Source organism: Setaria viridis, chromosome 1, assembly GCF_005286985.2.
Source record: "Setaria viridis chromosome 1, Setaria_viridis_v4.0, whole genome shotgun sequence".
Lineage (NCBI taxonomy): Eukaryota > Viridiplantae > Streptophyta > Magnoliopsida > Poales > Poaceae > Setaria > Setaria viridis.
In genome coordinates this window covers 34,378,615-34,652,187 of record NC_048263.2, presented here as the reverse complement: position 1 = coordinate 34,652,187, position 273,573 = coordinate 34,378,615, and the positions used below count along the sequence as shown (strand labels likewise).

Genomic DNA, 273,573 nt, shown 5'->3' with positions numbered 1-273,573 from the left:
TAATTGATTATGAATGGATAAGTGCAGATGATATGTAGGCTTTATAATTGCTTTTTAAAACCCCCTTTGATAATATTAACTGGTTTTCCCAGAATCGCTTCATATTAGATATGGGCATTTTGCACCAAATTCAGCTAATCTTTTTGTTATTTCTATCATGGTAGGGTTTTCACATGTAATTAAAAACCATTTCCACTAGAAATTTGGTGGTTTGAACAGTTTTCTTCATTTCCTGAGTGTCTGGGTATACTTTGAGTCTTTCCTTTTTTTGGGTGAGAAGAATTTGAAGCCATTTTTCATGACAAGGCCATGTGAGCATCCCCTTTATCTTTGCTTACCTACAACTCTGGCTTATATTGTCCTCCCATAGGAATCAGCAACAGAAGGGCTGAATCCTTCTACATTCATTTGATTCAATTTTGGCCCTGGCTTATTAGACCAAGAGGGGTCCCTCATCTTGCTAGTTAAATGAAACATGTATTAACAGCCTTGGGTAATGAGCATTAGAGACGGCCTCCTATTTGGCTGTCTATCCTACTTCTGAGACGTTGGGTGCTAGCAAAATAGCACTCCAACCGGCAGCCATATATCCCTCTTTTTCAGATGGGGAAAAAAACTCAAACACAGGGCGAGATTCCCCTAGGTTTTTGTTCTAAGCGGCCCTGTCATTTTTCCTTATGCCCATGAAACATGATCTGGCTATCCTATACACTTACTATTATTCGAAACAGCCATCCTTTTATGTCTGCTGATACATAATACATTCTTCCCGAATGTAAGCCCCATAGTTGTCTATGATGTACATAATAATCTTCAAACAATTGCAGCTGCATATCCATTTCTGACGGTAGGCTCAAACATTGTGTTCAAGCATTCCTGATGGTTTGATACTGGCCTTGTATAGTTTGTTATCTTCTTGGAACAACTTGTATTCTTGACTTCATTGAGCTCTTCTCTGCATCTCTCTTGGGCCTTTGCAAGAAGTCCCACCAGGAGGGCAGGCTGGCTGACAGATATCCCAAGGTCCCAACCAACCAGCAACTCAAGTGCTCTCGGCAAACTAAAACCCTGTACAGAATGTAGGGAGCCAACGAGGCAGTGTAGGCTGGAGTGACCCAGAGTTGACAGTGGCCCTGCACGACCCTTTTCAGCTGTAGTTCCGGCATTGGATTGACAAGGGGGCGGGAATTCTTTATTTGCTTTAGGCTAGCAATCCGGTTCAAAGCAGGGTTCTCAATTTCGTTTTCTGGCTAGCAATCCGTGAAATTTCAACCGAAATCCAGGTTAAAAAAGTAGTCTTTCGGTTAAATTTTGGGTGAACAGCAATTTCAATTGCCACCGAAAAGACTGAAATTACTAGTTCAAAGCCAGATTGGCGCACTTATTCGAATATAAAGAAGAGGAAGACAAACTAGCCAAGAGATAGAAAAAGGTAGAGACCACCACCGAAACAACAAACAAGGGAGGGGCTAGGGGTATATGGGCCAAGAAAGGTCCGATGTATCGGTCAGTTATACACTTCTTCAATTCGATGTAGTAGTGTTTTCTCATGCGGTTCAGTCTCTTCTTGACATCTGAGTCCATTTTTTTTTCCTGAAAAAAAAACTGGACCCTGAGTCAGGTGTCCTGACAAACAGTATAGTTCTGAAATCGGCCTGCCATTCCCATACAACAGGAAAATATACTTCATCGTGGGGTTGCATAAATTGTATTTATAAGCTTACCTTCTTCTGATAAGAAAGGGAAAGTCGTGACGTTGACGTGAGACAATATCATTGTCCCGTTACGAGCTCAAGCGTCCGGGTGTCTTGTGCTCAAGCTATGAAATCAGCCTTCTGTTTCCTTCTTCCTCCTATTGATGGCAACCAAAACATTATTGTCCTGCTAGGGGTTATGAGATCACCGTGAAATTATTTATCGGGAAATCGGCTACCTGTACTCGCCGCTTCGTGGTTTTCGATTGGGATGCAAGTGTTGGTTCGTTGGGGGGAAAAAATCTTTATCAGAAGACATGAAACACCGAGGAAGTTGGTCGAGGCCGACCTTCACGCTGTGTGCCTAGAGCTGTCAATCTGGATATCTGTTCTTGCTGTTTTCTTCAGCCTTCCAATTCTGCACGTGTTCTTTTCACGTACGTTTATTGCTTTGCCCTGATGTTCATTACCTCAACCACTGAAAAACTTTATTAATGTCAAGGTCAGAAAGACTGCTGCACCCTCCCGCCTCGTTGGCACGTTCACCACCTCATACAACTTTAGCCCGGTATCCTCTAGGTCTAGCTCACGATGCAGCCATTTCTGGTTGGCGATGGCCCCCCTGCGCCAGTTAAACTCGCCTGTAGACACTAGACATGCAACCGTCGATGTTGTGACGCCCAACTTCCCGACGTCGATTGCGCTGGCTGGACAGAGACGATCAGCTGTTATTTCCTATTCGAGGAGTCGGCGGTGTGAGTTGGCCAGAACCCGTCCCCGTCCTTATCGCGTTTAGTTTGGTTGGAAGCGGTTGCGCCCATGCGTGCAACCGACCCCATCATTCAACAGTAGTCGAAGCCAGATAACTGAAAGCCTCCGTGGCTCTGCCGATATGATCCGCCATTCCTCTTGGCTGCTGTGACGTGCCGCGTGCGGGCGCCAACCATAAGCTGAACGCAGAACGCGTGAACCCCATGGTCATGGGTTCTTCCATGAATCAACAACCCGTTCGGCCGTTTGCCTGAGGCTGAGCAATGACGGCGTGCCTTACTGCCTATTCTTTGCCACCCATCACCCATCCTCAAGCGCGCTGACCACGCAGCCGACTGGATTGTGAAAGAAAGCGATCGCGTTATGGGACTCTGGGAGACGGATGCCACTGCAGACTTCACAAGTTCAGATCATCTTCAGAAGTTCACGTTTCCACATCTCTTTCTCTGCGTAGCGTACGTGCGTGGAGGAGAGTGTGCTTACGGCGCTGCAATGTTTCTCCTCGTACAGGCGTAAAGCGTGTTTGGGAGAAGAAGCAGCAAGGCGGATCCTTGGCTTTCCGCGGCAACCAATCCCGACGCAAGCAAAGCACACCTGCAAGAACCGGCACTTGCGCGTACGCCCCCATTTCTTGCAGAAAAGGAAACGACGGGCCCGCGAAAAAGATTCCCGGTCCTCGCCATAAAATCGCGTGTCGCGGCCAGTGGCCTCTCCGGGGAAGTTGGGAGCGTAGCCCGCCGGAGCGGCGGAGCCAGCGGGTCAACGTCGGCGACCCCACCTCGGCACCCTCCTATGTCCTATCTGCCCCGCCCCCGTGTGAACAGTGGCCCGTGTCACACACACCGTCACCTATCCCGTCCCCAACTGTATTTTCCTCCCACATTCAATTCCTCCCTCTCCTTTTCGTCTCCATGACCTCCTCGACGTCTTCCATGACCCATGAAATTTTGACGTCCACCCCAAATTCTAACTTTGGCACTATGAAAAAAGAAGATTCCCCATCATATCAAACTTGCGGTATATGCATGGAGTACTAAATGTAGATGAAATTAAAAATTAATTGCACAGTTTTGTTGTACTTTGCGAGATGAATCTTTTGAGCCTAATTAGTCAATGTTTGGACAATAATTCACAAATACAAACGAAACGCTACAGTGTGCTACAGTACTAGCACAGTGATTTTAGCACTTCAAAATTGGCAACTAAACATAACCTTTAGCGAGCTGCCCTTGCGCCGCTGCAAAAACCAAACCGGCGAAAGCCCAAAGGGCCTATTACGGCGTTGCCCTGCTTGGGAATGTAGTGCATGCGACTGGTGCTGTAGGGTTTAGTTTTAGGTGAACTCGTCTATAGATTATTGATGGCTTTACGGTTTAAGTACGGCTTTGTCTGCCTTCATAAGCACTCAAGTTGAGGCTATACTTTTTGCTAATTTTACTCGTAATCTGAACAAGAATTTTGTACGATAGATTATGGCAACTCTCACCTGTACAACTACTCCAATCATCTAGGGGAAACACGAGCGCTTCCACAGCCACAAAACAGCACAGTAGCGTACTGTGCATCCTTCATTGCATAACTACACATGTGCTTCAGTTCACAGTAGTTCTAGCTGCTTCAAGGGGAGACAAAAAATAAAAGGCAGAAATGTATGGGCTACTTCAGCTCTCAAGTGTCTACCATCCTTGACCGAGTTGAAATACAGACAAATACTGCATGCGTACAAATTATCCATCAATTTTTCTGAGTGTTTCTGAGCAATGCCTGCAATCATTCGTTGACATCAGTCGGCTGTATTTTTTCATATTAAAGGCTGTTTGGTTTTGTAGTCCGAAGTTTAGTTCTTGTCACATCGAATGTTTAGATACTAATTAAAAATATTAAATATATATTAATTATAAAATCAATTGCATAGATGGAGGCTAATTCGCGAGACGAATCTATTAAGCCTAATTAGTCCATGATTTGATAATGTGATGCTACATTAAATGTGTGCTAATCATGGATTAATCAGGCTTAATAGATTCAACTCGCGAATTAGTCTCCATGTGTGCAATTAGTTTTGTAATTAGTCTATGTTTAATACTCCTAATTAGTATCTATACATTCGATGTGAGAGGGACTAAACTGTTTAGTACGTGGAACCAAACATCCCCGAAGAAGAAAAAAAAAAGTAGAGTTTACAACACGGGTTCATTGGACGCACGCACACGAGTTCGGCATTACGTGGTTGTTTATTTCAGAAAATTGAGAGTGCTGTAAGCTGTCGAAGTAAAGTAGCAGCATTTATCTTACCTGTGCCCTCTAGCTCTAGCAGCAAGCATTAATCAAAATTCAGACAAATCCACTTCACTTCTGCACCTACTTGTCACCCTGCCCCAACAAGGCAGCAGCCATGGCCAGCTGACGCCCTGGCCCTACCAGAGTCAAAGCTATCGCCTCCTCCGATCGCCATTAACGAGTCGGTTGCTCTGCTCCACGGCTCCACCACCTGTGCCCCGCGCAGCTGAAATGCTGGCGAGTTCACCGCTCCTACAGCCTACCACCGTGGGCGAGCACGGCAGCTAGCAGACTAGCAGGCCAGCACGCACCAAACCAAACCCCTTTCAAACTCTTTTAAAGCCCCACCAGCGGGCACAGACACCGCCATCACTCCCAGACGCGAGGGCAGCCACAGGCACAGGGGGGGCCCTCCGTGCCGCGATCTCCGGCCTGTCGAGCAGGGCGGGCGGCGGGAGCATGAGCTCGTCGGCGAATGGCGCCGCCCAGGAGGGCGGCGGCGGGAAGAAGAAGAAGGCGGCCGAGGAGGTGGCCAAGGTGCCGTTCCTGAAGCTGTTCTCGTTCGCGGACCAGTGGGACTGCGTGCTCATGGCGGTGGGTTCGCTGGGCGCCTGCGCGCACGGCGCCTCCGTGCCCGTCTTCTTCATCTTCTTCGGCAAGCTCATCAACATCATCGGCCTCGCCTACCTCTTCCCCACCACCGTCTCCGGCCGCGTCGCCAAGGTAAACCTCTGCTTGTCTCCAGACGGCGCCACGCACGCGCATCTCCGGCCGTTTCGGAGATCTCACCTCACACAACCTTGTCGTGCACTGGCTAGGTAGCTAGCGACAACGACTCGGGCTGATGTTTTCCTTTTGTCTCGTTTCGTTTCGCGTGCACAGTACTCGCTGGACTTCGTGTACCTCGGCATCGTCATCCTCTTCTCGTCGTGGACCGGTGCGTGCAACGAGACACCGCCCTGCTAGCTCCTATGGCAATGCGACCAGCAAAGCAAGCAGATAGTAAGATGACATGCGTATGGTGTTGCAGAGGTGGCGTGCTGGATGCACACGGGCGAGCGGCAGGCGGCGAAGATGCGACTGGCCTACCTGCGCGCGATGCTGGACCAGGACATCGCCGTCTTCGACACCGAGGCGTCCACCGGCGAGGTCATCAACGCCATCACCAGCGACATCCTCGTCGTCCAGGACGCCATCTCCGAGAAGGTACGCACCCGCACACGTAAACCTCACTCACCTGCGCGCGTTACCATTCCTGCCGCTGCGCGCCCGGCTGCCGGCCGGCGAGCTCAGGCGAGCCGGAAGGGGAAAAGGACGAGAGGAATTAACGGCCGGGCAGCAGGCGGCGGGTGCGCTGATCTGATCGGGGGCCGGCGCGGAGTTACGAGGGGGGTTGGTGAGGGGCATTCAAGGCGTGCGCGGGCGCAGCGCAGCAGTACGCCGCAGGGATTCACAGTCCGCAACCGCAAAGTACCGCGCCGATTTATTAGGCTGCTAGAGCTTCTCGATCTGTTTGAATTCATTTCTTGCTTTCTGGGGGAACAGGTCGATTTTAATTTTCTGGCAGTCTAAATTCAACCAAAGGATTTCTTCACCCATGTGCCAAGTATATCGAGCGAGTGTAGGTTTGGTACTTGAATTTATCCGTTCGTGTGTTCACCAGCTATGACGTGGCGATTGGTAGAGTATTTTTTTGAAGTATTCCTCTGTCCTAAGAAGAATGATATTTTAGAATTCAAAATTTGTTTCAAAAAGAATGATGTTTTAGAATTTAAATCTTATGCATACATAATCTGGCGCGTTGATCTCGTGCATGCATGATTAAATGGAAACATATTTCTCCATTTTCTATATACAAACTGAACTAACTAAGAATACATGCGTCTTTTTTCCAGACATTCACCCTTAACTAGTCCATCAACATATGCACTAGCACGGCTACTGGTTTGTAGTTATATATTCTTTGCTTAATAAGTGATGTACACGTAGAGTTTGAATGTCAATATGTGTTTGGAGTATAATTTAAAATGAAGTGGTTAAATATAGAAATTTTAAAAAGGGAGTCTCCAATTTGTAACAACTTATACACCCTCTAGCAAAAGAAAAGTATACTTGCAAATGAGTATCAGAGTGCTCATAAATCTGTATGAATGAATAGATTCAGTATACCTTTTCTTATATGGCAAAAGTATAGTAATCATAAGAAGGCATCAAGACCGCGAAAATTATTATGTTCGATATTAACATAACATAACCATATTCTACCACACCACAAATAGATTTTAATTGTTTTCTTCACATTCAACATGTTTGTACAAAACCATGCAAGTCAAGGCATAATTGATCTAAATGGAAAAAAAATGCTGACTCACATGTAAACAGACAGGTTGCTCGAACATGAAAACTCCCAATATCAAAAGAAGTTTTCTTACTTGCACTTGGGTTGGTCAGTTTTATTGTAGTAAGGCTATATGTATACCCTCTCATTTCATAAATATAAAATATATCCTAGTTACCGAGAAAAGCTTGGTAACCTTGACAATAATTTATATGACTAACTATTTGTACAATAATATACTTACCATTGCACATGTTCTGACATTTTTTTCTCATACAGTAATTTTATGATTAATTAGATCTTTTGTTAAGAAAAGTTTCGATCCATTATACAACATCAACTCATAATCCCATAGAACAGACAGCATAACAAAAAACATAATATGGAATTTCTAAATGTCAATTTGTTGAAATTCAGTATGATAACTTTGTACATAAGAAAAAACATTCTGAGGTAATCTAATTTCATTTGCATATGTAGTTTTATTTTCCATCCCACCACTGGCCAGACTGTTGATCTGGCAACAGCTAGCTCAGGAAGTCTCTCTTCCTAGGATTTTATTTTAAAGTTATATAAACAGCTTATAAATAAGTCACAGTCAGCCTTTTGCTTCCTTCCCAGAAAGTAATAGGTGGGAAAATAAAAACTGTAGCGACGTTGTTTACGTAGAGATATATGCAATAGGTCCTTCGTACCCATCATTGCAGGTGAAACTTAATGTTTAGCTCAAGCTCTTGAGGACTGCATAATTTTCATGTGGTCCTCGTTGTCTTCTATAAGGTTGACAATGCATGTTACCTGGCATTAACAAAAATAAACATAAAAACATGGAGTCTTCCATTTTACAATAGGGACATCAAGCATAGAACAGGGCCACTGGAACATTTGGCCAGGCATCATGCAACGGCTTGATTGGCTTTCTCGCTCTAATATAACCAATTAAGCTCATCTTGGAGAGGTGGAAGTGAAGGCGAAACTTTGCTATCAAGCATCTCAAATTAGGCACATATAGGAAGCAACGGCTTTGGTAGGATATAAACAAAGAAGATTGCCCTGTATGAAGGATCAAATGGAAGTTGCATGCATGAAGTCATGGATGACGGACATCATCTGGTTCTTTTCCCAGCGAACCTGCAATTCAAAATCAAAGGCAATTGAATCCTCCTAAGCAGTCAAAGTGGTCGCATACATGCAAGCAAGGTCACCGACCTCCTGCCCATGGTTGGCCCTGCCACTGTGACCATGATGGTAGCACGCCGGCGCCGGGGTACACTCGTTCACTTAAGCCTCGTCATGCCGCCCTTGAGCAGAGACGATACATAGCGGCGCTGGTGCCAGTGATCGGCTTCTTGTCAAACTCTACAGCCGCCACCAGCTAGCCATGCACGTGCAGGTGCTTGATCCGTTCCTCATTTCTCCTACCCCCATTTGCATGGCAAAAACTACAGCAGCAGGGATTACTGAGGCTTTTCGTGCACATTCGAAACGACGACCACATTCGCAACGTGTTCCAATGGCATGTCACCATGCTTGGAAGTAGAAAGCTGACCTGGGAGATGAATCGGAGGATCGAGGAAGCGGCGCTCTAGGTTTTCGTCGCTCCATTAGATGAGTTCGGGCGACACGTGCCGAGGAGGAAAAGTGGAGCGGTTGTTCAGATCCGGTGGGGGAAGAGTCCGTTAGAAGGATCAGGTTGTTCGGTTTATGAGTAGATCCAACGGATCTTATTATCACTGACGATTACAATATACCAATGGACGACCAGATGTTTTGTTTTTTAATACAATTTCTAAAATTTCTCTCTTTTTCTAGAGTGTTTGGCCACCTAGGATCCTAGGTGGTTTCACGTGAAGACCTCAAAAGAAGCCTCCAATTAGTAATAGTAAGATATATTTGAAAAAAATCCTAAAAAATCATTCTTTTTAGGACGGAGGGAGAGTACTGTGTTTATTTAAGTCCGCATACAGTTAAGTCAGTGAGCATGTTTTCTAATCAGTCACCAAAAAAGTGTTGTTTTAGGGATAGTTGCCTTACTATGAGAGTACCTTCTTGCGATAGACCTATCCACATCATCATGTCAATGCGCCGATTTTTTTTCCTTAACAAATCATCTGCCAAAGTTTAAAAAGTTTACTTGTATTTGTTTAGAAACAAAAAAACTCTTCAAAAATAAAAGAAAATAATAGCAACAAACTCTTCCATGGCTAGAGGAATTGTTTTCTTTTTAAAGTAGCAAGCGAGCATTCATGATCACATCTCAAGATTGACATAAAGCACAATCAATGTCTGTCATGATGCACCGTCTGTTTAGATGGATCGTACGTACCTCGCCTTGTTGCACTCGATCTGTAGTCTGTTCCCATACCATACCATACCATGTGGCTTCATAAAGGGCCATCCTAGCACGGCTAGCTCATGCGGTATGACCGTCACCATGTACGCTCCAACACTCCTCATAACATGTGTTGTGTTACCTATCACTTTCACAAGATTCCTGGTCCACCAAATTGGGTCGTTGAGCTTGTTTCGATAAAACTCTTCGCTCCCAATATATGTAGATTGGAGTGGTAAACCCCCTGTCAGTCCCTCTGGTTACGTATGGATGAGAATTTTTTTTTTATCTCAAACGAGGCTTGAGTTCAGAAGAAGTAACTTTTTACAGTTGAGAATGATATAGACTTTTAGGTGAAAAAGAAACATATTACTAGTGTTGATGAGTGACTTTAACAAAAATGTGGGTATCATAAAACAGTTGATAAGGACAAATATTAATTATTTCCTGCTAAAATGCAGTGTATATAGTATTTGTGTTGATGAGGTAGTTTAATAAACAAACTGTAGGTATCACAGAACAGTTGATAATGACATATATGGATTAAAATGAAATATATATTGGGTTGATGGGTGAGCCTAACAAACAAAAGCTGGAGCCTGGAGGTGTCATTAAACAGTTGACAAGGACAAATATGAATTTTTTTGGATATAAATGAAATTGGTACATTTTACAGTATTTGCAAACTTTCCTTTCTTTAACCGTAAAGGTTTTAAAATGTTGGGCTCGTCTTTTTTTAGCGGTATCATTGTTCTCAACTATGGCAGTACGGGCAGCTTCTAGAACGTCTTGGCGCATGTCTCTTAGGGTGGGCCCTAGGCTCGATCCTGGCAAGTCAGTCACCCTTTAATTTTCACACGTGGAATCTGCCCCCACAAGTTATACAACCGGCCGGTGGGCCTGTTTTGAGCATAGTAATTCGGCGTTTAACCTGAGAAAAAAATCGGCATACCAATTTATGATATTGGTCGTATCGTACGGCTTTCTCTCTGTCAATGAATGTGCTAGAGCCCTTTTCTTGGCCTCCAATTTATGATCCCCAGACCCAGTTCCCTCTCCTCTACATCTACATGCACGGGAACCATTAACAGCAGTATAATTCATGGCCGCCTCTTTTTAGGTGCACACTGCACCCTGTCGCGAGTTTCTGCACACGCCAGTAATCCATTGCCTCTCCGCTTCAGCTTATAAGCTAGCTGAAAAGCTGAAACGGCTAATTTATTGTGAGAGGAAAACACTGTTTGATGACTGATAAATCGACTGAATAAGCTGAAGCGAACAGGCCACCAGTCTACTAATGTAGTATTCACAGATTAGGACGCGCACAGGCCATTCTCCCGTTCCAGCCAGTTAGGCGTCAATGTTCATGCATGTCACTTGTGATCCACCCCCAGCGTTCATGCCCAAGCCATGGCCGACTCTTTCTTCTTTCTAGGATCTCATTTCTTCTCGCCGAGGAGGAACTCATCTGAGAGAAATTTTGTTTCCTGCAGAAAGCATAGCTCCAAAGAGGTCTTTAGGCAAGGACAGAGGGACGGATCCAGGAAAATTGTCTCTTCAGGGGTCAATCTTTCTAGAACACTAGAGTCGTTGCCTGGTCGGAGTCACTAGTGACACTTGCTGTATATGCCCAGAATCTATACATGATTAGCAAGCAGCTGTCATGTTTCGCGCATTACCCAAGTGACAATACACCGGATCTGCCTCTGGGGCCTAGCCACCCGAGGAGATCAAGCCTCGTATAGCCTAGTGAGAAACCTGAAGTCTCCCAAACACCATGTGAGGATTCTTCACTCCTCATCACCCTCTTTGATGTCGCTAGCTGCATCAGTTATGGGCCGCTCAAGGTGGTTGCTAATCACCAATCCAGGCTTATTATTCCCAAATGGTCAGGGACAAACCTCACTCCACTTGCCGGCAGGGGGTCACGCTACTCTCCATTCAGGAGTCAGGACGCGTGCCGTGGATGGCGCCGCACCACACCCAAATCTGTGCCGGCCGCTTTCCTTGCTCGAGCACGCTCCCTGAAGTCAGCGGAGTATAAGTGATGACAGGGACCGAGGTCTCTCTGTATCTCGACGGGGTTGGTTGCTCTCGTAATCCTAAAAGCTCTTCTAGTTCGTGCCAACTTATCGTGCTTGCTAAAACAACGGCGACCAACAAACTGGTACTGCAATGGTTCACAAGTTTGGAGCTGAAACTTTTCACGGGCTGTTTCGGAAAGAAACTTCAGCAGTTCAGCATGATGTGTTCCCGTTGCTTTCCCGTAAAAGTTTTTTCCTGTTACACGAGGGCAGAAATAATGGTTTTCCCCTTTTTTCCTCGACGTCGAAGTAAAGTTGGGACAAGTTGATGTACAATTTGGAGTGAGAAGCGCGTTTTTTTTTTTTGACGCCTCTCACCTAGAATAGAATTTGTTCATGTCAGAGAAGCGCGTTGTCTGTGAAACACTTTTATTTGGGCTGCAAGAGTACACTCCAGCTGTAACGGGCCTGCATCTTGACCTTTGCTATTTGCGCCCTGGCCCGTTAGTTAACTTAAATCCAGCCCACATAACTTCGGCCCATTATCTCCGCTAGTCAGTCAAAGTAAAAAAAAAAACAGTTGCAGAGCACCGCCGCAAGATTCAGGGCGGTGCGAAACGCCGGCGAGCTCATCACGCATGGTTACGTTACGTACCTGAGTTTATGTGCACGTGTTCACAAACTAATGGATGGTGGCATGGTGTCTCCGTGGCTCGCTGCAGGTGGGCAACTTCATGCACTACATCAGCCGGTTCGTGGCCGGCTTCGCCATCGGCTTCTCGCAGGTGTGGCAGATCAGCCTCGTCACGCTCGCCATCGTCCCGCTCATCGCCATCGCCGGCGGCACCTACGCCTACGTCACCATCGGCCTCATGGCCCGCGTCCGCAAGTCCTACGTCAAGGCCGGCGAGATTGCCGAGGAGGTCGACCGCCTCGAATCATCCCTTCTCGATGCGTGCTGTGCTTGTAATCGATTACGAAACGCGCGTACTGACGCTGCCGTAGGTTCGTGCGCGCTCCTGCAGGTGATCGGCAACGTCCGGACGGTGCAGGCGTTCGTCGGCGAGGAGAAGGCCGTGAGGTCGTACCGGGAGGCGCTGCTGAGGACGTACAAGTACGGCAAGAGGGGCGGCCTCGCCAAGGGCCTCGGCCTCGGTTCCATGCACTCGGTGCTCTTCCTCTCCTGGGCGCTGCTCATCTGGTTCACCGGCGTCGTCGTCCACAAGCGGATCTCCAACGGCGGCGAGTCCTTCACCACCATGCTCAACGTCGTCATCGCCGGCCTGTGAGTGCACAAACCTTAACCCCATGTCCGTCACGGACGTCGACGTCGGCAAGCAATTAATTGGGAATTCGAATGTGCCGGTGTGAATGGCAGGTCGCTCGGCCAGGCGGCGCCGAACATATCGACGTTCCTGCGGGCGAGGACGGCGGCGTACCCCATCTTCCAGATGATCGAGAGGAGCACCGTGAACAAGGCGAGCTCCAAGACCGGCCGCACGCTGCCGGCGGTCGACGGGCACATCCAGTTCCGCAGCGTGCACTTCAGCTACCCGTCACGGCCGGACGTCGTCATCCTCGACAGGTTCAGCCTGGATTTCCCGGCCGGCAAGATCGTCGCTCTCGTCGGCGGGAGCGGGTCCGGCAAGAGCACCGTGGTCTCCCTCATCGAGCGCTTCTACGAGCCACTTTCCGGCTCGATCCTGCTCGACGGGCACGACATCAAGGAGCTCGACGTCAAGTGGCTGCGCAGGCAGATCGGGCTGGTGAACCAGGAGCCGGCCCTGTTCGCGACGAGCATCCGGGAGAACATACTCTACGGCAAGGAAGACGCCACCATGGAGGAGATCAACCACGCGGCGAAGCTCTCGGAGGCGATCACGTTCATCAACCACCTCCCCGGCCGGTACGAGACGCAGGTCGGCGAGCGCGGGATCCAGCTCTCCGGCGGGCAGAAGCAGCGCATCGCCATCTCGAGGGCGATACTGAAGAACCCGTCGGTGCTGCTCCTCGACGAAGCGACCAGCGCGCTGGACGCCGAGTCCGAGAAGAGCGTCCAGGAGGCGCTGGACCGCGTCATGGTCGGCCGCACCACCGTCGTGATCGCGCACCGCCTGTCGACCATCCGGAACGCCGACACGATTGCCGTCGTGGACGGCGGCAGGATCGTCGAGACGGGCACGCACGAGCAGCTCATGGCGAACCCGTGCAGCGCGTACTCCTCGCTGATCCAGCTGCAGGAGGCCGCCCAGATTCAGCAGAAGCCGTCCTTATCTGACAGCGCAAGCATCACCAGGCCACTAAGGTAACACTGCTGGACCAGTTATGAACATTGTCAGAGATAACAAGTGTGTCATCATGTTCTGATGAACTATAAAACCTGTCTGCTTGTAGTTTCAAGTATTCAAGGGAGTTGTCCGGGAGGACGAGCACGGGTGCCAGCTTCCGTTCTGACAAGGACTCAATCAGCCGGTACGGCGCCGGTGAGGCGCACGACGAGGCGCACAAGGGGAAGCCCGTGTCCATGAAGAAGCTCTACTCCATGGTGCGGCCGGACTGGTTCTTCGGCGTATCGGGCACCCTCAGCGCCTTCGTGGCGGGCTCCCAGATGCCGCTCTTCGCGCTGGGCGTCACGCAGGCGCTGGTGTCCTATTACATGGGGTGGGAGACCACCAAGCAGGAGGTCCGCAAGATCTCCGTGCTCTTCTGCTGCGGGGCCGTGCTGACGGTGGTGTTCCACGTGATCGAGCACCTCAGCTTCGGCATCATGGGCGAGCGGCTCACGCTGCGGGTCCGGGAGAAGATGTTCTCGGCGATCCTGCGGAACGAGATCGGGTGGTTCGACGACACCAGCAACACCAGCGCCATGCTGTCGTCGCGGCTCGAGGCGGACGCCACGCTCGTGCGCACCATCGTCGTCGATCGCTCCACCATCCTGCTGCAGAACGTCGGCATGATCGTGACGTCGCTCATCATCGCCTTCATACTCAACTGGAGGATCACGCTGGTCGTGCTCGCCACCTACCCCCTCATGGTCAGCGGCCACATTAGCGAGGTGAACTGACAGAACGTCTCTTGCTTTGCTCACCTTCCTTATCAATAGCAAACTGATGACCATTTTTTTGATCGTCTACTCATGATCTCGTGTGCTTGTTCGGAAACAGAAAATGTTCATGAAAGGTTATGGTGGCAACCTTGGCAAGTCGTACCTGAAGGCCAATATGCTTGCTGCGGAGGCAGTGAGCAACATCCGGACGGTGGCAGCCTTCTGCTCGGAGGAGAAGGTGATAAAGCTCTACGCAGATGAGCTTAAGGAGCCCTCCAAGAGGTCCTTCCGGCGAGGCCAGGGCGCCGGCCTGTTCTACGGTGTATCCCAGTTCTTCCTCTTCTCCTCTTATGCACTGGCCTTATGGTAAGTGTTAAATATTGGATGGAGGACACTGAATTCAGGCTTTTTTTTGTACACTAGAACTAAAATGTTACAAAAATCAGGTATGGTTCGCAGCTGATGAGCAAGGAGCTGGCCACCTTCAAGTCCGTGATGAAGTCCTTCATGGTGCTCATAGTGACGGCGCTGGCCATGGGTGAGACACTGGCGATGGCGCCTGACATCATCAAAGGGAACCAGATGGTGTCCTCAGTGTTCGATATCCTGGATCGTAAGACGGACGTCCGGATCGACACGGGCGAGGACATCAAGAGGGTCGAGGGGCTGATCGAGCTGCGGGGCGTCGAGTTCCGGTACCCAGCGAGGCCCGACGTGACCGTGTTCAAGGGCCTTGACCTCCTGATGAAGGCCGGCAAGAGCATGGCGCTCGTCGGGATGAGCGGCTCCGGCAAGAGCACCGTGCTGTCGCTCATCCTCCGGTTCTACGACCCGATCGCCGGAAGAATCTTGATCGACGGTACCTCTCGTTCAACGACAACGGCTCCCGTTTTTCCAGATAAATTCTTCTGCTAAGCCTATGTACATGGATGCAATTTGCAGGGAAGGACATCAAGAAGCTGAAGCTGAAGTCTCTGAGGAAGCACATCGGGCTGGTCCAGCAAGAGCCGGCGCTGTTCGCGACGACGATCTACGAGAACATCTTGTACGGCAAGGACGGGGCTACGGAAGCCGAGGTCATCGAGGCGGCGAAGCTGGCGAACGCGCACTCGTTCATCAGCTCGCTGCCGGAGGGGTACCAGACCAAGGTCGGTGAGCGCGGCGTGCAGCTGTCGGGCGGGCAGAAGCAGCGCATCGCCATCGCGCGTGCCATCGTCAAGGACCCAGCCATCCTGCTCCTGGACGAGGCGACGAGCGCGCTCGACGTGGAGTCGGAGCGCGTGGTGCAGCAGGCGCTGGACCGGGTGATGAAGAACCGGACCACCGTGATGGTGGCGCACCGGCTGTCGACGATCAAGAACGCCGACGTCATCTCGGTGCTGCAGGACGGCAAGATCATCGAGCAGGGGGGGCACCAGCAGCTGATCGAGAACAGGAACGGCGCCTACCACAAGCTTGTCAGCTTGCAGCAGCAGCAGCAGCAACAGAGTCAGCAGAGCTCATGAGACATTTGAATAAAATCGTGCGCTTCTATATCTTGGTGTGGCTGTGTCTTTCTTGGTCTTCTGTAAAAGATATGTGCTGGCAATCTTTTATCTGAATACGAGTGTTCAGAATTACAGGATAAAGAATTATTGATTTGTTAGGAGTATTTGAATCTCTGTATATATGCGCAATATGAGCTACAGTCTGTATTCAGATAAAATATTTAAAATACCATCACTCATCGTATAAAGCTATAGTTCAATCAAAATATTGGACCCAGAAATTGCAGGGGTTCAAAAAGAGCAGACTTGTGAATAGTATAATAAAAGGTTCACTTTGTTATTAAAAATGCCACGTTAAGTTTGCAGGTTGATAAAGGCGTTCTGTCAGGCAATCGTTCTGTCAAATGTTGGTTTGACAACAGAGATTTCAGCCAAGTGTTTGGACTTGACATACATAATCGAAAGGAAAGCGCTGCTGCTTGTCTAAGAATGAACAGAACGTAATGTCCCTGGTCATTGTTTCAGTTTCATGCATGTTAACATGTCATACTACAGTTCTTTAGCTCTTGAATATGTAGCATATGCTGATCTGCATTTGAGCAAGCTGGATTGTAGCGCAATGGGCTCTCAAATTTCAAGGATGTTCGAGCCATGTAAGTCCCTGAAGCATAACATTTGAAATAGCCTAATAAATGGCTCAATTTCAACACATGCAAATTTTTCTTGTATAAAATAGTATCAAAGCAAGCTAGCATAGGCTAGGATCATATTACGCCTGAGTATAAAGAAAAACTCACATGGCATACTTGATGGCATCTTTCGCAGGGAGGAACTCATCCACAACAAACATTTTCTTTTCATTCTCATCTGTCAATGTAGCATGAATATGGAATTAAACTCTAGTTACTGCAGTTGATCAATTGAAACATACTATCCATAGCTACACTACTATTCATAGTTTAGAAACATACCATCTTCAAAGAAGCTTTGGGACAATTGAAGGCTTTGGGGTGGGGGTGGGGGTGGGGGGGGGGAGTCCTTGATGTTATCATCTTTCTTGCCCTAGAGATGTTGATTGGTGATTAAATAAGATGTAAGAACTCAGCTTAAGATAGATTTTTTTCAAAGACAAGGTTTATGCTGGTTTGGTCAACAAGCACATCAAAGCATCAAGTGATCTCAAATTACATGCATGAATACAAGGCACCCCTAGCCGAAGGTGAAACAAAGTATGCAATCAGGTGATGGAGAAACTAGACCTGATCAATCATAGGCATAAGCCCAATAGGACGAACTCGAAGTGAATACCCAAATAAAACTTTCCTGCCAGAAAAAGAGCACACGATGTTAGAGCAAACAGCAAAGCTCCTAATTGAACATTATCTATGTGTTATATACATTCGATGCCTTCACCGGGATGAGGACAACCATGTGGTCGCTAGCCTCACAGTCACAAAACGTGTGTGGAATGGAACCATCGTAAAGGAAAAGGTCAGCCTATAAAAAATAACATCCGATTATCTATTGTCAATGTGAAAAACAAGATGTTATAGCAATCAAGCCCACCATAATCCTAAGTGTTACTAATCGACATATTGTTAATTGAAACATTATTAAGGCCTATCTTTTTTCATTCGTTTAAGATAAAGACTATATTTGTCTGGAGCAGTGTGCAAATTGACAAAATGTTTAACTTTTTGGCACAACAACGAGATGTCAGCAATATTGCTCCTTATCCAACATGGAGTATACGGTGCGATTCCAAATTACCGAACACATTTAAACAACATTAACGTATTGAACATGACATTAAACGTCACCTTCGTCACACCAGATGATTTATTCGACTCATACCTACCCTTGACTCGGGGAAGCTCAACCACCTAAAAATTGAAAAACAAACATGTGCATGTAAATTCACTTTGTAGGAATAAACAAGTACTGGTAAAGATAGGTTTGATGTATGCTTTATTTCAGCACCACGCTAAACACATGTAAATAAAGGGGTCTAGGCTGCAATAGATGCTATCTACTACTACTAGTACGTAAGCATAGCTAGTTTATGCAAAACCATTGATCGGTGAGTACAAGTACACCCCAGTAACACAAGACAGTTTGAGATATGTTTGAACCAGTAGATCATACATTTATATCACAGCCAAAATGATGCAGACATTGAATCTAATGACAAAGGATTGGTACAAGATAACTGAAGTTCTATTGTTGCGCCAAGTTTCAGTAGAGCTAATACAAGACCGCTAACCAGATCACAAATATTAGTCCCTATGATATCATATGACTATATGAGGCTTAATGAAAGTACGAAGATAAAGCTTCAAACTGGCGTCCATCATTATGATCAGAATTCAGAATACCAAACATATTTGTAACTTTAGCAGTATAAGGTAAACTTACACAGTCGAAAACTTCAAGAGCCCCTGATCCTACATTTGAAGATTCATGTGACAAGGAAAAGAAAAATGGTAAATCACTTATAAGACTACAGTACATAACACTAATGCATTTCGATAATCCGTACACCATGGAAAAAGTGAAAATATCATACTCTAAGAAAACATAGCAAAATGATGGATCCTTGATAAGGGATTAAGAGTGTTTAACACCTATCCCCAAATCATGCTCCTGGTGAGCATCAACAGTACGTTGGACCTTCGAGGAATCGGTAGGCTCATTCAGAACAATAGATCGAGCCTTGGCTACATGATTTAAAACAATTCCATTAATTCGATACTCTGAATCGGGGTCATAGGGATAGAAAGCAAATTAAATAGTATATAACAAAGTAAGGTTAAGTCTGAGCTCCAATAATAGGGTAAGCAAATCAAATTATGTGCATCATTACAATAAAAGCCAACATTGTTATCCTTTATATATGCAAACTTTGCCCATCTCAATAATCATGTTTACTCCAATGTTACTGATCACAGTGGGCTTGTATCCAAATTACACAATTTTTAAGTTTCTAGAACAAGGATCGCTCCAATGTATATTGCCCAAGGATTAACACTCAATGACTAAGCAGTCTATTGCAAGGTGTAGGAAAAAAGTTATTAGCACCACATCCATGACATCAATGACTATGTGATTAACTGAACATAGAAGTTCTGGCTTCTTGCTTTGTTGCCAGCTGAATAATTTACAAGACATTAAAAATGCTCTAGAAAATGTGGAGGAAAACTGAAGTCTAAACAGCGATGAGTAACATGTAAAGCTATGGACGGTCAAGAAACTAGAAACACATAAAAGTTCTTTTCCCTTAGTAACTTCAAAGCCATATAGATACAAAAAAGGCAAATGGAAAGTGACCTTCTAAGTAACTTCAAACGGCACAAAAAAATTGTCAATAAACAAAGGCAAGTGAAACTGATTTATACGATTTCCAAAGAATGTGGTTAAAATAGTACATCTATTCTACGCAAACTATGAACCGCAGTCAGAAGATAATAAAATAATCAAAACTAGCATGATCTTAGCCAAGAGTAAGGCAAATACGAGGAAATGACATCACATCAGACAAGATGAATAATCTATTTCCGAACAATTGCAGCACACCACATTCAAATATAAGAATCATTGATGAGTGTGCACGAAATATATGTCTCATTCATATGTGTGCATTCACAGAAGAGGAGGGGAGGAGGGACACCTCGCCACTCACTACTGTCGATGGATAAAGAAAATAAAGTAGAATTATCATCTACGAAAAACATCTTTAAAGCAAAAACTAGCCTAAGAAAAATTAGCAACAACAACTAATGAATCCAGCATAAAAAAAATTATGTTGTTTTCTCAACAATTCATCTCATAAAAAAAGCCTAAGCCCTCTATTTTGCTTTATCTAAGTCTAGTTTAAACTTAAACTGCTTAACTAAGTTTCTCCAACTACATTAGACAATTTTAGTGTTAAAAATACAAGTATTTATATTTTTTAAACTACATCCATATATTAATGTCATTTCTACTTAAATCAGTTTTATAGCTACAAATAATGTATCACGTGAGGATTAGAAACGTTGGGTAGCCATGCTACCTTTATCACCTTACAAAGAGCTAGAGGGAGAGATTTATCAAACACAAGGAGGACTCTCTGCTCACATAAGGTTTGTTTTATAGATGGGAGAGTGACCAGGTGTCATTTTGATAATCAAAAAAATCTATGTCATGATAAAAAAAAATAGTAGGACATTTCAACAATATTGAATGCCAAGCTACGCCGGTGCTTTCTAGAGCACTAGATCGTACAGTGAGAAGCACACAAGCACTTAAGTGAGAGACCACAAGCATGTCTGGTTGCAGCAGCAGCAGCAAGGCTACAAGACTCATGAGATATCTTGATGATGTCATGTGATTCTGTGTCTTGATGTGACTATCTTCTTGGTTTTCCTTTTTTTCATGGAAGAGCATCTCTAACATATTACCAATAATATGTTCCCCATGTAAGTTGTTTAAGGGCAATTCTTAAAAACATTTTCTAGATTAGGGGCAAATGGGGTAGCATTCCGACGCAGTCGTCTAGGCGTACGAGGGTGGCGACATGAATTGGAGCAACATCCTGCTGAAAAAAATGTGCAAATGGGGGGGGGGGGGGGGTTAGTTTTTTATGGCTACCAAAATAAATATTTATCAGGGTGTGAAATTAGTAGTCTGCTAGAGCACCAATAACCCTAGGTTTGACAAAGTAGAATTATCATCTGCCAATCATATACAGGCTTGGCAGATATAGAGAATATTAAGGTGAGCATATTTAATTTCTCTTTTTTTTAAGAGGAAGATAGGGATTTCATTTTTCTTTCGAGTGGTTTGGCTGGTAGTCCAAGCCGATAAGACACATTGACTAGATCCATCAAAATCTCAGATATGTTGGACACTTTGGGATAGCCCGTCCAGTATATGCCCATGATGACAACAAAAGGATCGGAAATGGCCAATGGCAATTTTGAAGTAATACAATCCTATTCCCGTGTGCCAATACGTAGCAACTCCTACCGTGGTACAATCTCACCATCATCAATTCGTCATCCCTTGTCTCGGCATGTCCCCTGCTTGCATTGCAAGCTGCAACCCTCGCTCAGAAATGACATATAACACGCCAGTGGCTCAGTGCGAGTGTGACGACGATCCTACGCAGCAGCCTGTGATGCAGAACAGAAAACGAGCCACAAGTGATATGGGTGGCTGGAATTCCGAAATCCAACTGAAAGCGCCACCTTGTCCCGTCGGAAAAACTCAAAAAAACATGTTACAGAATTCTCAGAGAGAGGACATGCCATGGTCCAATACAGCCGGTCCACCCACCCACGCACGTTGCAGAGGTTGCTCTTTTTGCATGCTGCCGACTGCCGTACCCGTACCGATGAGAACCCATCAAGGGGCTACACAAGGGATTCGTGGGATCAGGTTCCGTAAGATTTGCCCCTTTCTCCTTGCAACGGGTGATGGTTGGTGAAGGACTGGAGGCTTTTAATTTGACCGATGAAACATGGAGTTTTCCGCCTGTGATATGTACTGAACGTTGTGCCTCGTTTAGGCCTGCAAAAACGTGCTGGGGCTTGATATATGTCGTGCAACAACTGCAAATCCTCCTGTTTCGAGCACATAAGCCAACCTGATATCTGCACATTTGTATGGTTGGCCTGCATATCAGCATTTTCGTCGTGACTCACCCAACATGACATCTGTGGGCACAAGAAAGATCCACCTAAGCATATGAAGGCGGAAAATCAGAACCAGCATGAGCCAGAGCAGGGGTTTATACCGTCCCAGCACTAAAGCACTCAACAAATGTTTAAAAAAACTACATTTCTTTGACAACGCGCGTCTGCTAAACCTCACTTTGGGTGGCCTTTTACCAAGCCACTAATCTAAGGGCATGCTCAAGCTCCCTAGGTAAAACACTTCGAGCTTTGGAGCCTGCCTCTAGGAAACCGTTATTTGTACTAGGTAAAAGAAGGTCCAACTGTCAGTAATGAGGGGTTTTTAATTAAAAAACTCGATCAAGGATTTGAACTAGAAAATGATAAAAAAAAAAGTAGATGGTGTAGGGTGAGATACACGTTCACGCATTCCACCGAGCTAAAGCTCACTTCCTCAAGATGAGTTATTTTCTCTCCTAAAAAATTAACACACCTCCTATTTCCTATACTTTCAAGTGGCTGAAATATCAATCTTGTTCATGCGAAGTATTTCAACTGTTGCATCAACGCATGGGTTGGATTGTGATTAACGAGTATTTTAGATGTTGCTTTTCTTTCGTCACATTATTCAAGAACAAATAATTTGTATTGCTAGAACATTTATTAAACCATGAAGCTGGAAGCTTTTTATATTGTGTGGAACATTTCCATCTTATTGCTTAGAACATTTGTTTGTTATTCTAATTTTGTTGCCTAAATAAATATTCAATTTCAGACGCCTGAAACATAGCATCTCCCAAAAAAAGAAACTAAAATTCTCTCAAACAATGCCTTAAAAACAAAATAAAAGGAGATAAACACAGGCCAGGCTACATCAGGCCGGATCGGACGAAGAACTTCAAAATCCAAAAGAATAGTTAATACCTCAATTAAATTTCAGTCCTACAAGGAGAAAGAGAAGGGAGATGCATCATGGTGTCATACAAACAGCAAAACCACACTTTGGAAAACCCAACTGTTGAAGCATACCAAATTCTGCCAAAGAACAGAGAAACTCCGTGTAAAAAAAAATCATAAAAACAGGTGGAGGGAATATTCCAACATCTTTCCGTTTCCTAAAAGCGATCAGACAGGAAAGAAGAGCAGCGTAACCGAAGTCCAATAGAAGGCACGGCGCTCTCCATTGGACCCTCCCCTTTGTTTTTCCTCTTCTCCTCTCGTCTCGTTCCCCGCACGCTCACGACCTCGCCCAAACGGCCAACCCGCGGAAGAGTTTGCAGGTGGAAGAGGGGAGGAGGAAGAGGACGAGATGGCGAAGGAGGACAAGTTCCCGGTGTGGGAGGCGGCGCTGCTCGCCGCCGTGGCCGCCGTCTTCGCCGCGGCGCTGGCGGGCGTCTACGTCTCCATGCCCCACTCCGACTACAGCTTCCTCAAGCTGCCCCACAACCTCCAGGAGCTCCGAGTCCTCACGTAATCCAATCCTCTCCGTTCGTAGCTGTTCTAATTCCGTGCAACAAGTCAATCTTTTCTCTCTCTTTTTGTTGTTTTGTAGTTTAGAGGTTAACAAGGGGATAAATCCCGTCTTTGTGGTTCTAATTCAAATCTGCGATTATATAAGCTCATTGTTTTTTGGTCAATAAACATCCTACTTGTCTTTGCTTTTTCATGACAGTATTATTTTCAAGCTGTCCTTTTGTTGGATTGCATTCTAAGATTTGGGTCAAAATTATTCAGTTCTGCTTCGTTGGTAGTATAACTGGCTCTTTGCTGTGTTCTGCGGTAGATTATGTGGATTTTTGCGGACGTGGGAATGTGAGATGGGTCTTTCTTTGATTGGAAGTTTGAACAAGAATTCAGTGGTTCTGTTGAACGAATTTCCTTTTTGTGCTGCAAAAATAATCCATGTTTGCAGGTGGGCGATGAAGCAGCAGTCTGCAAATATTGATTGGAAATTAGCTAGACTAGGAACTTGCAAGAGTATTGTAGTTGCGCTATGCTCTTGACGCTTTGTCATGTTGATGTAGTCAATTAAATGTTTAGCAATACAGTGTAAGTAGAACATGAACTTGTGACATGGTTATCCAAATCCAAGGATGTTAGGTTCATGCACTTTTCTGCCTGTGGTCCTCTAAATTCATTGAAGAAAGTAATTAATCCCGTAGTTTTCGGAGTCGGTGGAGTACATAATCCTTTCTTATCGATGTTAGCTTTCTGTCCAGCTGTAACTGTCGTACGTTTTGGACCTGGGAGCTCTCAGAGCGTGTTTCGTGAGATGTGTTTTTGTTCAGTTTTTATATACTGTTAGATAACAGCACACGTTGTAATTTTGTGTACACACGTGAGTACTCGTTCAGTGTCATCACTTGTAAAGTTAACAAATACTGAGTTGCAGATGTTTGTAAGTTCAGCATCGAGTGTACAGTACAGCCTTGTTTGCATTTTTTTTATCAGTTATCAGTAAATAGGAGAATATTTTAAAGTCCAACTTTGTTTCATGGAGTTATCATCTGCAACTCAGTATTTTTACTCGGTTTGACCTCAGAGTATTCCGAAGATGTTGTAGGATGTACGGATGTTCCGATTCCAATGTTTCTTACTGTTGAAGACCTACCTTGCAGCGACCATCTGGAGGGCTACACCAGTGACTACACCATCCAGGTGCTGGTGGGCTACTGCGCTGTGTACATCTTCATGCAGACGTTCATGATCCCAGGGACTATTTTCATGTCCTTGCTTGCTGGGGCCCTCTTTGGGCAGCTCGGTGGCCTGGCCCTGGTGATCTTTGCTGCCACTGCCGGTGCTTCTTCCTGCTACTTCCTGTCCAAGCTGGTCGGCAAACCACTGGTCTCCTCGTTGTGGCCGGACAAGCTCATGTTTTTCCAAAAGCAGGTAACAGCAGGACAGGACGCCAGGACCTGCATGCATTGTTAGTTGACATTTAGTTATGATAGTGCTCAAAAATCGCATGCTGTCTTATGCTTAATTTTCTGCCAATGGCATTGGTACTTCTTTGATTTGATATTCTTATAAGAGTCTGTTGTCACTCCATTGTTTATATTAAGTCATTGCAGAAGTTACAATGTAAATGCACACAACCGAAGGGAGTAGCTGATGTTATTTACTTCTTTTCAGGTTGCAAAGAGAAGAGAGAAGCTGCTTAATTACATGCTTTTCCTGAGACTCACTCCAACACTGCCCAATACTTTCATCAATTTTGCTTCACCTATAGTGGATGTGCCCTACCATATCTTCTTCTTAGCGACAGCCACTGGCCTCATCCCAGCTGCCTATGTGACTGTCAAGGTACAGTATTTCCGTATTTACATGTCGCAACAATTCCTACACTGCACTCCTCATGTGCGCTAATCAGTTGTCCTAACTTTTATTTTCTGATGAATTCCAGGCTGGAATTGCTTTGAGCGACCTGAGATCGTTGAACGACCTATACGATCCGAAGTCGATTGCGGTGCTGTTCCTGATCGGGCTTGTTTCGGTGACGCCAACATTGCTGGGCAAGAACGAGACGCAAGGCAAAGCACCAGCAGACTTGGCAGCTAGCACCACCAACTGATCACTTGCACGCCACCCAAGTCCTCCTCTCCTGTAGATACTTGAAACTCATCGTCTGGTGGTGGCTCCATGACTTCGAACCAAATGGAGCCTGTCGCTGGCCACGAACATGGCGAGGGTCCCAGTCTGTCTCCACTTCTCGAAAAACTTTTGTGCTAACATTGCAAAAGGGATATCCCAATATCATGGTCGCCTCATCGTGAATCTTGCGAGCGAAACGGACATCGGAACAGACTGCTTTTCGTTTGTTGTGTTTAACATTGTTTAGATGGAAGGTTTCAGATTCACTGATTGTATCTTGCACACGTTGACCAGATTCAATCAATACAGCTGATTCGGTGATTCCTGAACATCTGCTGCGTTTGCCGTACCTGTGAAATCTTTCCTTCAGTGCGTTGCGTGTGATCTGTGGAGATGTGGTGTTTGTCCGGATCCGGTACGAGATGCAAATGGCCTGTCATTCTCGATCTTTCACTTTGCTTATTTTCATTCATACGTGATCATTCATAGATATTCGGAGGGAGGCATTATTTTTATATCTTTTTAATATAACAGGTTGCTCTCCTATTGGTTCGTTTAAAAAAAATATGTGTCTTTGTTGGGACCTCTTGAGCCGTGCAATGGCGTGGACGATGGGTGTTATGATTCGGTGGACGACCACATGTTCGGCAGAGGGTTGTTGGCGCTGCAAAGCTGCTGACGGGGCGTCCATGTTGCAATCCTATAGCAGGGGAGGAGGCTACGTTTGTGGCTCATGCATGACCGTGCGTCGGGCTTGGCGTGGCTGTGTCGTACGACCGAGCAAAGCCACAGGTGTGTATGAAGGATTCGTTCATGGTAGTTTCTGGCTGTCTGGTCCACGATTTGCACGTTGACGTGTCGGCTAGCTCTGCTCAGCAGTCGTGACCGTCGGGCTTCTTCCTCCACGACGAAAGCTCCACTCGACTTTGGCCTTCTAAGCCCAACAAAAGGTTTGGGCCCGTGAAAAAGTAAGTAGTAGTCACTACCAAAGAAGAAGGAAGGAGGAGGAGAGGCTCCACCTTTCATGGGCCCCAGCCTTTATATTGGGCTTATTGGGCCAAAGTGGCCCAGGTACTGTCGCACGTCCGCAACAACGGCGCAGCCCGTTTCCGCAACAGAAACCCAACACAATAAACCGCCTGCCCGTCCCAGCCGCGCGATGGCGGGCGGCGGCGCACGGCCGCGCCAAAACCACTGCCGGTGCCCGGTGGCAGCTTTCTCCCGCAGCGCCGTGCTGGGATTCCGTTGGAAGGTGGAGGTGCCCGTCCGTCCGGTGCGCGCGCACCTCCCGCACGCCGCACCCGCCTGCCCGGCGCCGCACCGCACGTCGGTGCCCGAGCTGTCTCCACTCTCCAGGCCAGGCGGAGGCGGCCACCTGCCGCTTCCTTGCGGTTGCGGGGACGGTGATTCCTTACTATGATCCTCCTGTCCCAGGGTCACAGCATGTGGGAGGGTCCGGTCCTCGCGTATGCTGATTGCGCAACGAGCATTTCGCCTGGCGAATTCTTTACTCTCACACGTGCGTGCGCGACCTGCGACCATTCTTGGCTTCGCGGCGTCCTCGTCCATCGTAGCCGGTGGCGGTACCTATCCCTGCCCGGTGCCGATTCGCTGTCACATTAGCGTCGGGGGAGTAATGTTCCTGTGCCCTGCTACCTCTGCACATTCAGGCTGGAAGAACGCGATGGCGCCGGGGTTCGCTGGTCAGGCCCAAGCCACATTTAGTCTCTCTGGCCGACGCAGTGTTCTTCCCCCCTGGCATTGACTACAGGGATGATCCGTGATCGTCTCATTTAGGGAGACTGATCATGTCGCAACACAAGTCGTGGGGAATGGGGCCGAGGGCCAGATTGTTTTCTTAAGACGCTGGCCCTCCAAGAACGCTAATCCGAGACATGCCACGCATGAGCGTTCAACCCCACAGCTTCTTTCTCCGGAGCGGATGTGTCAGAGACCCACATGTTGCCACCGGAAATAAACCCCACCCGCACATGTTCTCCCACCCTCTCGGCCGTGTTGATCGTCCCCTGCATGTGCCAATGGCGAAATTCAGAGTTCCGGAAGGCACCGAACAACCTGGAATTCAGTATCCACCAATGCGGCTCAGGACAAAGAGTAAAAACGGCTTATGAGGGGGTGTTTAAAAACTAGCTGCTAAACTTTAGCAGTGTCATGTTTGGATGTTAATTAAGAGGATTAAACATGAGCTAATTATAAAACTAATTGCAGAACCCCTGAGCTAATTCGCGAGACGAATCTATTAAGCCTAATTAATCCATCATTAGCAAATGGTTACTGTAGCACCACATTGTCAAATCATGAACTAATTAAGCTTAATAGATTCATCTCGTGAATTAGACTCTATCTGTACAATTAATTTTGTAGCTAACCTATGTTTAATACTCCTAATTAGTATCAAACATCCGATGTGATAGGTGCTAAACTTTAGCGGGTGGTATCAAACACCACATGAATTTCACGGCATCATACATGTGAGGCCCTTGACTGCCATTTATGCATATGCAGTGGTGCCGGATTGCCGGTTTGTACTTACCTTCCATTCAGGAGGTCAGGAGGATACGACGCCAACATAATAAATACTAACTCAAGTACATTTGCATCCACTGTTCACAGACCTTCGCACTGGAGACATCAAGAACAGAGGAAGTGCAACTCCGTCTTGGTTCTGCTTCAGATATTTTACACTCAGCAATACTGTGAACTATGTTGGAGAACAAATGAATCGAAACTTCACATCCCTTTACATTAACATTACCCCAGCAGGCCAACAAATACATGAACTAGAGTATGAATGCTCCTCAAACATACACGATATAAGGAATTAGACAGAAAAAAGGGAAGAAAATACATCACCCTTCTGTTCTCTTCTGAAAACTTCTTACACTATTATGTTTACTCCCAACTCTGCAGGACCAAAGCGAAGGTGAAGCTAGAGAAATAGTCATCCATAGCATACATTGATATTTTGTTTCTTTGGGATGGTACAGTTTGTTCTAATGCTGGCTTCTCTTCTTCAGCAAACCACCGAATTTCTTCATCAAAGGCTTCTTCGGTTGCTGCTGCTTGATCAGCTTCGTGTTGTTGTTCATCCTGGTGTCTGTGGACAGCCTGTGGCAGTCCGAGGCAGCATCTCCCTTGTTGGACTCCAGATCAAGTTCTGATTCGCCATCTTTCTCCTTCTCGGTAGACAAGTCGTAGTCGGTAACCTTGCTGTTCTCCCACATCTTCGCAACTACCACCACAGGATCGTCTTCCTTGGTATTTCCCTTTTCATTCTCGTCTTTCGGACCCGTGCCATTTAACACTCTATCTTTTGCATTGCCAACCATGGAAGAAAGCTCCTTGAGTTTCTCGGAGGCGGTCAATTCTTTGACCTGCAGCTCATCATTCTCCTGTTTTATGTTCTGCAGTTCATTCTCTTTGTCCAATAGCTTCTCTTTCCACTCCAGTGCTTCAGCTTTTGCTTCATCCTTGGCTCTGTTAGCTTCCTCCACCTGAGCTTCCAGCTCCTTCAGCTTCTCCTCCAATTCAGCATTTCTGTTCTCCCAGTCCCTCGCCGTCTCTGTTGCCTTATCCATCTCAACTCTCATTGCACTAATTTCTTCTTCAGACTTCTTGATGGAGCTCATAAAGCTGACCTCTTTGGATTGCCATTCCTCAGATGTGTTCTTTGCTTCTGCTTCCATTCGCTCCACCGTCTTCTTCAAGCAGACTCTCTCGTAGTTTGCTTCATCAAGCATAACCTCATAGTTCTCCTGGGTGTTCTTGAGATTAATGTTGAGCTCCTCTATTTGTGCCTTGGCTCGCTCAATCTCTTCTTGTTTGTTGAGGTACCTTTCCCGTGCCTCTCTTGCTTCACCGGACATTTCATGCAATGCTGAGGCTAGATCTTCCATAGCCTTCTTAACTTTCTCATATTCATCTTTGCTAGCTTCTAGTTCCTGAGCCAGCTTGTCCTTCTCTTCACATATTGACTCCATTTGTGAACTTGCATTGTTCTCATTGTTGATAGCATCCATCTTCTCTTCTTCCAGTGCTTGGAGCTTCGACTGGAGCTCATTGATCTCTTCCCTCAATTCAATCGCTTCTTTCTCTGCAACATCAAGACGCTCATCTGACGCGTTAATATCTTCATTCTGCCTAGCTACCTCATCTTCCAAGGCTTGCAGCTTGTTCTGAAGGTCAGAAAGTTCACATTCTTTCTCGGTAAGCAAGGTGCTTGCTTCATCCAATTCTTTCATCACTGAATTCAAGGAATCGACCTTCAACATGTAAGACTGGTTGGCTGCCTCCAATTTAATTTCCAGTATTTCAGCCTTTTGTTTCCATTCATCAGCCTGCTCCTCTGCCTCGGTCCTGGCCTTTGTAGCATTGGCGACATCAACTCTAAGCCCTTCAATCACATCTTCTAATTCAGCTACCTTCTCTTCAGCATCCTTTGCTTTCTGGAGCTCAATCTTCAATGCCGAGACCTCTGCCTCGAGCCTCATGATCTGCTTAGCACCTTCTTTCTCCTTGCTCTCCAGCTCAGTGTCAAGCAATTCTTTCAGGCGAGTAACCTCTGCATTGAGGAGCTCCACCTTGTGAGCATTCACTTCACTAAGCCGGGTCGCATCATCCACCTGGTTGAGCGCCAAGTTCTTGGCATCGATCGCATCAGCCAGCTCATACCTCGCCTTCTCGAGCTGTTCCACGGTCGACCGCAGTGCTGCAGCGTCAGACTCCTGCTGGCTCCGCATGCTCTCCAGCTTCCTCTGCAGCTCCTCCTCCTTCTTCTGCATCGACTCGATGCTCGTCTGCTCCAGCTCGACTGCCCGAAACATCTCGGTCTCGGAGGCCTCCTCCGCCTTCTTCCGAGCGGCAAGCGCGACCATCAGGTTGGCATTGGCCTCGTCGGCCAGCCGCTTGGCATCCTCCAGTTCCTCAAGGACCTTGCCCTTCTCCTTCTCCTTCTCCACAAGCTGCTCCTTGGCCTTCACGAGCTCCTCCTGGACCGCGGCGAGCTGAGCCTGCAGCTCCTGGGACAGCTTCATGGCGCTGCTTTGCTTCTGCAGCCATTCCAACGGAAATCAGTCACAATCCAATACCTCAAAAGCAAACCAAGATCACACGACACCGAAGGATCAAGAAACGTGTACCTCGGCCGGGGGAGTGCTGAGCCGGTCGAAGACCTTGGGCGTGCGGCGGTCGCCCGACGGCGGCTTGTCCCCCGACCTGGGGGACCTATCGGCTGCGCGCGGCGCTTGCGGCGGGGTGCCATTTGCCGGCTTGGCGGAGGCCGGCTTGCTCGCCCTGCCCCCCTTGGGCGTCGGCGGCGTGACCTTGCCGCTCTTGGCTTCGGCCGCCGCAGATCTGCGTCCAAAGAAGCGAAATTTCTGCTCAGATCAAGAACAAAACCACGCAACCTACCAGGATCTGCAACCAAAACAGAGAATTCCCGCATGGAACCAGAGAGGTCGATGCTTACTTCGGCCTGCCTCCCAGCATTGCTACAGCCGCTTCGCCGCTCTCTGTGACTCCAAACGGGGATGGTGGGCGGCGTCGGCGCAAGGTTGGGAGGGAAGAAGAAGTAGTCGGTGCGTCGGTGTTGGTCGCTGTGAGCAACAGCACCGCACTGGGCAGCCGTGGTGGTAGCTAGGGGGAAGGGGAATAGAATCTGATCACCAGCATTGGCGTCATGAACAGCTAAGCCGGGTGTATGTGTGTGATTTCGTGTACGGATCTCGAATTATCTGGCTGAAGAGAGTGAGGGAGAGACAGTGATTGAGGGGTGAAGTGTAAAGCCAGGAGAAAGGCAGGGCTTGGAGCCAGTTGAAGCACTAGACTAATACCAGTATCAGTGCTTTACCAGAGAGAGAGAGAGAGAGGGAGGGAGGGAATAAGATCACACTGTGTGGCATGGTTAACGAGCACGCTTTGCTTGAGCCTGCAGCTGTTGCCCCCTCTAACCACCGCTGGCCGAGCGAGCAGACAGAGGGTGACCGCGGAAAAAGACACCACCTGCTTGCTTCTTTTCCACTCTTTCTTTCTCCATTGTCCAATCCCCCCTCCTGGCCTCCTCGCTTTTACAGAGTTGTACGCCGGTGTCTCTTGTGAACCGCGGCAAGTGTAAAAGGCCAAAAGTGCCAGGTGATTTCACAAGAAAACCCCCAGCCTTTTGCCAGACACTTCCCAGCCTGCCTGGTAACCATTTTTAGTTAGTTCCTGCTGCATCAATGTTCCAGAGAACTGAACTGATTGAGGTTTCAGAACATTTATTATGCGGGATGGAAAAGGATTCAGTAACTTCACGTGTGAAAATCTGGGCTCTGAAGGAAGGAAGCCTCGGCAGCAAAGACCGCAGAAGCTTCCACGGCAGAGCAGAGCAGGTACTGCATTTGATTGGAGTATTAAGCATCGAACATGGCCGCTGCATAAACACCGTCGTTTTCATCCGGGCAACGTGCTCCGGCCATAACATGCGCCGGTGCCGTCCATCTCTGTCCCCCGGGGAACCAGCTCTGCACGCCGGACGAGCCGGCATTCGTGGCTAAACAAACCCTGATTACATTGCATTACTAAAATCCCAATTGATTCATCCCGGAATGTGCATTAACTAGTTGCAACATGCTCAAGAGGACTCGGAGTCTCGGACTCCCGGAGCCTGGAGCAAGAACTGAAGAAGACCGTGCACGCTGAACTGGCATCGGAATCCGGGCGGTAAAAGCGTATAGTATCGCAGTGAAAGCTCGAGGACAGTACGGTGCCGCGGGCAGCGATGCTGTCCAGACGACCGGAAACCCGAGTGGTCAAGAGAACAGTAAGACATGCGAGTCAAATGTCAATGTACTGGTGCGCGTGAGCGTGTCGTCCTGGAGCCACGTTAATTACTCTTGGGGGACTGTTTGCGCCGACGGGAGGATACGAATGTGGCCAGCGTGCACGCACTGGAACAGCGCCGGAGAAAAATAATGCCCCTACGAAAGAGCCCTATATACTGCTTCTCCATTATGGGCTTGTACTCAATTGTCTAATGAGTAGAAGAAAAAGGGTCGCTTATCTCTTTCAATGCCTGAATGGTACAGTACTGACGGATTCCGTGGTTTTTTACTGTATATAGTTTTTGTGGTTCAGAATTAACAACTCTCCCTTGCCACTGGTTCTTCTTTTTCAAAGGGACTATTGTTTCTGTGCTAATGCTAGTTGATTGATTTGACTAGACATGATTCAGGGTTTCTTTTCAGCTTCTTTTGGGTCCTCAGGAAAAAAATTGGAAACGAAATATGGTATCAAACTGGCCTCTTGGTTGCCATTACTATGCCTGGATTCTGGAATCAGCAAATTAGCCTGTTCAGGTAAAATTCCCCGTCGGTAGCAAAGAAAGCATAAGACCCAAACATGACCCGCCATTATTATAATGCAAAAGGAAGCTTTTCTGATGGCGACACTACATAAGATATGTCCAGTAAACTGTGAAGCAATCCCATGTAATGGCAACCCGAATATATAACTAGATTGCAGAAGTAAAACGAGCCAAAATATGATACATAAAGTCAAGTGAAGAAAAGGTAGATTATTCAGAATAATAAAATACTCCCTCCGTTCCAAATTATAAGTCATTCCAACTTTCTTGGAGAGTCAAAGCATCTCAAGTTTGACCAAATTATACAATAAAGTGCTAACATTTATGATATCAAATAGGTATCATTAGTTTCTTCATTAAATATTTTTCATAGTATATCTATTCGGTGTCATAAACTTTTATGATATTCTCTATAATTTTGGTCAAACATAAATGTTTGACTTAAAAAAAAGTTAGAATGACTTATAATTTAAAACGGAGGGATTATAATTTGGAACGGAGGGAGTAGATTGCTTTAAAATATCCCCCGTTGCATAATAGAAGCCCAACTACCATTTCACTATCGTAGACGGTCGCTGAGCTAATGGGAATCCTTTCCTCGTGGCTTTTATCGATGCGCCGGTGGCTGGGCTAGCAGATGAGACGTCAATGTACCCGCAAATTCCTCTCACCGACAGGGAGAAAAAAATACCCCTCGAAAAGACAGCGGCAGTACACTACAAAAGGCGGCGAAAAGAAGACACTCCCAGTCACCTTATTAATTATTGTACACATAAAAATACAGTATTCTACAAAACGTGCCTGTCAATTCACTAAACACGAAATCACGCGGCTACAAAACTCTTACGCACAACAAACCAAACTAAAGCATGCGGAGAAACCGAAGCACGGGAACAAATTTGTACACGCGCGTCAGTACAAACCTACCACTAATCGCAGCTCCAGAATTAGGGTCACTGATTACAGCAGCGGGCCCTACTGGGACATAGCACAATATTCCTCTCCGGATCAACAGGATCCACTCCATGAGGGCATCGAGCGGCCAATTCGTCCGCCTCCATCTTTTGTTGTCCTCGTAAAGAGAAAAAGAAAAGCCTCCAGATCTCTCGTATCCGCGACCCAAACAGTCGCCGGCACCGGCGGGATCCTCTCGTTCTCTCCCGGCACGTGAACTGGATCTAGTTGGCACGAAAAGGCCACGGCCAGAGGCCAGCGGCGGCCCATGGGGAATTATTTGGAGGCTGCGTGCTGCTGCTACAGCCCGGACCCGATCGATGCCACTGACCGATCAAACAACGCGATCTCCTCTCCCCCAGTGGGCACTCCCCACGCCGATCACTGATCAAGTGATCATTGCGCTATGCTCGTATGGAGTACAGGCCAGAGGTCACAGCCCAATCGGAACACTGCTGCAGTGCTGCTTGTAGTCGTGCCGGGGTATGGGTCGGAGTCATGAGAGTCGCATGATTTTGGAGTCCCACCGGCTGGAGAGTGGAGGCCCCGAGACCGTCCGCGCGATGTGATGCGTAGTCCGGGCGCGCGATGACGAGGAGTCCGGTATCCCATGGCTCGCTGAGCCCGGCTCCGTCGGTGGTGTTGCACCCCCGGGGCTAGCTCAGCTCTTGATTCAGGTTCGTCCTTCCCTCCCTTTCGAGCGCGTCATCCCCACAGGGCGACCCAGGTGGACCACCGCCGCGCGCCCCTCAGCTCCTCCGCCCCCGTTCCTCCATCTCGCCGCCACCGGAGCGCACCGCCGGAAGCCCACGCGGGCGCAAGGACGGTGGCGGCGAGGCCTCCTCCCGCGCATCTTCCCTCCCTCTCCCCCAAGCCATCGTTCCCCATCGGAAACCCTAGCGCTGCCACCCCTTCTCCTTCCCCCTCCCATCTCGATGTCGTCGGAGCTGGCCCACCGGATGCCCGTGCGGGAGCTAGGAGGGCGCGGCGGTGGCGGAATCCTCCGATTCGGGCTGCTCTAGCCCGGATTTGGGCTGAGTTGGGCAAGGGCGAGTTGCCCGCGGCGGCGAAGGCCACGCGCGGGCGTGTGGCCTGCAGCAGCAGCACGGGGGCGAGGTTGCCTGCGACGTCGGCGGCGGTCCACAGCGACCGCGCGCAGGCGATGGCCTGCGGCGGTGTCGGCAACGGCCGCACAGGGGCGGTGGCCTGCGGCGGCTGCCGCGCGGGCGAGGCGGCTCGCGGAGCGGGAGCTGCAAGCTTTGGTCATCGAGCTTCCGTCTACTCCGCCGGAGACGCACCTACGTTGTGTGGGGTTTCGGTAGGTGCTGGCGGGGTCGCAGCCACGGCAAACTGGTTAGTAGAGTTTTGTGAAAATCAATTAGTAGAGTTAGCTCAAGCTTGTTAGTACCGTGAGCAGAGGGAGTGCTTAAGCTGGCAACCCAGCATCTTGATCATTTGTATCCTTGTTAAGCTTCCTAATAAAGCCAGGTTTGATTAAAAAAGGATGGGCCGGGAGGAGGAGTAGCGTGTCGTGATGCTGATACCGACAAAGGAAAAGGGAGAGTGAAGTGTGAACGGATCCAAGATGCTCGCCGAGCATGGGATGCGTGAAAATCGTGTGGCACGGCTACATCAGTTGGGTGATGATGAGGGCAAATAAGATGTCAACAGCAACAAAAACAAAGAAAAAGGGCTGATCAAGATACATGTTAGCAACTCTCCGATTGATGCCAGATCAACTCAACAGCATCAAGTGCTACTGCAAATCCAATCCAATCCACGATACAGACAAACGAGGATACGGATTGAGAGAGATGGAGTTCGGGATAGAGCAGCAAAGCAAGTGATGCTGGGATCAGAGATACATCAGAAGTAGAAGACAATCTCTTTTTTTTTTACGGTCACCGGGGGAGAGAATGCCACCTGAATTTCATTTAAAGGGTCTTGAGCAAATCAAAACAGTATAAGATCTTCAGCAACAAAATAAGTGTACAACTAGATGCCACAAAGAAAGAGAAATACAACACGTATATAATTTAGACACAAGTCATGACACAAGCCGAAAAACAACCACCGTTCGCCGATTAGAGCCACCATTGAACAACATACTCGCCAATACTCCCTGACCATTGCACGACCACACCACCCCTCGTAGCTGCGTCGCTTCGTTGTTGCCCTCCATCTGAGGGACCATCAACGAAGGGGGACTAAAGGTGGCGAGAAGTGCACAAACCAGAGCCTACCGGACACGACGATCTTCCTTGAAGCTAATGGTAACACCTTTAGAAGGACATCCGAGCTTCACATACCATCATCCAACGCTATTTGAGGGGAGGAAGCCTCGAAGGGGAATGGTGGAAGAGGTGGAAACACCACCCGGTATAAAATTTGATGGCACCATCAACAGAAGAGTATCGACGGAGTAGAGGAGCCAAATGGGGGACACTCACCGAACCAGAACGATAGCCAACAACCAATGTCAACAAGTGCAAGAAGTATACCGACAATGAAGAGATGAAGAAGATAGGCGGCACCGAGCAGCCGAGGATCACAACTTATTGTGCAAAGGTGAGATACCCTCCTGCTTCGGGCGCGAAGCTTTCGCTGCACAACAGCCTCCGCCACATCTGTGAACGGTACCGACGGTGGAGATGGTATAGGAGTCACAAGACAACACCTCCATGGAGGAGAACAGCGCCCGCAAGCGTCGTCGTTGTTGCAGGTAGGAAACCAGGCTTTCACCGGCGACTCACACCATTGGCACACATATGTAGACAGCAGCCTCATCGGCCGCCGCCACCACACGCCACCCCAGCCCAATCCTATGTCCAGGCAATGCACGGTAAGGAGCACTGGTGGATCCACCTGCATCGAGCACAACGGAAGCCACAACACGATGCCGACCGGCATCAGCTTAGTCCGCAAACTACTAGTCCTCCAAAGGCCGCGGTCGGCTTACCCCTCGCTGCTCGGGGCGTTGCCCACCTGAGGTGCGCGCCGACCTCAGCCTATGGTGCCCGGTCACTGCGTGCCCGCATTGGATCCATGTGCTTCGGCACTAGATCAGGCCTCTAGAAAGCCCCTTCAGGCCGGATGTGTCCTTTGCACGGGGAGGAGCAGCTATGTCCAGTGGCTAGCCCCTTGGTTTGGTCCATCGCTAGCCTCAAGGAAGAAACGAGAGGGAGAAACAGAGGTAGTTGGAAGGGGGAACAACGAGCAACAGGAGTCGAGGCGAGGCTTTTTTGGCTGGCGGTGGTAGTCGCCCTCGGCGCCGTCTGGGAGGGACGCGGAGGGCCTCAGGTTTCTCACGTGGTTTCGACTTTTCGTAGAAGATAATCTAGAGGAGGAAGAGGTTCAGTAGAGAGGAGGGGATTAGTTCATGTTCTGAATATTTCCACCCATGCCATGGTCGGTGAATATCTAATCTCAGTCCGTTCAATATTAGCACAACAGATTGGTGAATTGAAATCGTTCAGTACTGGTAGCTCAACTAGATCATTGCCATGGTTCAACTCAGCACAGTAAGTATGCAGCCAAGAATTTAAGTCTTGAGCAAACAAATACTCACCAACTGCTTGGCCAACTCCTTCACTGTCACCGAGGTCCTGTTGTTGTCAAGCAAAATACTGTACTATGTCAAAATGAGTAGCTTCTTCTAATAGTTTCGTCTTATGTAGCAATGCATTGCTTGCTGCTGTACAGGCTGAAATGCAAAATCAGCCTTAACTCTGTAACCGAACAACCCATTAACATATATAGTTCTGCTGCAGTAACAAAAGAAGTGGGAGCTGAGTAGAAAATATCACCACTCTACTAATTGACACTCCGTCAAAGAAGATGCAGCAGCTTCAAGCACGATTAACTGTTGGCATTTCGAGGCAATGAGCACTAAAACACTTCATTACGAAACCAATCCCTTGGGCATACAGCTTACAGACGCCACTACACTCCCGCTGCCTTCCTTCTGGGATCAGTACTACAGACAATGCAAATTTGGCACACGACATTTCACCAGTTCCTTTGAGCACCAGGTGGTGACCAAGGTGTAAGCTCAACTAACCTTAGTGATGCCAAGGATTGTACAGATTTAAGAGCCACAATGGCCACATTCCACGAACCCAACCAAGCTGCCTAGGGCCAGTGGCCAAACTATGACAGAGGAGGTGCAGGTTTTGTTTTTCTTTTTTACAAAATCTCGAGTAGGCACAAGGACCACATATCATTGTATGGTTTCCTTTTAGAAGTATATTTTACGCAACTCTGAGAGTCTCGAAATCTCCTTTTTCATGAATATCTATCTCTTTTTCATAATGGAAAAGGCATCCGACTTCACTCTCTTACATGAAGAGGTATCACATCTTAATTATTACAAGTAATAGCATAAAAGCTACACTCAAATGAATCATCCGTAAGCAAACCAAATTTTAAACACTAATCCATAAATTAAAGGACCATCCATTCAAAGTGAAGAAACACAAGGTAGCCATCTCCAGCGAATGACATGCTATGATTAGAGCCTCCTGATCATTCTCACTTCGCTGCAACTTGACCCAAAACCTAAACTAGTATGTCCCCCTAAACAGTACGTGCAAAAAAGTTTTCGGTTGGCACTTCATTCCATGTATTCCAAATAGCCCAACAAAGCGTTGTGGCCCCTCAATATAGTAGATTAAAAAGATCAGTACTGGTTGGTGGAGCAATTCCAAATAATATGTGTAGAGCCTGCCAAAGGAATTTAGCATAATGGTTTCCACACAACTAAAAAAAACTGCATTATTTGTTACCATTCCAATTTTCCTAGGCTAAATTATCCTTTATTAAGATTATTCTTTCTTTATATACCACATAAAGATCTTGAACTTTAATGGTATTTTCATTTGCCATCTCTTGTGTGACTCTAACACCATTACTGATGAGTTACTGATGAGATGTTTGTACATTGAATGAACACTAAAATTTGTACATTGAATGAACACTAAAATTATTTTTCTTACTAAGTGCCCATATGAACACATCGCTTCCCCCGGAAGGTTGAAATTTAATATTGTAGCCACTAAGTTGTACCAATCTATTAGCTTAACCCCCGCCAGAAATCTCCTAAAAGAGATATTTAGAGGAGTAGTACTAAAAACATATGCAACTGTGACTAGTTTCTTCCATACGATATTGTATAAATGAGGATACTTATCTTTCAAAGTTTGGTTCCCCATCCAAACATCTTCCCAAAATCTAGTATGATTTCCTGAATTCACTTTAAATCATCCCAGCTACAAAAAATCTTCCTTCGCACCCATTAAACGCATCCAAAATTATGAATCCTGAAAAGGATCGTGTGATGCCTAGAGGGGGGTGAATAGGCTCAATCTTTAAAACCTGAAAATTCTTCGCAGCAGAGTTAAATGGATCGGAACTTCCGACACTGTGCCGGAACTTCCGGTACAGGAGCGGACCTTCCGATAGAGTAAAAAGTACTCTACGAAATAAAAATTTAAATAGGTTTTAGCAGAATCTATTTGAATCAAGATTTCAGCAATGAACTATAGAGACTACTGCAGGTAATCTTTATGATAGAAACTTCACAAGAATATATATCGGCACAAATCAAGCTCTAGGTCAACAAGAATTTGAAGAACACAACAAGCACACGAGACAAATGATTTGTTTACCGAAATTCACTCATACAAAGGAAGCTACGTCTCCGTTGAGGAGCTCACAAAGAGCTAGATCCTCACTAACCCTTTACCTCTCTCAATCAATCACAAAGGAGGATTGAGTCACTTAGTACGAATCCTGCAAAAGGATGGGCAATACAAACTTTCTGGGCGCACCACAATAAGAAGGCGCTCAAATGGGCAGTTGAACCATCTAGAAGCAAACTTCATGAGTAACAAACGCGAATCGAAAACTGAAGATGCTTCAAGTGCTCTTGAGATGAACTTGGTTGACCTCACACTCAAAGCTAAAGTCACACACCTCAAATCCTTCTCTCACCCAAACCCTAGCTCAAAACTCTTAAAGATTTAGCTCAAGGAGGAAGTGGGGAGGAGTATTGAATGCTCTTGGAGGTATTTGTCTCGAGTTGGGTCAGCAACAAATGAAGGGGTGCTGAGGGGGTATAAATACCTGAGCCTCAAAAACTAGCCATTGTTGTGCTATTAATTGATTGTCGGAACTTCTGACACCGAGTCGGAACTTTAGACCTGTTCAAATAAATTCACTTAGCACCCCCAGTCGGAAGTTACTGGGAACTTCCAGCACATGTCGAAACTTCCGACAACCAGTCAGAACTTTGGATAAATGCAAAATCTATGAGAAACTACATGTGCATGTGTGTGATTAAGGTGTCTCTCATAGGTGGTTAGTGTCTCGAATGAGCACTTTGATATTTTCAAGTCAACAGGCCGTATCCTCCTTTATAGTATAGTGTTATTATACTCAAATTCAAAATTAGAAAATGATAAACAATCTTCTCTTAAGCTCCAACACTGTTCTTCAACAAATTCAGGGTACTTTCTTGCATCTTTTTATTTCTTTTACTTTGAGCCTATCAATTTCTCAATAAAATCATTAGTTCCTTAATTATCCATGTCATCAACACAAAAACCCATTTAGGGGGGCCAAGATGCACTTTTAAATCCTCGGGTTTCTTATATACTTGGCCTAATGCCTTGCCTTTAAGGTGTTTGCTCCTTAAAAGTTCCTACCGAATTCAATCCTCATTACACAACTTGAAAAGCCATTACTTAACAAGAATTTATTCTGGATATCTAGGTTCAAAATCCCTAGACCTCCTTGGTTCTTTAGTTGGCATAAGACTTCCCACTTTGCTAGTCTATATTTTTTTCTTATGCTGATCATACTGCCAATAAAACCTATATCAAAAATAATCTATCTTTTAAGGACTCCCCTTGAAACCTCAAAGGAATATAACATGAACATTGGTAAACTAGATAGAACTGAATAATCAGCACTAATCTTCTACCAACAGATAACATTTTACCTTTCCAACCACATAGTCTTTTCTCAAATCTCTCTCCGACTAATTTCTAGTCCTTGTTACATAACTTTCTAAAATGAATTGGTATGCCTAGATAGCGAAAAGGATAAGAGCCTAATTTACAACAAAAAGCTGCAAATACAAGGCCTCATGTTCTTTTGCTTGTCCAAAGTAGAAAATCTCACTTTTGTGAAAATTTATTTTGAGACCTCTAATCTCACTCATGATATCTATCTAAACTTCTAAATAGAGATCCCGCTAATGTTCTCCACGAAGGAGAAAAAATATACCAAATTTGATAAAATTATAATCGAAATGAAAATACTCAAACTCTTGGAAGCTTTGGCGCCAAAGCTGAGAGACGAGAGCTTTGACTTTGAGCGCATAATGCAACTTTCGTTCATGAGAGATTAGTTCATTAATTACGCAAAATAATGCATATACATGTTGTATGTTGAAATTAGTTAAAAATAAAATAGATCTCATCTACATAAACAACTAAATTGAGGCTGATATTTTTGTTAGACCTCTTGCTAAAGATATTTACTTACCTTTTCGCTGGTGAACTGCCATGAGAGAAGGAATAGAGAGAAGGAATAAATTGTGGTCGATACTTGATTAGGTAGCCATGCACGGTCTCCGGACACCCCCGGTACTCCTCCCACCTGTGAACTCTCATCTTCGCCATGTTCAGGCTCAGCCGCTCCACATAGTTGAACAACACCGTGAACTTGCTGTAGGGCGTCAGCCTCACCAGGTCCCCCGTCGTGGCGTCGTGGCAAGCACCACCCCGATTCGATCTTGGATGTAGAGGTTGAAACGTCTCTTTGTCTCTTCCTCCGCGGGGGCTTCTCCCCAAACGCCGTCGGTCGTGCAGCGTGCCGGTATTCCATTGAGTTTGTCATGGTTTATGCATATATAATGATTTGATTTGAACGGCGGGTAGTTCCCGGTTTTGCTACGAATCGTGGATTCACGGGAATTTAACTCTCAAAGCGATTGGAGAAGAAACTAGTTTGATTTAACATATCAGTGCTAATCCACCGCTCTTCATTTAAGACGTTATGCTGTTCTGCCATGCCATCATTGGTAAACCTGCATGAGTCCTCATCCCTTATCCCAGCGGGACAAACCTAGAAGACCTTCTGTCCTCTGAAATCTCTTACATTATTTCACAGCAATGGTTGAGATGGCATGCTATCTGCAAGCAAGTGGCCAATGGTAAGCAAGAGTAAACTGTGGAAGACATTGCTTCTTCTCTGAACCCCACACATTGTAGTTTCACAGTACAATATCAAGTTGAAAAACACATTGTGCGTGGACGCTGTCGAGGAACATCCGCTCCCACCGCAATTTGTCCAGCCAAATCTCTGCACAAGACTGTCCATTGGTTGTACAGCCCACTGATCTGATGTGGAGAAAACAGAAACATCACTAGCACAAGACCTGACAATAAAAGAAGAACAGAGCTACCCTTTGATTGATCAAGCTGAGTACAACCTAGCATCAATCTACTACACAACATAAGCTAGTACATGCTTAACTCTATGAAATAGTCACATCTAGCAATGGAATGTAAAAGCTTAACAAAAAGAACAATTGTTGATCTACACTATTGTACTAGAACACAAGGAAATATATAACAGATGGCATGCCAAAAGGCACCAATAAGAAGCGCTTGTGGTTATGACATTGCACATCTACGAACCTAAAACTAGAAAATGGATATAGCATAGTAGGGCATCATTCTAGAGCAACCCTGCAAATGTAGTCTAATCTTGTACTAATAATGATTTGCACACCACTCAGTATGGCTATTACGCACTTGACAATGAGTTGCAAACAATTGGATTGTCGTCGTTTTCAGAGAAGAGGGAGGGATCTGGAATGTGAAGGGGAACAAATCTAGGGATGTGATTGTGAATGTGATATGGACCAGGACTTCCTTCTCAAATGCTACACTTTCCCTAGGGGGTTTTGGAAACATTTGCTGATGTGGATGCTCACGCGCAGATCCTGTCCGTCCAATACCGATCCGGTGGCTGTTCCATCGGATATGCAACGCCAACGGGCCACCAAACCCTAGCTTCCCCAATCCCCAGTTCCCCACCCCCACCGAGATCCGATCTCGCGCTTGCCGCCGCCGTCGCCGCCATGGCCTCCGGCGGCAACCCCAACCCGACCGGCGGCCCGCCCCAGCCGCGCCCGCCGCATCCCCAGCAGCAGCCGCAGCCGGGCGGCTCCCCGGCGACGCCCATGACCCACCTCCGCCCACCCTCCCTCGCCGGCTCCCCGTTCCAGGGCCTCTTCCACACGCCGCCGTCCCACAACCCCGCCTTCCAGATCCACATGGGCGCCTCCTCGCCCCAGACCCCGCTCATGGCGGCCGCCGCCGCCGCGGCGGCGCAATCGGCCAAGCGCCCCCCGCAGAAGCCCCCCGTGCGGCCCCCGGGTCCCGGGTCTACCTCGGCCGCCGCGGCGGCTTCGGCAGCTGCCGCGTACAAGGCTTCGGCGGCGGCGGCGGCCGTGGCGAACTCCGGAGGCGTCGACCTCACCCCCGCCGCGCGACGCAACAAGAAGCGCAAGCTCCCGGAGAAGCAGCTCCCGGACCGCGTCGCCGCGCTGCTCCCGGAGTCCGCGCTCTACACGCAGCTGCTCGAGTTCGAGGCCCGCGTGGACGCGGCGCTGGCGCGGAAGAAAGTGGACATCCAGGAGGCGCTCAAGACGCCGCCCTCACTCCAGCGCACGCTCCGCATCTACGTCTTCAACACCTTCGCCAACCAGGGCCCGCGCGCCATCCCGCCGCCCAAGAACGCCGACCCGCCCACCTGGTCGCTCAAGATCATCGGCCGCGTGCTCGAGGATGGCGCCGAGCTGGACCCTGCCAGCGTGGTGCCCAAGCACAACCCGGTGTATCCGAAGTTCTCCCAATTCTTCAAGAGGGTGACCATTGCGCTGGACCCACAGCTGTACCCTGAAAACCCACTGATCATCTGGGAAAATGCGCGTTCTGCCGCCCAGCAGGAAGGTTTCGAGGTGAAGAGGAAAGGGGATAAGGAGTTTGTTGCGAACATCCGGCTGGAGATGAACTACAACCCTGAGAAGTTTAAGCTGTCACAGCCGCTGATGGAGGTGCTCGGGGTCGAGGTGGACACTCGCGCGCGGGTGATTGCTGCCCTCTGGCAGTACATCAAGGCGAAGAAGCTTCAGAACCCAAATGACCCTTCCTTCTTCATGTGTGACCCTCAATTGAAGAAGGTGTTTGGGGAGGATAAACTGAAGTTTGCAATGCTGTCGCAGAAGATATCTCAGCATCTGTCTGCCCCACCGCCCATCAACTTGGAGCACAAGATTAAGCTATCAGGCAATGGAGCTTCCGCAAGTGCTTGCTATGATGTGCTGGTGGATGTGCCCTTCCCGCTGCAGAAGGAGATGATGGCATTCCTTGCCAACACTGAGAAGCACAAGGACATTGAGGCCTGCGACGATGTGATATCTGCCTCGATCAAGAAGATCCATGAGCACCGCAGGAGGAGGGCTTTCTTCCTGGGTTTCAGTCAGTCCCCGGTGGAGTTCATTAACGGCCTGATAGCTTCTCAGAGCAAAGATTTGAAGCTGGTCGCCGGCGAAGCGAATAGGAACATTGAAAAGGAAAGACGCGCAGATTTCTACAACCAACCATGGTAAGCTCTAACAATACCTACGATTGACCTCCTTTTTTTCTTGAACATCATGTATCCATGTGCTGACAACGTGATTTTGGTTCCACGATGAAATAGGGTTGAGGATGCTGTTATAAGATACCTGAACCGCAAGCCAGCTAATGAGGGCCCAGGTGGTGGTGCTGGTGGTTCTTGAGGAGAGGATTTCCTCTAGTGCCCTTTTGGTGTAGAAACAAATTTATCTTTTCTGTATTAGTAGCAAAATCCAGCGGATGCAGCGGTATTAGCGAGATTGTTCAGTGTTGTGAAAGGATGTTCGGCTAGTCACTGTATGTTGTGTTCTATATTCCCTAACTATTGTGGAAGTATAATGCCAAGAGATGAACTGAGCCTATGATGTTGTGAGGATCCATGTTACCATTTTTTTGTTTTGGTCTTAGTCTTGATCTTATCTGGAGAATTAAGGTGCTGAATTGGCTAAAAAGAGATCTTATCTGAGCTTCTCAACCATGTTGCTTTGTTTGCATAAAAATGAATGCTGGATTTTACTACAGTGACCTCAAGCATGCTAATATACCTGTGAAAGAAGTCGCTCGATTTCGGAGTCTGACCGGCTGGTGACTATCCACACGATGTAATGCGTAGTCCGGAGCTCTTACCTGTGCATAAGACCAAGTGAGATGGGGCGGGAGTAGCGTGTCGGCGTGCTGACAGTGAGGAGGAAGAGAGTGAAGTGTGAATAGCTTATATTAGCTCCGAGGACATGGGGAGATGGTATCAGCAAAAAAAATGGGAAGGGACTTTGTCAGGGAAAAAAATCGGGGTGGATAGGGAAGGGAAAACGCAGATATGGGTAGTCAGGCAGAGATGAGACGATGTTAGCTAAAAAAAATCAGGTGGGAAAAGGGGGAAAAATATGGGGTGAGAGAGGCTCGAACTCTCGACCTCAGGATAACTCAATTAGCTATGAGACCTACGCGCTAGCCAACTGCGCCACCACCCCTTCGGTGATAGTTCGGCCGATTAAAGAACTATATAACAATAGTAAATTAGTGAAATATAAGTTTTTTCTATCAAGACACCTCACTGTTTTTTCGTTCTGCGATCCTTGAATCGTATGATTGGCAAGTCCTCAACTCCTCGTCCGGTGTCCCAGATAGCCAGAACTAGACGATCTTCTTTTCCTCCGAAATCTCTTACGATATTATCCCTCTTTTCACGAGTATACAGCGATGGTTGTTAGATGGCATACCACCTGCAAGCTAAAGTTCTCTATCCCTGACTTGCATACATTGTCGTTTCAGAGTACAATATCAAACTGAAACCCCCACAGGGAAAACACAAGACCAGTAACAAAGACAGCAGACGAGAAGATTAGTTAAGAAAACATCATTGTCGAGTTTTTTTTTTAACATCACTGTCGACTAACAAAATTGCTGCTTGCTATGTTACAGAATTGAACAAGATTTCAGATAAACTCGATTTCATTTCTTTTCCCTGGTTATGTTCCATACAAGATAAGCCCTGTTCTGTCCAAGTAGTGCTACCTACTAAACAAAATGGGCAGTTGGTGCAGGTGCAAATCCCATACAGCATAGTTGATAGGTGTGCGATGGCACATCAGGAGGAAGCAAAAAAAAAAAGTAGATAGATTAACTGACTCTTATGCTCTCATGTACCCTGCAACCAATCTAGCCGGCCATAAAGTTTATGACAGCTAAATTAGATTAAAGGGCAGTGGAGGACAGCATGGATGCTAGACCAAGATATACAGCAAGAGAGTAGCAAAAGAAAACAAAAAAGGATATACAGAAATACAAGATTTGTGGTGCCCAAACTTGAAAATACCTAGCATTGAACCAACTTCCGTTTCTTTTTGTCCATAGGGTCGCTTGTGGGGCATCTGCGACTACGAGACTCCTGATGTGCATTTTGTTGTGTGACCATGCAGTCCAGGAGACCTTTTCTTCTTGAGGATGGCATGCCACTCATCAAACGTCTTGCGTTCTGATCAATACTGGGGCCCTTCACAGCTTTAGATGCAGATGCAGCCTTAGGTTTCTTTGCCTTAGGGTGAAATTTCAGATCTGGAAGCAAAGGAGTGTCTTCGTCATCATCTGTAAATGAGACAAGCAGAAACATGAGCCTTTAAAAAGGTGAATGAGCAATGTTTTATGACATGTAAGGCAATCAACAGCATTGAAAAACAATTAAGTCGTATTCAAGATATTTAGCACAACACTGCAAGTCTGATGTCTAAAATTAAAGGGTGGAGTGATTAGGATCACTTTGTCTAGGGGTTCATTAATCGATGAATAATAAATGTGACAAAACTAATGTCAACTGGACAATGAATTGAGGTTGGAATTCTATCAAGGGAAATAAGATAGATGATTTGCAAAAATAAAACCAGAACTTAATACCAGCTAATTAAAATGCATCCTTACCAAAGTCCTCAAACTCAAACACACCAAACTCATTATGTGAGAATGATCGCTTCGAGGGCAGAGGAGTAGAGGGCCTATCCAGATTGGTAGTTTCTACACTACGGGGACATCTAACAACATCATCTTGGAGAGATGCTCTGGGTGGACTGATTTCATCTCTTGTATTATTGATGTTGGAAGCACCAAGTGAACTTCTCTTAGATGGCTCCTCATGACAGAATGATACTTTGTATTGACTGGTTTCATCCTTCTCTAACTCCTCCAACTGCCTGGCTTCATTTTTCTCTAATTTATCACCAGAATTACTGCTACTGCCTCCTCCAGAAGACGTTGAACAGTTTGCATCAATATTTTCCAAAACAGACACAGGAGATGCACCGCGAGCATCCTCAGCATGTAGGGCATCTTTGACCTCTAGCAAACTAGAGAACCATGGAAATTTGCCCTGCCGAACATAGAAGAGAATATATGCTTCCTTGTTTAACGCGCTTGCATCTGTAATCGAATCAACCTGCAAAATAACTGGCATATTAAAATGGAGAAAAGGTTCATGTCAACAAAGCAGTAGCAACTGACTTGTGGTAACAAAACAAAAAAGGATTTGTGGCACATACATGGGAGTCATTCATCAAGTACCAAGTGCTTGGTGAAGAACGAATACTGCACACATAGTGGCCATAGTTGGGTAACCCAGAATGCTCAACAACACCATAAAGATCATATTTCAGCTCCCCCTGCATTTGGAAGTATAACAAAAAATTAATTTTACCTAAGTGGCAAAACTATCGACTATGTTTGAACAGATGGACTGGGATTCAAATCCTTAGTCTAGAAATTCCTAGAACAGCTTACATCTTCCAAACAGGCACAGTATAGAAAGAAAAGCTCACCACAGTGTCTGGGTTACTATGGAACGGCTTCAAATCAACCTCTGAAGGGTATACCACATGTTTGTCAATCTTCTCAACAGAATTGTCAAGGGTGGTAAAACGCTTCAGATGAAATGCAATAACATCTGGTGCTCTATGAAGTGTAAGCTGCTTGTTCTTACAAACTTGAGCGTTGCATCGTTCACAGGTGAGCTTATCTTCAGAGTCCCCGATCTGCTCTACCTTGGTAAAAGATTCCATGGCATCTACCAGGTGATCAACCTGATCGATCTCCAAGCTTAGATCCAGGAAGGGCTCAAATGTCTCCGAGCTGTGACCACACTCGCAGCAAGACAACTAGACACACAGAGTAGCATTAGTTGTGATGCAAGTGACAAGAGAACAAATAGGTGATAAAAAACTAAATTACCTGGCTTTTCAGTTGGCCTCCGAAAATGTCCTTGACTATACTTTCTTCATCAAAGGATGAGCCCTTGCCCTTAGACATGGGATCAAGGGTACACTTATGCAAGTTATCAAGCAAGCAACGTAGGAATTCATGGGCATCCTCTTGCTGTCCCGGTCTAAAATCTGAAGATAGCTCTGGAAAATATTGTTAAGGAACCACATATGACACAACTTGACATGGAAGGACTATAGCAAGCTGGCAACAGTTGAAAAGTATCCACTAGCTCAGCACATTATTTAAATGAAGAGTAAGATAAACTGAATGGTGAAAGGAAGCATAAGAATGTGAACTAATGAAAAACATATATGCAAACAGCAGCTGTAATGGGGAGAATTAAACAGACTAGGCAAAAGTTCAAGAGGAAAGGATACTTCTTAAATTATCTCTGAACTTTGCGGGCATTATAACAGATCCAGACCTTCGAATTGATTCATCGACATGTTCTTTAAGGGCACAGAAAGAACAGAATCCATCTTTATCATCTGCAGGGTACCAGGAGTCCAAATCATGCAAACTAAAATGGAATAGAAAATCTGAAAACATTTTTTAAACAATAATAAAAAGTTGTATGAAATTATCCATACATGAGCATGGAGTGGAATGATCAGTTGAGCGAAGCTTGAGAAAAAGTGGTACAGTATGAGTGATGCACTGAAGAGTTGCATTTAAGAAGCATGTGTTCCCCATATTGCTAAGACCTGCTCCCTGTACATGGGAAAACTTTGTGATGTAATGAAAAACAATGTCCTTCAGGATGCCAACTATGTATAGAACTTAGTGCAGAAGATTACCACAGATTGGGGTTGCCTTCTGTAAGAAAAGGACAGAGGAAACTGCTTATCTTCAGCATCACAAGTTTCACCAATCTATTGAACAAAGCCCATCAATACAATGAGTTGATGTAAGGAAGGACCAAATAAAAATTGCACATACAATGTGATTAAGACAATAACAGTCTTACACTGGAGTTCCACCGATCAGTGTTAAGGGGCAACAGTTTCTGATTATCTTTGTCATCCCATAAATCCATTCCACCCTGCAGCACCACCCAAAAATAATATTAGGAAACTTAAGAGGCCTAAGCCAAATAACTTATGCATGTGTAATTGTGTATGCAGTCATGCGCGCATGACACACAAAGAGATCAATGTTTATATATGAAATAATTGCAGTTCCCTGAGAATACTTGTATAAGTATATACGTCAATATAACAAAATTGGGCCGCATACACATTAAAGGCCTGAGTTAGCAGGCCATATCAGAAGGTGGAACTTACGGTTGAATCGGGTTGCTCTGTGCTAAGGGGTTCTGGCTGCTCACTTGCTTCTCCATGTGGCACATCAATTTCATCCTACAATATAGAAACAAGAATTAGGGATCATCTAGGCACAGAACTCGCCATTAATGTTATATACAGCAATAAAGCCTTTTTGTCCCAAACAAGTTTGCAGTGATCTAGAGATGATTCAGGAACATGGATTGCTAAAGAGATCACATATATGGAATTACAATTGCAGATCAGCTGCCCATAATATGAATTGTATCCATACATTTAAGTTACAAATTTTATAAAAAATTAAACCAAGTTCCCTCTCGAAGAGAACATGATTTAGCATAACAGGCAGGCTTAGTTTTGCTTCATGCTATGCAATTCCAAACATCTGGTGTCTGAGTGAGGATTGTCACAATTTTAAAAAAAAAACTAAGAGAAAAAACAGGTATATGAAGTAAATGCAGTTTCTTGGGCTGATTGCAGAAAAAATAAATGGCAAGGCAAACACTTCATACCATTGATTGTTCCATTTCCATGACATCTTGCACCAAACTGGCTTCCTTATCGATTGAATGTGGTGAACAAGGCTTGCCTTCATCATCTACTGTACCAGATATGTCCTAAAACAACACATCCGTGAACTAGTAAGCAGATATTACTACAGATGAGCCCAAACAAATTCACAGGAGCCATCAAGTTCTTAAATAAGGGCTGGGAGAAAGGACGCACCTCAGGTTGAGGTTGCTTGCTTCCAAGAGAAGCAGATGTAATCAGGATGTGGTCATTCACCATTGAGTTCAAGCCACTCTGTATCAGAGAGTAGGAGTCACGAACTGATTACAAGCTATATAAGATACCAAAAGATCACATAAATCTCGAGTTAGGAGCTCACATTGTGGTCATTTTCATTTGCAGCAGGAGCAAAACAGCTTTCCCACGAATTTGCGTAGCTCTGTAAGCAGAAACAGGAACACATAGAGACAAATTATAAACTTGAGCATAATAACACATTGACACTACAAATTTGGACAGGAGCATGAGTTAGGAGCTTACAACAGAGCGAATTGGCTGGCACATGGAGAAAAATGGTTGATGCTGCTCAGTATTCTCATCCCCATTTTCAGCACTGACCCCCTAATAGAAGGGATCCTTACAGTTAGATCCATATTTTCATCATGACACAAAAACTATAGAGTACTGTATTACCTTCTATGACAGCTACTGCCAGTTAAGTGCAAATAGAGAAAAACGGAAGGTTAGGACAAAGGCAGCTCGGAATTATCCGATTTAATTTCGTTTGAACATGGTAGAACGTTGCATTGAAAGTCCATAACGATTTGAGCAAAGGACACGATCACTACATCACGGACATTTCTATATTAGAGCTGGTAATAGCGATCACTGCCGTAGCCAGTGACAACGGGGGACGCCGGTGCCGAATGCCCGAATTAACCAAAATCTGGGTACCCACCCGCACGAACTCTTCGTGCCCCCAAATTAACGAGACTCGAGCCAAACCAACCGCAATAACCCAGACGAAAAACTACCCAAAACGCCAAAGCCCTGACGCAAGCACCACACATCAAGTGAAGTAGTGAACCGCCCCACAGAAACCACTCCCGGAGTTGGGGCAAGTCCCCAACCCCAAGCGTACCTCGCAAGCTACTGCTTCCGGCGGGACCTAGAAACTTCGCAACCCCAGTCCCCAGACCAACCCAAGCAAAAGTCAGCGAATCTCACCGGAGGGGAGTCGAGCGGGCTCTGTCCCGCGGCGCCGTCCTGCTCCGCCATGGGATGGAGAGGGAGGCGGCCGCCGATTAGGGTTTCGCGCCGGCGGGGTAGGTGGCCGGCCGGTGGGTGCGGGCGGGAGACCTGAGATTCGGGGGAAGAGGAAGGTTGGTTCGGTTGAGGGGGGAATTGGCGAGACTAATCAGGCGGAGGGGAAGGAAGGCGATTTGTTGGGTTGCGCGGAGGCAGAAGCGAGGGAAAAAATTTGGGGGGGGACGGCGAAAAATTTCGGGTTTGAAACGGAGGCGGGCGCGGCGCGTTTCGGTTAACCTGACGCAGTGACGCTGCGGCGAGCGGCGATGGATTGGGCGGAATGGAAAAGGGGGGAAACGGAAGAGGGCGGCTAGGAAAGGGGAAGTGGGTTTCGCGTTTCCCGCTCGCGGCGCGTGGGGTCGTGGGTTGCGGGCGCGGGATTTTTTTTCGCCACGCGCGCTCGTTGTCCGCGTCGAGCCGACTTGTGGTTGTGGGTCAAAGTCAGACCAGTGCCCCTGTGGTCAGTGGTGTGTGGACCCGCCAGGCGTTTCGTTGTTTTCTTGGTTTTCTTGTGACGGCGTGTTTGGATACGAGGTGCTAAATTTTAACAGTGTCACATCGGATGTTCGGATGCTAATTAGGAGAACTGAATATTAACTAATTATAAAATTGATTGCAGAATCCTGTGCTAATTCGCGAGACGAATCTATTAAGCCTAATTAATTCACCATTAGCAAATGGTTACTGTAGCACCACATTGTCAAATCATGGATTACTTAGGCTTAATAGATTCGTCTCGCGAATTACACTCCAACTGTACAATTAGTTTTGTAATTAGTCTATATTTAATACTTCTAATTAGCATTCAAACATCCGATGTGACGGGTGTTAAACTTCAACAGGTTGGAGCCAAACAGGCCCTGAAGCATCGTCCTCGAATAGAATACCGCCGCCACGTATACTACATATTAAATCCGATAGCAATAACTTGTATTTTTTAGATTTTAGAATAACTTATTTTCCTGAACGGAGGACGTAAATGATCCAGAAGGCCTACTTTTTATTTCCTTCCCATTTAGGTATAAGGGATGGAGGCAAAAAAAAAAAAGCCATCACAGACTTGATCATGGACCACCTGCCACAACGAACCCGATTCGACGAACCTGAAAATACCCAATCTGATCAATATGTTTGGCGGACTCGGATTAAGATGGAATTGAGAACAAGTACATCAGGATCAACACATTTTAAATTCCTAGTACGAGAGAGTATAACTCCTCGAGACGATAGTTCGAGATTTGGTAACGTGAACCAACTATTTTTAGACCAGATTAGTAAGTTGGCACGTAGGAAAAAAAACAGATAAAAAACAAAATCGAAAAGAATAAAGAAAGAGATATGTTATTGGGGTATTATTTAAAGGCCCACTCAATCCAACATGATTTGTCATAAGCCCCTTGTGCATGCCCGCAGACGCAGGCACGCAGCTAGAACAATCGCCGCCGCCTCTCGTTCCACCATCGTAGGGCTGCCTGAAATTGCTCTCCACCGGTCACCAGCTCACGCCGTCGAACTAAATCGATCTTTCTCGTCCATCTCTTCTCCCCGGAGCTCTCAATTTCCTTGGTAATCAGATACACTATTCAGCGCTTGTGAGAAGGTTCCGATGCTGGCCTATATTGACCTCCATCCCTCGATCGGGACAATCGTTGATACAGGCACGTGGAACGCCATAATGTACTGCGTTCCTTGCAATTGCAATTAGAGCATGTTTGTTTGAGCGGCAGCTTTTTAAATTTTTCTGAAAAGTTACTGTTGATTTTTTACTTATTGAGCATGAGGTACGTGGAGTTCCATCTAACATCCATATCCAAACCAAACTTACGTGGACGTACACCCATGCTCAAGCAATAGCTTTTGTATGCTATAATGTATTGATTAGATGAATTCAAGAATGATATAGCAATTTTGAAATCCACAATGCAAGGCTTCAAACGTTTCATACCATATTTAACAATAGGATTGATAATATGGCATGCACAGCATTGATGCATGAAAAGAGAACGCTCTTCTTCTATCTCCTCATCAGTTGCATTATTAGAATTAAGAGCAGACAATATATAACCAGAAAAAATAGGAGTTAACTTATCCATGGCTGTCGAGTTAGAAGAAGCATTATCAAGAGTAACAGCAAAGATCTTATCAGTTAAGCCATTCTCATCAACCACCATGGCTATATGCTCTGCAATGTTAGCACCGGTATGTGACTTATCAATGAATCTCAGACCTAGCAATCTTTTTTCTAATTCCCATCAACATTAACAAAGTGAGCAACCACACTAAGATAATCCTTCTTAGCATTTCCAGACCATATATCAGAAGTAAGAGCAACAGAGGAAATAGACAAGACTAACATTTCCTTAAGCTTACCATGACGTTCACTGAAGTGTTTTACCATATCTCTGGTGGTGGTTTGCCTAGAGGATTTAGAAAATCTAGTGTTATGAGTATGGTTTATGTACTCTTCAAAGGCATTAGACTCTCCAAACCCTAAAGACAGATCCTCCCTAGCTATCAAGCGGCAAAGTTCAGTACGAGCAACAGCATCAGAGTACTCCCTGATGGATAGAACCATCAGGGTTGAACTTTAGCATAGTTTGAGCCATGCAATCATTTTCTTTTCTCTTCCTGCAAGCAAGAATGTGCCGGCGCAAATGTCCAGTACCACTAGAAGATTTGCCAGAGTACTCATGACTGCAATGAAGGCACCTAGCACCATACCTGATCTTCTTGCCGTTCCTCATGGTGAAGAGCTCCTCAAAGTCGGTCCACACCTTAGAGGTGGAGTTCCTGACCCTCTTCGCACCGGAGATCACCGGCGGCGCCGGCACCTTGGGCGTGCCAGCAGGCCCGACACCATCAAGGTTGATAGCAGCTGCAGTGCTGCCACCGGCCAAGCCAACCCGGAGGATATCCTCTTCTAACGACCAAGGTGTATCGGAGGTCGGTGTACCAGTCTCCATCTCCAAGAGTCTGATGACCTCCCTCCTCCTCACCTTCTCAATGCCTCGGCGGCTTAGGCTCCTCAACGGCGCACGCCGTACCCGCGCGAGCACGATGGCATCGTGCTCGACCAACGACCTACAAGAAGTCAAGAACAAGAACAAGATCAATATGTGAGAAGGGGAAGAAGGTTAGAAGAACAAGATTTAGATCGAGAAGGGGAAGAACTTACCTGCGCTGCCGGAGCACCCAAGCACGCTGAGATCTAAATCGAGAAGGGGAAGGAGGCACTGAGGAAGACACCTATTAGAGCTATTGTATTTTTAAAAGCTATTGTATTTGAAAATTATTTGGAAATTAGACACCTAGATAATAATCAAAATAGTTTTCCTACTACTCTCTTATTTTTTAATACTTCAACATAATACTCATATAGATGTGTATTTATCTTTATCCAGTTGTGATTGATTTTAATTATCAATTACTCTATACACTTTTTCATCCACATTCACACTTTTTTCATTTGGTATCGCACCTCCATACATTATGTTTAGCATAAAAATCAATATTTTTCATCACTTCCTGAGATACATGTATATATGGTCTACATGGAGATACCCATCACGCGCATATGCCTTAACTTAGTATTTCTATATTAATAATGACATAAATAGATAATTTAGAATCATATATTAATTTACTTTTGGACATTTATATATGATGAACATGAAGATAATTAGATTAAGATTTAGGTGTTTACTTTAGGTTATTTTTAATAATGACACACGTGGGTAACTTGGAAACAAATTTAGAATGACATTTTAAGTTATGCTTTATAATAATATGCATGGGTAAATTGGATGATTTTTTATAATGGTAGAGCTCGGTAATTAAGATATAGGTTACGGGTTTACTTTAGAATGTTTTCATAATGGTAGTGGTGGGTAACTTTTTTAAAAAATAAAATAGACTAATGATTATGATTATTAGAGTTTACATGATTGATGTTTGATGTTTCTGATTTTTGTGAGAATTTCTAGGATTTTTTTTCTAGCGTGCCTCATGAGAACTGATGCAGAATCTCCTAGAAAAAATAAGGCCACATTGCTACAAAACTATGACCTTGAGCTACCTCTTATTTGTTAAATTTAGAACATATCACTTATATAGATTACACCTATTATCTACATCCAATTGTGATAGAATTTAGTTAGTAATTACCCTATAATATTTTCATCCACATTTAAAATCTTTAAGTTTTCAATTTGCATTAAATTTGTTTAATGGACCTTAAGTTTTTTGCTATAATATTTAACATAGAAATATATATTATCACCACTTCCTCTGTATCTTTATAAATGGTGACACACATCATACATTATATCTTAATTATTATATCATATACTAATAGTGTAAGAAATAGACAATTTAGAATCATAAATGTGGGTGTATATTGAGGTATATTTTTAATAGAGGTGATTTGGATTCAAATTTAGGGTTACCTTATGTTATTTTTAATAATTGCATATGTTGGTAATGTAGGTGCAAATTTAAAGGATTATTTTAAGTTATTTTTTAAGTATTAGTGGTTGGCAATTTAGTTTCAAATTTAGAGGTTTATTTTAAATTATTTTTATAATGGCATAAGTGGGTAATTTAGATGAAGATTAGGGGGTTATTTTAGTTTATTTCATATAATAGCAGAGGTGGGTAATTTAGATATAAATTTAAAGGGTTACTTTAGGTTATTATCATAATTGCATAGGTGGGTAATTTTTTAAAATATAATAGGTCCAATGTCTATGATGATTTGAGTCTACCGATTGGTGGTCAGATTTTTTTTGAGAATTTCTTGTATTTTTTCTTTTTATGTAGTGTCCACCTAGGATCTTAGGTGGCTTCGAAAGAGCCTCCAATTATAGTAATAGTAAGATCCAACGGTTGCCACATGCCAAGACCGATGCGGGGGAGACCTCTGGGATGAATTAGGCCTCCATGGAAATCCATGGGATGGATTGTGCTTTTTTTTTTTGCGAGAACAAGATGCAACTTATATTAAAACATCACAGGTAGCACAGAACATCTTAGTTTTACAGTAAAGTTCCTGTGTAAAATGAAAATTACAACAAGCACCCTACTGTTCATCTTCGCGCCGAAGCCACTGCCATGACTGCCGGACCGCACCCAGGAACTTCAAGCCTCCAAACTCACCTATGCAAATCAAAGGGCGAACTCCAAACATTGGTAAACTGCATGAGATCCTCGGTAGAAGGCCATTAGCTGTCGGCCCCGTCGATTTGACCCCACAACCTCCTTCTTCCACCATGGATGTGAAACATCCAACCCAAAAAGATCCAGAGCGTAGCACGAGCACACACAGAGGGAACACCAGCAACTCCTCCAAAGAGGGCACCCTAGAAGAAGAGTCCCATCTGCTAGCATTCAGATGGACCCAAACCGACCTCACATGACAAATCAAGAAGAGGATCTTACCCGATCCATCCCGGAGGAGCAAAATCTACCCCGTCGAGCTGCCGTCACCGACAACCGGTGAGAGGAACACAACCCGCAGAGGAACGAACGCCACCCCTTCTGTTCGCAGGCGAACAAAATCGATGACATCGTTCCTCCGGCAAACCTTAGCTCCGCCGTTAACCTCCAACGCAGAGCAAACCCTAGACCTAAATAGACTCCTACCTAACCTATATACATCCGTACGAAGATTCGTCAGTCCTCCTCCCTCTCCGACGCCGAACCAGCCGTCGGAAAGGAAGAGGACCAGCAGAATCGCCGTCAGAAACGGCCGTCGCCTTGAACTCACTCTTTTCGCCTGTCTACACTGTAGCTGGGGATAAGGACGGGCCGTCGCATGGGATGGATTGTGCTTATACATGACTTTACTTTTACCAAAAAATATGGACAGAGGTAGTACATGGTATTTTGTTTTTCTCATTTGCTCTTATGCATACGAAGCCTTGTGTTCGTGTACGCCGGCCGTCGTGCTTGCACGTGCGGCTGTCGGGAGAGAGCAACTCCATCCGCATCCTATTGCACTGTGTTGATCCCGAAAAATATGTTGCACGGTTGGCCCTGCCAGTGTGCCACTGCCACCACGCGTTGAACTTCAAAAAGGGGTAGAAGGCGGGGACGGAAGGTTGGGGCCGTTGCAGTTGCAACAGAAGTGGGCTCACAGTCGTTGTTTACCACTCCGATCCGCCCCGGGCGTGTATTTGGCTGACAGCGATTAAATCGGTGAAGAGATTGCTGTTGGCGGTTGGTTATTTAGAGATGTCGGTGACGGGGGAAAACAGCACATCCAATATTCTTGCAGATGAATATGCTAAATTAAGGATCACGGAGGGCAGGCAGGCGGCAGGATGCTCGGCATCCATGGGGCCATCACTGACGGCCGGCAGGCCATGAAGTGGCAGGTACCAGCGGCCGGCGTTTCGGCAGCAGCTCATCTGGACTGACGACTAACCCACAAGCATCAGGTAAGCTACTTGCTAAAGTTTCAGCTAATTTATGTGCTGCGTGAATAGCTATGAGATTCATAATGTTATATGATAGGATGTTGGAAGGAGCTCTTAGCACTATCGTTCTTGACAGGCTAAAGGATTACCTTTCTTTCCCCGAGTATTCTTTTTAAAGGTAGTACTGTTTAAATCGTGCTTTGTCATTCGACAAAGATATCTTAGGGCCTGTTTGGTAGAGCTCCACGCAGCTTCAGATCCTCAAAAACAGCTGCGCTCCCAGTTTTTCCATCCAAACGGTCCAGCTCCGTGAAATCCGGATCCGCAAAAAACCCAAATCTAGCTCCCAGATCCACCAAATCCACGGAGCACCTCAGAGGGTGCTCTCAAAATGTTGGTTTTGTAACCTCTCGTGGAGTTGATGAAAATTACCCATCAATGCCATTGATTACACGTCCCCGTACCGGTTCGCTTTTTTTTTCTTTCCGTCGCCGCTCGTGGGCGCTGGGGAATACCGCGTCGGGGTGCGCGAGGTGGACTGTACCGGAGTGCCCCAGTGACGGTTTCCTCAAGATGCCATACGTTGTGCAGCTCTCGAACGGCTCGGCGGCGGCGGCGGCCGGAGCACGGAGCGACAAGACGTGCGCGGTCGCTTGCTAGCGAGACTGCTCGTGCACCGCGAACCTCTACGACGGAGCCAAGTGCTCTGTGTGGAGCGGCGAGCTCGTGAACCTGAGGAGACTCCTGCCAACGATCAAGGTGACCAAGGCGTTGCGGGGGCCGTGCTTCACCTCGTGTCGCGACCTCGGAGGCGCCACCGCCTGCTGCTGTTCGACTACCAGGCCGTCAAAGCGGCGACGCGGGATTTCATGGGGAAGCTTGGAGGAGGGCGGCCGCTCCGCCGTGTACTTCCTGGTGCACGCCGCGGTCAAGCTGCACGCGGGCGACGTGGTCGGCCTACTGGACGAGAAGCTAGCCGGAGATGCCTACATGGAGGAGCTCGAGAGGGTCTGCAAGGTCGCGTGCTGGTGCATTCAGGATGAAGAAGGCAACCGGCCGACGTGTTTCAGCATGATTTTTCCTTTGTTACATCAAGAGTGTAGTACGAGTACTATGTAGAAATCATAGCAAGCAGCCAAGCACCCCGGTAGGGTTAGATCCTCTGTAACAGGAAAACACCACGTGAAGAAAAAAAATGAGAAAAAAAAGGGAAAACACCAAGGGCATTAGTGGACAATCCAACCAAAAACTCTGTTTCTGGATCTAGAGTTGTTGTCTCAGCCAAACATTTTTTCTCAGCTCCATGGTGAGAGTATAAATCCACGCTGGAGCTGCTCTGTGGCGGAGCTGCTGTTTTTGAGGATCCGGAGCTGCGTGGAGCTCTGCCAAACAGGCCCTTAATTTGAGCTGTTCGGTCAACTTTTGAACTTTCAGTGGTTCTACATTTATAATTCATTTCTTACCAAATTGTTTTATGACCTGTATGGTATGCTGATGTTTTGTGCCATTATAAATTAAAATGATGTTTAGTGGCTTTAGGCGCCCAGGTCATCAAACCCACACCGGAGATTAGTCCTTTTTGACACTGACCCGTTATGCCCGCATTTAACTGAACAATCAGGTTTCTGCCTGATTTATAAACGTATTAGTGTAATGACAAATGTTATATGTAATGCTTATATATATGATGTTTATTACAACTCTAGGAATCACCATGCTCCTTCTGCAAGTTTTTTAAAATTCATGCTCCTCCTGCAACTTTCATGACCCTGAACTGAGTTTTGAGTCCCCCTTTTGTAGCTTTGACTTTTATCAGCCCCAGCAAATTCTAAGCAGCGCGCATTCCTTTTTTTAATCTGTTTGCACTTTGATTGACTTCCTTTAGTTTTTTTGTTCATGTACAAATGAAATCTTAGTTGCCAATTTGCTAGTGTCACAATGTCTTGTCCTAGTCACATATTCTTTTTTTCAAAAGACCTGTCCTAGCTACATATTCATTCGTGCCTTATTTAACACGTATTCACTTGTTTAATAGTAGTACTAAAACTGTCAGGATCTCTAACATTTTCTGATTTCCAATTACAAAGCAGTCTTATATATCTTACTATTTATGCTCAGTTCTTTTTTTTCCATTTGGAAATTCTGTTCTGTTTTGACACATTGGATGACTTTCAAGTAGCACATCTCTAGCATTATTACTATTATACTGGACTCTTGCGCACACTCTTGGAAGAATATTTGGTGGCTTCTTTGAGTAATCTTTTTTTTTCGTGAATACGCAGGAGAGCTGCGTATCTTTGTATTAAGAAGAAAAAAGTTTTGTACATCGCTGGCCTATCCGGGCGTACGCACACGTGTTTAGGCATGTTTTAGCTTACATTACACCACCGCAACGACAACACAGATGGCACAGAAAGGCCGAAATCAGAAATGCTGATCTAAAACACCTGATGGTATCGGCCAGCCTATGGCAGCCAGGTGTTTTGCACCAGAGGCGCACCAGAGTTGCCCTTCCTGAATGATCTCCTGCAGCAGTTGTGAGGCATCCTTTGGTGGTGATCTTGCAAACACTCTTTCATTGCGTTCCTTCCATATTTTCCATGAAACAAGCATAAACATTGAATCGAAGCCTTTCATTTGCCCGGAATGGACACCGCTTCTCTTGCTGAGCCACCAGTCTAGCAGTCCGACTTCATTTGCTGGGATGGCGTTGTGCAGGTTCAGTACCGCACTGACTCAATGCCACACATGCATAGAGAATGGGCACCTGGAGAAGAGGGGATCTGCAGTCTCTGATTCCTGGTCACACAGGCCACAACGCGCATGATCTTGCAATCCTCGCCTCTGCCTCCTAGTAGCTGTCCAGAGCCGATTCTTGACAGCTAACCACATGAATACCTTCACTTTCAATGGTGCCCAAGCCTTCCAAATCGGTTCCACTGCGGCAAACTTGACGGAGGTGCTGTAGAAGAACTTGCATACCGATTTAGAGGAGTAAGAACCAGAGATATCCCATTTCCAAGTCATCAAATCTTCGACCCCGGGCGTTAACTGAACCTGCTGTAAGTGATGCCATAAGGTGACGTATTCAGTTAACGCAGTTACTATTAGGTGTCTGACAATATCATGAATCCATTGCTTTTGGTGCATCCCCTGCGCTACTGTCCGTCGATTCTTGATTCGTGGCCTGATCAAGTTGCACAATTCCGGAGCCAAGGTACACGGCGAGGCCTGACCCATCCAGTTATCGACCCAAAATAACGCTAAGTTGCCATCTCCTACTTGTACCTGAATCGAAGCTTGGAACAGTTTTTTCAGATCATTATCCTGTTCGAAGTCGAGCTGCATATGTTCTTTGAGTAATCAAGTGTCTAAGCTGTAAGATCTGTAGCATGATGAAACATGAACTATTTTGTGAATTGGTTCTTAGGAGGGCATACAGCAGAAATGATGGATATTGTAAAAACGCTTCAGAAGGATAGGTTCACACCAAGGTACTATGTGGCTGCACTTACTGACAACATGAGTATTCAAAAAGCAGAGGTCTGTGAACAATCACTGATTCAGGTGGAGTTCAAGTATCATGTTGCATTGAACTAAACATATGCTGGGAACTTTCTAAACTAGCTACTATCTGGAATATGATTATATTTAATGCCTCTTCAGAGTGGCGGAAAGAAGACCGCCGAGACTGCCCATTTCATGCAGATATATCGTAGTCGTGAAGTAGGCCAATCCTACATTACCTCCATCGCGACAACATTGCTAGCCACATTGCATGCTATGTGGCTAGTAATAAGAATCAGACCACAAGTGGTGTGTAGCTGTTCAAATTATATCAACTATTTGCAGCATGAGCTCAGAATACTTAACTTTTGTGATACTCCTGCAGATATTTTGCAATGGTCCAGGGACATGCTTTCCTCTATGTGTCTCGGCCTTCCTTCTGAAGGTAGCCCTGACACCATAGTCCATAGCTTCTATACTCGCTTATTTGATGCCATATAAGACTTCGACCTTTATTTTTGTTAGCCTTATAGAACATCACCTTGGAGGTTAATATTGCCATCAATCTGATGATAACTACTAATTTATCCATCCCAAATTTTTGTTAGCCTTATAGAACATCACCTTGGAGGCTAATTTCTTCATCCCAAATTTCAAGTCGATGCCATACTTTCTAGTATCTAACTAGTTTTGGATCGCTGTCTTTCTTTAGGTGCTTGGTTTGGGATGGTCCTCCATTTTCTACATTGAAAGCATTGCAAGAGTGAAGAAGCTTTCGTTGAGCGGTTTACTGTTTTACAAGCTACGGATAACTGACCAGTTCTTCGTGCAGTGGCCCCAGCTGCAGCAAAAATATCCACGAGCAAGCTACGCTGGCCGTTTGATGTGAAGACTCATCCATATCTGACATTTGGATACTGTATTTTCTAACTCAAAATGAACACACTGACAATCACTTATACATATACAATTGTGGTTGCCTTAAGAAAAATGAAAGGCTTTACAGACAGTCATACTTCATATTTGGAGCATGGAAATACAGTTACTTTAAGATAATCTTTGTGAATGAAAGTGAATCAAAGTAGGCTCATAGAAGCTACTGCAGAGTGTAAAATTCATTTTGTATGTTTCAAGATAAAGATTATATGTTTTCATTTTGTGCCTGCCCCTGTTTGATTTCTAATCTACAACCTGGAATTCAGCAATCTTTTATAAGTTCTTTTGCTGGGTGGTATCTCGGCTAATTTTCCAAACCATTTTCAGGGTAAGGTAATGCATTCCAAACATTTTTTTTTGAGAGGTAATGCATTACAAACATAAGGGTCCACTTCCGTATCAGTACATCTCGGCCTAACAGGGCTACACATTTGCTCTCAGCCGGCCCAGTAAGCAAAGCCCTCTGCGGTCAGGGCCTCACGACGGGCGGATGCGTGGAGCCCTCCGGGACACGAAAGGACAGGTGTGCGGGTCAGATCCACGTCATCACCTATCCCTGTTATCCCATATCCATCACGCAAAATATAATAATCTGACGAAAACAGAAAAGGTGGGGGAATTAGTCAAGAACTCCGATCCCACCTACCCATCGATCAATCAACTCCGGTTACTCCCCAATCCGCCAAGACGGGCCCGGGAATCCCAACGCGCGAGCGGAAGAAGGGAATCCCGCTGCGCGAAGCGAGCTCGAGGTGATGATTTGTTTCGGTTTATGGACGGAGCAAGCAAGGAGCCTCTCCACAAGGTAACCAACATACACACGCGATTACTCTTCAATCTCCGATTATTTCCAGAGATCGGGTGCTCTAGGCCTTTCAGCTTTGATTCCTGGACCTTTAGCTTCAGTTCTACCATGCAGACAACACCGGATTTAGAATTTCTGGGCTGAGCGCCGCCGCCTCTTATCGAAGTGCAGGAGGGGAGGCGGCTAATCGTGGTCACTTTGGCCTGAAAAGGCGGACAGAGTCTGCGCTATTTTTTGATTGGTTTATTTTCGAGCTGCTTTTAGCGTTTGCGTGAGTGTCACAACTAGTTTTGGCTGTACTGTAGTATTGCTTTGCTGCGATCTCGCTAGTGGACTGCACAGGGCTGTGTGGCCATAATTAGGATTGCTCAGCTCAACCGTGGCGAGTGGCTTGTTTTCCTCGTTGAATTGTAGGCTGCATTCCCGTCTGCGTCTGCCGCACAAGTACTTTCAGTTCAATTTTCTTCGCAACATTTGCAGTTGCTTTTAAAATTTAGAGCTGATCAGAGATGCAGCAGCCAAAATGATCCCAATTCAGAGGTAGTTTGGTCACGACTCATGAACCAGACTATGGCTGGCATATCGGCTACCACGGGAACTCTGTTACTGTTAGCTTACTGGTCCGGCCTTGTATCTGCTAGATGAAATGAATGTTTTCTTATTTCTGAATGGCATCTTTCTGAATTATGTATGGCTCGTGAATGTCATTCTGGGTACGTTCTCTTTCCTAGCCTTGCTAGTAGGCAAGAAAATACTTCGTAGTGGATGAGAGCCCAGTCGGTTCTTAGAAAGCAAGAGAATCCTTGTCCCTGCACAAATTCAAGCTTCCTTGCTTGATGGAAGTAAACATGTCGTCTTCAGTAACGCTCACTTGTTGGAACAATACTTTCATTGCACTCCTGGCGCAGTCAGTGGCAGACTGTAAATTCAATGGGGCCAACATCTAATAGAGTTTAGATTGCAAGAGTTAGAGGGGGCTAGTTCCCTGCTTCAACTCCAAGTTAGCCTTAATGACCTAATACTTCCTCTATAAATTAGCAAAATTGAGGAGGGGCCATGGCCCATCCTGGACCTTACTAAGCTCCACCCTTGGGTAGAGTGTTCACCTCTCCGGACCGTTGGTCAAGCTTTTAAATTGTATGAGTTAGTGCTGTGCAGGACTCTGAGATTTTTATTTGTATTGGTCCACTGAAGAGCTAAATTTGGTCAGAAATTGGGCTCATCGTTTTTTAAATAGATTCGTGACAAAGTTCCTACTTGATGTTTGCTTTGCGTAAGTCGATTTGACTACCATATTGTCTCCTGCCTCCAGCCACGCTTGTTGTGATTTGTTGCTTTCAGAGGTGAACAAATACTTAGTTAGTGACTTAATCATTCCTTGTCTAGTGTGACACTACAACTGGATTCTTTTTCTAGCAAATGCTATCTACTGCACGAATTTAACTCATGTAGTTAATTGTTTTAATGGTTTGCTGGTGCTCAATATGGTGTGAACTCAAGAAACAAGTTGTCATGAAAACCCAACTTTCTCATGTTAAGTGCTCAAGACCTGTCTCATGTAGAACCCATGCTCGTTACCTTTTGATCTACATACTGAAGGTTTATTTTATACCATTATATGCTCACCCTATCACTATTTTCCTTGATACTGCACTCCTATATTTGGTTTGTTTTATTATTATTATTATTATTATGTTTTTGTTCGATATTTGTTAATATGTTGTAACATGTCCTACTTATCCGGTTACTGCAATTCACATGTATGGTGATCCAAATGCTATTCATATTCTGGCAATATCCATTGCAATATGACATATATGGTTCCCACACAGCTACAGTAATTCATCTCTTATTCACTGCATTTATTTCATGAACTTCATTGTAATTGCAGGACTACTACAAAGTTCTGGAGGTTGACTATGACGCATCTGACGACACCATCAAATTGAGCTATAGAAGATTAGCTTTGGTGAGCTGCTGTCCAACCTCTGTGCTTCAAGCAAATATCATCCATGCAAAAAACGGTTTGTAGATAAACTCATTGCACCCCATACTTCCTCTGTAGATGTGGCATCCAGACAAGCATAAGGGTGATAGCGATGTCACAGCTAAATTTCAGGAGATTAATGAAGCATACAAGGGTATTCTTCCTGTCCATAGTATTTAGGCACTTAGTCTTTACAATTCTTGTGACTCCATAGAAATAAGAACGGATGACCTCACTAGCACCCACAATTATGAACTGTTCACAAACTTTACTAACTTACATCTTTGGCTCTCTTCTTTTTCCAGTTTTAAGTGATCCAGCTAAGCGACTAGAATACGACCTTTCCGGCTGTTACGAGATCAATCAATATACTTTGCGTGTAAGATTTTATTGTTCTTTAGCCAGACAGCAGTCACCTCCCATTAGCATTTCTGCACTCTGTCTTATAGTCTCGGTCCTCTCTTGTATTTCAGGAGTACCTTACAAGATTTAAGGGTATGATACTTACCTGCAATGGCCTTGGCATAGGTCACCCCTCAAAATGGTAAAGGCAACTAATTTATATCGATTTAATGTTTTGTTTTCTACTCTTGATTATTTTTGGATCCACACATGTTTGGAGATCCTGTACAAGAATGATGATGTTAAATATTTATCATTTGCAGGTCTCGGCATTTGAGGGAATTGAAGCCCCATTGATCAACAGGTATAGATGTACCATCACTGATGCTGATCAGATTTACTGTTCTTTGTAAGATACAATGTGGTGTGTCTCATACAATGGCAATTTGCCCCTTTCTGCCAAAAGAGATTCATGTATATTATTTCCAGTTGCTCTTATTGGTGACTGACTGGTTACTAATACAAATTAGCACCTTTGTCAATATAAGCGCAGCTCAAAAGAAGCTAAACACTAGAAGGACTATTTAAATCATAAACCTTCATCTTAGTCAGGTACGTTTTCCTTTTCTTTTAACCAAGACAAAATCGTAGATTTTGATGTTAAAAGACTGATACAAGAAGGATGAATTGCTCGGTACGCTTGTATGCTGTAGAGTGTAGACCAGCTTGCATCACCGAAACCTCTGTGAGCCGACGTCGCTACCGGCAGCCTTTGGTTGGACAAGATATTAATCATTACTGGAAATCTACTCTCTTTTTTTCCAGATCAGCGCTTCCTTTATTATCTGCGTGGTATAAAATCAGCAAGTGGCTTGCTTCTGAATCAATGCACTCTGATCCCCAAGTGCAGTGTCTTGACCTGTAAAGTGTGTGGAAGCTAGTCGTGCCATGTCAGCTTTTGTCTCAATAATCGCGTACCAGGCGTGATCTTCAAATCGCAATGAATCATGAATAGGCTCACTGCTTCATGTATGACAATCGTTGTATGGCAATCGTTGTGTGTTGTTGGTATCCAGTAGGCCAGCCACTATCAACAATTGTTCTGTGCTATTACTACGAGCAATTCACGTGAAGGGAGACTACAGACGTTGGCGTCCGAAACAGAATCAGGAACTGAATATCAGCGTGCATTGCTGAAGCCTGAAGGCCTGAGACCTCCTGACGTTCTTGGATAATGGTCGCACACTACTGAAAATCAGCGTGCATTACTGAAAATCACCGAGTGGGTTGCATATCTTTTAGTTCAAATGTAGTACTCCCTCCATCCTAAAATAAATGTACTTCTAGAGTTTGGGTGAAAAGATCATTGTTAGTGAAAAAATTACATATATACCCGTATAAAGATGTAATCATTACATTTTGGGAGGAGAGAAAGTAGAAAAAGACAACTAGAATTAGGTGGTTCCATTTCCATATGTGCATTTATTTTGGGACAAATTTTGAACTTTAGAGATGTACTTGTTCTGGGATGGAGGGAGTATATCCTAATATGCATCGATTCTGTTTGGAACAGCTTAAATCTTATTTATAGCTAAAATAAGCTGAGACTAGTAGCTAAATAGTACGCTTTTTTTAAGCTTCTCCTGCCCACACTCCTCCCCACAGCTTAAAACGTAGAAGCTTGACTCCATCCGTTTAGATGAGAAGCGCTTTTTTAGCTTATTTTCCCGTATATTAGTGTAGCTTATTTTCCTTCTCTCCGCGCTGTACAAACGAGTGGGAGCTGTTTATGCCATCACAGCTTTTTGTCAGGTGTGACAATCAATCCGCGACAGCATATAGCCTCACTGTTGCATGTAGACTAGCCCTGTGGCACGGATTTGATTCCAGATCTCAAGTTGGCAAGCAAGCAACCGTACCCGCCTCCGTTGGCCCACGGTTTTCGTAGGGGGCCTCGGAATCGGGTGGAGGCGGACGGGCCGATAGGATCGGACGGTGCCGTGCGTGGGCTGGCCCTGTACGACAGGCTTGATGAGCAAGGCAACATCATGTTGGCGTCAGACGGGGACTGTCCCTACTCCCCCCCCCAAAGTCCCACCCGTTGTCCCGTTCTCGGTTCTCCCCTCGGCCCTCGGGCTCGGGTGGGTGGTGGTGACCGGTGCGGCGGAGTAAAAATTGAATGTTCTCCCGCACGCGGCGGACAAAAGCTGCGCCGGTCCATTCCGCCATCAGCCATCCAGGACCAGCCAGGCGGCTGTCAGGCTTGGGTCAGCGGTCACTCCATGCGTCTACCGCGGTCCGCGGACAACCCCAGGCTAGGCTAGGGAGCAAGCAGGTCGTCTGTGGTTTCTGGTTTGGCCGCTCTCGAGCGGACGGGACGTTAACCTCGCCGGACTATTGTTCGTCAGTGAAACAATTTTTCCAGCTGAGATAACCGGCGGAAAGCAGCCGGAGTCCCTGATGTACAGGCCCGGTACAGTTGTCCCGCTCGGAGACGAGGAGGGCGCTGTTGGGTGATGGCGGACTGGCACTTCGCCGTGCGAGGACGCGAGGGGAGGATCCCAGCTCGGTGCCGTGCCCACCCGACCCGACCTATGACCCGGCACATCACGATATTCTTCTTGGGGAACGGCGCGCCAACATGCTCCCATCGCAGATCCGCCACCCGGAGATGGCAAGACGAGGACGGGGCGCCTACCGCGCGGCGGCCCCCCACACACCGTGGCGACGGGAGCGGCGGTGGACGGGCACCTGTGATCTCGGCTTCCAGAGTGTTCCGAGCCTCGGACTCTTGTAGCACGTACGTTCCCCTTCCCCAGTAGTTTCCGCAGCGGATCTGGGCCGGGGCATGCTTGTATGGCAAGTTACCTTGGTCGCTGATGGACAGGCTGACATCCCTTCTGGCGCCGCGGCAGTGGAGAGCTCCTGTCCCGCGTTTCGTGAGTCAGCGAAGGATTGGACAAAACGAGACATGTGCTGTGGCTGTGGGTAAACGATTTACGGAATCCGCGATCTTGAAAGGAATTTGCGTCAAGAAATGAACCGGTAGAGCGTGTGGACGTGCTGTGTAGTTGGGTAGCTGGAAAGAGAAGGGAAAAGGAAAACCGATGAGCCAGTAGTGAGTAATGACTGCTCATCTCGCTGCTCGCTGCTCGCTGCTGCGCGACCTGCGCCTGCCGAGGAGGCAGACGCAGCGGCGGGAGACAGGGCAGGCGGGCAGGCGGCGCGCTAGAAGCCTAGGAGTAGAAGCAAGCGCAGAGCAGGGAAGAGACGGAGAGGCCCCTGCATCAGCAGCGCAATCGCAGCGTTCGCGCGTACCACGCTGCTTCCGCCTTGTGGGCCCAGCTTGTCGGTCGCCGAAGAGCGTTCCTCATCTGCCCGCTCTGCTCCGTCCAGAGATCAGGACGAGCACGCCTGAAGCTTGGAGGGCCTTGTTTAGTTGGCTAATTTAGGAGATGCAAAATTATGAGAGTACTATAGCACACTGTAGCGTTTCGTTTGTATTTATGAATTATTATCTAAATATTGACTAATTAGGCTTAAAAGATTTGTCTCGCAAAGTACGACAAAACTGTGCAATTAATTTTTAATTTTATCTACATTTAGTACTCCATGCATGTACCGCAAGTTTGATGTGATGGGGAATCTTCTTTTTGCATAGTGTTAAAGTTAGAAGTTGGGGGTAACTAAACATAGCCTAAGCTTCGTTAGGTTAGTGAGTGAGTGAAGCGAATGAATGAAACCTACGCAATTCTTGGTGCTAATGATGCTTTTCCCCCTTTGAAGCTAATGCTAACACTGAAATGTGCACCAACGATGCATATGCCGCCAACTGACAAGGCACGCGTGGTTGATCTGTCAGCCGAGCGTGCGCTTCTGTAATTCCTACTGTATCGTCGTGCGCCTACTTACTATGAGTACTGTATTGCCTAAATATCATCTGCCAACTGCCGACGAGAAAGTCATCAAAGGAAATGGAAATGCAAACTACTTCAGTTCATGGGGTGAATGTAGCAGTACAAAAAAAAGATAATCAAATTGGAGAGCATAAAATATCCAATTTGGTGTTACAGAGTGGGGTACAAGCACACTACTAAAAGTGAAGGAAACCATGAGGAGGTCATCACCCACTAGCATATGCACACATCCCGCCCAGATCACAGGCTTTCACGTTTCGGTCTAACTTAATCATGGAATTAGCGGCACGCCACCACAAAAGGAGAAAAGGAGATCGAACGCTCCTCCTCTAATCCACCGCCTCATATAGTTAAAATTAATAATTAACGATTCCCGGCCATCACATGACCCCCACCCCACCCGCTGATCACTTTTCCGGCCATCTGGAGGTGGTACCTTGCGCTGCGCTCACGCCCGCCCGGCCACGCTCGCCGACGACCTCCGGTGCCGGAACGCCTTGAGCGGGCTCGGGAAGTGCCACCCCCACCGCGCCCGCACTGCCGCCGCCGCGGTCTTGGCCTCCACGGCCGTGGCGGACACGGAACTCGAGCGCGGCAGCCCCAGCCCCTCCTCCTCGTCCTCCTCCGGCTCCGCGTCAGCGTCACCGTCCCGCGCCGCGGGCTTCCAGAACTGCGGCCAGCCCCAGACCCGCGCCCTCCGCCTCCCGCCGGAGGCCGGCGCCGCGGAGGGGCCGGCGGCGGCGAACGCGGCGGAGGAGCCCGCGGCCACGGACCGCGAGCGCGCGATCCGGTGCTCCCGCTCGATGAGGCTATGCACGCGCCCCACGGCGTCGCCGGACGCCGATGAGGAGGAGGACGGGGAGGCGCACGACGCGGCGCAGGGGCAGGGCCGCACGTGCGCGCAGTTGGGGCACAGGCGGAGGAGCCGGTCGCGGAGGCAGTACGGGCACACCCCGCCGCCGGATCTCGCGGCGGCCGGGTGCTTCCGGCACCGCCACTCGTCGCCTCCTCCTCCACCGCCGCCGCCGGCTGCCACGGCCGCCGCTGCCTTCTCCGCCTTCATCGATTCGGTTGCCCTCCCTCTTCTCCCTGGCTCCCTCCTTCCCAAGCTTCTCGCTTCCTCTTCTCTTCTCGCTCTCTCTGTGCGCGTGTGAGGGGACGGGCGTTACGAGCTCGCAGCGTCGCTGTTGAAAAAGAGCGAGGGAACGGCACGGAGTCTATAATAGGAGGCTAACGGCGTGTGGTTTCGTGGCGAGTATAACGGGCATGGCCTTTGGAGGTATCTACGGGGGTGCCATTGGAGGAGTTGGCGAGTGGTTGCCCGGGGATCTTCTGCGGTTGAGCCGCAACTGCATAAACCATCCGGGGAATTGTTTAAATTTGGTTTGAGTCTGAACAGTGACGTTGACTCATTTTACCTCCTTTCCTTACGTGAAATAAATAATTACTGTGCAGCATATGCAGCCGAACGAACCAAAGCAACTGTGCAACATACTGAGCAAATCACACCAGAGAGAAGCAGCCGTGGTTAGTTTTTTCCCCAGTTGGGAATTCCACGCCGTTAGTTGTCACAGAGGATCCTGGTGCGGGGTCGAAAGATAAGGCTGCCGCCGCACGTGCGGGGTGGGACTGCGAGCGCCTGACGTGCAGAGGGTACAGAGCTGCAGCTGCGGGCTGGTTTCCTCGTAGGTATTGTGCCGTGCCTACTGCCACACGCACGTTTGTACGCGAGCTGCCGCGGTGCGTCGCGATGTCAACGGGTGTACCGCACGTGTGCTTGACAATTCCCGGCCGCACGCGCCGCGCGATGTCTGGTTCGGTATTGCTCCTCGGCAAGTCAAAACGGTTCCGTTTCAGTATAAAATTACCATGTTTTTTCTCCCTGCATTTTATCTGAGCTAGGTCTTGGTCCCTTGCTTCTAATAACTCAAGATCCTCCGTAGCGTGGCGACTAAAAAGCTTGATGGCGTCAAGCTGTGACGGCACGGTGCTTCTTTCGGCGGCCGCGGGCGGCCTGCATGCGTGCACGCACGTCCCGTGCAAATCCGTGCGCGTCCGTAACGAGGAGTGCACGTATGTAATTTGCATTTTTGCAAGATAATTTTTTTGCGCTGTGTGTGGACAAATGACACGCTAAACGATCATCTGGGGCTCCTAACGACAATGGCTAATGCCAAATCAGACAACCTAGATAGCAGATTCCGTGGCGCGTACCGGTTACCAAACCAAGGGCACTCCCCACTCCAGCCAAGCAAAAACCACGTACAGGCAGCACAGGGTCAGGCTACAGCCATGCCTTTGGAGTCACGCGAAATTTCAGGGAGTCTGTAGGAAATCTCGTTGTCGAATGAACTATCAACGTGCTCGTCATGATTGGATGCTGCTGCCTCCGAAACCATCCAATTCTGTTCGGAAAGGGACCAATGCCAAGCCTCCCTCCACGTATCAGTCCGCGAACATAGTTCCATGTGCCGTCTTAGCGATGTTGAAGGCTCGATCACTTGTTTCCGACCGTCGGCAGGGCGAAAAATCAAATAAAAAAAAATCTCGTCCCAGCCGTGTCCTTAAAATGCTCCTAGCTAAACAATGCCAACCCGTGTACAAAACTTTGTTCCTTGGTCCAAACTTAAAAAAATAATCTGAAACTAGCACCGCTGACGTGCCAGTCTATGGGCTCGGCCGCCAACTAACATCGGAGCGCAAACAAACACAAAACACAGCAGCGGCGGAGGCCAGGCAACACGTATGCCTCTGCCTCCCTGGTCCAGAAGATACTGCAGAGCGGCGCACGGGCGCGTACGGGCCCCGTCCTCCACGTCCCGGTAGCGGTAGGTGCCGCCCGCGCCCGCGCCGCGCGGCACATGGGCGACGGGTGCCCGGCCCGCGCGCGCGCTGGCGGTCGGCGTCAAGTCAGAGAGAGTATCCCGAGGACGGCGACGGGGATCAAATTAGCCTAGTCTAAGCCCGGTTCCCACTGGACGGCCAAAACTTTAGCGGAGGTCTTAGTCTCGCCGTCACGTTGCTCTGCGTTAATTGAGCTCGCGTGGACGAACCAGGTAGGTTACCTGCTTAACTAACTAACCGCAACGGGCGATTAAGTGGAGTAGCCTTTGTCATTTGTGACATTGTTTAAGGTGGCTAGATCATGTGTATCTACCCGGTGTCAGCTTATGTCCTTTTCTGGAGCTGAGCAAGTGAGCATGGACTATTGGACCGCAGTCGTATGGGTGTATGGTAGTCCCTACTACATCAGAGGTTTGCACACTAATTAGGAGTATTAAATGTAGTCTAATGATAAAACTAATTGAATAAATGAGGACTAATTCGCGAGACGAATCTATTAAGCCTAATTAGTACATGATTAGCCCATGTGATGCTATAGTGCTATAGTAAACATGTGCTAATTATGGATTAATTAGGCTTAATAGATTCGTCTCGCGAATTAGCCCTCATTTATGCAATTAGTTTTATAATTAGTTTAATATTTCTAATTAGTATCAAACATCCGATGTGATCCAGACTAAAAATTAGTCCATGGATCCAAACATCCCGTTACTGGCTACAAAGAACAATAGTGAGGAACATCAAGAATGTTTAGGTTGGTGGTCAGTCACTCGAATCACCGGCAACATCACAAATTCACAAGAAAGGAAAAGACTATAATGCAAACCCCTCGCCTCTGCTGTCACCATCGTCAAGAAAGAAAAAGTTAATGACCGGAAGACTTGGACAGGGATCGTGCCTGTTCCAAAACCGCGCCTGTTGCGTAAATTGACTAGGGTTCAGATGACTGTTGCAAGAGTGGGTGGAACACCAGCTAGCTGCTCGAGACATTCCATTCCGTCTGTCGCTGCGAGGCAAACAGATGCAAACAAGAAACACGCAGTTTAAAATCGTTCGTGCTGGATCCGGGAGTGGAAGGCTGTCGCGCCGCGTCCAAAAGCCAAGGCCTTGTTTACTTCAACCCTAACTTCCAACTTTGGCACTATGTAAAAAGAAGATTCCCATCACATCAAACTTGCGGTGCATGCATGGAGTACTAAATGTAGATGAAATTAAAAACTAATTGCACAGTTTTGTTGTACTTTGCGAGACGAATCTTTTGAGCCTAATTAGTCAATGTTTGGACAATAATGCACAAATACAAACGAAACGCTACAGTGTGCTACAGTACTGTAACAGTAATTTGGTACCTCCCAACTTTGGCAACTAAACAAGGCCCAAAAGGAACTTTGGACGCCGGCCGGATAGTGGATGGATGCGTAACAGTAGCGCTGTGCCTTTGCATATGCGCTTGCCAGTTTCACGATAACGTACACGATGGAGCGGTACCTGGACTCCAGCTTGTCAAAATAGGTGTGGTAGCCGTACTGGAGGACGCGTCGTAAGATGCCCTGGATCGCCATGGAGGCTGAAAGAATCGGCGAGACAGACACGGAGGACGTGAATCGTAAACCAGTAGAGTTTGTCGAAAAAAAAGGTTCAATCAGGCCCCGCTTTTGGAATACCATGCAAGCGGGCAAACGCAACTAAATGTATGGCGAAAATTCGCAGTTTAGAGAGAGAGAGAGAGAGAGAGAGAGAGACGGTGCTGCAGTTTGGGCCATGGACCACACTGACCGGCCCACTAAAAAATATCACGCGATGCACCAAAGTCACGGCCCATCCCATCATACCTACTGCACAACTAAAAAGGAAGGCTCATCAGATTGAGCAGGCCCAACAAGGCTAGTAGACTCTAAGCGTGTTTGTTAAGTGGCGAGTGCCGACAGTTCTGTCAGTAAACCACATTGACACCATGCTACCAACACGATTTTCCTTTTACTGTAAGGGTCGGAGTGCATGGCTTGGACTTGGAGCACTGCAAACCGACACGTCTCTGCACGTCCATGCATGGGCGTGCCGGATCCACGCACGGTCCTGTCCCCTCATGATCCCGTCGCAATAACTTTCCGTACTAGAGCCGAACTGGCCCCATTTTCTTCCACTAACTTATTTTTAGCACCCATCACATCGAATGTTTAGATACTAATTAGGAGTATTAAACGTAGACTATTTACAAAATCCATTACATAAGACGAATCTACAACGAGACGAATCTATTAAGTCTAATTAGTCCATGATTTGACAATGTGTTGCTACAGTAAATATTTGCTAATGATGGATTAATTAGGCTTAATTAGGCTTAATAGATTCGTCTCGCCGTTTAGATTCCACTTATGTAATTGGTTTTGTAAATAATCTACGTTTACTACTCCTAATTAGTATCTAAACATTCGATGTGACACGTGCTAAAAATAAGACACGGGAAGAAAACGCCGCTAACTCTTCCAAGTTGGATTCATCTGTTCCCGACAGGCAAAAGCCCTAGCATTTGCTAGAGTACCAGTCGCACTGCAGTAGTTTGCCACGAGTGACATGACACGTTGTCTTCGTATCTAACCTTGCAAACGTAGAGACAGCAGGTTGCATCGGGATTGGGGAGTCCAGAGAGTCCCAAGGCCGCATGTGCTTTCCGCTCGCCGAAGCTGCCCGGGAATCGCTTGCACAGTTGCAGGGAAGTGATGCGATGATGTGGTGCGGGCACAGTAAAACGCAATAAACAAATAAGATTTCCTTTGGGCGGCTGCATGCAGCAGCACAGGTCACCACGTTGGGACGCCGGGTGCCCGTGTATTAGTGTTTGGTGTTGGGCAGACGATCCACTGTTCTCGGATATCTTCAGAATGGCAAACAAAATGACAGCAGAACGGCATGGAAATGGCCCAAAGGCCAAAGGAACTAGTAGGACCTGTTTCATGGTGCAGCCTGCACTACCAGCACCAAGAGAAGCAAAGCCGCGTCTTTAGCGCCGCCGCTAGAGTCCGCCACGCACACGTTCCACGCCCTACTTTGAGCAACCCAAAAGGCGCTAGCTGGAAGAGGATCGCAAGGTACAGGTACGTACCCATCCAAACTTCCGAAGGACGCGGCCACAAACGTGTCGAGCACCGGCAGAACCAATGATTCAGAATAACCATTTCTCGATCAATTATGCTCTTTGGCTCTTTGCCTGCCGTCACCTTGGCCGCTTTCTGCTCATCTTCGCGTCAGCCTCAGCCTTCCACAGCAGCCAGCGGCACTAAAGATAAAGAATTTGCTCTAGGCTCGATCTTTCTGAAGGCTATCACATGTTCACACATTGATAATCCACGCAATGTGACCGGCGCAAGGATTTAATTCGACAAGTTGCAAAGCGAAAACAATCTGGGATGCTTAAACAACGCCGCGATCATTTGTCGCCCGTGCGCGACCGGTTCCGCGTTGCTCGGCAGCCGCCATGGAAAGCAGCTGCACGCAACGCCTACGGAGTCGACGGCTACGCTATAATTTTAGAGCTGAATTGACGGCGCTATGTCCAGATGGTTGGAACCGAAAATGCCGACGTTTTTCTTTATCTGACGACCAACACAGATCAGAGTTCAGTATGCTGACGGCTGACCCCATAGGAAGAAAGCCCATGGGGCATCCTGATTTCTGAGCCAATGATATGAGACTCTTGCAACGGCGTCGTGCCAACATGATAACGTAAGCCGACGCGCCACCATACCATGTGTGATGTGTCAGAGACTCGGTAGAGCCCTGGAAGCCCACGGATCCTCCCGGCCGGGGGTTGGCCGGGTGGGCGCCTCCGGTGAAAGGATGCATGGATAGATGCAGGACGGATGGGACGCCGCACCTTTCTCGTCTCTAGATGATTGCGGAATGACTTAGCGCCTGAGGAATCAGGAACTGCACCCGCCCCAAGCCACAAGTGTCTGCGTCGGGCCAGCGGATCGCGGTGCCGGTGCGCGCACAGCCGGCAGCTTTATCCTGCCTTTGGGCGGCCGGAGCCCCACATTTGAGGTGTCTCCACTCTCCAGAACCGGAGATGCCATGCCAATGCGGTGCGGCCCGCAACCCAGCCCCCCCCCCCCCCCCCCCCCCCCCCCCCCCCCCCCCCCCCCCGAATCAGATCGCGGCAGTGGACGGCGGCCCTGATCCTGCAGCGCACAGGCTCAGTGGGCGTAGCTATAGAAGACAAGCTGAGGTTTCGGAAATAGGAGTAGGATCGCATATTCAACGACCGTATTATTAGATGGCGAACAGCTCGTGTGCATAATTTCGTCGAGACCAGGACCCTGATTACCGGGGCCTTATGCCTGATTACGCGCGATCTCTTGATGCAAAGGCAAGACACATGTGCCGTGATGCTCCAAGCAACGCCGGCATCTTGAATAATAACTTAACGCGTCGCATTCGGCTCGGCTGGGCTAGACGAGAGCGAAACAAAGCTTTCATGTCAACGTTTGCTTGCTCGTTCCTGCAAGGCTGCAACCTGGAGGGACCCTCCCCGTTTCATCAGCATGATACCATACGCTTTGTTTACTGATGATCCATCCGCTTATTGGCCGGTGAAGGTAAAGTTGTCGCTCGTCGCTGTCGCCCTCGCCCAGGACCAAGAAGCGACGACGGCTGGTTTTGGTTTACCTCCAGCGCGATGACGCGACGTATAACCGCCGCGCGACTAAACCCATACGGTGCTCTGACTTTTCGTGTAACCTCACTCCGATAAGTGAGTCACAGCATTCTGCACCGATGAGCACTGACCACTGAGGCTGAAACGACTGTACACGCATGGAAAATGCGGTTCCACGTACGAACGCGTAGCTGGATAGCCATTACCCCAACGGAACAAATCGCCAAATCGGAGAGCGCACCGACCAGGGAGTCGCCATTGGGACGTTACAGGAGTGGGTGGCCGAACCGCCACCAGACATGGTACGACGGCCAGGAAAACAAAAAAGGCCTGTGGCATCACTTGCCTCTACACCTACTTGCCCGATCAGGTCAGGTGCAGAACGGCAAACGGAATTGCTGATGGGGGGCTCGTCAGTCGTCACGTACGACTCGCGACAGGCCCGGATCATGAGTCAGGGTCACGCGCGCACGATCCACGAGCTCGGCCACGCACTAGCCAAATGGGGATCCATGATCCATCCATCCTCCTCCCGCTTCCAGAACGTGTGGCATCTCGTCCAGAAAAGGTGCCCTAGTTTATATGGCAGTGAGTGTATGGACGCACGGCTAAGGATGCATCTGATCCTCTCTTTTGATCCACTGGGGAGAGGGGGGCTAATGGACGCCAAAGGGGACACACATTACCGTGGTAATGCCGTGTTAGTGGCAACTTTTTGGCCCTTTTTTGGTTGCCTTTTTTTTTCAACCTTTTGTGTGGAGAAAACGTGGGGTTACTGTTTTCTCACCGTTTTTTGGAGGGAGCTGAAACACATGCGTGTGATGCGATAGAATCTCCTAGAGGAGAAATGGTGTGGCATGCGACGGAGAAATCAACACAGAGCACTATGAATAAATAAAAGAATAAACAAGTAGATTGGGATGTGAAACTCAAAACAAAGTGTAAAGGGTGTGACTAAGAAATACACTATGATGATATCTTGCATTCTTCTGTAAAAAAAGAAGAAGAGGAGACGATATTTTGTCTCCCAGCTAAATTGGATTTGGATCCGGGACCTGGTTAGTTTGGGATCCATGAAAAACAATTACATCGCCGTCGATGACCACATACCAGTTTGAAATCAACTGCTGACGTGTAGACCTCATGACAAAGACAAGGCGGTACGAGACAATTTGAACTGTGCTGGATCTCAACTGTTCCATACTGTAGGATTGTTAATCCAACCATATGTACACATGCACGCTTACCGGGTTCGGGCGCAGCCCGGATCCGCGACGAGGCGATAAGAACGATCGAGAGGTCTCCGTCAAGCGCTAGCATCAAGCACCACCCCCCGAGTCACCCCGCCTCCTACATTAGTTTACTTGCCGCCGGTGTTCCAAAACCTTTCGTCTTTTCCCCCGTCTGTCTACAAAGACCTTCACACTCGCAGCCCCGGCTCAGTGCTTCGTCGCGAAGGCTTCGTCTCCCTCTCCCTTCTCCCTTCCACCCGCATTCGACCGCCTCGGTTCGCCGGCGACGAGATGGCCATCGATCACGCGACCCCTCTGGGACTGAAGAGCAGATACGCCATGGTAATTGACTGGTTGATTCCTGTTTTCCTTGCGTTGCTCTGTTTCTTGGCTGTTCATTGATTTCATTGGCGATGTCGGATTGATTCATTGATTTCATTGGCGATGTCGGATTGAATGTGTGCTTCTGGCCTGCGACCGCAGGGAGGGGACGAGTGCGACGACGACGCGGAGAACCAGCGGTGGCCGCCGTGGCTGAAGCCGCTGCTGTCCACGAGCTTCTTCGTCCAATGCAGGGTCCACGCCGACGCGCACAAGAGCGAGTGCAACATGTACTGCCTCGACTGCATGAACGGCGCGCTCTGCTCCCTCTGCCTCGGGCACCACCGCGACCACCACGCCATCCAGGTCAGCCTGCGCTCTGCGCATTCCATTCCCCAATGTATCCTGCGCGTTTCCCCTACCCTGTCCCATCGATTCCTGTCTGTTTCTCTGTGACTCACGCGTATGCACTTGGCCGCGGATTGGATTGGAGCTGCAGATTCGGAGGTCGTCGTACCACGACGTGATCCGGGTGTCGGAGATACAGAAGGTGCTGGACATCACCGGCGTGCAGACGTACATCATCAACAGCGCGCGCGTGGTGTTCCTCAACGAGCGGCCGCAGCCCCGCCCCGGGAAGGGCGTCACCAACACCTGCGACGTCTGCGAGCGCAGCCTCCTCGACTGCTTCCGCTTCTGCTCCCTCGGATGCAAGGTACGCGCCGCACTGCACAAACTCTGTAGTCTGTTGCATTGCGCGTTCCAAGACGGCTGGCAGCTAACACGTCAACATTCCTTCGATTTCGCCGCGCAGATTGTGGGAACGGCCCGAGGATACCGCCCCAAGAAGAAGCACGGCGGCGGCGATAGCAAGAAGAAGAAGAAGGCGGCGCTCAAGGACGTGCGCTGCGACTCGGAGGACTCGTGCACTGGCAGCAGCGGCGGGAGCAGTGACAAGAGCAGCGTCGTGCAGTGCTTCTCGCCGTCGACCCCGCCGCCGACCTCCGCCAGCTGCCGCCCCTGGAACAAGCGCCGCAAGGGCGTCCCGCACCGGTCGCCCTTCGGCAGCCTCATCGTCGAGTTCTAGTAGCACTCTCCAGACTCCATCAGCACTGTGACAATGTACTCTGTACTGTATACGTGACATAGCCTAGCCCGGAAGGAATAACCGTGCGCCTCTGGACGTGGAGTCGTGGAGGCCGGCCGGCCGGCGGCGCAAATGCCGGCGAAGGGCGAGAGCGGTAAGAACACACCTAGTAGTGCTGCTATAGTGCTATAGTTTGCTTCTTTTCAGGTTTTGTTAGTTTACATTTACAGTTGCTAGTTACTAGCGGTGGTACCAGTAAGATAGCTGCTACTTACGGCCTCGTAACCGCGACTAAGTTTTGCAGCCTTGTACATTGTAATATACCAGTACTCTCAGTATGCTAGATGTATATATATATATGTTACTTTCAATCAAACAATGTGGGGGATAGGATGCAGCGAGGCAAGGTGCTCGCATGTTCACTAGCCATGTGACAAAAAAAATAAGAAATACTGCTGCTCTGAATCATGCCGGAATGGCCCCAGTTTGTTGCTACCACCAATGCCGCTGCCGGGGCTGGACTGCTAGGCAGGATAAGATTGGTCTCTGATAGAGTGGCACATCATTCAGTGCCGAGCAGTGCCCGTGTCGTCACCCGGCGGCACCTGACATTCTGTGGTGAACCCCCGATCCAGGTGCCGCCGCGGCATTGCTCATGCGTGGCCGCTGCTGGTACGGTGAGGAAGTAACCAACCCATGGACCCTTCAACCGCACGTCCAACAAAGCGGTTCGGCGAGAGCGCGCACATGCGAGGTCCGTCGTGCCGGCGCGTCTGGAGACTGGAGGCCCCTCGCCGCTGGCCTGCCCTGCGGCCGCGCGCCAGAGGATGGGAATCGGGATCCCCGGCCGGGGGTGGGCACGTGTGTGGACGCGCCCCGCGCGCGGGTGCGGAGGCGCCGCGCGGCGCGGTCGGTATCTTCTGGACGCAGCGACGAGTCACGGCCGCCGGGCGGCTCGGTTCCGTCCGTCCGCCCGGCGTGGACTAGGGCGCTTTGAGGGAGGGGATCCTCGTCGCCGAGCCGTGCCGTGAGACGCCGCCTAACTTGCTTGACCCGCCATTTGTCCCCGAAAGCGGCGGGCCCGACGTGGACGCCGCCCGGCGTCGACCGCCTTAACTTTTTTTCCTCTCCCCCGCGCGCACCCGTTCCCGCCCGTCCAGAAGCAGCCGTGCCCGCGGTCGACGTCGCGCATTTATCGGCGCAGCAAAGCCGAGTTCCCACGGCTCTGCGCTCTGCCGCTCTCCACCAGCGTCCCGGGCCGGCGATGGCTTCTGCTGCTGGCAAGCAGGACAAGGCGGAGCCACGCTCTTGCTGCCGCTGCTGCTCGGACAGTGCAGGCCTGCAGGGTGCTCTTCCCCCGCTCGGAGTGCACGATGCTCCGTCCGGCCTCTGGTGATGGTGGGTGGGTCAAAAATCGAAATGCGTCCGTGCTCCATTCACAGCGCCCATCGCTCTGCAGCAGCCTGCACGGATCGAGTCGGCGTTTCTGTCCCCAATGGCAACGCCATGTTCGCAAACGTGCACGCGCCAGAGGCAGGGTCCTGCCGCCAGCCATCGACAGAATTTCGTGCGCACGCCGGCACAATTACTCCTGCCCTGGGAAGTGGGAACCGCCTCCACCGGGACGCCAAAGCCATGCCGTGCCATGTTGACGGTTGACGTTGCCACCCACCACCCAACGCCCCCGCGTACCGGCGGCATATGCCGTCCACCGTCCTGACCAACGGTGATGTCACCTGCCGGCCCCGCAAGCTCTGGCCGATCGGTCGCCGCCGTGACGTGGGCCGGGGGTAGACCGACCTCGCCGTCCCGTGTGGCCGTGTCCCACCACGTCCCAGCCCCACCACCTCGCGCCCGGACCAGGAGGAGGACGGAGACCACTCGCCCCGGCCGGCGTCGGGGTCGGTCGTGACGCGTCGTGCACGCGGGCGCGGGGTGTCGTTGCTTCACATCGGACGGCCGGTTTTATCGGCCTTCGGTTGATTGGACGGCAGGCTTATTTGCCTTTCCTCTCCATTTACCTATCGCGTCGAGAGTGTGGTGTGACTGTGCATCGCATCGGGGCGCTGCTGGTGATTTTGGTGCCCATGCTTGATTTGGATCGCTCGCGTCGTGGACGGCTCGCTTGCTTTGGATAAGGAAAGCGACGGGGATGCATTGTACTTGCACTTGCACACCCCCCCGGCGGCCCGTCGCGAGATAATGGGAGATCATGGTGGATCGTCATGCACTCATGCGAGTCCTTTTTTTGGGACTGCCCGGATTTGTTCTTGTCTTACAGATGTTAGGTTGCTAGCTCCTGGTTATTTATTGACTACTTGCCTTGATGGAGATCGTGGTTCTATACGCTAGCTCGTGGGGTAAGTTGCTGATCAGTGGGTACATTTGAAAACGACGAGGACATGCTTAATAATACACAAGGAATCGTTCATTGGGAACATATTCCAAGCTATCTCCGGGATGGTAGTTTGAACATGGAAGTAGTAGCATTCCAAGAAGAAAACCGAGTGAGCTTTTTGACCCAGGAATGGAGCTTTTCTTTGCTCCTTTTCTGCCTCCCCCTTCTTCAGGGCCATCAAACGCGTGTCACGAGGGAAGAATGCCAACGGACTTGATTTGTAGCCTAGGTCTTGTTTAGTTGGCAAAGTTTGGAGGTGCCAAATTACTGTTAAGCACTGTAGCACACTGTAGTGTTTCGTTTGTATTTATGAATTATTGTCCAAACATTGACTAATTAGGCTCAAAAGATTCGTCTCGCAAAGTACAACAAAACTGTGCAATTAGTTTTTAATTTCGTCTACATTTAGTACTCCATGCATGTATCGCAAGTTTGATGTGATGGGGAATCTTCTTTTTGCATAGTGCCAAAATTGGGAGTTGGGGGTAAACTAAACAAGGGACCAGTGTGGAAATGTTGCGAAACCTGCCACAACTAGTTCAGCTCAACTTTCATCTCTGTTCCCTTCTGATACGAGACCACGGTACGAAGAGGCCAAAAACTAGGCCCCATGATTGCAACCCGCAGATACCCACAAGTTGTGTGCCTTCTTCAGGTATCAAAGATAATCAGGCCACCAGGCCCCCACGTGGTCACTGATTAGGCACGAAACCAATGAAGAGAGATCGCGGTTGCATAACAAAGTGGCGCCACAACCAACACGACCGGCCCCGCTGCACAGTTCCACTCCTTAAGCATACGTTGACTTGACTTGAGAAATTCTGAACCAACGTAGCCGGATCTGGTCCTCTGAAAAAAAAAACGTAGCTGGATATGTTCATTAATTTGGTCTGGTCCCAAAGATTCATTGTAGGACTGCTGCATCATACCGATCCCAAACGGCACATGTTGAGAATCTGGATTTGCTCTCTTGATCTTATCTGAGGAGTGATGACTGATGCCGAGGATTACGGACCGGAGCCGCTGAGGCCATAGTAGCTGCAGCCTGCAGGTAGAAATAAATACAACGTTGATGATGCAGCAAGTATTTGAACTCTTGCCTTGTTGGAGAGCGAGACATGAATACCGTTGGCTTGTGGGGCAACTTGCTAGTTTGATCAACAGGCACTTTTGATCTGAAAGGAACGTATAAGGATACACGAACCGTGTTCTTGCCTGGTACTGATTTTAAGCAATCTCAGGGAACAAGACGAGCGGTTTGAACACGAGAAGAAACTGTTAGACGGAGAAACGGAGGAGAAACGGAGGAGCTTTGTAAGATACTCCTCCGTCCCAAAATATAGCTATGTTTAGATTTTTTCATTAAACATTTTTAACATTAACTGTAAATAGAGAAATAATCAGAATAGAGAAATAATCACAGAGACTAATAACATTATTAGCTATTATAATATATAACAATTTCTATTTGAAATTGAGGACCAATGGTGGTCACCCTTGGATGATGAGTGATTGACAACGTTGAGTTGGTTTGATGTTGTTCTTGGCTTGTGATGTGCAGATGTAGGATGCGACGTGGCGGTCGACGGCGTGCGGTGAAGGTCAAGCGAAAGGTTCATGCCGATGGACCAAGGGCGGTGAAGGATGAACGCGAGTAGGCTTGGACCGATGGACCCGAGGAGTCCGGGCGAAGTCACGGGCGGTCCACATGGTGCACGGAATGGCGAGAGGACATGACAGGATGAGACGGTGTCGGTCGAGTCAAGCGGGAGGCTTGGCGGAGGCCGGACACGCGTCAATGGACGGTTTGGGTGGTTTGGGCCTCAAAACCACCGCGCAGGCAGGTTTCCCGGTTTGGGCCTCAAAACCGAGGGCGAGCCCGGTGCGGCCGGAGCTTCGAGAAGGAGGGCACGTGGTGTCATCGCGAAGCTTGCGTCGAGGCGAAGCAAAGTCGTGAAGGCGGCGTGTCCGTCCGATGCACGGATAAAAACTTGGACCAAAATGCCCCTGCGTGGGTAGTTATCTTAGTTGTAGCTGTAGGGGTAGTATAGTCTTTCGTCCTGGACTATAAATAGGGATGGGGGGCTGGTTATTTCAGCACCTCTTTGCTTAGCAACTCATTATCTATTTGCTTAGAGGCTAGTCATGTGCTTAAGGTGAGAAGAGAGATGGGGATTAGGGAGTGATTACTCTTTTCTCTTGATTTCTTCATCTTTAGTGGGTGGATGAAGGGAGGAGGCTAGTCCTCATCTTGTATAGAAGATGTTCTCGTGATTTAGCTTTATTTGTTGTCTCAAATCGTGCTAAATCTTTGATTCCCGAGCGTTTTTCTTTTTCCCTATTTTCGGAACTATTTTTGGGGATTTTTCGTTCATCATGTTTGAGCCCGAATCTCGTGAGATTGGTTGAAGGGAAATGTTGCTAGGACCTTGGAGAGCATTCGGGATATGATCCCCTTTTCAAATCCCTCACGAATCCGGCTTGATTTTGAGTTTTTCGCAAATCGTGTTCTTGAGTTAGGGTTTCGGTTTTCTCCAAAATTAGTGATGAATTATTGAGCTTTTCAGGATTAGTTTCATGGATCTATTTGCCCTTAGGGTATTGCATCCTTGTTTCAAGTTTCATCTCGATCCGCGAAGTATGGGAAGAGATCTTACGATTTGAAGTTTGGTTCTAGTTCTTGGTGTTCTTCGTTTTCTTTCTGTTCTCCAGGTCGATCCGACGAACCGGTGGCGGCGCACGCACGGAGCCGCGTGCGAGCCTGGCCAGCAGGCCGAGGGAGCACAGCAGGCCAGCAAGCCAGCGGCAGGTCGCAGTCCACCGGGAGGAGCAAGCTGAGCCAGCCCACATCGCAACCCAGGCCTGCTGCCACGCACGGCCCAGGAGGATTCAACCGGCAGGCGGGCCGTGAAGCAGCAGCCTAGCAGGAGCAGATCAAGGCTAGCAGCCCATCCGATCAGCTGCAGGAAGCCAGCTCTTCGGCCCAGCTCGTGAAGCTCAGTTTGCAAGCCAGCAGGCCAACAAGTTGCGGCCCAAGCTTCCCTGCAGGCCTAGCACCAGATCAGCTAGCGTAGCAAAGCAAGTGGTCCACTGTAAGCAATTCTTTTGTGCGAGTCATTTATTTTTATACATTGCTAATTAATTGTTGTCTGGTTGTTTAGATATTTAATTAGCACTTTCCTTTGCTAATCCTCGTATGTTAGATAAGTATCTTTATTTAATAGTTGCATGATCAGATAAAGTGATGCTTGCTCGTGGTCAGTAGTGTCTTTGCTTAATCTCATTTGCGCAAAGTTGATGGAGTCGATTCATGATTTGTTTCCGCTGTGAATTGAATATTTCTTATCGTTCCTAGGGTGAGCCTGTCACGAGTTGACTTGCGTCATCTTGACGATACAACGCGCAGTGTGCTTTGGGGTTGCGTTTGGGACATAGGCCTTGTTCTCGTTAAGAATTTTTATAGGCTCCCATTCACCCCCCCTCTGGTCGCCCTTTCGGTCCTTCAATTGGTATCAGAGCAGGTTAAGGTTTCTTCATACCCTAATCGGTTTCGAAACCTATTATGGCGACCTCTGAGCGTTCTTCCTCGACCGCTGCACCCTACTTTGATGGCTCTGATTATCGGTATTGGAAAACTCGCATGAGAGCCCATCTAAATAGTAGGGGAGCAGGGGTTTGGGAAATCACTCAGGATGTGACTTATGTGATTCCTGCTACTCGTGTGACTCAGGATGAAAGGGATAAGTATCACGCCAACAGCAAGGCGGTTGATATTCTGTTTGCGAGTCTGAGTCGTGCTGAGTTCGATCGAGTCGAAGATCTCTCTCTTGCTCATGAGATTTGGTCTCGACTTCAGAGTTTCCACGAGGGAAACAGTCAGGTGAAGGCTAGACTCTTTGAGACTTATAGGCGTGAGTATGAGAACTTTGTTCATTTGCCTGGTGAGTCTGCCGATGCTTTGTTTCAGCGTTTCTTGGCTATTGTGAACAAGATGAAAGCAAATATCACCGTCTTACCCTACACTGATCATGATAGAGCTTTAAAGCTCCTGCATGCCTTGGATCACGAAGTGTGGGGTACGAAGGTTGATGCTATCATCGAGTCACCGAATTATGAAACACTTTCCATTGATGAACTCTTTGCCAAGTTGAAATCCACAGAGGTTGACAAGAGGCTCCGAGCAAAACAAGGAGGCCCTACTGATCCAAATAGTATGGCTCTCATGTCAGGCTCTGGACAGCCTAAATCTTTGAGTAACTCTTCTTCTATGTCGTTTGCCTTGTCTTCTTTGGTTTCTGTTTCAGAGGAGCAGCTGGAGGTTCTTGATGATGATGAGCTCGCCTTGATCACGAGGCGATTCATGCGCTTCAACGACAACCGCAAGAACAGGCGAAGGAACAACAACAACTGCTTCGATTGTGGCAAGCCAGGCCACTTCGCCGCCGACTGCCCCGACAAAAACAAAACCAAGAGCAAGTACGACTACAACAAGCACAAGAACAAGGACGGCACCAAGAAGAAGAAGAAGTACACCGATCGCGAGAAGAAGGAGTATCGCAAGAAGGCCAAAGCACGTGCCTTCATCGCCTCCCTCAGCGACGTCGACTCCGACACCGACGACCACACCGACTCAAGCTCAAGCGAGGAGGACGACGACCGCAAGGCAAAGAAGAAGGACGGCAAGAACTTCAATGGCCTCTGCTTCTACTCCGACAAGAACCGCGACGGGTACTGTGTCATGGCTCTCAACTCCAAGAAGGATGACAAGGAAAGTGACTCCGACACAGAAACTGAGGTAAAGTCTACTCCTGAACAACTTGCTCTAGAAGTAGAAGAACTTAATGATTGCCTAATCAATCAAGATAAACTGCTTAAGAAGGCTGCTAAAGAGCGAGTTGAGCTTAAGGCTAAGTTAGAAAGTGCCTTGATTGAGATAGACATGCTTAAATCTGCTTCTACTGTTTCTGATGTTGTTGAGTGTGATGAATGTGGTGTTCATATGGCTAGTCTTGCATCTTTACAATCTAAGCATGCTTTGTTGGTAGATGAATTGGATTTGACTAGGGCTGCTTTAGATGAGGTCAAGAATAGGCCTATTTTGCTTAGTGCATGTAAGTCTTGCCCTGCTTTGCAAGTTCAGTTGGATGATGCATGTGCTAAGCTTAGTGCTTTAGAGAAGTCTGAGTTTATTGCTAGATCTAAACTTCCTGAATGCACTGTTTGTCCTAAACTCAAACTTAATTTGCAACATGTTGAGGATGAAAACTCCTACTTGCGCACTGTTCTTAGTTGGGTGTCAAGTAGGGAACCTCAGTTAGGCATGATGATTCAAGAGTTCAAAAGGGCTGATGGTTTTGGGCTTGGGTCGGTTATGAAGGGATGTCTTTTTAATGGGTTGCACAAGTTCTTTGATGGGTTGTGTGAGAAGGTGGGTCAAAACAGTGGTGAGAGAAAGAAACCAAGCTACAATCAGTGTGAGCCACCAATTGACTACACCCCTCGAGAATCACCCACTAAAAATAGAGAGCAACCCAATCCAGCTTGTGAGCAAAACTTATCTGAGTGTGTGAGAGATGGAATTTTCATTGAGACACCACCTAAAGCACCCAAGAAAGCTATTTGGGTGGAAAAGCCAAACCACCTCAAGAACAAACTTGACACACTTCTAGATATTGCTCCTAAGAAACCTCCACCAAAACCCCAAGACAAGCCACAACCTAGAGTGAATCCTCAGCCAAAACAGCCTGCTAGATTCCTTTGTGAGTATTGCAAGAGATGGGGTCACCTTGAGGAGTTTTGCTTTCGCAAGAAGAAGGCTTTGAGGCGTGAGCGTGAGTGGGGCAACAGGGACATGTACCACCCTTCTCATGGTGTACATGAGCCTAGAGCAGCTCCTCCACCTCGTCGTGTGGATAGTGTGCGTTTTGCTCCTTCGCGTGTTTTTGCTAGGCATGCTCCTCGCCAAGATCAATATGGCCCAGGACAATATGGCCGTGGCTTTGAGTCTCGGAGCTACAACGGACCACGTTTTCCCCCTAGCGTTGGCCGTAGTCCTCCTGTGAGACGAGAGATGGTTGATTTTGATAACCCCACTCTTGAGCAAATGGTTCGACACTGGTATTCTAGTTGTTTTTCTAACCCCAGTGTTGAGTCATTTGCTCATCCTTGGTCTCCCTTTGTTTGAGCAGGTCGGAGGCCTGGAGAACACGTGGCTTATTGATTCCGGTTGCTCTCGACACATGACCGGTGATCACAGATGGTTCTCCAGCCTCACCCCGGTGATGACCAAGGAGTACATCACTTTCGGGGATAATAGCAAAGGTAAGGTGTTGTCTGAAGGTGTTATCAAGGTGAGTGAGAATTTCATGCTCAAGCGAGTTGCTCTAGTTGATTCTCTTGGTTTCAATTTGCTCTCTGTGTCGCAACTGCTTGATGATGGTTTTGAGGTCCGTTTTAAGCAAGGGACCTAAAGGATTTTAGACTCTCGAGGTGATCTTGTGTGTATGATCGTCCCCGAGGGTCAAGTGTTTCGAGTTGATTTTTCCAAGTCATTTGGTCTCTCTCGGTGTTTAGTGGCTGGCTCATCTTCTGAACTTTGGAAATGGCATAGGAGATTGGGTCATTTGAGTTTTGATTTGCTTTCCCGCTTGAGTACTTTGGATCTTATTCGTGGTTTGCCTAAATTAAAGTTTGAGAAAGATCTTGTTTGTGCTCCCTGTCGACATGGGAAGATGGTTGCTGCTTCCCATCCACCTGTGAATCAGGTGATGACTGAACATCCAGGCGAGCTGTTGCATATGGACACTGTTGGTCCAGCTCGTGTTTGTTCAGTCGGTGGGAAGTGGTATGTGCTTGTGATCGTTGATGATTTTTCGAGGTATTCATGGGTTTTCTTCATGGAATCTAAGGATGAGGCATTTCCTTTTGTTCGAGATTTGATCTTGAGGTTGAGAAATGAGCGACCAAAAGATGCCATGAGAGCTATCCGCAGTGACAATGGCACATAATTCAAAAACGCTCGTTTTAAAGCCTTTTGCAATGATCTTGGTCTTGAACACCAGTTTTCATCGCCTTATGTCCCTCCTCAGAATGGTGTTGTTGAACGGAAGAATCGGACCCTTTGTGAAATGGCTAGGACGATGCTTGATGAGCATAGGACTCCTAGAAAATATTGGGCCGAAGCCGTCAACACTGCTTGCTATGTGTCCAATCGAATCTTTTTGCGAGCTTTCCTGAAGAAAACTTCTTATGAGCTGATGCATCGACGTTCCCCCAAAGTGAGTCACCTGAGGGTGTTTGGTTGCAAGTGTTTCATTCTCAAGCAAGGAAATTTGGATAAATTTGAGTCTCGTTCTACGGATGGGATTTTTCTTGGTTATGCTTCTCATAGTCGTGCTTATCGTGTGCTTAACCTTGAAACTAACCGGATCGTGGAAACTTGTGAGATTACATTCGATGAAACTATGCCTTGCACAACTCCTGTCTTTGAAGTTGCAGGTGAACATGAAATGGGGCAAAGCATATTTGAGGAAGAGGAAGAGCGTGTAGATGGTGGTGAGGAAGAGGATGATGAGATTGACCGAGCTCCAGCTGTTGCACCTGTACCTTCTACTTCAACTACGAGAGTTGATGGCCCTACCTCTAGTTCCACTACTTCAAGCCATCAACCAGTACCACTACAGGATGAAGAAGAAGAAGATCAGAGTGATCCAGCTGCTGTTGAGGGGGAGGCGACTTCAGAGCGAGAGGCTCCACGGCGCATTCAGCGTCGTCATCCTCCACAACAGATGATCGGTAACTTACATGAACGCACCACTAGGCACAGCTCTAGGCATATTTCACACTTTGCACATTCTGCATTTGTTGCCTCTTTCGAACCCTGAGATATTGGACATGCTTTATCTGATTCAAATTGGGTTAATGCCATGCATGAGGAGTTGGAGAACTTTGAGCGAAACAGGGTTTGGGTTTTAGTTGAACCACCTCCAAATTGCCATCCTATAGGAACAAAATGGGTTTTCAAAAACAAACAAGGTGAGGATGGGTTGATTGTGAGAAACAAAGCGAGGTTGGTTGCCCAAGGTTTTAGTCAAAAAGAGGGGATAGATTATGAGGAAACCTTTGCCCCTGTTGCCCGTTTGGAAGCAATTAGAATCCTTCTAGCCTTCTCTGTGGCTAAAGGTTTTAAGCTCTTCTAAATGGATGTGAAAAGTGCCTTTCTAAATGGTTTCATAGAGGAGGAAGTGTATGTGAAACAACCCCCTGGTTTTGAGAGTCCTAAATATCCTGATCGTGTTTTCAAACTCCAGAAAGCTCTCTATGGCCTAAAACAAGCACCCCGAGCGTGGTATGCTAGATTGAAATCCTTTTTGCTTGGGAATGGGTTTGAAATGGGATCAGTTGATAAAACACTCTTTCTCCTCAGGCAAGGCAATGACTTATTGATTATTCAGATATACGTGGATGATATTATATTTGGTGGTTCTTCTCATGCTTTGGTTGCCAAGTTTGCAGATGACATGAGCAGGGAGTTCGAGATGTCGATGATGGGTGAGTTGACCTTCTTCCTCGGACTACAAATCAAGCAAAGCAAGGAAGGAACCTTCGTGCACCAAGGGAAGTACACGAAGGACGTGTTGAGGAAGTTTTACATGGCTGATGCTAAGCCACTCTCCACACCCATGGGTACGACGACGGCACTAGATGCGGATGAAGATGGTGAACCGGTGGACCAGAAGGAGTACAGAAGCATGATCGGCTCCCTCTTGTACCTGACGGCGACGAGGCCGGACATACACTTCGCCGTGTGTCTGTGCGCTCATTTTCAGGCTTCACCGAGGACATCTCACCGTCAAGCAGTGAAGAGGATCATGAGGTATCTCCGCTTTACTCCTGAATTCGGTTTGTGGTATTTTGCCTCCTCGACACTCACGCTCCGGGGTTACTCCGATGCGGACTTTGCTGGGTGTCGCTTGGATCGCAAGTCTACCTCGGGTACTTGCCAGTTTCTCGGTTCGTCTTTGGTCTCTTGGTCTTCTCGCAAACAATCTAGTGTTGCTCAGTCTACCACCGAAGCTGAGTATGTTGCTGCTGCTAGCTGTTGTTCTCAGCTGCTTTGGATGATTTCCACTTTGAGAGATTTTGGTTTGGATTTTACTCGTGTACCTCTTCTTTGTGACAGCACGAGTGCCATTAGTGTAGCCAAGAACCCCGTTCTCCACTCAAAAACTAAACACATTGATGTGAGATATCATTTTCTGAGAGATCATGTTGAGAAAGGGGATATTGACCTTGGCTATGTTGCTACCCAAAACCAACTCGCGGACATTTTCACCAAACCCCTGGATCAAGCCACTTTTGCTCATTTGCGGGGGGAGTTGGGTGTTTGCTTTCCTTTCTGAGTTGGGTTCTTGGAGCTTCTCTTGTATTATACTTGTATCATTTTTGTACAAAACATGGTAGGATAGTCACTTGTTCATGATAGCTTTGAGTTCTTCATGTATATCTTATCATGCTATCTTTTGTGATATATTGTGGTGGATGATACATATGAACATCATGTCATGCTTTACCTTAGTTCACATTTGGGTATGGCCTGTTGTTCATCTGTATCATTTTAGCTTAGTTTCCATGCATTTTGTATCATATTGCATTTTGTATCATGTTGCACTAGATGAGCTTCTCCTATATATCTTGTGTACTCCCTTATGCTACTTGTGAGGTAGTGCTGTGGTTGGTGATTTTGATGCAATGTGCAGTTATGCTCTTGATGATATTATATACTTGTTGAGATAACTGTTTTTGAAATTCAATGCTAAATTCTACTCTTTTAACTTGCTTATCACCCATGAGTAGATGCTTGGTTATGGTTTGCCCTTGGCTGAATACTGGTTCCATATCTAGCTTATGTTTGGAATTCATGTTCTTTTCAATTGGGTCAAAGATCTAGGTATCATTGCAAATGTTTAGCCCATGATGCACCCCTTGGGGAAGCATGGCTTCTTTGTGCCGCAAAGGCACTTCATGTATTTTGCTTTGTGTGAATACTGAAAAGAAATATGCTGAAAACTTCATAAATTCACCAAGTTTTTGTGCTTAATGTGATATTATTGCCTGCTTAGTTGTTACAAGATGTCTACCAAAAGAAGTAGACACTTGTTTTCAACAAGCTTTAAACATGACTTGGGATGCATATGTGGGTGTTTGCAATGATCTCTTGTTGAGAGCAGATTTTCCTAGTATGAGCTCTTGATGGACTAGTCTATTCTTGCTCGGGTGATTCTTAACTAGGTGAATACTCATGTGGTGATCTTTTTATACATTGCTAAAACTTGATACTTGCTTCACCTCCACTGTTGTAACTTGATATCATCTTGTTGGCGATGCTATTGTTTCTTATGATCTATCAAGCTTTATCTCCCTAGTAGCCTTTGAGAGTGCATTGTGATATATTTGAGAAGCTTGTTAGGTTCTGCATTTCCATGGCATGCACTTTGTGCTTTCATGCTTTTCTTGATGGTTGCATTGTCAACAAGGGGGAGAGAAATCTACACAAACTCATGCATCTGTCAGGGCGGAGACTTTGCATGTATGCATGATTTCAGGGGGAGTGCATATGTTCAGGGGGAGTATTTATGAGTTGTTATATCTCTGAGTTGTTATACTCTTGTTATGATCTTGTGCTCTTGTACCGGTCGCGTTGAGCTATTTACCTCTTCTTGAGGAGCCGGTTTTTGATTTGAGTTTGGATTTTCATGTGATTGGTGTTGAGCCCGTTTTCTGCCTCTACTTGAGGGATCACATGATTTTATCTCAGTTGTGTAGAGCCGTTGCCCTTATCTTAGGGGACTGAGATTTTTCTATTTTGAGTTTCTTGTTTTTTGTTTCAATACTATGACTTTGTGGGGTGTTGTCAATGCACTCATCAAGGGGAAGATTGAGGACCAATGGTGGTCACCCTTGGATGATGAGTGATTGACAACGTTGAGTTGGTTTGATGTTGTTCTTGGCTTGTGATGTGCAGATGTAGGATGCGACGTGGCGGTCGACGGCGTGCGGTGAAGGTCAAGCGAAAGGTTCATGCCGATGGACCAAGGGCGGTGAAGGATGAACGCGAGTAGGCTTGGACCGATGGACCCGAGGAGTCCGGGCGAAGTCACGGGCGGTCCACATGGTGCACGGAATGGCGAGAGGACATGACAGGATGAGACGGTGTCGGTCGAGTCAAGCGGGAGGCTTGGCGGAGGCCGGACACGCGTCAATGGACGGTTTGGGTGGTTTGGGCCTCAAAACCACCGCGCAGGCAGGTTTCCCGGTTTGGGCCTCAAAACCGAGGGCGAGCCCGGTGCGGCCGGAGCTTCGAGAAGGAGGGCACGTGGTGTCATCGCGAAGCTTGCGTCGAGGCGAAGCAAAGTCGTGAAGGCGGCGTGTCCGTCCGATGCACGGATAAAAACTTGGACCAAAATGCCCCTGCGTGGGTAGTTATCTTAGTTGTAGCTGTAGGGGTAGTATAGTCTTTCGTCCTGGACTATAAATAGGGATGGGGGGCTGGTTATTTCAGCACCTCTTTGCTTAGCAACTCATTATCTATTTGCTTAGAGGCTAGTCATGTGCTTAAGGTGAGAAGAGAGATGGGGATTAGGGAGTGATTACTCTTTTCTCTTGATTTCTTCATCTTTAGTGGGTGGATGAAGGGAGGAGGCTAGTCCTCATCTTGTATAGAAGATGTTCTCGTGATTTAGCTTTATTTGTTGTCTCAAATCGTGCTAAATCTTTGATTCCCGAGCGTTTTTCTTTTTCCCTATTTTCGGAACTATTTTTGGGGATTTTTCGTTCATCATGTTTGAGCCCGAATCTCGTGAGATTGGTTGAAGGGAAATGTTGCTAGGACCTTGGAGAGCATTCGGGATATGATCCCCTTTTCAAATCCCTCACGAATCCGGCTTGATTTTGAGTTTTTCGCAAATCGTGTTCTTGAGTTAGGGTTTCGGTTTTCTCCAAAATTAGTGATGAATTATTGAGCTTTTCAGGATTAGTTTCATGGATCTATTTGCCCTTAGGGTATTGCATCCTTGTTTCAAGTTTCATCTCGATCCGCGAAGTATGGGAAGAGATCTTACGATTTGAAGTTTGGTTCTAGTTCTTGGTGTTCTTCGTTTTCTTTCTGTTCTCCAGGTCGATCCGACGAACCGGTGGCGGCGCACGCACGGAGCCGCGTGCGAGCCTGGCCAGCAGGCCGAGGGAGCACAGCAGGCCAGCAAGCCAGCGGCAGGTCGCAGTCCACCGGGAGGAGCAAGCTGAGCCAGCCCACATCGCAACCCAGGCCTGCTGCCACGCACGGCCCAGGAGGATTCAACCGGCAGGCGGGCCGTGAAGCAGCAGCCTAGCAGGAGCAGATCAAGGCTAGCAGCCCATCCGATCAGCTGCAGGAAGCCAGCTCTTCGGCCCAGCTCGTGAAGCTCAGTTTGCAAGCCAGCAGGCCAACAAGTTGCGGCCCAAGCTTCCCTGCAGGCCTAGCACCAGATCAGCTAGCGTAGCAAAGCAAGTGGTCCACTGTAAGCAATTCTTTTGTGCGAGTCATTTATTTTTATACATTGCTAATTAATTGTTGTCTGGTTGTTTAGATATTTAATTAGCACTTTCCTTTGCTAATCCTCGTATGTTAGATAAGTATCTTTATTTAATAGTTGCATGATCAGATAAAGTGATGCTTGCTCGTGGTCAGTAGTGTCTTTGCTTAATCTCATTTGCGCAAAGTTGATGGAGTCGATTCATGATTTGTTTCCGCTGTGAATTGAATATTTCTTATCGTTCCTAGGGTGAGCCTGTCACGAGTTGACTTGCGTCATCTTGACGATACAACGCGCAGTGTGCTTTGGGGTTGCGTTTGGGACATAGGCCTTGTTCTCGTTAAGAATTTTTATAGGCTCCCATTCACCCCCCCCTATGGTCACCCTTTCGGTCCTTCAGAAATAAATTATTTTTAGAGGTATTGTTAGTCAAAGTTAAACTGATTTGATTTTTGAAAAAGCTAAATGTAGCTATATTTTGGAAAGGAGGGAGTAGAAACATGCAGAGTCATAAGTTAGACGAGATATTTTGTTCCTTTTGCCTTTCACGATCAGGGAAGAATATGGGAGAAAACCGATCTTATTTGTTTTCCAGTCTGGAAAAGCTATGATACCTGCCACTAGGTGAGCTCAAATTGAGATTTGTCTTTGACCCCTATCGATCAATGATATGAAAGTCGACCACACCCTACAGGAGCAAAAACGCAAAACTAGGCCCTAGGATGGAAATCCTCAGATTTCCAGTTGCCTTCTTCAGATATCAACAGAGAACAAAGAGTATTATATAAAAAAAGCAAAGGGTTCCATTAAAAAATATATTTCCATAAAAACCTCTCCCTCTGTCCTCTGTCCTCTTGTTTTTTCATTGTAGGAGTTCAAATTCTGGTAAGAGCAACCAATGTTTGGACTGATTTCAGTGGTTTATCCGTTGGCGATCCACGCGTGCACCACGCAGGCACGCACCTCGGGTGTGAGCAGCGTTCTCTTCAGCCCAACGCAAGTTCAGACTTCAGAGTTGCAGGCTTGCAGCATCCTCCTCCTGCAGGCAGGTGGGATGGTACTTGTACATGTTGAGGAGTACTTTCAAAAAGAATTTTGATGAGTACTTCTAGTTTCTCCATATTTTTGAGTTTGTGATGCAAAGCAAAGCAAAACATAGTGATCCAAGGATGCACCTGCACGCTGCACCCCACCTGAATGTTTTGAGTTTCTGGGGGGCGTATACTAGTGCAATGTGTTCGAGGTCAAAATTGGCAGATCTGGATGGTCAGGTCTCTAAACCGGTCTCCCCACCGGTCGGACCGGTTGGACCAAAGTCCTCAAAATGCAAATTGGAATTTATCATTGTGCATCTCTCGTTGAGTAGATCAAAATACATATGTAGAACGTCCCATTTGGAGTTCAGATGAGAGATTTATGACCTCGGGAAGATATGCACCTAGGAAAACCGATCAAACCAGTTTGCTAGGGCGGTCAGACCAGTTTGGTTTGTGTAAACCAAGTTAGGAGTTGTATTTTGGCATGGGATTTATTAGGATTTTGACTTTTAATGGGGCAAGATCTTCCACCCTATAAATATAAAGGGCCACGGCCGCTTGAGGGTATCCAATCGATCACAAATCAATATATCTTTTATCGTTTTACCTTTTATCCTGTTTACCCTACTTTTCCAACCCTATGTGCTGTTCTTCTCCTGTCTCCATGGCATGAGGAGGCGTTCTAGCTAGCCTGCCGAGCTTAGGGCAACCCAAGGTGCGCCTGCCCGACGGGATCCCTCTCGAGCAGGCGTTCGTTGGTCCCTTCGCCGGGCTCACCGGCGAAACCGGTCCGACCGGCCTGTGCAGAGGAGCAACAAGGAGCCCCTCCACATGCTGCACATTCGAGTGCTTTTCATGTGTTGGTCCTAGATTTGCGTCAACAAATTTTGGTGACTCCGCTGGGAAAGAAGAATCTGGCTATCATAGCCAATCCATTAAGCCCTAGCAATATGGTGGCACTTGAAGGATTACGTGAAGAATTACTCAAGGGCATCGACAAAAAATTGTGTTCTCATTGTTATCTGGTAACTGAGCAAGGCATCATCATGACGAAGTAATCTATCATCAACATTCTAAGAAGGTACGATTTACCAAAATTTGATGATTACACATCCAACTTTATAAGTACTTTAATTAGATTTGTGGATGAACTAATTAGCAAAAAGAATAGTGTGGATCAAATTCCTGTTCCTGATCCTTGCAAAAACTTGTCGACTAGTGATGTTGTTGGTCAAGAAACAAGTCGGCAGTCTCAAGCCAAAATTGTTGACCCAAAATCCCCTAGCAAGAGCATAGAAGCTGTATCTAGTACTTCCACACTCGGGGGGCAACAAGCAAAGGTGTCGGTTGTGCTGAAACCGGTCTAACCACTTCTTCTAGGGTTTTGCAAAATAAATCTAAACCAAAGATGGTTAAACTAAAAAACTCAAGATTGGTGAACCCAAAGGCTGTAGCAAGCGTCAAAAGGAAAAGTTAAAGCACAATACGAAGCTTCTGGCTAAATCCTCAAAACAAAATGATATCAAACATGCTAGTTGGCCTAAGAATTCCAAGCACTCAAAATCTGTTCCAAAACAGAAGTTCCATGATCAGAATTGGCAATGGAATAATTCTCACATATCAATGCCGTTTCCATTATAATCTATCACCTTTACATGTGCCATGGGAAGCTTATTTTAATATGCATTATTCTTATCCTCCATGGTCTTATAATTCGTGTATGCTGTCTGTTCCTAAATATTTGTGTCTAGATTACATTACTGTAACGTCCGCAGAAATCACCAGCTAAAATCACCCGTTAAAATCGCTTTCAAAATCTTTTTACCGCTGAGCTCCCGGATATCGAAAACTTTCCCGGCAATTTCGCCGTCCCGGCACCTAAGCCGACAGCCATCATCTTTACCCGTGCCCGTAAATCTCGCCGTGTGCCGTCGTCAGACCGCCGCGCGCGTGCTCCGACCGCGTGCCGCAATGGCCGCCGGTTCCCCCTCTTTCTTTCTCTGTTTCCTCCCTCTTTCTTTCTTTTTCCTATTCCTTCTCCTTTCTTTTTCTTCTTCCTCCTCCTCCTTCTCTCTCCTCCTCTCTTCTTCTTCCTGGCGCCACTCCTCTCGGTTCCTGGCACCATTTCCTTTGGACGCCTTCCCACCGGCGCATTTACTCCTCCCTGGCACCCGCCCGCCTCGGGCCGCGCCCCTCCGCACCGCCCGACCCCACCGACCCCGCCTCCGGCCCCGCTCCGCGCCCCGCCGCTCGGCCGACCCCGCCGACCCCGCCTCCGGCCCCGCTCCGCGCCGCCCGACCCCTCCCGCGCCCCTCCTGCGTCAGCCCCACTTCCGTCCCCGTTCCACGCCGCCCGCCGCCGGCCCCTACCTCTCCTCCGGTGCCGCCCGCCGCCCGCCACTGTTGCCGTGCCGCCCTCCCCGCGACACCCACCTCCGGCGCCCGAGCCCCGCCCGGCCTGCCCGGCCCCCACCCCCACGCCGCACACCGCCGGTCGTCCGGTCCCCCACCGCCGGCCGCCCCTCGCCGGCCTATAAAAAGGGCCGCTCGCCCGGCCTCCCTTGCCACTCCACCACCACTCAGCTCGCCACCCCAACCTACACCACTCGCCAAGCGCCGCCGCCACCAGTACCTCCGCCGCTGCCTCCACCGAACCACCGCCGGCCGCCCCTTCCCTATCCGAAGCTCCAAGGTATCGGGCAAAATGGAGCCCCCACGGCCTCCTCTAGCCTCTCCCGCCGCCTCCCCTCGCCGCCAGCGAGCCTAGGCCGCCGCCCCAGGCCGGCCGCCCCTCCCTTCCATCTCCTCTGTTCTGGTACAGAGAGAAGGGAAGAAGAAACCCCTCCTTTCCGATCTAACCCCAACAAATCCACTATTCGCGAAACAGTCCTTCCACCACTCTCATAAACCTATTCGCAAATAAGCCCCTCCACCTCCAAAAGTATTTACCAATAGGTCCCTGGTTTAGTACAAAACAGTCCTAAACCTCCTATTTAAGCCCTAATTCATGTTTAACCCATCATTTCATGCACCAAACTCCCTCCAATCAATCCCAAATTTCACCACTTCATCCTCCAGAATACTTTCGCCGATCCATATCCAAATTTCCCAAAAATAATCTTTCTACCTATTTTCCGTTCGCGTTTTCTGTTCGGAGCTCACGGTTAAAAACCGATCTTTCTTTTATTTATTTGTGTGTCTGTTTGTGTGTGCCGTAGATCGCGGATTGCCCGAGGAGGAGCCCGAGGAGGAGTTTGACCGTGAGCCCGAGCCCGAGGACCAGTACCGCGAGCCGGAACTCCCAGAAGGCTTTGAAGACGGCAAGTCCAATCTCACCCTTTGATGCATATTTAATACCTAGTTTTTCAAACACAACCCATTGGCCTGTTTTACAAAATGCATATTATTTCATCGCAAGACATGGTTGGATAGCCACCCCTTGATTGTTATGAACATTCCTTGTTATCCTATGGTTGTCTCTAAATATGATTCGCCCTATTTGGTCGATAGCCACTGCTAGAATGCTTAGGAAATTACTACTTAACTGCAATCATTATTACAATGGTGTATTCGGAAAATAAATGCGTGTGTGTGTTCAAATGAGAAAAATGGCTTTTTGGGTTCAAGGGAAAAGGATGTGTAGACAGGATGGATGGGTATTCCTTGTGTGGGATGCCAGAATGTTGTGCTCGTACCTTGGTGGTTGAGCAATGTCGGGAGATATCCATCTTGTCGTGTTTAAGGACCGAGTTGATGTGTCATCTTGCCTAATTCCATCATTGTGCAACCACTCGACCGTTGTATGGGCAACGGCTTAGCATAAACCCCACTAGCTGAATTGTTAGTCCTCAGGGGTGCTGGTGAGCAACGGGAGCCCATGGAAAAGGAGTAAGATCTTGGTGAATTAGGTCCCGGTTACGGTCTCGTGGACGAGCCGTGAACCCCTTGGGTGCTTCCGCGAGGGCTAGTGAGTCTTAGCTAAGGTGGGTAATGGCTTTGTTAGGATCCGCACCGGCACTAAGGTGATCGTGCTGCGGTACCCTACTTGTGGGAAAAGTGTACAACCTCTGCAGAGTTAAAACCTATCCGGGTAGCCGTGTCCACGGCATTGGACGAGTTACGGCTTGGTCACATAACTAGTACTTGGGCATGGATGTTACGTGTGGGTGTGTGTGTGTGTGTTGGATTTTGGAAGAGTCCGGCAGTGGTGCCGTGCGCTATGGCAGACGGGGAGTCCAATAGCGATAAAAACTTGGATCCTTTGTGTAGGATCAACCCCACTCCTTGCTCAGTTACTAAAGAAAAGTTTTACAACAATTTATTTGAAAACGAGCCTATGCATGTGTTGAAAATTTAGCTTTATTGCAAACAAACTCTAGCCTATCCCTGTTGTAACCTGTGCATATACTTGCTTGTATCCCCCTCCGTGGATGGGGTTGGATTTGTTGAGTACGTTTGTACTCACCCTTGCTTCGTTACTACAGAGGAAGACCCTGACTTCATCGCTGAAGACCTTGAGTAGAGGTTGTGTCCGCACCCGACGCTGCCTGTGGTGTTGCCCTTTCCAAGATGCTGCTGCTGCCGTGTAGTCCCGAGTGCTGTCTTTTGGCAGTCGCTTGGTTAGCCGCTGTTGTTTATTTACTTATTATCGCTGCGTGGCTTTCACGCCCACTCCCTCGGGAGTTGTACGGTAACTGAATTATCTGTCGAATAAATGTGTTATCAGCCTCCTGGGACTGATATTTGTATCACATTTAGTCTCTACTTATGTGGGGACGCTTCAATTACGTATAGGGAGTCCGTAATTAATGAGCTACCATCCATACATAATGACCATTTTGATCAAAAGAATCGGTCTATGCAGAAAAATAAGCATAAGGTGATGAAGCAAGTCTATCGTGTCAAAAAGGATGGTAGATTAAATAAAAATCCAGATTTGACACTAAACATAGAAAAGCCGAACATTGAAGAATCATCGGATAGTTCTATTGATCATATTGCCCTTGATCTTGAACATGTTTCAAATAAAATAGCTGAACGATGTGTGAGTTCGGCTGGGGGGCAAGATGACCTCAAAATAGCTGATTCTGAAGGAACTCGTCTAACCGGTGTTCAAATCGGTCGGATCAATTTTGCTAGAAATTGTGGTAGAGCTGAAAGCGTCACATCGAGGAACAAGGTGATGAAGAAAAAGCCAAGCTTTACTGAGCTGTTGCATAAGTACCAGAAGATAGCTGAGCAAAAGCGAAGCAATCGGTTAGGAGATGATCAAAGTAGGAGTTTCTTCGTTACCAAGAGCAAAGAAGCATCAACGGTCATCATATTGATCTTCATCATTTATTTCGTCGATGCATATGCCGTGGAGTGTGTATTCAGGTACATCTAATTATAATCCATGATTTTGGTATAATCCTTGGTTCTCATTTTATGATTATCAATATTATGATTATGATTTACCAAGGATCCAAAGTTGGTCACCAGGGACGCATCAAGATTTCTGTTATTAGATATGCTTAGATATTCAAAGCTGAAAGTAGTAGTTTCATACATACTGTATTTACTATAATTCTATTTCGGCTACATTAGCATCCACAAAGAAACCATCATATGGATGATGTATTGTTTATCATCGTCTTTAGACAATTTTGATCATTGAGAATGTTTTTTGGTGTGACAACCCTAGCAATTAAGCAACTAAATTAGGGAATCATCAAAGTGATTAAGAAGCAAATCAAAGCTAACTCCAAATTGTTGAGAGTTAAGGTTCAAAAATACCTTAGATTTTGAACCAAATGTTAAAACTCCCTCCTGTTGAGAATCACTTGTGAAGTAGATAAAAACAAATTTTATATAAGAACTTAAATCTTGACCAATATACTAGTGGTAGAACTTTTCAAGTTGAACACCTTCTACTCATAGCACTTCTTCTGATTTTGAGCAGAGGATGTTCCAAAATCGAGTAGATGATCGGTCAAATTTCAAATCCAATTCCAAAATAACTTTGACCGACGTTCCATCAAAGATCCTACCATCCTATCACCAACTTCGTTGAGCTTTTCCTTATTGATCTTTATAAAATTCATAGCACATACCTTGTTCCCGAACCTTCACTTTTGGAAATTAAATCGCGCAGTTCGAACTTGGTGTGACAACACGCGGTAAACCCAACACCTACACCACGACACGTATCATGAGCACCATCATGCATAATTAAGCACCATGAACATCCTTTTGTGCATAGTTGGCCATTATAAGCATCATTTGTGCAGAAATTAATGTTTTGGCCATGCATTTTTAAGTGCCCAGAAATTCATCTTTTATTGGTGAAAAATCAAATTTGTGAAAGAACCCCAATTTATTCCATACAACTGTGCCCCCAAAAATTTTATTCAAATACTAGACACCATCTAGTGACTTAAATATTTTTACCAAATTTTTCAGAGACTTTTGATTGGGTTAAAAATTCATGTAAAGTTCAATTTTAACTGTTTTATTTTGATGATTGTGTGCAAACCAAAATAGCTTTTGAGTTTATTCCTATTGCGTTTGATTTGTGGTGATTTTATTTTTCCAACGAGTATTTTTGGAGAATTTTTGGACACCTGTAGCTAGGTTGTTTAAGGGAGGAAAGTTGAATCATAATATTTTTGATGAGGGCCCACATGTTAGTCGCCTGTATCTCTTTCTTCCACCTCCAGCTCTCCCGTTGGCCTGCAGGGGCCGTGCTCCACCTGGCCGGTGCCCATGGGGGCTTCCCTCCCCGCCAATCCTTGCGCCCCATGGTGAGTCACTCCGCCCATCCTTATCCTCACCATCCTCCTCCTATTTAAAGCCGCCAACTCTCCCTCCCCAATCTCCATTAACAGAACACCGAGCTCCACTTTTCCCCAAACTTTGCCAGCGAAAGCCGCCACGGTTGGTGCATCTCCGGCTGATTCCTTGCTGCCACGACGCCTCCTCAACGTCACGCTTCCGTTTTGCCGCTTCCCAGGCTCCCTCCCTCGCCGGGCGACCCTCTCCACGGGAGCTCCACCGCCGCCCCCTTCTTGTGCCATTCCTGGAACTGCAGCGCTGCCCTCCTCGTCGCTGCATCTCGCTGGTGAGGCCCTGGCCAGAGACGCTACCATCCCCTCTGCAGCCGCTCCGTCTTCCTGTGGCGGATCCACCTCGGATTAGAAAAATCAAGGCCCGGTTAAGTCGCCTAACATGCGACACTCGGCCTTAATCGGGCTAACTCGAGATGCCGTTGGATTTCATCCGATTTAACCACTTTAACAATAACGAGTTAGCAAACTAACACGAAGGTGAGTGGTTCCAGAGAATACAACAAGTCCCCTGAGTTAAACAAATTTGGCCATTTAGTTTGACAATAAAACAAACCTCAGAGTTTTACAAGTTCAAAAGCAGCGGAAAAAAATAAAACAGCGGAGCTAGCGCCGGGGTCGGACGTCCTTGGTGAGGCCAGCCAAGACGTCAGTGAACCCTCTCCTCGCCGTCCGAGGAGGGATTCCACTCGACCGTCCAACCCAGAGGGAGTTGGGGCGGCCAAGTGCCAACAGAAGAAGGCTCGGGAGCAGCAACTTCACCTGAAACAGAAAGCCACAACCAGGCTGAGCTACTAAGCTCAACAAGACTTAACCGATCGGGAGTAACTACTCCACCACTTCTAGACATGCAAGGCTCTTTGGCTGAGGGGTTTGTTTGCCAAGAAGCACTAAGTAGATCCTTATTTTCAAGTTTTAGCTCAGATTCTAGGTTCATTAACCGGTCTAAGTGGGCACTTACTCTAAGCAAACATAGAACCAACCAAAAGGTATATTTATCATCATCAAGACCATGTCATCATCAGATTCCTTTATTACTCAGGGTAGCATAGCGATCAAGCAGTCTCAAACTATGAGAGGCAAACGAATTGATTCGAGTTCTTTAACCATGCATGGTGAACCTAACCTCACGACATCCGCGCACCACCGAGGGTCGCTTCCTATGTCGGCCTTCCCCATCAATTCCCTAACCCGTGTCGGGCCCATTTCCTTTGGTGCAATGTTCCACAGACCCGGTCTCTGCCGTTCTGTGACCACACTTGCCACCACGTGCGGCCGCAGGGGAACTCCGTTCCAAGGACAATGGGGCGACCGCTCACGTCTAGGTTCAATCCGGTACTCGGCTTCCTCATCCAATAATAAGTATGAGGTTAGTACTTTCAAACACTTGATCACGAACACCACCACTGTCGGGCCTTAACAAGTTTCATAGACAGACGGGGCGATCAGCCGACCACCAAAGAGTTAACAAAAACCCCGTCCCGTCCATCGTCCTTATAGTTGCGACAGAAAGGAAACAACCAACTCCTACAACTCGCGAGTGACAGGAAATCACTCGGCTTTTACCGCTTCCTATTTAAGCATGGCAACTACTCGGTCCAACAGCTAGTGTTCAGATCAGGGAACTAAGTCATGCATCTACGGTTGCAAACAACTCCTATACGTAAATGCACAAACAAGAAGCAGAAGGCATGCGCAAGTTTGGAAAACTGGGGTTCATGCTCCGGGGCTTGCCTTCAAACGAGGAGGAAGGGAAGGGGTCTTCTGCTGGGGCAGCTTTGGCTTCGGGAAGCGGGAGCTCAGCTACAACTTCGTCTTCTGGCGCCGGGTGCAGCTCGTAGAAGCCGTCAGCGAGACGCATCTCTACACGAATGCAATGCAAGAGTTAGCATTTAGACGGTTATTTCAACAGCAACACTTGCAAATTCTAGCTCAGAAACTTTGTAGCATAGCTACGGAAAGAGTGAGGAAGTTCACTTGAGTTGGAGAAGAACAAGGCAAAAGGGTCGGAGAAGTTGAGCCACGCGGCGGAGAAGCTCTAAGGCGGGCATGCTACTCGAGTGCGTCTGTCGCGGGAGATCTGGGAGAAAGATTTTGTGGGTCCACCGATCAGTCTCGGTTGTTCCACTGCTCAGATTGAGAGAGATACTGTGGGAAGACTTAAAAGGATCCGGCGGTATGGGTTTTGGGGTCGGCAGGGTCGGAACGAGGAACCAGCGAAGAGGGGTCGGATCTCAGGGGTCGGGACCAGACTGGGGGTTGAGCACTTCAACTTGGGGAGCTGAGGTAGGGGATGGGGAACTCGGATTAAGATTAACTCAAGAGATTCGGGGTCGGTCGTCACACTTCCCCCCTTCTGCCGCTAGCCAAAGGGCCATGGCCAAGTTTGTGCCGTGACGTGCGTGCTTGTGTTGTGTGCTGTTTGTGCGTGGGGGGTCTCATTGGAGAAGAAGGAAGTGTAGGGGGTTATGGGTGAAATCTAGAGACCTTTGCGCAATTAACCCGTAGATTCAGGGGCTAGATTGCAAGTTTGCCTCGGTTTTCTTTATTTCCTAGATCTAAAAAGGCTGCAACTTTGGAAATTCGTAGTAAATTGTAGAAAAATTCTAAAATAGAAAATGAAGATGTTTTGGAATCCTTGTGAGAAGAAATATGCATTAGAGTCATAATATGATATATGTTAGTATAAAGTTTCTGATTTTTTATTTATCCTTGCAAAGTGCTTTTAGAAATCCTTTTAAGTTGGTTGGATGCATATTTTGAGTTATAGAAATCCAAAGATTATGATTCCAATTGTGTTAGTATTATGATGACACTCTCTAGCTAAGAAAAATATTTAACATGCTAGTTGTGTACTGTTTTTATCATGTTTTGATTTAATCTTGATAAATAGGTAATTTTTAGCTTGTTTAGCTTGTTATTTTCATATCTAAAGTTGTGGTGCTCCAATTTCTGTGAAACATTTATGGTAGGCTATAAGTTATTCTCTTGTTCTTTGGTAAAAATTTTATATTTATTGGTGCATGTATGACTGAGTTATTGATTTGAGTTGTTTAATGCTTGTTATGTGATTTATAAATATAAGGAGTGTCAATATAGTTCCACTACCTTTGTATGATGTTGTTCTACCATAATAATATATTATATGGCTATATGTTTATATAAAATGATGATCTTTAGAATTATATTATTTTTACATGTTTTCTTGCAATAGCAATTTGTCTTTTTCATAGCAATTAAATTATAAAACCTGAGCTTGTGAGATTTGTACAGTAGCCATGTCTTGATAACATCTATCATCCATAAAAGTTTAGCTCCAAATGAGATGTTTGCTACATCACCTATATTAATATATATATATGTTTACTATATAATTGGATAATGAAAGTTTGCTAGTAGATGCATATACTTAAGTCATGTGATGCTTTTATTTATTTTTAAGAGGTACATATGATGCTAAATTATGATAAGCAGTGGTTATGTTTTGAATATATAACTCATATGTTCTCTTATGTTAATATAACAACTAATGATTATGTTGCTTATATAAGTTCTTCACCTTTGCTTTAATTCTTGCTTAAGGTGTTTACGGTGTTCCATGTTACCTAAAACTAATGCTAATTAACTATGTTCATAGTATTTATGAGCTATGTGTTTAAATTATGCATATGTTACCTTGTTAAAGAACTAAATGAAGAGCCTTGTTGCATATGTGCTGAAATGGCTGCTAGAGTAGTTTCTGTTGTGGCAATGTTTTTGAGATAATAATGATGTTTTCTATAAATATGGTGAATACAAAAGCTGTAGGTAACTTCATAATATAGCTTGTGTTAAATTTTTGTGACCATAAGCCTGATGGTTTAGGAGCTATAGATTTTACAAGTTCATCATCAGGTTTTGGGTGCTCTATGTATATGTCTGAATAATTGTGTTGTTTGACTTAGCTAAGCTTTGAATCATATCTTGGAGATAATATAAGAAGTGTAGTGATTTTTATTAGCCTTCCACTTGTTAAATATCACCCCTTTTGATGGTCTAAATCTCTAGTTATGAGCTTGTGAATTGGAATGACAGAATCTGTCCTAATCTGGACAGAGATGTCTTCTTTGTGACATGGTTAACTTTGGTTTTAGCTTGTGGTGTTTACAACACAATTGTGCATGGTTTGCTAAAATTTCAAAAAAAAAAGTCTAGAACCACCTTGTTGTGAAAGCTATAACTCCAGATATGGCTGTCTAAAGTTTAATGTCAGCATCTGTTCAAGTTTGGACAGATTTGCTTCTTTGTGTTGTATAGTATTGTTAACTATTGAATCATCTTGAGATGAAAATAATAAAGTTATAGATAACTTAACAAGGTTTCTACCAAGTTAAGAATCATGGTTGTTTGATGGTTAGAACTCCAATTATGCATCTCTGAAGTTCATGACGATTTTGTGTCCTTGTTTGTACAGATCTGCTCATTGGTGTATTTTCACCTTGTTATTTGTTAAATCAGTTTTGGTGTGAATAACAAAGTTTTAGATAATTTTCTTAACTTTATATAAAGTCTAGGGTCACCCTTGTTGGATGCTTATATCTCTAATTATAGCTTAAAAAAGTGACTACTGTGCTGCTGTCCAGATTTTGTGTATGTGCTTAAGTTATTAGCTTTAACTTGATGTTGCCTTGTGTGTTGGCTAGTTAGCTCATATCACTATTAGAGTTAACTTGATCAACCTGAGGATCTTATAAATGTGTTATAATGTTGGTCAAGCACTTAAACTAATAAATGGTCATGTATGCATGTTGCTACAAAATAACCTTGCTGCATAGTTTGCTAGAACCTTAGTGATGGTGGTGTGTGACTTGCTTGTGTATGAGTGGTTTAAAAATAAATATAATATACTTTGATCACCTTCAACTTGCTGGTTGTGTGATGTGCTTATGTATTCCATGTTGATAAGCACCATCACCCTAGTTCTTTTATGATGCTAAGCTTAATTAGCTCTTGACTGTTAATTACTTGCAATAGCTTGACTTGAGTTAACTAGTGTGCCATGCTTGTTAGGCTTGCTATCTCTATGGAGACTTGAGTGATAGTTAGTTAAATAACTTTCTCTCTAAGTACTTATGTCTTGTGGTGTAACCTTATGCTTGTCCTGAATGCTTTTGTGGGATGCATCTCATTTTTTCGTTCTTCGTAATCATGCTCTTGCATCTCATTTAGATACACTAGATAAACCATGTGAAGGACGTGATAATGGAACTGAACCCGAAGACGGTGTATGGTGGACCTATCCCGAAAATGGAAGGATTAAGCAAGTGCCGAGATGGGAGATGCTCGCCAAGCGAGTGTCGTCTAACCAACACTAACCTAGTGTGGATTCCAGGTAAGCCCCAGTGCATGCTTCCCTGCTTTTAAATTATGCAATATGTTGATGCTTATGATTGTGCATTTACGTTTATAGGAGTTGATTGAAACCTTAGATGCATGGACTTAGTACCCTTTTGATCTGAACACTAGCATGATAAGTCACGTAGATGCAATGCTTAATAGGACACGGTAAAAGTCGAGTGATTTCCTATCACGCGTGAGTTGTAGGAGTTGTTTGTTTACTTATGTTACAACCATAAGGATGACGGGAGGGGTAGGGCCTTATGAACTATTTTGGTGGTCGGTGGATTGCCCCGTCTTTCTAAATGAAAATGGACTAAGGTCGAAACATGTCGACGTTGTGATCAAGTATTTGAAAGTACTAATCTCATACCTAGTATGGGATGGGGAAGCCTAGTACCTGATTGAACTGGAGCGTGGCTTATATTCCTGCTGTCCTTGGAACGTCATTCCCATGGTGCATCATATGGGTGCAAGTGCGGTCACAGTACAGCAGAGATCGAGACTGTGGAGCATTGCATGCCAATGGAAGTTTGGACTTGACACGTGCCTGGGGATCGATGGGACGGCTGACAAGTGAAATGATCCTTCGTGGTGCGCGGATGTCGTGGGATTAGGTTCGCCATGCATGGTTAATAAATTTGAATCGCTTCGTCTGCTTCTCTCAGTTTGGGACTGCTTGATCGCTATTCCGCACTGAGTAATGATGGAACATGATGATGATGTTGATCTTGATGCTTGTATTTTAAATTGTTTGAAAACAATGCTTGCTTAGTATAAGTTTCTAATCTAGATTGGTTAATGAACTTAGAACTTGAGCTAAAATATTAAAAGTAAGGACCAACTTTAGACGCTTTTGGCAAAAACAAACGCATAGTCAAAAAGCCTTGCATATCTAGAAGTCGGTGAAGTAGTTACCACCTGACGGGTAAGCCTTATTGAGTATTAGTATACTCAGCCTTGCTTGCGGCTACCTTTTTCAGGTTTGCTGTTGTTTTGGATGCTAGTCTTACTTGGCCTACCCAGCTCCCCTCAGGTTGGACAGTCGAGTGGGATCCCTCCTCGGACAGCGAGGATAGGGATCATTGATGTCATGATCGGCTTCGTCATGATACCGTGTATCGATGTTTAGCTTCCGCATATTTTACTTCTTCGTTGTTTGAAACCTTGCAAATTCTGTTTGAATTTGGAAAACTCTAATGTAATAAAATGTTAAACTATGTTAATATGATGGGAATGTTGTAATCTCTGTACCCACTCACCTTCATGTGAGCAATGCTTCTCGATCCTGAATAAGTGGTTTATCGGATGAAAACCGACGAACGACCAAGTTAACTTGCTTAAAGTACACGATCGCGTGTCAGGCGACTTAAGCGCATTTTAATCAGGTTAATTTAGGGCGGTTTTGCCACATCTGGCATGCAAGCTTTACCATAAAATAGGGGGCATGTGTTTGAGGTCAATATTGGCAGATCTGGACAATCTGAACCAGTTTCCTCAACGGTCAGATCGGTTGGACCAAAGTCCTCAAAATGCAAATTGGAATTCACCCTTGTGTAGCTCTCGTTATGTAGATCAAAATACATATGTAGAACGTCCGATTTGGAGTTCGGATGAGAGAGTTATGATCTCGGGAAGTTTGCACTCAGAAAAACTGGTCAGACCAGTTTGACAGGGTGGTTAGACCGGTTTCTGATCAGACCAGTTTGACAGGGTGGTTAGACCGGTTTGGTCTGTGTAGTCCGAGTTAGGAGTTATATTTTGATACGAGATTTATCAGTTTTTCAACTTTTAACGAAGCAAGATCTCCTCATCCTATAAATATAAAGGGCCATGGCCGATTGACGGTATCCAATCGATCACAAGTCAATCTATCTTTTATCATTTTACCTTTTATCTTTTTACTTTCCAATCTCATGTGTTGTTTTTCTCCTGTATTCATGGTATGAGGAGGCGTCCTAGTTAGCTTGCCGAGCTTAAGGCAACATAAGGTGCACCTGCCCTGAAGGGGTCCGTCCCGAATGGACGTTGTTGGTTTCTTCACTCGGCTTATCGACAAAACCGGTCTAACCGGCGTGACCAACCTGTGCAAGAGAAGCAGCAAGGAGCCCCTCCGCACGTTCGCTGCACGTTCGAGTGCTTTTCGTGTGTTGGCCTAAAGATTTGCGTCGACAGCACCGATGACCAAAATATGCTCTTAAGACGGCAATCCTGCGATGGATCAGGGCGTTCTCGATTCGCTCCGGCGACGGCCTCCTCGTGGTCCCTTCCGCCCAATCGATTCGTTCATTCGGGCTGTCGTGCGGGTGTGATGACGTAGTTGGCGTCCTGCGGAGGCGGTTGCAAGCTTCGTCGATTGCGGCGGCGGCTTCCTCGCCGTGTCGCGTGCCTCCGCCGCTGAATTCAGTCCGGTGAAAGTCGCTGCGAATGGGGAAGAGGGGCGCGCAGCCGAGGATGAACGGCCTGCTCGCAGCTCTTGCCCGACACCGCGTCATGTCATCAAGAACCGATCGAGGTGAGAGGTCAAACCCTATCCCGTCCCGATAATTCAGTGCATTTTGTTTTGTACGGTGATGCGTTCGAGGGTGTAGGGTGAACGTGCCGCGGCTTCCACAGATTGATTGTCAGTTCGTCATGAAAGCCTGATCGTCAGAACTCGGCACTTTACTAACACCTGTATAAGCATTTTGCAAACGATGCTGATAGATTGAATTTCATAATTTGGTGGCTTGATCAGTAAGCCAATAAAAGGTTGCCTGCTCCCCATACATAGATGTAGGAAAGCCATGCACAAATGTGTGTTTTGCCGCTTTACCTTCAGATCAAATCCAATCGTAGTGCTATTTTGCACTAGTTACCACCAACTAGGTAATTACTACTATACCTTTGCTTCCACATACTGCCATAGTGTCATGTTGTTTTTTGCTGGAATTATACATGCTATTCTGAAAACCACACACTCTAACCCAGTTGTCGCTGACTTGAAGGGTCAATTCAACTTTGACTAGGCAATCTAACGGGCCTCTTAGTGCTTGATCTTTCATACAATAATTTATCTGGAACTATCCATGAAGTCCTTGGGAGCTTGAGAGGTTTTCTTCCCTGAATCATTGGGGTATTTCTCAATTCGACCACGATCTTAATCACTGGGAATGATGGCCTGTGTGGTGGTATATCTCAACTAAAATTGCCACCTTGCTCCAACCACACCTCCGAGAAGCCACATCAGAAACTTGCCATGATAGTCTCCTTTTGCAGTGCATTTGCTTTTGTCACATTTGTGTGCGCTCTGTCTTTGTTTTACCATAAGAGCTGAAAAACGAAAGCAAACCTGCAAAGGTCAGTCATCGATGAGCAACATATGAGGGTTTCCTGTGCTGAATTGGCCAGTGCAACAAATGATTTCTCGTCCAACGACCTCATCAGAGAAGGGGGCTTTGGTACAGTCCACAAAGGAACAATGAGAGGCAATCGTCAGCATGTAGTTGTCGCTGTTAAGGTTCTCAACCTCATGCAACGCGGCGCAAGGCAAAGTTTTATTGCAGAATGCGAGACTTTAAGATGTGTTCGACATCGAAACCTTGTGAAGATCTTAAAGGTCTGCTCCAGTATTGATTTTCAGGGCTGTGACTTCAAGGCTCTTGTATATGAGTTTCTACCAAATGGGAATTTGGACCAACGGCTGCACAAACAAAGCATGGAAGATGGCGAACAAAAGGCATTAGATCTCATTGCAAGGCTAAGTATTGCAATCGATGTGGCAGCCTCACTGGATTATCTACACGAATATAAGCCAACACCAATTATTCACTGTGATCTTAAGTCAAGCAATGTTCTCCTGGACAATGATATGGTTGCTCATGTTGGAGATTTTGGGCTTGCGAGGTTTCTGCATCGAGACACTGAGAAATCAAGTGGGTGGGCATCAATGAGAGGATCAATTGGCTATGCAGCTCCAGGTGTGCTTCTATTTTCTAACTTTATCCTCTTCTAATATACTTCATCTTCAATCAGAATTTAAGACTTCAATGGTGTGTAACTCACTCTGATATGCACTGCTGAAGGAAACTCAATTTTCAAGATTTTTTTTTTTTGGTTGGGGGTGGGGGGGTGTAACTCTGTAAACATACATGAAATTAGATTAACTACAGCATAGTGCTTTGGAAGAAAAGATTATAGGTAATCATTGCATCAGGCTTTCAGCATATCTAAACTAGAGGTCCTGATTTAAGAGAAACTCAGTTTTGTTGGTTTCAGATTATGGGCTGGGCAACGAAGTCACCACCCATGGCGATGTGTATAGCTATGGAATTTTGTTGCTGGAGATGTTCACAGGAAAAGGCCAACTGATAGTGAGTTTGGAGAAGCCAGACAGACTGAGTACTATTGCGGACAAAAGGCTACTAACAGAAACAAAAGATGGCGAAGCAACAGGCAGCTTGAACTCCAGCAGCAGTAGAGATATGAGAATTGCTAGCGTCACTTGCATTCTTGATGTTGGGATTTGCTGTTCAGAGGAGATGCCAACAGATCGTCTGCCAATTGGAGAAGCTCTGAAAAATTTGCAAACAATTAAGGACAAGTTTCTCAAGCACCTCTGCACTGAAGGAGCATCATAAGGCCGCTGAAGTTGCTTCGGGTAAAAAAAATACAAAAGCTGCCGAAGCGTTCCCAAAATTTTGAAGTGCATGTTGTCTTCATAAAGCAACACAACTGGTCTTGTGCCAAGCAAGTTCAAACTTCATAGCAGTATTCAGGGCTTCAGGCGCTGGTACTGGTTGCAAGCTTGCAACATCATCAGCAGGCTGGATTGTCCGTACTAGTTGACTAGTTGTGGTTGAGGTGTGTGTACTTCTGGTTTCTTCTTAGATTTTTGAGATTTGTGATGTCACAGCAAGAAAAGCAAAGCAAAACGTAGCGATCCCTGCATTATCTACCCATCTTATCTTCCCTCTTCCATGCACCAGACCTGCACCCCAACCTGAATGTGTTGAGTTCCTGGAGCCCGAATACTGACGCAATCACGCAATGCTGTAATACCAGTGAACAAAATGTGCTCATAAGATGGCAATGCTGAAATGGATTCATGGATCGCGGCGTTCTCGATTCGCAAAGAAACTGTCGCCGATCGAAACGATCCAAAGCATGGAAAGGAGACTAGCTGTAAGCACAGCAGGAGCCTCTCTGCTTTGATCAGTAACCTGCTCCTGCTCCTGCTCTGCATACCGGCATAGTGCGGCCTCAGCTCCTCCTCCATCCAGCCCGGCGTGGCGGCGTTCTACTTCCGCAGGGCCCTGTCCCTGAGATTCTCACCCGTGCCCTCACCCGCGCCTTCATCGCGCGCAGCTTCGACACGGCGCGCGCCGGCGGTGTCAACTGTCAAGCTCCTAGGGAACGTTCTCGCAATCGTTCCGTCAGTCACAACTCACCAGTTCACCACCGAGGGGACAAGCTCAAGATCTGGGGCCTCGGCAATGGCGTCGCTTGTCATGTTGGCACGCAGCGGCGCCCTATTTGGAGTTCGCGGGCGTCGAGCTCCATGGCCGCCGCCGCCGAGCCGATCCCTCCTCCTTGATCATCTGCTCCCTTCACTTTCCAGTCTAGTCGGTCCGGGGATGGATTCGGGCCTTCGGAGAGTTCGGTCGGAGCACGGCCGTGGCGGCGGCGAGCCGGCGATACAGGCTTTTAGCAGAAAGACTTCCTTAATCGGATCGCGACCCGATAATTTCCAAAAAGAAATCCCTTTGTATTTACATCGAACCCCCTAATTATTTGCATTTACACCCCTAAATTGGATCGCGACTAATAATAGCGATCCGATTATTTTCATTTAGACCCCTAAATTGGATCGCGATTAATACTCGCGATCCGATTATTTTCATTTACCCCCCTCAACGGGATTATGATTTTCCAAAATAACCCCTCCGTATCTGCGCGCTTTCTCCCTCGTGGCTTCCCGTCCATCTCCGGCGAGGCGGCGACGGCCCCCTCGGGGTCCCTTCCGCCCGATCGATTTGTTGATTCGGAGCGGCCGTGCGGGTGTGAAGATGTCGACGGCCGCCTGCGTAGGCGGTTGCAAAAATTGTCGCTCGCGGTGGCTCCCTCGCAATGTCGCGTGCCTCCTGCCGGTCGCTGAATTCAGTCCAACGAAAGTTGCCGCAAGTGGGGAAGAGGGGTGCGCTGCCAAGGATTAGCGGCACGGGACAAACCGGTAGTGTCCGCTCCCATCTCCATCGCCTCTTGCCCGACACTGCGACATTTGCATCAAGCGCCAATCGAGGTGAGATGCCAAACCCTATCCCGACTATATAATTCAGTGTGCATTTTGTATTGTGCGGTGATGCATTCAAGGGCGTAGGCTGAAGTGAAGGTGCAGCGGCTTCCACAAATTGGGTGGCTGTGGGAGCGTGTCGGATTGATGAGGAAACGCCAAGAATCTGAGATTTACTGCCTTGAGCTGAACTTAGCAATAGCTTACAGCATCCATTGGTGGTGTTTGGCTATCCTTCAAGGTCATTGGACAAAGCCTTCGGTCATGGCAGTTAGCCTGATCGTCAGAACTGGGCATTTTGCAATTCCAGTCTGACTAACACATGGAACAGGCATTTAGACTGCTTGCCGGAAGTTCACAGCTGACAAAAAATTAATATCCGCGCTTTAGTCCGCCATCTGAGTACACTCCTACAATAGTGCCAAAGGATTGCCTCCACACCATCACTTAGCAAACTTGAATCCAAAAACTAGGAAGGATGGTGGAAAGCTAGACAAATGGTTGCCGCATATGCTTGGCTTTATAGGAAGCATACCTTTCATGTGGCTTGATTATGCTCGATACAGCTGAAGAATTGATTCTATCCAGCTTTTGTTCCCAGCTACTTTAAGCTTATGGTAGCCGAGGTGACAACTTCCTCTGCTTTGCTGAAACTATTTTTTGACGTGGCATGATAATGTTGGATAGCTGAAGGGCAGATTCTTCTGTTATCATCTCATCGACAATTACACCTTTATATGATTGTGGGAACGGCGACTTTTTCATGGTAATATCAAATATCAAAGAAAAAAAATTTGCTGCGCATTGAGAATTTTGTTTCTTGCAAGATGCAAACGATGCTGCCAGATTGAATTTCAGAACTCGGTGGCTTGATCAGTAAGCCCAAGAAAGGCTGCCAGCTCCCCAAATGTAGGAAAGCCAAGCTCAAGTGTGTGTTTTGCAGCTTTACCTTTAGATAAAATCCAATTGCAACGGCCATTTTGCACCAGTTACCACCAACTTGCTGTAATTATTGTACCTTTGCTTCTAACATACTGCCATAGTGCCATGTTGCTTTCTGCTGGAATTATACATGCTATTCTGAGAACCACAACGTCTAGCCCAGTTGTCACTGACTGACTTACCACTACTCGCGTCATCTGCATCATCCTGTTTTGCTCGAAACGATTAGAACAGTAGAATGGCTGCTGTTGCTGAATCGGTTTGGCATGTGCTGCTACGACATAGCTCCACATTCTCTCTTTCCTAGTGCCCAGCTTTATTTTATTGTGAAAAGTGGGGTGCAGCAAGTGGGATCTGCCCTTTTCCACCTCATTGCAACAAAGCCATGGAAAGATTGAACTTGGTAGCCCTCGTCCATGCTTTTCCAGCTAAGCGATGATTTAACTATTCCATACTCCCCATGGATCTGATCACTACTTTAGTACTTTTCATCCTTACGGTACTATGATGCTATCCATTTATCCCCTACCCTATACAAACTATCAAGATTGTTCCACGTTTATGTCTGCATGAAAATGTCGGACATTCTTGACATTTTATTCAAACTCGACTAGATTCTTGTGTTTTATAGGATATCTTGGAGTGTATTATGTTGATTTCATATGGGACAGATAACAGATAACAGATTCATCATAGCTTCTGTGTTTGATCTTTTTTGAATTCGTAAAATTCTAACTGTCAACCTTAATATTCTATTACATTAAGAATAAAGTCATGCATTTGTGATTTGGACTGAGACTATTTGAGATTACCTTTTTCTGCAAAACTTCTGAGTACTTAAAGCAGACAGCTTATGCGCTGATACTCTCTATCTGAAGTGTCTGTTTCTCATATTGGGACCAAATGGATTCATGTAAAATACATTTAATTTATGACAATTACAATGTCGTGATCTGTCAAGAAAAAAAAAGGGAAAAACTGCATTTCTGTAAAGTAGCGTGATGAATAAATCGGTCATTTGTTGCATGCATGTATTTACAACCATAATATTTTCCTTGTTGCAGCTCTAATGAGGAATCCAGGAGAAGAACAGCCGCTTTGGCAGACTTTAAAGAGCAAGTGGGTTAGATTTATCTGATGCAAACCTGAAATCTACAGAACAAAGATGCACCGATGGGGTTAGTTTACTTTGTTGATGTCAAGGATAGTTCACTTTGTTCTTAACCATGAAAGCACAAAATCGTGAATGATCCGATCCTTATTAATGGGACTCATACTTTTGGAAAAACAAGATGGGATGATGATCCTTTGCCTCATGTTCTTGTTGTCCCTGATATTTTCTCCAACCAATCTTCCATTAACTTATTTGATTACATGTCTCCACATGATATGACAAGGCAAAATAAATCCTCATGATATGACATTGGAAAAATAAAATAAAGGGAATAATGGTCATCTGTATAGGAACTCCTAATTTCATTCTGTCATTGTTGGACCACGAAATTACGGCTATAATCGATTCTATTTTAGTCTGAACTCTGAAATAAATGGAATTTTCAGCACTTGACTTAGGCGCACCTTTATTCGTTTTGAGAAATATAATCTATACTCAGAGCTATGCGTTCTCGATAAGATCTATATGTGAGGAAACAGAACAAAAGGGCAAAATGGTATGGATGGAATACGAGAAATAGATGATGGATTGAAAAAGATGTCCGCACACCGACACATGATGCATTTGATATCACCCAGCTGGATTCACATTTTTTTTTGGGGTTAGTTTTTCCCAGCAATTAGCCCATGTGTTTGTTATCGACTTTAGCATTCTGTTATAGTTCCATTCACTTCATTTTCTTTGGCATGCTGATAGAGTTCTCTTTTCCACTCTGTTTGCACCTTGTATGGCATTGTTCACCAGAATCTTAAATGCAATCAGTACTGATGCTTATTTGCGTTTTACAGAGTACATGAAAACATTGAGCATCATTTGATAGTCTTCTGCCGTTCACCCTTCCAAAATCAAAAGCACCCGAAATTAGGTGGTCTTAACCTTTCAAATGAATGGAGCCACACATCGTCCTTGATCCTTGATCCGCATGTCCCCAGTTTTTTCTGTCGTCATCTTCATTTCCTGTAGCTGGTCACACTGCTGCCCCCACTGAGTGACAATGATTCGTGTTCATGCCATCCAAAAGAAAATAAATACACTGCCTATTAAATCAGTTCGGCCTTGACGATCTGGTCCATTACATTAAATTACCTTTCCTTATGGGCTTGTTGCCTACTTCTATGTACTCATCAATTGTTTGTTGTCCTGACTGCTGAAGATAATTTGGCTCCTACCATCAGTTGCTTCATTCAGGCGTGACCATTAGATGCAACATGAGGATATGAACAGTCGAGTGTATGCTTGCGCCCAGACCTGAATAGACAAGGTTAAACTTGGACCTCAAATGAAGTTGGGTTAGGTGAGCAGGCTCTCATGTGGTTGCACCAATACAGAGCGATTAGCGACTTATCATGACAAAAGTAAGGAAAGGTGTCTGAATCAGGAGAAGTAAATCTGAAGAAAGTTGATCTGGCGGACTGGCCGCCGTTGTCTTAGTTTACTTGAAGCGACAAGGGAATCAGATTGATGTGAGAACGATTTCAAGATCCTCAGTCGCTATACCTGCGGATGCTTTGATAGAAATGGACGTTCTTTGGTCCTTTGGAGCTTTAGTTTTCATGTAAGTTTGTCCTGTGTAGACAGTAAAATATTTTTATGCCAATAGTTATGTTATGTGGTCTTTGTTTTCTTGAATTCTGTGGATGCCTGAATCGCGTCATGAGAAAATTCTTCATTTTCTAGTGATTTTGACTGCCAAAAGCTCAATCTCAAAACTAAGAACCAAAATACTTATGTGCAATTGATTAAGATGTTTGGTTGGTAGTAGAAGATTTTTTTAATTTTAACATTTTTTTTAAAATATTTTTTTAAAAACCTATTCCCAACTTAATTTGCACGGGGTGACCCTTTTGCCCGCGCCAACGCTCGTGGCGCGGCAGGAAGCCTCTGCCACGCCACATGCACTGGCGCGACAGAGGGATCCACCGTGGCATGGCGCGGGAGGCCGGGCCAGCGCGACACTGACACAGGGAGCTTGCCGCGCTAGCCCGCTTGGCGCGTCAAGATTGCCGCGCCAACCATACGGGCGCTTGGTTGCTTCCCTCATCCTTTTCCCTTCCTTTCTTCTTCCTTCGGTAACCCCGAGCCCGATCGACTTCCTCGCCGCCGGCCGCCGCCACCCCCCAATCCCCCCAATTCCGGCGATTTCCTTTCTTCTTCCTCCAGTAACCCCGAGCCCGATCAACTTCCTCGCCGCCGGGCGCCGCCACCCCCCAATTCCGGCGATTTCGGTTAGGGAAACTAGTTAGATTGTTCACCGCTTTGTTTGGAAGGTATCCCCACCTTTTTCCTTGTTTTACCGTTCCGTTTGGTAGATCGGAGAATGTTTAGGTGACCTAGGGTTAGGTTGTTGATTTGAAATTTTTTATGAAATGCAATGTTGTTATGTGTTAGATGATACTTAGTTCATATGCACTAGACTTTTTGCCCACGATATTGACGTGTAGAATTTGTTGCATGCTTCGATTTAGTTAGATATTCATGCAATTGTGTAGTGTACGTGGCATTGGTAGGTTTAATTTTGCAATATGTCCAATTGATGTCTATAGTTGGTATGGTAAAGTTGATGGATTACGTGTCTAAAGTTTATTTGTGTATTAGTTTTTGATCACTTGATGTGTAGGTGAGATGACGTCGTCCGGGTGTGAATACAAACGACGTATGTGGTACGTGCATTACGTGGGCGAGTCGAATGCGGATTCTCCCGTACCTCCTGCCCTTCCGATACCTCTTTGTAGATGTGGCGTGCAAGCTGAGGTGAAACAATCAAGGCACTCAAAGACAGCTGGAAGAGCCTTCTATGTGTGCAAGTGGATGTTTGATCCAATGCCTGCCGTGCCTTGTGATTTCGTTCAGTGGATAGATGGACCCGGCAAATATGATCCTAGGATCCGCCTATTCCCATACGATAGCACAAAGCTTAAACCATACCATCAGTTTAGGTGTTGGGTTCCTACTCTACCAAACCTAGCTTAGAATGACCGAGGAGGAGAAGCATGAGGCTGCTTGTAGGCGTGTGAGGGATCCTCCCATGTGCAAGTGTGGAGTTGTTGTTAAGCTTATGCGTCCTAACTTAGGGGTTCCACCTAAGTTCACTCAATTCTTTTGATGCTCGCTAACGACCCATGTAAGTTTAGTAGGAGAATGTTAGTATGATGTATAGCAAGCAGTGTTAGTTTTTTAAAATGCACCGTTTAATCTTGTCACCGATTTTATGCAGGATGGGTGGCCGCTATATGATTTCAATGAGTATAACTATGGGCCTAAGCCGATGTGGCCAACGGGTGAGCAAGTGCGGGAGTTCGAGTGTGGAAAGGCACCATGGCCATGTGTGTCCTGTCCTAGTCGTAGATGCAAGTGTGGTATATTGGCAACAAAAGGTGTGGTGCCTTCTAAGCTTGGATATGGTTCGTTCTGTGGCAATGCACATGGCGATTACTGGATGAGTAACTATTCATCTCTTTTTTTTTATGTTTATCCCATTACATGTGAAATGTGTATCCATTGTTTCAAATTTGTAACATTATGAATATCTTGTTATAGGAGGGAAGGACATGTGATTGGGAAGACTTTTCTGGTCGTCGTGATTTATTGTTAAAGTTGGATCGTATATCGAAACCATGGAAGTCAAGATAAACACAAGAACTGGTAGAAAAGATTAGGAAGGAGTATGGTGTGCCTAAACCTGACAGTGACTTGTTTTGGGGGAAAATATACCAAGACATGGTTCAGGAGACTGGAGTGAAGCCCGAAGGACTTTATGCGAAGGAAACTATTATTAAGTATTGGAGATAGAATATAACCAAGTATCCACGCCCTCTAACTGAAGATGAGAAGAGAGAAAATAGGAGGAAGTTGCAGGAGGAGAGGGAGTTGGAGAAACAAAGGTTGAGGGAGAAGAGAGATCGCTTAGGTTTTGTGGTTGATCTGATTGCAAAATACCCTAAGTGTTCAAGGGAAGAATATTTGCAGCAGGCTAGGGCAAGGAAAAGAAAGATTGAAATGGAAAAGTTACAAGAAAGAGCGGAAGAGGCGCAAATGGAGGCGATGAAGGTATTTGTTGCCAATTTACCTGTTGGTAAGGTTAATTTGGATAAGAAAGGGAAGGGAGTTGTTATTACGAGGGATGATGATGATGAGTTACTATGTGAGGTGACTCTGACTAGATGAACATTTTCATTCAGTTGGTTCATGTTTCTCTTTAGTTGTGAAAACTATGTTCATTTTTTAGAGAGCTATGTTTATTGTGGAAAACTATATTTATTGTGAGAAATATTTATGAGAAACATGTATTATGTATTATGTTATTTGCATTGAGTGTGCGTGCGTGATCGTGGTCAATGTTTGCATGTGAGTGTGCAGCTTTATCTCCTATATCATGGTCCCCATGCCCTGCTGCTACCGCGTCAAGCCCACTACCCAGCCCAGTGGCTCAACTACATGCTAGATCACATTAATGTAGCTAAGATCCAGGTGAACACACACGTAAAAAGGAATAGAGAACGAGAGGGTACGGTATGCAATCAACATCGATCGTACCATCTATTGATGGTAATACAAATCTAAGTATTTGCACTCTCTAATCCATGTGTGTAAGCCATTCTTCTGATCCAAGACCCGCAGCTAGCCCAACCTAGTGGCTCAACTGCATGCTAGATCATATTAATGTAGCCAGGATCTAGGTGAACACACACATAAAAAGGGATAGAGGACAAGAGGGTCGTAGCATGCAATAAAAAAGGGATAGAGGACAAGACGGCATAGTGCACCAACCTTTTAGTAGGTGAGAGCTCTACCGCACCACTCTGGCTGGTGCTGTAGTACAATATTGCTGTGCCAGGCTGGCTGGTGCGTTAGAGCCGAGCTGCCGCGCACAACGCACCAACCTTTTAGCACATCAGAGCTCTACCACGCTAACTAGCCTAGCGCGGCAGTACAATATTGTCGTGCCAGCTAGCCTGGCATGGCAAAGCTGAGCTGCCGCGCATAGCGCACCAACCTTTCAGCAGGTTAGAGCTCTGCCGCGCCACTTTGGCTGGCGTGGCAGTACAATGTTGCTGCGCTAGCCGCCTGGCACGGCAGAGCTAAGCTGCCGCGCATAGTGCACCAACCTTTCAGTAGGTCAGATATCTACCGCGCCACTCTGGCTGGCGCGGCAGTATTGAGCTCTTCGCCATCAGACTGGTTCTCGCGCTTCGACAACAATTTTCCGACTTATCCACATCAAAATCGTCAGTTCCATAATCTACTGAAAGCCTCCCTTGCGACTCGTCCATGTCGCCTCTCTAATGCTTCTTCTGCCTCCTACCTACTCTGTTTCTCTTCAAATTGGGGTTTGGGACATACTCTAGCCCTTCATATAACGGCCATTGTGACGGATCTAGGTAAGGTTCAAAGCTTGATTCCTAAATTCTAATGGTGTGCTCCTAGAGTACAAGGGTGACATGTATAAGGGGCTCTCATAGTTAATACCTCTTACATTACAAGTTGTAATAAAGTGTGAACATGGAAGGTGCAACAATTGAGTAACATTGCAGGTGCACAAAACTTCATTGAGATACACTCTATAGTGTCGGCCTCCATGGCTCTCACCCTAACGTTAGTAGTACCGGAACCTCTTATAGAATATACCATTCTTTCTGGCATGTACGGTTCTGGTAATTGGTTAACGGACCTAAGCTCAGCCTCTTATATATGTTCATCTGCAACCTTCCCAGTCCGATGACCTTCATTCAACAATTCACATGCCTTTTACTATCTATCCACAAAGTAGGCGCTGCATTTTTCGAAGGAGTATTCAATAATTCCGGATACGGGCCTACTTCAGATGCCTTTGAAAATAACGTTTAGGGATTCCGAGTAGTTCCTGGTCATAATACCCCAATGCATCCCTCCCTCATAGAAAGCCTGCGCCCATTTGTCCTTATCCTCCATTTCACCCTTCAACCATTTTTTTCATCATCGTTCAAGTCCTTCACTAGATATTCTAACATCTCATAACACCTGTCTCCGTATCTACCATGCATAAAGTCTTCAATTTTCCAATCACATTCTTGTTCCTTTGTCGACGCCACATGTTGGCGGCAAAGTGCCTCATGCACCACCTATGCACGAGCGGTGGAAACCCGTCCATGTGGTCGTTCGCACAATTTAGGAGCCCATGGTGCCTATCGAGATCATACATACTTGCCGTGACGATCCAAGTACGTGTCGCTGAACGAGTTTCATGAATCATGACCAACTGTCATTGTTCTCACTCTCGGTAAAGGCAAAAGCTAGAGGCACAAGCTGCTATTTTGGATCTACTGCAACTGCCATCAGTAGTGTACCCTTATATTTCCTTATCAAGAATGTACCGTCCACAAGTATCACAGGACGACAATGTTGAAATGACACACTACATTGATGGAAACACCAAAATACCCTGTGGAGCACGTGCTTCAAAACACCATTGTCAGACTGCATCATGCCGCATGAGTCAGTGAACCATTTAACCCTAGGATTGTAGTAGGCCATAGCTATGAGTACCCTATGAACCATGCCATAGGACTCCTTCAAGTCTCCCATAGCAGGACAATGCATGTTGCTTCGTCCACCATACCTTTGAATACTTGACACGGTATCCACTAAAAGCGAATATGGACTCCACGAGGGATGACACCAATGTCTCGTTGTCTTTATGGATAATGCCTAGGATACGCCGCCCAAGGTACTTTGTTGTGCACTGGGCATGCACTCACTTCGGCAGTGAAGAATGACAAGTATGCGGTTGCACAATATTTGAAATCCTCCATTGTCCGATGCTTGTAATTAGCCGAGACCATACACGCCAAAGGCATCCTTGCTTACACATGACATCGTACCTTATGTTCTTGTCAGAGTGAACTATGCTGAAAGGCCTATGTAACCTCACTGCGTAGTCAGCTAAGAAAAACTTGAGCTTCTCGAGACTTTTAAACTTCATTCCCTTCTTAATTACTGCACTCTCACTAAAGGGTATCCCTTCGAAATTCACCATACTAGATTCACATATGGCTTTGTGGACCATACTTATGTCCTTATCATTGGGAACGGATGGCAGTTCAACATCACATTCTTTCAACAACTGCAACTCGTTATGGGTGTAAGAAAAACATTCTTTCATACGAACAATGGCTTCTACATCATGCACGGTTGTAGTGTTGACCTGCGGTCCATCCTCCTTAGATTGTGACTTCTCGTTCTCATTTTCAGGCCCATCACTCTAAGATTGTGACTCCTCCTCTTCCTCGACATATTCTACCCTATCATCCTCGAATTCACCATCTTCGGAACCCATAAATATGTCATCATCATCTATATTTGCTTCATCCCGCTCAAAAGTATCATTGGGAAAATCATCATTCACAATGGCCAAGCCAAAATCAGATTGTGTTTCACCTAAACCGTGCTGCAAAATTTCTGACTCTTGGGTAGTATTACGATTCACTACCGGCACTTCATCTCTCAAGGCAACATTTGGACTACGCATACGAAAAATTTCAACTAGCACCTCCAAACATGCAACATTGGATTGCTGAACTATGTCCTTATATTGCTTCCAGTTTGAATCGGATGCCAAGTTCATAAGAACATAATGAGCTCTACCTTTCCCACAATCAAAACGGCCTCTAAATGTAATCTCATCCATTCTACATCCATATTTTCTCATTGCACGGTCAACTAAATCTTTAAAAGTTGGAGGAGCATCAATCAATTCCACTACCTCATTCATATTCCCAAATTCCCCATTCTTTTTCACAATACCACCATCAAACATACGAACCAAACAATCCATCTACAAAATACAATCACTTTACCATAAAAACTATAGCAAGTTTATTACGAAATAAACATATTGGACATATTAATTGGACATATTGCAAAATAAAACCTACCAATGCCATGTTCACTACACAATTGCATGAATATCTAACTAAATTGAAGCATGCAACAAGTTCTACACGTCAATATCGCGGGTACATGTCAAATCTAGTGCGTATGAATTAAGCATCATCTAACACATAACAATATTGCATTTCATCAAAATTTTAAATCAACAACCTAACCCTAGTTCACCTAAACATCCTTCGATCTACCAAATGGAATAATAAAATAAGGGAAAAGGTTGGGGGATACCTTCCAAACGAAGTGGTGGTCGATTCCCACTACTTTGCCCAATCAAAATCACCGAATTTGGGGGGATTCAGGGGTGGCGGCGGCTAGCGGCGTGTGCTTGGGGTCGGGCTCAGGTGTTTCTGGAGGAGGAAGGAAGGAAGGAGGGAGCCAACGCGTGGTTCATACGCGGGCGTTGCCGCGCAGGCGAGTTGGCGTGGCAAGCCTGACGCGCCAGGTGGGCTGGCTTGCCCACGTCAATGCCACGCTAGCCACCCTCCCGCGCCGCGCCATGCTGGCACCCTTTGCTGCGCCACGAGCACTGGCGCATGCAAAAGGGTCATCCCGTGCAAATTTAGTTGGGGACGGATTTTTTAAAAAAATATTTTAAAAAAAGGTTAAAAATAAAAAAAATCTTGGTAGTACAACCTTAGTCATCGGGCTCCAAATTAGTTACACCATTTTGACTACCTGCCAAGTGCCAACTTGAAGTGTGCCATGGTTAGTTTCAGTCACCTCTGCCAAGTGACAAAATATTGAAGGACTCTGTTTGCTCAATGTGAGTGAGTTAGGCATCACGCATCAGGCACCTACTGCATTGGTACATGCGTACAGCTGCATCAGGGGAAGTAAGCATCCCAAATCACTCACTTCTACTTCTATCACCTTATCATCCTAACGCCCTCGTTCTCTTGTCTGCCAAAGGAGACAAAATAGGTAAAGGGGAGGCGTGAACGACAGCAGCAGATCAAGAAGATCAAGGAAAAGAAAATGAAAGCAGAGCGGCAGCGTAGGCCCCAGCCTCCAACCACCACCATCCATCTCCTCCTCCCCTCCCCCTGTCAGCCTCTCCCACTCGCAAAATACTTTGCTTTCCAAGCAAGAACATTCCAGTTTGGTTTGCTTTGGCTCTCACTCCTCTCACTGATCTGTACTCTGTAGCAGCAGTTCCTCGGAGTCTCAAGGCATGCCTCACACTGGCAGCATCTCGTGATCTGTCTCCCTTCTCCTCTCACATTTCCCAACACCTGGAGTGCCGAGGTAGGAGTACAAGCACAGGCACCTACCTCTCTAGCAGGTTGCTTCCACAATCTGGCCACAATTATTTGGATTTTGGACCAGAAACTCATGGAGATCCTCTGCTCTAGCCTTCTGCTAGAGCTTGGCAGCCTCAGGCGGATTGTCTGAGATAGGAGTAGCTCAGATTCACCCAGCGTTGGGGCTCAGCTTCTCTATCCTTTCCTCCCCCTTTAGCCCAGCGGTGTTGGTTGTTGCTACTGTGCTTCTGTCTTCCATGGCGGCAGTGGCGTCGTCTTCTCCTCCGGCGGCAATTGTTGGGCCGCAGCCGACGTGGGTGCCCTATGAGCCAACCAGGGACTGCTCCCAGGGCCTCTGCAGCATGTACTGCCCGCAGTGGTGCTACTTCATCTTCCCACCCCCGCCGCCGGCCTTCGACCTCGGCGGCGGCAGCGACGACTCCTCCGGCCCCACCTTCTCGCCCCTCGTCATCGCCATCATCGGCGTGCTCGCCAGCGCCTTCCTCCTCGTCAGCTACTACACCATCATCTCCAAGTACTGCGGCACCTTCACTTCCCTGTGGAACAGGCTGTTCGGCTCCGGCAGGGGCCGTGGCCACGGCGGCGACGGCGGTGGCGGCGGCTCGCGGAGCCAGGAGCCGTGGAGCTCCGTGCCGCCGGACGGGCTGGACGAGACGCTGATCAACAAGATCACGGTGTGCAAGTACAAGCGCGGCGACGGGTTCGTGGACAGCACCGACTGCTCCGTCTGCCTCGGCGAGTTCCGCGACGGCGAGAGCCTCCGGCTGCTCCCCAAGTGCAGCCACGCTTTCCACCTGCCGTGCATCGACACGTGGCTCAAGTCGCACTCCAACTGCCCGCTCTGCCGCTGCAACATCACGTTCGTCACCGTCGGGGTGGTGTCGCCGGAGCCGGAGCCGGAGCGCCGCGGCACGCGGGAGGAGCACCGGAGAGACAACACCGAGCTGGTCCTGACCATAGACGACTACTCGGAGCAGGCGCGCGACGAGCCCCAGAATCAGAATGCGGCCAGCGGCAACGGTGGCGGCGGCGGTGGAGGCAGCCAGGAGGCGCCGAAAGATTGCCCGGGGAGATCGGAGGAGGCCAGCGGCATTGTCGAGATCAGGGAGGACGGCGCGCCGCCGGTGAGGGCGTCGTCGTCACTGTCGGACACGCACCGCGAAGGCCGCATGTCCATCGCCGACGTGCTGCAGGCCAGCCTGGAGGACGAGCTGATGATGGCCCGAGAGAGCGGCCTTCTGGCAGGCTCCTCGGGATCGTCAAGACGGTGCCACGGGGAGCACAGCAACAAGGACGGCGGCGGCGGCCGCAGCGGCCGCGCATTGCCGGATGCAGCGAAGAGATTGCCGTCGGTGGGGAGGTCATGCTTCAGCAGCAGGAGTGGCAGGGGAAAGGATTCAGTTCTTCCAATGTGAGGCCATGGATTCTCGGTGGTTCTTCTTCTGACTAGGATACATGACATCGATACTTTTTTTGTGTGCGTGTGCTTTCGGTGAAGATCAAGGTGCCAACACCAAGAGTCCGCAGATTTCATCCTGTTTCGATCGGTTCTTGTGAATTGTGGTGGCACAGACTGCCGAAACCCTTCGTCTGCAATGCTTGGTGCATGGTGACTGGTGAGATCTCCTCTCCTGCACCTGCTTGGTGTCTCTACTGGATAATTGTATAGGGCTTGAAAAACTTCCCTTTTCCACCCCAATTTCTTCCATCTTGCTACTTCTCTCATAACATTGGATTCTACACCAGATAATTCTCCCTGCATTAGTGAGTTTTAAGTCTTAGGCCAAAGGGTTTCTCCAGGTGAGAAGTGAGTGATTTTCAGCACTGGCGATTACCTTTCTAGTAGTTGTCAATTTAGAGCAATCATTTGCTGATGTGCGTGTTGAACTTGGAAAAGGAAGCGTGACTCACTCTCCTGTCCTGAATTATTGTATGATTTGGTTACTCTGCGGAGGTGTTTGGTCTCGTTAGGTGACCAGTGCCTCGCTGCTCATAACGCTGCACTGACACCCTTCATTCAAGTTTCTGTTACTTATTAGCACAACAATTTGGGTGGCCATCCTGTGGTTAGGCCATTAACATGCATTTTTCGATGTCAATTTGTAGTTGGGGGGTAGGTTGATGCAGACCCGGGATCAACAACTGCTTAGTACATATTAGTATGAAACTTGCACTCAATCCAGTAAGCTAGGAACCACAAAAGAAAAAAGAAGTTCCAAGTCCTCTTCAGCTGGAAAATTAACTTGCAGATGTTCCTGGTAACAAATATTTTGTTCTAGCTAGTGTCCTTGGTTGACATGTATCATTTTGTTTAGCTCACTGTCAGCAGTCAGGACTCAGGACTGATGCTTGCGAAGTTGGGTCAGAGCTGGAGTGTACTGATGTGGAACTCACGCAACGTTTTGGCCTCTGCTTTTTGTCTAAGACGTCGGTGCAGTGCATGTGGATCCTCGCCATGGAAAAGCGGTAGGTGCGCGCGAGCGCGAGCTTGCATAACAAATCATGGCCTGCTTAGTGCGACTTTCCCCTGCATCATGCACTTTATTATTGCGAGTTTTGGAGCCTTGTAGAATGACAAAACGGGGGGCTACCCGGCTTTGGGCCAGAATGTTTTTGAGTGCTCTCGATGAACGCTGATTCTGCTCAGGGAAGTGATTAGAAAAGCGAAGAGCGTGGTCATCTGTGCTACGGTTACTGGTCACACGACGTCAGGAATTGGAACACGCGCGACATGAGTGACTCCGAAGCATTGAGATGATTGGCCGGCCGGTGGGGAAATAGGCCAGGGGTCAGGGCTGCACATGGCGTCTGGGGAAGGAGACAGAAAAGAGGTCGTGCGTTCGTGCTCGATCTCACCAGAGGTGTCCATACAGCGGCGGTAGTATTTTATTTTCTGGGGATGTTGAAGTTGAGATGAGCCGAAGTTTGGGTCGGATTTGATGTCCGGACGAGAGCTTGCGTAGGCGTTCCTGGCCCTGATAGGGAGAGGAGCTGTTTTATTCCTTATTACTTCTGCCTTCTTCAAGAATTCCGAGTCTTGATAGTAAAATTGCTAGAAAATAAAGGATTTCGTTATATACTTGCATAACAAATGACTGTTTTTGAATAAGATAACAAATGACTTTTTGTTGACTCTTGAGGACCTGCCTGTCAGTTTAGTGATGTTGCAGTGGGCTGTAATTGTTGTTAGCTGCGAGCAGAAATTTGCGGGCGGGCGGGTGGTCTTGAGGAAAAGGCCTTTCCGCGTGATAGGTCCAGGTCCAGCACACAGTTTTAGCCCAGTGGCCTGGTTTGGGCGGCGGGCCGATATTCCTGCGACTTTCCTTACCTCTCTCTTCTATGCGCTTACTAGGCCGATGGAGAGATAAATGGGCCACCATTTGGGCCACAAAGTAACAATAATGAGCCCACTTGAGGCCTGTTGAAGCCACCAGAAAGCCACAAATTCGTGCAGCCCATGATTCGTCCCTGGGACTTCAAACTGAATGTGCCAAGAGAGGAACAGGCGGCTCTGGAACATATATGTGGCAGGAGAAGAAGCTAACCATCACACATAGAATGCGAGACGAAACATTGCGACGACATGCCAACAACACGCTTGGACATCTAGAAAAACAATAAAAAAAACAGTGAGAGAAAAAGGAACAAACTACACAGTTACGACGAGACGTCCCACACGAACCCTGCAAAACGGCAGTTCCACAGCAAAAACGGGGGGAGACGCACGGCAAGCACAGGAGACGCGCCTTGGCACCGCTCGCTCACAAGCCCCGCGCCTCGGCCGAAAAGGACCCGGCCGTGTGCGTGATTGGGGCCACGGCATCCTGCAGCAATGGTTCTCTCCTCGACCGACCTCGATCGCCGGGGACGTCGTCGAACTCGAACGGCTCGCGGCCGGGAGGCCTTTATCGCGGGCCCGCGGCGGCGAGCATCTGCTGCTTCTCGGTGGCCTCGGCGTCGATGATGCAGAGCACGTGGTGCACGGCGGCGGCGATGTCGTCCACCGTCGCCAGGCCGCAGCCTTCCTCGATCTGCACACCAAAGCCACACGCCACGATTAGACCACCTGCCTATGCATGAACGAGGTGAAGGACGACACGCATGTGAATGCCTAGATGACTGATGCATCAGGATCAACCGAAGGGGAATCTGCTGCCGGTACTTGCTGCCACCACCCACCACCGCTGCCCGTGGTCGTAAACTACGGCACAGTGCCGTACGGCCGTGGCCAAAATAAACACAAGCGGAGAGGTGAGGAGATGAGAGGACGGCAGCAACATGTACGCTGTCTCCCTGCCGCATAGGCATAGCCTTTTTCCGCCCATTTCTCGATGCCAATCTTGATCTCCTCCGCTCAATTCAGCGAAAAGATTCTCCCCCTGGACCCTGCCGCCAGTATTTTCCTTTTTCTTTTCTTCCTGTGTAAACATCCATCTCCATGAACAGTCACACGCTACGCATCTCAGCTCGCAGCTCGCCACAGTGTCTACTCCGACTACTACTCCTAGGCTCTCCTACTACTGTTAGCTCGGCACAGTGCAGCGCACACTCCATGAACATGGAGACCGACGCGACAACTCCATTGACAAAGGCAGGAGTGGAGCTGCCCTGCATGCGATGCCGATGCGAGCTCAGCTCGCCATGGCAGGTTGGCAGGCAGGGGCCCCGGTGCCTCGCTGAACTCCCCGGTCAAAAGCAAAGCACTACACACCAACACCGCCTCTGTAGCATGCAGTCGTACCGGCGGGGAGCAAGAAAAGACCCAGGTGTCCAGTGTTCGTGTCAGCTCCATCGGATTCTCTCATACAAGATTTTAGATTTTGGCGGGGGAAATCAAAAGCATATATGATTCGCCTCCAACAATAATGCGCTGGTTCGAACTCGGTGCACGAAAGGACCTCTCGTGTGCCGGACTGCAGCAGCGATGTGATCACTGATGATCCCCCTGCTGACCCCTGGATGTTTGGTCTACCCATCCTACGGCAGGAGAATATCTGACGCTCTTTTGTTCAGACCTAAGATTGATGCCGTGCTGTGCCGAATCAACGGACACAGCTCGCTCATTCAGAGCGTTGCTAATGGATTTTCTATTGGGTTTTGGTTCGTGCAGAGTGAGCTCATGATTCCTAAATGATGCGCCGAGACACACGCAAACTTTCCTGCGCTGGAATCACTCGATTCGTGAGCCTAATGTGCAAGATCCCTCTAGTTTTCGAGCGCATTGCATTGGGCTGTGTTCGCTGCGAATCTCTGTCCTACCATCGAAACGCGGGACTAAAAGTGGAAACTTTAAACTGAGAGAAGAAACTGATCGAAAGCAGCTACGAATGCGCGCGCGCCGCGTGGTAGTACCTTGACGCTGATGGTGTAGAGGACCAGGGCGTCCAGCGTGGTGACGCTGAGGTGGAGCACGGCGAGCCGGAGCGCCTGCAGGCCCGTGACCAGGCCGAGCAGCTGCCCGGGCCGCCGCGGCGTCATCACGCGGAGGCTGGCGTGCGTTTCCACCAGCGTCACCTCGATGTCGGCCACCCCCGGCCGCCCGGCGTCCTCCGCCGCCGCCGCGGGGCCGCGCGGCGAGTGGCACCACACGTACTGCGGGTACGTGAAGAACTGCGCGAACGGCGGCGGCGGCGCGTGGTCCGCCGCGTCCTCGGTCACGCTGCTGCTGCAGTTGCTCGGCGTCGGCGGCGTCGTCGCGGACTCCGTCTTGGTGCTGCTACCGGAGTGGTGCATCGGCGTCGCGTCCGGCATGGCGGCCTTGTGCTGATGAACCAGCAGCGTTCGCTTCTGCGCCTCGAGGCACTGCAGCTGCTGCTCGAGCTCCTTCACGTACTCGATTGCCCCTCCGACAATGGAAGCTTGGTCGCCCTGCCAAAGATTTCGAGCCAGAAAATAATAGAGCATTAATTTTGTCAGAATTTGGACGGAGTGCTAGCCAGTAGCCATGGAGCATTGAATTAAACTCTCTGCAAGAACGAGGGAGGAGTTAATGATAGAGGGGGACACATTAATGCATGGTTTGTGGGTGCCGGACCAAGACTGAACAAAGAAATCGAACAGTAGAGGAAAGCTAGCGAATGGCAGGTGGTAATGTATATAGTGGCGTTTGACCTAGAAAAAGGGAATGCCTTGCACGAACTGCTCGCGCGATGCTTGAACAGCAATGGCGGCGGGTCTCTTTCGGGAAAAGGACATGCTTCCACCATGGTTGCTCCGCCATCGCTTTCTTCCTTTGGCGAACACGAGAAGAGCAAGTAGAGGACAGGGAGGGAAAGGAACATGGTTGACGCGAAGCGATGTCCGTTTGCTAGAGAGTGGGAACGAAGGAAGAGAGGCGCGTGCGGCGTACCCTCTGGACGTAGGGCTCCGGCATGAGGGAGCGGAGCACGGCGAGGTACTCGTTCATCTGGCGGCGGCGGTTGCGCTCCACGGCGATGTGCGTCATCCGCTGGGTCTCGGTCTCCTCCCGGGACTTGCAGCTCCGCGCCCGCCGCCGCCGCTTCCTGACCCTGGTCGGCGCCGACGACGTCGCCGCCTGCGCCTCATCACCCAGCGGCGCCACCTCCCCGGCCGCCTGCTGCTGCGCAAGCGGCGGGACGACGGCAATGCCGGCGCCGTCGTAGAGCGCCGCCGCCGCGGCGCCGTCGAAGAGGAAGCTGGCGGCGTTGAAGGTGTCGTAGATGAGCGCCGCGTCGCCGGGCGGCGCGCACAGCGCGTCCACTAGCGCCGACATGGCGGGCTGTGGCCGACGGCACTAGCTAGCTAACTTGCCCGCTCGCTTCTCGCTCTCGCTCCGCGCGTGCGTGGCTGCTTCTCGGTGTCGGTATCGTTTACTTGCGGGCTGCGGGTACCAGCACCACGCCGCACGCCGTCCCCCTTCTCTCTACTACTTATGGCTCCTCCCCTCGGCAGCTTTGCTTCTGCCAACTGATGCGTATCTGAGAGGTTCTGAGGTCGCTGCGTTGGTGGCATGCGTATGTTTCTTTCTCCCTAGTGGAGTAGTGGTGGGCTGGGCATACGGGGAAAAGATAAGGTTTCGCCGAGTAGCCGAGGAACAGGGGATGCAGGCAGGAGCAGGACTGGAGCCAGTAGCCGTGGCGTCGGCTGCGGCACAGTGGCGCTCGCTCCCAGTAGAGTAGCCAAGCCGCCAAATGGCCAAAAGCTGCCTTCTTTTTATGTACGCCGAGTTGGGTGAGTGGTCAGGACTCAGCAGAGCTCAGCTCAGAACCGAGGCGAGGAGGGGATGCAAGAAAAGTCAGAGAAGAGAGATGTGGAGTATCAGACAGAGTATGGCGCAACAATCTCAGCTGAGATCAATGGCGACTACGACAATTAGCACCTGAGCTAATGAGATGCCACCACGTACGAAAGCTTGATTTCCCAAATGCTTTCAAGAGCCAGACCACCAGACAATGCCCGTGAAGAGGATCGATCTATCACACACACGGGATGGAGTTGGAGACAGTGGTAAGTACCAAGGCCACATGCATTCACAGTTGCAAGGAGTTGGTAAGTACCAAGGCCACATGCATTCACAGTTGCAAGGAGTGGCAACGGGGACAAGCAGGTCACATGAGTAACGTGGGCTAGCACTACTTCTGTGCTACGCGAGGAGGTTGCATGTTGCAGACTTGCAGTAGCAATGGCCGTAAGCCCTAGAGAGCCGTCAATCATCGACCCCCAGCCCAACCGACCCATGAATTCAGGGCTCAGCCTGAACTTGTGGTACACCGGTACACGCCCTGCTTGTCGTTGTCGACATCGATGCAGGAATCAGGATTCACACCGTACCCGAGCCCTGATTTTACCATAGTGCCTACGGAGGCGTTTGCTTGCCCCTGTCCAAGCTACGGGGACACAGGGCGCAGTAGGCTGCAGGGAACCGGTGCAGCGAGCTGGTCTTTCAAGGAGTTGATTATTCGCCCTGAGCTGAATCCCACCACTACTCTCCAAGGAGTCTCGCTTCTGCGTTGTGTCGAGCTAGCTTTTCGGTGTCGACAGAGGGTGTGATCTTTAGCTCGATCGCTTTTTTATCGTCGTGCTAGATTATTTTAATCATGTCAGTTTTTATTTTTTGCTTTCGCGTCAAGCTCTTTGTAATATTTATATATTTGAACCTGGTTTGTAAACTATGTACTCTGTGTGTAATCGGATTTATGTAAAACTCTGTCGTTCTTTTACTTAGGTGTGCTCGTCTTCGTGTAAGACTTTTGGTGTTCGTTTCGATCAATGAAATCGGTGATTAAATTGGAAACTACCCCGGCAAATTGCTAGATTATACCATTTTATTAAAAGAATAGTTAGTTTACTTAAGTTGGTTTAAACTTAAATTTAGGTGGCTTAAACGGGCCCGGAGGAGATGTTTGTTACGGCGGGGTGACTCTGCTTTGTTTACTACTCGCCGTGCATGCGTGTAGCAGATTGGGAGATACATGCAAACACGCATGGCCAAAAGGTGCAGCTAGCAGCTAGAGGACACGGGATGTGCAGAGCCCCAGGTGACAGTTTCATAGTCCTCGGCGAGAATCTAAGCAGCTTTTGGGGTAATTGTGTATTCGAGCGGTATTTGGTACTGGGTGCTAAATTTTAGCAGTACCATATTAAATGTTCGGATCCTAATTAGGAGAACTAAGCATGAGCTAATTATAAAATTAATTGCAGAACTCCTATGCTAATTCGCGAGATGAATATATTAAGTTTAATTAATCCATCATTAGCAAATGGTTACTGTAGCACCACATTGTCAAATCATGAACTAATTAGGCTTAATAGATTCGTCTCGCGAATTAGACTCCATTTATGCAATTAGTTTTGTAATTAGTCTATGTTTAATACTCCTAATTAGCATCAAGCATCCAATGTGACAGGTGCTAAACTTTAACAGGGGGTATCCAAACGGGACCTAAGACTTAACAGGGTAACAAGCGGTCCATCAAAAGTAAGATAGATTTGTCCATTATACAGATTTATGCTTCTAGTATATCACCTGATTGGTATATAGTAATAGTTTACCATGGTCCATGGTATATATATATATATGAGTTGCCACACCTAACCACAGTCACAATATTCTCTCTTTTTTTTGAAAGTAGCCAGGAGCACCTGCGCAAACAGCGCGCTCATACGCAGATGGGCTGCCGAGAAGTCTTAGACGTGCCACTGAGCTTTTGCCCGATCCCTGTGCGACGCTCGCAGCGCTCATCCCAGCCAGGGATCGAACGCGGGTGGGTTGGCTGACCACTGAGCTACTCGCTCATTCGCAGCCACAATATTCTCTCGCCACAACTTTTCTCTCTGAGACCTCGTTTGGCAGGGCTCCGGGAGCGGCTCCTCGAGCGGCTTCTCCTGAAGCCCTGCCAAAGGGCGCGCACCCAGCGAAACGGCTCCAGCTTCAGCGGCGGAGCCCCGCGAATCCCGCTCTCTGGAGCCCTTTCGAGAAGGTGGAGCAAAAAAAACGGCTCCCGCGGCTCCTCCTCGGCTGTTTCCCACCTTTTCCCTCGGGGGGGGGGGGGGGCGGCAGCAGGCAGGCCGGGAGGCGGCGACGGGGATGGCGGTGGAGCCCGGGGGCGGCAGCGAGCCAAGGCGGCACGGCGACGGGGGACCCGAGGGTCGGACGGCGACCCGAGACAGCGTGGTGACGGAGATGGCGGTAGAGCCTGGGGGTGGCGGCGAGCCGAGGTAGGCGACGGGGAGCTGGGCGGCGGGGCATGCGCGGTAGGCAGAGAAGGGCGACGGAAGCGCAGAGGAGATGGGGAAAATGAGAACAAGGCACATGGAGGTAGATGGAGAACGCGGAGAAAAAAAAGGAGAAGGAAAACAAAGAAAAACGAAGAGGTGAAGGAAAAATAGAAAAAAAGGAAAGGAGAGGTGAGTCCCTTTTCATTTATTTTTTTTAATTCAAATAGACTTAAATTATAAACTAATATTAAACATTCAATTCATCTATAAAAAATATATATCCAAAGGCATATAGGACATTTGATCTCTTATATCCATTCCTAAAAATACAGGAGGAGCCGTTTTGCCAAACACTTTCCAAAACGGCTCCATCTACACTAGAGAAGCCGCTTCACCAGAAGAGTCAGAGCTGAAACCGTTTTGAAAGTAGTCGGAGCCCTGCCAAACTGGCCTCGAATGTGTGGCGAGCTTTCTTGGCGCCACGAGCCCCGCGGCGCGCCGCAGCTGCTGAAATATGCTGAAACGAACGCATGCAGATGACGCTGCGCAGTGGACCGCTCCAGCCCGAGACAAGATAACTCTTTTTTATCGATTTCTTTTGTGGATTGGTCTGCTACCGTCAGAGGAGCATGGCGGAGCCTCTTGCAGCTCGCAAGTTGCAAATCTCTGTCTGTAGCTCCTCCAGCGGTGAAGAAATATGCTGTATTTTTTTCTTTTTTATTTGTTAGCACTGTTAGATTAATTTGGTAGCCATGTTCATTATACGTTTACAATAAAATATGGACAATACGGAGGTAGCCATTCTTGAATGCAAAATAGTTTAGCATTTCTTCTTATCTAAACTAAAAAATTATAGATATAAAAATCCATTATCTTATTGTAATTGGGAGTTCTCACTTGACAATATTTTTACTAAAACATGTACATGTCACCATATTGAGTTACATATTGAAACTAAATGATTTTGAGATGTTTTTACCAATATATGGCTAGCAACCAAATAGATGCCACAATATTTTTGCCAAACATTTGTGGCAGCAATTCAAACAACATCCACTCTAATTTTGCCACAATTTAGTTACCAACCAAGTACTCCATTTTTCGTTGGAAATGAAGGGGCGTCATTTCTAAACGTATCACTACGAGTGACGGAGATAACAATGGTAAGTTAGGTGATGGCAATCTTTCTTTCTTTTTTCTTTTTTTTTTTGCGAGGAAGGTGATTGCGATCTAGTGTGAATTGTGGGTGGAGGAGGTTGTCATGCGTTGCTCGTGAAGAAAGAAGAAAAAAGTGTATGCAAAGGCTGAGTGATAGACTCATAGTATAGAGTGTGGTTCATCCATGAGATCTTTTGGTCCAATAATCAAACTTGATATCTCTTTGTTTCACCTTCATTTTAGTGCCAAAGCACAAACAACTATTCATCACAATAAAACTAACATCGCTAGCATGATACGTCGTCCATTTCTATCACTAGTACGTTTCTTAGGCGCTAATATAAAGGGAGTGCTGGATATCAAATAGTTATGCACAATGAACAAGTAAAATGTTTTGGAACACGTGCACTGAAAAAAGGCTAAAACTTTTAACGATATAAATCTCTGTATACAAGTACTTGGACCAGACCTAAAAGATGTGCACGGTCAAATATGTTAGCGTAGAAATCGGTGGTTCTGAGACTACTAGGATCCTAACTTGTCGTGAAGCTATTGTATCCGCGTAGACAGGCGCAGAGAAATACTCATGCCTCGTTTGAAACTTGAACCTCTCAACTCCTGTAAACATCTTGGAGAGAATTCCGAATGGGCCTGCGCTACAATACGGGGTATTGTTGTGGAACGTTCTTTCTCAGAACGAATACCACCTCGCAGTAGAAAGCTTGGTGAGACTGAGAGCTGCCCCAAAAAGGCGACTGCGTATGGCACGCTCGCAGTCTTTCGCGGCGTACACTCTCGTCTGGTGGGTCTGCGCCGAGCGAGATTTGTACCCATCGCTGCCATGCTGCGACGCGGCTTTCGAGGAGATCGATCGTTTTGCTCGGTCACCACATGGACTGCCCTGCGCCCTGACAACTTGGAGTCTTGGACCATGGCGACGGTGGTCCAAGGAGAACAGCCCGAATGGAGCCAGAACATACACTACCAGTAGAAAGAAACCTAACCTAGACTGGGGACGACCCTGAATTTGGAATGGCCTACAGTCCGCAGGGTCCGCCCCACAGCAGCAGCTCGCTAGCACGGGTATTCCTACATGTTTCACCATGCATGGTTACTTGTAGCGGCTGATGCTTCCTCCCAGAACCGGCCATTTCTAAGCTGCTTGCAGGCTTGCAGCAACGTAGATGTAGCTACATGGATCCGACTGTTTACTAGTGCTCCTATATGCGTCGACGACGTACGTACATGCACCTAGCCATGGATGTCCGGAACGTGGCCGTCGTCGATCGCTGCTGCGGGCCTCCCGGCCGTCACTGTGGCACGCAACAGGGCGACGGCTCCCGGCCGACACGTTCACGGGGTTCTGGTTTCCCGGCCGCCGTGCAGACATGTGTACGTGATGGACCTGTTGCCCTCTGCGAGCTCACGCGCCGCAGGGCCGCCCCAGGCAGAGGCACGGCGGCATGTGCCGGCTGCGCGCCGTGCCGGCCGCTTCTGGAGGGACGCGGGGGCGCGCGCGCTCGCTGCTGCGGCCTGCGGCAAGCTGACGCGCGCGGCCGGCCGGGCGGGGCGGGGCGAGGAGGGCTCACCACCGGGGCATCGGGGGGATAGCGAGCTGCGCGACGAGGCGCGGAATCAATGCGCTTTGGTGCGACGCGGGTGGCCACTTGCGCGGCGCGTGGGGGAGCGAGGCCGACCGCCGGCCGCCGGCTAGCGCGGGAGAGACGCCGGCTGCGGCCATGCCGGGCCTGCGGCGGCGGTTAATGCCGCTTGGTGCCATACTGCCATGCGGGGCCGCCTGCCTCCGTGTTGCCGCTGGGCGCTGGCCGGCGCCGGCCCGCGGTTTGACCGGAACGCGCCAACCGTTGCCAGTGGACGGACGTGGAGGGGATCGCCACGGCGTCCTCTGCACTCATGCCCTTTCTTTCCATACGCTATCCTTCCGTTTTTTGGCTGCTCCGACTCCGATCCGATCCTCCCTGCTGCTACGTGCCGTTAAGGTGACGTTGAAAGGAAAGCCGTTCAGAACCGAGACGTGGATGCTGTGCTACGCGTCACGTTTCGTTTAATTCCATGTCGGAAGCTGCGTCTTCCATGCTCCATGCCTCCATCACATGGTGGTCCAGTATCTAGGGTGACGGCAATGTCCTTATTTGTAGAAGACGGTTTGTATACACATGGAGGGAGAATGAGTGAAAGACGTACGCCGGTATATGATATGGGTCGATGGTGAAGGTTTAGAAGACGGTTCATCACTGCACGTCGATCTGGACGGCACTGGAAGATAATAGAATCGATCCTTGATGGCGCAAAGCATTGTTCTTCTGTCTTTGTAAAAGTTTCCCTAAGCACAATAATCTAATCGGGAGTGTCTAGATGCCTGTTGACAGATTTATGAGACAAAATCTGTCAGATTCTCAACCAATAGAAAGATGCCACATCATAAAGAAAAATATGAAAGATTTTTTAGACAAAATCTGCCGTATTCTCGACCAATAGAAAGTTGCCACATCACAAAGAAAAATATGACAGATTTATTAGACAAAATTTATCAGATTATAAACAATATAAAGTTGCCACATCAAAAAGAAACAATATAATAGGTAAAACAACAAGAAATTTATTAGATTATTTGAAATTATAGGGGGATGGAAAGGGATGAGAAGAAACAGCTCGTTCGGCTGGCTTCTTTGCAGCTGGCTGCTGCTGCTCGGCTCTCTGCCGCAGCAGCTGCAGCACGCAGCAGCTCTCTGCCGCAGCAGCCAGCCAGCCGAACGCAGCAGCCAAGCGAACGAGCTGTCCTTGAAGAGGGATCCAAACGTCATGAAGCATACCCATCGGGCATAAATCTGACAGATTTTTTTCAAGAAATCTGTCAACAGATAAATAGCATTTCTCTAATCTAATCTCGTTTTGGTCAAAAAAAAAATCTAATCTCGCAGTACATTCTCTTTGGTATTCGGTGAGTAGGCTTGGAGATGTTCCCCAAGTTTAGAGAAATGGTACCATCACGAGGAGGAAGAAAAAAAAAAGGGAAGATGTGCGTAATCCGATGGAAATCAACGAATAACATGTCACATTGCTTGATTTCAGTTGGTTGAACGAAACTCAATTCCATATTCTGCTAATTGTATCACGACTCTTATTTTTTCGAGGAACTCTACGGTAGGTGTTAGCGAAGATTGCCGTAAATAAAGGATAAGGTTTTACTCCTATTATTGTGAAGTGAGGGTTCGAGAGAAGAAGAGAGTATACACGGTTATGTGAGTACGTCACAAAATCTGTTCTTACGAAAATTTAGCAACTTTTGTTTAGCGCTTGGATGTGACTTGCAATAATGCATAGTTGAGTACATAACTCATACTGAGTTGGGAATAAAATTTATTTTAAAAAAAGATCCCTTCCATATTTTACCGAAAATGAAGTAGTACCTGGAGTGGCAATAAGCTAATACGGTAGGAAGTCATTAACTAAAAAACAACTAGGTGAAGGACCTCACACAAGCCAAGTGAGTGTGCCAAACGTGGGGGTTTAGTACTGGAGCTGTTCATGAAGTTACCTAAGTGAGGTGACACCCAGCATTGTTGCCAAATGCCTGCACAGGTCATACGCTCCCCATCAATAACATAGGAGCCACAGCACGATCCGATCGGACATCATTATTATAGCCTCTATGCAGGCAGTCAGGCACACTGTGAGCGGAAGCTAGCATTAAATTGCCAATAGTGTCCCTCCTGCAACGATAAACAAAGCGAGGGGGCACAATCATCGACACACACAGCGTCAACGTGAGGCAGAGCCACCCAACGTGCGCGCAGAATTAGCCACAAAAACGCATGAGATGATGCGAGATCCGCCGGCAAGCACACGCGGCTGTGGCGCCGCCCGCTGGTCGACGACGTCCATGGCCCCCGGCCGGGCCGCGCGCGCCATCCCCGATTCAAAACGTGTACGTAAACACGCGTATAATGCCCGTGGTAGCTCGCCATGCCACCCTCCGGTACCCGACGGATGGATTGGATCGGAGCGCCTCTTTGTCATGCCGGTTGGGTGGCCGCATCTGCAAGGACGATGCACGGAATGATGCTGTGGCCGACTCGGCAACAGCTCGCGCCGTACGCGGGGACGCCACTGCACACTGCCCGCGGTTGGACGGCGCCCTGCGACCATGCATATGCGTGCATGCGTGCGTGCGTGCGTGCGTGACTCGCCAGCGGAGACCCAAGATCCCGCGCTGGCAGGGCGACCGATACCATTGTGGCCGGCCGGCTTTGTGGTCGATCGCCATTGGCAGCTGTTGCTGCTGGCGAGCAAAAGCTGGCGCCGTCTCGCTCGCTCGCTGCGAGACCGGCGCGCGGCAGGCTCTGAGCTAGTCGTCGGTGCTGGACAAAACTAACAGGTGAGGCGAGCGAGCTCTGGATGATGATCAGTGCGTCGATCACATCATTTAGGTGCTACGTTCACCTACAGTACTGGTCTACTACGTTTACTGAGGCACCGGTGAACAATCCGAGGGCGATGCCGATGCAGTTGCGAGCTGCTGTGGCCAGGCCGCACCCGAGGCGGCGGTGTACGTGCATCAGTGCATGATGTGTTGGGAACTGGTCGATCGTTGGGCGAGGGCGCGTCCAAGCGAAGGAACAAAGCGTGACAGGTCACTGCGCGTCGGCACTGGCAGGACCAGCGCGGAACGGACCAGCTCATCTCATGCATGCGGCTGAGAGCTTGGGGACCGGCCGGCCGGCGACGGCGACAGAGAGCTGAGTGAGTCCAATGATGGGGCCGGCCAGGTCCGTCCATGAGTTGCGTTGCATTGCGCGCGCTCTAGTGTGCTGCGCACCCGGATTACCCGCCGGCCGCCGCGCGCCTGCTCTGGTCTCTTCTGCGCGCGTGGGGGCCGGCTTGGTACTGGTAGTCTGGTACAAAAGCTGTGGGCGTAGCATCCCAGTCGGTACGTGCCGATGCGTGCGCCTGCCTTCGTATGCGTGGTGGCCAGGACCATGGATCCGTCCAGCATCGGAATTGAAGGAGAGAGATTGGCACGGAACGCACTTATTGGTGTGCAGGCATGCAGCGCTCAAAGTCGCGGCCGTGGTCGAACGACATCCCTCCGAGAGGATAAAACCCCGAAGGCCTTTATTTGTATCACAAGCACCGAAGGTTGTTGGCTACGTATATACTCCCTCCGTCTTTAAAATATATGATGTTTAGAACAAACTGATTAACTTGTTGGAAATGTTATATATTTAAAGATGGAGGGAGTACATAGCTATTTTTCAAATCATATCTGATCCGACTGGTGACTGCTTGAGGAGCACAGTGGATATGATGGTAATCTAATTACTTGATGTCGAGTAGCATACAGAATCTTCTTCCTATGTGCACGGATTTTTATATCTATACATGGTGTATTTGAAAGTGGCTTATGCAAAGATCATGCATATATATAATACATGTCCATGGGACAGCTAATGCTATATTCTACAATACATCAGCATGAGCTCGCTTATCTTGCTCATGATGTTGTAATTCTACAATCCTTCTGAGTGGCAATTGTCATGTCGTCCAATGTAATGAGTTAGGTGGGGAGTAAGATTTTCTTTCCGTTGATCCTTAAAGAAACATATGGAGGGCATGTGCCCCTCTCCCGCCATGTCTCATTATCCTTTGCCTACGTTTGAAAAATAGATTCCATATGATTTTTATTTGTCTCGATGCAATAATGTTTGTTTCCCAATATATTATCCTTTCTAAATATTTTGGACTTGCTTATCCTGCTCATGTTATTTTAAGATTCCCCTACTTGTTAGGTGTGAGATGACTTTTCCTTTTCTACTGCAATCCGTGTTATATGATTTTCGATTTGAGAGTACGTATGCGAATATCAGTATCAGTAGCATGTGATGAAAAGATGCTCAAGAAAATCCAACAAACCTATTACAGATGTGTTTGCATGTGTGCAGTTACTTGGAAAATGAATTTGGTGTTTGTTCGGAGAGTTGTGAAGTTTATGTAGATCTATGTGAAGATTTCAAAAGTTGCAGAAGTCTGCAACTTTTCTTGCTTCGGGTGTTTTTTGAGGTTCCGCAACTTTACCCTGTAACGGCTAGGTTTTTGGGTGAGGAGTATTTATATTCAATAACCTTCCTTCAAAGTATTCATAGCTCCCTCTTCTATTTCGTCTTGAGCCATTTAGTGAGATTTGGTGAGTAATTTGAATAAGTATTCAAGGAAGAGCAAGTGAGAGTGCAAGTGAGCTCAATTTCTATCGCTTGAGCACATTGGTCTTCATCAAGCTGGTGGATTTCGTTGTCGCTCTTGGAGCTCAAGACTTTGAAACATCTAGTGTTGAGCGTCCAAATCTTGTAGTGCGCCCCGGAAATTTCGTATCATCTCAACATTTTTAGTAAGCAAACTCTATCTCAATCTTTGTACTCGCTAGGGTGAGAAAACTGTTTGAAAAAAAGACCAGGCTCTTTGAGAGCTCATTAATAGAGAGAAAAAAATCCTCAAGCCTCATGTATTGTTTGTTTACTTGATTTCACGTCTTTCTTGTTTGCAGGTCTTTTTTTTAGGGTTTTAACTCAGATCTAATTTGTGAGCAAGTTTGAGCTGCAAGTACTATATAGCTCAGAAACCATCAACGGGTGTTTCGTAATTTGCGTATTTAATATCCACGTTAAGTTACGTTTGGCCAATTTCATATTTCCCCTTCTGTACGGAAACTCTAAAGATTTCTACGGCCCCGTGCCACCTTTTTTTTTAAATATATATTGGGTGCCAGTATAACCCCAAGGGGTTGAAGCAATCAAGCAACAACACATCATGCGCGGGAAGTTCAAGCAACCAATTGACATGAAATGCAAACACAAACGTCTTCTTCAATGTAACACGGGTCCTTAGCTCGGATTTTTTGGTTAGAAAGTCACTTAGGCGCCCCGTAGAGTTACAGCATAACTGGTGTTACCGTGTTAGGCCCACAAAAACTCTTCGGTAAAAACGGGACTGGTCTCCACGCGAAACAGACGAGTTTGAGCGCCAAACAATCTCAATCTTATTATTAGATGTCCCTGTCACAGACTATTGAAAAGAGTTCTAAAAAGACCACTGAGCAACACGAGTAATTTCAATTGAAGGCACTCTTCTATCCCTGCAAGACGGGTCAGGCCTCTTCTTCCAGCTGTGAAATGATGCTCACAAATACCTGAAAGCCCTGGGTCATGTCTGAAAACAAGCAGTACTCGTTCTTCGCGTGGTATGTCTTCAGTAAACCTGCAGGAAAATAGTAGCGATATAAGATGGACATGTACATTTACATTTGGTGCAGGTGACACTAGAGGAAATATTCACTACTACTCCGTCCGTTCCAAATTGCAGGTCGTTTTGGCTTACCTATGTTCATATATATTATTATGCAACTATATCTAGATATATAATAATATCTATGAATCTAGAAAAGCCAAAATGATCTACAATTTGGAACGGAGGAAGTAGTAATCACAGTTTAATATATATGCTGTCAACTATGTGAATACAAGAGATTGATTGGTTCATTGGCGACATGACCAAAAAAAGTCCAAGACAATATTTTTGCTCAAGTACTCACCGTATCCAGCTGTTTGAACATCAAATCCTTCGTCCTGTAAAAGTTTCAAAACAACTTTAGTTCATGGAGATACGGCTCAGAAAGTAAGTCTGCACATTAAGCTCCTCGCCAGACCTGTAATTCCCTAATCAAAGGTAGACTACCGGTGATGGAATATGGCTCCACGTGGCCAACTATTTCCTCGGTTGCTTTGCACAATGCTTTAAAGCCTCGAGACTCCAGATTGCAGGCCACCCCATTCATCACATCTCCATCAAAAGTGATTTCAAGCCTATGAAAACAAAGCACCGGTAACATTAATTGTCCCTCCCACCTTGGAGGGTTACAGCTAAAGGATGCTCAATAACAGACTAAAAATGTCAAAAGTTCACCTTCCCCGCAGATTTTCATCAGGAAGAACATATTTGGATGCGGGACCACGAGTATCAAGCACTGTCTCAAGTCTCTCATTTATGTCCTCCACATATCCCTTCAACTTCTCCACGACATGAGAAGTGCTGTATGAAAATGGCAACTATCAATTCAACAGACCATTTGCAGCACAAGAAGAATAAGCAGGAGCAGAGCAATAGGAATGTGCTTACCTATAGAAAGGAGTCAACCTGTAATACACAGACAAAATAAATGCAAGGTCAGGAAGGATTCCAAATTAGATGCTTCATCAATAATATAATGAAAGAGACAGCCGAAAGGAGGGTTGGGGGGGTGGGGGGTGGGGGGGGGGGGGGGGGGGGGGGGGGGGGGGGGGGGGGGGGGGACTTTCTTGAACGTGGAAGGAACAATGATTTCCAAAATCTTTCTGCCCAACAGACATTTTCATATGGAGATTTTCGAGTGGTGCCGTTCTTTTTCATCAGATAGGATTTCAACTGTTCACTAGTAGGCAAAGGCAGCCACAACCTTAAAACTAGAAGGAATTTCATTAGGGCTCTGTACGGGATCGTGCCCCACAGGTCCCACACTAGAATATAAAGCCTACATCAAGCAAAACCTCAATTTGTCCATCTGATTTTGACTGCAGACCAAAGGATGAAAATGGGCCAAGAAGTTTACCTTATATCTCCTGAAATTGTACATTCTCCAGGAATTTGATTGAGGCCTCCACCAGGATCTTGAAAGCATCAAGCAGTACACAATTGTTACTCATATATTTTACTAACAAACATGAATAAATTACTAAAAAGGGGCAAATTGGCCTTACAGCTCCATTTGGTTGGCTTCATTGTAGATGGAGTAGCAAACTTATAGACTTTCTCTTTCTCATGTGGAGGGAAGTCAGTATAAAACCGTTTTTGGATTTCTTTTAGTGCTTCCATGTTCATCTCCATTGAATTTATGGCCTGGAGCGAAAGCAATAAATAAACACAAGGTCAACATACTTCAAAAGAAATAATGTTGCTGTCTCCAAAAAATTAAATAATTTAAAAATAAAGCTGATGACAGATATTTTACAGTTGCCAAGAGTAAACAAAATGTGCTGAAAATTCTTACAAAGAAAAAGGTTCTTAGGTAAGGTAAGGATGAACAGGCACGTGCAGATATATAGCTACAGTTGCTACAAAGCTGCAGCCTAATTTTATCTATACAATTACTAATAATCAGTGATACTAAAGGCACCCAGATCTAATTCAAGGTCAAGAAATAGAATGTTCATTTAGGTGATTCTAGATTAGAACGGTGTAGGTCAATCAGATATAGATATGATAGTTCTGTAACAGGTAAAACTACAGCTGATGACAGATATTTTACAGCTGCCAAGAGTAAACAAAATGTGCTGAAAATTCTTACAAAGAAAAAGGTTCTTAGGTAAGGTAAGGATGAACAGGCACATGCAGATATATAGCTACAGTTGCTACAAAGCTGCAGTCTAATTTTATCTATACAATTACTAATAATTAGTGATACTAAAGGCACCCAGATCTAATTCAAGGTCAAGAAATAGAATGTTCATGTAGGTGATTCTAGATTAGAACGGTGTAGGTCAATCAGATATAGATATGATAGTTCTGTAACAGGTAAAACTACATTGCCAATAGCTCCAAAATTGCACAATGGTCAAAAGTACATTTTCAAATTAGCTAAGCAACTCCAATGGTCCAGGTTATCCTGCAAGGGGCAAGGGCCATAAAACACGTGACCGAACTGAAGCAATCTGACAAGTTTGAATCAAATACCTTATGTGCAAGGCCACTGTGGAACAGCTTCCCTGTTGCCTTGAGATGCCATGGAATCATTCCACCGGTGCCAATGCATGGCTGCTTATCAGCTGTATCTATCCAGAACCTTTGTAACACCAAATAATCAGCACATAATTCCCAGAAACAACACATCAGTTTTTGATGGGGCACTACTTACAAGGGTCCGGTCTTGAGCTTATCCAGCAACCCATCCTTCACGAGGCCATCAACACCAATGCCAGTGACAGATGAGTTTTCCTCATTGGCAATGAACACGGCAATGACAGAATGCTTCAAGGGTGGCTTGACCTCACCAAGCCGCCGCATTAGCTGAGCCACTAGCGCAACATGGCCGAGACAGTCAGTTGTCCCACGTCCCCGAAGCTTGTCCTTGTCCTCGCTATCAAAGGTTAGTGAGAAAGGATCGAAGTCCTGCAGAAATTTGGATGACCAAAGTTATAAAATCAAGAATCAACTATGATGGCTGATGGAGATCCTGTTATTGAAACACTTCACTATTCATTTTACATAAGGAAAGCACACCGGTATAAAAAAACTAACAGAATAAACACTTTCCCAACAGAATCCCAGTAGTTCACTTATTGCAATGCCTGTGCAATTTTTATATCAGTAGACCTAATCACATGTATCAGTATGCAGAATTTAGCACCGGCGTCATTGATTCATTACTTTTTTTAAGCAGGCCATCGATTCATTATTCAAAAGTCAAAACGATGTATTTGTACTGGCATTTACAACTGAAGAACTACCAGATCAAGCAAAGACGAATCTGCTCAGCTGTAAGACACACTGGAAACTACCAACTAATCGACAGGAGTTGCAAAATCAGATGAATCTAGATAACCAGGCAGAAGGGGTTCACGCAACGCAACTTACCCACTCGCTGGGGTTTGCCGGGACGACGTCCATATGCATGCCAACGAAGGAGACGACGCGGCCGGGGACGGTGCCTGGGTACTCGACGATGACGTTGCTCCTGCCCTCGGCGTAGCTGACCTTCCGCACGACGAGCGGGCCGCCCCCAGTCTCGGTGGACACCGGGCGGAGCGCGTCGACGACGTGCTGCGCCACGAGGTCCTCCTGAGGCATGTGGGCCGGCGGGTCGTTCTGCAGGCGCGCGGACTCGCCGATGAGCTTGGAGAGGAGGGCGACGAAGCCGTCGCGGTCGAGGCCGCCCACGGCGTCCTTCAGCAGCGCCGGCGACGGCGATGCCATCTCAGACGGACGGGGATGCGGGTGCTCCGACGGCGGCGCCGGCGTGGGCTAGTGGAGCTGGAGGAAAATTTTGGTGCGTTCTGCGTTGGGCCGTGGGCACTAGAAAAGCTATGCCACCGCTTCGTCGTTAAAAACACTGGAGATGCGTGCCACTTCCGAACTCCGCCGGCGTTTCCAGATCACAAGTCACAGCTTTTCCTCCACTAAAAACTTTACCATAAGTTTGTTTGTTCTTACCGAATTTTGGTCTTTTATTTGGCTATCGTTTCCCCCCGCTTCGTCTATATTCTTGTTCTTATCGGAGAAAGAATCATGCCAAGACTCCGGTAGCACACCAAATACTCCTACAAATCATGTCAGACTCCGGTAACACACCAAAAACTCCTATAAATTTTTTTGACGGGACACATATAAAAACCAGGTCGGGGTTTTCCCCCGGTTGCAAAACTACAAATCGCCTCAGATTGTGGGCGCGGGCAACTGTTGATATAGCTTGGAAGGAGGAGAAGATGGAGCTGAAGCCGGAGCTTTTGCGAATTCAACGTCGCCTTCTTTGACATGGACAAAGAGACATGGACAAAGAGTGTGAGTACATTCGTGATCACATCTGTTCATTTATCTTCATTTTTTTTAGCTATTTGTCCTTGTTCATCGCACATGTGTCGACGGATGTACCTGTATAGAAACCATGTTCTTGTTCTGATTCCTGTCACTGGCCTTGATTGCCGAGACTGACAGGAGTTATCCGATTAGCGTATTTGGTACTGTTGGTGTAGTGTGTGTATTATGGCTCAATAGGCCCATGTAAGACATCTATATAGCTACCCTCTAGGGTTAGCTCAATAATCAATCTACTATCTTCCAATATGGTATCAGTTAGGGTTACCTGGTGACCTGGCCGGCCGTCGCCGCCGCCGCCGCCGCCGGCCGGCGCCATGGCCGGCGACTCCTTCCCCCCTCCCCTCTCCTCCTTCCCCTCTCTTCTTCCCTCGTGGGCGCAGGCGGCGCCGACCGGCCTCCTGCGGCCGCGGCTCTGGCCGTCGGGGCGGGCCCTGCCGCCGCCGCCGCCGCCGGGGCGGCGGACGGCGCGGATCCCGCAGCCGCCGCCGCCACCGTCGCCGCCGCCGCTGCGGCTCGCCGCGCGGGCGAGCGTGCGGGCGGGGATCCCGCCGAGGCGGATCCCGCCGCCGCCGCTGCCGCGGCTCGCCGCGCGGGCGGTGGGGGGCGTGCCGGCGGGGACGCCGCCGTCGCCGCCGCCGCCGCCGCTGCCGCCGCCGTCCTCTACCCGACGCCTCCTGCCCCTATTTTTCAACCGGGGGTGGGGCGGGCTGCTGCCCCTGTTTTTACAGGGGTGGCAGCTGCTCCAGTAGGCGCCGGGGGGGCGGGGCACGCTCGCCTACCTTTCCCCGCCCCGCCTCCTCTACCACCTCCGGATGGGAACCTCGCGACAGCCCTCGTCGCTGCCCGGGCTGCCGCTGCCGAGGGACAGGCGCGCCTGCGCGCCGCAGCCCTGACCTGGGAGCGGGAGCGGGATGCGGCCGACGTCTTGGCCCGTCAGATCGCCGAGGCAGAGCAGCTCCTCACGATGTCCCACGACAGCACGGCCACCTCCTCCGGCTCCGGTGCACCCCGTCCGCCTGTGGTGGCCTGGACCGATCCGGCCGATCCACTTGTCGCACAGCTCCACTACCAGGCCGGGGGTGTCCAGAACATCAAGAGCTTGGTCCCCGTCGTCCTCGACCCTGAGTCGCCCTCCTACGCCCGCTGGCGGGACATGGTCCTGCTCATTCTCCGCCGTTACGCCCTCGACGACCATGTCCTCACCGACACCTTCCCTGCGGCCCGGACAGCTGCGTGGGTTCGCCTCGACAGCATCGTCCTGTCGTGGATCCTGGGGACCATCTCCCTCGACCTCCACGATCTCGTCCGCGGCACCCCCGACACCACCGCCCGCCGGGCCTGGCTGGCGCTCGAGGGCCAGTTCCTGGGCAACGCCGAAGCCCGGGCCCTTCGTCTCGATGCGAGCTTCCGCACCTTCGTCCAGGGCGACCTCTCTGTTGGTGAGTTCTGCCGGAAGATGAAGACCATGGCGGACTCCCTCGGGGATCTTGGCTGGGCCGTGGAGGACCGGATCTTGGTTCTCAACGTTCTTCGCGGCCTCAGCGACCGCTACGCCCACCTCCGCACCTGGATCACCCGGCAGCGACCCTTCCCCACCTTCCTCCAGGTCCGGGATGATCTTGTCATGGAGGAGCTTACTCAGGGCATCCAGCCTGGGTCCCTTCCTACGCCGGGGTCCGCGTCTTCCTCGACCGCGCTTGCTGTGACTCCACCGCCACGACCCTCCGCTTCGCCACCGTCGTCCCTTCTTGGTCCTCCTCCTGGGCCGAGCGGGGGTGGGGGGGGCCGTGGCGGCCGCCGTTGCCGTGGTGGGGGACGTGGTGGGGGGCGCGGTGGGGGCACACCGGCGGGCACACCGACGCCTCCACGGGGTTCTCCCTGGCCGTCCTTCACCCACCCATGGTCAGGGCGCATCTCTATGTGGCCCTTCCAGGCCACCGGAGGCGAGCCTCGTCCACCGGCCGCCATGCTCGCTGGCGCTGTCCCAGCTGCTCAGTTTGCGTCGCCGTGGGCTCCTCCTCAGTTTGCGTCGCCGTGGGCTCCTCCTCCTAGGGCCTCGCCTGGGCCTGTCGGATGGGACCCGACTGCCTTGGCACGCTCCTTCGGCACCATGGCCTTGACACCTCCAGTCGGTCAGGACTGGATCGCAGACTCGGGTGCCACCTTCCATACTACACCCGACCCTGGTATACTCTCTTCCGTTCACCCTCCTTCTTCCTCCCACCCTTCGTCCATCATGGTCGCAAATGGTTCTTGTCTTCCTGTCACCTCCGTGGGTACTGCTCACACTCCCGGTTCTTTTCGGGTTTCTGATGTTCTTGTTGCTCCCTCCATGGTTCACAACCTTCTTTCTATTCGCCGTTTTACCACTGATAATTCCTGTTCTGTTGAATTTGACTCTTCTGGTCTTACTGTGAAGGATGTGGCTACCCGGCGACCTCTTCTCCGCTGTGACAGCACCGGGCCCCTTTACTCCCTCCGATTTCCTGCGTCCACTTCTTCCGCTTCGCCCTCCGCTTCTTCAGCCGCTTTTGCAGCCACAGCTTCTTCCACTACATGGCACCGGCGTCTCGGTCATCCTGGTCGTGCTGTCCTGACACAGCTTAGTCGTAGTTCCGATATACCATGTACTCGGGCTCATGATGAGCACCTGTGTCCGGCGTGCCAACTGGGCCGTCATGTTCGCCTTCCTTTCCCTACCTCTTCTTCACATGCGACCCATGTTTTCGACCTTGTACATTGCGATCTATGGACATCTCCTGTTCTGAGCATTTCTGGCTACAAGTACTATCTTATTGTGGTTGATGATTTCTCTCATTATTCTTGGACTTTTCCCTTGCGTGCCAAGTCTAACACTTTCCCCACACTTCTCCACTTCTTCGCTTGGGTGTCCACTCAGTTCGGTCTCACCATCAAGGCCGTCCAATGTGACAATGGCCGCGAGTTTGATAACACCACCTCCCGTGCCTTCTTCCTCTCTCACGGCGTGCACCTACGCATGTCATGTCCATATACCTCCTCCTAGAACGGTAAGGCTGAACGCATGATTCGTACCACGAACGACACCATGCGCTCTCTTCTGTTCCAGTCTTCTCTCCCTGCCCCCTTTTGGGCTGAGAGTCTTCACACCTCCACCTATCTCCTTAACCGCCTACCTTCTGTTGCCTGCCCCGCTCCCACTCCACACCACGCTCTCTTCGGTACCTCCCCCCGTTACGATCACCTTCGGGTCTTCGGGTGTGCGTGTTATCCTAACACCGCAGCCACCGCTCCTCATAAGCTGGCTCCCCGTTCGACTCAGTGTGTCTTCCTCGGGTACTCCCCGGATCACAAGGGGTACCGTTGCTTTGACCTCTCATCTCGGCGGGTCCTCATCTCTCGCCACGTGGTGTTTGACGAGTCCGTCTTTCCTTACTCCACCACCTCCCCACCTCCTTCCACCTCCGACCCTGATCTCTCCTCCCTGTTTCCCACTGACCCGGTGGACCCGCCACCGCTACCGTTCTGTCCTGCAGGTACTGCTCCGCCGTGGTTCTCCTCGGGCTCGACGTCCACCGGTGCTGTCCCTGACCCTGCGCTCCGCACGGGTCCGACGGTGCCGGCCTCTGGTGCTGCTTCTTCCCCTTCGCCCTGCGCGGGACCGGTGGCACCGCCTGCAGCACCTGCTGTCCGGTTTGCGCAGCCCGTACGCGTCTACCAGCGCCGGGCGCGGCCGGCTCCCCTGGACCTGCAGCCGGCCCCGCCACCGCCGTCGCCGCCTCAGTCATCGCCGGTGGACTCTTCTCCGCCGGCGACGCCTACACCACCACCACCTCCACCGGCCCCGACTGCCCGTGTCGCGCCGACGGTGTACCATCCGCCTCTCCTACACCGACACCCGCATCACGTTCACCCTATGGTGACGCGACTTGCGGCTGGTACCCTGCGGCCCCGGGCTCTTTCAGCGATGCCCGGTGCGCCGCAGGTTTCTCCTGTACCCTCCTCCGTCCGCGGTGCCCTGTCGGATCCTCACTGGCGCCGCGCGATGGAAGAGGAGTACGCGGCGCTCCTCGCCAACCAGACTTGGGATCTGGTGCCCCGTCCGCCTGGCTCCAACGTCGTCACCGGCAAGTGGATCTGGACTCACAAGCGGCGGGCTGATGGTACCCTTGAGCGGTACAAGGCTCGCTAGGTTCTCCGGGGTTTCACTCAGCGCCCTGGTGTCGACTACGACGAGACGTTCAGTCCGGTGGTCAAGCCAGCTACTGTCCGGACTGTTCTCTCACTGGCTCTCTCCCGCTCCTGGCCCGTGCATCAGCTCGACGTCAAGAACGCCTTCTTGCATGGCACTCTGACTGAGACTGTTTACTGCAGCCAGCCAGCGGGGTTTGTTGACTCTTCTCGGCCTGATATGGTCTGCCGGCTCAACAAGTCACTTTATGGCCTCAAGCAGGCCCCTCGAGCTTGGTATTCGAGGTTTGCTGCCTACCTCCTGACGCTGGGCTTTGTGGAGGCCAAGTCCGATACTTCGCTGTTCATTTATCACCATGGAGCTGTGACTGCTTATCTACTGCTCTATGTTGATGACATTGTCCTCACTGCCTCCAGTCCGTCCCTCCTACGGCGGATCATCACCTCGCTTCAGCAGGAGTTCGCTATGAAGGATCTGGGTGTGCTCCATCATTTTCTTGGGGTCACGGTTGAGCCTCGTCAGGCCGGCCTCTTTCTTCACCAGCGGCAGTATACTCTTGATATCCTGGAGCGAGCTGGGATGACTGACTGCAAGCCCTGCTCCACTCCAGTTGATACTCAGGCCAAGTTGTCAGAGGCCGCCGGCACTCCTGTGACCGATGCTACTGCGTACCGGAGTCTAGCTGAGGCCCTTCAGTACCTCACCTTCACCAGGCCAGATATCACTTATGCAGTTCAGCAGATTTGCCTTCACATGCATGATCCCCGGGAGCCCCATCTCACTGCTCTGAAGCGCTTACTCCGTTACCTCCGGGGCACTGTGGACTACGGCCTCCTTCTTCACCGGTCTCCCTCCACTGAGCTTGTTGTCTACACCGACGCTGACTGGGCCGGGTGTCCGGACACTCGGCGCTCTACCTCCGGCTACGCCGTCTTTTTGGGCGGCAACCTGGTGTCCTGGTCGTCCAAGCGTCAGCCGGTGGTCTCCCGCTCCAGTGCCGAGGCGGAGTACCGCGCTGTCGCTAACGGCGTGGCCGAGGCATCCTGGCTTCGGCAGCTCCTTGTCGAGCTCCACACTCCTTCTTCCCGGAGCACTCTTGTCTACTGCGACAACGTCAGTGCGGTGTACCTCTCCACCAACCCTGTTCAGCACCAGCGGACCAAGCATGTGGAGATTGATCTTCACTTCGTCCGGGATCGGGTCGCCATCGGCGATGTTCGGGTCCTCCACGTCCCGACCACCTCTCAGTTTGCTGACATCTTCACCAAGGGCCTCCCGTCACCCGCCTTCACCGAGTTTCGCTCCAGCCTCAACATCACCTGTGGCTAGTTGCGTCTGTGGGGGGGCTTGTGTGTGTGCCTTTCTTTTCATGTCCAGTCTGCAACTCCGCTGCGTCGGTAGTTCAGACTGCGGGGGAGTGTTGGTGTAGTGTGTGTATTATGGCCCAATAGGCCCATGTAAGACATCTATATAGCTACCCTCTAGGGTTAGCCCAATAATCAATCTACTATCTTCCAATAGGTACTGTGTTGGCAAGGGACGAGTACGACTACATATGTGTCTATTTGTTCAGGCGTGGCAGGGATGAGCCCCAAGTCATAACCTCCAAGGTCTGTACCCAATTTCATTCATCAGTGTGCCTATTTTTCTTTTTCGCCAATTATGCATGCGGTTAAACAAAGGCATGACCAAAGACTCTGTTACATCCATTGTCAGAAACCATCTAAATATGCAATATTTGGTGCATGCACCATTGAAAGAGACCTACCACCGAAAGAATCAATCCATCCCAAAGATTCTGTTACGTACATTAAGCTTCCATAATCATTCGCTCGTTGGCTCGTGAAAACAATATTTAGTCAGAATCTGATTCATGCACATGACGTAATCTCTCATTTCGTGATTGGAACAATCCTGTACAGTGAGAGTAGCAATCAGTCTAGTTCGCTTGCAATATCTGAATAAAGTGATCGGATGGAAGCTGATAGTTAGCGGTGGATTCGGCCTCCAAACTTAGGGGGACTTTTCTTCCTCCTTTTTCCTTCTTCTTCCTCTCCATTTTTTTCTTCCTGATCTTCCTTCTTCATCCTTCCGCCTCCTTAAAAATGGAGGGGAGCTCAAGAAGGGTATCCATTGTTTGTGGGGAGGTAGGGGGCTTAAGCTCCCAGCACCCCCCGGATCAGCCCCTGCCGACGGTGGTAAATTTATACATTTATCAAGTACTGGATCTTTTTAAGTAACTTAACCGAACCTACCCAAATTTCTCTTGGTATCGTCTGAATTATAATTGACTCATCAAGCTTGATTTCTTTTTGTCATGCGTTTTACATTACATTTTGCCTAAATCCCTGCACAGGATGATGCACTGACTTTGATGGGCCTGTATCGAGCACTTGCTGTAAGTGATAGCATGTATTTTGAGTTCCATTTGAAAATCAAGGGTGATGGTGACCTCGATGAAGATTTCAGCAAAGGTTATCTAGAACACAGTGGCATCCGTCATTTGCAGCAACCCACTACTCAGTTTCTGTATAACTGTTTGAGTACTGTGGAATTGGTGTATACGCCTGTTCCATCTGCCGTGGAAGCATCTTTCACAGTCAGTATCTTGAAGGGGCCATCTGATTTCATTAGCAAAGTAACTGCTTGGACTTCTGGAAATGAAGAAAACAAGATCGTTCTGTACAACAAGGAAGTGGCTGGCTATGGAGGTGATGGAACTGTTCGTGGTTTAGTAGCTGTCCCAGTGGATGAAGAACTGGTACTCCGTGTCTGTGTTTTTTAGCACTGTGAACATGAACGGGATAAATGTTTTCAGCTTGTTCTAGGGCATGAAATTGATGAATGTCTTGTCGGGCAAGAGCCTTATGAGCTTTAGGTGAAGATTTTTTGGAGGGGAGTTATGAACCGTCGAGGTCCCAGTTCATGGGGACGTCCCAATATGTGGTGGCGTCTTGGGACCGATGATTTGTTACTTTTATAGGTTGTAAGTTGTAACCTATTTCATCAGAAAGCTAAAATGCTGTTGTTTTCACTTGATCTTTAGGACTTATTTAATTTAATGTACTGGCAACGTCCAAATTTAATGGGAACTTCGTGATTACTTTGTTCGCAATTCGGCACTTTTGATGCTACTAAAATTTTAAGATTTTAATATTTTGGCTGCAGTACTTCCTCTTGAGAGCAGATCGGGTGCACCCGGCCCTTGGTGTGCTCCCCTGCACCCGGCCAGGTGCATCCGTCGGATGCACAATGCTCCAGATGCATGTACTGTGGGATGCATGTTTTACATTTTAGCCCCTGTTTTTTTCACGAATCCAACCCGCCGTGCAAAATTCTCGTGCATCTGGAGCGTTGATGGTGCATCCAGGGTGCACGGGAGATCCCAAGGGCCGGGTGCACCCGATCTTCTCTCACTTACTCTTTCATGCTTACAATTTTTTGTTTTTGAGCCACTCATGACCAGTACGGCAGTCATCATCATTCACAAATATTTCTGAAGATATTTAGGGGGTGTTTACTTCCACCTTGCAACTTTTAGCTGCTAAACTGCCAAACACCCTTGCTAAAACTTGCTAAAATTGAGTTGCTAAAGTTTAGCACTTTAGCAAGTTTTTGGTTGCTAAAACTTGCTAAAAGATGGGCTGGACAACATATACCCCTCATTTATTGCTTGTCTTCCCCCTCCTGCGCACCTTTAATAAGGGTAGATAGGTCCTTTTACAGCTCATTAAATATCTTTTAGCAAGAGTATCCAAACAGCTTTGCTAAAGTTTAGCAACTTTTAGCAACTAAAACTTAGCAAGGTGGAAGAAAACAGGCCCTTAGATAGGTAGGGATTAGGGACACAATGTGGCCTGTAGCATCTTCACATCAAAACACTGCTAATCTGCAATTATACCAAATCTTATGCTTCAAATGTTTGTACACTGTTATGCCAGGTGAATCCACTCATCCATTTAAGGCGAAAAACAATACAAACTGACAACTGGTGTATATTGATCAACAAGGAATGCTACCGCCAAATATACAAACAAAAATACTTTCTACCAAACAAACAAGACACGAGGGGGGCGAATAGATATCCCAGACTACAATGAATAGAAGAACATGAAGGAAAATTGCCTGGTCTGCCCTGCCCTGCCCCCTCTGCTGAAGTACAAGGTTTTCAGATAGTTCTGTCACAATATCCGTGCTTTATAATCATGCATGACGCCGTACAGAGAGACCTCTGTGGATCCTCGAAATAACTGTTCAAAGGAGCTTGAAAGATTTAATCTGTCGCTAACACCTTATCTCGTATGATCCTGCTCTCGTGATGTAGCGAACCCACTCAACGGTGTTGTAACCACTCTTCTCCCAGACCTGGAAAATGTATCACGTGAGGGTTTTCATCTCCAGATGTTGCAAGGTTTCATATCAACACTTATTGCACATACCTTAAGGAACCGAACACGAAGACCAGAAGCAGTGAACATTGGAACCTACAGGAACCAGACATCAGATAGAGCATGGAGGACAGTGTTGAGAAAATAGCCAAACAACATAGCCATATAATCAGTTGGGTTAGCATATTCTATCGGAGTGACCTAGCATGGGCAGGCAATGCCTCTAATAAACAAGTTCCAATACCAAAAGCTACATTTCAATTTCTTGTGTAGGACCAAGCTCAGTTCATAAACGAACAATATATATTTGAGCCCTCTGCAACTTTTCATTTTCAGTTCCAAATTGTAGAATGATAAAATGAAGTACAGATCAACAAGGAAATAAGTGTGTTCTTCAAAAGGATGTGAGGGTGTTACCTGGAATTCCATCTGAATCGGTGGTCTGTTCCATGATTTCTTCTCACCCATTGTAGATATCAACTCAACTTCTGCACTCATAGTTGCCTCAGTCTGTCCAGGGAATTTCCTGATCCTGTAGTTTTAGAAATGTGTTATCAGTTCAAGTACACTTATCACTTGCAATATGGTTGAGTAGAAAAAAATTCTGAAAAAAGCTAACTGCAGATGAATGCTAGACAAAGGTAACCGGTACATACTTCCACACCAGTGAATCGATCGAAGCATTGTATTTTGCTTTGCCTGACGTTGTTTGGAAACTAGTCTTCGCTGTCTGCTTTGGAACAGGTACTTTGACAACAACACCTAGTGCAAACATCTTGGCACCGAAAACACTCTTGACCTATGTCATTAAGGTTCATGTCAGTAAAATTGATCATGACCACACCACCAATCAAAATATGCCTCACTTACTTTCACATTAATCTCCATCCGCGTTCGGCCCAATTCCTTGATTGTCGGAAGAACACGGAATGGAAGGTTGACACCCTCCGTGATTCGGTACCTGTAACAAAATTTATCCATCAAAAGCCAGCCAAAGTGCAGATAATAAAATCTGCTTCTAGCAGGGAAGGAATTAAAAGCATAAAAGAAATTGAGAAGATTACTTCATCAATTCAAATTCACCATCTGGTGGCACAAAGCTGACTGTCTTTTCCGAGTTAAATCTTGTTAAGTTAACACACTGGTGGAATGTGACATCATCAAGTTCAATGGTCTTCCCACTGTAGAGAAAGAGAAGACAAATGATCAGTAAAAATGTAGCAAAAATAACAGGTACACATGCTATTAACAATAGTAATCAGCAAAACAGTCCACAGCTTTCTTTACTATTTTTATAATAACCAAGAAACTGACCTCTTTGTAGGCCTGGACTTCAGTTGGGCTTCCTTTTCAAGCCCAATCTTGTCATTTAGTCCCAGCTTCAGATCAGGCATTCCAGAAAGGAAGCACTTCATCAGAATTTTTCCTGTCACATCACATCGCAGAACACTCCCTGCAGGAATGGCACATATACATGCATCAGTTAATACAACAGGGAAGACAATTGAGCAGCTCAAAGGATGGGTCTGTAAAGTACCTTTCGAAGACATAAGAAGGTTTACACTCTCAACTATGTCCAAGAAAACCTGAGAAAAAGAAGTAATATTACTCCACCACTAATGAACTAAAGGAGGTAGAGATCAGAATAAAATAAGATAACATGGGGCCATTTTTTCAAAAAGGAAAATTAGTGCATAAGATCCTAAAAGTTTTATAAATAAAGTTCAAGCACCTCATTCTTCTTGTACATAAGACCCTCTCTTCTCCAACCAACAGCACCGGTTACTTGAAGGGTCGCATTTGGAACAGGCTTGTCCGAGGCCTGTCAGTGCAGAAATTCAAGAGAAATAGTACTCAGATGGTTTCATAGCAGAACAAACAATCAGCATAAAGCTTTTGGTGACTTTTTAGCCCAGTATATCAAATTTCAGATCCACATTTTCTGACCTTGGAGGAAAATGGTGACCGGACGCCTTCTTGAGTTATATACAACTTCAAGATTTCAGGTGACAGATTTTGGGGATAACCAAAATCCATAATCTCTGCACAGTATCAAAGACTATATAAAGACACAGAAATATCCATCATAGCAGCGAGCGAAGTAAAATTCAAGATGCTGCCTTACCATCAAGAAGTTCGTATATTAAAACAAAGTTATTCCTGATGGCATCTTCATCAAATGCTCCACCAAAGTAGGACTTGAAGAGAGCCACTGCCTGATAGTTTCAAATAATATTCAGTTTAAATAATAATATTCCACCAAAGTGCGAATGGTTCAGAAAACTATAGGATGATGTCAAGATCTCTGAATTTAATTAAGAAGAGCTAAACTCCCATTTCTCTATCAGGCTAACCTTTTCAGATAAAGAAGAGTTGGGGTTTAATTTCAAAAGGAAATAATACAGCAGGCTAGGCTTCCATTATTCCTATCACACTATTTTTCAATATCAATGAAAATGGAACCACTACAAGTAGCCATTGAAAACATCTTCTCATTCCTAATCACAAACAAGCTTATAACTTTTCAACTTTGGCATTTAGTTATTGCTAACTAAAGAATTACCTCACCCTTAGCAAATAACAAATTTTAATTGCAATGTAAAACCACCTTCGTGATATAACATAACACAAGGATGCCTATTACACAACTCCTAAAAACTGAACAGTTCATTAAGTGACCAATTGGTACCACTTCGGTAACTATATGTCTGTGGACTCAATTATCTAATCTCACAAGTCTTGATGTATCCTTGTACCCTATATTTTCTCTTTACTCATATCTGACACATAGTCTGGCTTCTGTAATGGTTTACACGACCAAGTCATGGATTCTCAAAAAAAAAAAGAGACCAAGTCATCTCTTTTTTACTCTCATCAAGTTAATTTGCAACATTGTGGGAGAACAGGGTGATCATCTGTACTGCTAAATTCATCAGTACTAACAGTTTGCGATGTATATCTAAATCTTTTAAATCATCAAGGTTGTACAGTGACTTTGTGGGTTATGCAAATTTTGTTGTAGAAGTTTCTCAAAAGGAATTGCATACCTCAACAACAAACTTGAAAGCGCAAGCAACATTAGCATTGCTGCTAACCACAATCACAATATAAACATTACTGATCCTCATGTAAAGGAAGGAACAGCCTCCTATTTGCCGAACAGGGCATGTACCAAGTTCTTTTGTTTGCATAATATGCATCCTGAACGCATCAACCATATTTCCCCTGCATAACAGTACATGAATACAGTGGGATTTAGTCACTAAATGTGAGTTGAACTGGTAAGTAAAACATGGAATTTAAAATGAATGGAGCCAAATGTATCCTCAGGAGTTGATCCTTGCTGAATAAATTTTGAATGATAAATGCAACAAGGGAATAGATAACAGCACGATTGAGGTGATATCCTTAGTAATTTACATATTTCAATGTCTCCCAGAAAATAATGTGTATGTTATTGAACATATGCCTTATAGTGGAAATGATATAACAGTTTTCCGAATTGAACATGTAAAATAGGGTCCAAATGTCCAATGATAAAGTTTCACTGCAAATGTTCACCTAACAACAAAATAATGATCGAGTGAACTGCACAGTGATCAACTTTGTGGAGCAATCGCTAGTCTGAAATGATAAAATTTAGTAGCCTAGTACATAGTCACGTCTCTTTTAAGACAAAGAGGTGAACTGCTCCAGAAGTCTAGGTAATTACTTATAACAAATTCTCTGACTCAGTGATTAGTCTCTATGCTCCACTTCAGAAAGGAAGTACCTCCACAATCGCTTCGCTAGCCAGAAAACTCAATATCTTTTCCAAATTCCAACTACTCAATATAACAGCAGCCATGGCACCGCCAGATTTTAGCGCCCGAAGTGTGAATCAGCTAGGCCTGCCTCCCATTTCAGCTCCCCCGAGCTAAACCCTCATCACTCTCCAAGCAAAATGGATAGAATTCCACAATCCACCGAACTAGCACTCCCGCGATCTACGCAGCCGCAAGCTAGAAGGGAACGAATCGATCCCTCCTTGAGCCCCTAGATCTACAGCTCCAAGCCTACGAGGGCACAACGTACCCGACATCGTCGCGGTAGAGGCGGTTGATGAGGACGTCCCCGCGGAGGTTGAGGAAGTAGATGGCCGACGCCGCCACCGGCATCGTCGCCCGCCCACGCGCCCGCGGCCCGAGCGTCTGGCGCCGCCCTTATCTCTTCGCGGGTTCCACCGCGCGCCTCTGGGTACCACCCGAGCGCCGGTGATCCGCGAGGTGCCGGGGTCCGGGGCTCACCGGACGGTGAGGAGGGCGCGGGTTTTGGTTAGATCTCGCGGCAGCACGAGCACCAAGTCGTCTTCCCGTCCGGGAGCTTTCGGTGTGTTCTTTTTTTCAGAATAGACCTTTCTGGATGGCGTATTTGCTTGGTCGCTTTTGGAACTTCGGTGGGTGACCTGGAATTGGGCCCACGAAGCTTCAACTTTCAATTCAGCTACCGCTGAGGTCAGCACTGGATTTTTCCCAAAAAAATGAAAAATTCGCAACTCGCAACAGCAAAGTAGCATAAAAAAGAAAAAAAGAGCACTAAAACCCTCCAAAAAAGAGCTTTAGGTCAAATTTCAGAAACTGTGGAATTGCTTAGTAGTAGATCAAGAGGTAGAAGAACCAAAATAGGCAATACATTTAGGTGCCATTTTGGCCGGAGAAGCCAAACTTCTAAAACATAAATGTTAATTGCAAGAGAGAAACACGTTTTATGCTCCGGCTAAAGTATGTCCACACATGCCGTTGGATCATTAGTTTCGACTTGAAGACTAGCTTTTTTGTTGGAGCTAGCTAGGAAATATAACCCAACACCATGTGATTGACAAATTGATGAAGTGCTTGATCCTACTGATTATCAACCTCTCAAAGTTTAAGAAAATAGTGAGGGAAAAGGCGCAATGTTAGGTCTCGATCATATGAAAACTCTCTCGGTCAATTTAAATCATGCGGCGCGCGTCCTATTTCTTTCTTTGTTGCTTCATTCATCTTTCTCGTAGATGCTCACATTGTTCAATCTTTGGCTATCTCCGACGTATAAATGCCTATGACGCTAACCTTTTTATTTTGAAGATTCCACGTGACTGGATGCAACTGGTGACACCTTTAGGTGGGATTAGCTAGCTGGTTCAGTTTTTTCCCCACTTACCTTGCTCTAAAATATGGATTAATTTCATTTTAATGAGTTTTGAGTCGGTCCGATAACCCCAAAACTACATATAATTTGAGACGGAGTATAATTTAAATATCAGCTGTAAATAGGATCAAATACAATCAGTTAAAGTAGAGGAGGTGTGATAAAACACTTTTTTTTTTGTTTATACATGGGGATTAGTCCTTTTTTAAATGGACTTGAAGAGAGTAAATATACCTTCTTGACTTGAAAGGTTTCATATATACTAGGAGTTCCGAAAGATGTTACAGTGTTCGTTGCCAGATTCTTGTAAAATTCATATACCTTACGCATTCTCTAGGCCTTTAGGGCAATTAATGGTGAGCATTGACGAGATCACAAAAGATCAATAGCTCATATACTATATAGATACTAGCAGTAGAACGGAACAGGCGTTTCCATGTGCGCATCAAGTGCATGTATTCCTTTCATTTCTTTCAAATCTTCTCTTTAGAAGCTTTTGTTTTCTGCTTAATTTTTTTTGAGAGGTGCTACGGCAGGTAAAGAGCTGGCCTGAACAATTATATTGATATGCAAAGTTGTGCCATACAAGATTTTGAGAAGGGGGTGGTAGAGGAGGTTATGTTAGAGCTATGTTAAAATATTACAAAAGAAGTCACTTCACGAAAGAAGAGAAGCTATAGCAGTCATATGTCGCAATCGGTAGCGCCAAAGCACCAGGTCAGAAGCCACTACATGCAACATGACTTGCGGCGTGACCAGCACGTTGTTGAAGACGAAGTTGTTGCGGCACTTCCATATGTTCCAAAGGACCACGGTGATGATGCCGGAGTGGACCTTTGCATGAGGGATCAGCGCCAGCTCATGGATGTTCCATAAGTCCCTAAAGGAGTGCAGGTACGCTGCCTGAAGCTACCTGATGAGGCACCATATCTGTCACACCATGGGGCATCGCATAATGGTGATTCCAGAATGTTGCGGTGGAACAGGAGGGCAGCAGATGGCAAGCGGTGGCGATGCAGGAGCTAGACAAAGTGTTTGCAGCATGGGATGGCTGTGTTATCCCAAATGGAAGAGGAGAACAGGTCGTGGGGGCGAAATTTGGCCTGATGGAGGTAGAATGTGGATGAGGTGAAAGGCAAGAGCTGGGCACCGATGCCGCGGCAATTGGGGACGCCTTCAGTAGGCGCTGCAAGAAGAAGCACCTGGAGCAGAGTAGCCGGTGGATGCAGCAAGGCTAGGATGATGATGCAGGTGAAGGTCCTAGAGCCCCTGATTCCAAGCCTGACGAACGGTGATGTTCAGTCAGTTGTAGTGTGACAGAAGAGCTGGGAAGGTGACCGCTAATGGTGCAGGTCCAAACCAGTGATGATGCCAAAAACTGATTGAGGCACCATCACCCAGGTGAGTCTTGGTGGTTTGACTGAAGGATGGTAGGAGCTGCAGTAGGGCAGACCAAACAGGAGTATCTAGGTGGTGGTGGTCTCCAAGATCGCGGCCGGTGCCACTGCCGTACATGCGGTGGAACCACAGTTGCCAACCGGTGGTAGGAGGTTCATGAAGCTTACTCAAGAACTTGGAGAGGAGACTGTGATTCTGAGTGGCCAGGTCTTTGACACCAAGACCCCCTTGGTCATGTGTCCAACATATGATCTCTCAGGCGACCTTGGCAAGTGGTGTCACCGATCCAAAGGAAGGCCCTTCTCTTCTTGTCAATGACGTGGATCGTGGCTGCAGGCAGAAGGATAGAGCCCATGGCATAAACTGTCCATGCTCCCAAGACTGCATTAGTCAACACAGTGCAGCCGGTAGGCGTGAGGAGCGGTCCACACCAACCAGGAATGTAACCTTCCATGGCACAAACAAGGGGTTGAAGGTCAGCTGGCCGAAGCTTGTGAGTAGATAGTGGCACCCTAGGTAAGTTTGAGGAAACCTTGCAACCGAACAACCAAAGGACGAGGCCATCGATGCAGCAGCAATAGTTGGAACACTGATGGGAACAAATGTGCTCTCGTTGAAATTGATATGAAGTCCAGTGATGGCAGAGAAGGTGGAGAGGATTCCTTTGAGGCATTGTAGTTGACATGCCTGCGCTTTGACAATGATCAAGGTATCATCAGGGTACTGAAGGACAGGCAAGGCAAAGTTGCTATGATTGGGTGTTCCAGGTCATCGTGACTTAAAGCATTGAGAATCATCTGTTGGAGGAGATCAGCAACCAAAATGAAAAGATATGGCAACAGTGGTGTCGTACATACATCTATAGACCCACCAGAAGGATTGGATAGTCCTAAATATAGAGCTGGACACCGAGACACATCTGACTTGAAGACCATGACGTAGGCCATGGCTTCTAGAGCTGATGACGTTTTGATTTCTAGTGCTCTGCCTGTAGGTGGATTGGAGGATCGTGTAAGGAGTTCGAGGCGTTGGCCTGCTCTGACCAGACTGCACCCCAGCGTGGGTAGGTTTCACAGCTTCGAGATCCTCACTGGTGACGGCGTGCCCTGCAGCTGAAGATGGTTCCAGACTCGAGGAAACAGGAGAGAGCTATCCACTTACTAGGGCTCCGGCTGTAAGGTAGGGTTTGGACGGATCGCTACCGTTCAGGCTCCATCCATGCGGGTGCAGTTGTACAACCTTTGCAGAGTGTATAAAGCTATATCTATAGTCTGTGTGCACTAGTTATGGACATTGCTGTTGACTACCGCTACTTATGACTCGACTTTTCTTGTGCTTCTGCCTCCTCTTTTAGAGATAGGTCGGTGTTTGCCGTTGAGATGTGAGGGGAGGGAGCCCTCACATTGCCTAGTGTGTTGGGTGTTGGATCCTTGGGTGAAGGTTCCGATGATTTGTGCCGACTTCCTTGTTTGAGGTTTTGACCTCGGAGATGATGTTGTTTTGCTGCTTCCTTGATTGCTGCTACTGCTGCTGCTGCATAATTCCCTACAACCAAATATAGGTTTTACTCATGCATATAGTATAATCCCCTATTTTCTTAGCTTGCTGCTTTGGGAGTTGACATGACCTACCCGCTTCTCGGGTAGATGGTGGTTTTTTAGGGTCGGAACCCCACTACGACTTCAACAACTCTGGTTGGGAAGACTAGGGACCGTTCTTCGCTCGAGTCCCCTCTGGAGATGGAGTTTGCCATAGCTTATGTTTCCGCTGCATAGATATTTTACCTTTCTTGATTCAGTCCAGATGGACTTGTACCGGTATGTGCCATTGAGATGGACTCGTTACTCATGTTATCTATGATATCTATACCCTATTGCTCTTTCTATTTTTGTGTTGGTATGGATTTGTACTATCTGAGATAAAAATTTGCACATGATAGCCTTCCTGGAACTAACACCGAGGTGCGTAGGCTTGAATTCTTAGAAATGGGAATTCGGGTCCGTTTTAGTAGGATATTATGCTACATTGGTGGCCAAAACCTGTATAAATCTGTGTCTTGTGTCCTCGCTTTTACCTTCAAGTTCCAGGTCCGTCGATCCCTACCAACCAATCTACTACCTCGGGATACCTCTCGGTAGGTTGCCGGACATAAAATACCGACAGGATCTTGTCCTTTCTCATAGGTAATTACCTTAGGGGCACATCATTTGTAGCGATGGATTTCTTCACAGCCCGTTTTGCAACAACAGTCCGCTTCTTCTTTAGTGGCGGAGAGATCGCGGCTTCAAGCTCATTTGTAGCTTAGCGCTTCTTCGACCCGAAGGACGATCTGGCCTTAGCAGATGGTCAGGCTTTGACTTCATATTTCTCCGCGGCATCAGAACTAGTGCCGCTGGAGGACTCGACTACTTCTTCCTCCTGGTCATCACTTTTCATAACTTCCTGTGTGAACACATGAGGAGCTGCTTCACAAGCATCTTCAGAACGAGGAGGAGGAGCAGAGAAATATAAGGCGACATCTTCCTGCACAGAAAGACAAGTCAACATATACTGAAACTTCAAATAAGTACTCGGGGGCTACAACCATGATACTTACAGGCTTTGGCGGGTGTGCGGTGTTGAATTCCCGTACAATCGTGGGAATCCCGCTCATATTCTTGAACATCCGAGCCCTCACCATGAATTCATCCATGTTGATACCGTGCGAAGTGAATGGCAAGGGCAAAACGGAAGGGATAAACTTCCTCCGTTATTTATAAAAGTGGCACCATAAATATTGTGCGAAGTGAATGGTTTCTTATTTAAAGGATCCCAAAATTTGGGAGACATAATTGGCGGTTACCTTTATTTTGGGAGGAGATAAGATCTCCTTCTAGAGATGGTCACGCTGACCAAAGGTTGACCCTTATACCCACCAAACTAGTCGGTCAAAGGCTCAGGGGCTATTTGCCACGTGTCCATCGACAAAAAGTTTTTTCTCTAGGTTTTAAGGGAAAAGTGATGCAAATTATAGATTGACCCTCAGCTTGATTTTTCGATTCAACCTAAAACTCGAAGGGTACTCCATATGGAGTGTGACTTTCGTCGCACTTCCATAAAAATTCAAAGACGAAGATTACTCAAAAGATGCTTGAGCACCTTCCAGCCTCATGGTAGTTTTGGGGCACCTTTGAAGATATAACCAGATGAAGTACTCGAGGAGTATCAAGAGCAGTCGGTGGAGACTTCAAAAGTACTCGGTTTTGCTATATTTGGCTAAAAAGTACTCGGGGCTTGTCGTACATACATCTATGGACCCACCAGAAGGTTTGGTCAGTCCTAAATATGGAGTTGGACACCGAGACGCATCTAACATGGAGATCATCACGTAGAGCGGCGTAGTCTACATGGAAAGATAGGAACTAGTCGAGGATTAGGAAAGTACTCATTGTAATAAGAGTAGAACTCCTCTAGTCATATCCGACTAATATTCTTGTAAATTAACCGACCTGTAAACCTGCCCCGTCTATATAAGGTGAGGCAGGGACCCCTTCTAAACAATTCAATCCAACCAACACACAGGACGTAAGGTATTACCCTATTCAGCGGTCTGAACCTGTCTAAATCGTGTGTCTGCGTTTACCTTCGAGTTTCTGATCTCGACGAGCCCCACCATCCAAAACACTACCTTGGTCACCCTTTGGTAGGTTGGTTAGGTTTAAACATCGACAAGTAAGTTACTTTGATGGAGTCCTCTCTTGCATTGGATCCATTTACCAGGGACTCTATTGAGGACAACTGCGGTCAATTCGTTGAGGAGCCTGATCCAGATCCTTTGGCAGAAAGGATTAAATCCAATGCATCCCAGTTAATAGAGTCAAAAGCTTTTCTAAAATCCAACTTGAGAACAATGGCAGGGGCTCTTCGCTTGTGACAGCACTGAACTAGCTCTGCTGCGTATACGAAGTTCTCTGCTATGCCGCGACCCTTAAGGAAACCAGTTTGATCAGAGTGAACCAACTCATGGTCATAGCTTTAGTGCAAATCTTCGTGTGACAGTTCTGCAAGGAGATAGGATGATAATCTTTTGGTTGCAGGGAGGATTCCTTCTTTGGAGCAGCGCCAAGTAAGCCTTATTGATGCGGACGAGGTCGGCGGTTCCTTGGTGAAAGTCATTGAGAAGTTGTATTGCAGGGACGAAGTTTTCTGCTTAATTACATACAATTGGCCAAACCAATGAACCAAGCAATGAACAAATCAGTCGAGCAGCCGCAGGTAATCCCTGAGATCGGTAGGGAAGCACGAGTACTGCCGCCAGAACCCACCATTGATCCTCACCATCCTCACCGTCTTCTGCTTCGTCGCCGGCGGGGTCTCGACGTGCAGCAGGCCCAGCAGCTTCGCCACCGCACCGGTCAGCACCATGTCCTCCAGGACCTTTTCCGAGGGCGCCACCACGGAGACAAGCCACAGCACCTTGACGGCCAGCTGGGTGGCCAGCTGCGACACCCGCAGCATCGTCTTACCCACGGCAGCCACCGACAGGTCGTGCTCCGCGAAGGCCAGGCGGCCCTCCGGGCATTTGCACAGGCGCTTGAGCAGCAGCAGTATCCGCTCGGCGTCGTGGCGGTCGTCGGCGTCGGCGAGGAGCTCGACGAGGACGTGCACCGCGCCGACCTCCACGGCCTTGGCGGGCCCGTCCCGGGACCGCGCCACGACGTCCAGGAGCACGTCGAGCGCTCGGGAGCTGAGCCTCGTGGAGACCTCGTCGGCCAGGAGCTCCAGGAGGGGCTTGAGCACGTCGTCAACCTCGACTCCGGCGGCGGCGGTCCAGTCCCCGGCGCCGGCATTGGAGATCTTGGTCACGATGTCCATGGCGTGTAGCCTCGCCTCGGCGCCGCCGCGCTGGAGCAGCGCCATCACCGGCCTCATGCACTCCGGCGCGAGGACGAGCCCCACCGACGCCGCGTCCGCGAGCGGGAGCAGCGCGAGCACCGCGGCGGCCTCCTCGCACGCCGTGAACGCCGAGAAGTCGCCGCCCGCGGCGCTCTCCGCGAGCGCCTGCGCCATGACCCGGGCGACCGCCTGGATCCCGCCCGAGGACACGAACTCGCACTGCATGGCCACGTCGCCGGCCATGCACGCCCGGATGTTCTTGAGCGCGGTGACCTTGAACGGCGTCTCCTCGAGATCGGCCAGCGCCGACCGCAGCCGCTCCGCCCCCAGCATCCGGGACAGCGGCGTGGCCAGCAGCTCGTGCGCCGGGCTCGACAATGACGACGTCGACGGCGACGAGGAAGCCGACGTCGACGGCGACGGCGAGCCGCGGTCGAGCCAGGAGCCAATGACGCGCTTGAGGGTGTGGTTGGGCGTGAGGTCAAGGTTAGCGAGCGGCTGCATGGTGGCCGGGCACGTCGCCCTGCCGTACCCGAAGATCCACTGCTCGATGCTGCGGCGGTCGTAGGTGACGCCGGTGGAGACGGTGACGGGGTCGTCCATGAGCTCCATGGAGATGGGGCACAGGAACAGGTGAGGGGGCTCCTCCATGGCTGGCTCACCGTCCATGGCCGCAGATCACGATGCGCCGATGCCGATGCAGACCACCACGCTGCTCTGCGCTGGCCGGACAAGGAAGCCGTGATGTGACGAGGCCTTTATACAGGCGGCAAGATGATGGGTTGGCGTTGGTGCAAGTCAATAGTCAGAGAGGCCGGAATGGTAAGAGATGCTTTGCACACCGCAAGGTTGGCCAATAAACTAGATTAAATGCATTTTAAGCACAATTAGTGCCTTAGTGGTGAGTGGTTATGGTATTATAGAGAGCCATGAGAAAAATTCCGAAATTGTTATAGACTGATGGATGATGATGACCTTCATGAGACTTCGAGTGATATTGGGCCTTCAAAAATTACGCAGATTGATACCGATTGATGTAAGCTTTGTGGAATTTTTTTTGCAAATTGAGGCCCTACATGATGTGAGCTTTATTTGACGTTTTTGAAATGTGAGGTGCATCTTCAGAGGAGTTGTTTCAGTGGAGATGGTAGAGAGATTTGGCGGGGGACAGCGTGAGATGAGATCCTGTGCCGAGTGCTGTGAATGCTGAAGTCATTCTGTTCATGTCTGTGCATTGGTTGCGAGCGGTTGGGCGACGATGTTTCGTCCCGCATTTCCTGTCCCCAATGTGAGATGCATTCCCTGTTTTTCATAGTAAACAAATGGGATCCACTTGTGGCAGGTCAAAGCTCCGAAGGTTCTAACATTCAAACTTACGAATAACCTGTACGTTTTCCTTTTTGAGTAAGGATGGTCTTTGCTCGAAGTAAGATTGGCCTTTGCAGTGCTGCAAATGGCTTGTGTTTGCAAACAGCTGCTGGTAACTTGCAAATGACGACTGGGTATCTGAAGGAAAGAAGTTTCAGATTTGGGAGCTTATTAATTCTGCTTGCACAACTGGAAGTTAGTGGTGACGCGCAACTGATAGCCAGGGCTAACGTGCATTACACGCACTACAGGTAAAAGTCTCCAGGCTGCATTTCGTTTGGCCAGATCAAACATCATTTTGCTTGGATCTCTCGGCTGTCAGTTTGTCACAAGTCACAACCTTAAGCTGACCGTGGTGTCGCGACCGCTAAACATCAACACAACTGGCAGGCAAAGTTTTCGTCTGCAGGAGCGGAAACAGTTCAATCAAAGAACTGGCTGCCACCGAACCATGCTTCAATGCGCGATAGCTCTACGTTCAAGTTTCGGCCTCAGCGGCTCCGCAAATTCAATCCATGTCACTGTAGTACAACTTTCCTAACCTCTTTTCTGAACCTCCTTTTTTGAAAACCACAATCTACGGTTTGACAAAGCCGCATTCACTACACAGGACACGATAAACTCCACTGCTTTCCCCTCCTTTTTTTAAAAAAGAAAGAGAGAATTTGAAACTGCTTAGACGCGTCTCATGATCACATCGAATCATCGACAAAGTTGACTACGCCGTGTAGAAGAATCGAGCGGAGAATTGTCGCCGGCCGCAAGCCATTAGAATACCGCGAGATCGTGCTGGTCGTACGAGTGATTTGTTCTATACGGATTTGATTATTACACGATGACCCAATCATAAGTAAGCGTATCCCGGTGATTTCATATTTTTCGTCTCGGATTCCCCGTCGCAGGGCTTACAGTTTACCTTATCTCGGCGACTTTGAACCTCACCTGGAATCAAGTTCTAATTCTACCTAGTCTTCTAGATTGCTGATCGGTTGCTTGGCGGATTACTGGAATCCAGTTCTACCTAGTGGACATCTTCGATTTCAGTTATCCAATACAGTGAATACTTGAGTGGCCCTTGGAAAGATGAAATCCCAGTAGTTTCTGGCTCTGGGGTTAAGGCTTAAGAGAGCCCTTTTCAAGAAAAAAAAAGGTGTGGATCTCTCGTTTCAAAGTTTCCTTTATGAATTTACCTACAGCTTTGGTATTAGGGTCTGTTTGTTCCCACGTGTTAAAGTTTAACACCCGTCACATTGGATATTTGGATGCTAATTAGAAGTATTAAATATAGACTAATTACAAAACTAATTGCACAGTCGGAGTGTAATTCGCGAGACGAATCTATTAAGCCTAATTAGTCCATGATTTGACAATGTCGTGCTACAGTAACCATTTGTTAATGGTGGATTAATTAGGCTTAATAGATTCGTCTCGCGAATTAGCACAGGGTTCTGCAATTTTTTTATAATTAGCTCATGTTTAGTTCTCCTAATTAGCATCCGAACATATGATGTGACACTGTTAAAGTTTAGCACCTCGTATCCAAACACTCCCTTAGTCAGCTCGTGCTTTGCCAACTGCAAAAGCAAATGGCAGAAATTGGCCGGACAAGTGTTCAAAGTCCTTGACCGAATCAACAAACGGGTGTTTGTCGTTTGAGATTTGAGAACAATCTGGCACGGCGACCCAGGCCCAAAGGAGATCGATCCTCCCAACAGAAAGACGATCCTGTTTCAAGCTTCATTGCTGTTCTTAAACTGCAACCGAAATTTGGATATCCTAATCGATACATGACCAAGCAAAGAGGCCTTGCTGTTGGGTGCATGCGGCACATGTCCCATATTACTATTCATTTTAGCTATTTATTTTAACTTTTCTAAATACATCACTTTTACTATATATGCTATGTATCTAGATATAAAGTATATATCTAGATGCATATCAAAAGGTGTGTATCTAGAAAGCCAAAACAAATAATAATTTGGGACGGAGGGAGTAATCGACTAATATCGTTTCACAAAGTGTCCAGTGGCGGATATATGATCAGAACAAAATCAGTTCTCATTGCTGTAAGATTTGCAACTTGCTCACTCGGTCTACACTACAGAAATTACATGCTCTAAGCCTCTAACCATTCCTTATTTGCCCTAGTAAACAAAATGACTTCATCATGTTGGCAAGTTAAATCTGTCAGTATTCACAAACAAATAAATAATGCACATGATGAAAAAAAAAATCATTATGACTTATTCATGCACACGATGAATGAATAGACAGTCCCGTAAATATATCTTTTAGCTCAACCTTTCTGAGGCAAGGAACTTGCTAAGAGCAAGAAGGCACTGGGTAGTTTTTGCCGGGAGGCGACCACTAACAGATCTGGCCCATTCTTTTAGGGACCTCAATCTCATACATAGAACTATCTAAGACTCGAAGGAGAGCCACCTTCAGGACAAATTGAGGTGCCAATCATCAATTTCTCCGCCATGACCATTGACCAGTTCGAGTTTTCCATATAATACAGGCTCATTCTTCACACGAATGGGAAAAAAACTGCATGTACCTACAGGTCTTCTTTCCCCAAGGATGAATGGAACACCCACACTATGACAGCACAGTGAGGTGGAAAAAATTGTCAGCGGTGAGTACGGAACCGACCGACGAAAGCTGTGGCAGCAAACAAAGCGAAATTGGCTCTGCTTTGCCAAGGAATTCCTCCCCACCTGGGCTGTCAGATCTCTGCAACCTTAATGTGTCTCGGAGTTAACTCATGGGCATAAGCTGTGCCAAAGCTGATATCAGGATCAGCAATGATCTCCAACTGGATAATTCCGCTTGTATCAGGACTGCATATCTGTATGCCATGCTGACTTTTCTCTCTTGATGAGCATATATGCAATTGCCTGAGAGTGTTGACCGGCTGAAGAGGTTTCAGCTGAACGTTGCATCAGAATAAATACTGACACCGACGATGCATCAGCTGAACATCACACATATGTTCCAGAGGACTTCCAGATTCTCCCTTCGAGAGAAATAACCATGATGGTGACATCATCATGGTATTTTCTGCGATCCCCTTGAGGTATATCTAATAGCTCGTAAAAGTCCATACCTAAGAAGACCAACTCAGGTTAGTATCGGCATATTGTTCATGGAAGAAAACCCCACAAAGATAAGTTTGCATGAAATTCTACTATGAACCGGTTTGCATCCTAGGGCACTAGGATAAAATAACACTGGAAACTTTAGCTCATATCTATGCATTGATAATTGATGCAACATCACTTTTCAAAAAAAAATTGATGCAACAGCAATGACTCTTTGATGGACATCAATGCCACCTCTACAATAATAGAGCAACTGAAGAGGATCCCCATCTGCTACTGTGGTACTGCCAGCTACTGTATAGCAAGACCTGCACTACTGTTCCTATCTGCAGTAGAGCATAGGATATGTGTCCCTCATTAACAGGTGAGACTCAGGGCCACATTTCAGCGAGGAACTGTAGTGGCACTCCCATAATGTACGACTTTAGGTGGTAGGTCAGTAAACCCCCTCTATCAAAAGTGAGAAGGGAAAGCAGTACATATCATTGCATCAAACAGGTTCAGAAAAATCTGACTAGTGTAACGAACTTTCTTATAGGACAAATGAAGTGTGGGTAAAATTTGGTTAAAGGGTTCTTGCATGTTATGAACTGGCATAGTGTTGACAACTGATCGTTAACCTTGCTGTCTAGAATTACTTCTAGTTTTTATGCATACAAATATGTTTATTCTATGAAGTGTGGTCTACCATCCGAAATGAACATGTGTGAACACCCAAGCACAGAAACATTTGCAGCAAGAAGTACTGTAATGCTACAGAACTTATAAATGGTCACAATGCCAATAGATGAAGAAATGAATGCATTTGCATTCAGTATGGAAGAAGAGGGTCGCACTGTAAGCTTACCGGCTTTCTTTGCCGCACGGGAGAGTACCTCCTCAATTAAACTCTGTGCAGGATCACCCTCAGGAAACCTCTCCATGAAATTCTCAACATGTAGAACTACCTCCTCGTTGCTCAGGTACTGATATAAGCCGTCTGAAGAAAGAACCAGAAATTGATCCCTTGTGGAGAGCTTGTGGTGGCAAAGAGAAGGTGTGCATGATATATATGGTGTATCACCTATGTACTCATTGCGAAACATCTCTAGCAACCCGTCATTCAGTTTTGCCTGTACAAACATACATAGACTTTTCATTAAATTTTACCAGTTTTCTCTTATCACGGGACCTATCATAATGATGAAACTGCAGTCTCTATTACCTGTTTGAGATACCCTGCCCCAAAAGCACGGGTAACTTTTAGACGGCCCTTAACTCTGTCATTTGCAATACATTGATCATCATCTGGATGTTCACGTTTGATCCTCTGCACTTCCTGCACAGAGACACAAAAGATTAGGAGTTCATATGCAGAAAGAATTCGTAGGCTAAAGCACACATGTTACTTTCCATTAACACATTTAAACAAAAAAAAACATGGCTAGTGGATCAAAATGTAAACGGCCAACGATGAAGGGAAAAGAGAGATGAGCCATTGACAATATGGCATGAACCACAAGATTGTTCTATATGGCTAGATGTTAGTATCACTGCCTCCCGACTACTCCTATGAATGATATATGAATGCAACTACTTCCTCCGTTCCAAATTGTTGGTCGTTTTGGCTTTTCTAGGTCCATAGATATTATTATGCATAATAATATCTAGACCAACAATTTGGAACGGAGGGAGTACTACAAAAGAACATTGGTCTGCAGGTCATAAGGCCATGCTGCTGAGCAGGACAATGCACACAGTGCACATGTATTCACAGAATGCAATTGGGTCTGAACAATTATATTGGACGCAGGCTCATCTTTTCAGCTAAGTCAGCACATGCACAAATACACTGAATCAGCTATGTCTGCAAAAAGGTTACCTCTTCAATGCTTGTGCTATGATCAGTCGACAGCTGCAATGCCTCAAGCCCAATCGCAGAATACCCATGGATCCTTGTCTCGGTCTCCAAGGCCACACCAATGTCCTCCACCCGCATGGTTCCAAGCACGCAATCATCATCGTCGTCCCGCCGCTGCGCCACGATGGCGCGGCTGTCCCCAAGGTTCATTACATAGACGTCGTCGTCCCTCAACAGGGCCACGAGAAGGCACGCACCGGTCACCGCCAGCTCCGGGTGGGTTCCCATCGATTGGTTGGTCATGTCCAGGTACGCCGACTCTGCAGCAGCTAGCGCCCGGGTGAGCGCGGCCAGTACAGCACTGTGGTCCCTCACCGCCGGCGCAGCCGTCAACCTCTTAACTTCCCACTCCCTGCCGCTTTGACCGTCGCCAGCAGCAGCAGCGTGGGCCCATATGGGATGCCGCCGCTCCTTCAGCCTGGCGAGCGACAGCGCGAACCGGCCGGAGCCCGAGAAGTCGAGCTCGCTGTCGTCGTCGTCGCCGTCCGCCAGGAACTGCCACAGTCGCTTGGAGTCCGGGTCGGCCTCTTCGTAGAAGATCCCGCGGAGCTCGCGCAGCAGGAAGCGGTAGAGGTTGGCGACCAGGAAGTCGGGGGCCTCCGGGCCGTTGAAGCCGTCGTAGATGCCGACGAAGAGCCACCGCTGGTCCTCGGAGACCACCACGTGGACGCGGTCCTCCCCCGCGCGGCCGTGCGCCCACTGCACGCCGTCCTCGCGGCGTAGCGGCACAACGCACGGGCGGTTCTTCTCGGACACGCTCCGCCGCAGGCTGCCGAACGACGGCTTCCGGAACCTCCTCGAGAAGCCTCGCGACGACGATGAGGGGGCGGGCTTGGTGGGCTTCGCTGGGAGCGGGCCGGAGAAGGGCACGGCCTGGTCGAGCGGGCCGGAGAGCTGCGGGCCGCGGTCGATGGGCCCAGAGAGGAAGAGCGGCCCTGAGGAGAGGTTGGAGAGCTGCAGCGGCGCGGAGGAGAACGACGAGGATGTGTGGAACGCGGAGGAGTACTGCGGCGGCACCCCGCCGCCGGCGGACGACGAGTGGTAGATCGGCACGGGCACGGACGAGTTGGCGGAGAGCGCGGCGCCGGAGATGGCGTGGCGGAAGGAGGACGAGTGTCCCGCGGCGGCGGCGGCGGAGTTGGCGGCGTAGCAGAAGGAGTGGCCGAGCGCGTCGTCCAGGCACGGGCCGTCGTCCGCGGGCGCCGGCGCCGGCCGCGAGCACGCGCACGCGGTGAGCAGCCGCGACGCGCCGCTGCCCATGGCATCCGACGCTCCGGCTCCGGCTCCGTCTCCGGCGGGGGAAAGCGAACGGTGTGGAGCACTAGCCAAGCTACTCCGAGTGCCCTCTTTTTTTTTACCAGTACGCCGCACTGGCCGAGGAGACGAGGGCGGCGTGCGTGAGTGCGCCGTGCGCTATGACTACTAGTCGCAGGCTCGCAGCGCAGTAGCCGTGAGGGGCCCGTTTGAGAAAAGCACTCTTCCTTAGTGTCTTCCCTGCAAATATGGGAAGACACGAGCCTAGGCAAACTCCTTGCCCCGGAGTACCGCGATGTGAATAGTTTCTGAATTGAGGGGTTGAAGTGCATAGTACCAGGTGGAGCTGGTATGGTGGGTGGCCGTTTTGTCCGCACCCGCCCTCCTCACGCCGCAGAGCAGGGAGGGGGAGAAGTGACGTGGCGGCGCGGTGTTGACGTGGAGGGGATGGGGAGTGGAGAGGAGTCAACGTTCCGCCTCGAGCTTGCCACCCGCACTCGGGTTTAATTACGGGGGATGGGACTCCACCTGGGGGCAGATGCGTAAATCCGCGCGGCGTGGCGCGGCAAATTGGACGGCTTTGGCGGGCCAGCTAGAGCCTAGGAAACTCGAACTGGGCTGGCCGGCTGGCTAGTGGGCTCACCCTCATCAGTCTCAAACTAAACACGCTCTGACTTGGTTAGTGGAGCATGACATTTTATACAAAGCTAAAGCTTCGTAAAGATCAGAAAAGCTAACAGTTTATTAGCACGAGGTGAATGGCAGAAAGAATAAAGTGGCGAGGAGGAAGTATGCCATGTATAAATTTATATTGCAAGTAAATCAATTTTACCCATACGAAACAGGTTCACAGCTTACACATGATATTTTGAAAAGGCCGTTTGCATCACAGAATCAACTGTTATTCAAGTTGTAAGCTAGGAACAGCTTATTTCTCCTTTTCAAACTTGTCGCAAACAAACAGAAGGATTAAAAACATGGGCAAATGTAGGAACAGAAGAGTTCTGCAGGGTGTTTCACGTGAGGATAGCAGGGGGCCGAAAGATAGCGAGAGGAGGGCTGGAGGGGCATTGGATTCTGCGGGTACCTGGCAAGTCAAAATTCACAGTACGGCGATGGATGCAGTGTGCCGAACTGTGTTCCCGTTGTTTTCTGCCGTGTACTTGTCCCCCGTCCCACTCTGAAAATCTCAGCAGGCAACAGACAAATGTATCAGATCGAAAAGTTGATTGGAAAAAAATCAGAGACTCCACCTGTGCCAGGACAGACAAAAGAACTAATCTTTTGACGACACTGCATGTTAACATCTGAAGAACTGAATGACGTGGTGGGTGGGGCATCCCGAGTTTGAACAGTGCATTTGTGTAGGATAAAACCACCCAGCGAAGAAAGGGATGCATCAGAAATAACAGGACTTAAGTCTTTCAAAACCAAGGTACTTTTATGCAAGCAAGGCATTATTCTTTTATTTTAAAAAAAACTCTTACCTTATTTTTATCTCAGCCGAAGCATAGTGGCAAAAAGAACAATTCAATTTGTCTTTCCTAAAGGAAAAAAAATGAGATGGGAAAGCATACAGACGGACGTAGCACCGTAGCAAGGCCTAATTCTGCCATTGCACCACACTCTCACTATCACGTGCAAGAAAAAAGACTAAAGAGTACGACACCACTCAAACCAAGAGAAAAACAAACTGTTTGCAAGTAAGAAGCCAGTAGTTAAAGTTCTTGATGAGTGGAAGCGTAGTAGGTTAACTTAGTCGGGACCCACGATGCAGCACTGGGTCAGATTGGTTGACCAGGCTTAGTGATTTGGAACCCACTGAGCCACCAAACGAAAAAAAAAAAGCATCCTAAAATCATAAAGTACAGAACACCCTCTATAAATACTTCCAATTTAATTTTGCCAGCAAAGAATTGGTTCTAGTAAGAATTTACATTTTTGGCACAACCTAGTTCTCAAATATAAAGAACAAAGAGATGAACGGATCAAACCACCCACCGACTGATGATTCGAAACAAAGCTCGAGTCAACCAGCAGTGAGCTAGTGATTTAAGCAATCTCTTGATTGCTCCCATGGCAAGGAATAGACTCTCCTGTGCTTTAAAGTATGGGCACAATCCAGGTGTGAGAATATGTGGATTAGCAGGATGCAAATCGTAAACATTTTGTTGGAAAAGGTCCTGCAAGAACTAATTTTGCTTAGGAAAGTTTATTTAGGTATCAAATGGGAACCTGCTTTGGTTTGTCCTTCCCACCAAAAACGTCCAACTCAACTGGGACCATCCATCCGGGAGAAAGGAATCTTGGACTTCTGTTAGTCTCCCTGTCCCTCGATTAAGATAAGCATAGATTAATTTAGAATAGAGCAACATCGGAATAGGGGCTAAAAGTTCTGCAAGAACAATATAATTTCTCAAGTCCAAGGCAGGCAGATAGAATAATGGTTAGGGCCTAGCCCGGGGCTATGGCCGGACCGGACTGGAGCACGATGGACTGAAAAATTACAAATGTGTAGAGATATGGGCCCTTAAGAGAACTAGGGCATCGGTAATGAAGTAAAGAAAGCCCGGTGCACCTTTTGCAGCACAGACCATTGACCTTTTGTTTTGAGACTAGAGATCAAACAAATGTACCATCAAGCTAGCCTTCTACCCCTCTTGACGGCCAAAAGCCAGCAAATCTATTGTGATACAAGCAGCAAAGCTGCTTAGCTTCAGGAAGCAGGACCCAGCAGACCAAATCCACTATTCAGGGAGTGATTGGCCCTGCAGGGTGCCAAGAAAAGTATAGCTAGGAGAATGAACCCTACCAAATGAAAATTGCTACCCTTTAACACATAATCCTATACTCATGTGCAACCTACACCGATAGAACATGTATTGCATTTCATTACTTACCATTGCATCAACCAACTCTTTGCAATTCGATCCACTCAGAGAGCTCAGAAATGTCTATCAGAAACCATGGAAATTGTTGTCAACAGAAAGCTGTACAGTCAAGGTAAAGCAGAGTGATATATTATGACAGATGGATCAAATTATCTGAAGTATTAGGATATTCCTACACTGATCAAGTGAGGAAAAATAATTTGCTATTTGAAAGAAATAAGAAGTGCTATTGATGTTCGATAGCTGCTTGGATAGATAGGCCTTCATACTGTTAAAAAAGGGGGAGGAAGTATGACATGATAAAATAAATTAAATGCCTGAAACTTTGGACCAGTCACGCTAAAATAATAGAGCGATAGACCATCAAAACCTATTTGTCTGGCACAAATCCACAGCATTTTTTACTATAACAGCACTAGCTACCATTTACTCAAAGATACTGCGTAAATGGAAATAAATTTGCAACACTTTCCCAGCCCTTAGCAAGAGGAACTGTTGAAATTTAAAGCCAAGATAATAAGTGGAAAGTCCAATAAGCTATTCATCGACCCAAGAAAATCCATATGTCCAGTGTCCAGATGTGTCATGCCAGCAAAATAAGGGGGCGTTTGGTTCCCTTTACTTATTTTTAAGCAAGTGTCATATCAATGTTTAGATACTAATTAGGAGTATTAAACGTAGGCTATTTACAAAACCCATTTTATAAGTGGAGGCTAAACAGCGAGACGAACCTATTAAGCCTAATTAATCCATCATTAGCAAATGTTTACTGTAGCAATACATTATCAAATCATGGACTAATTAGACTTAAAAGATTCGTCTCGCCGTTTAGTCTCTACTTATGTAATGGATTTTGTAAATAGTCTACGTTTAATACTCCTAATTAGTATCTAAACATTCGATGTGACAGGTGCTTAAAAATAAGCAAACGAACCAAACCAGGCCTAAGTAAAATATGAAACCTGAAGAACTAAAAAGGACATGTTAACATAAGGAACCAACAAAACAAAAGGTTAATGCAGATTTGCTGATTCAAAGGGTTAATGCAGATTTCCTGCGACAGCCAGGGCCCAAGTTCCAGGTGAGGTCCATTATATCACTATATAAGTATGGAGAAGTCCAAAGTAGAAGAATAGCATAAGAGAGCACATTATCTAGCCTGGAAAGCTCTTCCATATAAAGCTGTCAATAACAACTTCTATATTATTCAGTCCTCTGATTGTAGACATTAAGAACGTAGCAGTTGAGGAGATCACCAAATTTCCTAGTGGAGAATTCTGCACCATACAGTTCTGTGCTTCTGTACCCATCCTAACAGCAAGACCATTATCGTTTACAACGTGGAGATTGCTTTCAACAATTCAATCGGGGAGGGTTCACAGATAAACCCTGTCAATTCATTTGCAATTGTCTCAACAGGACCACCACTATTGCATGCAATTACAGGTTTCTTTGCTGCCATAGCTTCTAAAGGAACAATGCCAAAATGCTCGTCCTGCATGATATAAGATACGCAATCGAACCAAAACAGAAGAACCCAAAAAAAATAAAACAAATGGCAATTATGTCTTTGGAGTGTACAAGACACAGGGGCAGTTGGAAATAAGTTCGGTCCTTTCAGATGCTGAGCATGATGTTACAAAAGTAAAATGGTCAGAAACCCCTTCAGTTACAGCCAACCTTCTTGGCTCAAGATATTCAACATTTTCTTTCTGATGCTTATCATGCCCACCTTATGTACCGAATTCAAGATGAAGATAATAAGCACTTGGTACTTTTATATATTTAATGTTCAATGAGATTAGTTTATATTCGACAGGAAAAAAGAATATAATCAGTTGCCAGAAATTGTCAAAGTTGCTTCATGTGGATCATTACTGGATGGCATGGACACAACAGAATTAATCAATGCAAATGCTGAGATGGTGAGAACAAGCTTCTTTTTTCTTTCAAAACAGTTGATTGGTAGAAAATTTAGCCTGCACAATAGTCAATCAATTATAGCATTAAAGAACTGACATTAACAAGAGTTATTTGCCTGTGACTATATGAGACTAGATTATATGGTGTCAACCTGAGCTACAGAAATATATATGGTCATTCTGGTTAACTTAAGCGTGGGGTTCATCAAACTGCTCATCAGAGACTGCTGGATATAGAAGATGCCGGTTCAGTTCCTCTGGCTTAAAGACCACAAAAGGTCCTGGCAAATGAAGTTCTGAAAAATAGGTCCTGGAAAATGAAGATGCAGTTAACTTGCTGTTAACTGGAATTAAGTCCGCCATACCTTGATTCAAAACAAAAACTGTCACCTTTACATGCATCACAAGATTGAAATACAGTGGCACAAGACAAGATCAACCCTAGCTTGCCAATGGGCTTGCGATACAACTTCTGAAGTTTCGAAGAATAAGTATGCAATGCAAGCAACAAGTCAGGGAAATGGCAACAAAATACACTCTGAAAAGATGCAGAAAGGTAATATCTATGCATCAGTTTATCTATAACCGTCTAGAAATCTGCAAAACAGATTGCCAGAGGATTTGAAATTTTTATTTACAAATGGAAGTGCAAAATGAATTGCATGGAAATTACACTTAATAACAACAGGTGCTACAGTGCATCAAGAGAAAGATCAACAGAGCAATGTAAAGACAATGCAAAGTAGGAAGTGGGAACTTATCAGGTAAGAACCACCAACAAATAGGAGAGTAAAGCATCAAGCTCAACGGTGTATAAATCAAGGACGGTAGACCATTGTCACTAGAAGTTGGACAGGACACAAGTGTATAGGTGGAATGATTCAGAGATCTCCAGACAGATGTCGATGGCATCTAGAAACTAATCTAAGCCACTAAAATCAATTTAAGAGTCAAGGCTAATACTTCTTGCAAACTTATTTGAAGGGTGGTTGGCATTTGGTACAACAGACTGGACTGCAGGGTAATGTACTTGCAGAGTTATAGGAATATACAAATTTGCTAGCGCTTAGAACCTTACCGGACACATTCTCCTCAAAGCACCGAGTTTTGTCATGGTGAGATGTGAAAAGTTGAACATTATGTCCATGGGCAGTGAGCTGGCATGCCACATCAACCATCAGTCGCTCTGCGCCACCTGCAAGAAGGACGATGGTCTTAATTTCGATCGGAAAAAGTTTACCATGAAGAGATAGTCGCATCATATGAAAACATTCCTAGTGTTGGACATGATAAATCTTCTAAAATTAAAGCATTAGAACCATTTGATCATATGGTTGCAAAATGTTCCGGAGTTTGGTCCATAGGATAATATTTCAGACATTCACAAGGCCAATTACTCCGTAATCTGCCAGTTCACAATTTAGATAAAGAAACAAAAGGTAAATATTTTCCAGGCCAGAGGATTAGTAAAATCCCACATGAGGTGAGCCGTACATCCTCATCCATCACTCATCAGTCCCTGTCTCTGTGCAAAAGCTATATATGTAAACTACTATATTCTTAAATCAGACAAAATGAGACTTATCTATTCCTAGGAAAGGAAAGCACTATTTTGTGGATAAATTCCACTATTTCTTGACTCAAGATCCAAGCAGATAAAATTCACGAGTTGCACAGCCATCAGAACCAGAAAAATGCTGATTTGCACATGTACATTGATCCTACCAGATGAATGCTCTTGTAATCGCAGAGCACGTTAAGATTGATAATAGCTATTTCTACCAACTTCATTCAGTCCCTATCAGGATAATAGGGGTGTCTACATAAACATCCTGGTTGATGCAAGTAAACTGACTTCTTACAAAAAGGTAAACTGACAATCTAAAGATATACCTCAGTCTATCAGTTTGTCATGTACTCATGTCTCCAAAAAAAAAAAGCATTAGGTCGTGCAATCACTCTGCAAATCTGCATCATCAAACACTAGTGGTAACACTTCGCCCTAGTTGCCGGACATCTGGGTGTGACCCTCTGAAATGCAAAACAATTAAAGCCCCCGAGCAATTAAAGCGTAGATAGATGACTATGGTCCCCTGCGGGCGGTTGATATCTGTCAGATATAGCCGAACTCAAATGAGAAAATGCGAGAGAGAGAGAGAGAGAGAGAGAGAGAGAGAGAGAGAGAGAGAGAGAGAGAGAGAGAGACGTTACCGAGTCCGGAGATCGGGGTGGATGAAGGCGATCCTAAGATGCTTATGCAGATGCACCGCCTTGGCGCCTTCGCCTCCGGCGAGGACAAGCCGCCTGCCGCTGTGCCGCTGCCGCCGCCATATTCACCGTCCCCGCGTACTGGCGTGCGCGCGCCTGTTGCAAGGTGCGACTGACTGGGGGCATGGAAGGACGAGTTTCGCGAATTGCCGTCTTTTTTTTTTTTTGAAAGATCCAAGAGACGCATCTTGCCCGCCCGTTTGGCACGCGAACTGCGTCTGGGCCTGTTCAACGATGTAGCCCTTCACTTGCTCAAATGCACATATAGCTTTTTTTATTTTGGTGAAACGGCGCATATAATAATCTGGTTAAGAAGCTTCGATGTGTTTTTCTCTCTTTCGAAAAAAAAAAGATGTGTTTCTCTAAGAGGTCATGAATCATGAAGCCATGAGCACGTAGCTCTTCCCTCTCCCGTGTCCCTCTGCTGCTTCATTGAAAATTCATGATTGAGAATGAAAAAGGAAAAGGAAAAAGATCCTCACGGGTCGCCCTCAAGATTCAAATGCTCAAATCAGATAGCATCATACTCCTTAGCAATGGAACACGGGGGGTCAGATGGGGTCACTTCAGATTTGCATGCCAATCGGACAGGATTTGGCCTTACTCCTACCTGTCCAAGCAAATCCTTAAGAAGAACCCAAGCATGAGTGCATAACAGCATGTTCAGATTAACTTGTTCTTTATCATCAGTCAGGAAACTGTACAATATATTTCCACCTGTTTCCCTTAATTCGTCATAAAACAGGCACCAACTGCCAAGAAAGACTAGTAACATAAGGACGTTCGGTTCAATGCAAGACAGTGAAATGTTCAGAGCATCAGCATAAGCACTGATACATTATGTCCGCACATCGAGCAACGAGCATCACACGGTTAAGCGGCAACATCCTTGGGAGGGCACGGCGTAGGTTGGGCGTCAGAAGACAGGTCTGTGATGGACATCAGCTTCGATCTGTACTTGTCAGCCCCATCCTCCAGCTTCCCGTTCTCTTCAGTGGAGGTCGGTGTCTTCACCGTCTGGGGTGAAGGTGTCTCCGGTACAGACTGGGAGATTGCGATCAGAGACTGACGAGCAGCTTCCTGACTGTCGGTTGGTGCTGAAGGTGAGGCCATCAATTGAAGGCTGCATTTCGAGGGTTGAAGGCCATCAGAACTCTAGAGACTTGTGAAATGATGTAGTAGGATTAGGAAGAGCATATAAAGCATACATGACATGGCAAAACCTAAAAGTAGTAACACAACCAAGGAACAGGAAAAAACACTCCTATTTCTGCAGGAACAGAGTCCCAGAAGGCTAGGGAGAAAACAATTTGGAAGGAAGAATTCATCATTTGGCAACTAAATTGATTGCTGAAAGCTCTGGACTACCTGCTATGCTGCAACGGACTATTGTCATAAAGAAAGATCCCAGCTGAATAGTTTATCTACCCTCTACTTAGTACTTCCAAAGGAAAATGAAAATGCAATAGTCTTAAAGTCAGCTAAACATCAGAGAGCAAAGAACAGATTAACTTCCATCACTGTCAACTGCCACATTGAGTGGAGTGAAGAAACAAAATGCAAGGTATTAACCAACAAGGTCCAAACTACTATATTGTCATCCCAGTAGCAATACAAAGTGCACACAGCGATAATACTACCTCAGTATTATTAGAACCAACAATACATTCAAGAAGAAAAGTGGACCTTAATCATACCTGAAGCACAAATTTAGTAATTTAGGTTAACTGGAATTAAGGAAACAGTAGCAGGAATCTGCATTTTGAAATTATCACTGCATTTACTTTATACATTACCAAGACAGGAGATCACAGACTCAAAGCATCCTCAGAACTCGGAAGTTTTCTCAACTGCAGTTACACTTACATCCTTGCATTAGGTAGGGGGGCACTCGTGTATATGTAGAAAATACTCACATATAATGTGTGAATTTCAGTGGATGAAGCATAAACAAGACAATGTTTCACTCTTGACATATACATGATGCTGTTGGATTAACTGGTTATGATTTGTTCTATCAATTGAGATAAATCAAAGGTGCGTAGATGTTATATTCTTCTGATCGCAAGGCAAAGCAGTGTCTCAAACTCTAAATAGTTCACATGGACAAAAGAAGCAAAAACAAGTTTCTATGCTCTACTGTGAAAGGAATTTGCAGAACGTCCTATCTGCATCATATATTTTCCCCTCACATGACTAGAAAGGGGCGAGGCCAAGGACAAGAAGATCTGAATCGTCTTGTAATTGCGCTAGTTTTTGTCTAATAGTCAAATCAAATAAATATGGCTGGCCTGCTGACATACAGGACAAATCCCTATCCAAACTAGAAATTGGGAACCAACCCTCCATTTTATTAGGTTCATGAAATTCAACAACATATGACAAGGGTACAAGGCTAAAAAATTTGCAAAGCAACTTACCCTGAACAAGTTGGAATTACTGAAGCAGCTACGCTAGAAAACTAGAAACAACAACGGATGGTATGAACAATCTCCGTCTGGCCTCAAGAACCAACCTCTAGCCTCGTTAGAGTTTAGTCCCTCTGATGAACTAATTGATCTCTAACGAGACAGCGGTTGGTTCTTCCCACAACCTCAAGGGAGGTTCCCCCTTAGTTTATTAATACCATCTACCCATGCTATAATTGATTCACTTATTCAATTAGCTCGTGTTTGGTACGATCTGCGTTTCGACGACCACCACGCACATGACAGCCAGTAATAGCCAAGATTCGGCCAGCCTGCCTATCCTGCCATCCGTTGACCTTAATTCGGACCAGCTGCGCAGGCTAAGAATAGATGGATTTCTACAGCGAGTCAAAGATAAGATAACACGAGTTTCGCGGCCAATTAAACCCAATCCGCACATCCTTCCGCCGCTGACACGGAATCACGCTGCAGCAGCAGGCTTGATGGGTGGATCGGAGCATCCATCCCAGCAAGCGAGATCCGGATCCGATTGCTAAGAGCCTTATACTAGCAAAGAAAATATCCTATCTATCATCCGCAACGGGGCTTGCTCTCCGAACAACCCGTGAAAGGAAGCTAGAGATTCCTTACCGGCAAGCGAAGAAGTCAGGCTATGTCGCGGGCGGATCTCTGCTACGCGGCGGTCCCCTGGAGAAGAGGAGGACGAGGACGGCAAGGATGAGTGCTAGGGAAGACCCTTGGTGGCGGCCGGTGGCGTGCTTCGCTTCGGCGTGGGCTAGGAATGGAAGCGCGCGCGTGTTCCGTGGCAGGTCTAGGGAATGAAGGGGGGAGGCAACGGCGGAGGAGGAGGATTTGATCAGTTTGGAGTTTTTGCACTGGACGGCCGCGGGCGCAGGGTGAAGACTGAAGAGAGAGGGTGGACCGGGAGAGAAACGTGTCGTGACTCGTAACTTTTTCCACGGTTTTGACATCGCGGCGCGGATCTTCTGAGGCTGACTGGATCGGCGAAACTTCCCATTCGAAATGAGCCGCTAGGGGCAAGCAGGCCCTCCTACAGCTGTCAATTGAAAAATAATGGCTTGGGATTTTGCATAAAAGTCCATGGACCGAAGTTTACGCCGTTGATCCGTTCGCCGCCTCGGACAGGGATTGATGATGATTGCAACAGCATCCCTTGCATCCATGTCCACTGTTGATCGCACCGGCACCAACGAGGCAACCATAGGCAAGGTAGCTGCGTCAGTTGCGTTGGATGATGATGGGTTGCCGTGCACGCAAGCGCAAAGATTGGTCATCACATCATCACACGCGGCCCGTGTGTCCGTCTGCTACACGACCCTAGGTTCTGTTCCAAATTGGGCCTAAGTAGAATGGGCTGCTGGACCAGACTAATCTAACAGGCTATCGAGCGAGATGGAATTTTTTTTATTTTTTATATTTTTTATTTTAGTATTTTGCAAAAATATATATATCCTAAAAAATTACAAATCTATATCGTTTGAAACGGCTATAGCCAAATGAAACGGTGGAAGGTACATTGTTGCAAACTTACCGTCGGTTGAACCGGCGGTAAGTTCCCTCCTCTGGGCAGTATACTTTCAAAAAATTATAACTAATTCATATAAACTCGGATGGAGATAAATTTTATATGAAAATTGTAGATCTCAACGAAATCTACAACTTTGTACTTCAAACTTTTTTCATTTGATATCATCTTGGTGTTCAAATAACCGACACAAATTTCAAATTAAAAATCAAATTTTAGATCTGAAAGTGGGTAGTACACATTTAAAAAATCATAACTAATTCATATGAACTCAGATAGAGATAAGTTTCATATAAAAATTGTAGCTCTCAATGAGATTACAACTTTATAGTTCAAAATGTTTTCATTTGGTGCCATCTTTGTGCTCAAATAATCGATACAAGATGGATCCAAATGAAAAAAAGTTTAAACTACAAATTGTAAATATTTTAATATAAAATTTATTTTCATTCGAGTTCATATAAATTAGTTATGGTTTTTTGAAATTGTGCTGTCCAGGGAAGGTAAATTCTGCCGATTCAACTGGCGGTAAGTTGCTACAGTGCACCTTCCGCCATTTGAAACGGTGGTATATATGGTTTTGTAAATTTTTTTAACATAAATTTTGCAAAATACTAAAATAAAAAATAAAAAAATTCGCGAGATTGCTGTCATCCTTTTTGTTTGGCCCGCCCGACCCGATATCCTTATCAAGACTAGGTTTTGTCACAGTCAAGAGATGCTACTACTCTTAACCCAAAAAATAGTGTCAAAGTGGGGGATGGTTGCCAACTTAGGTATCTTTTTGTATTAGAATTTGTGGTTTTATCTCTTAGGAGAGCTTTCATGCTCAAAGTTCAAATGTGCTTTTAAGGAGAACCATCCAAACAACTCCTTTATGTTCCTAGAAATGAAACCATGCAAGCAAGTGGTGCGATTCAGGACACCACTCCGCAATAGGCACTTAGATTTCCCATATTAATACGCAGAACAAAATTTGCTACAACGTTCATGTCAATATACAGACAATTTGTGTCCGTGGCTAGGGTATGACGACGTGGATTATCCAGATAAAACTACAAAACAACATTAGAAAAGTATGCTCAGTACGTTGGTTTGATTTTCCGGTTCCATCGTTGCAAGCGTTCTTGGACATTGCCTATTCCAGTCTGTTTATTAAAGAGTACTGTTTGTGGCTGTATGGTACAGTAATGTCCAAACAGTGGTTGTGCTCAGCCGCATTGTATCAGGTCCAGAGAGTCTTATTCCTAAAACCGTTCTAGCTGATCCAAGGTGATGTGGAATGAAACGACGTCTCGGATATGGCCCCCAAACTGAATGGCCTTGAACTATTAACAATATTCTGTTTTTGGAGTACTTTGTTCTTGGAGTCGGAACTATTGACAACACCTGACACTGTAGAAGTATGCTGGTTCGGATCATGCTGACAGCTTGCTTCAGGGCACGTTTGTGCACGAGAAGAATGACTTTCAGGTCATATGTGGCTGTAGAAAAGGGTTTAGTCGTGGAGCTTATGCTCCCACAGGATACTGAAAGTCTCTGGATGTACTGTTTGTCCAGTCCCGCTCCCACAACACACAAATCTGAAAGCATCCTTTATGTTTGGCATGCTTTGTCAAAAGCAATCATGACATTTGGTCATGAACTGATTCGAAGTGACAGGTTATAACGTTCGTTTTTTTTTTGAATTTTACATGAAATTTGCGTATAGGTGCTTTCTGCCCTTTGTGTCATTTTTCCATAATAGAAAAAGGTTATCAGAAAGAAAAGCAGGGAGCAGACCTACCTTGTATTGGCTATTGCTGTCATATACCGGGTTTGTTTTCCATTGCAGATTTCAGACCAAAGAATTTGCTGCAAAAAGTCTACTTTTTTGACTTATCTTCGGCTAGTGTCGGGGATAGATCCTCAGTACTAGCAAGGAAGGAAGAAGATGGACTCCTATTAGAATTCTCCTGCACCTCCTCCTTGTAACCGACTAGTAATCCCGCCCCCTGGGAAGGAGGGCAGGGATTCCTAGATCGGTAGGTGAAGATCTCGTAAAACCACAACAGAGGACCAAATCATCAATACCAAACAACACCTAAGCGCAGGGCGCAATATACAACACTCCAAACAGGATGTAGAGTATTACGCTACTCCGGCGGCCCGAACCTGTATAAATCCGTGTCTTGTGTCCTCACTTTTACCTTCAAGTTCTAGGTCCGACGATCTCCCACCAACCAATCTACTACCTCAGGATACCTCTACAACAATAATTAGGTTCGCCTGTTTTTACAGGCTACAGTGAGCATGAAGAAAGTGGTGGGGAAAATTTGGTGCTATGATGCTAGTATGCTATACCCTGCACTTGGCTGGTACCTGCACAATGCATGGATAAATTATAACCGTCAGTGTTCTTCATATGATCAGCAACAGTATGACACTGACAACAACACAAGCCTGTCGTCTTCGGCGCGTAGGAGAAGCCATCAGCAATCAGAAGAAAACAAAAGGTAGCAAATATAGACCTAACCTACCCTATCACAGATACATGGATCGCTCACTTATCTGCGCTGCAGGAGGCTTTATCTCATCCTCCGAAACGCATGGCAGCCACTGAAAGCCCTCCGAGAATCAAGTGCTCGGTACTGCAGGGACGTGAGCGAGCGCGCGAGTTTTTAGTTGTCTGTATCCATCAGAAATGCAGGAGATGCACACGCCACTCCACCGGCAGGCACGACGATTTCCAACAAGCTACCAAACGGATCAACCACCACAGCCGCAGTGCCTGGAGCCACGCCTCGTCGACGTCCAAACTCCGGAACCCGCCCCTTCGTCAGCGCGGCAATGCGAGTGAGTGACAGCTCGACCTGTCATGGCGTTGCCATGGCTCAGCTTCCAGCGCTGCACCCGTCCACCTCGCCGTCCGTCCGCGCGAGCGAGAGCGAGGCAGCGAGCGGCGGACAAGGACCGGGGGTGGTAGTGGGGTGCCATCGGAGGGCGACGGCCGGGCTAAAGGAGGAGGCTCTAGCGGCGAAAACGCACTGATAGCAACGTCACGCGGTTGATTTCAGGCAGGTCGGTCCAGCATCGTATGCAGCGTGTTAACCACCTAAAGTGCCTGGGGGTAGAACGAGAATTAGGTATGTCACTCTAGCTAGTGTCATATCGCGGTTTACATCAAGAAACCGGTATGCCTAGCTACCAGCCTAGTGGCCGTAACAAATTAGGCCGGGCGTTCTTCGTGGCGAGCGGGGCTGCTGTGACGCGACAGATTGGTGAGGCGGCCCTGCAGGAAGATTTGCATGCGAAAGTGCTGTTGATCCATGACGACTGCGAGGATTAGGAATAAAGCGAAAGGTTAGGGATGGATGGAATGCATCAGCCAGATTAAATTGCTCTCCCGGATCATAAAGTGAGCTGCCAGCTGCTCCTTGGTGACCTGAAAACGCAGCTGCGTGTCATACATGTCTAGCTTTGTGCTAAAATAATAGCACTAGCTAGGTATGTATGGCATACGATTCTCGGAGAGGAGCTGGGAAAGCAATGATTGGAAGTCCTAAGTTAAATAGATTATTTGAAATCGCTGTCGAGTCAATTAAATTTACTCATCGCTCTTTACTCATATGAACGCACTAAAAACAGGCTAGATTTGTTTAACCTGAAGATTTGTTCCTGTAAAATGCAGGCATACGCCACAGATAGTAGACGGATGTCCTGTCCGGGGAAGTTTGCCAGACCAATAGCACTGCATTGTGCACGGGGAAAAAGGAAAAAAAGAAGACAGTAACGACACGGACTACCTAATTCAACCCCACTTTATCAAATTGGTCTTTACGCACTGGAAAAGCACAATGCAATAACTTACTCTATCAGATGTCGTATATTTTGTCTCGAGAACTTTACCTCATCAGATGTCTGAATAGTTTTTTTTACAAGAATATGGATCATTCATTTATATATGTATGTATATATATACACACACAATATCTTTTTATAGGGCATAATATAACAGTAGTTCATTTTAATCCGTGAGACATTGCACCTGGTCGTGTACAAGTATGTATATTCACGCATCACATGCAACACGCCTATCTATATGCCACAGTGCAGGTAAAGCGGTGCCGATGCACAGATACAGATCTGACAATGCTGTTATGTGGCCTATATTCATATATTCCCTGAATCCCTGTCATCATATCTGACTTGCCGACAGGAAGATTTGGGCGCATTCAACGGCACTCCCCCCACACGAAAGGGGCTAGCTCGTAGGAATGACAAGGAATAACACACTGTCACGCGCTAGCCCTGCCGCGGTAAAGGGACTTGTGCAGAGAGGAACGGTAGGTCAGGATCCCTTGAACTATGCGAATGTCTACCGGAGCAGGACCGCCAGCAATGCGAGAAGGAAAAAAGAAAGGCTCTTCAACGAAAGCTGCACATGTCGAATGAAAAGACGACGCCCGATCGATCGGCAGGCAAGTTGCTGGGCACGTAACTTCGCCGCCAGCCGCTCGCTCGTGCGCGCGCGCGCGCCCACTGTCGTGGATCGCTGCTGCTGCGTGTTCTTGTCTGTACGTCCGCCCACCATTCGATCGGTGATAAGACGACCGGAACCTGAAATAGTTCGCCCAACGTCTTCGTGTCGGGGCACCGCACAGGCAGCGCCCCGGCCAGTCGTCACAGTCCCGCGCACGGGTCGCCAGCTGCCCAGAGCGCGCTGGCTACACGGTAGCTGTAGCGCTGTACGTTTGCATGCATGGAGCGTGCAGTGCCCGGCCGCGTCTGCCAATCTCCGGCGGGGTGGTGGGGAAGGGCGGGAGGACGCATGACCGGTCGAGGCGTCGATCGGGTGGGTGGTCGACGCCGATGTCGTCGTCGGAACGGTCGCGATCGATGGGGCCGGCGGACACGCCCGCGCCCGGCCGCAGAGCCGCTGGCGGACGATCGAGCGAGCGGGCCGGGAAGTGGGGCGTGACGGGGCGGCGGGGCCGGAGCACGCGTGCGAGCGATAAGCCAACCACAGGGCGCGCGCGTACGCCCTGATACTCCCCTCCGCTTATACGCAGGGCTGCTGACGAAAAGAGGGGGCAAAACGGAGGACGCGGAGGCTCCCCGTCCCGGCAGGGAGATCGCGGGGGGCGATTCGGGGGTGTCGACGTGGGCCGCCGGCGTTCGCTCCCGTGCACGGCGCCTCGGCGTCCAAAGATGGAATGGAAAATGGACCAGACGAGACGACGACGGAGCTCGGGGGTGATCTGGTCGATCTGCTGCTTTTGGCCTAACAGGACATCGTTCGCGCGCGGGAAAAGGCGGGGATGTCTGCCTTAGTTGGTGTTTGATCATCGGCAATACTCCGGCGTGCATGCCTGTGAAGTCACAAGTCTACTTCGCACTGGATGATCTGCAGATTTGGTGCGCTAAAGGTGTCGTAAGGATTGGAGTGTCCTCTTTGGTAACCATTTGCTTGATGTACTATACCTTTCCTGAAAGGCTTTGATTGTATGCTTGATGATGGCCTTTAGGATTCCAAATGGTCGTCGGGCTTGTGAATCATTGCCAACGTGCCACAATCGTATGACCGGATGAGAAGTTCAGAACGTGCAATTCGTCAGAGGGCGCCCCGCAGAAAAGCAAGAGTGTCGTTTGACACCATTGGACCGTGGCAAAAGCGTGCTCCTCCTCGACCCTTTTCTGTTGCAGGTTCACTAGCCCTGCCTGCTCCCTAGTTACTTTTGAGAAAATCTACTTATTTGTAACTGTAAAGTAAAAGGTAGAATGGTAGAGAGAGAAGTTTTGTCAGATTATAATCACCTGAACTCCTGAAGCCAGTAGCAAGCTGCACTGACACGAAGATGGGCAGATGGCCTTGCGCCGGGCTGAGCGCAAGGAGCGTAGCAGAAAACCAACAAGCAGCCCCCGGACCTCGCAACCTGCTCTGCTCAAGGCTGAGGTAGCGCTGCGCTTGGCTACATCATAATAAGCCCTATTAATTACCTTAGGAGCCCTAGCCCAGCCCTAATCAACAGGCTACAAGTAGTTCACGCAGCTTACCTGCTACTGCTTCTACGTTGGCGCTCCAGGGGATAAAAGTTCGTTCACGACTCGCGACCCGTCCGGCCATGCCTTCCTGCAAACAGCTGACTTCCCTTAGCACTGCAAGCCTGCAACAGCAAGTGGACACCGCGAGAAGACAGGAGGGGGAGGATTTGACAGCGCGCGGCGACTAACGCTCAGAAGATCAGGCCAGGCGCCACATCGAAGCTGACGGACCCCCGCGGCCCCCGCGCGCGCGCGTGCGTGCGCCAACCGGATCACAGCCGCCAACAGTGCGCAACGGTGAGCTGTAAAACACGCGCGGGAGCTGTCAGCCACAGAGCCCCCGCGCGCGCAGGCATTGGCTGTTCACCGCACTGCTCGCGCTGCAGCGCCTGAGACGCCATCGGCGAGAGAGCTCGCTGCCGCCGCGCGCGCTAGGGCCGGCCGATCGAGAGCGACATGTGCACGGGCTCAGGAGCCAGCCAGTCGGCCAGGACTGGTGGTAAATAAACCGGTGGCGCGTCGGCAGCCACTGCCGGCGGTCCACCGGTGTCGACGCAACCTCCGACAGCGAGCGGCCGGCCGAGCAGCTCGCCCGCGCGACGCCCTCGTCCACAGAACTTCACTTGTGGACGGCGGTAAATGTGACGCTCCCTGTTGATCTACAGTCCCTGAATCGAATGCCTCGATTCCACGCGAGCGGTACTTAGCGTGCGCCTGTCACGCCACGTACTTGGATGATCTCGGGCTCTGACTGGTCATGCGCCACACCTGAACATGATCCTGGTACCTAATGCATGAGGCCACCACCACTCGCATATCAGTATCAGGGGCTTGAATGATTGCTATGTACTAGAGTACTTATCTGAAGGAAAAGCGCTTAAATAATTCAGGAACATTGGCCGTAGTTCACTGCTGCTGCCAATACATAATTGAGGGGGGCTTTGTTTCGGTACTCCGATGACCACGTAGGAGGTAGAAGGCCAAATAAATCCGAGTCCTTTAATTTAGGAGAGATCAAACAATTAATAATTAAATCTCAAAAGTAAATAATTGGGTATTTCGGTTACCACCGTCTACAAGAGGAACATGTACTGCATTAGTGTGTGGAGTACTGTGGCGGGCGTGGCGACGTCCCCGCGCGCGGTGTTTCTTCGAGGTGACGAGAGCGAGGCGGAGTCCAATGGTGGATGTGGCGAGGCCCCCGCGCGTGGTGGCAACTGCGAGGCAGTCTGCGAGAGGTTCGAATTTGATGGTATCACTCTGTTAGGTGGAGTGTGGTGTTGCAATGGGACTACAACAGAGGGTCCCGCATGGCGGTGGCCTTCTCGGTGCAGTGCAGTCTGTTATCGGGTTCCTGTCAACGCAGGATCACGCCTGGAGGTTTCAGCGACTGCATGAGCGTGAATGTTGGTGGGTGCCACGGAAAGGCTTCGGCTCTGCTGCTGTTGTCGGCGGAGTTAAATCCACTTGAGATGTGTTGAGTTCGGCGCGTGTTGATGTTCTAATTCAACCGGTTGATGTGTTGTTAAGTTGAGTTGAGTGCGATGGTGTGGTGCGGCATATGGGTGTTTGTGTTATTTTTTTCATTTGTTGTTTTCTCCCAGTTTAGACTTCATCTTCTTTTTAATATAAAATATAATCGGCAGCTCTTCTACCCGGTTCGTTTAAAAAAAATGTACTACCTTAACGTGTATACATGCAGTTTGATTACTTTTGGTTGCAACCAACAGCAAAGACATTTCTCGGACAGCAAGTAGCTAGGCGCGTGGTTTTTTTTAATATGTGTATGTATGATTCACAGTACACTATAATTATGGCTTGCCAAACCTTATTAGCTATACACTACATTTTTCGTAGTCATTTTCTTGCCAAACTTGGGCATAAATGTGGCGCATAGTTTGTTTGTCATACTTTTTTTTTGGCTGTCACGTTCTGCCTAACCTTTGCCCACATTCTCGTAATTCTGTACAACTTTGACGACCATAATGTCACATACATAGTGTCCCGTACTTCTTTTAAAACACGTGTGACATGCATCTTAACAAAAATTCGACGTAGTACTTTCAAAACAAATGTCACGTACATCTAAAAAATACAACGTACACAAGTCACGATCCTAATGCCTATTATTTCAACAAGTATTGAATATTTCGGGGTGACTCTTAGTATATTGTATTTCTAAAGTCTATTATTTAAACTAGTACTAAATAAATTGTAACATGCCATCCAATTGTACAGTACTTTGAAATTCTATTATTTCAACTAGTATCAAATATTTTTGACCTACCTCCGAGTATATTGTATTTCCCATGTCTACTATTTCAGCTAATATTAAATAAAATATAATAGCACGTGTGGTCCGCCTACCTCCTACTGTACTTTATTTGTAAAGTTTATTGTTTCAATTAGTATTAAGAAATTGTAATAGGTCTTACAAAGTTTGTTATTCTAACTAGTACGCAGAAATTTTAATATGTCACCAAACGGTTTGCATACTATCTTAGTGCAATGTCCTATGATTTGCGAGACATATAATTGACGAATAAGTTGCGTATGTATGTGCCAAGCAGTGACCTGGCGTGGCATCCAAACCATTTCTTACAGGGTACTGCTGTTTCGATTTAAACCATATGTGCATTATCACGATTTTTCTTTTAAATTTTCTCAGTCATACAGGAGAGTTGTGTATCATTAAATTGTGTTATGTATGTATATTATACTGCATGTCCGCATCGACCACTTCTCTAAAATAAATTGGATCCATCACTTGTCATTAAAATGTGTTACATATGTAAACCAACTCATGTGCAACTAACAGAATCGCACATCGGAACTGATTCTTTGATGATGCATGCAGCTGCTTGGTCCATCTGTCATCACTGTATCCCAGACCAAAGTACATTCAGATCACACGGGCAACGTAGTTTTTGGACAAAGGCAACATCCCGTTTACGAGGAAGCAAAGAGAATTTCCAGCCAGGCCGGGCATTGGTTTACTCAATGAGACAATCAGACGTGACCGTGTAGAGGAATGCCTTTGTTGACCCATGAGTCCATGACAAAACCCACGGTCGCCGAACGTAGAACGCCACTCCTGCCGTAGGTTGCCAGAGCGAGCAACAAGGCACGTCTCTGACGCGCGCTTCTTGCCACGTTTCGCGGCAGAAGCGATCCAAGGAATCACGGCGCTACGCTTGCTGTCACACCCGGCTAAATGCAGACCGATAGTGCGGCTACTAAAATAAAAATATATATATATATATTTGGTCGTGCCGATACCGGTAAGTGATAAGCTATACGGCCACTACGAGTTACTGAAACAGAACATGTTTGTCTTGCACCACCAACCCAGCCAAGAGGTTGAGTGTAAAAGAGTGCAGGGATTTACCAAGAACAGGCTGAATTCATTGCGTGATAAAATGGGACTCTGCCAAAAAAAGATGGAGGAGGGAAAATGGGGGGGGGGGGGGGGGGGGGGGGGGGGGGGGGCGAGACAGTAACCTAAGATACCTGCACGAGTGACATCACGTGAGTAAGACGCACACTCATCGCCCCGGCACTTTTGCATTGTTTTCTGCACATAAGCTGTAAGCCACACTGCCGGGCTACTTTCTGAACTCTATAAATCGCACCAACCCCTCCCCCTCGCTCTACCACCATCAGCCCATCCCCTTCCTCTTGCCCGGCCTCCTCACACGAGCAGCTAGCTAGCTGCCTCGGCTTCTCGCGCTGCATCCATCGGTAGAGGCGACTGCTAGAGCTCGTGAGGAGGGAAGAAATGGTTAGTGCGTGTACACTCTCTTGCTCGTTCTTGATACACACATCATCCTTCGTCCCTGGCATGCTGTTCTTTTTCCATGAAGTTCTCTGAATAGGTGATGGACATATGTGAGAGTGCTTTAGAGTGAGACGCTGGCAACTAATAGTATCTAGCTCGATGCTTATTGCAGTCTGCCAACGACGGAGACATGAAGATGAGGGTGATCCTCGTGGAAGACGAGGAGATGGCCGCGCCGACGCCGCTGCCGCCCAAGCAGGACAAGTGCTGCGAGTATACCCTCGACGGCTCCGTCGACATCAAGGGCCGCCCGGCCGTGAAGGGGAAATCGGGAGGATGGCTTGCCGGCGGCCTCATCCTCGGTATAATTCTGCTTTCCATCCCTTCCTGCATGCCCTTGGTTTCTTACTAAAAAATTGAGATAAAATCTCTGCTAATAATCTCCTAGCTAGCAGCACGTAAAATCATTTCTAGCTAAATGAAATTAAAAGTGGACACTTTTTACGCTTGCAACGACGTCATGAATGTACGGTTGAGTTGCTCCGTCTGAAGTGCCGCTCCTCTGAGTATGCGGATTCTGCATGCTGAGGTGACATCGGCCATGCAACGCCGCCCGGAACTGGGGGGTTCCCCTGGTCACTGGGAGGCTCCTTGCGCGCATTACTACTGCCACATTAGGATCTCGATTCTCATTAGGGGATGGATCGGAGGTCCATGATCTACGGAGTAGCAATCAATCAGTACTCCGTAGTGATGTGTGTGTGTGGCTGCCAATAAGCCTAGCTCGTGCTACTGGATGGAACAACTAGTGCGATAAATGTATGTGCTTTGGCTGCTCGGCCGGTTCTGCATTGCTTTCAATGGGAAGTGCCGAAAGCCGAGTTCCCCCCATACTGTTTGCGTGCTTGCGTTGTCGATCACCTTTTTGCCGCCCGGTACTATGTGTGTACGCGGACGCCTGTCGACTAGCCATCAGACGCTGACACGTCGTGGAACGGCTTTGGTTACTGGAAACCGACGCGCTGACGGTGGTGATGGTGGTGGGTTTTTGCAGTGAACCAGGGCCTGGCGACGCTGGCCTTCTTCGGCGTGAACGTGAACCTGGTGCTGTTCCTGACGCGGGTGCTGGGGCAGAGCAACGGCGACGCCGCCAACAACGTCAGCAAGTGGACGGGCACCGTGTACATGTTCTCCCTCATCGGCGCCTTCCTCAGCGACTCCTACTGGGGGCGCTACAAGACCTGCGCCATCTTCCAGGCCATCTTTGTGCTCGTAAGTCCTGCACGTCTACACCTAGATTATCCGGTCATCGACGACGACATATATACCTTTTTTGTCTGAGTCTGAAATTTTGGTAGAGGTATCAATCAACAGTTCCCTGATGTGTACGTACATCGATCCAAGATTACCGGGCTGACCATCAGTGTCTGTCACGCTGCTGTTGCTGCAGGGCCTCGCGCTGCTGTCGGTGTCATCGCACCTCTACCTGATCAGGCCGGAAGGGTGCGGGATGGAGCACGCGCCCTGCGGCCCGCACTCCGGCAAGGAGTTGGGGATCTTCTACATCGCGCTGTACATGATCGCCTTCGGCAACGGCGGGTACCAGCCCAACGTGGCCACCTTCGGCTCCGACCAGTTCGACGAGGAGGACCCCGCCGAGGCGCACTCCAAGGTCTCCTTCTTCAGCTACTTCTACCTCGCCCTCAACCTCGGCTCGCTCTTCTCCAACACCTTCCTCAGCTACCTCGAGGACGAGGGCAGGTGGGCGCTGGGTTTCTGGGCCTCCACCGCCGCCGCCGCCGCCGCGCTGCTGCTGTTCCTCAGCGGGACGCTCCGGTACCGCTACTTCAACCCCGGCGGGAACCCCATCGGCAGGGTCTGCCAGGTCGCCTTCGCCGCGTGCAGGAACTGGAAGGCCGGCGCGTCGCCTGGAGTGGTCACCCTGTACGAGGGCGACGAGAAGACGGATGCCGGCGGCAGGAGGCTTCTGCACACGCAAGGCTTCAGGTACGTGCAGCTTTAATTTCGCTACGATCGAGTTCGAGTTGCTTTTCCTTTATACATGAGCTGATCTCGCCGTGCACGGTGCACCGATCTGACTCGAACCTCTGTCATATGCGCGCAGTTTCTTGGACCGCGCGGCGCGCGCGGAAACGGACTCCAAGCTCGGCAAGCGCGACCCCTGGAAGCTGTGCACGGTGACGCAGGTGGAGGAGGTCAAGAGCATCCTGCGGCTCCTCCCCATCTGGCTCTGCACCATCCTCTACTCCGTCGTCTTCACCCAGATGGCCTCGCTCTTTGTCGTGCAGGGCGCCGCGATGCGCCGCACCACCCCGTTCGCCGGCTTCTCCGTCCCGCCCTCCAGCATGTCGGCCTTCGACATCCTCACCGTCGCGGCCACCATCTTCCTGTACCGCCGCGCCATCTGCCCGTTCCTGGCGCGGCTCACTGGGCGCCCGGCCGGCCCCACCGAGCTGCAGAGGATGGGCCTCGGCCTGGTCGTGGGCGCCCTCGCCATGGCCACGGCCGGGACGGTCGAGCACTTCAGGAAGGCCGGGGCCACCGCGGCGATGAGCAGCGACCTGCACATCATGTGGCAGGTGCCGCAGTACTCTCTGATCGGAGTGTCGGAGGTGATGATGTACGTCGGGCAGCTCGAGTTCTTCAACGACCAGATGCCCGACGGGCTCAAGAGTTTCGGGAGCGCGCTCTGCATGATGTCCATGTCGCTCGGCAACTACTTCAGCGACGTCATCGTGAGCGCGGTGACCAGGGTCACCACGACGCGCGGCCGGGCGGGGTGGATCCCGGCAGACCTGAACGAGGGCCACCTCGACAGGTTCTACTTCCTGCTCGCCATTATCGCCGTCGCGGACTTCGCGGTGTACCTCGTGTGCGCGAGCCGCTACGGGAGCGGCAAGGTGGACGGGAGGAGCAGCGACGACGAGGAGGAGGGCACGGCCGGTCAGGTGGAAATCCCCGGCGCCGAACGCATGACGTGAGACTGTACGTCTACGGCGGGCGTCATACGCAGGGCGTTCTTGAGATGGAGACTGCAAATTTCGAGGGGAACTGGTTTAGCACGACGAGTCTTTCATTGATGATAGGACAAGCATGGGGAGGGGGATGCTGATATGACTAAAGAATAAGGACCAGCAACTAGGTGGTTGTTTTGATACTAGTGCTAAACTTTAGCAGTGTCACATCGGATGTTGGGATGTTAATTAGAAGGATTAAACATGAGCTAATTATAAAACTAATTGCAGAACTTTGAGCTAATTCGCGAGACGAATCTATTAAGCCTAATTAATCCATCATTAATAAATGGTTATTGTAGCACTACATTGTCAAATCGTGAGCTAATTAGGCTTAATAGATTCGTCTCGCGAATTAGACTCCATCTGTGCAATTAGTTTTGTAATTAGTCTATGTTTAATACTCCTAATTACTATCCAAATATCCGATGTGACAGGTGCTAAATTTTAGCACGTGGTACACCCCTAGATACATGCTGCTGTGTCACGTAGTATAACGAATGCCGTTCATTATTGTTCGCATTTTTTGGCCAATGTAACAAGAGACAACGACTGTTACTGACCAACCCTGTTCTTTCTACCATTGCTTTGTCGTCTACTAATGAAAGTGCGAGCTCGTATCCCGCTCCCTCACTTAATTAAGGACGGCTTCTTTTCTTTTTTGAAACATATATAGACAATGCTCAGGTATATATACATATAAACACTCACCATCATGAATACTTATGATAAATTGGACTGACACACGCTGAGATTCAAAAGTCAGCACAAGCAATTTGTTATTGACGATACATCGTCTATCAGAGGCAGAGTCAGGACTTAGGAGAATGTGACGAGGGGTTACAAAGTAGAAAATATATCATAAAGTGGTCCATCTTTTTATTTATATGGTGACAATGTGTACACATATATAGGGTTCTCCTAACATGGAGGGTATTTGGGTTGTTTACTACGGAATTGATATAAATTACGAAAATGCAAGCGCTAATAAATTGAATTGGTCTAAGTTTGACGAGAAAGATACACATTCGATTTTTTTTGGGGGGTCCGGCGCTACGGACCACATGCACTTCAAATTTATCATTTTTGTATGAACTTTTACAAAACCAGTTTCGTAACCAAGCACATCTATGGATGTGCATTGTTTCAATTCTTTTTGGAAACTTTTAGGTATGATTTTTAGAATGGTTTTCACGTTTTCACCTGTTTACACGAATATTGTTCCCTTCTGTAGAGTCCATCAAAGAGGACATCTTAGGTCCCGTTGCAGGCTGGAGAGGAGAAAGGGCTGCCAAGATGGACCAACACCTTAACATTGCATTGTATGTTCTTTTTCCTTTTGCACTATGTGGTGGTGGTACTAGAAATTCCGGATCATAGAAGTAGATGAAGTATGATGCTAGTACCCTCCGAGTTAATATGAGCAAAAGCCACATGGTATTGTGATCTAGTTGAGTTGTTTGCATCATTGCATGGTAGCATTAATCATGATGAGCAAAGATAGGGCTAGTATCAGAATGGTCCCATGTGTGCATTCGCACGCAATCTCAGAACTCAATTGACATCTCCATCTGTTGCTAAACTGAAGTGTTTTTTTAAATTTTGTCCCAAGTCAAAATCAAAATTATCTAATTTTGATTAAGGTTATAGAAAACCATCATATATAGCACAAGTACGATTACTTGGGATGTTAATGTATACTTTTATGAACTTGGTCAAAGTTAAAGAATTTTGACATAGGTTACAACTAAAAACATCTATATCAATAACGTCCATGGCGAATATCGGAAAAACAAAACTTCAAGGTTTCTCGCGAGTCATAGAGAACAAATTAGGGTATGCTTGGCAGAGCTCCTAGAGCAGCTTCTAGGATGAATCCAATAGGAGTTCTGCCAAACAGTTTTGGAAAGATAAGTGATTTTTTTTACCGATTCCGTAAGGTGATTATTTGAAATGAATTAAAGGGTTGGGCGGAAAAAAGTAGCTTCTCCTTTATTCACTTATTGTAAAAAAAACTTTCTCTATAAAGTTAATGTTCAGCCATGAATTCAACTTCCACTGAGAATTAGGAGGAGGTGGAGCTCTACCGAATAGACCCTTAGAAGATGCGTTTTAAGCACATTTTAACATGTTCCAAGTAAAAAAAAAATGATTTTTTGCGTTTCATTTTGTAGGTATTTCAACTCCAAGAATCGGACTTTTGAACTTCAAGAAAGTCGACGAGCATATCAAATGCTAAATATAGAGTTAGAAGCAAGTTTCAAAATGCTACCAAATTTTAAATTGTGGATTCTAATTTTTTCGAGGAAAATGAACTTTTCATAACTCATTCAGAGTTCACGCTGAATTGAATGAAGTTTGTCGATGAAAGTGTTTTTTTTCTTCCACAGAAAGAAGCTTCTCTTTCCCCGAGGAAAAGTTAAGAAATCAGTTGAGTGTGATATATTCATCTTGAAACAACACGAGGCGGGCCTGGGCTGGGCCCAGCAGCGGGGCTGATGCACTAGTCCGGCCCGTTAGCTTACCCACGTAATACCCGGCCCATCCACCCAAGTCCTCAGCCCAATCTTCCATCCTCCCGATGCGTCCCGAGACTCAGCCCCTCGACGCCCGTCCGCCCGTCGCGTCGCTTCGATGCCCTCCGGCTCGCAGTCGCGACTCGCCTCCTCCTCCCCGTTCCCCATTCATCCTAAAGGCCTAAACCCTAGCCTCCCTGCTCCCGCGCTCCGGCCGCCGGTGCGTCCGCTCCCTCGCCGGACGCCGGCGCCGGTGCAAGAACCCACCGCCGCCAGTGCATCCCGTCCAGGGCTGCACGGCCACCTGCGCCCTTCGGGCTGTGCGCCCCCAACGTGAGTTCGACGCCGACCACCGCCAGGCCGACGCCGTCTGCACGTTACCACGGGTGGCAGAGCCGCCGGACGGCGCCCGCCAGTGCTGCAGCGTGTGCTGCCTCCGGTTCGCGGCTCCCAGATCCCGCGGCGGCACCCGCAGGTTGGTACTTTGACTGTGGCATAGTTTAATTTCAACCTAGCTGGACTCTTAGACTTGCATGCTTGCACCATTTCTGAGGCCTCCGCCGCTGGACGCCACAGTCGTAAGTGGAGATCCGATCCATCTTGTGTTGGATGCTTCTTGTTTGGTGCTAGGGCCCCTAGCTTCCTTGGACGGATTGCTCGTTGTGTTATACAGAATTTTATTCCCTTTATTGCGGCGATCCTCGAATCCATATTTATATTTTTCTTCCCAACACATCCACACTGTGTGTATGGGGTGATTTGGTTCATTTTCCGAGCTTTTGTGGTTCCAAGAAAACCTCCACGCTCATTCAGCCGGTAGCTGTAGACTAGGCCTCCTGCCAGCAGTTGTTAACTTGTTTGTCTGCACTGCTCTTCTCGTGCCCCCGGGGGTATTAGCCATTTTCAGCAGGTTTTATGTTGTTGGTGATTAGGGACTTGCAGTGTTTGCTGTTCAGGTTTTGAGGTTCCATCTTCCATTCTGTGTAATTGTATGTTGTGAGGCAATGCTGTATGTGTTTGGAGTTTGAACAATGGCAATGTGGCTATCCTGCATGATCGTAGGGCTAACATGATGTCAGTACCTTGTACTAGTGCTGCTCGAGTGGAAATTTTACCATGTCTGAGACTCTGAGAGGCCCTGAAGTCTGCATGGTGTTGTCTCTTTTATATGTATTATTGGGGTATCAGTTGATTTCGTTAAAGTTGTTGCCAGCCTGTATTAGCTCAATGCATGCTTCATTAGCTCAGTTAGTGGCTGGAGACGGGGCTATCGTGTCATGGCTCTGTCTGTTGGTCTGGAGTGTTAGTTCTGTAACCAAGCTGTGAAGTAGTATTTGTAGGCAGTTTTACGAAGTACTTGATTAAATAGCTGCGGAATGAACTTCAGTGTAACTAGAGGAAATGTTACTGTGCTATGTAGCTGTGGGTTTCCTTTTAGCTGTTTCCATGACTGAAATACAAAAGATCAGGCTTCACAAGCTTGTGTCTGACCACGAGTTGTAGGTTGATGTCAGATGAGTTGTTTGGTTGCAATTTAAGGAGGCAGTATTCTTTCACCTTTCAGTGAATCGATCCATCTCCATTTTCCATTTTCTTATTGTTCTAGGTGTTAACTGTGTTCTTGGTCTTGATCATTTAGTGAATCAGAATGCCAGATAGCTACATAATTTAGTTATTCCTGTTGTCGGTCCTAATAGTGTGATATGAAGGGCCTTGATCTACAAATTCCTCTATGTTAGCTGTTAATTCTTCAAAAAAGATAATAGCAGAGGATGGAATAGAGTGTGTGAAAATTCATCTTTTTTGTCACAATTTAATAGTAAGACCTGTTGGGGTCTCAGAAATATATGCCAGTATGGTTTGGAGACCTGCTTTCAATGTTCATTCTTTCACTGCAGCAATCAAAAGTCATGATACTGCATCATCTGCTTAGTTATGTCAGCTACTTTCCTTGTTACTCACTACAAATCATTAGAGTTTTGCAGGTACTAATTCAGTGACTGCACTGTTGGTATGCCAGTCCCAGTTCGCTGCACTTACCCTAAGATATGAGATAGTTTTGTGAAAGGGATCGGAAAGATGGCATCAAAAGGTCCTCGGTCAAAACTAGACCATGAGACAAGAGCTAGGCGTCAGAAGGTTCGCTCACAGAATTGATAGTTCATGTATTTATTGTGTCATTTCTATTCATATATACCTATAACTTGTGTACTGCCATTTTTTATGGTGCCATGCCCCGTTGGAGAGTAAAATAAAGGGGGAAAGTGTTGTTCTCTGTACATTTTCTGTTATATTGTTTAATGTCAGTAAAAATGTAAACTCGTTTTCTCTTTGGTTTGGATTACAATTCCTGAAACTGTAATATCATTGGTTAGGCTCTTGAAGCCCCAAGGGAGCCTCGACGGCCAAAAGTTCACTGGGACCATGTCCTTGCTGAGATGGTGTGGCTGGCAAAGGTTGTTTGCTATCATTGTGTTTCAATTTGCAGTCCTTCTACCTCATCGAGGAGAAGAATCGTGCTATTTTATTATAAAATTGTAATTACCATTTCTTTTGGCATGCTTAAATTTGTATTTGTTGCAGGAGTTTGATTCTGAGAGAAAATGGAAGTTGTCCATGGCAAAAAAGATTGCTCAAAGAGCCAACAAGAGCATAGTTGACCAAGCAACAAAGGGCGAGCGAAAACAGAAGGTTTGGCTGTTTGTGTCGTCTGTGTTATATAGCTCATCTATAAAATATTAGTTATAAGTTATTATCCAAAATGCTTTTGAATGAAGATATGGCGCCCTAAGAACCCCAAAAGTTGAATTATACTCAGATAATGAATCCATAGAATTTATTCTTTGTTTGATGAATTTTTCTCTTCAGGAGGAGGAACATAGAATGAGAAAAGTCGCACTTAATATTTCCAAGGATGTGAAGAAGTTCTGGATCAAAATAGAAAAGCTGGCAAGTTTATTTATTCCTTTTAATGTCATGGATTACTGTAACACACGCTTTAGGATATTCCTTTTTTCAAGGAAATTTAGCTATATTGTTTTTGGTTCGGGGAAAACAGGTTGTCTATAAGCATCAACTGGAGCTTGAGGAGAGGAAGAAAAAGGCCCTTGATAAACAACTTGATTTCCTTTTAGGTCAGACTGAGAGGTACGTCAGTCTCATTATGGTTCATCTGACCTGTAGCATTTTGATTTAATTCTTATCTGTACATTATGGTATTATTTTACCAGGTATTCGACAATGTTGGCGGAAAACCTTGTGGACATGCCGTATCCCCAGAAACTAGAAAATGGAACTTTGCAGACAAATCAATCATCACAGACTGAGGAGGTTGCAGAAGAGAACGAAAATGCAGCAATACCTGATGATCCTGGTATGTACCTTAGTGATATACTTTGCATCTCAATGACTTTTTTTTCCCTTGTCTTGGTTTAAACTGTTTGTGTTTGCAGATAACATGGAAGTGGACGGTGATTATGAGAGCTCCTTGGATGAAGAGCCTGTAAGCTATTTCAGTTACCTGGTTCAGTTTTTTCTTTAATTGAAAGTAATTGTAGGGAATATTATGTATCAAGGCGTGTTGTTATATTCTGTCAATGTGAGAATTCACTATATTTAAATAGCTTTTAACATACTAATAACTTGTGTTAGGTGCATAACAGTACGTGAACGGCATTTTTGTTTTTGTTGGGAAACTGTTCAGTATTTTGTTGCATATGAATGATACTTTGTATGCGTAAATGCTGCAGGAAGATGATGAGCACACAATTGATGAGGATGAAGCTCAGATCACTGAAGCTGAGCGCAACGAAGAATTAGCTGCTTTACAGGCAGAAGCTGACCTACCACTGGATGATATTCTCAAAATGTATACAGAAACCAAAGGTGATCTCCAACAACAGTTCTCTTTTACCCACTTTCATAGTTCTATACATAGAAGGGAACAGCGCTGCACACTACTTGACACCCAATTGATAATTTGATCAGTTAAATGTTTCTCAGTTAGCAGGGAAAGCAGTCCAGACAGCAAAGACATGTTAAGTAACTTAGGCTCGAAGAATTTGATTGTAGGTGAGATAGTGTAGGGACCCTCATGGCACTAGTAAGATGATTTACTTCAGACCCCTTGAACGCATTTCTTTTGATTGATGCAGAGTTTCTTTTTGCAGATTCTTCGAACCAGGCCAATGGCTGCGATCATGATACTGCTCACTCTTCAAGTGACGATGGCAATTCTTCTGAGGAAGAAGACGATGGCCATTCTTATGCTGAATTTGTTAAGAAGAATCATGTACACTTGCTTTCCGCATCTTATTTTTGCCTGTGTTGGGTTTATTCTTTATTCATTTTTTTGGGATGAAATCCTGGACATAGAATTTTCTCTAACTGTACCACCGTACTTTCTGAACTTTGCAGGGAAAAAGTAATGGCAACATCTCTTCTATAGATGAGCAGGCATGTTCTAATCATCTGTGCTGTTGTCTATAGTTTCTTTATCCTTTGTTCCACTGTTGTATAATTTCTTCCCGATCACTGCCTGACGGGGAGCTCTAGGTTAATAATTCTTATGTGCGGTAGTTGGGAGTAGTAACTAGTTAGTGGTCTTTTTTGAATCAGTTCCTTGAGTGGTATGAAACTAAATTTTAACAGTAGCTATGCATGGACGACCCCTCGATTTCATAGTATCTGCCCAACTAAACTTCTTATCGAAGAGTGGAAAAAGATTACTCTTATTTCATGAATTAGATATCGAATCAAGAAAGCAGTGCCCCTATTTCGTGAAATCTTCAGCTATTCAACCTCCACTGACAGCTTTTAAAAACTATGTGGAAGAGTGGAAAAAGATAGCAATAAGCAGTACATTCTTGATTGCTGAACGTGCACATTTTAGGCTTACAATCCTAGTAAAATATAGATATTACCATGCACTTACCACTTATACATTGTGGCATGGAGAAGTAATTGGAAACATTAATAATGTTGCTAGATTTTCAAACAAACTAATTTGTCAATGTTGATGCTGACTGAATTGCTCAATTATTTTCCACTAACTGCACCTGGGGTCTAACAGCAGCTTTGGCTTCTTAATGGGAAGTAAAGCTAGATCAATGGTCTGTTTTTTAGGTGAACTAGATGAACGTTCGCCAAAAACACTGCTTTCTGTAACTCCTATTCGGGGATTGTATGGTTGTTTGGTTAACATAACTGAGATTGTTTTTTCAGGAAGACAAAGATTATGTTGCTGCTGATGAAGGAAAGGTAGCATATCCATATCCATCTTGTTTACTCATCTCTTTATTATTTCCTCTAATAGTTTTACCATTACATCATCTGACCTGGATGTGCGTTTATATTTGAAAATCGGGAAAATGTAGTTCATCAATCCATAAGTAAAGCTGTCATGTCTGTCTAATAATATTTGATCATCTCTTTGACAGGATGATGAAGCAACTTTGTCTGAAGAGGAAGAGTTAGCAAAGAAAGAAGTTCCTGATCATCTGGAAGAGGTGATTTCAGCCATCAATACGTAATATCATCGAATTGTTTGCATTGTCATGCTTAATTCGGTTTTGATTGCAATGAGCATAAACTTGGCAGTACACACCAGCTCATGAAAATTCATCCATTAGCATTGTTATCACGTGCAACTATGTAAGGCTATCGATTTCCATTTTCAGAATTTTGCGTGTTTTATTTTGGGTCTGAACTTTAAATCTCTAGTTGCATCAAGAGATGAAATTAGTGGAAAAAAATCTCGTTTGGGCACCCTTTGGTTATACAATTTTGTTTTATGTTGGATTAACATGTACAAAGATTCCTTTAGTCATGCAAGCTTGTTATCAGATGAATGCCACTTAAAAGTGCACATTTTTGAGAAGGAATCTGACTCCCATCTTGTTGATGAGACCGTGTGTATATTAGGGATTCCTCCATTTGTGGACTGTTTAGGGAAGTGCCCTGAGGTTCCTGCTACTGGCTTTCTATACCTTTCCTAGACCTGCCCGTGCACGTGCATGTTCTGGCAAACCTAATTCTAGGGTTTTTAATTGGAAAAGTCCATTTTACTCCCCTCACCTATTTACTTTGTCCACTTAACCCCCTAAGCAAAATTTAGGCTCACTTTACTCCCTAAAACTATTTCATTTGGTCCAATCTACCCCCTAATTAGATTTCTTTTTTCTGTTTCTTCATGTACAAATTGAATTTTAATTTCAGATTTGGTCAGTTGACTTATAACATGATGTTCTATGTTAGAAAAATATATGAGAATTCTTTCATGATTACTTTTCGTACAATTTTGTATATCTAAGATCAATTTCGTATTAAATATTCCTAACCTATGAAAATAACCATGAAAAATTCTTAGTATAATTTTCTAACATAAGGCATCATGTTTTGTATATGCTCACAAAATTTGAACTCAAAATTCAACTCATACGATGAAACAAAAAAGAGAAATCTAATTAGGGGGTAGGATTGGACCAAATGAAATAGTTCAAGGACGTAAAATGAGCCTAAACTTTGTTCGGGGGTTAAGCGGACAAAGTGGATAGGTGAGGGGAGTAAAATGGACTTTTTCCTTTTTAATTTGGCTGGTGAACAGAAACTAGACAGTTGAATCAGAGACCGTATGGCTAACAGTGAACTGGCATATAACGTTATGTGATTTGACTGGTGAACTTCTACTAGCGAGTTGAATGGGAAACTGTACAACTAACATCCAAGGATATAGTCTCTATATTTAAATGAGGATCACAGTATGTTACATTTTATTAAATGGAACCATGACCATGCCTAAAGGCCAACATGCACTGTATTTTAGTGTATGCAGAAGGGCCTGGTGGTCAGTATTGCTCCATCCAAAATTTTATGTAGCCAAGTTCTTTTGTGATTATGGGTTTCAGAGCTTGGAGTGAACTAAGGCTATTTTATGCTCATTAATTACAAATATGCTCCCAATTTACTAGCTTCGCAATGGCAGATGTCCCACTAGAGCTCTGCTAACTATGGTCTGGTGGTCATTTAATGCAGATTAAGTTATTGCAAAAGGAGAGCGAGATACCACTAGAAGAACTTCTTGCGATGTACCAGAAGGTAGATTTTGGTTTTTCCACTTGCTTTTTTGAAACAATATATGTTGATCAATTTGTAATACCTTTTTTTATATATAGGATGGCTATGCAGATCATGAAACAACGGAGTTGGAGAATTCACCCTGTATTGTTGAAGAGACTAATACTGACATGTCGTTGGATGATCAATCTGCAAAGATTCTTGAAGTGAACAGTGATACAGTTGTGGGTCACCTATCTGCGGATGTGATGAAAACTGAGCATAATGTGACTGCTAATTCTATGCAATCAGAAATAGTACCAGAGCCTTGCGCACAACAGAATTTTGTGGAAGAGAATAATCTCGCTGATGTTAACACGGTCAATGGAGATAAAAGTGACGATGTAATTGCTGATGCTGCAGCTGCTGCCAGATCAGCACAACCAACTGGTAACACCTTCTTGACAACAAATGTGCGCACGAAATTCCCATTCCTTCTTAAGCATTCGCTTCGCGAATACCAGCATATAGGGTTGGATTGGTTGGTTGCAATGTATGAGCAGAGGCTTAATGGAATTCTAGCAGATGAAATGGGTCTAGGCAAGACAATCATGACTATCTCCTTGCTTGCACATCTTGCATGTGAGAAGGGGATATGGGGTCCTCATCTTATCGTTGTGCCAACTAGTGTTATGCTAAACTGGGAGACTGAATTTCTCAAGTGGTGTCCTGCTTTTAAAATATTGACTTACTTTGGAAGTGCAAAGGAGAGAAAGCAAAAGCGTCAGGGCTGGATGAAACCAAATTACTTCCATGTTTGCATCACAACATACAGGCTTGTCATCCAGGACTCTAAAGTGTTTAAGCGAAAAAAGTGGAAGTATCTTATTCTTGATGAGGCTCATCTGATAAAGAACTGGAAATCACAGCGATGGCAGACTTTACTTAATTTTAATTCAAAACGACGCATTCTTTTGACTGGAACTCCGCTGCAAAATGACCTCATGGAACTTTGGTCCCTGATGCACTTTCTGATGCCTCATGTATTTCAGTCTCACCAGGAGTTCAAGGATTGGTTCTGCAATCCAATTTCAGGAATGGTGGAGGGCCAAGATAAAGTAAATAAAGAAGTCATAGATCGATTGCACAATGTCCTTCGTCCATTTATACTGCGGCGGCTGAAAAGAGATGTCGAGAAACAGTTACCAAAGAAGCACGAGCATGTCATATATTGCCGACTTTCTAGAAGACAAAGGAATTTGTATGAAGATTTTATTGCTAGCTCAGAGACACAAACAACACTAGCAAGTGGGAATTATTTTGGCATGATAAGTATCATTATGCAACTTAGAAAGGTCTGTAACCACCCAGATCTTTTTGAAGGTCGCCCAATAATAAGCTCATTTGACATGGCTGGGATTAACATGCATCTCAGCTATTCAGTATGCATGCTCCTTGATAAGAATCCGTTTTCTCATGTGGACCTATCTGATATGAATCTTGTGTTTACTCAAAATGAATTTGGCATGAGTTCCTGGGAAGCTGACGAGGTGGTTGCTGCTTTTCCTCCAAGTATCACCTCCCGGGACTCTCAGCTGGATATATCCTGCTCGAAAAAGGATCATCAGGGGAGTAATGTAACAAATATTTTTGAAGATATTCAGAAAGCCCTACAGGATGAGAGAATAAAGGAATCCAAAGAAAGGGCAGCTTCCATTGCATGGTGGAATAGGTTACGATGTGAAAAGAGGCCTGTCTATGGCACAAATATGAGAGAGGTTTTGACTGTAAAGCATCCTGTATCTGATATTCTTGAGAAGAGGAACAACCCTTTGTGCCACATGGATTATTCATCGAGCCTAGCAGACCTTGTTCTTCCATCAGTGGAACGGTTTCAGAAACTGCTTGATATTGTGGAATCATTTACATTTGCAATTCCTGCTGCTCGAGCTCCTCCCCCTGTTTGCTGGTGCAGCAAAGGGAAGTCTCCTGTTTTTATTGATCCGGCATATAGAGAAAAATGCACGAATGAGTTTTCCCCCATTCTGTCTCCTATAAGGTCTGCTATTGTTCGCCGCCAAGTTTACTTTCCTGATAGGCGTTTGATCCAGTTTGATTGTGGCAAGTTGCAGGAACTTGCCATTCTGCTGAGGCGTTTGAAGTCAGAAGGGCACAGAGCCTTGATATTTACTCAGATGACTAAGATGCTTGATGTCTTGGAAGAGTTCATAAATTTATATGGGTATACATATTTACGTTTAGATGGTTCTACACCGCCAGAAGAGAGGCAGACCCTCATGCAGAGGTTCAATACAAATCCAAAGTTTTTCCTTTTCATTTTGTCTACTCGTAGTGGTGGTGTGGGAATCAACCTAGTAGGTGCGGACACTGTCATATTCTATGACAGTGACTGGAACCCTGCAATGGACCAACAGGCACAGGACAGATGTCACAGGATTGGTCAGACTCGTGAAGTTCACATATATAGACTCATTAGTGAAAGCACTATAGAGGAGAACATTCTGAAGAAAGCGAATCAGAAACGAGCTCTTGATGATCTAGTGATACAGCGAGGTAGCTACAATACAGAGTTTTTCAAGAAGCTCGATCCTATGGAGTTCTTTTCTGGGCACACGTCTCTTCGTGTGGAAGACCAGCAGAAGGACTGCTCTATGACTGCCGGATCTTCAAATGATGCGGATGTGGGGTTGTCAAATGCAGATGTTGAAGCGGCTATTAGACAAGCAGAAGATGAAGCTGACTATATGGCTCTCAAGAAGCTAGAGCAGGAAGAAGCCGTGGACAATCAAGAGTTCAGCGAGGAGGCTGCTGGTAGACCAGAGGATGATGATTTGGTAAATGAGGAGGATGCAAGACACGATGAACACATTATCGAAGAACATAGATATAACTCTTCGGATATGGAGAAGGAGAAGAATGCTGCTTTGTCCAATCAATTAAATGAAGAAAAGGCTCTTACATTGGCTGTTGGTGATGAAGATACAGACATGCTTGCTGATGTGAAACAGATGGCTGCCGCCGCAGCTGCTGCAGGACAAGCAAGTTCGTCCTTCGAAAACCAGCTCCGGCCAATTGATAGATATGCAATGCGCTTTATGGAACTCTGGGATCCAGTAATTGACAAAGCTGCTATAAATCGTCAAGTAAATGTTGAAGAGGAAGAATGGGAGCTCGATCGCATTGAAAAACTCAAAGAGGATTTAGAAGCAGAAATTGATGAAGACCAGGAACCGCTTTCTTATGAATGTAAGTAATTATATATCAATGTTAATGTCCTTTTTACCACTTTGGAACAATTTGTTCAGTGTCACACTGGCATTTTCTGCATTTTAGCTGAGCTAGCGTCCACATCAACATGGCTATCTTTCCTTTTTGATACTTTACTATATTGACATCATCTCAATTGCAGCCTGGGATGTTGATTTTGCTACGACAGCCTATCGCCAACATGTTGAGGCTTTAACTCAAAAGCAGGTCATTTAGACTTATTAACTTGTATGCTTATGTGCCTCTGTTGAAACATAACGCCTGTTTTGACATGGTGTGATACTTGCAGTTGTTGGAAGAACAGGAAAAACAGGCTCGGGAAGCTGCAAAAGAGTTGGAGGAGAAAAATGATAATATGAGGTAGTGAATGGAAATTTATTTTTTGGACAGTTCTAGTTAATGTATACAGACTACTATACCTTTTCTTTTGTTTCTTGATTGTTCACTTGTGTCAATTTGCAGTATTAGCATGTTTTGTTATGTACCCACTTTGAATGTTTTTGTGGCTGTTGACCTTTTTTCCTTAGGCTATAACTTCCCTCTGATACACTATTGATTATTCTTTTTTGTGTCCTTCTGCAGCGCTCACCGTAGAAAGTCAAAAAAGAACAAAAAGAAGACCGGCAAGTTCAAGTCCCTGAAAAGAGGACGTTTGTCATCTGAATCAGAAGTCATACTGGAGGAAACTTCTGTAGATACAATGAGCATTGATGACAATGCACCCTCACCTGAACTCATAAGTGATGAATCACCTCGCCATTATTCTAACAAGCGTAAGAAGATTATGTCTGCTACTGAAGAAGAAAACAGTAACAGAAGTTTGAAGAAGTTCAAGAAAGCCACTAAATCAAGTAGTGCCTCAGAAGCCTTGTCACCTAGGCACTTGAGGGAAGAGTTTAATGATTCAGATCCAAAATCGGCAGCTAGAACTAAGAGTGATGGCAGAATTTCCATCCCTTGCATGTCAGTAAAACGTGTTATTGTAATAAAACCTGAGAGGCTGAAAAAGAAGGGAATATGGTCTCGTGATTGTGCTTCAGACTCATGGACATCTGAGGAGGATGCGGTTCTTTGCGGAACTGTGCATGAGTATGGTCCTCTTTGGGAACTGGCAAGTGATTTTCTTCATTCCTTACCAGGTGGTGCTTTTTATAGGGGAAAATATCGTCATCCAGTGCATTGCTGTGAGAGATACCGAGAACTATTCTGCAAACATGCAATGTCAGCAACAGATAATTCTAACAGTGAAAAGGTTCCTTCTGGGACTGGAAAGGCTATACTGAGAGTATCTGAGGTGAGTTGATATCTTATCCTTCTAGATATTGAACTAACTTCATACAAGAAAGCTTCGTACTGTGCAAATTTTGACAAGGATTAGCTTTATTATAATTTCTCAAAATAGTTCTGATATCAATCAAGTGAACGTCCCGGATATAATTCGTATTATCCATAGAAACCCTCAATTAAAGTGACTTGAACTAGAATTACATAAAACTGGCAAATCTGGAAGAAAAAACGGCACAGGATATACTAGTAAAAAGGTAACTGGAAGTGGTAAGCACCAACAAGTGTTATTCCTCATGTTTGAATTGTCTATATGACCAATTACCATCCAGCATAGCTTGAATCCATGCTGGAAGAGCATGTGTACCCGTTGTTCCTTACTTAATTCAGGTCTTAGCCTGTTAAAGTGCATTTTTAGCATGTTTTTAGGTGCAATCAACTGCTCACATGATACTTGTTTGTGTTGCAAATTGCTGATTTATTATGTCTTTTTCCAGGATCAAGCTCAGATGTTGGTGAATGTGACCAGTGAACTTCCTAACAATGAGTTGCTTCTCCAGAAACACTTCATGGCTGTACTTTCATCTGTCTGGAGATCAAAATGCCGGCGTGATCCCCGGCGTGTTATAAGTACTTACTCTAGTGCACTACGCATGCTTTCTCCTGTGAAAAATCCTGCTGGATCAAGTGCGAACTGGTCCATGGTAAACTTTAGACCAAGCTTCAATCTAGTTAGGACAGCCCTTGCAGATGCTCAGGCTCAATCTACACAAATTGTGATTCCGCCACCGATGAGAAATCAAGAATACTGCCGGAATCATTTAGAATTAGAATTGGATTTCTTGACAGATCAGCATCATTATGAAGAGGACTTCCCATCTATAGTAAATGTGTCCATACTAGAACCAGAACCAATCAAACAGGCTGTGGAGCCAGTGGAACAATCACTATTGTCTGGACTTTCTTGTAGACAAGCTGAGACCAGACTCAGGTTAGTGGTGGTACAAGTGTCCATGCTTTGCTGTTATGATGATGTTGACCAATACCATACATTTCATTTCAGATAAAACAGTTATTCTTTGAATTGCTTGAATTTTCCTAATATTAGTCCACCTTTGGTACACAAACTAATGCTAGTGCGATGTAAATTGATTCTTTGAATTCCTTGAATTTTCTTAATATTTAGCCCACCTTTGGTACACGAACTAATGCTAGTGAAATTTACATTCTTCTTTGCAGAATGGCATCAGAAGCTTGTTATGAAGGTGAAGGTTCTCATTGGGCATCATCAGCTTTCCACATAAATGATGCCACCCGGCATAAATCTGGGCCAAAGTCCATAGGAAAGCACAAAGCAGCATCAGAATGTGGAAGACCTCCCAAATCAAAAATCCAGAAGATTACTGAATCGCATCAGGAAGGGCCAAGTACCTCGAGTAATTTTCTTCGGATGCCTGGTCAACTTTTCCCAGGTGCAGCTGACTTCCACATTAGCGAGTCCCTATCTGACTTTGGTATCAGCGATTCTGAATTCAACTACTCCGAGGATCTCTGGCAAGAGGTTGACTACAACGAGTTCCTCCTGGACCAGGATGACTCTGGTCTCCTTCCTGGTATTGAGGAGTTAGAACCTCTTTCAGATTTCACAGATATTGGATGAACATAGATGAGCAAATTGTTCCTGATGGCATACCCCTCCTACCAAGAGGATAGAAGATTTCCTCTGGCAGGAGCCCAAGGATATAGATTGAGGTGCTCAGCCAGGCACAGATGTGCTGTAAGCTTGATCATGGTTGGCTGGAGCAAAGCTGTTGGCTTGGTGAGGTCACATTGATCCGACAAGCTTGGGGGATGGGTTTGTACTAATGGCGGCATTGGGTAATTTCCATACATGTATGTATATTGGTAGTCTAGAATCTTAGATGTAGAAATGTCTCCCTCGTTTGTGTTTGAGGGCAGACCTTGTAACTCGACCACATGGAAATTTTGTTGAGCAGGTACTGACAAGGAAGGGGAAAGAGGAGGCCCTTGGCATCACCAATTAGCCGCCGTTTCTCGTGTTTTGATCATTCTCTATTTAATTCATGGCTGGTTCGTAACCTTGCCATTGGAAACATTTCAAATTTCAAGTTGGTGGTTGCCATCTCTATATCAGAAATTTAGGATGCGGTGTTGCCGCAAAAGAATGTCCAGGGCCAGCTGCAGCTTATGTGGAGCATTATCTTTGGTCAGAACCGGTGAAGCTACAAAAGAATGATTAGAGCCAATGTAGCTGCAATAGAATGATCAATGCTTTGGGATCAATATCATCAGAACTGGTGTTCCAGTTTCACATGAGGAATGGATTTTCTGGTTTGATTGTGATCCTGAAGCCAAATTTTTGATTCGTCGGCTTCTTCATAGGTGGTAAGAGGCCATGTATACATGCCTGTAAAATGATGAAGGTAGTAAGTAATCCCAATTGTCACATTGTGGACTTGTGGCCCTGTGGACCCTGTTCTCGGTGATTATGGCAGATTGGCAGTCAGGCTTAGTTAGCTGTATGAGGTGAGGGGGCTTGTAGAACTGCTGGGTGCTGCTATAGCCTATATAGGCCTGTAACTCTGCAACTTACTGTGCGCGTCTCCATATTGATCCGGAGATGTTGCATCAGTGCAAAACAACGTAGAGTTGGTGGAGGTCAATTGTTTTGCTCAAAACTAGTTTCGAGCTAGTATTCAGTTACTGTCAGTACCTGCAAGGACATATTTGACTTATCCATAAGCTGACCTATTTGATCTACATGCTACCAGGATTGAGGAAGGGGCTCTCGCTACTTAAGCATTTTCCAGAATAACAAATTTTCGCAATATCTAAGCGTCCGCAAACTGGTAACAAGTTTTTGCGAAGCAGTCTGTTTTGATAAAAAAAAAAGAGCTCCGGTTAGAAGTTTGTTTATGCAAGTGGGACAAAAACTTTTCCACACGCTTATTTCTCGTTGAGAAAATCATTGCTGTTGCTGACATGTGATCTCTGACCAGGAAAAAACCTGCTGCAATGCAACAAGCCAGTCTGCCTGCATACTGGAAAACTGGATAAGACGGCCTTCGGCAAAAAACCCCCACTCCTCTCCCCCTTCCGTCCGGCCGCCTCACCCATCCGCCATCCGGCCATCCCAGCGCTACCATGGCCTCGCTCCACCCCGCGACGGCCACGCTACCCCCGCGGCAATCCCTCGCGCCCTCTCCCGGCGCGTCGTCACTCTCGTGGTACGCCTCCATCGCCGTCTCCCGCATCCCGCCGCCCCCTCGACTCGCGCTCCACTCGCTGGCCCCGGCTCACGGGCCCCGCAACCGCCAGGTTCGAACCCTCTTAGCCCCCCTCTCGCGCACGCACCACCGCGCGTCGATTCGATTCGTTGCCGCGACGACGTCCCCGCGCTGATCTAACCCGCCGCAGCAGAGCCTGGTGGTGTGCGCGGCGTGGACGCGGCGCTCCCGGAGCGAGGCGGAGCAGCGGCCCAACCGCAAGTCCTGGAAGCAGCGCACGGACATGTACATGCGCCCCTTCCAGCTCAACGTCTTCTTCTCCAAGCGCTTCGTGCACGCCAAGGTCATGCACAGGGGCACCAGCAAGGTCATCGCCGTCGCCACCACCAACGCCAAGGACCTCCGCCTCACGCTGCCGTCCCTCGTCGACGACAACGCCTGCAGGACCATCGGGAGGCTCATCGCGGAGCGGTCCATGGACGCCGACGTCTTCGCCCTGGCCTACGAGCCCAAGAAGAACGAGCGGATCGAGGGCAAGCTCGGGATCATCATCGACACCATTAAGGAACATGGCATCATATTCGTCTAGGCAAGTTTCAGGGTAGGAGTAGTGCTGTTGTGTGTTAGTTACGATTCCTATTACCTCGCCATTGTTTCCTTGTTGAGTACTCAAATTATATTAACACGAAAGGATCTTAGACGGTTGGACCTGTCCCTCGGTTCACAAAATTACAGAAGTTTGATTAGATTACCAATGACCACACTGTTTTCCGGATTGACTCACACCCCTGTCAGTTCAGAAGTCCAATAAAGCAATAAAAATCTGTCAAATGGTAAGTATGAATTGCCAGTTGTGCTTCTAGTGACAATGAATAGTACTAGTATGTCAGTTCAAGGAGGCTTACTGAGTCAGTATTTTGAGAGCTGACTATTGTTCTGAAACATGAAGAAATTTCTTAAGACAAAGTAATCCAGTGACTGTCCCCATTCCACTCAAAATTCTGAAGGAACCAAGAACCATTCACTCAAATTCATCATCCTTGTCTACTTATTTGTGAGATAACAGTAAGTTTTATTATGTGATATTTTTTACTGGTAGTGTTTCAAACATCAGAATATAAGAAATACATGGCTTTGCTGGAAGTTGGAGCTAGGCACAAGTCATGACTCTGTAATATGGTTTCCATTCCGTCCCTTATTGTTCATTTGGTAGCTGACGAATGTCCTCCAGGAGCTGTATTCTTCATGCTCTTCGAATATAATTGAATGGTTCCACCAGATGTTGAGAGATTCATTGCACAGTAATTATGTTCATTCATTGGATAGCTGAACTCTTCTCCTCCGCCTTGTTCATGGAAAATTACATCTGGAAGAAAGTGGGTAAATGGTGCAATAAGAGAAATGAGATTATAACAACAATTTGTTTAAAGGAAATAACAATGGTACAATAAGTGGAGGTAACATAGTTCTAGATCTGTTCTTTTTTTGAAGTGTATCATCTAGATCTGAGTTTGTTTGTCTTTGTCATAACTGTGTTGGAATGTTTCCTCACCGGTGAATGATGAAAATTTATCTATCATTAAAGTGCCCATCATTGTTTCTTCTTGATCTTAGTATGAATTATATTTGTTTTTGTATAAGATACATTGATAGATCTCATTTAATACTCACATTTTTCAGAGGTTGTGAAACGATACTTCTTGCCTAATGTTAGTATTATGTTGTCATACTTGCAGTTCACAGAAACCATCCTGATATGGAACCTTCCTGCATGGATACACAAATGAATCTACTTAATTATTTTCCCCAAGCTTTATTCTGTTATTGAAAATGAAGTAGTATAATGGGATGAAAAATCAGTCAGTGGTGAGTTAATTGGCTATACCCTGGGGTGTCCCTACAAGAAGTATGGCATCTTTCTGATTGTTCATTTGGCCTTCCAAGGAACAATTGCTTATTGTCCGCATCTTAAGGCCGTCAAACCCTCTTAGGCCTGCAGCAGCAAGAATCACGGTTTCATGTTATTATGTTAACTGGAGAAAATTGGCTGATCTGCTTCTTGAACTTACAGGCTGCTGTGTTAGTAGTCAGTGTGAGCAAATCTCCCAGTTCCCTAGTCTCCAATCCCATGTTGATGTCTGATGAAACCTGTTCCCTGCTAGCTCCAGCAGATTTCACAGCCTCAGCACATGAGGCTGCCACTAGTGCTGCAGCTGATGTGATTGCAGCATGCATCTTTTTGTCAGTGTCTTCTCTTCTGTTAGTCATGGCAATGCCACTCAGATTGTTTGACCCAAAGGAGCAATTTCCAATAGTCCCTGCAACTACTGTAGATAGTCTTGCAACTGAGAGGGCTGCATGCATCTGGGCAGTTCGGAGTCTTTTATCCTCTCAATTCCTTCCATATCCCCTCTGCATTATATTCATTAGCTTGGCTTTCAACCATTCTGCCACTGGGCCTACAATCATCTGGAGAACATTGTATGTGTCAATGGCAAAATAGAAAGCCTGCCTATCTTTGAAAAGCTAATCTTTGCTTACACAGTTTGTGTGCCTAGTCTTGTAATTCTGAAACCTTGTGTGGGGAACATTTCCACTCGATAGTAGAGCCTGTTAAAGCATCCATTGGATCAGGTCTACAAACATCTATAATGTGCATTTAATCACTGGGTATTTGATTTTACCCTAATTCCATCCACCCTTTGTTAGATTTCTTCATTGAGATTGAGCATGTTGTTCTCATTGTCGTCCTTGCACATATCCAGTGTACCATTCCCAGAGAATGCACTTATACTCTAAGAAACACAGCACAGTCACATAGGGGTGGTATTTTGAGATCACTTTATGACACTTATTCCATGAAATATAATGGCTACTGGACCAATATCATATCAAATGAAAAAGTCCATTCATTTTGACATCTCAACTATCTCGTTTAGTATAATGTGATAGGGCATCTTACTCCGCATTGAAGGCTTTTTTGAATATCAGTAAAGCAAGAACTAACTGTGGGCCATAAGATAAGTAATTCCATGTTTCACAGTTATAGTATAAATTGCACCTTTAGATATGTTTGGTAGTTCACCATTGATAGGTTATTTCACTTTAATGGGCATTTTTTATTATTTTTAAGAAAAGCTCATTTTGTTTCACCAAAAGTTACCTTTTTCGTCATTTGTCTTGAGTACAGAAATTATTTTAATATATGCAATCATACACACATCTAAAGTATTGTAGTGTACAATAGTGTTTTGGATGATATATGTAATTGAAGGTTACTGGTACCATGGAGCATGACTAGGTATCATATTATGTGGTGGATTAACATGAAAATTACACTCCTCTACTATATTTCAGTCTTCAATAGAACATGCATGGTCCCTATTGAGCAGTATTGGACTGTGTGTGGTTTTGGATAGATCATGATGGATGCTTGATTTTACAAGTAAAATAGAGCATCGGATTACTAGGCACATAGGAGATGCTTGCTGGGTTGATATACTTACATTTACAGACAGCAGATAAAAAATTTCAGCAGAAGATAAGCTTTGGGATTTAGAATGAAGCTTTGCAGTTTGTAGATGGTTCTCCATTTCCTCTGCTTCAGAATATTCTGAATTATTTGGAATTTTTCTGTACAATTCCAGGCTTCTTTGCTCATTCAACTTCTGTTGCCATCCTTTCTGCCACGAAACATGATTATGTTAAATTAATTTAGATGCTTATATCATTCCATCGGTTAACTTTCTTCATCTTGCCACAGAATGATGGTAATCACAAGCACTTTGACCTGGAGATCCTTCAATCTGTCATATATGTGGCAAAAGTGGACAAACTGGCGAGAACAAAGCACATATTGCTCACCTTTGGATCGACACTTAAGACACCAATCTGGGATAGTGTTCGTCCAAAATTTACCATTTGCCCCATTTGCTGATGATTTGAACTTTCCTGTGAACTTGGAAATCTGAAGGTAGCTCAAATTCAACACTTAATAAGAACAGACATTTTTTAGAATCACAAAGCCAGCTCCTGGAAAATCTATAATTCTAATATTTATGCATATGATGCATTTCATATTACAAGAAATTGCTGAAAATAGAATGCTGAAAATAGCAAGCAATGCTGAAAATAGCAAGCAATGGAGTGAAGAACCTCATTTAAACTCTATCTTTGTCATATAGTTGAACATATATAATCAAGGAAACACATGCATATATGCTAGATTTCAGTTTGGTCGATGTTTGACAAAACAAGGAGCCCCACATGACCTCGTGGAGATGCTTCTCCAATATAAATGAAAAACGATGTTATGATTGACTCAAAAACATCAATGTTGAAAGAAGCAACATTAGGAATTAAAATGTCTTCAAATAAGCTTTCACATGACTAGCAATCAGTGCGTATGCTTACTCAAAAGGGAAGGGCATGCTTACTCTAAAGGGTAGGCCTGGGCGTGATGAACTCTCTTAGCTGCTGATTACTTCTTGATGCCCTTATATATCTTCTATATACAGAAGTTAGTTTTAAAGAATCACAAGCTGTGGTTCAAACTTTAGAATGGTTTCCTCATTTTCCGATGGACTGTCAGCGGATTCTCCAGCAGTATGCCTTCATTGGAGTTAGCAACCATCTGTTGACTTGGTAAGCTCTTCAGTCTGCGCTTCATTTAAATAGAGTTTCACCTTCTCTGTATGTATTTTTTAGAAGATGTCGGCAACAATATTAATGATCCTTGTGATAAGGGGTACAGTGGTGGGGTTCCTAAACTAGTGATATCTTCTTGTGGCTTGAAACGTGACATCAAATCGACTCAGAAATTCTAAGAAGCTTTGGCATGCTCAAGGTAGTGATTGGATAAGGATGTTACAGGTTTTCAGTTTTCATATAGAAAACAAACTCTACAATCTATTGTTCTCACTTGAGTGGAATTTAATGCTCAGACAAGGTTTTGATGCATGACTAAGTTTTGGAAATTGCCATTCATACTTAGTTATGAAAATTCTCGTTCATATTTAAGTGACATCATTTTGATTTTGTTACATGAATTCTTGTGCTATGAAGCATTGCATCTTTGTGACCAAAAAGTTCATTATGTCGTTACTTAACTGGTCAGTCAGTGTGGGACGGTGGAAGCTACACATGATCATGCCCCTGTTTGTCACAGGGATTGATAGTGTGCCATTATCATAGCATATGATCTCGTGCCTACCTTTTTTTCTAATCAATGATCATATCCGAGGTTTGGGACCTCCTGGTACCATATTATTGAAGGGGACCATGAAGTTTGCTAGTTTCTTCCGTCCAAGTGTTACTAAGAAAGCAATTTTGGATCTACTTACCCCTGGTTTGAGAACAAGTTGTCCCATTTGAGTGTTTACATATCCTGAAGGCATTCCTGGGATTTTCTTCGTTTTGAGACTCTTTGAAGCGTTTCTGGTGCAATTCTGATTTTCTTTCTCCTTTCGTACGGGCGCATGGAGGGAACCCTTTATGGCACCACTGCTTTGTAATGTCTACAGTACACTCTACAGTCTTGTTTGCCTGATGTTCCATTTGCCTCTACTGACCTCCCATTTTCCTCCTGATATTCCAGTTTCAGGTATTGGAGTTCAAATGACCCAATTGAGCACGATGTAGTCTGAGGACTGGTAACTGGTATGTTTTCCATCTTCCTCGTGATGTAACTGGAGTTCATCATTTGCGGTTCCGTCTCCAGCCGAGTACCGATCTTATCATTCATGCGGAGTTCTGAAGTACGAGCAGCTGCAACGATTTCAGACGGTGACGGACCTGTTTTCCATGCAGGTCCGGGACTAAAAGCACCCCATGGAAACTGGGCCCAGTTCCCCTTCAGCATATATCTTTCTAATCAGAGGCCCTCAATATGATTGAACATCTGTTTCTAAGAGCCCAGCGTCCTCTAAAAAATAAAGCCCAGCATGAGCGCTCTGCATCAGCAAGCTCGCCTCCATTTCGACATTACCCCTCGCGGTCGTGGCAGGACGACGGTGGCGGCCCCGCTCTGGCGATCGAACCGGCCGTCTACGTCCTCCATTTCGACATTGCCGCATGGGAGTCCCGAGTCCGTGGTGACATTGTTCTCCTTCAAGTTCCACAGCCGAGTCCCCGACCCATGGCGCCCGCAGCCAGCGGGGCTACGCCTCCCCCTGGAATGTCCCGGAGATGCGAAATTGCGAAGTTGGCGCGTCATCTCCGCGCTTCACGGCAGTCATCACTCCATCAGTCTGCTGCGCGACGGCATTCCTCCTGCCCCGCCGTGCCAGCGAGGCCATGGCAGGCACCACTACATTCTCCGCTGCTACGATTTCCCGACGTCGCGCGGGGAGGGGAATCTGAGTATCTGACTGATTCCACGCCGCTCGGCTCAGTAGTGGCAGGGCCGTGACGGGTGGATCGACCCAAGAGATGGAGACTATCAATTCGTTTCACCACTTCTGCCAGGGAAAAAGAAGCGTGAGGCGTAGCTTTCAGAACTGACTCTGGCAACGACCGACGGGCAGCTCAGAATGGTTCCCAGAGGATTAAATGTTCGGCTGAATCCTCACGTTCTGAGCATGTATTAGAAGATAATAACGTCGCTGTCTCGCCCATCGCCTTAAAATAGAGTCGCTGACTTTGCCGGCAGCTCATATCTCGGTTTCGGCCGGTGACATGGCTGCTGAGATACTACCTGGTTAATCGTAAATCGACCCCCTTTTTTGTAAAATAATCTGGGAAGGTGACGCATCGCATCCGCAGCTGCGCCGCCTGAACCCCGATCGTGAATCGTGATATACGCTCCAACAGCATACGTAAAATTGATAGTCTAAAATCAGTTTTAGGTATAGCAGAGAGAAAAATTTAGGTACTTCAAAGTTGCTCTCTCCAACAGCTGGTGACCTATAATCCTTTCAATGACTAATTTGAGAATAAAATCTTTTTTCAGAGGACAATTTATAACTTAGACTCATCTTCTTCCCCTCGTCCCGCTGCCGGCTCCCCCCTCGAGCCGCCCTCGCCCCACCTTTCTAGGTGTGCAGCTCCTCTTCTTCTCCCTCTCCCTCCTCGCCGCCTTGTCCTCCTTCCCCCGCTGCCCCTCTCCTCCCAGCCCTTCGCGCCCTCTATTCCCTCCCCCTGTCGCCTCTGCTCACCCACATCGGCGATGACCATGGCAACCTCACCATTCGAGCTCAAGTCGCCACCGCATCCCTCTTGCGCCCCCTCCTTCTCCAGCGAGGGCGACTGTCGGAGCGAGAGGAGAAGGGAGCAAGGAGTGGCGCGCCGAAGCTCACCCACCGAGTTCCCCCACGCGACGGAGCTCAATCTTGGTGAGGGGTTGCGTGTAGGGCCGCTCCTCCACCCATGCCAGTGCGCTGCCACTCTCCCCACATCCGGCCGCCGTTGCTCCGCCCGCGCATGGCCATCCCCTGTTCCCCTCCCCAAGCACCGACCTCTGCTCACTCCACCCACCGGCAGTGCAGAGCTCCAATCGAGGGTCGGGGCAGGGCCGGTGGAGAGCAAATCGGAGGTGGACGGGTGAGGGCAAGCGATGGCATGGTCGGCGGTGAGCTCCAGCGGCCGGAGGCGACGTGGTTGGGGGAGAGCGCGGCGGTGGGTACGGCAGGGAAAAATCCCAAGCGGACGGTTGGCCTTCCCGCGGGAGCATTGCAAGTTTTACCAATCCAACTCTGGATTGGTATATTTGCGTATAAGAGAAAGAAATTTAAGATATAGTCTTAAAAAAATTAGGGATAGCAATCCATATAGATATGCTGTTGGAGTAGGATTTTTTTTTTGCTGTTTTTGGGTACCTGTAGTTTTTAGAGATAGCAATCCGTTTTACATGTGATGTTGGAGATGCTCTTAGCCCGGTTCAACCGACACGATTTGTTTTTTCTCCCTCTCTCTCCATCTTGGATTTGATAAAAACGTTGCGATGTCGACGCTTGCTTTGCCTTGTGAGTTTCCTCTCCAATTTGAATCGAACAACTCGAGACGTACTATGCTTGCCAATAGCCAGCAACCGCGAACTCTGAGGCGTCAGGCACCCCCCGGTTGCGTCGCTGCTGCGTCGACCCGGCCCGGCGACGTCGGCTTCCGTAAACAGAGGCAACCAGCATCGTGCACTGTCACGCCTGTACACTTCAATTCTACCAGCCGGCAGCCGCCCCAAGATATAAGGGAACCGTCACCGCCTTTGATCTTTCCACAACGTTGACGGGATCAGCAGGCAGGGGCAGGCCGCGCGCTGCGTTTAGTTTCCCTCGCCGGCCTGGCGCCGCGAAGCTTCGAGAGGTAGTAGCGTGTTGGCGCGCGCGCGCGCGTGCTCCCTTCTCCTCCTCGCGACGACGAGCGCGGCAGGCCGGGAAGTAATTAGAACCAACCCGACGGGGCGGACGCTTTCCCGTGGCCGCGACGTGAGGACGACCGACGCCTCCCCTGCCGGGGACGGACGAGACGACGGCAGGCCGAGCCGAGGACTTGATCTGATCCTTATATTAGCTCTCGCTTTCTCCATCAAGCGACTCGGCAGTCCCGGTTTTCTAGAAGAAAATGAAGTACTACAGGTATAAGCCGTTGGCTTTCCATATCTTCAGAGAGACTATCGCTGCGCTGCACCCGTCTCGCACGCTGACACGGGGGAAACCGCAGGTGCACGAGCAAGCACTACGCCAGCAACTGCGCACGGATACATACGGCTTCCGTGAATGGAGCTGCTAGCTTTCTGTTCTGGAGAACGAGTTGCATGACGCGATCGAGCTCCGTGCGTTGTGCCGTTGCAGCTGTGCGTCTGCTTCACTCGTACAACGGACCCTGGGCCGGGCGTGCAGCCGGGAGCTTTTTCTCCAGCCGCAGTGGTCAATTCAGTTCGGCGAGCGACTGTTCTGTGGTGCAGAAACCAGGGAATCCTGCATGGATATCTCGGTGACGAAAAAGCTTGGAAATGTTGTTGTATGTATGATATTAAAATACGCACGTGCCCGCCTCATCGGCGAAAGATCAAACATGATCGTGGGGCCGTCGTCTGGCCCTAAAAGAGCTCGTGATGAGTATGACTACATGACTAGTATATGCAAATAGTAAGTGGCACTGAATAACAGAGAACAATGAACCAGAGCTTTAGTACGGCTGATCCTTTTCTTTTTGTGAAAAATAGTACGGCTGATCCTAATGGATAATATTTCTAGATTTGGACCTTTTCTAAAGGGTGAAAAAAAAAACTATTCTCGTCGCTATATGTGGGGATGGAAAGTAGCGAGGCGTAACAGTGACTTGCAATCTCGAATGTAGGGTGGCAGTGGCACAAAGGCACGTACAGTGCATGGTTCTTTAGAATTTAGATACATCATTGTCACATTGTTAAACACCTGTATAAAAATTAGTAGTGCTTAAATATATTTAACTATCATGTTAGGACACCTCGAGCAGACCTTAAACATTGTGTATATCCTTCTCGTAAACAGTTGGTGCATAAGACATGAAAGGAACCATTCGCTTGCCTAAGCACTATAGCACTATATGTCTATATCTAAGAATCTTCATTTGCGCATGTACTTGAGAAGTACTCCCTCCACCAAAATATAAGGCGTGATTTGATCTATTGCGATCTCCAACCTCACACTCTGACTATTACAGTTGTATATTTTCATAAAATTGACATTATATGATTTTTTTTCAAATACAAATCCAACCTCACACTCTTGACTATTATAGTTGTATATAATCATAAAATTGACATTATGCGATTTTTTTTCAAATACGAATCCAATAATATTAACTTTGTATGGTTGTATGCATTTTAGATTAAGTATTGGTCAAAGATTGAAATGTTTGAATCTTAAGTAGCAACCAATATGTCCTAACAGCCATGTTCGTGTTTACATGCATTCATGAATGAAAGGGTAAGAAAAGGTCCGTGTTCGAAAAAATTACATCAATGAGACTTATATTTGCTCGCTCGTGCTCTCTACATTCGACAGAGATAATCTTTTGGCCATCGAGTATCAATATATTTGGGAGTACTTTGGTTGAGATTTTCAAAATGATGCAGCGAGATTTATCTTGAAAATAATATCACGGTATAGTAATAATCATGTCAATATTCAAAAAAACAAAACAATCCTGATCCATGAAGTTAATTGAAGGGAGGTGTACGCTACCATACACCACATTTAGGTGCTGTTTGGATCCACTAGGTAAATTTTAGCTGACTAAATTTAGTTGCTATGATCCAAACAGGACCTAACTAAAGTTTAGCTAAACTCAGCTAAACCGATAAAGATCAAATTGCTCCTCCACCTTTCTCAGAAAAAGTTTCTAAAGTGAAAATGAGGGGCAGGATAGATAAATAACTCAAACTTTAACTAACTATGGGCGGATCCGCGATCTACTGCTACTCTCTCCTCTTGGGCGTCGGCCTGGCCACCGCAGCCGCCACAGTGCCACACCACTCCAAGCAAAACTGCAAATAGGGACCATTCAAGTCGGAGGCCAAGGGAATTTGACCCAATACGATCCGGGCGAAGCCGACGCCCAATCTACGACCATCGTACCCACTCATCACGAGGTCTCGTCGATCGGCTCACCCAACCCAGAGGACCAAGGGCCCCCCCCCCCCCCCCCCCCCCCCCCCCCCCCCCCCCCATGCACGCCTGCAGGCACGCCTCGTGCACGATCGACACATACACAACACACCGCCTCCCGCTTCGCCTTTCTCCACATCTTCCGACCAGGACCAGCAACCCCGGTTTTTCTAGAAGAACAAACGACAACCGGCTGAACGACGAAACCAGGGTCGCGATCCGTCGCTCGCTCGCTCGCACTGGGCTGAGCCTTGAGACTGAAGAGTCCGCTGTACTCGCGAACCAAATCCATGGAGAAAATGCAAGGTGTTTGTACGCCCGTATGCGTGCAACCGCGCGCACGAGCACGGCTCTGTGGATGGAATGGAACACTACCTTCTGGAGATCCGGTACATGACGCGATCGCGAGGTCCGTGCGGTGCGACGCGTCGCACATCATCGACTTTATTGTGCCTACTGCGGATTAAGTTGAGGTCGGGGTCGAAATGCAGTTGGGCATGCGACAACTCCTCCGTGGCGCGGCTGAAACCAGAGAATCCTGGTACTAGCTCGTGAATATCTCAGTGAGGAAGAAGCGTTGGAGTATCACTACTACTCCGTACATACATGGTGCCAAAATGGCGAAATGCGCACGTGGTCGTCTGCCCGCGTCGTCGGCGAAAGATCCAACATGATCGTGGGGTCAGTCATCTGGCCCTAATAAACGAGCCCAGCCCTTGATGCTCCCGCGCGGCCAGGTCCCGACCAGGTCCTCCCAGGATGACCCTGATGGACAATTTTCTGAATTGGGACCGATCGCTGCACGGGGCCGTGGAAAACCAGCAAGACACTTGCTCCATTTCTGGCCAGCTTATTCCGTCGCTGTTTTTCTGTCATGTACTACTATACTGTTTTTAGGCATGGCCATCTTTAGATTTCGCACCTACTTACGAGCATGCACGAAAAGGGCAAACGTGCCAAATTCCAAAACGCACCTTTTTCTATCAGATGTGGCACGCCAGACGCTACTACTAGAATCCAAACCCACCACGTTGACACGAGACGACACGAGACCAGTGGCCACAGCACTGCAAGTCTGCAAAGCACGAACCAGGAACGAACGGGGCCCATCCGAGTCCAAGGTGAACGGAAAATTTGACCCAAACCGATCCAATCCAGGCCCAGGCAACGCCAAATCAGTGTCAATCTACTACCACCGTCCACCATCCAGTCACGGGATCATAAGGTCTCGTCGGCTCACCCAACACCACCCCAGGTCCAAAGCCACAACCGAAAGAAACCCCAAATTGCCAATGCCTTCGAGCCGCCAAGCACAGCATCGCTCGGTCGCCCCCAACCCCAAGCCCTCTCTCCCCGTGCCGGCTGCCGGCACCTCATCAAGTCATCATCCATCTCATCTCCTCCGCGCCGTGCCCCCGTCCACCTGCTTCTTCCATCCGCACCTTATTTAAACCGGGAACCGCAACTTCCGAAGCGAAAAGATCCTTCTCTTCTCTCTCGTTTCTCCCCTCGCATCGCATCCGCCCAAGCGCACGCGCCCGCGCACGCACACCTGCAACAACAGCTGCCGCGTTGCCAGCTTAAACAAAACCCACCCAAATTTAAGCCATCCCTCCCAGCCCGGAAAGGGAACCCAAAACAAAACAAAGCAAGGAAGGCAGGTGGCGTCCCGCGCCGTCGGAAATTCCGCTTCGCTTCGCATCGCAGCCGCGTCGTCCCCGCCTCTCCTCGTCAATCCACCCACCCCACCAATCGCCGAGGGAGCGCGGGGCTCCGGCGGCGACATGAGATGACAAGACGCGCGACGGGACGGGCATGAGGTGCAAGCAGCACACGTACCAGGCCGGCGGCGGCGTCTGCGCCACGTGCCTCCGCGACCGCCTGCTCGCGCTCGCGGCGGAGCGCAACGGCGCCTCCTCGCCCCCCTCGCCCGCGCAGGCTCCTCCCGCGCCCGAGCCCGAGCCCGCGGCGTTCCCTAGGTCGGTGTCGCCGTACGTGTCCCGCAGGAAGTCGGACGCCGCGGCGGGCGGGGGCGGCGCGCTCAGGAACCACCCGAGCCTGCTCTTCTTCCGGACGCCGCAGGTGGGGCCCGCCTACGGCGGCGGCGGCGGCGGCGCGCTCGAGGAGGGCGACATAGCCTATGAGTACGAGAAGCGGCGCGCCGGCAAGTTCTCCGTGCTCGCCATGCTCTTCGGCCACCACCACAGGTCGGAGGAGGACAAGCATCAGGGGGGCGTCGCCAAGGAGCGCAAGAAATATTCTTGGTTCGCCGGGATCATACCGCGCCGCCGCAAGAAGCAGGCGCCGGCCGCCGCCTCCTCCTCGCCGCCGTCGGCCCCGCCCAGGCGCTCCTGCCGCGTGGTCAGCAACCGGGGGCTCTCGCCGGAGCGAGACAGCCACGGGAGCGGCGATGAGAGCAGCTCGCCCAACGCGGATCCGCCGTGGCGGCCTTCCCCGTCCCCGATGCGGAAGACCCCGTGCCGGCGCCGCCAGACCAACAGCTTGCCGTCGGGCTTCGCCGTCTGCCTCAGCCCGCTCGTGCGGCCCAGCCCGTGGCGCCGCCACCGGGGCGTCCAGCCGCCGGACCCCGCCGCCTTCTCCTGCGAGCTCCGGCCGTCGCCGCTCCACAACCTCTCGTCCGCGGCCTCCGTTACGCGCTGCCGCTCCAGAAAGCTTGCCGACGGCGGCCGGTTCCGGTGATCTTTCCATTTCCATCCTATGATTTCGCCACCTAATCCGGATTACTAGTCCAATTTTTAGCTTTTCTCTTCCTTTTTTGGATTTACATTTTGTCCATCTGTGAAGAAGAGTCTGTAAGATTGGGCACAACCAAAGTCCAAACTCCAAACCACTCCGTTGACATATACTGCTGCGTAGGTTACTACTGCTTGTCGGCCCAACATTATGTGGCAATGTAACGAGCTGCTTGTATGAAAGTACTTGTTCATGTTTGTACAGCTAGCTGTCTAATCCTTTTCTTTGTTGCAAAATGGGCCTCCTCTAATCCAAGCTTTTCGATCATGCTTGGATTTATTAACAAAGATTAGACTTAATGATGTCTATGGTACAGGAACAGATCCTATGTGCAGAATTAAATGCTGGAGATAGCGAAAGGGAGAGTATTCGTACAGAGCTGGAGATTGGTAAAAAAGAAGGTTCTTGATCGTTTTGTGTGTGAATGAAGGAGTTCTGAATCTGATCCTATTCTATTCTATAGCCTATGAATATGAGACGAGAGAGGTGCATGATACAAACATCAATTCTATATTTCAATTCAATTCCATTTGGTCAGAGGATTCACATGGAGAGGCAGGCAGCATATTGATGGTGGATGGCTGCCCAGTCCCTTCATTACTCTTTTGCTGGTACACCAAACCAACCTATTCAATGATCTCAACCCCTTTGTGTTGTTTGTGCGTATTCGAGTCAGCTGACCTCTATTGGCTGGCTCTCTGTTCTTTCAGAATTTTTGTACGGTGACACACGCGAGGAGGAAAAGAAATAGACCGTGGTCACAAAGTGCTACGTCTTCTTCAACACAGGAGGTACTCAGTATGTACACACTTAATTCACTAATGTCAGACATCAATTCGGGGGATTTGGACATGATTCTCCTCGCATTAGGGCCTCTCTTTAGTGACTTCCGGGCTGCCCACGATGTGAAACATGCCATGATGACGGTGCTGTATTCGTGTGGGTATTAGGCGTGAGTGACTGGCTGATGATGATGTGTGAACGTACACATTAGTGGCGCCTCGTGCCGTGTCTGCACCCTGCTTGGATCGAGGCATTCTTTTGTTAACCTGCTCCTGGTGCCAATGTGCCATCACCGTATCAAATCACCAGTAGTAAACAATGGGGTTATCGGTTATCACAGCTCACAGATAGCTGCTACCACCAGTGCACCCAGACCCAATATAAGAAACTGTCGGTTTTGGCATGTTCTTGGGAGATGTAGCTCGCCCCCTGCGTAAGCTGAACTGTTAAGCGTAGTTTATTAGAGGGAAAAAGTTGGACTTTTTTGAGCTCGCTTTGTAGTTTTCTATCGATCCGTGTTTGAAATGCCATACATGTTATTGTTATCCTAGACAGAAAGCAAAAGATAGAGTAAGCTTTTTATCCTAGAGAGCTCCTTGGTTTCAACTCGTTTTGCGTCTTCCCATGGGACGCTGAGATCTAGGAATTCTACGTAGTACTCGTACTACTCGTGGTGTCCTGACGCCTAATCATGCAACACGTTGGGGATTAGCGCGCCAGTGGGCTGCTGCAAAAGTCAACCTGCCTGGTCTGGTCGGGTAAAAATACAAAAGTCAACCTGGATAAGTTGTCCCCAGCAAAGTCCACCGGCTCGATCAGCGATTCAGCACACATGTGCCGGCCACGCCCCACGCGTACCTTTTGAACCTCATCTATGTGCCGTTACATCGAAGCTCAGATCGTTTGGTCGGGATATCATACCCAGAGTGAACCTGAAGCATCCAAAAGACCAGGACCCAGGGGGTGTTTGATACACCTCCTAAAGTTTATTACCCGTCACATCGGATGTTTGATACTAATTAGAAATATTAAACATAGACTATTTACAAAACTCATTGCACAGATGGAGTCTAATTTGCGAGACGAATCTATTAAATCTAGTTAGTTCATGATTTGACAATGTGCTGCTATAGTAAACATGTGCTAATTATGGATTAATTAGGCTCAATAGATTCGTCTTGCGAATTAGTATAGGGGTTCTGCAATTAGTTTTATAATTAGCTCATGTTTAGTCCTTCTAATTAGTATCCGAACATCCGATGTGATACTCCTAAAGTTTAGCACCTTGTATCCAAACACCCTCCTGACTTGTTTTTTATGAACCGGCCAAGGATAGTGCGTGTTTATAGAAAAAAATATAAAACTACATCCTTGGGGCTATACGACATGAAAAAGAAAAGGAAAGAAAAACAAAACAGGCTCATCCGGTTGGATTGGGATGTCAATGCGAGTAACCACTCGATTCAAAACAGCCACACCCGATCGGTTGGATTGGGACGTCAACGCGGCCTCACCACTCCACTTGCCATGGCGGCACCCACCAATATTCCTGCTCATGTATTCGTCGAAATCTTCAAGCGTGGCCCTACATCGACAGGGAACTGATAGATGCAAACTGCACCGCACCAAGAAGGTCATCGCCATGCAGAACCCTCCGCTGTAGTACCACTGCAACACCACACTCCACCTGACAGAGTGATACCACCGAATTCAGACCTCTCGCAGGCTACCTCGCAGTCGCCACCATGATAACACAACGCGCTGGGGTCTCGCCACATCCGCTATTGGACTCCACCTCGCTCTCGTCGCCACGAAGAAACACCACGCGTGGGGCCTCATCACGCCCGTCACAGTACTCCATGTCCCAGATTCATTTTTTTTGTCCTCGTCAGAGTGGTGAGCAATGTTGCCCCGCTCCACAAGATCTCCCTCGATCAGCCCGGCCACCACCGTAGGTCAACTTCGCCTCGTTGCTTCACCCGCGCAAAAGCCTCCGCCTCCATGTTAGCAAGCCAGAGAAATCACTTGCGCCATCTTCCAACGATATACTGCACCGGGTGGCCCAGCCAAGCTGTGCAACCCGCCGCGGTCCGCTGCAAGCCTAGTTGTCCCACGATGCCATTGCCGCAAGCGCCGTCCTTCGACGCAATCCCACGCCGCATTGACCGTTGCCAAGCAACGCTAGCCATCGCGGTCTGCTGCAAGCAGCTAAGATCGACAACCATGCGATAACCCTTGGCCGCTATCATAACTGCAATCGTCTCTGCTCGGCCTCGATAACACCCGTCCAGCTTGCCACACGGCGGAATTATTGCCACTACCTGCGACCGCCCATGACCAACGAACCAGCAATGCCAAAATCGAGATGGGTCTCTAGAGATGACGCCTCTAAGGAGGGCACGACGCTAATAGCGCTGCTGTCGCTCGTCCAAGATCCGGACAGGGTTTTCATCCAGAGGACCCCGTGCAGCAGAGTTGTAGCTCAGACATGACACCTCCAAAGGGGAGAACAACGCCCGAGGGTGCCGTCGTAATCTCCACCAGTAAGAACGCTGGCAAGGGCTTTTGCCCAGAGCATCCCAACCCGTCGCTGCACGCGCACGGCACTCCCGGACCACGGTCACGGCAGCCCATCCAAGGCAGCGTCGCCGCCGCGCCTCCTCGTACCATGCCGTCGTACCTCCACCTCCGCTCGCTCGCTGGCAGTCATCCTCGTCGCCCTGCGCCGCCCCGCCCGCAGCCTCCGCGCAGCGCCTCCTCCGCACCGCTATCCTCCGCGCTAGCGCCACCTCCGCGCCACTGTCCTCCATGGGCACCACGGCCTCTGCCAGGCCGTCGCGCCTCCTCCTCCACCGGGCCGGCGCGCTCGCGTCCTGGCGCCTTCATCCCGCATTGCGCGGCCTCTTTGCCAGGCTGCCTCGTTTCCGCCGCCTCACTTCTACCATGCCGGCCTCATCGCACGACCTCCATTGCACGGCCTCCTCGCCTCACGCCCTGGCCATCGCTCGCCCCACGCTGGGCCGACGAGGATCTTCTCAACGCGCTCCCCGACGATGTGCTCCTCTTCATCCTCCATCGCCTCCTGTCCGCCGCAGCCGCTGCGCGGACCAGCGTCCTCTCCCGCTGCTGGAGCCGCCTCTATGCGTGCCTCCCAGAGCTCTAGTTCCCACACTCGACCGACCCCCTCGCCCTCGGCCGCTCCCGCGCCGCGCTTGCCGCCCACGCGGCGCCCGTGCTCCCCATGCTGCGGGTCGTCGCCAACGACGCCGACCCGGGGGACGCAGCCGTGGTGCTCCGCCTCACCACGCCTCGCCTCACCCGTGGGCTCTCTTTATGCGGCCACGAGTGGCCTTTGGGAGGGGCACGAGCGGCGAGCTGGTGGCGGTGGCGCTCGCACACGCCCTCGCACTCGTCGTCGCCGTCACCTGCACCCTCAACATCTCCGGCGGTCATGTCAACCTGGCCATCACCTTCAGCACTTTCCACGACGGCCGCATCTGCCTCATCCGCTCGCTCATCTACTGGGCCGCTCACCCGAGACCGCCGCTGTCGTTGCCGGATCCGGCCTCCACGGCACCAGATCCGCCTTCCTGAGCCGTCGCCATCGCCCATGTCTAGCGGATCCGCCATGGCCGCCCGTTTCCCCGTCCGGGACCGGCGCCACCGCGAACCTGGGCTGGAAGACCCCGCCGCCGCCGTCCTAGGGGCCCGTGCGGGATTCCGGCAAACCCCTCCAGCGGCGGCGAGGGAAGGGAAGGGAGGAAGGGGGTGGTGGCAGCAGGGGCGGGCAGTCGCCGCCCGAGTTGCCCGAGTTGCGCGAGCAGGGCGATGCGGGCGGTCTGTTTTTTTTTTTTATCCCCATGAGAGGTGGATCGATCGGTAATTCTATCTATCCGGTCGAAACAAAAACTCCACCGTACGTGGAGCACGCAATCATGCCGCGCACCCTGCGTCGATCGGGGCCTGGCTGGAGGTTGCCAGTCTGCCACTCGAGCCGGGACGCTTTCGCCTCCCTTCGAGATCACGCTTAATGCCGGTAGTTTTCGCGGGGACGCCGGCGGACGTGAACGGCCGGCGACGAGGCGGCACACACGCCCGCGCGCACTAGTGGTGGGTGGGGTGGAGGCGCCATTGTGATGATGACGGCGAGGACTCGTCGGGCGCCCGGGCACTCGCGGCTTAGGCCCCAGATCGATCCGTCGCGCGCGAGCGCTAGTGCGGTGTGGTTGACCGACCGCGGCGCGTGTGCCGTCGCTGCGGCCTGCAGCGACAGAGCCGTAGCGCGCGCACAACAATCTCCGATCTCCTCCGATCCTCCTCCCGTCGCGCCTTTTGCCTTTCTCCGGTGGTGGTGGGATCGGGCGCGTCAGGTGGCGTCGCGCCTAGTTGCGGTGGCGACTCCTGTCGGGTCGGCGGCGGATGCGTGACATGAGAGCAGTCTGGTCGCCGCAGCTCCTTTTCGTGCTGTTTTTCCTTTGCTGCCAAGATAAATTAGTAGCGGAACAGCAGCGGCAGGAGTGAGTGCTTCATCGCAACAAACTTTCTGTTCAGGTCTCGGGCTCCGTGAACAGTTTGATCCGGCGGTGACTGTGCTGTCCGGGGGTTGGAGGATTGAGCTTGAAGGCCATGGCTGCTTCGTGCTGTCGTGCACGCACCTCTCCTTTTCGGCTTTTCGGATCCACGTCTGGGTTGAGAGGAATGTTTTCTCTCACACGCGGATGGATGGAAGCGCCTGTCCTGGCCGGAGTTGGTGCGTGTGTGTCAACTGTCAACGCCAGCGGAGGTGAAGCCGATGGCTCGTAACTGCGTTCACAACGGAACGGAAGGCGATTAAATGAAGTGCCGCTCGTTCAGGACCATCCGTGGTACTGTGGCTCCGTCCCATAGCTAATCATGTGTACTTTCCTGGAGTGGTAGCTTGTAACTGACGCAGGGCCCGGACCACGACCGAAGTGGTCAAGCCAGTCAAAGGGCGCTGATCTGCCACGTGTCAATCTGGAGCGCAATTAGTTCATTGGTTAGTCCCAGCATTTTAAATTGTATGTTATTTTAAGTTGGCTAGTTTCCTAGATTCATAGATAGTTTCATAGAAAAACTATACATCTAAAACCAAAACGATCTACAAGGGAGTACTTCATAGGGACTAGGGAGCAATGTGTACTTCAAAGGGATTAGGGAGCAATGTTTTCAAATCGTATAATCGAATCTAATCGTAAGGGTACCAATAAGATGACTAATCATGATTAGTCGTCAATCAGCCCGATTAGTCTAGGCTAGTCGGTAGTCTAGTCGTCCTATATATTTGAGACCAATATACTATATAGTACATAGTGTAAAGTTATGATCATGATAATTTTGATGGTTAGGTGATAACTTACTTGGTAGGTGGTAACTTACTGGTGAGTTTTGATTTGTGAAATATCCACTAGCAGCTCCTAGTCCCACACTCTTGGATCTTATCATCTTATTGTGGAGGTGTATATCTCAAATCTAATGGCCCCAATGCCAGCCCAAAACAATTTAAGCCCATGTGTTTTTCATGCTTGCAAATTTCTCTCCCTCAAACCTAGTCGTCCTCAGCCTAATCGGACGACTAATCGCGGTTAGTCGATGATTAGTCGGATGACTAGCTTTCTAGTCGGTCAAGTCGGATCGGTGGTCTTTATTGGTATGAGTTGAGCGATAACGGCGAGGGCGACTAATCACAACTAATCGCGATTAGTCGGACGACTTAAAAACATTGCTAGGGAGTGAGTGCAGAGTAAGACCTACACCAATGGTTACATATGAGCTAGCTCATAGAATATTTTCTTATTTTTTAATAAGGGAGAGCAAAGTTATCTATAGTCTCATACAAGCACTTCAAGATTACGTGGGGATGACGTGTGAGATCAGGGAGTGAGTGCAGAGTAAGACCTACTCCAATAGTTACATATGAGCTATCTTATAGAATATTTTCTCATTTTTTAATAGGGGAGAGAAGAGTTATCTCTTGATCAAGAGATAATCTCGTACAGTCACTTCAAGATTACGTGGGAATGACGTGTAGGGTTATTCATATTATGAGCTATTTGCTAAGAGTCAGATCATTGGAAGGGTTGTCTTTGCTTAAAATTAGGTACTAGCTCGTATCATTGGAGGAGGGCTAAGGGAGCTCTGGTAGGAGTACAGAATGGCAGGCCAAAAACTGGTCAACGTGCATCCTCAGCAATCCTGAACCGGCAGGAGCTTCTCTACAACGGAACGGCTGGAGCCTGAAGCTCACATGTATACACTGTACCAAAATAATTGTATTTCTGGATTGTACCTGAATAGGTATTTTGTACAGGTGCATAATCAGAAATGCACTTATTTATTTTATGCAGGTAGTAATAGTTTTGTCTGACAACAGAAGTCTTCTGACTGTCTGGTGGATTTGTCATCAAAAGAAACTGATGTTAATGGAGGATTCCCCAGACATCCACGAGAGTCGAAAATCGATTCAACCCAGCCATCTCATCACATATTTACCAACATGAACAGCGCATCGCTGGCAACAGAATTGTGTTCATCACGAGTGCATCTGAGGTGATAGGATCGTAGGGGCATTTTTCTGCAAAATCTGAGGTATTGAAATGCACAAACGAAGCATACATTGACGCAGCCAAGTGAATACTTCCTACCACCCCTTCGTTGCTGAATCACAGTTCAGCCAGCCAAGAGGCGCTGCCTCACCGATTCTGACTTTCTGAGCGAAACTGTTGCGGACATGTCATTCTTCGAGAAGAAACGACCGTCATTCATCTTCGTGGCCTCGATTTCCTTCGTTACAGCAACAGGTTGCTCAGCCAGTCAGCCTGCAGTGTCATGTACTACATTTATAATATTCTACTAATAATAAGTAAAGTAATTAGAAATTCTGCAAGGTAATACTTACTTCCCGAGATAGACTGAAGACTTATTGCATTGGATTCAAAAATACCAAGTCCCCAATATTTCATATGCTTACGTATATTTTGGCACTTCATCCAAAATGCAAACTCCTGGAAAACGTTTTCTAGGACGTATAAAATCAACTTAAGGGTACGCGTGAATATGGTACTTCTGATCAAGGTCCACTGCTAAGGTATGATCAGCCTACTCATGCAGGCAGCAGAATTCTCATGACCAAAACATGTCCAATATGCCATGACAATACGATAGTTCAGGTTCACCGATTGCAGATTATATCTCCTTAGGATATCTAAAGTGGTAAAATTCAAGTTGGGTGCATATAAATTCAGGTGAAAACAATATAGCTCAGTCAGGCTTCAGTAGATGTAGCAATAACTGAGAAACGATGAACGATTCTCTGAGTAAGATTCAACAGTAATTTATACCAAACCGTTGAATGCACTAAATTGAAACACCCTTTCTGAAGCAGAATTGTTACATCACCATTCACCAGTGAGCAAAATATTAGTAAACTACTAGCTTATACTACCATTTTCAGGCCTGACAAATCCAATTATTCAAAATCATTAGCTTATTTATACACAGAGATTGACACTGTTAACTACACATCTTTAGGATCCTGCTACAATGTCGATTCAGACATGTTCACAAGGATTCATGAGCCTGCTTCCTCAGCATGCAGATCTTGAAGTGACAAATGCTATCCATACTCGGCCAGACTGCCTTCAAGGTTTCAATACACAATGGTCGAATCATGATTCATTTCAAAACATAAAACTCAAAATTTAAAACTCGGTCCTGGGGAAAGAACACCCCTGGTATTAACAGCAGAAGAATTTTCTCGCTGCATGACTGAGAAAACATCCCCAAGGCCTCACCCAGACACCCACACAAGGGGAAACTCGAAATTTATGGAGAGGGTTTTTGTTAGAGTGCTGGGAAACATATCTTATATTTCAGCCTGTGCTTTAAAGGGCTCTAGGAAACAAATGTTGAATAGGAATTTCTTCAATGGGTTCTTCCATGGTCAAAAGTTTCAAAGTAATGACAACCTATGAGTTTTCAGATTCTTCTATGGTCAAAAGTTTCAAAGTAATGACAACCTATGAGTTTTCAGATCAAGCAGCACAAGGGCTTCATTCTACATCACATGAGGCAAGAGTTTTAAATATAAATGCAAGTCAAAGTGGTACTAAAGTTCTTAACTGACAACATGCATTAGCAACTCCCCACCCAAACTACGACAAGTATCAGATCAACATTACCCAGAGTCCCCTCACAAAAGGGTAGTAGTATAAACAGTACCCAGCATCCACCACCACGAAATACTAAATTGAGTTGAACCAATAGCACCACAATATCGCAGTGGTTTAGTAAGTGCAACAAGAACAAATCAAGTCAAGCAAGTATTTAAGAGACGATGAGAAACTTAGAGAGCATATGCCTCTGAAAATATTATCATCTTATTTTTCGGGATGATACAACCATACATAGGACAATAAACTAATAGAGGCACATACCTAAGAATTCTGATCATGAGATTCTTAAAAAAGCTTTCTTTTGGCTACAATAACTAGTACCTTGCTCAATGCCAACAACTTACATTGGCAGAAGCACAAAGAACAATGTAACCAGCACTTAGGAATTCTACTCCACACTAACCGAAGTCTTCCTAGCTTTCTTGTCATTAACATATATCTGGTAGCCATATGAAATAAATCCCCAGATGGCCAACAACATAGCAATAATCTTCACTCCATCCATCTTGTCGTGGAAGAAAATCACAGCAAAAACTGGAATGATGGGTAGAGCTAGTGTGCTTATCACATTTGAAAAGAGGGATGACACCACAAAGATCAAACCAACCACTCCAACAGAAGCTATCTGCCAAGATATAGCAGTCCACAGAAGTGTCATCACATAGGACAGCCTCCCTGAGCTGAAGGCATGCATCTCCCCCTTTAAAGTCTTCCATTCACCACTTGCGAATAACCCAATAAGAGAAGCTATTGTTGCCACTAATGCTGTATATATCTGCATGTTCAGCACGACTGAGAAAGTTTCCCTCTTAATAACCTTCTCAAATGTAACTTGCATTAAAGACAGAATCAGTGAGTATGTGGCCGATGCTCCTAGCGTCAACATGAAACCCAATATGTATCTCCCATGCGATAAACCATTAGTACCCTGAGAATCTTCATCAACTCCAAGAAGTGCGGCAGAAAAGGTAAGGAGGATTACAGAGTTGAAAATCAATGCAGTGAACTTTTGGGCATTGAGGAAATATGAGAAGACAGCATTGAAGGCCAGCTGACTAGCACATATGAGCGAATATGTTGATACAGGAAGGTACAACAGGCCATAGGAATACATCAAGTCATCTGCAGCAATGATGAGCCCCAAGGCAATATATATCAGGGTAATTTTGGTGACAGAAGTCTCAGGGCTAGCGGTGGTTGTTTGTGTAGATTTTGAACGGAACAGGTATAGGGCGATGAATAGCACAGGAAAGCCAGCAGTTTGGACAAATGTGGACATCCACTTGCTATTTCCACCTTGATTGTAGTAGAACCTCCCAAGGAGTGTTGATGCTGTCTGACCAGCAATGAGGAAGAAAATGTTTAGGGCTACCATCAACCACCAATGCCAATGCTTGGTAGGAGAGTTCTGAGGAGCTGTTTCGTTAGCAGAAGAAGTTTCAGGTTTGGATGATCCTGCAAATAACAGGTGGAAGGCATTGTCAAGAGGTTATGTCAAACTGCAAATGCCAAGAACTGATGCTAACAGGACATCACCAAATAAAACAGTACATTATCTTTCCTTATGAACTAAGTATGCCTGATCAACCTAACCAACCGAACTCTGCTGTCCTGACGAATGGGACTTAATCCCATAGTGCACCAAATCTACTGTAAGAAATTCGTCCACGATACCTTTATGACTTCTTTCTTACAGCTCACGGTGTTGCCGAAAACCATCAGGGCTATTCTGAACCAAACTCGCATTATCCCCAAAGAAGAAAAGAATAAAACAGGGCTGATTATAGTAACTAAAAGTAAGATTTGCAACACTTATTTTTGGAAAGCTGCAAATATCTGGTGTTCTAATTAATCGACTGAACCCGCTCCTGCATACAACCGATTTAACACATGCTCTAAACGGCCGGTTCATTGTACAGGGAATTCGAAACAAATAACTGAAAACGGACGTGCGCACATCACCAGAACATGCAGCAGTGGCAAGGCAATCATGGGCGTGCACACCGAAAAGGAAGGATGATAAAAAAAAACAATCCCAACTGCTAGCTAAAATCCATCGAGCCAACAGGCTGACGTACCCCCAGCAGGCAATTCATCGAACACTTCGTGAACTTGAACCCGGGCCAACGACGTGCCACCGGAAACCCAACAGGGCAACAGAACGAAGAAGATATCAATCCGCTACGCACACAGCCACGCACCGAGGAAGCGAATCCAATATCTGCGCTATTCTCGTCACTCCGCACAACGATAACCAAACAAAGCGAAAGTTCTAGCAGAGAGAGACGAGCGGAGGACTGACCCGTGATCTGTATCTGGACCTCATCTTCCCTGCTGCCGCCTCCTCCCACGCCCGCGCCCCCGCTGCTGCCGTCGTCGCCGGCCATGCCGTGCCCCCGCGCGCGATCCGATGCGAGTGGGCTGGGCTAGCGGAGGACGCGACGAGTGAGGACGAAGAGGAGACGAGATGGCGCGGGACGAGGGGAGGACGAGAGGAAGAGGCAGTGGTCAGCGACTCGGCGTGGGAGCGCCGCACGGGGGGTTGGAAAAGCGGGGCACATCCTTCCCTCCCGTGGTCCGTGGAACACCCGGCTTTTTGGACCCTTCCCGCTGGCCTCTCGCCGTCGCTGTCCCGCGAGGCTGCGACCAAGGACTTGCGCGATCGCCCATTCGCCTGCTCCGGATCCCAAATCGCCATCATTTTTTTCTTTTCGGACGGGACCCCACCCGAACGGTTTGGTCACGTATCGGTAGTACGCCGCCTGAGTTGACCCGACACCGAAACGATTACGCGATGATGAGATGACTAGATGAGGATACTGTGCGCCGCTACTATCGCACGATACGGACTGCGGCTGTAGACGTAGACGGTGCCGAGAAGATAGCGTGAAACGGGAGCAGGATGGATGCTACTGCTGTTGCCGTGTGGTGATCGGGCACAGGAATGAGATTCCGCGGCCGGACTAGCGATGCCGGTGGTGCCTACGTGGCCGCGAGATTTTTCTGCGTCGGATGCCCGCAGCTCCTGGCCGCAAGTTGTTCGCGCGTCCACCAACTCTGACTTCGCCGGTTCGCCCTCTCTCCGTCTCTCTACGAGCCAGGCAGCGCACCGCATTTTGATTCCGGAAGCGAGAGCCTCGCCGAGAGAGGGGAAACAGCGGCGGAAAAGAAGCCTCTCTCCACACCGTTCAGCTCGTGGGCTTCGGCTTGTATCATCGGCCTGCTTTTTTCAGGCTTGGATCATCCATCGGCCAGCTCGTGGGCAAAAGAAGGCCCTGAGAGAAAACAGCTCGTGGCCTTCCTTCGTAATTGGCCCAGCCCAGTTGCCTTTTGGGCCTGCTTCAGAACTGATCCACGAAATTGTTTGCCCTGTCAAAAAAAAGGACAAAATTGTATGACATAGCGTAGTATTTTGGTAGCTGGTATCACGCACGATATAAACAGTGCAGCACACCGTGAACCTATAAATTCTTCTGATGCGCAGTGTGATTCTTTCTTCTTTACGAACTACCGTACCCGATCCAAACAATTTTGGCATCTGATCAGCCTGCTGCTGGCTACTACCAGCAACTGTTTTGCCCATACGGCCATGATCACCACTGCTCACATGCCATAAGTAAAAGAAGAGAGGCCCAAAGGCAAAAGTGCACTGCAGCGTGAAGCCGGCAGCACGCGTTGCTTCCACTCAAGGCTCGAGTGTCCCGCACAGCTAACAATCCACGTTCAAAGACCAGAAAAAGGCGCGCGACACAGATTCCACATGCCACTATCCCACTACACCACCCCATATCGCTTGAATTGCATGCACGGCACTACGCAAACCAAACTCCATAGAACAAGGGAAACCGTGCTTGGACACGTTCGCGGAAAAAATGGAACAAGGGAAACTAGGTTACCAGAACAAGAACTCAAAAACATATTCTAGTAGTACATATACTCTCTCATCCAAATACCTGCATTATTCTTATGCTTATTACTGAACACGTATGGTACATGCGCGTCAATCGCTAATCCTTGTCCTCGATCGGCGTCGATGGTGGCCGCGGTGTCAGTGACGCCGCGACGGCGAGAGCGACGGTCGCCAGATTCTTGAACTCGGCGTCCTCAGCGGCCAGCGGCGACGTGTCGTCGGCCTCGCCGAACGCATCCTCGCACGTCGCGGGCGCGTCCACCGCCGCGCTGAGCTGCGTGACGGCGTCGTCGGCGCCGCCGGCGCCCTCGCCGCGGGCGAGGTCCTCCTCCGCCTGGGCGAGCTGATCCACGGCGTCCGAGTACACCTCGGCGCACACGGCGAGCCGGTCCCGCCTCCTCGCGTCCCTCTCCACGGCGCACAGGGCCGCGACGCGCGCGGCCGTGGCGTTGGCCTTCGCCCCCGCGATCATCGCCGCGATGGCGGCGAGGCCGCGCGCGTCGGCCGCCGCGACGCTCGCCTTGTCGGCCTGGAAGACTCTGATGCAGTAGTCGTAGCCGATGGAGGGGTGGCCGGCGGCGAAGGACCTGCACGCGTCTTCCAGCGTGGATGACTTGCACGTAGGCACGACGAGCAAGAGGAACAGCACGGAGGAGAGCAGCTTCATGGTGTGGCCTCGATGGTTTTGCTTTGCTAGTTAGCTCCGGTAGGTATGGCTTCTGGTCGTGAGGTTTTGAGAGTATTTGATGGCGATAGTAGACAGCAGTTGGTTGGTGCTGCCTTGGTGTTGGTGGCCGGCTCGTGGCTAAAAGTAGTGCAACTGCAGATGGCTTCAGAGTGTAGAATATTCGAAGAATTTTGTTTTTTTTCCTCCCGAAGCATTCGAAAAATTTTGTTGATACGAAATGTTCGAAGAATTTGTTCAAGCTACGTTAGTTGAAAACCATGAAAGACAAACATATAGTAGTAGAGCAGCCGTAATGGGTCTCGGCACCTAGGCCACGTCCTGGGCGACTCGAGCAGCGGTTACGTTTCTGGGTGACGGCTGCTTCGATTCTCCTGTTTCCTCCCTACGTTTTCCTGGTTGATCTGCCTGTTCGTCGTGTCTTAGGTCTCCCAGGGTCGGATCCATCTTGGATTTTAGACTCTTTCAGTTCTTTCATGCGTCCACAAAGCCATAAACCTAGTTGTTGGAGGAGCCGTCGTTTTTTTTCTGCCGGGATCTAATCCCATCGGCTGGGTGGTGTAGGCGTCGTTGTTCTGCCGGGATCTAATCCCTCGGCTGGGTGGTGGCGGCGGTGATTATGGAGGGGATGGAGGGCCTTCTGAAGAACCTGAAGCTGTCGGAAGTGGAGAAGAAAAGCATTCGCATCGGGGGTGACAAGGAGGGAGGACTTGGCGATGGTTCACTGAAAGCTTTCGGAAAACTTTTGTCTGATCGCGAGGTGAGAACGGAGGTGGTGGAGCAGACTTTGGGATGGATTTGGTGCCCTAGGAAGGGAATCGAATGCAAGGACTTGGGAGACAACTGCTTTCTGCTCACTTTCTCGCAAGCAACGGCGAAGAGGAGGGCCCTAGAAGAGGGGCCATGGATGATCTCCAACGAGGCGCTGGTGGTTGCGGATTTCGATGGGACAAAGTCTTTGGATGAAATCATTTTCTCTTTCATCCCTATCTGGATTCGTGTTGCCCGTCTCCCAATGGGTCTCATGAACAAGGCGACGGCGGAGGTGATAGGGGATGAGTTTGGGAAATTCTTGGAGGTGGATTTTGAGAGTGATGATCTTGCGGCGGGAAGGGTTCTTCGGGTCAAAGTCAGACTGGACATCCGTCTACCTCTGAGGCGTGGCATTACGGTTGACTTGGGTGAGGGAGTTGGAGATCACTGGTGTCCTGTACAATATGAGTTTCTCCCGGAGTTTTGTTATGTGCGCGGTATTATCGGACATGTTGACAAAACTTGTACAAAGAAGCTTGGAAAGGAGGAGAGGGCACCTTTTGACCGGGCGCTGAGATTTATTCCCCCAAAAAAGAGGTATGGTGGTGGGGGATGGAGAGGTGAAGGTGGACAGTATGATGGAGGACGTTTTCTGGGAAGCAGAAGCTATCGAGGAGGGGGTTCAGGGAGCTGGAGTCATGGCGGATCAGGTGGTAGAAGTAATGGTGGGAGGTCTAGGAGTGATTCTTTAACCTGGAGAAAGGATGTTGCTCTAGGGGGTGTGGAGAAGAGCCAGCAGGGAGCAGATGTAGAGGAGACATTTCCATCTAAAAGCCTGCAGCAGAAAACACTTGGCCAAAAATCTAGTGCTGCAAAGCATGCCCTCCTGTCGGGGCTACTGAATGAGAAGATGGGGACAAACGTCGAATTTTCTAGTACGACTGCAGGAGCCCAGGAGAACAGTAGCATGCAGATTACGTATGAGAAACTGGAGGGTGCAGGGTCAGGCGAGGGCAGGAAAATTTCTCCAAAAAAGTTCAGAAGACAACCTCGGGTCTCAAAAGAAAAGGAAAAGGGGACTGGGGTAGAGAAGAAACAGCAAAAAAAGAGGGGCTTGGTGGAGTTGATGGAGGTGGAGCGAGGAAAGTCACAGGAGCAGAAAAAGGCAAGGGTGGAGGGATCAGCAGAGGAGACGAACATAAACAGCGCGGGGCTGTCGGAACAGCCCTGCGAGTCAAAATGAAGATCATAGCTTGGAATTGCCGTGGGTTGGGGAACGGCGCGGCAATTCGAGGCCTTCTGAATGTTCAGAAGGAAGAGGACCCCGATATTTTGTTCTTGTCCGAAACAAAATTGGATGAGCACAGAATAAAAGGTTTGAGGTGGAAATTGGGACTTACTAACGTGGTGGTGAAGGACTGTGTGGGTAGAAGTGGAGGTCTGGCCCTATTTTGGAGGACAGGGGTGGATGTGCACGTGAGGTGGATATCACGTTTGTACATTGACGCAGACGTGCGGGAGGCAGATAGTTTCTCTTGAGACTTACGGGGTTTTATGGAGAACCGAGCACGGAGAATAAACACTTGTCATGGAAGGCGTTGAGGACGTTGAACGCTGCCAGGCGCAAACCATGGTTGTGCCTGGGGGATTTTAACGAGATTCTCATGGGTGCGGAGAAGGAAGGTGGACTGCCACGAGGGCAAGCTTGCATGGATCGTTTCCGGTCGGCGTTGGAGGACTGCGAGCTCTCTGATTTGGGGTTTGCTGGGGATCTCTTCACATGGTGGAACAACAGCCATAATAGCAACGAGTATGTTCGGGAATGGCTTGATCGGGCGGTGGCCAATGAGGAATGGCGTGCTCACTTTCCGCTGTACAAAGTAATAAATGGTGAGCCGCGCCACTCAGACCATAGGCCGGTGGTGGTGTTGACGGAGGAGGATGTCCATAGTGGTGCTCGAAGGGGTGGACAAAGCTTTTGTTTTGAAGCTCATTAGGTGGAGGAGGAGCAGTGTGCTCCGATTGTGGAGAACGCCTGGAAGACTGTGATGGAAGGAAGGAGGGGGACGGTGATGGAGGCAGTACAGAGTGTTGCTACTGATCTGGGGGACTGGAATAGAAATGTACTAGGGGATTTGGAGAAGCGTATGAAGCAGTTGAGAAAGGCAATGGAGGCATGTAGAAGAGGGCCGATTAATGAGCAGTCTTTAAGGAGAATGGAGTTGCTAAAATTCCGTTGGGAGAGACTGGAAGAGCAGAAAGATTTGTATTGGCGCCAACGAGCTAAGGCGCATTGGGTTTCGAAGGGGGATAGGAATACACATTTCTTTCATCAATACGCCTCGGAGAGAAGAAAGAGGAACCGAATCAAGAGATTGGTGCAGGATGACGGGAGGGTGGTGGAGGAAGATGGGGAGCTGGAAACACTAATTACTAATTATTACAGAAATTTATTTACCACAAATGCAGGGGACCGTATGGATGAACTCCTCCAGCATGTTAAGCAGGTGGTTTCAAATGAGATGAACGATCAGCTGCTACGTGATTTCACAGAGGAGGAGGTGCGCCAAGAACTTGATGCCATCGGGGACCTTAAAGCTCCGGGGGCAGATGGCATGTCGTCTCTGTTCTACAAGAAGCATTGGAATATTGTGGGGGCGGATGTGGTGAGGGAAGTTCTCAATTTCCTCAATGATGGCAGCATGCCGGCAAAGTGGAATGAGACGGTGGTGGTGCTGATTCCTAAGGTGCAAAATCCTGAGCGGCTAAAAGATCTACGACCAATAAGTTTGTGTAATGTCATATACAAGATCACCTCCAAAGTTTTGTCCAATCGGCTCAAGTTAATTCTTCCTGAGATCATCTCTCAAAACCAGAGTGCTTTTGTCCCGGGCAGGCTCATTTCTGATAATATTCTGATTGCTTATGAGATGACTCATTACTTGCAGAATAAGAGATCGGGAGGTGAGGGCTTTGCTGCACTGAAGCTAGACATGAGCAAAGCGTATGATAGGGTGGAATGGAACTATTTGGAGAAAATTATGTTGAAGATGGGTTTCAGCCGGCGATGGGTCAGTTTGATCTTGTGCTGCATTTCTACGGTGACTTATAGAGTTAAGGTGAATGGTGTACTCACAGAAGAAATCAAGCCAACGAGAGGGTTGCGGCAGGGTGACCCGTTGTCCCCGTATTTGTTCCTGTTATGTGCCGAGGGTTTCTCATCAATGTTGAATGTAGCGGAGGAAGCCGGAAGGCTGCAGGGGATCAGTATCTGTGCTAATGCGCCCAGCATTACTCAGTTGCTCTTTGCAGATGATGCTTTGCTTCTCTTAAAAGCAAACCAGGAGAATGCAAATTATCTGCAATATGTACTCCAAGTGTATGAGGCATGCTCGGGTCAGATGATAAACAAAGATAAGTCTTCTGTATTGTTCAGTAAGAACACAAGTCAAACATCAGGTGATCAATTCCTATCCACCCTCGGTCTTGCACAGGGGGTGAGAACAGACAGGTACCTTGGCTTGCCTATCTATATGGGTCGTTCAAGGACACAAACATTTGCATATCTAAAAGACAGAGTCTGGAAGCGCATACATGGCTGGAAGGAGAAGCTTTTGTCGAAGGCCGAAATAGAAACTCTTATAAAAGCGGTGGCCCAGGCAATTCCAAGCTATGCGATGGCCTGTTTTGATATCACAAAGTCAGTGTCGGATGAGATTTGTACTATGATTTGCCGTTTTTGGTGGGCTCAAATGGAGAAGGAAAATAAAGTGCATTGGGTGTCTTGGGAGATTCTGTCAAGTCGGAAAGATGAGAGCGGCTTGGGCTACAGAGATCTGCATCTTTTCAATCTTGCTATGCTAGCAAAACAAGCTTGGCGCATTCTGCAAAACCCGGAGTCTTTATGTGCGAGATTACTCACAGCTCGGTATTGCCGAAGTGGTGACCTTTTGCAGGTGTCTGAGGGGTCAGGAATTTCTTATACTTGGCGCAGCATTGTTCGGGGATTTAAAGCTTTGAAGAATGGTTTGATCTGGCGGATTGGCGATGGGTCCCAAGTAAGAATTTGGGATGACCCCTGGATCCCAACAGGTATATCCCGCCAACCAAGAACACCACGGGGTTCGGTGCTACTCTCAAAAGTTGAAGAACTTATCGATCCGATTACTGGAACATGGGACTCCCAGCTTGTGCGTGAAATCTTTTGGGAAGAAGACGTTCCAAATATTCTATCAATCCTAGTATGCATCGGCAGGGATGATGTTATTGCTTGGCACCATGACAGGAAGGGGATGTTTTCGGTCAGGTCGGCATACCACATGTTAGTAGATGAAGAGAGACGCCAGCGGCAGTACCAGCAAGGAGAAAGCAGCGTGTGCTGTCGGGAGGGAGACCACGAAACACAGAAGTGGAAGAAATTGTGGAAGCTGCCATGTCCTCCAAAGGTACGTCATTTTATTTGGCGCCTAGCTCATAACAGCCTACCACTGAAGCAAAACATCAAACGGAGAGGGGTTATTCTTGACACGAGATGTCCGGTGTGCATGCGTTTTGATGAGGATGGGGGTCACTGTTTTCTAAAATGCAAGCTAATAAAGAGATGTTGGCGTATTTTGGAAATGGAACAAACACGCCTTGCTTTGCTGTTGGCCAAATCATCGAAGGATTTTGTTTGGAATGTGCTGCAACTTGAACAAAGCTTGGCATGTAAGGTTAGCCTCTTGCTGTGGAAGTGGTGGGATGTAAGAAACAAGGTAAATGCTGGAGATCCAATTCAAAATATACAAAATGTTTGTCACTCAGTCTTAGAGATGGCGGGGCTGCTGGAATTGCCAACGATAAAAATTAGACCGACTGCTAGGCTACAACAGAGATGGCTCAGACCTCCCCAAGGTGTCCTGAAAATCAATACTGATGGAGCTTTTTGTGAAGGCAACTAAGCATGGCGCCTGGGGCTTCATTATTAGAGATTACACAGGTGCACACGTGCTGGCAGGTGCAGGCAACGCTAGTCTGCTTCATGATGCGTTAATGGCGGAAGCGGTTGGCTGTCTCAAAGCTTTGGAAACAGCAGAATTATATGGTATCTCCCATGTGCAGCTGGAGGTTGACTCAAGTGTTCTAAAGGAAGCTATTACATGTGATACTCATGATCGTGGCTACTGTGGAGTGATTTTCAGGGATATCCGAAACCTGTTAGCTAATGAGTTTGTGTGTTTAGCTGTTTCTCTTATTCCACGTTGTACTAACTCGTCTACGCACGAGCTTGCAAGACTGGGTTTATTTTGGGGTTCGAAACAGTTATGCATATGGACTGGCCCTCTTCCCGAATCTGTAAATGTGCAGGTGATCCGCGATTTAGCGGAATCCGGTGATGGTAATGAAAGGCCATAGAGCCACCCAAGCTTTCAAAAAAAAACCATGAAAGATCGGAAACTAGGCACTTAAAACTGATTTGGGCCTGAAGTGATTATGAAATGGGCTTATTTGGGCCGGGTCCAGTCTACGAAATTCTTGATCAGCCGAAACTGCAAGCAAAGCAGGCCCACTGCCACAAACTGCTCCGGCTCCTCGCTCAGATCGGAGTTGCGGCGCCGGCGGCGGAGATGGCGACCCGGTTCTACTGGCCGATGGTCGCTGCGGCCGTTGGGTTCCGCCTCGTCCTGGTCCTTTTCGGCGGAGACCTCCACCTCGCCTCCCGCCCCGAGGTCTCTACCCCGCTCACTTCCCTACGCCGCCGTAAGCGCCTCCTCACTCCCCAACCTCCTCCTAGCCTTCCCGCGTCCGTTGTCTGACATCGCCGTAATTGGACTTCTTGTATACCTCCTCTGTGTATTGTAGTGGCGGAAGGCTACTGGCTGAAGCAAGCGTCCATGTCGCCCTACTCCGGTATGTGTGATGAATGGTGTTACTGGATATACACGCTAGTGGATGAATTAAGCATTAGATTCTGAACTGTGTTTCTTGTCTATAGTGAATGAATTAGCGCATTGTGTATTTGATAATAAATGATGAAGTAGCATAGCATCTATTACCGGGAAAAATGAAATAGCAGAGTGTTGCTCATTATGCTTGCTTATTACCAGATGTGCGTGATGTCATCACATCGTTTTGTCAATTACACTCATTATTTTTCAACTGGGTTATTTTTAGTGTTTATTGTTGTAGTGTGAACTGGAAGGATGATTATCTTGTGGATTTATTTTTCTTTCAGGATCTATGTATCACGGTTCCCCTTTGCTGCTGACTGTTCTTGGCCCATTAACTAGGACCAGGTAATTGACCTCTTGTTATTTAACCATATACATTACACTTGCTATACCTTTACAGCATTCGTTGGCTTATCAATCGACACTTGAAATGTAAACATCCTGATGTTCCATGGCATTACAGATCTGGTGGCAAGCATGCTCATGTTTATTGCAGGTAAATAACTAATCTATGTTTCTCAAAGATACACCTTTTTAATAATTCTTTTATTGTAGGCACTGTTCCTTATGTCCTTATATTGTATTAGCATGTAATTGTTCAGAACAAATAAAAATTAAAACCCCCAATGTCTTCCCTGTTTTTCAGTTCAGTTAGCAATCATGTAATTTATATCACTCATCAATCCACGGCACAGTTTGATTTTTGTGGCTGTAGATTTTCTAGCTGCCATGCTTATTCGAGCTACTGGGCGTAGACTCCAAATGTCGCGGAACATAAGTTTGAAGTCACTTGACCTCACAAAAGCAGTAAATAATTCAGGTGTGCCATATCAGTTAAGGTTATGTTGTTTTCCTTAATTCTGTCTCTCCTCTTGGAATATGCTTTATCAAATACTGTCCTTTGCTTGCACGGTGTGTCATATCAGTTGCACCACTGTCGTACCTATTTGCCACTCAATGTCCCCTACAATATCAATATGATTTTGATACTTGCAATTTACAAACTGCAAAACTGAAAAAATATAAGATTTTCCCCCCAAAAGACAGTGGTTTCCAAATTTTGATGTTTCCTGGAAGACAGAGAATTCATCTTACTCTTTTTTGTGCAGAAAGAATATAGAACCCATGGATTTGTCTCATTGAATTAAAGGGGAATAGACCTTTGCTTGCTGGATACTGCTAATTACTGTTGATAAGCTAGAAATGGGCATCAAAAGAAATCCAAGCTTTTAATACTTAATAGTCTAATCCTTTCTGCTTGTGGTTGCTTACTATCTGCTATGCTGCTACTTATTATTCTTATTTATACTTTTCTTGCAGCTAATGTATGTGCAGGAGGTATCGCCTCTCTCATATATTTGTGGAACCCTTGGGCAATAGTCACTTGTGTGGGTTCATGTACATCACCAATTGAGAATTTAATGGTCGTGATAATGATCTATGGAGCCTGTTCACGTAAGAGCAACTCAATTTGGTGTTGCCCTTTTTTTTAATATGGAAACTGTAACCCAAATTTTAACCATTCATTTTGTTATGATTTCCATTTAAAATTGAACATGGTACGTTGATAAGATCTTTCATTTTGGCATCAATTAGCATCATTCACACAGAAGTTCAGACATTGCTGTTGGATTAACCTGAAATCCCACGTTTGATACTTAAACATCTTTGTAACTTTGTAGGTCTGGCTCCTCTTGCTGCCTTTGGATATGTTTTAGCCACACACCTCTCACTTTATCCTGCAATTCTAATTGTACCGGTTCGTGCCACAACTGCAAATTTCCATTTATTCTTTTTTTCGTTCAATTACTTTTATCATATATGCCACTTAACTGCATTTGTTGGCTTCTTAACTTTTTGGCAGGTCATTCTTTTGTTGGGGTATGGTCCAGATGCTCTCCCATCAAAAGTATTTCTTCTAAAAAGCTCAAGTGCCAGTAAAAGTGACATGTCAGAATATGATAAACGAACTAGCCTGGAAGTTCAACATTTCTCATGGATGACAGTAGTTCACTTCATATTTTGGCTATTCATCTGGTCTTGCTATGTGTTGTTGTTGAGCAGCATAATTCTGAAGAAAGTTGGTGGCCTGAATGAGATGTTTGGAAAGTAAGATGCTTAGTTCTTCTTCATTGATATGTGTTTCTTCTGTAGTCATATAATTCATCTGAAAGCATTCACTAGTTTGTCTAAGAATGGAGTGATCAGGACTTTTGCTTTGTGGTTCTATCTCAGATATTAGCATACTGTTGCATCCTGGTACTGTTACTTTGCCGAATTAGGAGTTATCAAGATACTATGTCAACTTCGGTTATGAGCTTCATCTTGTAAAAGGTTTCTTTTTGTTTCCTATTGACCGGTTTTCATTTGTTACTAAATTACCTACTGTGCTGTGGTTATGCAGGACCTATGGATTTATTCTTACTGTGAAGGACCTATCGCCTAATATTGGTGTTTTGTGGTGAGTGTTGATAACAAGATGGTGTGTGATTATCAGTAAGCATATTTCGATTCATCTCATGCATTTGGGAATTAATGCAGGTACTTCTTTGCTGAAGTTTTTGACTTCTTCAGAAGTTTCTTTCTTATAGTCTTCAATATGAACATTATTTTCATGGTCTTGCCATTGGCCATTCGTTTGAAGCACCGTCCGTGCTTTCTTGCGTTTGTTTACACAGCAATTATCGCTATGTTGAAATCCTATCCCTCTGTGAGTATGCTTTTTGTTATTTTATATGATATTTGTAATAAATTTAGTGCCTTGGGTCCTTTTTATATTTTTGTACTCCAGTTCTTCTAAATCCATTGATATGTATCTTGTGATTTGTAAAGGCTGGAGATTCAGCTCTGTATCTAGGTCTTCTGGGCCTATTTGCCAATGAATTAGCAGGTAGCTAAAATTTCGCTACAGAATTTTTTAATGATTACTATAGAGTTCATTCTTTACCTTCACATCTTGCAGAGATGCAGTTCACCTTCTTCTTGTTTTTCGGATATATTGGAGTATCTCTCCTTAGCCCTGTCATGCACAATCTGTGGATCTGGAGGGTTTGTCTCTCTATCTCTCTTGCTTAACATGTCAATTCTAAGGCACTGGTAGTGCAAAGTTGTGCTTAGCATATCATCATCAGTAACACAATGTTATTTTCAGGGCACTGGTAATGCAAATTTCTACTTTGCCACCGGTTTGGCTTATACTTGCCTTCAGGTAACTAATACCCCTCTATAGATTTGTTCCTTAGTGACCATGCTGGTCATTGCATTGCCCTTAAGCTAAGATATAGTCCCCTCCCCTTTTAACATATCTGGACTTCTTAGCATGATATTATATATTGTTTTGGGGCTTGAAACCTTAACCCATAAATTGGTCTGGCTTGAAAACCAATTTTAAATTTGGGTATCTTTTAAAATCCAATGTGGGAAACTTATGGCTTGCCCTAAAAAACGCACATCTATTTTTATAGAAGTGATTTGAGATGCTTGTGCGTGTGTTAATTGAGATGCTTGTGCTTTGGTTTTAGTTTCTTGTATGGTAACCTGCTGGTTTCTGGCAGTTTTTGGAATTCTAATATTGAGTGCCAATCAGTTCTAAGATAGCGGTTTTTCAGACTTACCAAAGCCATATACCTGTTCCTTTCTATATCTAGGTCCTAAATTGCTGTTTGCCAATTTTGCAGACTGTGTTGGTTGTAGAGAGTGTAGGTTCAATGATAAAGCACGACAGAAAGCTAAGACTACTTGTGACGAGTTAACTTGGCCCCTCAGCTGCAATTTTCCTTGTGGTGCTCCTGAACGCAGACGGCTCGTCATCCTGAAGTTTGTAGTAGGTTCGCATTCTGTGTATCATATTGTATTGTACACCACCACTTTTGTACAATATAAGGACCACAAGAGTCAAAGACTAAGGAACACGAAAGGGTTCTCCCTCAGTCCCTCAGACTAATTGTAGTCAGTGCCAAGCTCCGATGTGGATCCTGTGATGTCAATCATCCAGCATGGTTGAATTGAGCACATGTACAATATGTACTGTCTGTTTGCCAGATTAAGATGAAAATTACCCGTAGCATGCTCTTGCCTTTGGATACCTCAGTTCTTCACTGCAAGGTCCCCAGACGTGATGTTGTCGAGTCTCTCTCCATTCTCTTGAAGTTTGTTGTGCACGGCAACACACGTCTGCTCTCCAGTGCTGTTCTACTGTGGAGATTGAATCCTTCTACGAATTTGCAGAGAAGTCTTTGGCTTTACCGTTTGTCTCCATTAATGCTGGCTGCTGCTGCTGCTACCAGAGTACCAGTAACTGTACTGGAATTCGAATCTCGATTAATGGTCAGACCAACAAAATCTGTGTCAGTTGCTCGTGTCCTGCCGATACTGTTCAGTACATTGTTTCGTAGGCTGTGAACATGAAACAATGATTTGTTTGTGACTGAAAACTATTGACACTGCTTGCACTCCCACTACTCCCATCTTCAGGCAAAGCACAGGAAATTGTTGTTGATCAGAACTCAGAAGAAACAATCATTGTCATGTTCGTCCCCATTCTGAGATTGAGCATTTCATCGTTTGAGACTAAATTATCTCTGCACTTTATTATTCAGATTTCGTAGGAGCACCTAACTCTAAACAAGGAAATACTTTGACCGGGATTAAATTCCTCCATGGACATCTCCGGTGCCAAGCTCCCATATATTCAGCTGCTGCATTGTTCTCGAACAGCGACTACAGTAGCCCAGACAAGCAGTTGGCAGACCAGGTTCTTCAAGGAACTTGCACACATTGGCAACGGAAATGACACCCCCGACAGGCAAGCTGAAGCACATGACAACACCATTCAAAAACTCTAGCAAAGCCCAGCTGACCCATCCACATGCTATCAGAATTCGTAGAACAGGCATGAATTAATGCATTTCCTAAACGGCATACAGAGACACAATAGAAGAGAATGAACCGAGAAGGCACGACGAGCTTGCTGGATAACTCAACGAAACAGACATATGCAAAACTCAGTATCTGACTAAATATGCTCTTAAAGAAAGCAAGTTATTCATGAAAGACACATAACTAAAATAAATCGCTTGCAAATGATAATCAGAAACGGTATAGTTTCTGGCAACGCACGCCCGCTTCACCCCACGACCAATTACGCCATTATTCTTCCGCAAAAGCAAACAGCTCTTCCCTCCTCTTCCCACTCAACCAGGCTCAAGCGATGACCCTCCTACGCCAACGGCGCATTTGATATCCATGCAAAAGTTAATTGACAAGCCGGTGTAGCGAACTTCATACCGGCACACAACACAACCGGCCGAGTGAACTTCTTGTCGTGCTGCCTAGTACCGGTAGTGAGCAGGCTTGTAGGGACCCTCAATCGGGACACTGATGTAGTCAGCCTGAGACTTGCTGAGCTTGGTGAGCCTGGCACCAAGCTTGCCCAAGTGGAGAGCAGCAACCTTCTCATCAAGGTGCTTGGGGAGCACGTACACCTTCTTCTCATACTTGCCAGAGCTCTTCTCCTTCCACAGCTCAAGCTGAGCAATGACCTGTATTAAGCACCAAGACTTAGTATGATGGGTAAGCAATGACTTGGCAATGACCTGTATGATTTCAACCGCTAATGTATCAGCTAACATGGGCAAGACAAGATGGGTATTGGCTGACAAATTTACCTGGTTAGTGAATGAGCAGGACATGACAAAGCTGGGGTGGCCAGTAGCGCACCCAAGGTTCATCAGACGACCCTCAGCGAGGACAATGATGCCAGTCTTGGTCTCAGGGAACACCCAGCGGTCAGTCTGGGGCTTGATGGTGATGCGCTTGACACCAGGGTAGGTCTCAAGACCGTGCATGTCAATCTCATTGTCAAAGTGACCAATGTTGCAGACGATTGCGTTGTTCTTCATCTTCCTCATGTGGTCAACCATGATGATGTCCTTGTTGCCGGTGGTGGTCACAAAGATGTCAGCTTCAGAGACGACATCTTCCAAGGTAAGGACCTGAAGACCCTCCATCAGGGCCTGAAGGGCACAGATGGGGTCGATCTCAGTCACGATGACACGGGCACCAGCCTGCTTGAGGGCAGCAGCACAGCCCTTGCCAACATCACCATAACCGCAGACAACTGCAACCTTGCCAGCGATCATAACATCGGTGGCTCTCATCAAACCATCAGGGAGGGAGTGGCGGCAACCATACAGGTTGTCAAACTGTTCAGAGGTAGAAACACATCAGTACTGTTTAACTTGTCAGTTGCATTACTTTACTACATTGCTAGTAACATGCCAGACTGTTTAAAAGAAAACATATTTGTAGCTGCAAAGACTAATGGATACAGATATGGAGGGAGTTGCTTACAGATACTAGAGACATCTCAGAAAGAATACATTAAAGAATCTAGGAAACGCACTGCGTACACTTTTAAGTTAAGACCCGCCATACAGTGCAATACCTTAAACTAAACATGTATATTAATACAAAATGAATGATGCTTCTACTTGCAGACTAAGCAAACAGGGTACAGATGTGTTATGATGTCATAGTGTCGTCACATCCACCAAACATGCGCCTACTATCAGCAAGTTATCAATAAACTATTAGTAAGTCAACATGGACCATAATTCCTGTAATTTAGGAGCCACTCGATAACCGAACCACAACTATCAGAGAAACTGAGCGGCACAGATAACCAGGGAAAAACCATGACATTATCAATCTCGATTAACAGATCTGCCCAGAGATCTAAACCACAGATCAATATCCAACATAATGCCAGTTAAACAAGCTAACAAGTAACAACCACTTCTAGAGAGCTACCCTGCAGAGTAGGCTGTATGCATCCATCATTTATCCACAAGAAGGGTAACCAAGGATCTAGATCCACGCTAGGACAAGCAAAGGAAGTCACGCACCTTGCTCTTGGTAACGGAGTCGTTGACGTTGATGGCGGGGAAGAGTAGGGTGCCGGTCTCCTGCATCTGGTAGAGCCTCTTGACTCCGGTGGTGGTCTCCTCCGAGACGCCGACGAGCCTCTCCTTCATCTTGCGGTACTTCTTGGGGTCAGACTTGAGCCCGTCGCGGATGATGGTGAGCACGATCTTGAACTCGGCGTTGTCGGTGGACTCCGGGTCGGGGATCTTGCCGGACTTCTCATACTCCTCCTCGGCCTTGACGCCCTCGTGGATGAGGAGGGTGGCGTCACCACCGTCGTCGACGATGAGGTCGGGGCCGCCGCCCTCGCCCCAGTCGAGGCAGCGCTCGGTGCACCACCAGTACTCCTCGAGCGTCTCCCCCTTCCAGGCGAAGACCGCGGCGGAGTCCCGCGCGATGGCGGCAGCGGCGTGGTCCTGCGTGGAGAAGATGTTGCAGGAGCACCAGCGGACCTCGGCGCCGAGCGCGGTGAGGGTCTCGATGAGGACGGCGGTCTGGATGGTCATGTGGAGGGAGCCCGAGATCCTGGCGCCGGCGAAGGGCTGGGACGGGCCGAACTCGGTGCGGCAGGCCATGAGCCCGGGCATCTCGACCTCCGCCAGCTCGATCTCGAGGCGGCCGAAGTCCGCCTGAGACAGGTCCTTGACCTTGTACTCCCGGCCCGACGAGGTCTTCTCCACGGAGAGCGCCATGGCAGTGGGCTGGTGGAGGGAGAGCTCGCGGATTGGATCTGGGAGGGAATCGGAGGAGGGGAGGAGACGGCTGGCGGAATGGGAAGGGTGGGGGAGACGATGTTTTTATGGAGAGAGACGAAGGCGCGGGGCCGTTGGTTTCCGGACGCGGCGATCAGCGGCCATCGGATCTGAGTGGGGGATTGGTGGGGGTGGGTGAGGGGTTTTGGAGGGTTGGCCAGATTTTTCTTTATTGTTGTATTGGGTTGTCAGTGGGTGGTACTGCATCTCATATCAACCAAATAAAAGGTTTTTCCTTTTCGGCAACCAAATATAAGGTCAGTGAGGTCAGGTTTCTTTTAGCCAGTGCAATTGGATAGGGGTTAATTTGATCCGTGCCATCAATATTTTCTTTTCATGCTTTTAAGATCTATCATTATTATCCATCTATATGTAACGATGGTATTATAATTTTATATGTACACGAGAGATATTATGATTTACCCCTTCCAAATCGATGCTACAACTGCATAGTGAGATTTTTCATGCAATTACTGCTGGATCTAAGTATTTAAAGTTGAAGTTAAAATAAGATACGGCACATTACGTTTGCAAATGTGCCATTGATTTTTTTTATTCTTCTGCAAAACTGTTACTCAAGCAACATTTTTTACAAATGCAATTACAAATTACATACATCATCCCATCATTTTTCTAAGGTTCTATGCAACTACCACCCCATATCATTGCAGTTATTTTGGTGTCATAGGCATCCTTTGTTGCCACCGGCACTCCCATGATTTTATATTTTTCTGCAAGTTGCTCTCCTTATTAGCCATAAATGTTGTTTGCACTGTCATAATTTTTTTAGTAGGGCTGGAGTATGGGTTTGCATTGCTATATTGCCATCATTTCAAAACATAGATATTTCAAAATAAAATGTAATTCAGATATTTAATACATGAATGACGTGACGTGAGGTGAGTTCTCATGAACTAAAGCTTTCCTTATGATGGAACTTGTCATTCTTTTCAACTTAGTAGGGTTGCTCATATTTTTTGACTAATTATCTTTTGGTGATAGATGATGTCGTCCCTTAGAAACGAGGTAATTATTGTGACTTTGTCAATTTCAAGATCTATCAACTTAATGTCTCATAAACATTCATAAAGATAGAATGTATGTGCATGTGTCTATAGGAGTGTGCGCACTGTAAGTGTTTTCGTGGGAGAGAGTGAGAATTCGCATTTGAGGGTAGAAGATTCTGTATTTCAAAGTGCTTTTAATATGATGTGATTCGGTTCCGTCACGTTCAAACGTAAAATAAATCAAGATCTCAGAATTGACTGGATTGGTAAATCAATTTGCATTGAAACTCGAGATGTGCCTAACGGAATATCCTTTTTCGCCATGATGCGCGTGGCTATGTCGATCGACGATCGTCCACCAAAAATCGGCTGTCCAGTAGATTTTTCGAGCCAAACTTTGGCTGAGATCCATTGACGAAATTAAAATGATTACTCGTCGGAACATCGCTATCCCGCGAGGTGCCCATGGCAGCTAATTTTCCGCAACCTACCTCTCTTTTCTCCAATGCTGGTCGAACGCCTTGACAGCAACGTAGAACTACTACCACACCAAACCCACAGAGCTAGCAGTAGCAGGTAGCAGTGCAAGTGCTTGCTTGCAGCTGCGGCCCGTGTCAACGTACAGTAAGGTTGCCTAGGCTATAATGCCTACCACCAACCATAGATCCGATCTCTGTGACACGGAGCACGTTCACCAGTCTCCATTGGTAGTTGGGACGAACTGCTCGAGTAGTGGATTTCATTAATCATTTTTTTGACTAACTAATGAACCGAATAGGAGTACTATCTGGTCATAATGTTTTGCGACCGCGCACTTGATGTTTTATTAGCACGGCCCTCTCCAATAGCGCTAAGCTCAGCTGGAGTATCTCCTAGCAATCATACGCACCGGCGAGACGCTCTCTTCATAAAGAGCTAGTTCCTCTTTCTTTCATCTTCCTCTCTCCTCCAAATACAATAAAAAAGACGAATGGATCCTAAGAGTTAGAGTTAGTATGGATGGCAATATTAGAGGAGGTCTGAGAGTTAAGTTTCGTTTGTTTGAGCTGCAACTTTGGAGTTTTTCTGAAAAGTTGTTGATGATTTTCGTTCTGAAAATCCAACAATAGGTTTTGGAAAATATTTTTAGCGTTCTGGGTCAGAAAGAGAAAGCTACAAAAAATTTAGAAAACTGAGTTTTTCAGCTTTTCATATAAACTCAGTTTTTCTAGGTTTTGCATTTCCGAAAGGTCCATGAGAAGTTTGATGTCTGTTTGAACTTCGGACTTTTCACGTGCCTAGAAGTTTAAACAAACATGCTCTTAGAACTATCTAAAACGGTTAGAGGTGACCGCAATATAAAAACACGCGTCTCATGCACATTACTTTAAATTATAATTTATGTAACAAATTATATAATCTGGACGGTCAAGGTAATCGTACGATTATAAACTCAACAACGTATGTTTGGATGTATTTACACTTTATATAGTCCAAATCTTTGAGACAATTTAAATAAGAAAGAAGAATATATGTGCACCAAAAAACACATAGGCTATTTTGGCGCTGAAACATTGGCTGTTGGAGGAAAATACCAAACAGCCACAATTCGGTCACTCTCTCCGTGAACCCCCACCACAACGCATCGAAAAGCCAATGGATCGGAATTCGGAACCCGGCCAGATATTTTTGCACCGAAGCTTCCCGGTCACCAGTGATCCTGTCCCAAACCAAACCAAAGGGCAGCTGTTGCTACGACACGTGCCGCTACTACGTTGTCAACCCATGCCCAGCACGATCGTTGATGCTACCGCTTCGAGCGTGTCTCGCCGGCAACGACCCGCTTCGATCGTTTCTGCTTGCTTCTGCCACTCCCCGTCTGCCTCGTGGTTCGTGGAGGCGTGGAGCGCCCACGGCCGGGCCCGGGCGCTCAACGCCGACGGGTGCCTTTCTTTCTTGTGGAGCAGATGCACTGCACACACGCGCGGACACGCCTGTCCCCGTCCGGCTGTCCCCGCCTGCCTGGCTGCCTCGTGGTTGGTGGTCCGTGCGCGTGGCCAACCAGTCAGTGTGCTCTGGGCCCCCACGGGGTGCAGCAGCGCAGATCTGGCTTTGGCTTCACACCTACCGCGGCCAGATGTAACCAGCGGGAACCCAAACGAAAAACAGCCACTGAAAAACAGCCGACACAATCACACAAATGAACCAAGAATAGTTTCATGCACTCACTGTTTTCACAATCAGGATACTTAAATAAAAACAGTCATTGTCATATCAAAAACGTCATTGTGACGCATCTACTGAGAATTTTTGTAAGGTGTAACTGTTTGTCTGTTTCAATCTGCGTCACAGCGTTAGGCATCAGTGGTTTTGGAAAAAAAACAATCATTCAGAGCTCCTTGGTTGTGCAGCTGTCTTGTTAGCTTTTTTTTTCCTCATTCTAAAACTACTGAGTACTCAAAACTATTTAAGAGTGGTCATACAGAGCCATATTATAATTAGAACACTCTTACTGTTGTTCATCCGAAGCCAAATGGTTGATCTCCAAGAATATCTGCCCGTTTGTAATTTTCATTGTCCCCCCTCGGATATTGTGCTGCAGGCCTTACCTGCCCCATGAATGAGAGTAAGCAGCAAATACTCAGCCTGAGCCAATGTACTGCCCAAGTAAACCATAGCAACATTTTGAAGTGACAATATCATACGGCAAATCCAGCCAAAAGTGCATCAATCGATCTAAAAGAGACAGCTAAACTGTAGCAACATTTTGAAGTGACAAAATCACATGGAAAATACAGAAATAAGTGCATCAATATCAGATCCCTGGAGTAAAGGGATTGTGGTAGAATATAGATAAACAGATGGCACCAAACTTGCTGTGTTATGTGAAGGGGATATTTGTGGAAGGTGGATGGCGCAGGGAGTAATCGTGGGAGGTAACTGGCCGTGGTCCAGGACCTCGAGGCCGTGGTTTAGGTGCAGTGGTCAGCGATCAAGCAGGAGAGAGAGGACAGGGACGAGAGAAGGGATAGGGGAAAACTGATTGATTTCATCACCTGGCTGACTTCCTGATTACATCAGCTCCATATAAATAACCAGCTACTTTCCCTTTGCCCAACTTAACAAAAACCTGCCAACTAATCTCCTATTAAACAGAAGCACAACCAAACTCTAACAGAAGCTAACAACTTGATCCCGTAGAACCTGGACTCCTAACTGAAAACTTATGCCTTGCTGTGCATAACAGGCTGCGGTGTCAAAGTCGATGCATCAATGCAACGCACTGATCTAAAATCTAACAAACGTTTCAGCTTTTGCGGAACATCTGACCGGTGTACGTTAGGGTCAGGCATCTCTCTATATTGCTAGTGGCAATTATCAAGTAAAAGAAGTACTACTGTCCGTGTAAATAGTATAACGATGCTATTTTGATAGACAGTTTTGTAATAGAACAGGTGAATGGCAATGCTCATAAAAAAGGTAGATATGTCCGCTGGTGATGAAATGTTTTTATGAGTGTCATATCTTGAGATGCCATTTTCACGTAAGCTTGATGACTCAATTTCCTGGTACCTTAAGAGTGCCTATTGCCTAACGTTGAATATAAAACAATGTACAGCCAAACTCTTACCTGAAACAGCATTCACGTTGAATTGGCAAGAAGCTCAGCTGATGGCATTGGCATTGTAGATCTTGTGGTAAGCACAAAAGGGTAGCATACTAACATTACTTATAAAAAGATGATAACATCATACTGTCTAAAACTGGCAAAGAAAGCTTGACATGGTGGTGTATATCTGAAAGGAAACTGTCTGCCTGAAAAGGTAGCACAGTGCTGTTGTGTATAAGCATAAGTAAAAATTCATGGCCAACAATCATCCAGTTTGCAGTACAGGACAGGATTAACTTTACAAAGTAAAATTCATGGATAACAATTGAAGTGGTTCCATAAATGACGAGCTTGCAGTGTAAAATAAGATTAACAAAGTATAATTATGGAAATAGCTGGGAAGACAAAGCTAGTTGTAATAAATAAATCAAACAGGTGTGATTTAAACATGATTGCATTTATGAACAAACACAGTTATAGATTAATCTACCTTGACATTGAACAAGCCTAATGATCAGGGAGGTAACTATACTGTAATCAGAAACTCAATTGGCACATATCATACAATTCATGTATTTTTGTATAAGCAATATAGTGTACATGCCTCATTCATATATGCTGGCTGGATAGCAAACGGCACTGGGAGAAAGGACTAATTATTTAAATTTGTACAAAGATACATTAATGTATCAGATAAACAAGGACATAAAGTTTAGCTATGCAGGAGCATTAAGGAATGGTTTAGCGAATCATTATATTCAGTTAAATAAAATGGACACTGAACCATGTATGTATAGATGTCACAAACAGAGGCATATTTTGTACAGAGACAAGCAGTACTGCAGTAGTGTAGTATGAATCACTGGTGGTATGAAGGACAAACACTCATGAAACAGAAATATTAATATTGCATTTAGAAAACAAACAATGAAAGAATAGTTAAGGTGATACGGAGAAAGAAAATATAGCTGAATAGGCATCTTAAGTGCAGCAACATCACCAGTGGATATAAAAGATTGATTTTGGGCAGTGATACTTGAGTCCAGATGACATAGCATCCATTCTGAATATCAATGATTTGAGGCGAAATATCAGCATAGGTATATAGCACCAAATTTAGCCTCAATATATAGCCCCAAATTTAGCCTCCAATCAGTAGAACATTGCTGCGAGATGATATCTGAAAGGGACATGCACCCTAGAAGTCATATGAGATATAGAACTTTGACATAAAGCATGATTAAACAGAGAAAGCACAGGAGCTATAAAATGAGACTTACATCGGTGTTGATTGAGATGTGGAAGAGTAGGATCCCCTGCAATATCACTTGTATCTATGTTGCTCTCACACTGCTGTCGTGCGACACTCGCTTGGCCAAGGGTGGTGCGGCGAGGGTAGATATTGAAGAGGATAATGATGCAGCATTACAGGATCCTATCATGACGGGCTCTTGGGAGGGAGCTGGAAGGTAGGAATGAGCTTTAGTAGCATTCATCTCTGCAATATGAAGAGAACCGAACCAATTATACATATGAAATCGTTAGCCCATCGGCCCATGCACAAAGTAACCAAATGAACTCTGGCACAAAATGCACGGCAAATGAACTGAGTGTCCTTGAGACTCACATCTGCTCTACGTATTCGACATGCTTTAGAAGGAGCAGAAGGTTCAGGTATTGGAAACCCGGCCAAGAAGGATGGAAGCCAACTGAAGAACTTAACTCTGCAAGATAATGCGACAACATGTGTTCCTTGGCATAAACACGTATCTCACATCATGATAAAAACATGAATACCATAAGCAGAGTTGGAACCACTGGAGATAGGTGCTTTAGCACTTCATGATATGTCATTTGGCATCCTTATGTTGATTCTCCATACACCAACTCGATGCTTGTCGTCTTACCCATTTGGCACCAGAGATCCCTACAGCATAGACCAACAGATTAAACTCGGCAGCTGCACAGGAAATAAATTAAAACAAGCCTAAAAGGAAATGTGAAGATAAGGATTTGCATAATAAATGAGTATGGACTAACAAAACAATTAATTAGTTCTTGATAGCCTCGCAGAGAAGGGAAAAAGAATGAAAGAAAAATGGGAAACCAAGCATTCACACACATGACATGCGCATTGATCACCCTGAAGGGTAGCTTTATGTTTATGGTGTATATCAGACATTCCTGGTTCCTGCATATCCTTTTGCCATTTCCAAACTTCTGTGAGATTTTCCTGTCCACCCAAAATTGTAGTTGTTGTCGCTTCATCAAACATTTATTTATCAAGAATTAGCAACATGAAACTAATGCATGAGAAAAAAAGTGACATGAATTTCAGGTTTTTAACCATAAGGGAAACATCATGGACGGAGCCACCTAATATTTCTGAAGCTACATCGTGAAGCTCGGGCAGGAACAGCAGCTAGCTAAACAGTAGCAGGGAGTTGGAGAACGGATTCGGCACGTAACCTAGTGTTGGATGGCGCGCGGGGTCTTGGCTGGAGATGGATGGCGCGGGCGCTCCTGGAGGTCGACGACCACTCTGAGGCACGAACCGGGGAATAAGCTGGTGGCGGAAAAAAAGCGGCGGGGCTAAAGGCAGAGTCCCGCACCGAAGAGTATTTGGGTGCGGGCGTGCGGGTCTGTGGACTGCGGGAGCGAGCGACTGAAGCGAAAGGTACGGGGAACCAATGGCGCCACGGCGGGCGGATCAAAGGTGAGCTGCGCACTGCGCAGGGCAGAGCTACGACCGCCGGAGCAGAGGCCGGAGGCCGTCGATGGACGATGGGGATGGGTCCACCCCGGACGGTATTTCATTTACCGTCCGGACTCTAGGCCACCTGGACCGTCGGATCCCATTCCCGCGGCCAGGATCACAAGACCAAGTCAAAGCGGATCGCTCCCCTCCTGCGCAGCTGCGCTTCTCGCCCGCCGACCCCCCTTGCCTCACCTGCCGCCGCCACCTGTTCCTCCCTCGAGGCTCGCCGTCCGAGCATCACGCCGGCGACGCGCTCCTCCGCTGGCTCGCGGCCGTCGACGCCGGCGCGGACCAGGTCCTGGCCGTGGCCGAGGCGGCCGCGATGCTGGCCAACGCCTCGATATCATCCTCCAGACCTCCACCCATCCATCATCACAGCAGCCTCGGCAACGACCCACCGGGACAGGAAACTAAAGAAGCCATGTCAACAAAAAGGGTCAAAGCCCACCCATGCGTGGCCCGATACCAATACTGAGTTGCATGATTCATGGCTTTAGTTTGGGCCTATAGTAACCTGCACGCCCTTCAAGTTTGGGCTTTAGTTTCCTCTATGCCGGCCTGCGTGCGATTGTCAGGTTGCACAGTTCAAGCTTTCGGTGTTCCTAAAAAAAAGGGTTCAAGCTTTCGGCTCTCTGTGATTGTGTACGCTGCATGCAGGAGACTGTACACCGATCGATTATAGGGTCATGGGCTACATCAAAGTGTCTGGAATGGCTGTGGCTTTGACCTTGCAGCGTGCTCCTTTGAGTCCTTGGTCCACAACTCCTTAACAAAGACTGAAGGAACATGAAAGGGCAGTCACTCGGACTAATTGTAGAGTGCCGAGCTTCGGTGTGGATTCTGTGATGTCAGTCTTCCGGTACCGGCATGGTTGGATTGACAACTTGTACAATTTTGTACCGTCGGTTCGCCACTTCGCCTGATGAAAATGAAATTAAAATTACCATAGCACTCTCTTGACTTTGGATACTCCATCCATTCCAAATTGCAGGTCGTTTTAATTTTTCTAGGTTCATAGATATTCTTATGCACTTAGACATACACTATATCTAGATGTGTAATAACATCTATGAATAAAAAAAACTAAAACGACCTACAATTTAGAGTGGAGGAACTACCTCTGTTTTTCACTGTCAGGTCCCAAAACGTGAACTTTGCTGTGTACGGCTACACGTCTGCTCTCCAGTGCTATTCTACCGTTGAGATCGAGTCCTTTTTATATGCAGAGAAGAGAAATCTCTGGCATTACCGTTTGTCCGTGGCACTGCCTGCTGCTACCAGTAACTGTACTGAACCCGATTGATGGTCAGACCAACAAAATCTTTCCAGTGCTGCTGCGGATACTGTTCTTGTATACCTAAATGACACTACTAACCACCTAACCCGTTCGGTTCCATCCGTTATACGGAACTGGAGGGAAACCAATGGCATGCTGTGCTCATCAGGATCGCATGCCGTCGACGCCCGAGCCACGTTGGTTGGTTGCGAAAAGCCGTGCGCGCGCATGTCAGCTCTAGCGTCGCGTGGCCTCACGGTTCGCCCCCGCGCGCGTGCTGGCTCGCGGCGCCGAGGGCAAGCGGGCCGGGATCTCGCGGCCGACGGCGACGCGGGCGGAGTAGGCGGCCAAACTGGATCGGCTGCTAATGGCCGCCGCCCATGCCGTCACGCAAGCCTTTCATCTGCAGCCGCAGCCAGGCCGCCAGGGGGCCGGAGACCGGCGAGTGGTCGTCGTCTGGTTCCTCTTCTGGGACTGTCCCGCTGCAGTAGCCTCACGCCTTGGCGCTGAGGCACAATCACGCACAGGGCTACGTGACAAACAGCGGTCGCATTCGGCAGGTACTGTGCCATACCACTAGCCTTCCTTTGCCTAGCTGAGAGTGTCACACTCACTCGGTCACCCTGATCAAATGTGCATACAAGCGTTCGCTCATGTTCTACAGTGCAAGCGCGCACAGCGGAAACGAGAGACCTTCTCATCAGTTGTCGAGTCAGCGAAACACGGGCAAGCTAAGCTGCCCTTTTCTCGCTTCCCCCTTCCAAAAAATGAACCCGCTGAACCCATGTCCTACCATGCTCGTCGTCCAGAGAGTGAATTAAGGTCCCTGCGCGACTGCGCATGCGCAGTGGGGCTCAGCCCTGCCGCAGCGTGACAGCGTCCGAGCCTGCTACGGAGTGGTGATAACGCAACAAGTTTACGTGTCCGCATGGAGCTCGGCCATGGCGAGAAGCCCCCCAGGCCCCAGCCCTGTGCAACGTCCACAGGGAGGCGTACACTGGTGAGTGGTGACACTGTCGCGGCATACACACACAGGAGTACACGCATGGCATTGGCATGGGCGCGGGGTCAAACCGACGCTCGATCACGTCGCGGTATTCAATCCCTTCACCCACCCAGGCACCCAGCTCGTGACGCCCGTGCTGTCACTGCCACCGGGCAAGCGAGCCAAGGACGCCTGCCGGCGAGAAATCACACATTCCTGCACACACACGCGGGTGCGATTTTTTACTGGACCGACGGCCTGAATGGCTTCTCTTCCGCAGGGCAAGGCAGCTCTACAGCGGCAGATGCCATGCGGGGGGTCAAGGTCAGGTCACCCCCGCCCCGCCGCGGTAGGAAGCGGAGTTTAATGGCGGGCGGGGGCATTCATTCCGTTCGGGGGCGAGCGAGCGCGCGGTTGGGCGCTCGCTGCCGCTGCTAGCAGCCAGAGTACTACTGCGATCGCTGCTCCAGAGTCCAGACCTTCAATTCAATGCGTTGCCGCCACCGCCGTGCCTCGCCGTTGTCTCGGTACTCCGATCGCCTGATACTCTGCGGACTGCGGCCGGACCGGCCGGCCGGGGCAGTGCGTTTGGTGGCTGGCACTGCCAAAGCCGGTTGGTTTCCTCAGGTACGTGTGGGCAAGTACGTCAACGTTTGATCACCGGCTAATGATGGGCAGGGTCCACATCAAGTCATCGACGGAGACGGGATACACACTCTGAGCAGTGAGATCGATCAAGAGGTCTCAAGGATGCAGCCATCGTACCATGATGTGTGTATAATTGTATACATGCACCCTCGACGCGTATATACAAATTCATGAATAAGGATGCAGCCCGGATTCATAAACAAGGACCTAGGTGGACTAATCTATAGTTCAGGTCATATCGGATGTGTGAGTACCAATTAGAAGGATTAAACGTGAAATAATTATAAAACTAATTGTATAAGACGTGACTAATTTGTGAGACGAATCTATTAAACCTAATTAATCCATAATTAGCACGTATTTACTGTAGCACCACATGGTCAAATCATGAACTAATTAGGCTTAATAAATTCGTCTCGCGAATTAGCCTTCATTTATGCAATTAGTTCTGTAATTAACATATATTTAATATTTCTAATTAATATCTAAGCATTCGATACGACACGACCTCTCGAATCAAACATCCCTAAATTTTGGTAATTTAGCGATTAGTTGGTCTGAGACGTGCCGACTTGACGAACGGACTGCGTGTGCTCATGGTAGTCGACGCTAGCACCAAACCTGTCCGAATCCAAGGAGGGCATGGACCACAGGCTCACCAGCAGCCAGGTTTAAGTTCCCCGGAGCCACGACAAAAAAGACGGACTTGCCGGTATACGCCAAGGCCGAGATGAGCAGAGAAGATACATATGCAGAAAAAGAAGTATATGCTCAACTAACAATTCTAGAATTTGGACTGGTACTGCTACACTTCGCTCGACTGGATTTGTCTTGATCCTAAAGAACGCAAGAAACGGCCATGGACTCCGGCACTCCGCCGTCGCATGAAAGGATCCCCAACAATGACCTGAAGTCCGCGTGCTCCCGGACCGGACCGGGCCCGGTCGGCCCATCCACGTATCTCACTGGGCAGTGGACGCGACTGACTGCGAGTCTGGCAAGTCTGCGGCGCACTACGGCCACGAACGGATGGATTCCCTAAAAAAAAAAAAAACGAACGGATGGATGGATCTCATGGATCAATGGATGCCACACATGACACAAGTGACAACCACTCGCCCACCACCACCGCCTTGGTCTCAGAGGAGAGGACGACACAACCAGCTGCGAGCCACAGGAGGAAGAAGCACGTCGCCGCACGGGCTTCCTGGTTCGGTTCGCTCAAATTCCAAAATCGCCTTGCATTGCAGCTCCAGAAAACAACAACGAACAAGTCGAACAAACTAATGGAAGGAGGAGAAGAAGCTTCGGAGACGCTAAACTCTCTCACATCTGGAGACTGGAGCCGATTGTTTTCTTGTGTTTTTACAACGGAGTCCTAAATAAAAAAGAAAGAATGCGGAAGGAGTTGGCAAAAACGCCCCGTGAGGTCCCGTAATTACAGCTGGCTATACCCCGACGATCCAACGGTACAGGGCCACGAACCCCGGCTCCTCCTCGTCCGGCGCGCGGTGCATCGCCGCCCCCGCCGCCGCCTCGGGGTCCCACCGCCACGAGTCCTCCTGCCGGTGGCTCTGGCTGTGGTTGCGGCTGTGGTGGCCGTGGCCCTGGCTCCACCGCGCGCTGTGGTGTCCCTGGCTCCACCGCGCGCTCCACCGCCCGGAGAGGGAGGAGGCCGAGGAGGCGAGGCGGTCGACGTACTCGCGCAGCCACCCGCGGGACCCCGCCGCCTCCGCCAGCGCCTCGACGGGGGTCGCCGGCACGGCCTGCTGGGCCGCCGACTTGGCCGCCGCAGCCGAGACCGCGGGGCGGGTGATGCGGGACACCACGGCCTCGACCTCCTCGTCGACGCGGTAGTCGAAGGAGCCCAGCGAGTAGGTGCGGCGGTCGTCACCCGCGGCGGAGGAGCGGCGGTTGCTCACGCTGCCGATCTCGACGCGGAAGCTCCTCGAGTTGTTGCTGCTGCCGCCGACCCGCGAGTCCAGCGGCTCCTGCGCGCCCGGCCCCGCGGCGGCGGCGGCGGGCGCGGCGGTGGGGAGCGGCGGGTGCGGGAGCGAGACGGCGGCGCGGCAGAGCGGGCACGATGGGGTGGTGCGGAGCCAGGCGTCGACGCAGGCGGCGTGGAACGCGTGCCGGCACGCCGGGAGCAGCCGCAGCTCGGCGTCGGGGGAGAAGGGCGAGAGGCAGACGGCGCAGTCCGGGGAGCTCTTGGGCAGCGCCGCCAGCGCCGACGCCATGGTGAAAAGCGGCAGCGACGCGATCAGCCGCTCCTTCTCATCGTCCACCTCCGCGGCCTGAGCCTCCTCCGGCCCCACCGCCGCCGCGCTCCTCCTCGCCGACCCCGCCCCCACCTCCTCCGCCTCCGCGTCGGACGCGCGGCGCGCCCTGGCCGCCTGGAACGGGCTCGGGGACGGGTGCGACGACGACGACGCGCGGGCGAGGCAGCGGAGGAGCAGGTGGATCGACACGGAGGCGCAGAAGACGAACGCCAGCAGCGCGGCGATGATGAGCAGCGAGGGCGAGAGGTTGAGCGACGACGACGAGGACGGCGGGGGCGGCGACGGCAATGACGGCGGAAGGGTGGCCGCGAACGGGTCGCCGGCGGCCGGCGGCGTGGGCGGCGGGAGGGTGTTCATGACCGGGGGGAGCAGCCGCATCCCACGAGAGGGGTGTGGTGTGTTTAAGGCGGCCTGCTGCGTGTGTGGCCTCGCGCCTTTTATTTATGGGTTTTGGAGTGCGTGGCGTGGTGTACGGGGGGCAGCGGCCGCTGCAGCCATATGTAAGCGATGAGCTGAGAGGTGAGGTGGAAACGGGGCAAAAAGCTCTACTACTAGTAGTAATGGTGGTAGCCTGTGGTTAGATGAGGATGTGACACCTTTTTTTCAGTTTCCCATCTACAATTTCGTTGCTGATCTGGGGTTTGTGCTGGTGACTTGCCTTGGCTAATCTTCTCTCTTTTGGGGGTGTGAGGTGTAGCAAAATTGCACAGGTAAGGTCAACCGGCTGTATAGTTTAGTAGATGACTCATCCAATTGCTCTTGTTATTTCCCAATTCAAGTCAAATGAACTTTCTTTGGTCCCGGTGGTTGTAATTTCCAGGGGATTGTGGTTTGCTCTATGTTTTACTTTCAAGCTAGTTTGATCTGGTCACCAAAGTGCTTTCTACAATGTGTGGCCACGGTTTTTGGAATGCCCATCATGAACACTATGGAGATCGAGCATACAAAATTATGACATTTTTGCGAAATATTATCATTTTATAGTACTTTTAGAAAATGCTTTTTTTTCGTGATCAGATCATCATACCACACCGTGTAGTTTCGAGGCGAAATGGTTCCTCTGACTAGGTAAAAGATTTGTATGCGAGTAGGAGTTAGCACATCACATCCAAATAGGCAATATGACAGTTGCCGAGTCTACAACATCATCTTTGCGAAAGTAACTTTCACAAAGAAGAGCCATCCCAATGATTTTCCTTGAAAGTAAAGGATAGTATTAACCGCCAGTATATTAAGGGCTCCATATCCCTTCAGATGAAGTGTCAAGGTAAGTTAATGCATGCACTTTCATCATCTGGCAAAGCAGCCATCCCTGCACAGCACAAACTTGAAGCTGCATTCGCAGCTTGTCCTGCAAAGTAATGAATCAGTCACTATCTAGTAGTATCTAACATCATCCATGGCAAGCAAAGTGTCACAGCTCACAACACCAAAAAAAATGTGAATGGCTCAGAAAGATCAAAGATAACAGAGCGACAGTACCGGAACAGGACCAACAAAAAAAAAACATGTTTCAACTCAGCTTTAATTCCTTTGGATGAATGCCTTGATGTCTCATGGAGGTAAGAATGGAGCGTGCTGGGCTTATGGTAGGCCACAGATGTTGCCACTATATATTACCTGCTTTCTGTTCGAGTCATCATCATATATCGCAGTCCAAAAACCCGGGGGACGACGTCTTCCCGACCACCGTGTATCTAGTTTTCTTTTGCTAATCACCTCAGGTATCAACATTAGATTCTAATGCCCCTTCTGAATTCTGACAATGTTTTTTCCCCTTTTGAAGGATCCCTTGGGATAATGTTGACTCTCAGAAACTGAGCCGTATGGGTGGAGAAAAGAACCTCATGTTTTTTGGGGTCTACACACCAATCAGCTTTTGGATCAAACACAATCTATGGGGCTTACTTGGGAAGCTGCACCTCAAAAGGTCCAGCCTCAGGGTGGGCTTCAGGAAGAAGCTGCTCGGGCCCTTTCCGATCATGCGCAGCACTGTGACGAGCAGGCCACGATCGCGAGCTAGAATGACAGCACCGACAAGGCATCGGTTGAGGCAGAATTAATTCGATCAAATCAGCCATGAATTCGCATCAAATCACTAGCGCTAGCAGTGCCTGGGTAGCTAGCTTAGTGTACTGTGGTTAAACCCTAGCTAGCGATCGAGATCTCTACCGACCAACGACGTTTGCTTGCGGTTGAATTGATTAACCCATGCGATTAATCTCTGTTTGCTCGATGAAAATAGTGTACTTGCAAATGCGTGGAGCAGTAACTTCTTTTTTTCCCCCCTGTCGAGTTGCGAGATTAAAACAGCTAGCGATAGGGAGCAACATCATCAGATCGACCGAGCAGAAGTACTCTGAGCAATGTAATGCCCCTGCTGGTACGTTCTCGGTACGTGCCATGCTGCCGCCATAACATCTTGCGCCTGGGAATTTATGAACTCCATCAGACACGTATCAACCTTGTGGGACCCTTTGCTTTCACTGCACTTATGGCTCATCGAATGAAGAATTACTAGCAAATCTAGAAGAAAAGGTCTCTTGGATTGATTAGATTCCATATTCTAGGCTGGTGCACAACCTGTTGCTCCTTTTTTCCCTAAAAAGAAATGCTGATCTTGGCTATTATAAATATTCTTGGTATTGATAAATGCAAGAGACCATATTACTAAATTAAAAAAAAAAATCAGATTTAAAAAACACACTGAATTAATACGTAGTACATCTGTTGACAACCAATGTTTTGATAATTTTGCATTGACTAAACAATCTGCTTGCAATCGTTAAAGATGATAATTGGAGGCATGTTGGAATTTGACCTGGAATTATCTAGCCATTTCCTAATTCCCTTGCACATGCATAGAGTGGTTGTTGGGGGTAGGAGCGTCGTGCGGCTACAAATAACAATAGGCCGGTAAAACTTTGTACTGGCTATACTGAGCAGTGAGCACGGTCCATTAAATTAGTGCATACAATAATATTTACACAGAAAACTATCTCTACAACATCACGTACGTACGGATAATGTCACGATCGATTAAACAGGAATTAATAGGAGTGGAAATATTTAATTTCTAGCATCCAGCACAGCGAGATATGCTGTTGCCTGATCGATTAATTGCCTCACATGCACGTTGACGGGCATACGCAAATGCTAATGCGTGGTGCAAGCATTTGCATGAGATTGCATAAATTAATACGGCTCGTATAGTGTATCTGCAAAGCGCGTCGGCAGGATTTATTGGTGATCTGTAATACTCCAGTGGAAGTCGTTGAACATGCCATGTTTCATTCTATTAATTAATCAATCCTATAGCATATCTGTTTTGAGGGATTTTTCCTCCGAGGAATGATAAGGAGATCTTTTTATTTTCGGGAAAAATTAATGATAAAATTAATGAACAGGAGATCTAACATTCGCTGGTGAAAATAAAAAAAGATTATACGACGAGCATCTGCCTGCCTAGCACAGTGAGTC

At 47.2% G+C, this 273,573-nt stretch overlaps 27 protein-coding genes, 2 long non-coding RNA genes and 2 other non-coding genes across 60 annotated transcripts; 17 read left to right on the top strand and 14 right to left on the bottom strand.

Annotated features, from left to right (window-relative positions):
- The first annotated feature begins 5,038 nt into the window (after positions 1-5,038).
- Positions 5,039-16,136, top strand: LOC117833834 (ABC transporter B family member 2). Its single transcript, XM_034713436.2, has 10 exons — positions 5,039-5,468; positions 5,628-5,682; positions 5,776-5,951; positions 12,162-12,362; positions 12,465-12,724; positions 12,818-13,744; positions 13,834-14,494; positions 14,604-14,851; positions 14,932-15,344; positions 15,428-16,136. Exons 1-10 carry the CDS (start codon positions 5,205-5,207, stop codon positions 15,988-15,990), a joined length of 3,768 nt encoding a protein of 1,255 aa, XP_034569327.1. The 5' UTR covers positions 5,039-5,204; the 3' UTR covers positions 15,991-16,136.
- Positions 16,137-22,771: 6,635 nt separating this feature from the next.
- On the top strand, positions 22,772-25,546 carry LOC117841541 (uncharacterized membrane protein At4g09580). The gene is made up of 4 exons (XM_034721943.2): positions 22,772-23,096; positions 24,245-24,515; positions 24,759-24,929; positions 25,030-25,546. Exons 1-4 carry the CDS (start codon positions 22,936-22,938, stop codon positions 25,195-25,197), a joined length of 771 nt encoding a protein of 256 aa, XP_034577834.1. The 5' UTR covers positions 22,772-22,935; the 3' UTR covers positions 25,198-25,546.
- A 2,410-nt stretch (positions 25,547-27,956) lies between these two features.
- On the bottom strand, positions 27,957-31,200 carry LOC117833818 (uncharacterized). The gene is made up of 3 exons (XM_034713420.2): positions 30,706-31,200; positions 30,377-30,590; positions 27,957-30,286 (listed from the first exon to the last, which is right to left on the bottom strand). The coding sequence occupies exons 1-3, from the start codon at positions 30,723-30,725 to the stop codon at positions 28,232-28,234; spliced, it is 2,289 nt and encodes a 762-aa protein (XP_034569311.1). The 5' UTR covers positions 30,726-31,200; the 3' UTR covers positions 27,957-28,231.
- Positions 31,201-33,538: 2,338 nt separating this feature from the next.
- Positions 33,539-35,473, top strand: LOC140223133 (uncharacterized). The gene is made up of 2 exons (XR_011898574.1): positions 33,539-34,887; positions 35,006-35,473. It is a non-coding gene; the product is annotated as an uncharacterized lncRNA (long non-coding RNA).
- A 7,150-nt stretch (positions 35,474-42,623) lies between these two features.
- LOC117833804 (SWI/SNF complex component SNF12 homolog) lies at positions 42,624-44,587 on the top strand. The gene is made up of 2 exons (XM_034713406.2): positions 42,624-44,214; positions 44,311-44,587. Exons 1-2 carry the CDS (start codon positions 42,686-42,688, stop codon positions 44,387-44,389), a joined length of 1,608 nt encoding a protein of 535 aa, XP_034569297.1. The 5' UTR covers positions 42,624-42,685; the 3' UTR covers positions 44,390-44,587.
- Positions 44,588-45,110: 523 nt separating this feature from the next.
- On the bottom strand, positions 45,111-45,196 carry TRNAM-CAU (transfer RNA methionine (anticodon CAU)). Its single transcript is given in 2 exon segments — positions 45,111-45,146; positions 45,159-45,196. It is a non-coding gene; the product is annotated as a tRNA-Met (tRNA).
- A 463-nt stretch (positions 45,197-45,659) lies between these two features.
- On the bottom strand, positions 45,660-51,362 carry LOC117833794 (ubiquitin carboxyl-terminal hydrolase 20). The gene is made up of 15 exons (XM_034713397.2): positions 50,993-51,362; positions 50,306-50,386; positions 50,145-50,204; positions 49,982-50,059; positions 49,768-49,872; positions 49,256-49,330; positions 48,940-49,014; positions 48,770-48,844; positions 48,563-48,683; positions 48,350-48,460; positions 47,940-48,112; positions 47,531-47,866; positions 47,255-47,374; positions 46,641-47,151; positions 45,660-46,310 (listed from the first exon to the last, which is right to left on the bottom strand). The coding sequence occupies exons 1-15, from the start codon at positions 51,041-51,043 to the stop codon at positions 46,042-46,044; spliced, it is 2,241 nt and encodes a 746-aa protein (XP_034569288.1). The 5' UTR covers positions 51,044-51,362; the 3' UTR covers positions 45,660-46,041.
- Positions 51,363-58,479: 7,117 nt separating this feature from the next.
- LOC117851760 (uncharacterized) lies at positions 58,480-62,394 on the top strand. The gene is made up of 5 exons (XM_072291426.1): positions 58,480-58,537; positions 60,920-61,056; positions 61,168-61,305; positions 61,382-61,441; positions 61,709-62,394. The coding sequence occupies exons 1-5, from the start codon at positions 58,480-58,482 to the stop codon at positions 61,883-61,885; spliced, it is 570 nt and encodes a 189-aa protein (XP_072147527.1). The 3' UTR covers positions 61,886-62,394.
- A 208-nt stretch (positions 62,395-62,602) lies between these two features.
- On the top strand, positions 62,603-66,645 carry LOC117833766 (uncharacterized). 5 transcript variants are annotated; one of them, XR_004635550.2, is made up of 8 exons: positions 62,603-62,737; positions 64,629-64,706; positions 64,803-64,878; positions 65,030-65,103; positions 65,198-65,268; positions 65,390-65,430; positions 65,620-65,678; positions 65,892-66,645. XR_004635550.2 is itself a non-coding variant. In XM_034713388.2 (7 exons), the coding sequence occupies exons 1-6, from the start codon at positions 62,705-62,707 to the stop codon at positions 65,421-65,423; spliced, it is 366 nt and encodes a 121-aa protein (XP_034569279.1). In that variant the 5' UTR covers positions 62,603-62,704; the 3' UTR covers positions 65,424-65,430; positions 65,892-66,645. The 5 variants fall into 5 exon arrangements, 3 of the variants coding, with proteins under 3 accessions (XP_034569279.1, XP_034569267.1, XP_034569262.1); XR_004635542.2 differs by having other exon boundaries at positions 65,780-66,645; XM_034713388.2 differs by lacking the exon at positions 65,620-65,678.
- A 2,396-nt stretch (positions 66,646-69,041) lies between these two features.
- Positions 69,042-70,242, bottom strand: LOC117833758 (uncharacterized). The gene has a single exon (XM_034713358.2). It carries the CDS (start codon positions 70,044-70,046, stop codon positions 69,432-69,434), a length of 615 nt encoding a protein of 204 aa, XP_034569249.1. The 5' UTR covers positions 70,047-70,242; the 3' UTR covers positions 69,042-69,431.
- A 7,558-nt stretch (positions 70,243-77,800) lies between these two features.
- On the top strand, positions 77,801-79,546 carry LOC117833747 (protein RGF1 INDUCIBLE TRANSCRIPTION FACTOR 1). The gene is made up of 4 exons (XM_034713348.2): positions 77,801-78,055; positions 78,197-78,400; positions 78,534-78,749; positions 78,849-79,546. Exons 1-4 carry the CDS (start codon positions 78,005-78,007, stop codon positions 79,119-79,121), a joined length of 744 nt encoding a protein of 247 aa, XP_034569239.1. The 5' UTR covers positions 77,801-78,004; the 3' UTR covers positions 79,122-79,546.
- A 5,489-nt stretch (positions 79,547-85,035) lies between these two features.
- Positions 85,036-88,507, top strand: LOC140223127 (uncharacterized). The gene is made up of 2 exons (XM_072294628.1): positions 85,036-86,314; positions 87,708-88,507. Exons 1-2 carry the CDS (start codon positions 85,082-85,084, stop codon positions 87,987-87,989), a joined length of 1,515 nt encoding a protein of 504 aa, XP_072150729.1. The 5' UTR covers positions 85,036-85,081; the 3' UTR covers positions 87,990-88,507.
- A 20,822-nt stretch (positions 88,508-109,329) lies between these two features.
- LOC117841855 (probable LRR receptor-like serine/threonine-protein kinase At3g47570) lies at positions 109,330-112,288 on the top strand. Of its 2 annotated transcripts, none has more exons than XM_072294627.1 (3): positions 109,330-109,840; positions 110,313-111,284; positions 111,568-112,288. In XM_072294627.1, exons 2-3 carry the CDS (start codon positions 110,687-110,689, stop codon positions 111,942-111,944), a joined length of 975 nt encoding a protein of 324 aa, XP_072150728.1. In that variant the 5' UTR covers positions 109,330-109,840; positions 110,313-110,686; the 3' UTR covers positions 111,945-112,288. The 2 variants fall into 2 exon arrangements, with proteins under 2 accessions (XP_072150728.1, XP_072150726.1); XM_072294625.1 differs by having other exon boundaries at positions 109,330-110,193.
- A 12,264-nt stretch (positions 112,289-124,552) lies between these two features.
- On the top strand, positions 124,553-126,841 carry LOC117833702 (E3 ubiquitin-protein ligase Os04g0590900). Its single transcript, XM_034713300.2, has one exon. It carries the CDS (start codon positions 125,134-125,136, stop codon positions 126,310-126,312), a length of 1,179 nt encoding a protein of 392 aa, XP_034569191.1. The 5' UTR covers positions 124,553-125,133; the 3' UTR covers positions 126,313-126,841.
- A 1,579-nt stretch (positions 126,842-128,420) lies between these two features.
- LOC117833713 (transcription factor bHLH96) lies at positions 128,421-132,212 on the bottom strand. Its single transcript, XM_034713309.2, has 3 exons — positions 131,247-132,212; positions 130,250-130,765; positions 128,421-128,928 (listed from the first exon to the last, which is right to left on the bottom strand). The coding sequence occupies exons 1-3, from the start codon at positions 131,628-131,630 to the stop codon at positions 128,803-128,805; spliced, it is 1,026 nt and encodes a 341-aa protein (XP_034569200.1). The 5' UTR covers positions 131,631-132,212; the 3' UTR covers positions 128,421-128,802.
- A 10,551-nt stretch (positions 132,213-142,763) lies between these two features.
- Positions 142,764-147,091, bottom strand: LOC117833672 (acetylornithine deacetylase). The gene is made up of 10 exons (XM_034713264.2): positions 146,414-147,091; positions 145,695-145,948; positions 145,514-145,622; positions 144,541-144,679; positions 144,393-144,450; positions 143,924-143,941; positions 143,711-143,836; positions 143,454-143,610; positions 143,340-143,373; positions 142,764-143,005 (listed from the first exon to the last, which is right to left on the bottom strand). The coding sequence occupies exons 1-10, from the start codon at positions 146,750-146,752 to the stop codon at positions 142,896-142,898; spliced, it is 1,344 nt and encodes a 447-aa protein (XP_034569155.1). The 5' UTR covers positions 146,753-147,091; the 3' UTR covers positions 142,764-142,895.
- Positions 147,092-150,894: 3,803 nt separating this feature from the next.
- LOC140223125 (uncharacterized mitochondrial protein AtMg00810-like) lies at positions 150,895-153,898 on the top strand. Its single transcript, XM_072294620.1, has one exon. It carries the CDS (start codon positions 151,764-151,766, stop codon positions 152,871-152,873), a length of 1,110 nt encoding a protein of 369 aa, XP_072150721.1. The 5' UTR covers positions 150,895-151,763; the 3' UTR covers positions 152,874-153,898.
- On the top strand, positions 152,914-154,527 carry LOC117833681 (uncharacterized). The gene is made up of 3 exons (XR_011897361.1): positions 152,914-152,920; positions 153,066-153,154; positions 153,901-154,527. It is a non-coding gene; the product is annotated as an uncharacterized protein (transcript).
- Positions 154,528-155,411: 884 nt separating this feature from the next.
- On the bottom strand, positions 155,412-160,325 carry LOC117833656 (AP-2 complex subunit mu). The gene is made up of 13 exons (XM_034713242.2): positions 160,007-160,325; positions 158,980-159,157; positions 158,058-158,148; positions 157,880-157,974; positions 157,665-157,754; positions 157,470-157,518; positions 157,247-157,385; positions 156,997-157,113; positions 156,803-156,893; positions 156,589-156,731; positions 156,350-156,464; positions 155,984-156,028; positions 155,412-155,909 (listed from the first exon to the last, which is right to left on the bottom strand). Exons 1-13 carry the CDS (start codon positions 160,087-160,089, stop codon positions 155,829-155,831), a joined length of 1,317 nt encoding a protein of 438 aa, XP_034569133.1. The 5' UTR covers positions 160,090-160,325; the 3' UTR covers positions 155,412-155,828.
- Positions 160,326-166,312: 5,987 nt separating this feature from the next.
- LOC117845638 (E3 ubiquitin-protein ligase PUB22) lies at positions 166,313-168,449 on the bottom strand. Its single transcript, XM_034726703.2, has one exon. The coding sequence runs from the start codon at positions 168,041-168,043 to the stop codon at positions 166,736-166,738; it is 1,308 nt and encodes a 435-aa protein (XP_034582594.1). The 5' UTR covers positions 168,044-168,449; the 3' UTR covers positions 166,313-166,735.
- Positions 168,450-170,963: 2,514 nt separating this feature from the next.
- On the bottom strand, positions 170,964-182,957 carry LOC117833593 (probable protein phosphatase 2C 26). Of its 4 annotated transcripts, XM_034713185.2 has the most exons (8): positions 182,025-182,957; positions 177,901-181,008; positions 177,236-177,326; positions 173,708-176,180; positions 173,051-173,164; positions 172,910-172,958; positions 172,694-172,825; positions 170,964-171,851 (listed from the first exon to the last, which is right to left on the bottom strand). In XM_034713185.2, the coding sequence occupies exons 4-8, from the start codon at positions 175,004-175,006 to the stop codon at positions 171,727-171,729; spliced, it is 1,719 nt and encodes a 572-aa protein (XP_034569076.1). In that variant the 5' UTR covers positions 175,007-176,180; positions 177,236-177,326; positions 177,901-181,008; positions 182,025-182,957; the 3' UTR covers positions 170,964-171,726. The 4 variants fall into 4 exon arrangements, with proteins under 4 accessions (XP_034569076.1, XP_034569059.1, XP_034569089.1 ...); XM_034713198.2 differs by lacking the exon at positions 170,964-171,851 and having other exon boundaries at positions 172,695-172,825; positions 172,910-172,977; XM_034713192.2 differs by lacking the exon at positions 170,964-171,851 and having other exon boundaries at positions 172,801-172,977.
- A 12,747-nt stretch (positions 182,958-195,704) lies between these two features.
- LOC117859180 (protein NRT1/ PTR FAMILY 7.2) lies at positions 195,705-199,459 on the top strand. Its single transcript, XM_034742415.2, has 5 exons — positions 195,705-195,861; positions 196,031-196,220; positions 196,913-197,130; positions 197,309-197,865; positions 197,984-199,459. Exons 1-5 carry the CDS (start codon positions 195,859-195,861, stop codon positions 198,858-198,860), a joined length of 1,845 nt encoding a protein of 614 aa, XP_034598306.1. The 5' UTR covers positions 195,705-195,858; the 3' UTR covers positions 198,861-199,459.
- Positions 199,460-201,511: 2,052 nt separating this feature from the next.
- LOC117833521 (protein PHOTOPERIOD-INDEPENDENT EARLY FLOWERING 1) lies at positions 201,512-215,075 on the top strand. Of its 8 annotated transcripts, none has more exons than XR_011898564.1 (22): positions 201,512-201,884; positions 203,395-203,548; positions 203,785-203,865; positions 203,993-204,100; positions 204,278-204,358; positions 204,468-204,556; positions 204,640-204,782; positions 204,862-204,911; positions 205,159-205,294; positions 205,397-205,480; positions 205,579-205,700; positions 205,826-205,864; positions 206,633-206,668; positions 206,848-206,916; positions 208,442-208,504; positions 208,582-211,729; positions 211,893-211,957; positions 212,040-212,110; positions 212,333-213,044; positions 213,532-214,025; positions 214,274-214,912; positions 215,032-215,075. XR_011898564.1 is itself a non-coding variant. In XM_034713079.2 (21 exons), the coding sequence occupies exons 2-21, from the start codon at positions 203,489-203,491 to the stop codon at positions 214,692-214,694; spliced, it is 6,057 nt and encodes a 2,018-aa protein (XP_034568970.1). In that variant the 5' UTR covers positions 201,512-201,884; positions 203,395-203,488; the 3' UTR covers positions 214,695-215,075. The 8 variants fall into 8 exon arrangements, 6 of the variants coding, with proteins under 6 accessions (XP_034568970.1, XP_034568946.1, XP_034568956.1 ...); XR_004635483.2 differs by having other exon boundaries at positions 214,274-214,927; XM_034713079.2 differs by having other exon boundaries at positions 205,412-205,480; positions 214,274-215,075.
- An 892-nt stretch (positions 215,076-215,967) lies between these two features.
- Positions 215,968-223,230, top strand: LOC117833556 (uncharacterized). 5 transcript variants are annotated; one of them, XR_004635501.2, is made up of 5 exons: positions 215,968-216,373; positions 216,476-216,871; positions 220,046-220,926; positions 221,879-221,940; positions 222,091-223,230. XR_004635501.2 is itself a non-coding variant. In XM_072294611.1 (3 exons), exons 1-2 carry the CDS (start codon positions 216,200-216,202, stop codon positions 216,869-216,871), a joined length of 570 nt encoding a protein of 189 aa, XP_072150712.1. In that variant the 5' UTR covers positions 215,968-216,199; the 3' UTR covers positions 220,046-223,230. The 5 variants fall into 5 exon arrangements, 2 of the variants coding, with proteins under 2 accessions (XP_072150712.1, XP_034568998.1); XR_004635499.2 differs by having other exon boundaries at positions 220,046-221,791; XR_011898566.1 differs by having other exon boundaries at positions 220,046-221,940.
- A 4,866-nt stretch (positions 223,231-228,096) lies between these two features.
- LOC117833514 (uncharacterized) lies at positions 228,097-229,924 on the top strand. Its single transcript, XM_034713042.2, has one exon. The coding sequence runs from the start codon at positions 228,684-228,686 to the stop codon at positions 229,566-229,568; it is 885 nt and encodes a 294-aa protein (XP_034568933.1). The 5' UTR covers positions 228,097-228,683; the 3' UTR covers positions 229,569-229,924.
- An 8,835-nt stretch (positions 229,925-238,759) lies between these two features.
- On the bottom strand, positions 238,760-241,181 carry LOC117833501 (probable purine permease 11). 2 transcript variants are annotated; one of them, XM_034713020.2, is made up of 2 exons: positions 240,900-241,181; positions 238,760-240,052 (listed from the first exon to the last, which is right to left on the bottom strand). In XM_034713020.2, the coding sequence occupies exons 1-2, from the start codon at positions 240,982-240,984 to the stop codon at positions 238,986-238,988; spliced, it is 1,152 nt and encodes a 383-aa protein (XP_034568911.1). In that variant the 5' UTR covers positions 240,985-241,181; the 3' UTR covers positions 238,760-238,985. The 2 variants fall into 2 exon arrangements, with proteins under 2 accessions (XP_034568911.1, XP_034568919.1); XM_034713028.2 differs by lacking the exon at positions 240,900-241,181 and adding an exon at positions 240,676-240,862.
- A 1,155-nt stretch (positions 241,182-242,336) lies between these two features.
- LOC117863110 (putative invertase inhibitor) lies at positions 242,337-243,298 on the bottom strand. The gene has a single exon (XM_034746706.2). The coding sequence runs from the start codon at positions 243,172-243,174 to the stop codon at positions 242,605-242,607; it is 570 nt and encodes a 189-aa protein (XP_034602597.1). The 5' UTR covers positions 243,175-243,298; the 3' UTR covers positions 242,337-242,604.
- A 6,109-nt stretch (positions 243,299-249,407) lies between these two features.
- LOC117833470 (uncharacterized) lies at positions 249,408-253,938 on the top strand. The gene is made up of 14 exons (XM_034712978.2): positions 249,408-249,684; positions 249,787-249,834; positions 250,160-250,220; positions 250,339-250,371; positions 250,571-250,695; positions 251,196-251,330; positions 251,558-251,634; positions 251,740-251,984; positions 252,280-252,336; positions 252,417-252,585; positions 252,708-252,765; positions 252,838-252,923; positions 253,027-253,083; positions 253,553-253,938. The coding sequence occupies exons 1-14, from the start codon at positions 249,423-249,425 to the stop codon at positions 253,625-253,627; spliced, it is 1,488 nt and encodes a 495-aa protein (XP_034568869.2). The 5' UTR covers positions 249,408-249,422; the 3' UTR covers positions 253,628-253,938.
- Positions 253,939-254,818: 880 nt separating this feature from the next.
- LOC117833463 (adenosylhomocysteinase) lies at positions 254,819-257,585 on the bottom strand. Its single transcript, XM_034712970.2, has 3 exons — positions 256,781-257,585; positions 255,542-256,078; positions 254,819-255,415 (listed from the first exon to the last, which is right to left on the bottom strand). The coding sequence occupies exons 1-3, from the start codon at positions 257,489-257,491 to the stop codon at positions 255,206-255,208; spliced, it is 1,458 nt and encodes a 485-aa protein (XP_034568861.1). The 5' UTR covers positions 257,492-257,585; the 3' UTR covers positions 254,819-255,205.
- Positions 257,586-259,958: 2,373 nt separating this feature from the next.
- On the bottom strand, positions 259,959-265,270 carry LOC117833435 (uncharacterized). 10 transcript variants are annotated; one of them, XR_011898556.1, is made up of 7 exons: positions 264,760-265,269; positions 264,617-264,689; positions 263,775-264,380; positions 263,428-263,645; positions 262,169-263,327; positions 261,051-261,146; positions 259,959-260,709 (listed from the first exon to the last, which is right to left on the bottom strand). It is a non-coding gene; the product is annotated as an uncharacterized lncRNA (long non-coding RNA). The 10 variants fall into 10 exon arrangements; XR_011898555.1 differs by having other exon boundaries at positions 263,775-264,074; positions 264,270-264,380; positions 264,617-265,268; XR_011898560.1 differs by having other exon boundaries at positions 263,775-264,074; positions 264,760-265,267.
- Positions 265,271-269,030: 3,760 nt separating this feature from the next.
- LOC117843730 (E3 ubiquitin-protein ligase ATL4) lies at positions 269,031-270,673 on the bottom strand. The gene has a single exon (XM_034724415.2). It carries the CDS (start codon positions 270,469-270,471, stop codon positions 269,263-269,265), a length of 1,209 nt encoding a protein of 402 aa, XP_034580306.1. The 5' UTR covers positions 270,472-270,673; the 3' UTR covers positions 269,031-269,262.
- Between the last annotated feature and the right edge of the window lie 2,900 nt (positions 270,674-273,573).

Coding starts and splice junctions, on each gene's coding strand:
- LOC117833834 (XM_034713436.2), top strand. CDS start 5,205: ATGAGCTCGTCGGCGAATGGCGCCGCCCAGGAGGGCGGCGGCGGGAAG. Junction 5,952..12,161: donor AGGACGCCATCTCCGAGAAG/GTACGCACCCGC, acceptor GGCTCGCTGCAG/GTGGGCAACTTCATGCACTA. Junction 14,852..14,931: donor TCTTATGCACTGGCCTTATG/GTAAGTGTTAAA, acceptor TACAAAAATCAG/GTATGGTTCGCAGCTGATGA.
- LOC117841541 (XM_034721943.2), top strand. CDS start 22,936: ATGGCGAAGGAGGACAAGTTCCCGGTGTGGGAGGCGGCGCTGCTCGCC. Junction 23,097..24,244: donor CAGGAGCTCCGAGTCCTCAC/GTAATCCAATCC, acceptor CCTACCTTGCAG/CGACCATCTGGAGGGCTACA. Junction 24,516..24,758: donor TCATGTTTTTCCAAAAGCAG/GTAACAGCAGGA, acceptor ACTTCTTTTCAG/GTTGCAAAGAGAAGAGAGAA.
- LOC117833818 (XM_034713420.2), bottom strand. CDS start 30,725: ATGCTGGGAGGCAGGCCGAA. Junction 30,591..30,705: donor ATGCTGGGAGGCAGGCCGAA/GTAAGCATCGAC, acceptor CTTTGGACGCAG/ATCTGCGGCGGCCGAAGCCA. Junction 30,287..30,376: donor TCAGCACTCCCCCGGCCGAG/GTACACGTTTCT, acceptor GAATGGCTGCAG/AAGCAAAGCAGCGCCATGAA.
- LOC117833804 (XM_034713406.2), top strand. CDS start 42,686: ATGGCCTCCGGCGGCAACCCCAACCCGACCGGCGGCCCGCCCCAGCCG. Junction 44,215..44,310: donor GATTTCTACAACCAACCATG/GTAAGCTCTAAC, acceptor ACGATGAAATAG/GGTTGAGGATGCTGTTATAA.
- LOC117833794 (XM_034713397.2), bottom strand. CDS start 51,043: ATGGCGGAGCAGGACGGCGCCGCGGGACAGAGCCCGCTCGACTCCCCT. Junction 49,873..49,981: donor GCAAGCAACCTCAACCTGAG/GTGCGTCCTTTC, acceptor GTGTTGTTTTAG/GACATATCTGGTACAGTAGA. Junction 49,015..49,255: donor CAGAGCAACCCGATTCAACC/GTAAGTTCCACC, acceptor GTGGTGCTGCAG/GGTGGAATGGATTTATGGGA.
- LOC117851760 (XM_072291426.1), top strand. CDS start 58,480: ATGGAGGAGCTCGAGAGGGTCTGCAAGGTCGCGTGCTGGTGCATTCAG. Junction 61,057..61,167: donor GTGAACAATCACTGATTCAG/GTGGAGTTCAAG, acceptor AGTGGCGGAAAG/AAGACCGCCGAGACTGCCCA. Junction 61,442..61,708: donor TCTCGGCCTTCCTTCTGAAG/GTAGCCCTGACA, acceptor GTCTTTCTTTAG/GTGCTTGGTTTGGGATGGTC.
- LOC117833766 (XM_034713388.2), top strand. CDS start 62,705: ATGGACGGAGCAAGCAAGGAGCCTCTCCACAAG. Junction 64,707..64,802: donor GCTATAGAAGATTAGCTTTG/GTGAGCTGCTGT, acceptor CTTCCTCTGTAG/ATGTGGCATCCAGACAAGCA. Junction 65,269..65,389: donor ATAGGTCACCCCTCAAAATG/GTAAAGGCAACT, acceptor TATCATTTGCAG/GTCTCGGCATTTGAGGGAAT.
- LOC117833758 (XM_034713358.2), bottom strand. CDS start 70,046: ATGAAGGCGGAGAAGGCAGCGGCGGCCGTGGCAGCCGGCGGCGGCGGT.
- LOC117833747 (XM_034713348.2), top strand. CDS start 78,005: ATGGCCATCGATCACGCGACCCCTCTGGGACTGAAGAGCAGATACGCC. Junction 78,056..78,196: donor TGAAGAGCAGATACGCCATG/GTAATTGACTGG, acceptor CTGCGACCGCAG/GGAGGGGACGAGTGCGACGA. Junction 78,750..78,848: donor TCTGCTCCCTCGGATGCAAG/GTACGCGCCGCA, acceptor TTCGCCGCGCAG/ATTGTGGGAACGGCCCGAGG.
- LOC140223127 (XM_072294628.1), top strand. CDS start 85,082: ATGGCGACCTCTGAGCGTTCTTCCTCGACCGCTGCACCCTACTTTGAT. Junction 86,315..87,707: donor ACTCCGACACAGAAACTGAG/GTAAAGTCTACT, acceptor TTGTTTGAGCAG/GTCGGAGGCCTGGAGAACAC.
- LOC117841855 (XM_072294627.1), top strand. CDS start 110,687: ATGAGGGTTTCCTGTGCTGAATTGGCCAGTGCAACAAATGATTTCTCG. Junction 111,285..111,567: donor AATTGGCTATGCAGCTCCAG/GTGTGCTTCTAT, acceptor AGAGAAACTCAG/TTTTGTTGGTTTCAGATTAT.
- LOC117833702 (XM_034713300.2), top strand. CDS start 125,134: ATGGCGGCAGTGGCGTCGTCTTCTCCTCCGGCGGCAATTGTTGGGCCG.
- LOC117833713 (XM_034713309.2), bottom strand. CDS start 131,630: ATGTCGGCGCTAGTGGACGCGCTGTGCGCGCCGCCCGGCGACGCGGCG. Junction 130,766..131,246: donor CGGAGCCCTACGTCCAGAGG/GTACGCCGCACG, acceptor AATCTTTGGCAG/GGCGACCAAGCTTCCATTGT. Junction 128,929..130,249: donor TCTACACCATCAGCGTCAAG/GTACTACCACGC, acceptor TTTGGTGTGCAG/ATCGAGGAAGGCTGCGGCCT.
- LOC117833672 (XM_034713264.2), bottom strand. CDS start 146,752: ATGGCATCGCCGTCGCCGGCGCTGCTGAAGGACGCCGTGGGCGGCCTC. Junction 145,949..146,413: donor CGGCAAACCCCAGCGAGTGG/GTAAGTTGCGTT, acceptor AAATTTCTGCAG/GACTTCGATCCTTTCTCACT. Junction 143,374..143,453: donor CTTTGATTAGGGAATTACAG/GTCTGGCGAGGA, acceptor AAACTTTTACAG/GACGAAGGATTTGATGTTCA.
- LOC140223125 (XM_072294620.1), top strand. CDS start 151,764: ATGGTCTGCCGGCTCAACAAGTCACTTTATGGCCTCAAGCAGGCCCCT.
- LOC117833656 (XM_034713242.2), bottom strand. CDS start 160,089: ATGCCGGTGGCGGCGTCGGCCATCTACTTCCTCAACCTCCGCGGGGAC. Junction 156,894..156,996: donor GGTGAATTTGAATTGATGAA/GTAATCTTCTCA, acceptor ATTTTGTTACAG/GTACCGAATCACGGAGGGTG. Junction 156,029..156,349: donor CGATTCAGATGGAATTCCAG/GTAACACCCTCA, acceptor TGGTTCCTGTAG/GTTCCAATGTTCACTGCTTC.
- LOC117845638 (XM_034726703.2), bottom strand. CDS start 168,043: ATGGACGGTGAGCCAGCCATGGAGGAGCCCCCTCACCTGTTCCTGTGC.
- LOC117833593 (XM_034713168.2), bottom strand. CDS start 175,006: ATGGGCAGCGGCGCGTCGCGGCTGCTCACCGCGTGCGCGTGCTCGCGG. Junction 172,959..173,050: donor GGGCAGGGTATCTCAAACAG/GTAATAGAGACT, acceptor ATGTTTGTACAG/GCAAAACTGAATGACGGGTT. Junction 171,852..172,693: donor CCGTGCGGCAAAGAAAGCCG/GTAAGCTTACAG, acceptor TGGTCTTCTTAG/GTATGGACTTTTACGAGCTA.
- LOC117859180 (XM_034742415.2), top strand. Junction 197,131..197,308: donor TCCAGGCCATCTTTGTGCTC/GTAAGTCCTGCA, acceptor CTGTTGCTGCAG/GGCCTCGCGCTGCTGTCGGT. Junction 197,866..197,983: donor CTGCACACGCAAGGCTTCAG/GTACGTGCAGCT, acceptor ATATGCGCGCAG/TTTCTTGGACCGCGCGGCGC.
- LOC117833521 (XM_034713055.2), top strand. CDS start 203,489: ATGGCATCAAAAGGTCCTCGGTCAAAACTAGACCATGAGACAAGAGCT. Junction 205,295..205,396: donor AATGTATACAGAAACCAAAG/GTGATCTCCAAC, acceptor TAATTTGATCAG/TTAAATGTTTCTCAGTTAGC. Junction 208,505..208,581: donor TTCTTGCGATGTACCAGAAG/GTAGATTTTGGT, acceptor TTTTATATATAG/GATGGCTATGCAGATCATGA.
- LOC117833556 (XM_072294611.1), top strand. CDS start 216,200: ATGGCCTCGCTCCACCCCGCGACGGCCACGCTACCCCCGCGGCAATCC. Junction 216,374..216,475: donor ACGGGCCCCGCAACCGCCAG/GTTCGAACCCTC, acceptor CCGCCGCAGCAG/AGCCTGGTGGTGTGCGCGGC.
- LOC117833514 (XM_034713042.2), top strand. CDS start 228,684: ATGAGGTGCAAGCAGCACACGTACCAGGCCGGCGGCGGCGTCTGCGCC.
- LOC117833501 (XM_034713020.2), bottom strand. CDS start 240,984: ATGGCCGGCGACGACGGCAGCAGCGGGGGCGCGGGCGTGGGAGGAGGC. Junction 240,053..240,899: donor GGTCCAGATACAGATCACGG/GTCAGTCCTCCG, acceptor TGTTATTTGCAG/GATCATCCAAACCTGAAACT.
- LOC117863110 (XM_034746706.2), bottom strand. CDS start 243,174: ATGAAGCTGCTCTCCTCCGTGCTGTTCCTCTTGCTCGTCGTGCCTACG.
- LOC117833470 (XM_034712978.2), top strand. CDS start 249,423: ATGGGCTTATTTGGGCCGGGTCCAGTCTACGAAATTCTTGATCAGCCG. Junction 250,372..250,570: donor CATGCTCATGTTTATTGCAG/GTAAATAACTAA, acceptor TCCACGGCACAG/TTTGATTTTTGTGGCTGTAG. Junction 251,985..252,279: donor CTGAATGAGATGTTTGGAAA/GTAAGATGCTTA, acceptor GTGGTTATGCAG/GACCTATGGATTTATTCTTA.
- LOC117833463 (XM_034712970.2), bottom strand. CDS start 257,491: ATGGCGCTCTCCGTGGAGAAGACCTCGTCGGGCCGGGAGTACAAGGTC. Junction 256,079..256,780: donor ACTCCGTTACCAAGAGCAAG/GTGCGTGACTTC, acceptor ACCTCTGAACAG/TTTGACAACCTGTATGGTTG. Junction 255,416..255,541: donor CCTGCTCATTCACTAACCAG/GTAAATTTGTCA, acceptor TGCTTAATACAG/GTCATTGCTCAGCTTGAGCT.
- LOC117843730 (XM_034724415.2), bottom strand. CDS start 270,471: ATGCGGCTGCTCCCCCCGGTCATGAACACCCTCCCGCCGCCCACGCCG.